At 41.6% G+C, this 288,358-nt stretch overlaps 2 protein-coding genes across 5 annotated transcripts; one reads left to right on the top strand and one right to left on the bottom strand.

The window, feature by feature from the left end:
• Positions 1–73,861: 73,861 nt before the first annotated feature.
• EGFLAM (EGF like, fibronectin type III and laminin G domains) lies at positions 73,862–195,879 on the top strand. 2 transcript variants are annotated; one of them, XM_075184225.1, is made up of 24 exons: positions 73,862–74,385; positions 104,240–104,349; positions 110,450–110,533; positions 113,172–113,198; positions 118,110–118,227; positions 121,048–121,183; positions 129,273–129,439; positions 144,927–145,042; positions 147,948–148,326; positions 156,539–156,639; positions 159,538–159,638; positions 163,163–163,307; positions 164,407–164,596; positions 164,689–164,814; positions 173,596–173,839; positions 174,507–174,618; positions 177,869–177,985; positions 179,425–179,605; positions 182,301–182,324; positions 183,975–184,053; positions 184,746–184,889; positions 187,430–187,513; positions 188,270–188,373; positions 190,492–195,879. In XM_075184225.1, exons 1-24 carry the CDS (start codon positions 74,280–74,282, stop codon positions 190,644–190,646), a joined length of 3,150 nt encoding a protein of 1,049 aa, XP_075040326.1. In that variant the 5' UTR covers positions 73,862–74,279; the 3' UTR covers positions 190,647–195,879. The 2 variants fall into 2 exon arrangements, with proteins under 2 accessions (XP_075040326.1, XP_075040327.1); XM_075184226.1 differs by lacking the exon at positions 182,301–182,324.
• A 16,811-nt stretch (positions 195,880–212,690) lies between these two features.
• Positions 212,691–286,000, bottom strand: LIFR (LIF receptor subunit alpha). Of its 3 annotated transcripts, none has more exons than XM_075184223.1 (20): positions 285,866–286,000; positions 254,539–254,693; positions 249,470–249,587; positions 248,031–248,179; positions 247,394–247,557; positions 245,773–245,947; positions 244,181–244,447; positions 240,877–241,009; positions 238,125–238,291; positions 236,465–236,610; positions 234,455–234,620; positions 232,726–232,799; positions 230,914–231,142; positions 228,479–228,655; positions 227,621–227,722; positions 226,348–226,515; positions 224,978–225,142; positions 224,313–224,406; positions 221,092–221,170; positions 212,691–219,851 (listed from the first exon to the last, which is right to left on the bottom strand). In XM_075184223.1, exons 2-20 carry the CDS (start codon positions 254,615–254,617, stop codon positions 219,216–219,218), a joined length of 3,288 nt encoding a protein of 1,095 aa, XP_075040324.1. In that variant the 5' UTR covers positions 254,618–254,693; positions 285,866–286,000; the 3' UTR covers positions 212,691–219,215. The 3 variants fall into 3 exon arrangements, with proteins under 3 accessions (XP_075040324.1, XP_075040323.1, XP_075040325.1); XM_075184222.1 differs by having other exon boundaries at positions 285,873–286,000; XM_075184224.1 differs by having other exon boundaries at positions 285,882–286,000.
• Between the last annotated feature and the right edge of the window lie 2,358 nt (positions 286,001–288,358).

Raw genomic sequence — 288,358 nt, 5'->3', positions numbered from 1 at the left:
ACCACACTACGCAGTCCATACCCTTTTTTGGTGGAATTCTGACACGTGGAGGGTTTTTTAATTATATTGTGGCCTCGGTACCAAATTGTGTACCGGGGCCACCACACTACGCAGTCAAGATAGATAGATGCGTATCATAGATAAAGTACATTCAGTGGTGTGGGGCAAATTGAAAAATATTCAAAATGCACTGACATTATCAAAAACAAGAGGTTGTCACACGCTAAAACTCCAACATGTATATGATGGAGAGGATGGAGGAGCAGCCGTATGTGTAGTGTAATGCAGACCTGTTGAAGGTTTTTTATATATTTTATTGTGGTGCCCAGTGCCCACTCCTCTAGGCAGTCCAGGTACATTTATTGGTGCGAATCATAAAAGTTCAGGGTTTTTAATATATATTGTGGTGACCCACTCCTCTACGCAGTCCAGGTACATTTATTGGTGCGATTCATAAAAGTTCAGGGTTTTTAATATATTGTGGTGACCCACTCCTCTACGCAGTCCAGGTACATTTATTGGTGCGATTCATAAAAGTTCAGGGTTTTTAATATATTGTGGTGACCCACTCCTCTACGCAGTCCAGGTACATTTATTGGTGCGATTCATAAAAGTTCAGGGTTTTTAAGATATTGTGGTGACCCACTCCTCTACGCAGTCCAGGTACATTTATTGGTGCGAATCATAAAAGTTCAGGGTTTTTAATATATCTTGTGGTGACCCACTCCTATACGCAGTCCAGGTACATTTATTGGTGCGATTCATAAAAGTTCAGGGTTTTTAATAGATATTGTGGTGACCCACTCCTCTACGCAGTCCAGGTACATTTATTGGTGCGAATCATAAAAGTTCAGGGTTTTTAATATATCTTGTGGTGACCCACTCCTCTACGCAGTCCAGGTACATTTATTGGTGCGATTCATAAAAGTTCAGGGTTTTTAAGATATTGTGGTGACCTACTCCTCTACGCAGTCCAGGTACATTTATTGGTGCGATTCATAAAAGTTCAGGGTTTTTAATATATATTGTGGTGACCCACTCCTCTACGCAGTCCAGGTACATTTATTGGTGCGATTCATAAAAGTTCTGGGTTTTTAAGATATTGTGGTGACCCACTCCTCTACACAGTCCAGGTACATTTATTGGTGCGATTCATAAAAGTTCAGGGTTTTTAATATATTGTGGTGACCCACTCCTCTACGCAGTCCAGGTACATTTATTGGTGCGATTCATAAAAGTTCAGGGTTTTTAAGATATTGTGGTGACCCACTCCTCTACGCAGTCCAGGTACATTTATTGGTGCGAATCATAAAAGTTCAGGGTTTTTAATATATCTTGTGGTGACCCACTCCTATACGCAGTCCAGGTACATTTATTGGTGCGATTCATAAAAGTTCAGGGTTTTTAATAGATATTGTGGTGACCCACTCCTCTACGCAGTCCAGGTACATTTATTGGTGCGAATCATAAAAGTTCAGGGTTTTTAATATATCTTGTGGTGACCCACTCCTCTACGCAGTCCAGTTACATTTATTGGTGCGATTCATAAAAGTTCAGGGTTTTTAAGATATTGTGGTGACCTACTCCTCTACGCAGTCCAGGTACATTTATTGGTGCGATTCATAAAAGTTCAGGGTTTTTAATATATATTGTGGTGACCCACTCCTCTACGCAGTCCAGGTACATTTATTGGTGCGATTCATAAAAGTTCTGGGTTTTTAAGATATTGTGGTGACCCACTCCTCTACGCAGTCCAGGTACATTTATTGGTGCGATTCATAAAAGTTCAGGGTTTTTAAGATATATTGTGGTGACCCACTCCTCTACGCAGTCCAGGTACATTTATTGGTGCGATTCATAAAAGTTCAGGGTTTTTAAGATATTGTGGTGACCCACTCCTCTACGCAGTCCAGGTACATTTATTGGTGCGAATCATAAAAGTTCAGGGTTTTTAATATATATTGTGGTGACCCACTCCTCTACGCAGTCCAGGTACATTTATTGGTGCGATTCATAAAAGTTCAGGGTTTTTAAGATATTGTGGTGACCCACTCCTCTACGCAGTCCAGGTACATTTATTGGTGCGATTCATAAAAGTTCAGGGTTTTTAAGATATATTGTGGTGACGCACTCCTCTACGCAGTCCAGGTACATTTATTGGTGCGATTCATAAAAGTTCAGGGTTTTTAAGATATATTGTGGTGACCCACTCCTCTACGCAGTCCAGGTACATTTATTGGTGCGATTCATAAAAGTTCTGGGTTTTTAAGATATTGTGGTGACCCACTCCTCTACGCAGTCCAGGTACATTTATTGGTGCGAATCATAAAAGTTCAGGGTTTTTAATATATATTGTGGTGACCCACTCCTCTACGCAGTCCAGGTACATTTATTGGTGCGATTCATAAAAGTTCAGGGTTTTTAATATATATTGTGGTGACCCACTCCTCTACGCAGTCCAGGTACATTTATTGGTGCGAATCATAAAAGTTCAGGGTTTTTAATATATATTGTGGTGACCCACTCCTCTACGCAGTCCAGGTACATTTATTGGTGCGATTCATAAAAGTTCAGGGTTTTTAATATATATTGTGGTGACCCACTCCTCTACGCAGTCCAGAAAGATACCTTGTTGCAACGTTTTGGACTAATAACTATATTGTGAGGTGTTCAGAATACACTGTAAATTAGTGGAAATGCTTGTTATTGAATGTTATTGAGGTTAATAATAGCCTAGGAGTGAAAATAAGCCCAAAAACTTGATTTTTAAACTTTTTATGTTTTTTTCCAAAAAAATCCGAATCCAAAACCTTAAATCCGAACCGAGACCTTTCGTCAAGTGTTTTGCGAGACAAATCCGAACCCCAAAAATAACGAAAATCCGGATCCAAAACACAAAACACGAGACCTCAAAAGTCGCCGGTGCACATCCCTAATCCAGTGTCATCTAACATATTAAATGAGTCACAGTAAATTATTGCACAGAGCTGAAGAATATGTTCGTGCTACATTAATACAATGATAATTATGAGTTATATATAAATGCACAGCGTAAACAAGTCGCACTGCATGGGAAGGAAGCGATCCACCCCTGTAGCACATATATCATCCGCATCCTGAAACGTGTGCTTTTTCATTAATCATGTAAAGTTCAACACGTCATAATCCTTCTTCCTTTATTTTTCTCCTCTAAGGTTCATACATTTTTAAACAGATCTACACATATTAGTTTCAGTGAGGTGACAATACAGCAAACAAGAATGATTTTCGAGTTTCAATTTAATTATTCTTAGTTGCTGTGATGGTAAGAAAAGAAAGACATTTATGAAAAATGGCACACAGGAGAAGGTGGTGTTGCCAATAGCAACCAATTACATTCCAATTGTCATTTGTTTTGTGCAGTTTAGAAAATGAAAGCAAAAAGCTGACTGGTTGCTATGGGAAACAGCCCCAATGTGCACCAGATTTCATAAATGTTTCTGATAATTCATCCCACAAATGGAGAGAACGCAAGGTATTATAAACATATATCAAATTAGATCTCGAAATCTAAGGACATGTAATTGATGTTTTATTCATGTTTGGTGCACATACATATATTTCTTAGCATTCAATACATATTTTATCACTTGTATATTATTATATTAATAGTATATATTATTATACTATTTAAGTAGAATTGGGGACAGATGAGGACAAAGGGATTTGTTAAGGTGACATCACCAGAAGTTAAATTGGGGTTTCCAACAAGTTTCCCACAAGATAATTTATTAACCACAAAATTTGTGGACGCATATTTAGTTTTGTGTAAACGTGTCTAATTGTCCACCTTGTACAATCATAGATGCACGCACATTTTACATGCTCAGGGAGTGCCTCTGTGTATGGATGTGTGGAAATGTTTGGGATTGGAAGTGAGCAGATTGGAAAATGTAAAACCATCACTTTAAAGACCGGCGTGCCCTCACTTTCGGACCTCCCTGTATAGTGTCATACTGGGGTATGAAGGGCCCACCAGGAAAAGCAGGTGCTCACGATATAGTGCCCAGATCATTAGGTGTGGCCACCTCAATGAGTGGGCGTGACTAGCGCTTAACTAGTTTTTCTTCCAACCACATTCCTCCTTGTACCTTATACCCATGAATGTGTAAACTATACTTGCCAACTTTTCCTCGTGAGCTTCAGGGAGATCCCGGGGGAGGTGGGCGTGCGGGGTGGGGCTTTACGAATCACTTCATTGTGGCCCCGCCCCCTAAACGACTGTCACCATTCTGGACATTTACAGCAGAGGGCGGGGCTAAGATGACACGATATTTGCATCATTAAGCCCCACCCCCGTCACTTATCTATTGCGGGGGCGAGAACCGGGAGGTTGCCCTGCTCTCCCGGGAGCAGGGCAGGTCTCCCAGAAATGCGGGAGTCTCCCGGACATTCCGGGAGAGTAGGCAACTATGCGTTAAAGAAAAGCAGCTAATGAATCTCTAGAGACTAAAGTGTCTTTTACATTTCTGTCTCTATTACTGAAGTCATGTTGTCTTACCTGTCAGTCTTTGATTAAATCTTGGTCACCATGAAAATGGCCACCTATATTTGCATCACTACATGGACATAGGATACAATTTCTGAACTGTGTCATCATGCCACAGATGGCGAAGCCAACCACGTCTTGTACTGGCTCAGCATCAGGGAGAATGCCAGACATTTCAGGGAGTGAGGGAGATCACCCCTATTTCAGGGAGTCTCCCTGTTATTAAGGGATAGTTGGCAAGTATAGTGTAAGGTAGGGCAGGAGCCCTTCAGGCAGTAGGGTACACCATTGATTTCCCCTTATCTTGGTGTCCAGCCCACCACTGCCCTATTAATTAATTACAACCTTTAAATTTTCTCTTTCTCTTTCCTACCACTGGGGGACACTGCGACACATTGGGGTATAGTAGTGGGTATAGGAGTTCGAACACCCATACCCACTACTATACCCCAATGTGTCGCAGTGTCCCCCAGTGGAGCAAGAGAAATTGATTTTACGGTGAGTAAAAATCTTCTTTTTAATACTCTCATTCAAACCTCATTCAGGTTTTAAATAACTTAGTAAGAAAGTAAAAACACATCTGGGGTTAAGTGTATTAACCTCCGATTCTAGGAAATCATCAATATTCGGTGACTGTGCCGGCAAAATTTAAAACAGCAATGTGTTTAAAGTCAAAACTTGCCTTTACATAAATTGGCGTTTTTAAATTTGTCCGGCAAAGACGCCAAATATCGGTGATTTGCTAGAATCGGAGGTTAATACAGTTATCTTCAGGACTGAATTCACTTCTTGTGTCTCATTTGTGATTGGAACAAAACACGTTCCGTTGGAAATAAAGGATGACGTCCAAACTCCCCACCTCCGGAGATGTGAAATGTTTGTGTCTGATTTCAGATTCTGTAAGTGAATGGTGATAGGTTCCAATTTTTTTGTTAACTGCCTTTGTGACGTTTTAAGGTACAAAATAATAAATATCATATTTCATATCGCAAACGGTGATTCAGCAGACGCCACCCACATGATAATATGATAAATATTTTTAATCACATACACATATTTCACCAAAAGAGGGGCCTCATATTACCATTAATCTCTGTAATTAGTTAAAACAAGACATGTAAACAAAGAAAGAGGCACCTATCTGTAATAACATATCAGCAGGTATTTTAAACAAGTGTTACAAGCTATAACAAACAATTCTGACAACAAACAAGGAAGCGGGGGGGTAGGTGAAGGCTCGGAGGCCCGTCTGTTGCCCATCACTGAGGTAGACAAATGGATTATTTACTAACCTATGTAGAGACGTGCACAGTGCTGTAAGCAACCAATCAGTAATTACCTTTCATGACTGTAGTGTCAGATTGCTGGAAGCCAGTATATGATTGGTTGCTGTGTTGCTAAACAATCCCATGTAAAGGCCGCACTACTGATATTAAATATTCCACACTCATACATAATGCCTCTAAAAAGCTGAAATATTGTGTCCTTATGCAAGCTGTCATTTCGCTCTTTAAATTTTTATTGCCAGACTCACACAGCTCGTTCTCCGACTTTTCTATAGTGCTCCAATATGCTCTGGTTACTTTACTGTATAACAAGCCGTGCGAGAAGCCTCATTTGCATGTTACCGAGCACCTGCTGCTATCAGCCAAATTAAAATAAATGTTGGTGCCAGCTGTTGCCCAAACGACTGTTCAACTAAAATATGATGAAGTGTAATAAACCACAACTCCGTGTGTGTCTTTTGTATATGTTGTCATGGTAAGTACTTCTATTACAGCCAGTCCAGGTAGCTGACAACATTTATAATTTGCCTTAACTTTCATATACTATGCTATAATACTGTAATTGTGGACAATGGACAGAAAGGCCATTATGTTACAGAATTGCATAATTAAAAGGGGGTCAAAGGGACTAGAAGGTTATATACCATTATTTTGCCCAGTAACCCGTAGGGGAGGTCAAAACCGTTAGCAAGAATTAATAGTCAATGCAAAGACTTCAGGTAGTCAACAAAATACACCTACCAATAACAAAATGAAATAATTCAATAAAACATTACTAGATAATTTTTACAATATTATTATTGCCTTTTCACTAGGTTGTGTCACTTTATGGCAGCTGTGAAAACATTCCCAAAATGATACATGGCGCTGAATAGGAAACGCTGTGTTATCCTGTCACATGAACAGTGTTTCAGAGTATGTTCAACTGGGAAAGGGCTGTAAGGAATCTTATACACCCATGGGGCACAGGACTAACGCTGGGCACGCGCGAGAGCCAGATATTGATCCTACCTACATTGATGGTATTGGGCGTAAAATGACGTCAGAAGATGATTACAATGGTGGTATGTGCACAGACATCTTCTGACCACACTTATACCCCATTCACACTGCCTAAAAGACCCAGGTTTTTGCCGGGGCGAGCCCCAACGACCCCGGTCGAGGATCAGTTTGAACGGTTCCAGGGGCATCTACCTGGGTTGGATGACCCGGGAATTAGATCCTGGTCCGATCCAGGAAGTCAACAGTGTGAACTGTGACGCCCGGGTTTTTCAACCCGGATCTCACCAAACACCAATGAAAAGTAAAAAAAAAAAAATCATCATCACAAGAGGAGCCAATCAGAGCTCCTCTTGTGATGTTGGCCGGGGGACCCGAGCACACCCGTGTTCAGTGTGAACACGGTCTACCCGGGTATGTGCCGAGGTGTCCTGCACTGTCCCCCGGCAATATCCCAGGTTCATAAACCGGGGAAATTGCCAGGACGGCAGTGTGAAAGTGGTGTAATAAACATATTTACTGCGGCTAAACTGACGATTATCCTGTCGCTTAACTCTTGTGAGGGTGGATTGGCTCATGGCTTTAGGCTGGTGAAAATATAATATGGTTAGTACTGCACACTCCAGCACAATACAGTGCACGCTCGCTGCAACGTTGCTCAGCCTGCTATTAAAATAAGCACTAGGCTGAAAGATGTATTGCAGCAAAATATCATCCATAGCAAAGGATTCAGATTATGTCATTTTTATTGCAGCTTGAGCCTCAGATCTTTCTTTTTAATTGGTAGATCACCTGTCACATATTTTTGGCTGCTAAAATATTTTTCTAGAAATGTTACATAAAAACCAATGAACATCAAGATCGATTTTGTGTCCATTTAGTGGTCAGTAGGTTTTTGCCTATTGCATGAATTTCTCAAGTAACAACCACCAGAATTATGGCCATTAATTTGACCTTTAGTACTAAGCAGGGTTTGCACAAACTGTTTATGTCTCCGTGTTATTCTAGTAACTGTTTGTTTTCAGCTGTATGTGCAGTTATGTGTACTGTTTAATACCATTTCCTGTTAATAAACAACACTGCCTGCTGAGAGAGACTCAGATTAATGTCACAAAGCCATTCTTGTATGTTTGGGGCGTTGTCACAAAAGGTGTTTTGAACCCTAGCGCTTCTCCAGCTTGAAGAGCACTAGTGTTCATATCGCTCACATCTCTCCATGCTGACACGTTGAAGTGAACAGGGGATGATTATCTCATACTTTGAATCGCGTTGTTTTGAGGAGCATGTTGCCATTTGCGGGATATTTGCCTGCTCTCCCGGGAGCCCGGGAGACCTACCCCAAAGTTAGCAAGTATGGATTATCTACACAGTCACATAGTTTCTTCAGAGCGCACAAATCTGCTAAGACAGAAAACTCTTTCTAGGATCTCTTAGGATAACACACTTACCTTGTTTGTAATGCAGCTAAAATCCTTCTTGCCACACTAGAGGATCTTGTTATACTGCTAAAGCAAACCCCTGAGCCTGAAAAGGATATATGGAGGTCTTTTGGCTGTACCTTGCAATCACTTAGTCTTCGAAGAACACTAGACAGCCACTGCCTGGGGGCTCCACAAGTTATACAAGTTATACTACTATATCTTGCTCACATGCAGCATGAAGGATGACTTCTGCCATGAGCCATGATTGGTTTGCACCAGGATTTACTACTAATACAAGCAGGGCTGACACATGCTCTGGGAGCACTCTAGGTGGCAACACCCCCTCTCAGGAATTCCCAACCCCGCTGTATCTTATCTTGGACAGTGGCAGGTGGTGGCGCTATCCTCTGCTCCTGACAGTGGGAGTGTGGCGCTTACCCATGACATCATAGCCAAGCTCCACATCCCTAACCCATCACATACACAGAGAAGCAGCAGATGACAGTCAGGGCTGTCCCATTGTAGAGGCTTCTTGATCCTCCTTTTCCAGGGTGTGCATGCAGCCTAGGGGGTGTAACCACACAGAGCAATAGGGAGACACAAGTTTGGCAAATGCTTGTGCGATTACCCATTCCCAGCTCTGCAGCAATTAGGACTGAAACGTGGACTCCCCCCTAATGTTATGGGCCCTGTGCTGTCCTCCCATCTGCCCCTTTGTGATATTGCCCCACTACAGCTGCCCCCTAAGGCAGGCCAGCCCCTCTACCCTCTTGGCGTCCAAGAGTACCAATAAGGTACTCATAGTGAAAAGCAAGCAGTTGCTGCAGCTCATAACATTTTAGGAAAAGAAGGCCTAGGAGCCACTCCAATGGTACGCCGGGCATTCTGGTAAATGCCAGAACTGCCAGCCTGGGCCTGCTGGACTAATAGTGTCTGTGACTGAATCACTTATAAATAACTTATGGTATAAATGTATTTAAAGGAAATAGCGCAGGGCGCTTATTTATATAATTGCATATGCACTTATTTTTGATATTGTGTATATTTTGATAAGGGAAATCTTACATTTCTGAGACCAGGGGAAGAAATTTGTTTGTTCTTTAACCTTGCTAGAGGAGATGCATTATTTCTTAAGGTATATATCTGATACAATAAGCCTTTGTGGATTGAAGTCTTTTGTGTGTTGTGATGTAGGGAAGTGGCTTGTTTGGGGTTTGTACCTTTCTTTGGGAATGTGTATTCAAAACTGTCTGAAGAGGGGCCCCATGCTAATTAGATCTTTTGATGTGTGAAGGTCCAACATTGAAAGCAGGAACTTTTAATTAAGACTGGCTCCTAGATTCTCTGCATCTGAAAACCATATGCAGGACATCACAGCATCTCTAGAATTTCATAGGTAAGTGTAAATATTGTTGGCTTTGTAATGCATGTAAATTCATGTTTGTGTAAACACATTGTATCCTGATTCTAAAAATAGCCTGTGTCCAAATCAGTATAAAAAGCACTGTCTTGTACACTGAAATGTTCTTCTTGTTTCATCTGACCTGATCACCTGTTACCTTCAACCAGTGTGAGAGCAAATAAACATCACTTGCTTCAAAGAACTGCTTGAAAACATCTTCAACATTGCTGTATTACTGTGACCTGCAGATTAGACCCTAAATCTAATCCGTTCTCCGGCTGTTTCTGAGGTTGGACCCAGCTTTTCCGGTACCACCGCTCTGCCTGCTACCCTGCAGATCTGGTCAATGTGATAGACCAGGGGGGGATCCATCCACAGCACCCTGATCCATAGTAAGAGGTCAGGAGTATTTGTCCCGGATACACCAGTAGCGGGGTACACTCGCAGCGTCAGTTACCCAGAAGAAACCCGATAGGCGCATTTGGGATAACGAAAGGGAATGGTGGCACAGTAAGCCCAGCCAGTTCCCAGCAGCAACAGACAGGGTGGCGTAGGCGGTCCATCCTTTCACAGTGTCGTTTCACATTATTTAACACGCTGTGCATACACATATTCTGTGGTTTGTGAACAATCCTTAATGTCTGAATTTCATTATAGAATCGTCCATTCATCTGTGGTGATAAGGACCCCAATGTATAAAGAATCCTCCAATACTTTGTTTTTAACAGTCCTTGGCATATATACTTTCTATTAACAGCCCCGCTTCACTTCATGGTGGTAGTAAGGTTAGACTTATATTTACATAATTATTCTTAGCATCTATTACAAAAGGACTAGCAATAAAAATGAAGGTTTCTTAGTATAATTTAAGGAATTTGATGCTACAATATTAAAACCACTGCCAAGTGAAGTGAATGACATTGATTATCTCATTACAATTACACCTGTCAAGGGGTGGGATATATTAGGCAGCAAGTGAACAGTCAGTTCTTGAAGTTGATGTGCTGGAAGCAGGAAAAATGAACAAGTGTAAGGAACTCAGCGACATGATGGCTAGACGACTGGGTCAGAGCATCTCCAAAGCCGGCAAGTCTTGTGGGGTGTTCCTGGTATGCGGTGGTCAGTACCTACCAAAAGCAGTCCAAGGAAGGGTAACCGGTGACAGGGTGACGGGCGCACAAGGCTCAGTGGTTAGCACTTCTGCCTCACAGCGCTGAGGTCATGAGTTCAATTCCCGACCATGGCCTTATCTGTGTGGAGTTTGTATGTTCTCCCCGTGTCTGCGTGGGTTTCCTCCGGGTGCTCCGGTTTCCTCCCACACTCCAAAAATATACTGGTAGGTTAATTGGCTGCTAACAAAATTGACCCCAGTCTCTCTCTCTCTCTCTCTCTCTGTCTGTGTGTATGTATGTTAGGGAATTTAGACCGTAAGCTCCAATGGGGCAGGGACTGATGTAAATGAGTTCTCTGTACAGCGCTATGGAATCAGAGGCGCTATATAAATAAATGGTGGTGATGATGATGATGATGATTGATGCACATAGGGAATGAAGGCTTGCCCATCTAGTCCACATAAAAGCTACTGTAGCGTAAATTGCTGAAAAAGTTAATGCTGGCTATGATAGAAAGGTATAGATGTGGTAGTTCAATCAATCAATTTATAGGTTCCCAGCAGGTGCTTGAAAGAGTGGGGTTATCCAAAAAGGAAACAATACAGAGAAATATCCCCCAGCAACACTGCTGTGAGCCAGTAAAAGAGCTGCCTTTCTACTTGTACATACAAATGCAGAATTCTCAGTTACACACATTTACAAATGCATGATAATAAGCCACCCGCCATGGATCTGCTGCTAATGTCTTGGTGCCAGATACCACAAGACACCTTCAGAGGTTGTGTGGAGTCCATGCCTCAAGCTGTTTTGGCAGCACAAGGGGAACCTACACAATATTGGGCAGGTGGTTTTAATGTTGTGGCTGATCGGAGTATGTCCCTGAGTGAACAAGATTTCAATGTGACTAGCTGATGCTGCTAACCATGTATACCCACGTGTGCTTATAACACAGATTTATATCATGTACTTTACATGATACGCACCATGTTCTATCACACTAACACCACCATTACTACAAATCAAATTCATTTCAGCCTGCATCATATAGCAGCTCATTCTTTAATTCAGCCATTTGGTCATTATTTTAATCACCACCAGAAGCTCCTACAGCTGGCCCTCAATTATTGCATTCTCCTCTACAAGGACCAACTACAAGATAATGTTGAAAAATGGACTAATTACAAGACTAAGAATGACGCTTGGGTCAATATTTGCCTTTCAACCTCACTAATCTATCACTTATATTACACGGTAGCAGTGATATTTTATTTTTTTCTGTCCAATACTTTCAAAAATATCATGAAATTGATGATAGACCCATTTTAGTTCATGTAACAATACGGTCATTAATAAGGCTCCTGGTGTTTTTGGTACAGAAAACCAGGATGCATTTCTATCCAACATTAAAGGGTATCACAGGCTTATAAACAATTTTTACCCAAAATCTGCCCCATCGCTACTAGCAGAATCATAGAGGTCACCTGCGGGGTCCTTCACAGTCCAGGAGAAGTCACCACTATTGGAGCTGCAATACTTCTTCAGACATGGCCAAGCAGAAGAAGACCTTCAAACAGTTTCCTGCAGAGACATAGATGGAGTTACACATCCTCATAGGTAATGTTATATAAAAACAGCAATCATCACATAATGTAATGTAGATGATTACAGTAATGATTAAAAAGCACAATATATGATTACACTTCTACACTAACCATTAAACATCAAATAACTATTAAATTATAATTTGTGTGTAAATTTTTATAAATGGATGCTGCACAGTAATAGACATTTAATGTATTAATATATTAGAATCAGACGAGTTGATTCAATCACCACACAGATGAAATGTCTGCTGCTGCCAATATCCTGGCTTTTCCCCCAGCCCTTACTGTGAAAGCATTTGTTGGCTGAGAGGCACGAGACTCTTGTTTTCCAAATTAGACAATGAACTGGATTGCCAGATAAAGCCGAGAAGCCTGAGACTTGGGGGTAAATGTATCAAGCTGAGATTTTTCCGGAGAGTTTGAAAAACCAATCAGATTCTAGTTATCATTTATTTAGTACATTCTGCAAAATGATAGCTAGAATCTGATTGGTTGCTATAGGCAACATCTCCACTTTTCAAACCCGCCGGAAAACTCTCAGCTTGATACATTTACCCCTTGGTTTCTCAAGTGAGAAAGTGGACTGCAGATATTGGATGTCTGGAGTAAACGGATGATCCACAGGAAAATTAGGCAAAAGGAGAGTCAGGTAAGCCAGGATCAGAAGCCGGGAAATCCATAAAAAACATCAGGGACTAGACAGGAGCAAAGTCAAATGAAGCCAAAGCCAGGGTCATATAAAAAAGGTGCAAATATGGGGGAACAGGCAAAAATGAGATATTCAGGAGAACAACAGGCACAATTCACAGGAGAACTGACAGGGACCAGAAGAATGTCCTGCACCTCTTTTAGGATCTGAAGTAAATGCATCCCTGTGCACTTAATTTTCCTCAAATAAACTTATGTATCCTCCGCATACATACATGGATGCATGAAAGGCCCTGGTTAATATTGGGGATGTAAATGTTAAAGGCAGTGTCAACTCATGAGGAGGTGTCTCCACCACCAAATAGTGGGCATGGCCAGCAAGCATGATTATCTCTTTAGACCCTACAACCTCTTTACTTCACTTTAAAACACAGCAGCAATGGTGCACGGGCAGAGCAGCGTGAAGTGGAACAGATCTCCCTCCCCCTCAGCAGTCTGACATTAAATCATTAGCACCCATGTTCAACATTTAGTCCTCCTTCTCCCCAAACAGTGTGGGCACTAATTTAATAGCACTTATGTTAAGTAGTCCTCTTTTCCACATCCAGCCCCAACATCAATTAATAGCATTCACTTAGGTCTATTTCTAACCAGCATCAAATTAATAAATATACCTATTTCCCTCAGTAAGCCCCAATATTAAACTATTAGCCATCCCATTTTATAAAACATTGCATTAATAGCCCACAATTAACATTAACACCACCCACCAGCTACCACATAACATTAATACCCCTGCAGTCATAACCATCCCGTCCTGCTAATGCATGAATAATGTCATAACATTTCTGCTGAGGACCTGTCATTTTGTCATTAAAAAAAATCACCTCCAGTGAACACTTACCTGATCAATTTGAATTGCTGAGTCTTAGTATTGATGAGACTAGGGCCTATATTAATGACCTTCATGCTCACTGTCTTTCAGAGTGGCCAGAGTAGACAATAAGACAAGGTTTCTAGAATGCAGCTCAAAGCTAGGTTCAAAACTGGATTAGATGCTGATATCTACATAACATACATATAATACACAAGTGACATGAATATGTACAATATCCTGTTAAAAACATCCTTATATAAGGCAGCACGGTGGCTTAGTGGTTAGCACTTCTGAATCACAGCACTGGGGTCATGAGTTCAATTCCCGACCATGGCCTTATCTGTGTGGAGTTTGTATGTTCTCTCCGTGCTTGCGTGAGTTTCCACCGGGTGCTCTGCTTTCCTCCCACACTCCAAAAACATACTAGTAGGTTAATTGGCTGCTATTAAATTGACCTTAGTCTCTCTCTCTCTCTCTGTGTATGTTAGGGAATTTAGACTGTAAGCTCCATTGGGGCAGGGACTGATGTGAATGAGTTCTCTGAACAGGGCTGCGGAATTAGTCACGCTATATATATATAATATTATATATGTTGAGTAGCTATGTCACTCCTGTAAAATATAATAAAGAAGATGAAAGCACTCCCTGTGGATGTATTATGCAGTTCTATATCCTATACAGGTAGAAATTTAGCAAATAAATAAGGAAATAAAAAGCGCAAACTTATATACTGTACGGTGTTATAAAATGTAAACTGCTAATACATCTTAAATCACAGCAAAATGTAAACAGACACTGTTAGTGGCTGTTTAAAGGACAAAATGCATATTTGAATAGCCGTGTGTTACTAAGATTTTACTAAAATATGAAGTATTAACTATGGGAATATCACACAAAATATAGATAATGGCTGGAAACTGAGTTACTTATTGTGATTCAAAGACCATTTATTATGCTTTACTGTTATTCTATACAAGAAGCTTCATTTCCAGCCAGTTTTATTAGCATTGCCATTATCTATATTTTGTACGATATTCCCTTAGTTAGTACACATTGGGAACTTCATACTATGAACAGCCATTCAAATGCCCACTTCATCCCTTATACAGCCACTAAAAGTGTCTGTTCACATTTTGGTGTGATTTAAGATGCATTAGCCGTTTTGACAAGTGAGGCTGAATAGGACGAATGCACTTAAAGGGCGACAGGGTTTGTAGCAAGCTGAACACTGACCTGAAGGTGTTAACATGGGTTTGGTCCGACCAATGTGTGCTCCAGTGGGAGGGACCTTGATGGGTATAGTAAGCTGTACTTCCTGTTCTGCCTCATTCCACAGTACGAGATCCCACCCACCCACTCCTTGTGGTGGAGTATTTCTGGGTTTATGTTGCGGTAGGAAGGCACTGCGTTCAGCGGCTGATTTGTGGGCGCACAGGTAGTTGTCGTAGGTCACTGCCCCCCTTTGAGGCACCACTAACTCCCTTTTTGGCCCTTCGGTGAGGAGGGTCCCTGTCCGGCTCGGTGAGGGAGGGCAGCGTGAGTTTTAAAGGGGCAGTCACTCTGACGCCAACTCAGCGCAAAGTTATGATGGGATTTGTTACCCGTGGTTGTGGACGTACGGCGGGTTGCGCCAGTCCACTCGTGATAGTGTTATCAGCTTGAGAGCTGTTTCGCAGTGCCCTTTCTTTGCCACCATAGGTCTAGTTAAAGTTAAAATCATAATAAAAGTTCTGGCAATTTTTTAATAACTTATACAGGTCTCCGTGTGTTTATTTGCATGCAAATGTTTGAATTCTAAGGTTGATGTAAGGTTTACGGGAAACATACACAGTGAGCCCTTTAAGTACTTTATAACATCTCACCCTACAGTATATAATTTGTGCTTCTTATTCCCTTATTTACTCCTGTAAAATGTAACTTATATTAGCTGAGCTAAGTTGTCACTTGTGTCATATGACTCATTATGACAGTGTTCCATGTTGAAATGTCTAACTGTCAGCATCCACAAAACAACTCTGGACATGAGGATTAACACATGCAAACAATTTCTTTTGTTACAATTATAATTGTAAGCTTGCTTATTATAAAGAATAATGTATCCCTGCTATAAAATAAAAATTATATTTTAAGTCACCCCCGTAACCTGTATACAAGCAATCATGAATGTCATATGGTTATGGAGCTTCTTACTGACTTCCAATATCCCTATGTTTTACAATTGGGGTTACATTATTTTCATTAAATATAATTTTATCAGAAATAATAAAAGGAACAATAAATTCAAGGTGTTGAGAGGACAGATGCTGTTTCCAGCTGGATACCGTACTTCAAATGTGTTTGTTTTTTCTTCATCACTCCTGGAGATGGACTCTCTGCATGTTGGTGGGGAGGAGGGGGGCAGCCGTTGGGGGCTTGTGAACTGTATGATGATTTACAGATGCGGGGGGGGGGGGGGGGGGACAGGATGTGGTACGTATCTGTTATCATTATACACATCTGTATCTGGAATTTGTAAAGTCTGCATACATTCTCACTGTGTCCACATTCATATAAGCAAATGGATAGACCTAGCTTATCATTGGCCTCTGGGCTGTTTAAACCTTCTGCTGACTTTCTAAGTTTGAGAGTTCAGATAAATTATTAACTGTAACCTGATACACTCAGTGGTCCAGTCTCTAACCCAAACACTGATGAAGAATGTTGTATAATTTGTGACTTCAGACACTTCTAAAACCAGCAGTAATTCAGTGGCGTACGCAGGGGGGGTTTCTGGGTCTCCAGAAACCCCCCCCCCCCCTCCGCTAACTAAGTGGCCACCATAGCAGCACTGTACTATACAGCAGCCGCGGCGCTGTCAAAGAAGCGTCCGCAGCGGTGCTGTATTGTATACAGCACGGGGGCATGCGCAGCAGCTCTCTCGTGGTTTTTTGTTTGTTTGTTTTTTTTGCGTGCGCCCCTGTAATTATAGAGCTATAACTAATGCCGGCCGTACATGGTATAAGCAAGGTCTAATTTGGCCACACATATAAGGTACCAGATTGAACAGTATTCGGGGTCAGGCCATGCAGCCAGATCTCTTCTGGTGCATCACAGGACCCTAGAATTAGGAGAAAGAAGAAGTTAGCTATAAAGATGCACTATCAGCTCCAATGATTTGTATTACAGTGATCATCACCAAATTAAAATAGAACTTTTATTAAATCATCATCATCATTTATTTATATAGTTCCAACATATTCCGTAACGCTTTACAATTGGGGACAAACATAGTAAACTAATAAACAAACTGGGTAAAACAGACAGAGAGGTGAGAGAGCCCTGCTCGCAAGCTTACAATCTATGGGACAATGGGAGATTGACACATGAGGTTAAGTCTACATTTTGCATTTCGGCACAGCCAGACTGCAAAGGTAAAAGTGACTCATAAGCTAAATGATCCTGTCACACAACAATGTTGGTCAGGGGGTAGTTGTCTTGTGTGAAATTGAGTAACGGGTGGTAATAGGGTAATGTGGTGAGGTTAAGAGGGTGGTTGAGGAATATTATAAGCTTGTCTGAAGAGATGGGTTGAAATCTTGTAAACCAGAGGAGAGTCTTATTGTGCGAGGGAGAGAATTCCATAGAGTGGGTGCAGCCCGAAAAAAGTCCTGTAACCGGGAATGGGAGGATGTAATGAGGGTGGATGAGGGACTCAGATCTTGTGTAGAACGGAATGCCGAGTTGGGAGATATTTTGAGACAAGAGAGGAGATGTATGTTGGTGCAGCTTTGTTGATGGCCTTTAGGTTAGTAAAAGTATTTTATATTGGATTCGGTAGAAAACAGGCAGCCAGTGTAGAGACATACAGAGTGATTCAACAGAGGAATAATGATTTGCAAGGAAAATCAATCTTGCTGCAGTGTGCAAAATAAATTGTAGGGGTTTAAGTCTGTTTTGGGGAAGACCAGTAAGGAGGGAATTGCAATAGTAATTAAGCAAAATAAGCAAAATAGAAAACCAGGTGTGTGTGCATACACCATGCTCAAATAAAACTGCTGTCTGCACCAACAATCTTCTGTATTAATGACAAGACTTATGCTTAAAGGCACGGACTAAGCAGACCTAAGAGAAACGCGTGTCGGCGTTTCTGCGGTCTGCACCTCTTATCTTAAATACAAGGCAGCCTATTTATAACGGATTTATACTGCTCCAATAAACCCTCATTTAGTTTGGAGTTAGTATCTAGGCAGACAGCAATACACTCCCCGTATTTTTGGGTAGGCTGTGGACTCACATCGGTTTGGGACAGCTTTAGAGCCAAGGTTAATCAGGCTTTACATATATCTCTTCCGATTTCTGCCTTTAAGCATAAGTCCTGTCATTAATACAGAAGATTGTTGGTGCAGACAGCAGTTTTATTTGAGCACGGTGTATGTACACACACTGGGTTTTATATTTCGCTTATTTTAATTTATTTAATAAAAGTTATATTTTAATTTGGTGATGTCCCCTATAATACAAATCATTGGAGCTTTATAGCTAACTTGTTCTTTCTTCCAATTCTACTATAATTAAGTTTAAGATTGCACCCCATGATATAAAGATAAGACTACATACATATACAAATACTGATATACAAATACTGAATATAAAAGATACAAGATGTTTTAACAATATTTTTTGTAATAGAGTACAGTTGGGAACTCAGCTCCCTGCAATTAGTACAATAGTGTTCTTTTTCTTTCTACTATAGAAACTCTGTTTGATTGCATCACAGGACCCTGTAAGTGACACTACACAGACACATTTACAGTCTATGCATGTAGCATTGTTATCCCTTCAGCCTCACAGCGCTGGGGTCATGAGTTCGATTCCCGAACAGGGTCTTATCTGTGTGCAGTTTGTATGTTCTCCCTGTGTTTGTGTGGGTTTCCTCCCACACTCCAAAAACATACTGATAGGTTAATTGGCTGCTGACAAATTTACACTAGTCTGTGCATGTGTGTTAGGGAATTTAGACTGTAAGCTCCAATGGGGCAGAAACGTTCTCTGTTAGAGTTAATCAAATCACAAGCCATTTTAATTTCATTTGAATATCTTATATTGGGTCCACTGAAAGATCTTGAGAATCGTTCATGATATGGATGAGTTTCTGTGGCTAAAACAACTTCAGAGTCAGACCAATCAAGCAAATGAAAAGGAGCCAATTGTAATGCAGCAATCACCATCCAATAACTAGACATGTTTGACCTTTCCGTTTGTCGTTTCAGCTGTTTAGCAGAATGCTTGCAAAGATTAAAAAATAACGTATTGAATTTTTTAAATTTAAATTGATTAAAAAGTGGAACAGGGTCGACATGTTTAACCGTAGCTGAAGCTCTTCAAACATGTTCAAGCTGGTCTGCATATATACAAACTTAAATTGATACAGTGTAACAGTTATTAAATGTGAACGACGAATTAAGTTTAAAAACAATGAAAACTATTTTTTATTATTTAAAAATATTACTTAAATAGCGTTTCAAAATAAAAACAAACAAACATTTAAATGCACTAATTTTAATGAGACTGATAAATGTAAATCATGAACGTCAAGCCTCATATGTGAAAGCCGAACGAGAACTGAGAGCATGCAACTTCGCATCAGGGTCCATTGACCAGGGTCACATGACCTTATTAAAGTAGCACCTAGCTAGTTTTAAACTACTTTAAAAGTTTTTGTCAGTGCCTTGTCAGTGAATCTTGACTCAGCTTCCCTTACTCACATATATTGCTGTCTACACTGCTCAGTCTGTACATACTGATATATATATATATATATATATATATATGTATATATATATATATATATATGTATATATATATGTATGTACAGATTTTTCAGTTTACACAGAAGGGCTCATTTATTACAATTATTTTTATTTAAAATTATTTTATTTAAGTGTGAAAACAAAAGAAGGGCAAATTTAAAAGCAAATAGCTAAAAACAATTAACCTAATTTACAAAGTGCACTGCAGACGACCTTGGTCTGGTACCATGTACCCATATTATCCTTCATCATCATCAGCATCTATTTATATAGCGCCACTAATTCTGCAGCGCTGTACAGAAAACTCACTCACATCAGTCCCTGCCCCATCGGAGCTTACAGTCTAAATTCCCTAACATACACACACAGACAGACAGAGAGGGAGAGACTAGGGTCAACTTGATAGTAGCCAATTAGCCTACTAGTATGTTTTTGGAGTGTGGGAGGAATCCGGAGCACCCAGAGGAAACCCACCGAAACACAGGGAGAACATACAAACTCCACACAGATAAGGCCATGGTCGGGAATCGAACTCATGACCGCAGTGCTGTGAGGCAGAAGTGCTAACCAGTAAGTCACCGTGCTGCCCTTTCAGCTTAACTTACACATACTTAACAACTTTTTACACCTCGGAGGGACAGTGAAGTGTGAGGACAGAAGGGGGCAGGACGCGGTGAATCTCGTTATTATTTTGGCCCCTTCCCAGTAAAGCAAAGACGCAAAAGCGTAATTTTAGGAAGTGGGCAGGATGCGGGAGAATGCTCTTCTACCCCCGGAGTCCAGGAGACGTCCCCCGGAATTCAGGAGTCTCCCGGACGATCCAGGAGAGTGGGCAAGCGTGATCTTACGTTACAAACCTACTCTCCAGTCTAAGAAGATGCATCTGTAACCTGGAGGCATGCCTAAGCCTGTAGGGAGGCAGACAAATCTGAAAAGACATACTGTAAAAGCAACATCAAAAACCCAAACTCCTAACACTTCCGAACCTCCCCTGTCATTAAATAAAATGTTTACATTTTTCCCCTAAAAAATAGTCTCAGTTGTGGCTTAAATTAATTACAAGATTAAGGGAACCTTAGGAGTGTAATTATTACATGTGTTTAAAACTTTTTTTTTTTTTACATTGGACAAAGTACACAAGAAATGCGCTTCTCTATCACAGTGCAGCTGGGAGGGGTCCTATTAGAAATACAGACAAAGACCCAATCTGCGTGAGCTCAGAAAGTATTATATTGCCGCACGCAGTGCATTCCCCCTTTTCCCTATCTTCCCATCTCAAATCCCATACACAGAGAGCAGCATCGGGATGTGAAGAGTATGCCCCATCTGCAACAAAAAGGGTTGTGTCCACTTTTATGGTGGAAACGATGTGATAAACTACATCTCTATCTGCTTCGTCTCTTCTTAATGCTGTATATTGGAAAGGGAATAGGAGCGCTGGTATGTTAATTCAATTTATTTCTAAATTAGTACAGTTTAAAAGTAAAGATAGGTAAAAATATAAAATATATAATTAAACTTCGGTATGGACAATATATTGAAACAATGTTACACATTAATTTCAATAAGTCACATATGTATACCAAAAAAATAGAATATATATATAAATATATGGCTGCACACAAGCCTACCCTGATGTTCGGCAAGAGCTTAAGGACACGGAATCAGTTTTCAATTTGGCTACAGAATTGTCGGTAGCCAATTTGGACAATACTTGGCTTGTCAGTGCACAGGCCCGAGCAGCAAGATCCTTTATGACTTATTTGAGGCCTGTTAAATAAGTTTGATCAAAAGGCCCATAATGGTCATTTCCTTACCGAATAATAATCCTATATATTTCTATTGCAGCGTTATTAATAATCAGACTCATTTTGGGGCCAGACAGACTGCTATATGAAGCCAATTGCTTGCCACTGCCAATATCACCTTCAAGCGGGCACTTAAAACTCACCTGTACCTTAAGGCCTACCAACCATCCACTTAACCTCTCACCTCTTCTGGTTCTCCCCTGCCCCCTTTCTCTCTCTCCGTTGCTTCACTGGCTCCCTTATGTACCTGATTTTGTTTACCCTCCCTTAGGATGTAAGCTCGTATGAGCAGGGCCCATCTTCCCTCCTGTCTCTATACCTGTTCTTCCGCTCCGTCTCTACTGTATCTGCCTGCTTGGAGTTTCTGAAGTACTGGTACTTTGGGTTTATTGTTCTGTACTGTTTTACCCTGTATAGTCTACTGTTTGTACCATGTACGGCGCTGCGGAAACCTTGTGGCGCCTTACAAATAAACGTTATTAATAATAATAATATTAATAATAATAATAATCACAGAGTGTGACCAGATGAAGACCAAACTGGGCCGAAACAGACTACTATAATGATATTTCCCATTGTCAGCACAACCCTGTGTCATGCTTTAAAAACCCAGTGGATGGGCAATTAACCTAAAAGCATACCATGTAAATGGCATTACCCAGAAGTCTACTCTCCTTTTGGAATGGCTTATATACCTATTGTTCCTTCGAAGTGTTGATCCTTATCACTTTTCATCCCTTAAGCAGAACTTCTTCACAAGGAGATAAGAATTCTCACAAAAATGTGCTTCTTCTAATCCTAAACCAACGGGCTGGGCTAGTGGTCTAATATCATCATCACCATTTATTTATATAGCGCCACTGATTCCGTAGCACGGTACGGAGAACTCACTCACATCAGTCCCTGCCCCATTGGGGCTTACAGTCTAAATTCCCTAACATACATACACAGACAGACAGAGAGGGAGAGACTAGGGTCAACTTCATAAGAAGGATGGTATACTAGTAAACTGTCTAATTCCTTCTCTGCCCTTTGGTAAGACTGCCCTTTGGTAAGACACTGAATGCCCATGCACTCAGTGGAGCTTAGAGGTACCTCCTGTAAGCAAAGTAGGGATGTGCACCGGCCACTTTTCGTGTTTTGGGTTTTGGGTTTTGGGTTCTGATTACCTTCAGGTTTTGGGTTCTAATGGGTTTTGCCAAAACACCCCCCTCAAGGTTTTGGTTCTGATTTTGGGTTTTGGGTTCTGATTTTTTTTTTAAAAAAGAATAAAAACTGCTAAAATCCAGATTTTTGGTTTATTTTTCATAGAGATGAGCGCACTCGGATTTTGTGAATCCGAGCCCACCCGAACCTTTCCGATCCGAGTCGGACCCGAGACAGATCCGGGTATTGGCGCCAAATGAAAACTTGAAACCGAGGCTCTGAGTCATAATCCCGCTGTCGGATCTCGCGATACTCGGAACCTATAAATTCCCCGCTAGTCGCCGCCATCTTTACTCGGGCATTGATCAGGGTAGAGGGAGGGTGTGTTAGGTGGTCCTCTGTTCTGGTAGATCTCGTGCTGTGCTGTTTAGTTCTGTGCTGTGCTGTGCTGTGCTGTGTTCTGCAGTATCAGTCCAGTGGTGCTGTGTGCTGTGCTCTGTCAATTTTGAGTTCAGTGGTGCTGCTGGGTCCTGTGTGCTGTGCCCTGTTCAGTCCAGTGGTCCTGTGTCCCGTGCTCTGTGCTTCTAAGGGCATAGTTATTTCCCCAATATTCCCAAGTGTTTAAAATTTTTTAAAAAAGTTAATAAAAAAAAAAATTAAATTACAACAAAATTTGCAAAAACAATCCTGCAGTATAAGCCCATTGGTACTGCAATATTACCAAGTTCCCACATTCTGCAGTATCTTGTGCTACATATAATGGAGAGCAAAAATTTGGAGGATAAAGTAGGGAAAGATCAAGACCCACTTCCTCCTAATGCTGAAGCTGCTGCCACTAGTCATGACATAGACGATGAAATGCCATCAACGTCGTCTTCCAAGCCCGATGCCCAATCTCCTAATACAGGGCATGTAAAATCCAAAAAGCCCAAGTTCTCAAAAAAAAGCAAAAAGAGAAACTTAAAATCATCTGAGGAGAAACGTAAAGTTGCCAATATGCCATTTACGACACGTAGTGGCAAGGAACGGCTTAGACCCTGGCCCGTGTTCATGACTAGTGGCCCATCTTCACCCAAGGATCTTAGCCCTTCTCCTCCTCCCCCCCCCTACAAAAAATTGAAGAGAGTTATGCTGTCAGCAACAAAACAGCAAACAACTCTGCCTTCTAAAGAGAAATTATCACAAATCCCCAAGGCGAGTCCAAGGGTGTTGGTGGTTGTCAAGCCTGACCTTCCCATCACTGTACGGGAAGAGGTGGCTCGGGAGGAGGCTATTGATGATGTAGCTGGCGCTGTGGAGGAACTTGATGATGACGATGGTGATGTGGTTATTGTAAATGAGGCACCAGGGGGGGAAACAGCTGATGTCCATGGGATGAAAAAGCCCATCGTCATGCCTGGTCAGAAGACCAAAAAATGCACCTTCGGTCTTGGTTATTTTTAACCAAATCCGGACAACCAATGTATGGCCATATGTAGCTTATGTAAAGCTCAAATAAGCAGGGGTAAGGATCTTGCCCACCTAGGGACATCCTCCCTTATACGTCACCTGAATAACCTTCATAGTTCAGTGGTTAGTTCAGGAACTGGGGCTAGGACCGTCATCGGTACAGGGACACCTAAATCCCATGGTCCAGTTGGATACACACCAGCAACACCCTCCTCGTCAACTTCCTCCACGATCTCCATCAGAATGAATCCTGCAGCCCAAGTCAGCAGCCAGACTGAGTCCTCTCCAATATGGGATTCATCCGAGGAATCCTGCAGCGGTACGCCTACTACTGCCACTGCTGCTGTTGCTGCTGTTAGTCGGTCATCTTCCCAGAGGGGAAGTCGTAAGACTGCTAAGTCTTTCACAAAACAATTGACCATCCAACAGTCGTTTGCCCTGACCACAAAATACGATAGTAGTCACCCTATTGCAAAGCGTATAACTGCGGCTGTAACTGCAATGTTGGTGTTAGACGTGTGCCCGGTGTCCGCCATCAGTGGAGTGGGATTTAGAGGGTTGATGGAGGTATTGTGTCCCCGGTACCAAATCCCGTCGAGATTCCACTTCACTAGGCAGGCGATACCAAAAATGTACAGAGATGTACGATCAAGTGTCCTCAGTGCTCTGAAAAATGCGGTTGTACCCACTGTCCACTTAACCACGGACATGTGGACAAGTGGTTCTGGGCAAACGAAGGACTATATGACTGTGACAGCCCACTGGGTAGATGCATCACCTTCCGCAGCAACAGCAACAGCTACATCAGTAGCAGCATCTACAAAATGGCTGCTCGTGCAAAGGCAGGCAACATTGTGTATTACAGGCTTTAATAAGAGGCACAACGCTGACAACATATTAGAGAAACTGAGGGAAATTATCTCCCAGTGGCTTACCCCACTTAGACTCTCATGGGGATTTGTGGTGTCAGACAATGCCAGTAACATTGTGCGGGCATTAAATATGGGCAATTTCCAGCACGTCCCATGTTTTGCACACACCATTAATTTGGTGGTGCAGCATTACCTCAAGAGTGACAGGGGTGTGCAGGAGATGCTTGCGGTGGCGCGCAAAATTGCTGGACACTTTCGGCATTCAGCCAGTGCCTACCGCAGACTAGAGGCACATCAAAAAAGCATGAACCTGCCCTGCCATCACCTCAAACAAGAGGTTGTGACGCGCTGGAACTCCACCCTCTATATGCTGCAGAGGATTGAGGAGCAACAAAAGGCCATTCAGGCCTACACAGCCACCTACGACATAGGCAAAGGAGTGGGGATGCGCCTGAGTCAAGCGCAGTGGAGACTGATTTCCGTGTTGTGCAAGGTTCTCCAGCCGTTTGAACTTGCCACACGAGAAGTCAGTTCCGACACTGCCAGCTTGACTCAGGTCATTCCCCTGATCAGGCTGTTGCAGAAGCAGCTGGAGAAAGTGAGGGAGGAGCTAGTAAAGCATTGCGATCCAACAAAGCATGTAGCTCTTGTGGATGAAGCCCTTCGTACGCTTTGCCAGGATCCGAGGGTGGTCACTCTTTTAAAGTCAGAGGAATACATTCTGGCCACCGTGCTCGATCCTCGGTTTAAAGCGTATGTTGTGTCTCTGTTTCCGGCGGACACAAGTCTACAGCGGTGCAAAGACCTTCTGGTCAAGAGATTGTCCTCTGAAGAGGACCGTGACATGCCAACAGCTGCACCCTCATTTTCTTCCACATCTATGGCTGCAAGGAAAAAGCTCAGTTTTCCTAAAAGAGCCGCTGGCGGGAATGCTGATAACATCTGGTCCGGACTGAAGGACCTGCCAACCATTGCAGACATGTCTACTGTCGCTGCATTGGATGCTGTCACAATTGAAAAAATGGTGGAGGATTATTTTGCTGACACCATCCAAATAGACATGTCAGACAGTCCATATTGTTACTGGCAGGAAAAAAAGGCAGTTTGGAAGCCCCTGTACAAACTGGCTCTATTTTACCTGAGTTGTCCCCCCTCCAGTGTGTACTCGGAAAGAGTTTTTAGTGCAGCGGGGAACCTGGTCAGTGAGCGGCGAAGGAGGTTGCTTCCTCACAACGTTGAAAAAATGATGTTTATAAAAATGAATAATCAATTCCTCAATGAAGTACAGCACTGCCCTTCAGATAGTACAGAGGGACCTGTGGTTGTGGAGTCCAGCGGGGACGAATTGATAAAGTGTGAGGAGGAGGAAGTACACACTGTAGGGGGAGAGGAATCAGAGGTTGAGGATGAGGACGACATCTTTCCTCAGTAGAGCCTGTTTAGTTTGTACAGGGAGAGATGAATTGTTTTTTTGGTGTGGGGGCCCAAACAAACCAATCATTTCAGCCACCGTTGTTTGGTAGGCCCTGTCGCTGAAATGATTGGTTTGTTAAAGTGTGCATGTCCTATTTCAACAACATAAGGGTGGGTGGGAGGGCCCAAGGACAATTCCATCTTGCAACTATTTTTTTGGCATTGTGTGACCATTCAACAGTCGTTTGCCATGTTCAAAAAGTAAAAGAAAATGTCAACAAATTCAAAAAATTAAATCAAAAGTTAAATGCCCTGTCATTATTTAAAACAAGAGGGTTTGACGTGCTAGAATTAGTTCAGTGTTAATATGTTATAAACACTACACTTGGAACTTGGAGGAGGTATTGTGGCCCAGGTATCAAATTTAGTACCGGGGCCACCCCACTACACAGTCCAGAATTTTTTTTGGGGAAATTCAGAGCCGTGGAGGGTTTTTTATTAATTATATTGTGGTGACCACTCCTCTACGCAGTCCAGGTACATTTTTTGGTGCAATTAAGACCAGTTGATGGTTTTCTTATTATACTGTGGTGACCCACTCCTCTACGCAGTCCAGATACATTTATTGGTGCGAATCATAGAAGTTCAGGGTTTTTAAATTATATTGTGGTGACCCACTCCTCTACGCAGTACAGGTACATTTTTTGGTGCGATTAAGACCAGTTGATGGTTTTCTTATTATACTGTGGTGACCCACTCCTCTACGCAGTCCAGATACATTTATTGGTGCGAATCATACAAGTTCAGGGTTTTTAAATTATATTGTGGTGACCCACTCCTCTACGCAGCCCAGATACATTTATTGGTGCGAATCATACAAGTTCAGGGTTTTTAAATTATATTGTGGTGACCCACTCCTCTACGCAGTCCAGATACATTTATTGGTGCGAATCATACAAGTTCAGGGTTTTTAAATTATATTGTGGTGACCCACTCCTCTACGCAATCCAGATACATTTATTGGTGCGAATCATACAAGTTCAGGGTTTTTAAATTATATTGTGGTGACCCACTCCTCTACGCAGTCCAGGTACATTTTTTGGTGCGATAAGACCAGTTGATGGTTTTCTTATTATATTGTGGTGACCACTCCTCTACGCAGTCCAGATACATTTTTTGGTGCGATAAGACCAGTTGATGGTTTTCTTATTATATTGTGGGGACCACTCCACTACGCAGTCCAGAAAGATACCTCGTTGCAACATTTTGGACTAATAACAATATTGTGAGGTGTTCAGAATACACTGTAAATTAGTGGAAATGCTTGTTATTGAATGTTATTGAGGTTAATAATAGCGTAGGAGTGAAAATAAGCCCAAAAACTTGATTTTTGAACTTTTTATGCTTTTTTCAAAAAAAATCCGAATCCAAAACCTTAAATCCGAACCAAAACCTTTCGGCAGGTGTTTTGCGAAACAAATCCGAACCCAAAACATCGCGAAAACCAGAATCCAAAACACAAAACACGAGACACCAAAAGTCGCCGGTGCACATCCCTAATTTTTCACTCCTACGCTATTATTAACCTCAATAACATTCATTTCCACTCATTTCCAGTCTATTCTGAACACCTCACACCTCACAATATAGTTTTTAGGCCAAAAGGTTGCACTGAGGTAGCTGGATGACTAAGCTAAGCGACACAAGTGGGCGGCACAAACACGTGGCCCAACACGTGGCAGGATCAGTGAACTTATATAGCAGTACCACAGGACTTATACGGCAGGATCAGTGGACTTAAACAGCAGTACCACTGGACTTATACGGCAGGATCAGTGCCTTGCTTGCAGTCTCCTAGGTAACGCGAATAATCTGTACAAATATGCACACAGGGGCATGGCCAGTAAAATATGGAACACATACTTTATGGATACTATCATTGTAGCAGAGGGCTGTAAAACTGGAACATGAAAGCTAATCATAAATAGCTATAACATTAACTGTAACACAGATTAATAGATATTTACAGGATCTGGTTCATACACATTAGTTATGCATATAGAATATATGGATTTCTGGTTAATTATATCACTGTCAATTCATGTTTTTCCTGCAGTAGGAGGAAGTGAGCCACTATGACAAAAAACACAATTTGCACATATCAAAATTGCTTCAGGTTGTAAATAATAAAAAATTAAGGGCTAACATTGGTGTTTCGCTAGACATCCTGGACCGATCATTAAAAAGGAATGCTGGGAACTGTAGGCTATCCATTACCCTAGGAAGATTTAAAAAAAACTTATTGTGGAAAATGTAAGGTAATCTACGGCCAACCTTTAGTAAATCAGTAACACACCCTCCCTTTTCCCTCTCCAATATAATAGTGGAAGGGCGCAATGAAATACAACAAATAGACAGACAATATAAATGTTTATAGCTCTTTTGGGTAAAAAGTAGAATAAAATTGGAACTCCGTGAGGATAGAAGAAATATAAAATGAATCTTACCCTAGATATCCCTAAAAGTTGTGCAGATCCTCAGGATGTAGCGATAATGCAGTCCGGGTATAGAGATGAGTGCAGTATGAATGCGAAGTGAAGATGGCGACGGCAAGCGGGGGAATAATATAAATCCAGATCTCGCGAGATCCGACGGCCGGATGATGAGGTTTTGCCTCGTTCTGAGTTTTGCGATCGGCGGGAATACCCGAACAGTGCTCGGATCAGGCTCGGATCGGCACTGTTCGGGGGTGTTCTGATTTGCCAAATCCGGACCCGCTCATCTCTAAAGCAAAGGCGCGTTACCTGGTCCTCTGGCCAAGAGGACGGCTGCCTCAAAGTGCTACATGCCCCCGGGACTATCTGCGCCAGTGGTGTCTAAAGATGCACACGTGGTAGGGGCACCTGTGCACAGACTAGGGATGAGCGCACTCGGATTTATGAAATCCGAGCCCACCCGAACGTTGCGGATCCGAGTCGGATCCGAGACAGATCCGGGTATTGGCGCCAAATTCAAAAGTGAAACTGAGGCTCTGACTCATAATCCCGTTGTCGGATCTCGCGATACTCGGATCCTATAAATTCCCCGCTAGTCGCCGCCATCTTCACTCGGGCATTGATCAGGGTAGAGGGAGGGTGTGTTAGGTGGTCCTCTGTGCTGTTTAGTTCTGTGCTGTTTAGTTCTGTGCTGTGCTGTGCTGTGCTGTGTTCTGCAGTTTCAGTCCAGTGGTGCTGTGTGCTGTGCTCTGTCCTTCTGAGGTCAGTGGTGCTGCTGGGTCCTGTGCTGTGTCCTGTTCAGTCCAGTGGTGCTGTGTCCTGTGCTCTGTGCTTCTAAGGGCATAGTTATTTCCCCAATATTCCCCTGTGTTTAAAAAAATAAAAAAAAGTTTTTTTAAAAAATACCAAAAACTACTTTAATATTTTTTAATTACCACAAAATTTGCACAACCAATCCTGCAGTATAAGCCCATTGGTACTGCAATATTACCAAGTTCACACATTCAGCAGTAAAAGTCCAGTGGTACTGCAATATTACAAAGTTTACACATTCTGCAGTATCAGTCCAGTGGTGCTGTGTCCTGTGCTCTGTCCTGCTGAGTTCCGTAGTGCTGCTGGGTCCTGTGCCGTGTCCTGTTCAGTCCAGTGGTGCTGTGTCCTGTGCTCTGTGCTTCTAAGGGCATAGTTATTTCCCCATTATTCCCAAGTTTTTAAAAAATAAAAAAAAGTAAAAAAAAATAAAAAATTTTAAAAAAAAAATAAATATATAATAATTATAACCAAATTTGCAAAACCAATCCAGCATTATAAGTCCATTGGTACTGCAATATTACCAAGTTCACACATTCTGCAGTATCAGTCCAGTGGTGCTGTGTCCTGTGCTCTGTCCTGCTGAGTTCCGTAGTGCTGCTGGGTCCTGTGCCGTGTCCTGTTCAGTCCAGTGGTGCTGTGTCCTGTGCTCTGTGCTTCTAAGGGCATAGTTATTTCCCCACTATTCCCAAGTTTTTTAAAAATAAAAAAAAAGTAAAAAAAAATTAAAAATTAAAAAAAAAAAAATATATATAATAATTATAACCAAATTTGCAAAACCAATCCAGCAGTATAAGTCCATTGGTACTGCAATATTACCAAGTTCACACATTCTGCAGTATCTTGTGCTACATATAATGGAGACCAAAAATTTGGAGGATAAAGTAGGGAAAGATCAAGACCCACTTCCTCCTAATGCTGAAGCTGCTGCCACTAGTCATGACATAGACGATGAAATGCCATCAACGTCGTCTTCCAAGCCCGATGCCCAATCTCGTAGTACCGGGCATGTAAAATCCAAAAAGCCCAAGTTAAGAAAAAGTAGCAAAAAGAGAAACTTTAAATCATCTGAGGAGAAACGTAAAGTTGCCAATATGCCATTTACGACACGGAGTGGCAAGGAACGGCTTAGGCCCTGGCCCGTGTTCATGACTAGTGGTTCAGCTTCACCCACGGATCTTAGCCCTCCTCCTCCTCCCCCCCCCTACAAAAAATTGAAGAGAGTTATGCTGTCAGCAACAAAACAGCAAACAACTCTGCCTTCTAAAGAGAAATTATCACAAATCCCCAAGGCGAGTCCAAGGGTGTTGGTGGTTGTCAAGCCTGACCTTCCCATCACTGTACGGGAAGAGGTGGCTCGGGAGGAGGCTATTGATGATGTAGCTGGCGCTGTGGAGGAACTTGATGATGAGGATGGTGATGTGGTTATTGTAAATGAGGCACCAGGGGGGGAAACAGCTGATGTCCATGGGATGAAAAAGCCCATCGTCATGCCTGGTCAGAAGACCAAAAAATGCACCTCTTCGGTCTGGAGTTATTTTTATCCAAATCCAGACAACCAATGTATGGCAATATGTAGCTTATGTAAAGCTCAAATAAGCAGGGGTAAGGATCTTGCCCACCTAGGAACATCCTCCCTTATACGTCACCTGAATAACCTTCATAGTTCAGTGGTTAGTTCAGGAACTGGGGCTAGGACCCTCATCGGTACAGGGACACCTAAATCCCGTGGTCCAGTTGGATACACACCAGCAACACCCTCCTCGTCAACTTCCTCCACAATCTCCATCAGATTCAGTCCTGCAGCCCAAGTCAGCAGCCAGACTGAGTCCTCCTCAATACGGGATTCATCCGAGGAATCCTGCAGCGGTACGCCTACTACTGCCACTGCTGCTGTTGCTGCTGTTAGTCGGTCATCTTCCCAGAGGGGAAGTCGTAAGACCGCTAAGTCTTTCACAAAACAATTGACCGTCCAACAGTCGTTTGCCATGACCACCAAATACGATAGTAGTCACCCTATTGCAAAGCGTATAACTGCGGCTGTAACTGCAATGTTGGTGTTAGACGTGCGCCCGGTGTCCGCCATCAGTGGAGTGGGATTTAGAGGGTTGATGGAGGTATTGTGTCCCCGGTACCAAATCCCCTCGAGATTCCACTTCACTAGGCAGGCGATACCAAAAATGTACAGAGAAGTACGATCAAGTGTCCTCAGTGCTCTTAAAAATGCGGTTGTACCCACTGTCCACTTAACCACGGACATGTGGACAAGTGGTTCTGGGCAAACGAAGGACTATATGACTGTGACAGCCCACTGGGTAGATGCATCCCCTTCCGCAGCAACAGCAACAGCTGCATCAGTAGCAGCATCTACAAAATGGCTGCTCATGCAAAGGCAGGCAACATTGTGCATTACAGGCTTTAATAAGAGGCACAACGCTGACAACATATTAGAGAAAATGAGGGAAATTATCTCCCAGTGGCTTACCCCACTTAGACTCTCATGGGGATTTGTGGTGTCAGACAATGCCAGTAACATTGTGCGGGCATTAAATATGGGCAATTTCCAGCACGTCCCATGTTTTGCCCACACCATTAATTTGGTGGTGCAGCATTACCTCAAGAGTGACAGGGGTGTGCAGGAGATGCTTGCGGTGGCCCGCAAAATTGCTGGACACTTTCGGCATTCAGCCAGTGCCTACCGCAGACTAGAGGCACATCAAAAAAGCTTGAACCTGCCCTGCCATCACCTCAAACAAGAGGTTGTGACGCGCTGGAACTCCACCCTCTATATGCTGCAGAGGATGGAGGAGCAGCAAAAGGCCATTCAGGCCTACACAGCCACCTACGACATAGGCAAAGGAGTGGGGATGCGCCTCAGTCAAGCGCAGTGGAGACTGATTTCCGTGTTGTGCAAGGTTCTGCAGCCATTTGAACTTGCCACACGAGAAGTCAGTTCCGACACTGCCAGCTTGAGTCAGGTCATTCCCCTGATCAGGCTGTTGCAGAAGCAGCTGGAGAAAGTGAGGGAGGAGCTGGTAAGCCATTGCGATTACACCAAGCATGTAGCTCTTGTGGATGTAGCCCTTCGTACGCTTTGCCAGGATCCGAGGGTGGTCACTCTTTTAAAGTCAGAGGAATACATTCTGGCCACCGTGCTCGATCCTCGGTTTAAAGCGTATGTTGTGTCTCTGTTTCCGGCGGACACAAGTCTACAGCGGTGCAAAGACCTGCTGGTCAGGAGATTGTCCTCTGAAGAGGACCGTGACATGCCAACAGCTCCACCCTCATTTTCTTCCACATCTATGGCTGCGAGGAAAAAGCTCAGTTTTCCCAAAAGAGGCACTGGCGGGGATGCTGATAACATCTGGTCCGGACTGAAGGACCTGCCAACCATTGCAGACATGTCTACTGTCGCTGCATTGGATGCTGTCACAATAGAAAAAATTGTGGATGATTACTTTGCTGACACCATCCAAGTAGACATGTCAGACAGTCCATATTGTTACTGGCAGGAAAAAAAGGCAGTTTGGAAGCCCCTGTACAAACTGGCTCTATTTTACCTGAGTTGTCCCCCCTCCAGTGTGTACTCGGAAAGAGTTTTTAGTGCAGCGGGGAACCTGGTCAGTGAGCGGCGAAGGAGGTTGCTTCCTCACAACGTTGAAAAAATGATGTTTATAAAAATGAATAATCAATTCCTCAATGAAGTACAGCACTGCCCTCCAGATACTACAGAGGGACCTGTGGTTGTGGAGTCCAGCGGGGACGAATTGATAATGTGTGATGAGGAGGAAGTACACACTGTAGGGGGAGAGGAATCAGAGGTTGAGGATGAGGACGACATCTTGCCTCAGTAGAGCCTGTTTAGTCTGTACAGGGAGAGATGAATAGCTTTTTTGGTGTGGGGGCCCAAACAAACCAATCATTTCAGCCAAAGTTGTTTGGTAGGCCCTGTCGCTGAAATGATTTGTTTGTTAAAGTGTGCATGTCCTATTTCAACAACATAAGGGTGGGTGTGAGGGCCCAAGGACAATTCCATCTTGGAACTTTTTTTTTTGCATTATATGACCAAGCAACAGTCGTTTGCCATGTTCAAAAAGTAAAACCAAATGTAAAAAAATTCAAGAAATTAAACCAAAAGTAAAATGCCGTGTCATAATTTAAAACAAGAGGTATTGACGTGCTCTAAAACTACTGTATTGTTGTTTATATTTTATAAACACTACACTTGAAAGCTTGAGTCTTTCAATAGAAAAGTAACTGTCCATTGCACGAATATTTGCAACAGGGACAATTTTAGGGTTAAGAAAGTCAACTAATAATAACACTTCGACGCTGTGTGTCTTTATAAACACTACACTTGGAAGTTGGAGGAGGTATTGTGGCCCCGGCACCAAATTTACTACCGGGGACACTCCACTGTGCAGTCCATATTTAGGTGTATCAGATATTAAACAACGGTGACAGTTGATGCCCAATTTTTTAATTATATTGTGGCCTCGGTACCAAATTGTGTACCGGGGCCACCCCACTACGCAGTCCAGATACTTGTTTGGTGGAATTCAGACCAGTTGAGGGTTTTATTATTATATTGTGTGGACCACTCTATCTATACCACACTACAACTCTATACCACTCTATTTCCTACTTTAATTCTATTTCATACTTTAATTCTATTTCATACTTTAATTCTATTTCCTACTTTAATTCTATTACTAATTAATTACCATAAAGAGGAACAAAATAAACCAATTTTACCAAAAGTATAATATGACTTAGACTTACAAACACTACACTTTAAAGATCGTGCCTTTAAATGAAAAAGTCAGTCTTCATTGCACGACTATGTGCAACAGGGACATTTTTTTGGGTTTACAAAGTCAAACAATAACACTTCGACCCTGTCTGTCTGGGGTCTCTCAATGACGAATTGTCTGTACCATGTTTGGAGGAGGTATTGTGGCCCCGGTATCAAATTGGGTACCGGGGCCACCCCACTATGCAGTCCAGATACTTGTTTGGTGGAATTCAGACACGTGGAGGGTTTTTTAATTATATTGTGGCCTCGGTACCAAATTGTGTACCGGGGCCACCACACTACGCAGTCAAGATAGATAGATGCGTATTGCGTATCATAGATAAAGTACATTCAGTGTTGTGGGGCAAATTGAAAAATATTCAAAATGCACTGACATTATCAAAAACAAGAGGTTGTCACACGCTAAAACTCCAACATGTATATGATGGAGAGGATGGAGGAGCAGCCGTATGTGTAGTGTAATGCAGATCTGTTGAAGGTTTTTTATATATTTTATTGTGGTGCCCAGTGCCCACTCCTCTACGCAGTCCAGGTACAATTATTGGTGCGAATCATAAAAGTTCAGGGTTTTTAAGATATTGTGGTGACCCACTCCTCTACGCAGTCCAGGTACAATTATTGGTGCGAATCATAAAAGTTCAGGGTTTTTAATATATTGTGGTGACCCACTCCTCTACGCAGTCCAGGTACAATTATTGGTGCGAATCATAAAAGTTCAGGGTTTTTAATATATTGTGGTGACCCACTCCTCTACGCAGTCCAGGTACATTTATTGGTGCGATTCATAAAAGTTCAGGGTTTTTAATATATATTGTGGTGACCCACTCCTCTACGCAGTCCAGGTACATTTATTGGTGCGATTCATAAAAGTTCAGGGTTTTTAATATATATTGTGGTGACCCACTCCTCTACGCAGTCCAGGTACAATTATTGGTGCGAATCATAAAAGTTCAGGGTTTTTAATATATTGTGGTGACCCACTCCTCTACGCAGTCCAGGTACAATTATTGGTGCGAATCATAAAAGTTCAGGGTTTTTAATATATTGTGGTGACCCACTCCTCTACGCAGTCCAGGTACAATTATTGGTGCGAATCATAAAAGTTCAGGGTTTTTAAGATATTGTGGTGACCCACTCCTCTACGCAGTCCAGGTACAATTATTGGTGCGAATCATAAAAGTTCAGGGTTTTTAATATATTGTGGTGACCCACTCCTCTATGCAGTCCAGGTACATTTATTGGTGCGATTCATAAAAGTTCAGGGTTTTTAATATATATTGTGGTGACCCACTCCTCTACGCAGTCCAGGTACAATTATTGGTGCGATTCATAAAAGTTCAGGGTTTTTAATATATATTGTGGTGACCCACTCCTCTACGCAGTCCAGGTACATTTATTGGTGCGATTCATAAAAGTTCAGGGTTTTTAATATATATTGTGGTGACCCACTCCTCTACGCAGTCCAGGTACAATTATTGGTGCGAATCATAAAAGTTCAGGGTTTTTAATATATTGTGGTGACCCACTCCTCTACGCAGTCCAGGTACAATTATTGGTGCGAATCATAAAAGTTCAGGGTTTTTAATATATTGTGGTGACCCACTCCTCTACGCAGTCCAGGTACAATTATTGGTGCGAATCATAAAAGTTCAGGGTTTTTAAGATATTGTGGTGACCCACTCCTCTACGCAGTCCAGGTACAATTATTGGTGCGAATCATAAAAGTTCAGGGTTTTTAAGATATTGTGGTGACCCACTCCTCTACGCAGTCCAGGTACAATTATTGGTGCGAATCATAAAAGTTCAGGGTTTTTAAGATATTGTGGTGACCCACTCCTCTACGCAGTCCAGGTACAATTATTGGTGCGAATCATAAAAGTTCAGGGTTTTTAAGATATTGTGGTGACCCACTCCTCTACGCAGTCCAGGTACAATTATTGGTGCGAATCATAAAAGTTCAGGGTTTTTAAGATATTGTGGTGACCCACTCCTCTACGCAGTCCAGGTACAATTATTGGTGCGAATCATACAAGTTCAGGGTTTTTAATATATTGTGGTGACCCACTCCTCTACGCAGTCCAGGTACATTTATTGGTGCGATTCATAAAAGTTCAGGGTTTTTAATATATATTGTGGTGACCCACTCCTCTACGCAGTCCAGGTACATTTATTGGTGCGATTCATAAAAGTTCAGGGTTTTTAATATATATTGTGGTGACCCACTCCTCTACGCAGTCCAGGTACAATTATTGGTGCGAATCATAAAAGTTCAGGGTTTTTAATATATTGTGGTGACCCACTCCTCTACGCAGTCCAGAAAGATACCTTGTTGCAACGTTTTGGACTAATAACTATATTGTCAGGTGTTCAGAATACACTGTAAATTAGTGGAAATGCTTGTTATTGAATGTTATTGAGGTTAATAATAGCCTAGGAGTGAAAATAAGCCCAAAAACTTGATTTTTAAACTTTTTATGTTTTTTTCAAAAAAAATCCGAATCCAATACCTTAAATCCGAACCGAGACCTTTCGTCAAGTGTTTTGCGAGACAAATCCAAACCTCAAAAATAACGAAAATCCGGATCCAAAACACAAAACACGAGACCTCAAAAGTCGCCGGTGCACATCCCTAGCACAGACCAGGGCAATTTGCACTAATCACTTTTAATTTTCAGGCAGCACTTTTTCCTTTGCCCTAGCCTTATAGACAGTTTCACAACATTATGTCCTGGGCTTACAACTCTTATTTCTGTTTAAAATACAAAATATACCACTATTTTCTTCCAAAACATAAATGAACAATGTAAATGGCATCATTGCAAGATTAGGACTATTAGATTAAAAATATTTCAAGCGTAATTACGTTTTTTGGTTACCAAAAAAGTTGGAAGAGGCAATTTCAAGTATAGAAGCAATTTAACAAATGCCAAATGCAGGCGATATCAGAGATATCTCCTGCATTATGCGAAGTATCGCATAATATGCAGCCCCTATAATATCCAAAGGTCTGCGGTCTGGGTAAATTTATCAAGCTCTGAAAAGCTTTGCTGCTCAGATGTTCACGTTGATGGCTAACGCCATTCAATCCTATCGGGAGAGCATCACAGGAGAGAGGTCTTCAGATACCTCTCTGGCAGCCTTCCTGCTGTCCCCTGTGGCGATTGCCGGTATTGTCCTGCACACGCAGTAAAGACTTTGATTCAGAACTCGGAGTTGTCATTAGAATAGAGTGATCGCCAGGACAGCCTCCTATCGGATGCGCTTTCCCAACATGACTTTAATGGTAAATAGCTCCGTTAAGTCATCTGTCATCGCTGCAATGACAGATGTTACTAAATGGAGTAAAAATGTGTAGAATAGCACTTCTGCCTCATAGCACTGGGGTCATGAGTTTAAATCCCAACCATGGCCTTATCTGTGTGGAGTTTGTATGTTCTCCCTGTGTTTGCGTGGGTTTCCTCAGGGTGCTCCGGTTTCCTCCCACAGTCCAAAAACATACTGGTAGGTTAATTGGCTGCTATCAAAATTGACCCTAGTCTCTCTCTCTGTCTGTCTGTGCCTGTGTGTGTGTGTTAGAGAATTTAGACTGTAAGCTCCAATGGGGCAGGGACTGATGTGAGTGAGTTCTCTGTACAGCGCTGCGGAATCAGTGGCGCTATATAAATAAATGGTGATGATGATGATGAATAATAAATGGGCCCCTACAAATCTACAGAAGGGTCTTCTCAAATCTGTATCTATATAATTATTCTTTTGGTCAGTTCTTCTCACAAGGATTATATGCTAAACTTTGATTGACCCACAATCATGAATACTACGTAGCTGTTTTATAACAAAACTTTGGCCTGTCCAATATAACCCATAAACAAAGCCTGCATGCTCCCTCATCTGATAAGAGGGGTCCAAGGAGATCAGCAATGTGACAAGTGAAAAGAAACATCTTGGACTTTTCAACAAACACAGTAACCCCCTTTTTTTTGCTATTTGGCACAACATGATTTGTTTGGTAAAACTTTAATGTTTTAATTTCTTGAATATCCTGGTTAGGCTGCAGTCATGACAGGGCTGTTTATGCCAGTTCATTGTCTGTGAACCTTTTGAACTGGCTCCTGGCCATTAGACCACCCAGTGACTGGACAGAAATCCAACAAGAGCTGAAGTCACTTCTACATTCCAAGGGCAGCCCGGTGATGTTTTTATTGGTGTCGTGACAGAAGCATGAGCCCTTATTTCTAAAGCTAGGTACACACTACAGAAATTTCCACCAACTTTTTATGCCGAGCGATTTTCCATGGAACTGCATACACACTAACCTTGTTTAGGACGATAAAGGGAAGAGCGGACGTCGCAACTTTTTACAGCCATCTTGTCGTGAGCAATGATTTTAATTTCGTACACACTGAAGCATCATTTGTGGGGGATGTAACGATATACCAAAGACATTAGCCTAAAGGAGCAGAGCTTTCACTATAGTTAACACCTAAAGCCGCATAAAAAAAGAAGGCAACACTGTCTCTTCATTCATTCATATAAAATAGAAGTTTAGTAACATACATAAAATTTAGAAAAACATTTAACTGCTAAAGTGGAATGCAATGAATATTCCCTAATAATAAAATCCCTTCGTATGTAATGGAATGCTCCATTCTCGGCGTGCATCATCGCTGATTGGTCCACAGCAGAAACGAACGCCCATGTCTGAGTGTATAAAATGACAGAGGAACCTGTTTGGCGCAGAGCAGCGTGAGAAGATGGTGAGTGAGAAAGTGTCAGTGGGGGTTAAGGTTGAGGAGAAGGTGTCAGTGGGGGCTGCGGGTGAGGAGAAGGTGTCAGTGGGGGTTGCGGGTGAGGAGAAGGTGTCAGTGGGGGTTGCGGGTGAGGAGAAGGTGTCAGTGGGGGTTGCAGCTATGGAGACGGAGACAGAGTCAGAGATGGTGCTGGAAGCAGTGGCGGATCCAGGGGGGGGGGGGGGGGCGATCGGGGCATTCGCCCCCCCTAGCAGCAAAAAGCTAGGTCCCAGCCGCCGATTAAAACGGGAGGGGCGGGGCTAAGCGCGATTGGGGGCGGGGCTAAATGTGGGCCAGCCAATCAGAGTGGTCCCAGCCGGCGACCACAACGGGAGGGGGCGGGGCCAATCACGGGTGGAAGGCGGGGTTAACGCAGGCCAGCCAATCAGAGCAAAGGAGGGGCGTGATTATGCAAAATCGCCCCCCCTAAACATAAAGTCTAGATCCGACCCTGGCTGGAAGGGCCATAAAATGACAAAAAAGTTAAGGTGGGGAATGAAGATGCTCAAGAAGAGCAAAGAGCAAATCCAATGAGCCCCAGAGAGGTGCAGATGATGGTCAAAGTACTGGACCAGGACGACAACGACATTAAAAATGGTCAGTAGCACATATAGTGTACCTGCTTGAAGGACTTTATTTCATTGTAGTGTCACATAAAGCAATGGAAATGCCTAATTTGTAGCCTAATTTTTTTATGCCAGAACGAAGAATTAACGGTGAGAAGGCCTGTTTATACCACTGATACCACTAATGTTACACCTGTTAGCAAACAAGAAAAAATTAAAAAAGAAAAATATATAAGAGAAGTTCGACACAAAGGTATTTCAGTGAACATGTGTAGACAACTAAATGCTTTGGGCACTTACCTGTACCGTTATAATTACCAAAATGGCGCCTGTTTTCCAGAATGTATGGAGGTCAAGCCCACTATTATTGCGATTTCGCCACAGGGACCAAAACATAAACTGATCTCGAGCAGTGCGCAAGGTGAGAAAATTAAAGTATTTATGTCGTTGAATATAAATTACAGATATAGAAGTTAAATGGTAAACATTTTTTTATTTCCTTGTTTCGTAGATAAAGAAATCAAAGGGAATAGAAACCCAAGCAACATCAAGACCTGTTCTGCCACAAACCAGTAGCACCTTTAAAAATACTAAATACTAAAAATAATACTCTGCAGTACTCTGCACTCTGATTGGTTTGGGCGCGCTCACTTCTCATGCGGATCTTTCAGACACCTGTGTGTGTAAAAATGTTTGTACTTTTTTTACCTGGGTATTTCACAAATATAAGTTAAAAAAGGTTAATATAACTTTAATAGTTTATAAAGGTTAAAGTTTATAAAGGGTAAATATGAATACATTGCCGACATAGACGCAAAGGGTAATAACACATGTGCTTTATACAAGTGTAAATGGTCTGCAGCCAGACAGGTGCAATATACATCTATACAAAACATGTACTAGGACAGACATCAAAAATTTACATACACACGCCCCCCAGGTCGAGGAAGTATCTGAGGATTGTCGTGGATCGGACGGAAGTTTATACACACTACACAACGGAAATGAGATTGGAACGAAAATATTAAACGGTACAACCAACCAAATGAGGCGACAATCGTCCATTTGGGCAGACTTTTAACCATCGTGTCACTGCACACACCGACCCGACTTTTGAACGAGCGGTCGTATGTCGGCTGATTGAGCCGATTATTGGATGAAAACCGTGTAGTGTGTACCTAGCTTAAGACCCAGAACGCTTTTAATGTATTGGCAATAAATACAATACGACATTACATCAAATAAAAGTCAAATGGTATAAAAGAAAATGACCTATCCTGAAGAGCATTTTGAAGATCAAGAGCTTGATGCTGAGATGGAAGATGAAAGTACATCTGTTTTAATGAAATGTTGCCATGTACAGACCCACAACATAGAAATATATGACCCATCTAGTCTGCCCATAGCTTAACCTTTTAAACTCAAACCCTATTTGATCCTTAGTTATTTTATAAAATTATCCTTATGTCTATCCCAAGCATGCTTAAATTTCTCTACTGTATTACCCTCTACCACCTCTGATGGGAGACTATTCCACTTATCCACTACTCCTGCTGTGAAGTAATTTTTCCTCACATTTCCTCTGAACCTACTTCCCCCCAGTGTCAGTACATGTCCTCGTGTTCTAATACTTCTCTTCCTTTGAATAATGTTTCCCTCCTGCACCTTGTTAAAACCCTTGATGTATTTGAACACTTCTATCATGTCCCCTCTTTCCCTTCTCTGCTCCAAACTATACATATGTAACACCCCCTTGTGTATTAAGCGTTGTGAGGGTGTATATATATATATTGAACCACGCAGATGCTTCTCACCTTGGTACTTGGTTTTCAGTGCCTCCACCCGAATCTCTGCTTTCTCTCTTCTGGGGGGTGTTCAAAAGATACACCAGGGGGAGATTCGGGAAACCCCCTGCCCAGTATTAACACTCTGTGACAAAATGTGTGCTGCAAAAGCCAGCCAGGCACATTTATTTAAATGGAAATCCTAAATGCAGCTTTGTAATTTTATAGAAAAATATACTTTGGTATAATTTGAAATAATAGTGCAAACAATACAATACAGTAATAAAACAGTGTGGATGAAAGTGGCGCACCACTTCTTACTATGCACACCAAGTTAACACAAAAACTCGCAATAAATCAATAACAGCATACAATATAATATAATATATAACAATATAACCATTAACTGTCACAGCTTTATACACATGAAAAAATATATCAGATATCTTACTTGCTCCTGATACTGTGAATATCTTGCAGGGTGAATTTATATATTTTCCCTTATAGCCCTACAATGTACTGCCAAACACACACAGCAGTATTCAAACACACCACACAAATAGAGCAGTGCACTGCAAGTTGGGGCCCTTCTGTATGTATGTAGCATGGCATGGAAACATCATGTGTCCAGTTTGCAGATGTTGGAGGTCTTTAAATCACTTGCAGTGAGGTACAGCAGTCACAGTATGCAGACCCTCCTCTAGCAACAACTGTAAAATCCTTTCTAATTTGTATCCTGGGACTTGTAGTTCCACAAGTGCTGATTAGACACACACTTGGTGCATATTTACCTGCCCACCCATCTATCCCTAACTCTTCAGCCCTTGTGGCCAGATATAGTCCAAACCCCACTTGAACAACAACAGATAGATAAAAATAACCAGTAACTTATCTGCACCAGTGTGTCACAGGTCTGAACTTGTTTATCTCCAAAATGGCTGCCTTGTAAAATGTCCTTCTTCAGAGATGCATGCAAACCTCCTCCTACAGCTTCAAACTGTGGCTTCCAGCAGGTTCTGTTCAGAACTGCACCGAGCTTTGATATCTCTGCAGACTGCTCTCTCTGCTCAGATCACTCATCCAGTGCCCTTCTGCCTAGGGTCACTTATCTGAACTGGTCACACAGCTCAGTCTCTCCCAGGATGCTCCTCTCTCCCTCTCTCTCTCCGCCCTCTGGTTTCTCAGTCTTCTTAGGCTCCGCCCCCTCTTCATAACAGCTTTCTGGGAGATGTAGTTCCTTCTCCTTGACTGGTAAATAGCTATATGCATCTCTTTCCTTACTGATGCAATTGTGATTATTTACCCCTGGGTGCTCAAGTCCAACTGCAGCATCCCCAGGGGTTACACATATTAAGATCTTTTAGTAAGTTTTGTGCTGTAGGCCATGCACCATTTTAGTTGCCCTTTTTTTGGACAGTCTCTAATGTATTTATATCCTTCTGGAGATATGGCCTCCAGAACTGAACACAGTATTCTAGATGAGGCCGTACCAATGACCTATACAGCGGCATTATTACTTCTTTCTTTCTGCTACTGATTCCTCTCCCTATACAACCAAGACTCTGACTTCCCTTCCTCATTGCTTTGTTACATTGCTTACCTGCCTTTAAGTCACCTGAAATAGTGACTCAAGATCCCTTCTCTCCTCAGTAGTTTCTAATTGTCACAATTATAGCGTACCTGCTATTGTTGGCGCAACTCAGAGGAAGGTGCGGAGTCTAACGTGCCCCTGGTATTCACCAGGAACCCCCGCAAGGAAGTATGGACTCCGCTGCACGGACACGCAGGTCGCGGTCCTTCCAAGAGTCAACAGCGAGATACAAGGAGGTGTCAGACAGGCCGGGTCGGTAACGTTCTGGTAGCAGAGGAACAAAGGGATATCCAGAAGAATGGTGAGGCAAGCCGGGTCGGTAACTTTCAGGTAGCGCAGTACAAAGGCAGAATCCAAATAGAGGTGGTCAAACGGTCCGGGTCAAAAGGTCACAGGCAGCACAGGGATAGTCAGGAACAAATATAGCAACTGGTACATACAAACGCTGGAGGCAGGAAGACCTGATACTCTGGCACTGGTAGGAGGGCCAGAGGAAGTTTAAATAGTGTGGTGCCCCAATCAGAATCAGCGCTGCAGCACTGTCATACCTGGCGCCGGGGAGATCCGCTCATTGTGTCCCGTTGCCTAGCAACGGGGCGCGCTGTCTTGCTGAGGCCGGGAGCCGGAAGTGAGCAACCAGACGCGCTGGGCAGTGAACAGGCGGCCGTCCCGGAAGGATCGCGGGACGGTGCCTGACACTAATATAGTGTTGTTAATACTATATTTAGCTTTTGGGTTTTTGAGACCCAAGTGTATGCTTTTGCATTTTTTCGCATTAAACTGTAGTTTCCACTCTCTTGACTATTCCTGTGGTCTACCTAAATCATCAATCAGACATACTTTCCCTTAAATACTAATTTCAATGTCACCAATAACGATATTAGAAAGCACTGGTCCAAGTACAGATCCCTGAGAGCGCATGTGTATGTGCGCATCTGACACTTGCGCCTCCGTGACTGAAGAGGCGGGATGGGAGAAAGAAGGGGCAGCCTAAAATAGGCAGAGTACAATAAAGGCAGATTCAGACCAGTACCAGAAACTCCTCTCGGGAAACACATCTTTCGCACTCACAAGAGGTTGCATCAAAAACTTGTTGTTGATGATGATGACAGTCACTAGCGTGAGCCGTGCAGAGCGGCAGTGAACAGAATACCTCCCAACTTTCCCACCGGCAGTTGTCCCGATTGGGAGGGTGGGATGGAACCCACAAATCGGGGCTGTCCCACCTAACTCAGGATGGTTGGGGGTATGAGCGTGTCCATGTATTTGGAGGGCTGGCAAAGCGAGAAGCAGTAATAATGGCAGAAATCTTGATATGCATCTGACTCAGCTATTTCATAGCTGCGTCTTTTCCTGCTTACGTACAGGGAGCAAATGCAGCCAACCCTGCGGCCATTGTGCTGTTCCACAGACAGTTCCACACACTGGAATATGGGTGTGCACCCGTGTATGTGCGAAGTGAGTAAATGTTTTTGTTTTGTGTTTTTGCGCAAATTGCAAAATACCTACCAACAGTTCTAACTTTCGACAGATGAAATTGGTGTAGCCACACCAGTAAATGGATTTGGCTTGATCAGATCAGGGTGTCAATTGGATGGATTGGGGGGCACAGTCTGATGTGTCCTGATCTTATGATTGGAAATGTTAGGAGGTGTGAGAAGTTTTTCTGGTTTGTAAATAGGACCCGGTGTCTTGGCACATGTGATGGACTCAGACGCACAGCTTTGTGATGACCATTCCAGCTGATTGAAATGTCCATAGTGACATCACACATTTTTGCTGTATTTTGATTGGACACTGGGCAAGTCGGTATATCCGGTCAATGAGCAAACAATGAACGCTTCCCTATGTTAACGTGACTTCTCTGACAACCAGTGGAAGACACAGCAGAGAATTGTTTTACAACAACATAACATAAACTACTAACTAGGCTTAGCTTCATTTCAGCTAGAGAACTGCAGTCTCTGTCATAATTGTGAGAGATGAGTGAACTTCCTGTGTTTCATCCATTGTTGCACTAAATGAAGTGAAAGTGGCAATAAAGCTGACAATCTCTTTCATTTTTCATCTAAACTATGTACAGAGAGAAGAATATCTAAAAATATAATCTTTGAGTCACTGTGTGTCAACTCAAGCACTATTTATTGTACCACTGAATGGTTACTACTTTGTTTATTTGAATTGTTCTTTACTAAACCACAGCATATTATTTTCTTCTGTCTGTTCTCTCTTGTTTATTTCATCTTAGTAATGATGTCATAAAATAATTCTCTGAATGATTTTCAGACCTGTGAGCATGGATCTCTAATCTGCGCTCTCTGAGATCCGTCTCATCTCCTCGTACACGTTTGTTCAGTCATTAGACGTCTGTGCCCAAGCTCCCCGTAGGATGCCTGCTCAAGCTTCAGTTTGCATTCTTAGTAGCATTGTTACTGCCAACAATAGAGCTGTGATCCCAATTATCCAAACTGTGCCATCAAACACAGTTTCCTGAAACTGTCACAGAATCCGCTCCACTCCCTCCTTTCCGTATGTTTACGTGAAAAAAAAGTTTCTTTGAAATCCCTGTTTTTATCCATCCTCTCCTTTGTAGCTGTGTATATTGCTGTGTGCCAATTTCAAAAGTCCTCTCAGTAATACTCAAGTGATAATATATGTGTAAACTGCTGTTCTGTAAATCGCGCTTCGCTATATTATCCCATATAATATCGCTAGTGTTAAAAAAAAAACAATATTACCAGCATGAGCATAATAAAGGTCCCTTTTAAAATGAGAAACATGTCTATCTGGATGTTGCAAATAGTGCACCATTGGAAATAACGGCCAACACCTAGGAGCATATTTACTAAACTGCAGGTTTGAAAAAGTGGAGGTGTTGCCCATAGCAACCAATCAGAAACTAGCTATGATTTACTTAGTACATTCTAGAATATGATAGCTAGAATCTGATTGGTTGCTATGGACAGCACCTTCATTTTCCTTTTTAGAAGGTTTGATAAATCTACCCTTTTATATGGGCAATTATAATATAAGACCGTGTTACCGTGATCTGTTGCTGACTGCGGGTCTCGGTGTGCTCTGCTCTAACAGACAAGACACTGCAGGATACGTACAATACATATGTGGAATGTAAAGTCCAACAAAAATGCACACAAAAAAAGAAAGAATTCAATTATTGTCACCTGTTAATAATTTAGTCATTAATGATAAAACGTTTTAAAAAAAGTGTCTTTTTCCCACATAAAACACATTTGATAGGATGTTATGAATGACTACTGTACGTTAAATGCATTTTTACAGTTGCCCCTGATTACTTTAGGAGAACGTTGTATTGTGCTGTTTATCAGCAGCTGTAACAACAGAGTTGGAGTCTTTAGATTCCTCAGTGAATATTAATTAGCCCCTATTCAGGAGATTACACACACACATGTTTGAAGTGAAAGGTAATTGGCCCCCATTCTCGAGAATACACACACGTACGTTTGAAGTATGTGAAAACATAATTAGACAACTAAGGAGTTCAGCATACTATACTCCCAAGTAAATAACACAACAATCAGTGCACAAAATGCTAACTTGACCAACTGTTTTAAATCATGAATACATAATGCTGGTTGCATTGTCACTAGACTTAAGATGGAAAGACAGGAGCTGCGGACCTTTTCCTGTGGTACACAGGAATGACTACAGATTCCCTTCCTATATAGTATTCCTTGGTAACAAGAAGATTACTCATTGCACTTTGCTTATTAAAAACCTTGGCTTTGTCTGACTCTGTTTCTGGGTATTCCTTGTGCTGTTAGTCCTCAGTGTACCAAATACGACATATCCTTCTAAGTTTTCTGGATTTCCCTTCGGTACTGCGCTTCTTCTCTGTACCAGACCTGGCTTCCTTTTCTACTACGGCTTTGTCTCTCCTTGTGTACTGCAACCTCTTCTGTGTATCAGCCTCAGCTCTTCCTTACTACGGCTACTTATTCTCCTGTATACCTTATTACTTCTATTGTTTCAGACCAGCATACATCCGGTCCACCGTTCTTGGTTCTGTTTCAGTTCTGTTGCCTATACCATCCGTCACTCCACTACCACGTCAAGGGACCAACCTAGGGGCCGCTACCTGCGGGCCTCCAGCAGTAAAATCGATCCCGCCTTGCGGTGGTTCTTAGTGAAGACCGGGGGGTTCATTAGACTCTGCGGCTTAGGAAGGTCAGCTCTAGCCCAGACTGATAGGAGGCTCCAGGTGACCATAACAAAATGTTGACTCTGGATACTTCATGGTGATTAGAAATCGAGGTGGAATCCTAAACAAGGCGCTGGACCTCATAGTAATGAACAATATCCACCTCATAGCATTTGATTTATCCTGGCATGAGTTTTAGAATTGGAAGCCACAGATTTCACTTCAAGGTCATTAACAAGGGCAGCAAATGAGTTTTGCACAAATCTAGATACTGACGCACTTTGGTGTTCAGTATGGAAATGCATATGTGTACACCACAAAAATTGATGTACACCCAAATCTAAATGAGGCCCTAAATGTCAGTAAAGGGATGGGGCACAGGTGGCACAGATGGGGAACAGGTATGTTATTCAGCAAAGACTTTCGGGCTGATGCAGAGTGAGAACTACCCCAGTATGTGTAGTGTAATTTGTGTGAATTCATTTTGTGCATGCCCAGAATTTGGGCACAAGCATATATATGCTCATGCAGGAGTGCTTGATCCTGCCACTTATGCACAGCCGGATTAACCAGAGGTATAACTGAGCTAGAGCCCAGGGACCTCGGGCATCTGGGGGGCCTGCCGGCATATATCGGGTTGGGGGCGTCCCCGCCCTTGGTTCCAACTGTCAGCTGATCAAGGAGAATGGCAGGCAGCTAACAGCAAATGTTCTGTCACTGTAGTGTGTCCGCGGCGCGCAGTAATCTCCTTACTGAGGAGATCTTGTGAGAGTGAGACTATGAGACGGAAGAACGCCTGTAGCCTGCAGACAGTGAAGAAAGGACAGATCAGGAATAGGAGGTAAGCACTCGGGGGGCAACTCACGGGGAGGGGGGCTCACGGGATGGCTCACGGGGGGGCCCTCACAACTTTATATTATTCTCTATTATATATATCTGGGGGGGGGCTCACAGTACCCTTAGCCTGGGGGCCTCCATTCCCTTAATCCGGCCCTTCACTTATCCCAGCCTGCACATGGAGAGATATAAACGGACATAGGAGGAGTACAGTAATGGTGCATTTGCACAATTGAGAAAGCATGCAGACTGGGAAAGAGACATCTGTACACCTGATATAACCGTATTATTTGCAGGTGAAAATAGTAAATGATGATGAAGATGATTTTTTAGCACTAATGAACCTCTTGTGACTGTCAGTTAACGATTGTATCGCTGTCACCAATTGGTGCTTATCTTTCTGTGGATGTCTAAGCGAAAATATTTACTTTTTATTTTAGTCATTTCTCTATTAGAGTGTTATTTTTAAGTTTTGTTGATGCCTAATAGCGAATGCGTTTGTTGCACATGAAGCAAATTCATGAAAGCATTGACGGAAGTGTGACGGAAGTATCTATAAGGTGTGCCTGGGATAAGCTGGGTGCATGCGCTTCTAGTGCTGACCTCCACGGATATAGACATGTGTCTGGCTTAACATATGAGCACAAATATGATATTTTTATGTGCAGCATTTTTTAAGCATAAATTACGTCCATTACGTCCAGCTTGTGTGTCCACTCACAACACTCTAATTTGTGTCCACAGAACCGTCATTGTGGTTATACACTTAAAATAAATTTGCCTTCAGTCAACAATGATATGGGGGCCAACATTAGATTTCCAAGCTATGGGTCATTCATTGGAGACACCTTAAAAGCGGTTACACCCCCTAAAATATGTAAAAATAATACTGCCCTCAACTTTAACCTAAAACGTTTACTAGAAAAAAAATATTTTTTAATACAGTACAGTTTGAGTAATATGTATTTAATTACATATTCCTTTCCATTGCACATGATCACTCTAATGGAAAATATTGCCAAATATTAATTCAATTATCAATTTTAAGAATAAAAAATTACATTTTCACGGAGAGACAGGAGAGTTTTAAAAATTATTGCAAAGGAAAATGCTGTAGTTGCCCATAGCAACCACTCAGGTTCTACCTGTCAGTTTTCTAGTAGTAGTTTAGACAATATAAGCAAGCGTTTGAATGGTTGCTATGGGCAACTCCACCGTTCCCCCTTCTGGCAATGTTATCTGTGTGAAATATTGTTTCATTGCAAGTAATTCTATCGATCCAAACTATCAAAGTATCTAATAAATTAAGGCCCATTCCCTCCGGAATAAATGACATCAAAATATATTTACTTACATGAAATAAACTTATTACAATATTTGATTATCTAGGGTCAATATGTAATATCCAAATGTATCTATATGCAAATGAATCTATCTAGTCAGATAATATATCAGTAAAGTTTTTATAATGTCTTCCATCATCTGGCAACTCAATAAAGATAGGTGCATTTATTCAGTGTAGAAGAATGTGTTGTGACTGCGTGCAATGTAAATTTACAGCCAATATGAAATCTCTTTAACAGTCGTACACTGGTCATAAACCACTCACTCAGTTATGGCTTTGATAAAGTGCTTTAATCCCTCCTAGTTTTATGAGTGGTTGCTCCGAATGGTACGTGGGATGTAGACTGAAATTTATAGAGGAATATTCACAAACAACCTCTATTTGTGTATTAAATTTAATATGTCTGGAAAACTTTGGATATGTGCTCCATCCATATGTGGGTGCGAATTATGGCTCTTGTTGTTGGCAGCAATTTGTTGGACGCCAATTTCATCTATATTTCAGGCATAAATTTCCTCCTGAAAAAAAGGGAACAATTCCCTTCCCTTGCGTTGCCTGACTTCCCTTACCTCCACCGATCCACCTCTGCAAGTGCAAGGAGTCGTATACACCAGAGGTGACGGGGAGTAGGGGAAGTGATGCAGGGGGTGTAGCGGTTATGGAGCCCGGTGGTGAGGATGGTTCATAGCACCGCACACCCTGCAGCAGTCACTGCTTGCACCCATTGTCATCGCTGAGCATGTGAAGTAAACTCATGGGCTCACTGTACATGAGCAGGCCCGTTTGTATGCTCAGTAGAGGACAGTCCACATCACTGAACCCCCCTCACACACATTTTGCTATGGAGCCCAATGATCATCATCAACATTTATTTATATATAGCGCCAGCAAATTCCGTAGCACTTTACAATTGGGAACAAAAATTAATAAAACAATACTGGGTAATACGTACAGACAGAGAGGTAAGAGAACCCTGCTCACAAGCTTACAATCTATAGGACAATGGGAGTTTGAAACACAAGGGCATGTGCTACATCATATTGCACACTGGACCAGCTAGAATGCAAAGGTAAAAGTATTGAGTGGGCTGTGTGTGTGGCAATGTTGGTCAGAGGGTTGTTGTCTTGTGTTAGCTGTGTAGAGGGTGGTAATAGGGTAACCTAGGCAGATTAAGATGGTGGTTGAGGAATATCATAAGCTTGCCTGAAGAGGTGGGTTTTCTAGTATTCCACCCCTGGTTTGATTTTTTTATCCACTTACACCCCTTATAGATTGGCATTATTAACTAGGCCAGCTGTCGCCGCGCTATCGTCATCCAATTTACATAATTGGTATTTAGAAATGGAAGGCTAAAGAGGGCAAATATTGTTTCTCATTTGGACAGATAGTTTACTGTTAGAGAGGGGCACATGCTTCACCTTAAACAGACTATTATATATATAAAAAAATAATAATAATTCTTATAATACTTCTTTGAGTGTTATGTACTAACATTCACTCACTCAAAGGTGAAATCTAGACTAAAACCATAGCAGCCAATCAGCAATTAATATATCACTGTAGTGCAGGTTAGACGATGAAAACAAAGGTAATTTTGGTTGCTATGGTTTTAGAGGACAATAGTAAATAGCTCGGTAATAACGTTTATTTAGAAAAGTGTAAAAGCACAGTGCAAATGCTCTGTTGTGGGGAAAGACATGGAGGTCTGGGCCAAGATGGCAAGGTGTATGGTAAGGACAAAATTTGCATCATCTGATGGGAGGAATTGGGCAGATCGGGGGCGGTCCTTGCTAAGTGGAAACATTAGATTTCATTTTGCATAATGTGTATATTGAAGTGAGACAAATTTAACGGGTCTTTTCTTACACCTTTTCCATCCCACAAAGGGACTCATATTCTCCAGCTGGTCGGAGGCCACAGAAACCCAACATTATGCCAACATTTATAATGCAACACATTTTACACTTCCTTGTTGGATATTTGTTGGTGACTTGATTCCCTTTTTAGGGCTGTATGATTTGTAGGATCCCCCAGGGCAGGACGTTATATATATATATATATATATATATATATATATATTATTATATTTATAAAATAATCTGTAATAATATTTTTGGTGAAAGGCAAAATTGGATGCCCCCCTATCAAAATGCTGTGCTTACAAAGTTACTCCTGCTGTAGGCACCTAAATATACTATTTAGATCTGATATCATCACTATTTATTTATATAGTGCCACCAATTCCACAGCGCTGTACAGAGAACATTCGGAATCCACTGCCCCATTGAACCTTACAGAATAAATTCCCTAACACACACTAGTGTTAATTTTGTCAGCAGCCACTTAACCTACCAGTATGTTTTTGGAGTGTGGGAGGAAACCGGAGCACCCGGAGGAAACCCACACAAACACGGGGAGAACATAGAAACTCCACACAGATAAGGCCATGGTTGGGAATCGAACTGATGACCCCAGTGCTGTGAGGCAGAAGTGCTAACCATTAAGCCACTGTGTTGCCCTTATACAGAAACAATTGCGCAGTACATCCTAGCTATGTTTCTAGGGCGTCAGTAGTGGTAGCGATAAAAGTATCCCAAACTTCCATCATTTGACAAAGTATGCAAACTGCATCCGTACCGTTAACTCAGTCCTATCATGTTACGTTCAGAGGAATGAACAAACTATCACAGTCATACAGATAAAAGACCTGTTCATGCTAGAACAATTTATGAATCTTGTGGCCCTAGAGAATAAAGAGTGGGTATCAGATTGCAATCAGAGGACCCAAGAGCAAGCAGCCCAGCTGGCTAACTGCCCTGGGTGTAAGAGTTTGTCCAGATGGATCAAGTCACCACCCAGAGGTCCCATCAAAGTACAGAGAAATCACAGATGACAATATGACCACCTTCATTATGACATTCATCTACACAGACCCCCAATAATACATAGATTTGCAGCTCCTGAGCACCTAGGGGCGCACGCAGGAAACCCCCCCTGACCCAAAAAAACCCAAAAAACCAAAACACGCGAGAGCAGCACTGTACTATATAGTAGCCGCCGCGCTGTCAAAGAAGCGTCTGCGGCGGTGCTGTATACAATACAGAACCGCCACGGACGCTTCTTTGACAGCGCCGCGGCTGCTGTATAGTACAGTGCCGCTATGGTTGGCACTTAGTTAGTGGAGGGGGGTTTACTGGAGACCCAGAAACCCCCCCTGCGTGCGCCACTGCACCGCTCATGTGACAACTATCATCAGCCGGGGCACTTGCAACAGTGGTGTTCAAGAGGTCAAGGGGTTTCCAGGTGCCAGAATCCAAGCACCCCAAGTAGCTCTCTGTCATGAGGAGACAGGCTTGGGGGAGGTGGGGAAATAACTGTGACTTTGGTGAGCAGGGATTGGAGGAAGTGGTGGATCAGATAGAGGTTGTGGCTTCTGTTAGGAAATTGACTTCAAATACCATCCCATAGATTGTAAGCTTGTGAGCAGGGCCCTCTTACCTCTGTGTCTGTATGTATTACCCAGTATTGTTTCATTACTGTTTGTTCCCAATTGGAAAGTGCTACAGAATTTGCTGGCGCTATATAAATAAATGTTGATGATGAACATGAAAAAACATTTTCAGGCAGTCAAGTTGACAAGGACTTAGAGAGTCAAAGGGTTTCATATCATTGGGCCGGCCAAACTTAGTTTACAAGTGCAAACTGCAAAAGAACCAAAGAATACACATTGTTATGGAAGGATTCCAGATTATTGATATCTTCATGGCCCAGGTACACCGAAAATTGTGAGTGACGGGTGGAATAGTTGAAAGTTGGGATGTTAAAAGGACTACCAGCCCATGCAGGAAATGACTAGGAAATGATTTAGGTACAGGATTAGTTATTTATGTCGTAGGTCCTGTTGCCAGAAGCCAAATAGGCACACCAACTCAAACACCAGCTAACCCCCCCCCCCCCCAAGCATTAGTAACCAAGATCTCCCATAGATTGACTGCCATGGTCCCTGAACCACCACCAATAAATGACAGTAGTCAGATGACAGCTTTCACAAACCTGACATTGACTTGGGGGAGACAGATAGGACAGAGTTTAAGGAACCCCACAGATGGACCCGTCAATAACAGAGGTACATAGTGCTGCAGAAAGGACAGAAGACCGCCCAAGCGGGGAATGGTTCACGTGGGAGGAAGAGTGACTGTACCGCCTAGCGTCAGGGATGGAGCTTTCTCAGCCGGAGTTAATCAGAAAACAATTAGTGGCTTTCTCGATGATATTTTTCACAGTTGTTAGCTTTTAACCATGACAACCCTGTAGCGGAGCATTTAGGAGTGTGAAAAACTCGTGTCAGGTTACTGCATAATATTGACCTTGAATCAAGCAGGACTTTAAGCACTACCAAGCCACCTTTGAGGTGTGCCAATGTCTTAGCGTTCCACAACACGTCATGCCACTCCAACCTATGCTCATCATTTGTGAGCTCTTTCAGCAGGTCACCCTGTATATTATTGGTCCGCTGAGCAAGCCCAGCAGAACAGGGAAAGAGTTCATCCTCACTGTGGCTGAGTACGTGACTAGGCATCCGGAGACTGTGACACTAGCTTCCCTAGATGCTGAAAATGTGGCCAAGCGCTCATGGATATCTTTAGCTGTATACGGTTTCCACAGGAGGTTGTAACCAATCAAAGGACACAGTTCCATGGCAAGGTACTTCAAACTACGTGGGATCAATTTGGAGTGCGCCCCAATACGCAATACTCAGTGTCATCCCCAGACCAAAGGACTCGGTTATGGTACTAGTCTCAGTGAGAAAGCGTACGCTTCAATCAACCTGGGATTGTCCATACACAGTGGTAGAACAATGGGACAGAGTCAATTAGGTTGTAGCCCTGGATAGCTCTGGCAGGCAGTTAAGAACCTATCACATCAACTGTCCACCTATGGATGAATCCGAAACAGACCATATCAATGACAGCAGCAGCCAAAACTAACATAGCAGTGGAAGCAGTGCCCATAGCCACACAGCTCTCAGACCAACAAAAACATCAAATTAAAGAAGTATAGGAGGTATAGCAAACCCACTTTACCAACAGACCTGAGTGCACCACATTGGTCGCCCATCATATCGACATTGGTAAGGCTCTGCTGATTAAGTCACCCTCCTACAGGGTGAGCCCTGAAGTGTTCAGAAGGATCAAGAAGAAGATAGAAGAAATTATGAAACTGGGTGTACCATCCAAAAGCCTGTGGGCAGCTAGTGCAGTGTTAGCGCCCAAAAATGATGGTAGTGCTTACTTTTGTCTGGACTACAGATGACTGAATGAGATAACGGTGACTGATATATACTATGCCAAATGTGTTATTGGACAGACTGGGGCAGCTCGCTTTGTATCTACCTAGGACTTTAGTAAGGGGAACCGGTTAATATTCCTTACCAAGGCAGCAAAAGGCCGTTCTGCATTCACAACTCCACAGTTATTTGAGTTCACTGTCGTGCTGTTTGGAATGAAGAATGCTCCAGCAACCTCTCATCATACGGTAGACCACCTGCTGACGGGTCGACATGACTTTGCCCAGGCAAATCAGCATGTAGCAGAGGTCCTGACAAGAATTAGTCGGGCTGGACTGACCATTAGATGTCAGATGGGTATGGCAGAGGTATTGCATCTAGAATATTGAGTTGGTGGGGGAAGTATCAGATTGAAACCGGCAAAAAATTGAGGCTTTTTTTAAATGGCCTTGACCCACCAATCAGTGGCAGGTACGAGCCTTCCTCAGGACAGTTCTGTATTACCAAAATATTTGCCCCAAATGTCTTATTGGACATGCAAGCAATGGTTAAGTAAATGTTCACAGGATGCTGCAAGTTGAATAGGCTACTTGGTTGTAGCCCAATTTGGTTGATTTGGCTGATCAGCACTGCTACCTGTGTGGTTCTCTTCTGACCTCCAAAAATCATAGAGACCAATTGTAATCTGTGCAAAAATTACTGGTCTAAGGGGGATATTGATTTAGCACATTTTCTATGGTAATACAGTACTGCAACATTGCAGATTTCCCCTTCGCAACCCTATGGGGGTGGCGGGAAATCCACAATGTTGCAGTAATGTGGAGTGCCTTTGCTCCCGTTCCGGAAGCACTCCGTGCTTAATTGAATATGCCCCTAAGTGTGTGTGAACATTGGCAGAATAAACTAATGAAACATGATCTTGGGCAGCACAGTGGCCAATTGGTTAGCACTTCTGCCTCACAGCATTGGGGTTATGAGTTCAATTCCCGACCATGGCCTTATCTGTGTGGAATTTGTATGTTCTCCCTGTGTTTGCGTGGGTTTCCCCTGGGTGCTCCAGGTTTCCTCCCACACTCCAAAAACATACTAGTAGGTTAATTGGCTGCTATCAAAAATTTACCCTAGTCTCTGTGTGTGTGTATGTTAGGGAATCTAGACTGTAAGCTCCAATGGGGCAGGGACTGATGTGAGTGAGTTCTCTGTACAGCTCTGCAGAATTAGTGGCGCTATATAAATAACTGTTGATTATGATTTGAACCAGCCATTCATTCAAGACTACCAAACTATTTAATGTGTTTGACGACCTCTAAGCGGAGACTTGTTGTGAAGTGTATGGATGATAGTATTAGGCCAAGTGTATAAATGACAGGATATCAAATACAATAATGACTGGACATTGGGGTACCATTGAAATCTTTGGTATTACTCATGATTGAATACTCAAGGCCTATTTCCTGGCACCAATAGCTTCCATTGGTGTTGACAGAATTTTACACTTAGAATATTGTTCAATATAATAATGATAAATGTAATGATGTGGGTAACCCATAGCTACCAATCAGATAAGATTTTTTTATTAGTTATCTCATTGGTCGCTATATGTTAAAGCACATGTCCTTCCTACGATAGTTTATTTAACAAGCTTTGATGTTACATCCAACCTCTGTCATTGATCAATAAATCTGTAACCACTCTCTGAAGAATTCTGTTAGATTTTTCATAAGACTTATACTGCGGAATTCTAAATATACTTTCTGCATTCTAAAATAGTAAAGCTCAACAGCATATGTTACAACAAATTATTTTTACCTCAGAACATCTCCGCATCAAATCATTTTTGGTAAGTGTAATAAGAGGACACTAAAGAAGGATTAACAGTCTGCTTTCCTGGCCAACATGAAAAATGAGAATCATGTTATGATGATGTTTGTTCCACTCTGCTCCGACGCACACTTGAGCATTTGTGAAAGGATGGTCTTATTCTTTTTTTTAAACCTTTACAATTTTAGTATAGCAGATACAAATCTAGTTACTTGTATAGGAACTGTTCAGTAGAGCACTCATCTGTTGGCTTTCAGGTTTGAAACAAAGCAAGTTACTTGTTTGAGGTGACCCTCGCATTCAAATATCTAAGAGATTATGGGCAGCATAGTGGCTAAGTGGTTAGCACTTCTGCCTTACAGCACTGAGGTCATGAGTTCAATTCCTGACCATGGCCTTATGTGTGAGGAGTTTGTATTTTCTTCCCGTGTTTGCGTGGGTTTCCTCCGGGTGCTCCGGTTTCCTCCCACATTCCAAAAACATACTGGTAGGTTAATTGGATGCTAACAAATTGACCCTAGTCTGTGTGTCTGTCTGTGTGTGTATGTTAGGGAATTTAGACTGTAAGCTCCAATGGGGCAGGGACTGATGTGAGTGAGTTCTCTGTACAGCGCTGCGGAATCAGTGGTGCTATATAAATAAATGGTGATAATAATAAACAGGCGCGGGCTGGGAGAGGGAAGCCCGGGGGGCACACAGGCAGCCGCATCTCATGAAAAGGGATGCGGCCGCATCATTGATGACGCGGCCGCATCCCCTGTCATGTAATGCGGCCGCCTGTGCGCGGACACGGCCTCATCTGATGTCATCAGATGCGGGGGCGGGGGAAAGTGGTGTATTTTGCATCCGGGAAGGCGGCTGGCCAGCCTACCCCCCCGGCCCGAGTAGCGGTCTGACCGAGCGGCCCGGGGGGCCGCTGCCCCCCTGCCCAGACCGCCCCTGATAATAAATAATAAAAATATAACTTTATAGAAACAATTGCTCTCTAGTTAGGTATAAATCTTCCAGAGTACCGCCAAGTTGCTACCTAGTCTTCCTCTCTAGTGAACTATAATGATCGTTTCAGATAGTGTAATAAGTATAATCTGAGTTGAGTGTTCAACCAGCAAAACCCCAACACGCGTTTCACTAAGTTTTTTCAAGGACCTTTATAATTAAGGACATTTCCCACAATTTGTGCGATGGAACTTACTCTTTCTCACATGTCCTTTGCCATTAGGACATAGCTATCTTAATGTAAGAGGATTGTCCCATTTTAGATTGGCGAACAGTATTGGGAGGTGATAACAGGGAAGTGAAAGCAAGTAATGGAGCTGTACTAATAGTATATCAGTGCTAAATAGTGATCCTGCAAGCAGACTGTCTAGCACCATAAGTCCTATAACAAGAAGATGTTTATACAGGCATTCTTTACTATTTATAGTATACAAACACAAAGGGAAAATAGAATCTGATTAGTTGCTATAGGCAACAACTCCACTTTTTCAAACCCGCAGTTTAGTAAATATGCCCCCAAGTGTTAATCACCCCCTGTCCTGAAGGGATCGGGCCATCAATGCGAGGACATTATATTGATGCTTGCAGTCAGAGATCTGATCCAAAATTACAAACATGATCAAGGTCCTAAAGATACTATATCAATATTTTGTTGGATTTTTATATTGAATACCATCATAAATATACAGATGTGACAGCACATCCTGAGATAATAGTAGGGTGCTGTATATCACACTCTCCCACTGTGGAGCAATGTAACTCATTATATGATGACAATATGGCTGGTGCCTGAGTACACATCGTTCATCACACCCTCTTACCAGAGGACAGATTGAGTGAGTTTACCATCCATTGCTGAACCTCATTACAACACTTCACTTTAATTATCTTCCAATTAAGTTCAAAACAAAGCTTCATCCTGTCTCTTTTCTCTTAAATTACTTATCAAACACAAGTCAAAACCACACAAATAAAAGATAAACACCCCAAAGGCACGTAATGGGATTCTTCTGGTATGTAAACTCTACTTTGTGTTTAAGAGGGGAGGAAGCTTCTCATTCTTATCAGATCTTGGATTAAATGGGAGTTTACACTTCAGATGAGCAAATCTTTATTTTGTATTAAAACAACTGCACATTCTCTGTTTATAAAGGTCCACTATACTTAGTACAGTATATATTGATGACTGAATGTGCCCTTGGTACTTGTGTGATCATACTTATTCCTCTCCTGTGATCAGTTTAGATCAGGGGTGTCCAACCTTTTAGCTTCCCTGGGCCACATTGGCAGACGACGAGTTGGTTTGGGCCGCACATAAGATACAATAACGATAGCTGATCATCCAAAAAACCATAGAAAACATAGTTAACATATATATATATATATATATATATATATATATATATATATATATACAAGTCAACCCGTGCATGATACTCATGCATTCTAGTCAAATCAAGTTACTTAAGGTGTTAAAAAGGTTCTTTTCATGCATTTGGGCCATAGCCCAGGCCTCAACCACCAACCACTCCCCACTGTCACCCCCGGCAACCACCAACCACTCCCAACTGTCACTTCTCCTTCAAGAAATATATATATATATTTTTAAATCTTTATAAACACTTTTAACAATTAACAAATTAAATTAACAAATTAAAAACATCTTAGTATACCAAATTTCAGCCCTTTCTGAATTTTTTTTTCCACACACTAAGAATTTAGTAGGTCAGTGTATAACTCCGCCCAGCAGGTGGCGCTGCAGCTTGGTTTTATTTTTTCCACACACACACAGACAGACTAACACACGCCACTAGACATTTATATTATAGATATAATCACTTTTTTTTCAAATCCCCCTATACTTACCTTTCAATCACCCTGTTCAAAAAATCCTCTCTAGTTATTATACTATAATCACTTTTTGTATTGTTTCGATGCATTAACATTTAAGCCAGACATTGTATATCAGGGTGCCCTGACCAGGCCTGCGGTACCTGACATATACACCACTGTGACCCCAAATTGTGAACTGTTTTGATAATTACACCACTATGTTAGTTAAGGGATAACAACTTATAATGGGCCAAAGAGAATAATATATAATGCCCCATTAGTAATACAAGTAGAAGTATGTAGCAGGGAGATAAGGTCCATGATGCTCCAGGACCAGGTGACTTTTATTCACTTGTCACCGTCCCTTGAAATAATAAAAAAAAATCCCCCTTAACTTACCTTTTAATCGGCTTGTTCTCCTGTCCTCTTCTCTTCTTTTCTCCAATTCTGTGCTGCTGATTGTTCTTCTCGCGCGGGTGTCTCCTCTGTGCTGCGGTCCGCAATGGATGTTGGGCGTGATAACATCACGCCCGATATTCACTGCGAGCGCCGCACGGAGGAGGAGACAAGGGAGGGAGCCGGAGTACCAGCTGACATGACCGCAAGGTAAGTATTTTCTTTTCTTTCTTTTTGCAGGATTTTTTTTTCCCATTAAGAGCGCTGCCCCCTTGCCACAACCAAAACTCCTTCTGGGCCACATTTACAGGCTTGCTGGGCCGCATGCGGCCCGCGGGCCCCGGGTTGGGCAACCCGGGTTTAGATGTTCAATAGCTGATTGTCTATACTGAGGGTTCTCAACTCTGAATCTCCTAAGAATTCTCATGCTTTCTAATGGCTAATGTTGGACTCATAAGAAGCAATGTTACCTAAATGTTGCCTAATTTGGTCACCCTAGAACATGCCCCACAGCAGAGACACACATCACACAATACCTTACTTCATCTACCAAACATGCTCTGCAAGTTATAGTAACACCGCAGTCTGAAAACCACGCCTAGATCGCTCCTCTAGTGTCTACATTATCAGTTGTTCTTCCCTGTCAATGACCTGCGCCTATCATCACGTTCACTTACACTGCTGCCTTCCAAGACTTCTCTCGCGCTGCACCTATACTCAGGATGGTACCACCTTGCCCTGACCCTTGTTACTATATTCTCTTTAAAACTGTAGCGAAAGAGGGGGGAGATTGTGACAGGCAGCAACCGAAATAAAATTGGGATTTAGCTTGATTTGGTGTTTTGTGACATTGCGGGGTACTAAAGGAAGTAGGCATAATTTAGCGGAGAATGGGAGATTAAATTGTAGGACAGAACTAATTAGGACTCTCATGGCAATCCAGTAGTCTATTAGTTTGGGACAAGACCACCAAATATGTAAAATTGTACCAAGAGCTACGCACCTTCTCCAGCATCTGTCAGAACATCAGGGATGATTTTACATAATTAAGCTAAAACACAGCTTGTAAGCCATTTCTTTGATTTTTATGCAAATTGGGCTGGAGGAGGTGTGCTCCCAAATTTCTGCCCAGTCCGTTCTCCATCAAGGGTTTCCCCAATATCTAGTTCCTAAGTATGTTCATGTGGGTCATCAGACTGAGACCCGGGGACAGAGAGTTCGGCATAGAGACTAAGGGGTTTATTTACTAAACTGCGGGTTTGAAAAAGTGGAGATGTTGCCTATAGCAACCAGATTCTAGCTGTCATTTTGTAGAATGCACTAAATAAATGATAACTAGAATCTGATTGGTTGCTATAGGCAACATCTCCACTTTTCAAACGCGCAGCTTGATAAATTTACCCCCAAGTCTTTTGTGGAGGCTTGGTCTCTACATTGTAAAGCGATTTAAATGTAGTGGGCGGGCTTGTCATAAACCAAGAACCCTGGGATGCAAGAAGGTTTCTGATTTTGCAAGAATCGATAAAAAGGCTTATGTGGAATGTTGAGTGAGACTTGTAAGTCAGTGAATTGAGGGATAGAGGTTGAATGAGTCAAATTGTTATGAAACCTGACACCTGCTGCCAACCAAGGAGTGGATAATGATGAGGCTAGGCCGGTTGGTTAGATGTGGTTGCCAAAATTAGGAACAATTATGGAAAATTCTGAGGCTAGAGCATAAACTTTATTAACCCTGTCACAGATTAAAAGGTATAATGACACTACTGGGTAGGACTTGACTTGTAGAGGTCTACAAGCTAAGGGAAGCCCCAGGAGAGAGGACAGTGAGGGTGCCTGATAGAGTCAGCCTCGATGAAAAGCCAGGTTTTCAGTCTGGATGTCGCATTCTATTCGACACACTGGATGAGTTGGGCTGCTTGATAATGTTTTAATGTTTGGACCTCCAAGTCCATCTCCTTGAGAGGATCTTTCTAGTATTTTAAGGTGTACACTGGCCCTTTTTTAGCCCAAATGAAGGTTGGGGCTATGTGCTGCAGAAATTTGAAGATTTAGGGGGGGGGGGGGGGGGGTCATATTGGCGGGGCTTGAAACAGATATAGAAGTCGAGGGTGGATGTTCCTCCTGACAGCGTTAACCCAACCTCAGAAATATACTGTGAAATCCAGTGGGATAAGTCACTCTTGGGAAAGGAGATGGGGATAATTGTCCTGATAGAGCTGATGATTATTTTTAGTAATGTTTACACCCATACTTGAGTCTTTGTAAGTGTCATCTGAAAGGGAATTGATATTCTACAGCAGAGTTTTCCGCCGGGTTTGAAAAACGAATCAGATTTTAGCTGTCATTTATTTAGTACATTCTACAAAATGACAGCTAGAATCTGATTGGTTGCTATAGGCAACATCTCTACTTTTCAAACCCGCCGGAAAACTCTCAGCTTGATACATAAACCCCTAGGTCTCAATTTCCATCAAGAGTGCGCAACTGAGGTTTGCGGGTGGGTAACTATAAGGAGGATGTCATAGGCGTATAAAACAATTTTGTGTTCTAGATTTCCAGTTTGAACATCGGAAATTGAAGTTTTGGTGTGAAAAGTCAATACAAATGGTTCAATAATAAAGCGAAGATAAGGGGAGAGAGGGGGCAGCCTTGCCTCGTACCTTTATGATACCACATGAATTGGATATTACACCATTTGCCAAAATCGCATACAACTTTAAAAGAAAAATCAGGATTAGCATATTACCAATTATTCAGGGTTATAAGAGTGGTGCAGTGACACAGGCAATAAACAATACCCCTAAAGAAACATATAGTGAGATTTTATGGAGAGAATATATAGATCTGACCTACTGTAGTAGGTTTGATTTATGTTTTCATTATATGACTAATTGAAAATAAAATCTATTTATATGAAAGAAATAGAGAATAACAATTGACTACACACTGGACGTGCAATTCTATGGGGGGGATACACATTATTGAGATAAAAGATTTATATAAATTCAGCTAAAATCAGGAGACTGAATACTTGAAACATATATACTTTTATTCTTAAATATACAGACAGGGAACGAGGCTTAACAGATTATAACTGTTATTGTAATAGCACTTTATCGCACAACCACTTTAATTCACTTGTATTGTTTTTAAGTATTTTGCTGCCCATGACGATTCAGTAAGAGATCAAATGATCTTTGTAATGAATACCAATAAAAGTTGAAATTTTATCATAAACCAATCCCAGAGTGCCCCAAAAATCTCATCTTCTTCTGTCTAGAGCAAACATTTACACTGCCCTGTAGGGGGTGCAAATGATATGATCGAAAACAAGCGCTTACGAGAAACCCAGGACGTGACTTGGCCGCATCTGAGTCGGACTGCTCATACTGTACATGGTCTACATTAGTCTCCCCCCCCCCCCCCAATTCCACCTCTCAAGTCGTAGGCAGTTCTAAGTGTCATCAGCGTTCAGATATGAATTGCATGCGATTGGGTTCATTTGCGCTAGGCCTGCTTCAGGGCATGCGCAGAGCTAGTTCATGAAGGGAGCGGCTGTGCAAACAGACTTACGCCTGAACATGAATCGGGCCCTTTATATCCTGCAGATTTCAATCTCTAAAAATACACGAAGACATTAAAAACAATGTGGCTTCCAGAGCTCTGTAGACTAAGCGGCAATATAAACTCAACTTCACATTGTCTGTGCGAACTAGGGGTGTGCACCGGCCACTTTTAGTGTTTTGTGTTTTGGGTTCTGATTAGCTTGAGGTTTTGGGTTCTGATTTGTTTTACCAAAACACCCGAAGAAAGGTTTTGGTTCTGATTTAGGGTTGTGGGTTCTGATTTCTTTTTAAAAAAGCATAAAAAGTGCTAAAATCCCGGTTTTTGGTTTTTTTTTTCTCACTCCTACGCTATTATTAACCTCAATAGCATTCAATAAGAATCATTTCCACTAATTTCCAGTCTATTCTGAACACCTCACAGCTATCTGGACTGCGTAGTGGAGTGGCCCCGGTACCCAATTTGGTACCGGGGCCACAATACCTCCTCCAACTGGTCTGAACTCCACTGCACAGATGGCTGCTCCTCAGGGCTGGTGCAAGGTTGCCCGGCACCCTAGGCAAAGCTTAATAAAAAAAAATCTAATTTCCCAGCCACTAACACACTTAAAAATAGTAACTCTTACCTCCTCTTGGCTGGCTAGGATGCAGTCCAGATGTCTGACGCAGCACTGATGTCTGATACAGAATGCTGTCCAGGCTTCACTGCTGCCCAGGAGCAAACACAGGATATCTAGAGGGGAGGCTCCAAATGCTAGACTTCAGAACAAAACAAACGAAAGAAAAGAAAACATGACATCACTCACCTGTTACACACTGACATGTACCCCGCTGCCCACCAACTTCTCTCACACATGCCCATCTGCCCACTAGCTGTTCTCACATATGTCACCCCTTGCCCATCAGCTTGTGTCACATATGCCAGCCGCATAGGCGACACCAGCTTTACTCACATGCCCCCCTGCCCACTACTTGGCTTTTTTTTTTTTTTTAGTATTTGCCCACTACTTGGCTCTCCTCTGTTGCTGTCTATTAATGTATTCTGTAGATGATATATTAAATATACTAACACATGCAAATAAATAGAGAAAGGTAATCTAAATGACAGATAATCTAGACCGTTCTATTTTATTTGCATTTGTTAATGTATTCTGCAGATGTAAAATTAATTATACTAATAGAGGGCAACAAAGGAGAGCCAAATAGAGGGCAAATACTAAAACACATAAATGGTTCCTTAACTATCCTAGAGTAGCCCCAGCAAGGTGAATTGAAGCTGTGCTTCATTATGCATCGCTGCATTTTGTCACGGCACTATTTTAGTATAAAGACCCCATAGTCTCTAACTTAAGGACATTTCTAAGTGTAATCCCCCGTCTCCCTATTTTCTCCAGCCTCCTCCTCCCCCCCCCAATTTTCTGTAGCATCCATTCTCCCCCCCTTTCTGTAGCCTCCATTTCCCCCCCCTTTATATAGCCTCCATTCTCACCCCTTTATATAGCCTCCATTCTCTTTCCCCCTTTGTATAGCCTCCATTCTCCCTCCTTACTGTGGCTTCCATTCCCCCCTCTTTCTGTAGCCTCCATTCTCCCCCCTTTGTATAGCCTCCATTCTCCCCCCTTTGTATAGCCTCCATTCTCCCCCCTTACTGTAGCTTCTATTCCCCCCTCTTTCTGTAGCCTCCATTCTTCCCCTTTGTATAGCCTCCATTCTCCCCCCTTTGTATAGCCTCCATTCTCCCTCCTTACTGTAGCTTCCATTCCCCCCTCTTTCTGTAGCCTCCATTCTCCCCCCTTTGTATAGCCTCCATTCTCCCTCCTTACTGTAGCTTCCATTCCCCCCTCTTTCTGTAGCCTCCGCTCTCCCCCCTATGTATAGCATCCGTCCCCCGTCCCCTCCTGTTATCTGTAGCCTCCTCTTTCCTGTACTCACCTTAACGTCTTCATTTTCCTTCCTTTCTCTTCTTCCTCGCTTCTGTCTTCTTTCTCTGTCTCCTCTACACTGGCAGCGTCGTGCGTCGTGACGTCACGACGCTGCCAGGCGCCAGGTAAATTTTAAAATGCAGTGCTGCTACAGTGCAGCACCGCATTATAGCGAGAGGGTGAGCGAGTGGGTGGGCGAGTGGGCGGGCGAGCGAGCGGGAGCATTTATTTATAAATTATTACTGGGTCCCCCGCTTCAGTGCCGCCCTCCAGAGCCCGGCGCCCTAGGCAACTGCCTAACGTTGCCTAATGGGAGCGCCGGGCCTGCTGCTCCTACATCCTCTACAGCATATAGAGAATGTAGTTCGAGCACGTCACTACCTCTTGTTTTCGACGATGACAGGTCATTTTCATTAATTTTCGATTTGGCAGCAACAGTCTGTAACGCCCCCTGCGGGGAAAGACAGGGACAGACGCAACACAAAAGAACTCACCTTGAAAACGATGGTCACCTCCAGTCCGCTTCCTATTGCCCAGCTGCGTTCCAATCCCAGCAGAACCGCAGCCGCAGTCGCCTCCAATCACGTCCCTCTAAGATAGAGACAGAGATTACGGCCGTGCCTACCAGGTAAGGGCTGTCCGAGACCACGGCAAAGAACAAGGGCACAGTCAGTCCAAGCTCCTTGCCGCCTCCTCACTTTATTCTTGCCAAGACGCGGGGGACTACAGGCACTGAAGGCCAAGACTAGTCCGAGGACTAATCCCGCCTCAAGTACCTCACACACCTGCCGGTGAGGGCCTAATCGAAAGGAGGAATCGAGCGTGATACTCACCGGGACACTCCCACTTCCGATCCGGTTCTCCTGCACCTTCCCGACTCCTGCGGATGACAAGAACACACAGCCTCCCTCTACGCTCTCCGTGAGACTAAGATGGCACCCACCAAACTGGACTGACTGCAACAGCGACCCGACCCTAACAACGTTCTAATGGTCGGCAACGCAACTAAGTCAAAACACTAGGACTAACTAGGTGTGGTGCACTAACGGAACTGCTCACTTACACGCTACGGGGAACACCAGCCGGTGTTCACAGCCTAAACCGGAGGGCGGTTCCTAACCCCCTCACCCAGGTCGTACCAAGAAGCTGCCTTCTTGCTATGGGGTCACCCACGGACCCTAAGGACCGGTTCTTTAAGCCCGGCTGAGGCTCCGTAGAACAGCACACTAACCCGCGGGCCGACTGCCGCACGGAACAGCCGATCGAACTGAACCGCCCGACTGCCTGTACTCGGGTATCTCACACGTGTCCCTACGTCCGGAACCACAGGTCCACCTGCACGGAACCGGCCTTGAGGACCCTTGATCAGAACCACGGCCGCCCCTGGAACTGCCTCAAGGTGTGCTGCACTGCCACCGACTCACTCAGCCACCCCCTCTGGGTACCAGTGTGACCCCGAGGACCTAAGGGACAGGGAAACTACGTGTGTTCTCCCCTGACTATGTGTATGCTGGTAACTACGCTTGTCCCCACCACACGGGTTAGCACAGGAAAACCACAGGAACAAGAGCCTACCTTTAATGGGGGCCTGACGTCTTGCCCCTGGACACAGTTATGTAGCACACCCAAAATACCGTAATGTAAACTATACTCGCCGCACAGACAGAATAAATACAGTATACAGTACTTTGCACGCTACTTACCCGAGCACACCGCTGTTAGCCAACCAGCAGGTTGCCACAGCACCACAAGAGCCTACGCTCTACTGTACCTCCTAACCACGTGTGCTCACCTCACACAGGACCGCGCCTACACTCACGAGGCTCCCACGCCTCTACCACACACCACCAGGGCCTTATGCCCTACACACCATGGGCCCAGCTACAAACAGAGCCTTGTGCTCTGATTAATGGGCCTCAGCCCCCTCTCTACCTCAGGGCTCTGAGCCCACGAACTAGGGCCTTGTGCCCTACTACCTAGGGGTCCTAGCCCCTGCCTGAGGCCTGTGGCCTCCCTAACTGACTGAGGGCCTTGTGCCCTTAATAGCCTACGGGCTACTAGCCCCTAACCAGGCCCTCTGGCCTTCCTATGGCCTCTAGGCCACTAACTACCTAAGGGCCTTGTGCCCTTGTACCTGGGCTCTCACGCCCCTGTCTAACTAATAGGGGCTTGTCCCCTTTATCATGTATACTAATGGCCTACTGGCCCACTAACTTCGTTGGGGCCTAGTGCCCAGGTCCCTGGGCCTTGTGCCCCTACTTCACGGTGCCACGGGCCTTGTGCCCGACTGTGCCCACGGGCCTAGTGCCCGAATTAAAGCTGAGTCACTTACCTGCTCTGCGCAGGAATCTCAGCTTGCCACGCCGTCTTCTGCTTCCTTCTCCGGGTCTTCCAGACCCTCCAGCCGGCGGCGCCTCTTCTCCTCTTCGGCGCTGTTGAGGGCTGCTTGGCGGGGGCGCTCTCAGCCCTTACAAGGGCTCCCCGCCGACGATCTCCGCTTGATTGGAGTCTTCGGGCGGCAGGGTAGCTCACAGCCCTTACAAGGGCCCCCTGCCGCCGCTGCCGCTGGTCTTGTTGCTGGACGTCTTGCAGAGACGTCCTCCTTCTTCTCCGCCGACGGACTTCTGGCAAAATGGCGCCACCCGGCGACTTATATAGTCGCCAGCGTGACGTCATTAGCCGGCGCGAGCGCTGATTGGCTCGCGTCGGCGCCAATCTTTTGAATGGCTGGGCGCGAGCCGCGATTGGCTCGCGCATCCGGCCGCTGATTGGCCAGCGGGGAAAGATGAGCTCATCCTTCCCCCGCGCACAGGACCTGCAAGAAAGAAGCCACGATACTCACCGCTGGATCGCTGGACGGGTGAGTACTTCTTCTCTTCTTTCTTCCTGCTGGGCACCATCGGGGACCTCTTCAGCCCCTCCAGGGGCACAGCACTGGCGGCCATCTTCGCCCTCTTCATGGGCACCGGCTCCAGCATCTTCTGTCCCTCCAGGGACACAGCGCTGGCGGGGGTCTTCAACGGAGACACCCCCACAAGTCAACTTATTTTAATATCTGATACGCATCGATCTGGACTGCGCAGTGGAGTGGCCCCCGGTACCCAATTTGGTACCGGGGCCACAATACCTCCTCCAACTGGTCTCAATTCCACTGCACAGATGGCTGCTCCTACATCCTCCAACTGGTCTGAATTCCACTGCACAGATGGCGGACACCGGATGCACGTCTAACACCAACATAGCTGTTAAGGCCGCAGTTATTTTTGGGTACAGCAGCAACAGTGAACGTAGTTTGACTTTTAAATAGCAGTACCTAGTATTTTTGGGTACAGCAGCAACAGAGAACGTAGTTTGACTTGTAAATAGCAGTACCTAGTATTTTTGGGTACAGCAGCAACAGAAAACGTAGTTTGACTTTTAAATAGCAGTACCTATTATTTTTTGGTACAGCAGCAACAGAGAACGTAGTTTGACTTTTAAATAGCAGTACCTAGTATTTTTGGGTACAGCAGCAACAGAGAACGTAGTTTGACTTGTAAATAGCAGTACCTAGTATTTTTGGGTACAGCAGCAACAGAAAACGTAGTTTGACTTTTAAATAGCAGTACCTATTATTTTTTGGTACAGCAGCAACAGAGAACTTAGTTTGACTTTTAAATAGCAGTACCGGTACCTAGTATTTTTGGGTACAGCAGCAACAGAGAACGTAGTTTGACTTTTAAATAGCAGTACCTATTATTTTTTGGTACAGCAGCAACAGTGAACGTAGTTTGACTTTGAAATATCAGTACCTAGTATTTTTTAACTAATTTTTTTATATTTTTTTTCAATTATTTTTGTATAATTTTTTTATAATTTTTGTATATTTTTTTTAAATTATTTTTGTATAGGTTTCTTATAATTTTTTAATTTTTTTTTTATAACTTTTGAATAATTTTGAAATAACAATGCCCTTAGCAGAACAGAGCACAGGACACAGGCAGCACCACTGGACTCAGCAGGACAGAGCACAGGACACAGCACCACTGGATTCAGCAGGACAGAGCACAGGAGAAAAGCACCACTGGACTCAGCAGGACAGAGCACTGGACAAAGCACCACTTGACTCAGCAGGACAGAGCACTGGACAAAGCACAAAGAACCACTAAACTGATCAGGAGCTCACTAACTACAACCTCCCTCACGAGTGATCACAGCCAGAATGAAGATGGCGCCCGCAAGGTGAGTATTTATGACATCCGAGTCTCGCGAGATCCGACGCAAGACTTGGATGTCATAGCCTCGGTTTGGCTCCGTTTGGTGCCCGGAAGTTCCCGAACAGTGCTCGGATCCTGTCGGATCCGCACTGTTCGGGTGGGCTCGGATTTGCGGAATCCGAGCCCGCTCATCCTTAGTGCGAACTGTTATATTCAGGTCACAAATAAGTACATATTTTTCTGACCTGTAAAGCATTGCACATCAGTATTATCCCAACATGTAGCACATATCAATCCTTATTATATAAGACGTTATTTCAAAACAGTTCAGTTCTGCTGATCACTGCTGACATAAGATCTATACAGGTCCAGCACTACCCAGACTGTCCAGACTTACTGTAAATCCAATATTAAATATATACAGAGATATATAAAAATGTGTCTGGTCTGCAAATCATTGTAGACAAAGGGTTTAGATAGGCCCATTATTTTGGGGATTGTGTGACAATATACAGTTTGTGGTGAAAGGCAAGCATGAGATCCAGGCAGGGCCGGATTAACCAAAGGGCTTTTTGGGCTATAGCTCAGGAGCAGCTGGGGGGCAGGGAGAAATATATGCCGACATCAGCGGCGGGCTGGGCCGCTCTGTCTAATTGCTGTTTGGGCCGGCCGCCCCCCCCCCCCCCTCCCCACACTGGATGCAATATTACCAGCGGCCGCGTCATCAATGATGCAGCCGCCTGTGCGCCCCCAGGGCTGAAATTTACCAGCCCGCGCCTGGCCGACATACATATATATAGATATATATATATATATAGATATATATATATATATATATTCATACTGTCGCCGATCGGTGTCAGTGCAGACATGGCGTGCCACGTGAGACTCTGATCTCACATGACCTGACCACAATAAGCAGCGCAGGGCACGCCAAGAAAGAAGTGCCGCTGAGAGCCTGCAGCGACGAGCTAGAGAGGAAGAAGACAGCAAGTCGTTAAGTAAAATATATTCCAGCGCTCCCTATTATACCCCAGTATCTAAGGATTCATGTACCTTATGTATGTTCAACAATTTGTAAGAGTGCAATAGTTTGAAAACAAATGGTGGTTTATTAAAGGTTAAAACAATGCTAACTGGTTATAATTGTAACAACCATTTATTATTTAACTATGCTAAAACCAGTTAGCATTGTTTTATACCAGTTAGCCACTGTATTTTATGCCAGAGCTTCTCTTTAGCCCCTGCTTGGCCCTGGAAAGCTAAACCGCCATTTGTTTTCAAACTATTGCACTCCTACAAATTGTTGAACATACATACGGTACATTAATCCATATATATCTTTTTTGCTTTTTGAAAATACAGAGTAGGTATATTAAAATAAACATTTGTCAAGCGACGTATGCCCAATTCGATACCCCTAGTAATATCGGATTGGGCATACATCGCTTAACAAATGTGGGCCTCACAGTACCCCTAACCCAGGGGCCTGCAGTCTTTTAATCCGGCCCTGGATCCAGGGTGACTATGGGCAAATGCATTTTAGAATCCTTCTGTGTCACGTCCACACACAGTAGAGAACAAAGTCCATCTCCTCTCCTGTGCATGTCTGATTCCTCCAAGGTTATACTGTCCTAGTAGTTTCCAGTCTCACCACTACAGTTCACACTTTCTTTGTACACAACAAACAATAGGACCACCCATCCCAGTTGGTCAAGAGAGTCCACTACAAAGATGCTACCTAATATCTAAAATTATTCACAGACAGGAAGACTTTGTCTTCACAACTGGGAGACTCAGGATAATATCCGTAAGAAAATAAACTTCTATTTGGCGGAAGAGAAAAGAGAGGAAGTAACATAAACCAGTAAAGCTCGAATGGGGACCAGTCCGAGCGCCAGAACTGCTGGATCTTTGAATGCAGAGCAGCCAGATTGGCCAGTGTGCGGCCAGATTAAGTCCACCTACAACGGTAGCTGCTCAATTTGACCTCTTATCTTCAATATACAACAAAATTGTCTAGACCCTTTTTTGTGGGTAACATTAGGTAAATAGGAATATCAAATAGGATGGGAGAAGGTCAGGGGTTTCACAACAAAAAATTATTGTAGGTATTAACCCAATATCATAACTGGGTGTCCCACATCTGCCATCAAGAAGTGACTCAGGGTCACGCTAAACTAGAGGGATAGGTGAGTAACTTGACACATGGAACATTTTAAGAGAGACCACTTTGTTACCTTCATTTGCCAGCCACTAGCAGGAGGTGGATAGAATCCCTTCTCTAGAACAAAAATAGTCTGTAAAAAAAAAAAAGGCTCAGGTCCAGACTGCCAAACTGGATTTCTGCTGTTTTCCAAAGGGGCTGGTGTGCCTGAGAACAGGGGGCTAGTCTGGTCTCTCAAACATTTATTAGAATGGGTTGCTCAGCCTCTATAAGCCTCCCATTAAACAGTAGTCATGGCCTGCAGCCACTGCATGCTTTTATCTTCATCTCCAGCATTGGACTTGGTCAGACACAATTGTGAGCCACTCATTGAATTATTGTGATTACTGGGTCCAGGAAGACTTTGTGACTTTAAGGGGCATATTCAATTGTTGGCGCCAAAAATCTTGCGGCGCACGCACTATTACCGTTAGTAATAGTGTGCGTAAATACTGTTATTACGATAGTTTCCTCGCTGGATTTCAGCTCGCGGCTCAGGGAGCTGCGAGCTGAAATCCAGCTTACTATTACCGTAATAACGGTAATAGTTTTAACGCCGCAGGGATTTCAAAGAATTGAATATGCCCCTAAGACAGTGTTGGCTAACCTGTGGCACTCCAGGTGTTGTGAAACTACAAGTCCCAGCATACCCTTCCAGCAATAAGCTGCTATATATTGGCAAAGCATGCTGGGACTTGTAGTTTCGCAACACCTGGAGTGTCACAGGTTAGCCAACACTGCCCTAAGAGCATAGATGACTTGGGTGCTATGGTGTATTTTATGCCGGAGCTGCTCTTTAGCCCCTGCTTGCCCCTGGAAAGCTGAAGTACTTTCAGTTACAGCACTAAACCATCACTGGCACTGACACATTTGAGTAAGTATATACATAGAGGGTCTGATTCATCTTCCATTGTAATGTGAACGCAACTTGCATTTAAAAAAAACGCACGTGACTTGCACGCATGTCCATCTGTATTAAAGTATAAGCGGATCTCAAGAGACGTTTCCATTTGAACCTGGGTACAAGTCCGCTCTGGGTCTATGTTACTTGCCGGCTGCAGACAGACAGAACAGGCTGCAGGACACGTACATGCATGTGCGCAACATAAGCTTTTTGGATATGATATAAATGTGTGCAGCACGTTGGATCGTTCTAAGGAAATATCACATTCAGCAGATAGTTAGCGCTACCATATATTAAATAATGATTAAAAAAAATTACTATATTGCCAGTCATTGTAAAACACATTGAAATTTAACCCATTCATGTCATCAGAAAGTAAATTAAGTAAAACGTACAAACAAATTTACAATAAAAAATACTTTCTTCCCCAACTCACTCCCCAGCTTCTCATCTAATCTTTGTGACACTGACAACCTCTGTATGAGTGTCATACACTATTATAAAACAGTGTGAATGGGACACAGAATGCACATTGTTGTTGCATATAACGGCATTACATAATGGTATAAGTCAAGTCCATTTTTGGAAAAACTTCTGGAATTGCCTGAAAGTAACTTCTGGAAAAATAATGAAAATAAGTCTTTTCTCCCAATTTTCTTTCTCCCTATATAATGACAATACAACAAAATATTTTTACTCTTTTATTTTACCCAAAGAAAGCTTCACATCCACCTCATCCCTCCTAAACAATTTTTTAAAAAAAAACAAACATAAAACAATATAAAATGCACCAGGGCAGACTGTGATATAAAAAGTTACTGGTCCCTGAACTGAATGACCTCAATCATAAAATGCCCCGGTCACTAAGGGGTTACATTCTTAAACCTTCAAGAACAACAGTAGCAGATTTTACATTTATTCCCTCAACCAGCAAATCCTTGGACTGTACAAAGAAGATTTCAGTCCTCAGTGATGATTGTCGGGGGACCCTTCCCCATCCACCCGGAGAAGTGACTATATGTAGGGGCATCATGTCTGTGCTCTGTGTCTCCTACTAATCCCTATGTGCTGCTATATTAGTCTGAGTGGCTGGAGCAACCTCAGACCTCCATCTGGGAGATTAATTCTGATTTATCTTCTTAACTCCGCACACTTACAGCCACTGAGGTCTTTTATTTTGCTGGAAGTGGCTTCAAAAGCAGAAGAAAAGGACAACACCATCCTCCAGACAGTGGAAGTTCATGAGATTTTAGAGGAGGGGGGGAGATGTGACGGCTCGCGAATTTTGGATGTAAATTGGGGGAGGAAGTGTGTGCTCTCAGAACAGGCACACGTTGTAAATTGCTTTCTTGTGCTGTTTGTAAGTGCTGCGGGATGTAATCTCACTGTGAGCCCCTCCTAGGCTGCCTCCCCCCTCCCACACGTGCAAAATCCTGGGTTGCAGACCATCCTCTCCCACTACTGTCTGACTCTTCTGTACGAGAGAGGCTGGGGATGCTAAAGGATTTTATTTTAAATAAGTATTCCCCCTATACCAGCTCCACTTCTTTTCTTTTTTTTATTCCTCTCTGCACATTTATTTACTAAGTGATGGATTTGCAGAGCCACCCCTCCTGGTGCCGTTTACTGCTGCTGCTTAATCTTTGCATTGGATTTACTTTGTGCTCCAAGAAGGCTACTACCCCTAGAAGGCAAGGTAATGGTCACTACTACTCCTTAGCATGATGCCAGATCCTATCAGATTGTCTCTCCCTGTAGAACTGCCTGTTGAACTATTTGGGGAAACTGATTAAATAGAACTGAGCAACATTTTGCATTGTGTTGAGTGAGAGAGAAGTTTATGTAAACTCAGTCTGGGCTGCTCCATGCAGGCAGCTAAAGGGCATCTGTGGTTAATCAGGGACTTCAAGCATTGCCTAAGAGTTGAATTTTAAACACAGGATGGGACACACTGTAGCAAAATATGGTCCTATTAAAAAGCCTTTGTCTGGAAATGTGTCTTGTATTTTCCATGAACCTGGGTTTCCTGTGTCAGAAGACCAGGGAGTGTATAGATCATGTATTGTCAGTTTGTGGCATTCCTCTCTTTGGCAGTCATTATTTGCATTACATGTATTAGCTGCTATTTTCTGTTTGTTTCACTCTTTACTTTGTAACAGTTTTTAGTTCACAACATTTGTCGTCTTCCACACTTTTCAACAATACAAGAAAGTTACTGATGTAAATAGAAAAAACAAAAAATATTCCCCCAAAAGACCACAAAACATCAGTGAAATATTGCTGTTCTCATCTAATATCTTTTACATGTTGTCTTCCTGGTTGGTTGTTTACTCACTAAGTATACAGCAGTAGACACATACTCTTAACTATGTATCTCTCTCTCATTATTATTACAATCATTTTAGGAAAGGTTACAGTGTTACCTTTTGGTCTAGTGACAGCTGAATACATTTAAATAGACAGATACTATCCATTAGCCATATACATTCAGATGTGCTGTTGTTTTTGGAATATAATGTAGTGATGTTAATCTGACCAGAGGAAATTGAGATACAGCACATGAAATGGGGATTAAAGGTAATAAGTGTAATATGTGTGTTTGCACTAATTGTCCATTGTCAATTGTTAGGAGTTGTGACTAATTCCAGGAGAGCAGTTACTTCCAAATACAATGAGGGGGATGGGCTTAAACTACCAGGATGTCCTATAAGCCGTTACATTACAGACTGAATTAAGCTATTTAAAGCTTCCTTGTGATTGGAAGTGGTTAAATCAAAGGAGCATATCAAAGTACTTGACAGCAGATCGCAAACGTGTGTGTGGAACCTTATGGGTCTGGGGTGATAAATGGAGTTTTACCCTTGGCTGGATCATCATCAGCTATTTATATAGTGCCCCTAATTACGCAGCGCTGCACAGAGAACACACATCATAATATTGATTGGTACATCAATGACATAAATTCTGACAAATGCACAAACATTCCAAATGTAATATTATGAGGATAAAATTGTTGGCAAGTATTCAGTAGAATTGATAGTTAGGATAAAACATTTTGTTTTGTTGCAAATTTCTCGTGGTTATTTTATTGCTGTCTGAATAGTTTTCTACTTGCAGGGTAAACTTGGTTGCATACAATGCAATATTGCAGCCCATATACTGCAACTGACCCTATATCACATTGTGTCCCCCTAAAAAATCTTCATAGTCATTAGTAAAACCCCCCCGATGCAGTACCACTTTTAAGCAGCAGATGAGTTCCCTTGGAACACAGTGGTCCTGAGTCATTAAGGAGAGCAAAGCATAAAAAGGGAGTCAATTTGCACCTTGACAAAGGGGCATCTTCAATTGTTCCTCCGGCCGCCGGAAAAACGAGCGCTCTAAAACTATTACCGTTAATACGGTAATTACTCGCTCAGGGAGCTGCGAGATGAAATTCAGCGAGTAAACTACCGTATTAACGTTTTTTACACGCAATATTACCGTATAAATGGTAATAGTTTTAACGCGCTCGTTTTTCCGGCGGCCGGAGGAACAATTGAATACGCCCCAAAGTGTTGCCTTGGAGGGGGAGGTAAATTTAAAATATGAGGACAGATTTATAGTTGGGGTAGGGCATGTCCTAGATCAGTGACGCCTAACCTGTTACACTCCAGTTGTTTGTGAAACTACAAGTCCCAGCATGCTTTTGCCAACTATCAGCTAGTTATCTACTGGCAAAGCATGCTGGGACTTGTAGTTTCACAACACCTGGGGTGTCACAGGTTAGCCATCAATATCCTAGATCAACTTTAAATTTCAGTGTAAAAATAAAGCTATCAAGTACCTGTGTGCTACAAGAATAAGCAGCCAGTATTTTCCTTATGTGCAAAATAATAACCTAATTTGCACCCCTTGCATTGTAACATGGTTTGTCCAGGAGCAAACTAACTCCTATGTTTTTGCTTTGCTTTCCTAGGGCAGGGTTCATATACACAATACAATGCTCTTCATATATATTATTGATGTGTATATGTCACAGTACTGGGTAAAATCTATGCAATGCACAGACAAAGAATGTCTAGACTGTGTTTAGACAAAGTAAGAAATTGGCATATTCTCTAAAAACATATTCCTCAAACAGCCTTGTACTCCTGAACCTAGTTGCTTGTCATGTTCCAATAAAATTACTTTTTTTTTTTTTTTTTTAATTTCAACCCTACCCGAACCCAAAAACACAAAGAAAAACCCTGACTCTATCATCATCATTTATTTATATAGTGCCACTAATTCTGCAGCAAACTCATTCACATCAGTCCCTGCCCTATTGGAGCTTACAGTGTATATTCCCTAACATACACAGAAACAGGGACTAAGGTCAATTTGATAGCAGCCAATTAACCTACTAGTATGTTTTTGGACTGTGAGAGGAAACCGGCGCAAACACGGGAGAGAATATACAAAATCCACACAGATAAGGCCATGGTCAGGACTCAAACTCATGACCCCAGTGCTGTGAGGCAGAAGTTCTAACCACTAAACCACCGTGCTGACTCTAACCTTAATGACTTTACAGAAAATAAAAAAGGGATTTTATTTGAAAATGACTGACAGCTAGGAGTCACTGAGGGGTAGATTTACTAAACTGTGGGTTTGAAAATGTGGAGATGTTGCCTATAGCAACCAATCATAATCTAGTAATGTATTTAGTACATTCTACAAAATGACAGCTAGAATCTGGTTGGTTGCTATAGGCAACATTTCCACTTTTTCAAACCTGCAATTTAGTAAATATACCCCAAGGAGTCACTGCAATACAGTGAATACCAATTTTTGCAGAATATGTCTATTTCTTTCATACTGCCTAATAACAATGCAGGCTTTCTATAAATAACTAAACAGTGTGTAGAATGCATCTGTTTTCACTTTGCCTGTAAGATATACAAGATATTTGTTATATATATATGCCAGTGTTCTACATATACCAAATGTAATGCGACATTACTACCCATTATTGTCTTATACATTACACTTGCGCCTAGAAGCAGGGCCGTAACTAGGGCTGTGCGACAGGGGCGTCCGCCCAGGGCGCAACGCTGAAGGGGGGCGCAATTTAGGAATATTTTAGGTTAATTTGGTTAAAATTGAGGGCTAGGGGGGCGGCATTTGTCTTTCTCGCCCCAGGGCGCTAGAATTCTAAGTTACGGCTCTGCAGAAGTCATGTGCTTTACCTCTGTAATAAGATGCAATGTAGTGCTAATAATTGTATATAAGGTAGCATAATAGTATGAATATCATAGTATATAAAAGCACAATTGTATGTTCTCACTGTGTTTGCGTGGGTTTCCTCCGGGTACTCCGGTTTCTTCCCACACTCCAAAAACTTACTGGTAGGTTAATTGGCTGCTCTCAAATTGACCATAGTCTGTGTGTGTGTTAAGGAATTTAGATTGTAAAACAATGGGGCAGGGACTGATGTGAATGAGTTCTCTGTACAGCGCTGCGGAATCAGTGGCGCTATATAAATAAATGGTGATGATGATTATATATGCACTATATATAGCATGCTTGGCTAACCTGTGGCACTCCAGGTGTTGTGAAACTACAAGCCCCAACATGCTTTGCCAAAATATAGCAGCTTATTGCTGGAAGGGTATGCTGGGACTTGTAGTTTCACAACACCTGGAGTGCCACAGGTTAGCCAAGCCTGATATATAGTATAATAATATGACTTAATGCATCCATTATAGGACCTGCAAACTCCAGGGTAAAAGGATCTCTGGATAACAACGTTATTCATGCCCCTTCCCTGCCCTTTATTACACTCTCTGCACTATTCTAGGGAGAGATGTTGGATGCTGATAGGCAGTGTGCCCTGCTATGGAATTACTACTATAACTATTATTATTATTATTATTATTATTTATTATTGATTTATAAAGCTAAAACATTTCCAGGAATACTATACAAAGTTAATCCATGCTAATAAATACATCATTTTTGTGTTTGCACGAACATTCTAAAAATAATCACACAATTCTAAAACAATTTGGACCTGTACTTCCTTTATCACACACCACACAACTGGAACTGGCTTGAAGGGGAGGGGAGACACTGCCTTCTGCTTTTGTTCCGGTAAATGGGAGATGTCATCATGTTGACATCAAAACAAATTAAATGTTTTGATTCACGGGCAGCAAAAGAAACCGGCTGCAGTGCTGAAAGCCTTCATATTATAACATACAAATGATGTTACTTATAAACCCTTGTAAATGCTTTCTGTATGAAAGGTAAGTAGGTTCTGATGTCATCAGCATTCACAAAGAACACATATATTGTGAGAGATAACACGCTCTTTATACAGATTAAACATATATAACATGCCTTGTATAAAACCACCCTTGTGTGACTTTATGTATGTACAACATTTTGGATGGAGTTCTATAACCATTTAGCACATTCGCAGCTGGAATTCTGTTGATATTTTTCACCCTAGGGGCTAAATGTATCAAGCTGAGAGTCTCAGCGGGTTTGAAAAGTGGAGATGTTGCCTATAGCAACCAAACAGATTCTACCTATCATTTTGTAGAATGAACTAAATAAATAACTAGAATCTGATTGGTTGCTATAGGCAACATCTCAACTTTTCAAACCCGCCGCAACTCTCCGCTTGATACCTTTACCCCCCGGGTTGCTAGGCCAGTTCTCTTATTATTAACATAATGTAGGGCTCATACCTGTGAACACATTCATATTCACATACTAAGGGACTCGTTCAGAGTTGCACATAAGGGCTTCGTAATTGTGTTTTCTGTAATATTTGTCGCCCTGCTCACGCACGCTGCCTGCACTGATATTTTGAGTCACACTCACAAATCTTGCGCTTTGAGGGCCTGATTCATTAAGGAGAGCAAAGCATAAAAAAAGTGTAACTTTGCACCTGGGCAAAACCATGTTGCATTAGGGGGAGGTAAATTTAACATATTCGGACAGATTTATAGTTGGGCTAGGGCATGTCCTAGATCAATTTTAAATTTCAGTGTAAAAATAAGCTATGAAGTATTTGTGTGCTACATGACAAAACAGACAAAGTAATTTTCACCCCTTGCATGGTAACATGGTTTGTCCAGGAGCAATCTTACTCCAATTATTTTGCTTTGCTCTCCTTAATGACTCGGGCCCTAAGAGGTGGGTCAGAGGCATTCACATGTAAGGACATGTAGACACCGGTTATCCACTCCCCTTTGAGACCCATCTTTAGATTCACCTTTTAAGAGGTGTATATGTTCACGCAGGGCCGTCTTTCCCATTGGGCACAATGAGCAGGTGTCCGGGGGCCCTGCAGCCCAGGGGGGCCCGTCGGAGGCAGCAAAAAAAAAAACTGAAAAAAAAAGAAGAAAATACTTACCTTGCGGTCAGCTGGTGATCCGGCTCCCTCCATGGTCTCCTCCTCCGTCGCGCTCACAGTGCATGTCTGGCGGGCGTGATGACGTTATGCCCGCCCGACATCCATTGCGAAGCGTGACGGAGGAGGAGACCATGGAGGGAGCCGGATCACCAGCTGACCGCAAGGTAAGTATTTTCTTCTTTTTTTTCAGTTTTTATTTTTTTTTGCTGCCTCCGACGGGCCCCCCTGGGCTGCAGGGCCCATATATATAATCATTTTTTTTTTTTGTATATATAGGGGCCCCGGTGCACTGCTGTACCCGGGGGCCCAAGATGTTCTTAAGAGGGCCCTGTGTTCACGTCCATAATCCAGGTGCAAGTTGATAGTTGCCGACTTTATGTCACCATAGCCACGCCCCCACTGTAAAATGTCTAAATTCACTGCATTGAATAACGGGAACGGGGATTATTGACACGATGAAGCCCCGCCCCGATATTCAATGCCGTGAATTTCAGCATTTTTTAGAATCCAGGAGGATTGCCTACTCTTCCGGAAGTCACTTGATCAGAATTTCACGTCGTATCTTAAGTTACAATGCATAGCTAAAGTGAAAAAAAATAAAAAGACGTAAAATACTTTCTCACAATTTTTTGTTAAATAAGTGAAACAAATTAGAGCAAGTAGTTAAAACTAGCCTGCATTTTAAAAGGAAGGCCTGTCCTGAGTAAATTAATACCATATGTCATACTTGCCTACTCTCCTGGAATTTCCTGGAGGCTCCCGAATATTGAGTCCCCCAGGACGGGTAGGCATCCTCTCGGAGCTGATGGAGGTGGGGCTTAATGACGCAGTCTCTCGTGTCACTAAGCCCCACCCCCTGCTATGAAATTATGCAAATTTCAGCTTTCCAAGCAGGGGGCGGGGCTACGTTGATGCATAAGCGTCACCACCACCCCTCCCACCCCCATGTCACATGACTTCTCCTCCAGGATCTCAAGGAGGAGAACTTTAAAAAGTAGACAAGTATGTCCTATATGTGTGGCCACCAATGTGTGCCCAGCACAACCCATTAACACAACGTTTCATGTAAAATTTTAACTAAAAAATCGACCATATGAAAGACAGGAGATCACAACCCCAAAACAGGACGGTTCCTCCAGAGATCCATATATTGTCTGATACTAGGTCCTCTAAGACCAGACCTGACCTGTGGCTGTCCAGGTGTTGTGAAACTACAAGTTCCAACTAGGCTACAAGTCCCTATATACTGGCAGGTCATCATCATCATTTATTTATATAGTGCCACTAATTCTGCAGAGAGAACTCACATCAGTCCCTGCCCCATTGGGGCTTACAGTCTAAATTCCCTAATACACACACACACAGACTAGGGTCAATTTGCTAGCAGCCAATTAACCTACCAGTATGTTTTTTGGAGTGTGGGAGGAAACCGGAGCACCCGAAGGAAACCCACGCAAACACGGGGAGAACATACAAACTCCACACAGATAAGGCCATGGTCAGGAATTGAACTCATGAACACAGTGCTGTAAGGCAGAGGTGCTAACCACTGAGCCACCGTGCTGCCCAGTCATGCTGGGACTTGTAGTTTCACAACACCTGGAGAGAGACAGGACAGGCCCGCACTAGATCGGGGATGAAATATGAACACAGGTAGCTTGAGAGACCTCCCATACACAGGGGAACCTTAATTCGTCAGAGGTGGCATCTGTTCTTTTTAACAAGGGGATGAATTTTTTTTTTAAACAGTTGGGGGTTGGATAGGTGTATAGAAACTGGCAGGTATTTATGCAGACTGAAGCAAGTGAACGTGGCAGGGGGTCATGTCGTAAGTTGGGCCACCAGGAAGCATTGCTGCAGAGACGTAACTGGTGGCGTCCTTGGTACTGGAAGTGGTTAATGATTCTTTGATTGTAAGCTCTTCAAATCAGGGCCGTAATTATTATCAAGATGTTCTGTTTTTACAAATCAATTATGTAAGACTTTACGCAGAACATTAGTAATTGCAGAATATTTTTGGTACTATATAATGAAGTCTAACGTCAGATATTTGGCAAGTCGACACTACTATATATAAATTATGTTAATGTTTCTGTGGCAGAATAAAAAAAGTCAGTGTTCTCGGCTTATTAGTACTGATTATCTTCGTTACAATAGAATCCTTTGAGATAGCATTCTCTACTCTATTACTGTCCATGAGGGATTGGTGGATTTTCATCAGCAGACAGAAGTCACGAAGTTTAAAGAACAATTGAAAGCTCTTCAGAGTCAGCATGGAGTTCATTCACTCTCATAGTACAGAGACTTGCTTTATGTTGTGACTATGCAGCTGCCTTTATGCCACTTTTATGCTCTTTTCGATATTGCACTTGGTTGGTTTGTGCGTCTTTTATGGGACTCTGGTCTATGTCATTGAAATAGATTGCGTCTTTGTTTATTTTCCCAACTCACTCAATCATGGAGAGGCAATTACCTTTTGTATATACAAATGCCATTACTTTTAAAATGAAATAAAAATCTATAAGGCAGTTTTACTTTTAAAGAAATACTATTATTGCTATAAAAATGTAACAAGCACAACTGTTACGGGATAAGTGTTGTTTTTTTTATATTGGTGATAAATGTAATAATATTGAATATGGTGAGCTTTGCAATTTTTTCCTAAAATAATTGTCATACACCCACAACTGATGTAATGAAAAACTATACCTGAGCTGTTGTAGTGAATCGAATTATCTCCACTTTTCTTGTATTTATGATGAACAAAACTCTCGCAGTTCAAGTTGTTTTGGGTTTTTCAATTAGTCAGTAAAACATTTGAAAATTTATTGGAAGTTAAATCAAAGGACTAAAGGCTGTTTTTTTTTTTTTCATTTCTTAAAACATTTAAAGCAACAGAAAATAATTTGTACATTGCTGGGTCTTTACCTCCACTGGGAAGATGACCAAAAAACCTTAAACAATATAACTTAGTCCTGGCTATAGATTGGATTCATAGACACAATTTATTAGGGAAACTGGATACATCAATTTTCCTCTGAGTAGTTCCATGCTATGCCCCATGCCTACTGCTGATTGATCCAAGAGGAACGTTCCCTCTGAACAAATTTAAATTTGGCACTCAAAAATGCCAGGCACAGAGCATTCTGGGACATCAATTCAATACCGGCGCTGGTGGTCAGAGCTTACTGCAGAGTTCTCTCCTCCCCCCAGACATATGTTAGAAGAAGGGCGCAGGTCCTGACATTAAGGTGTATCTTGGCACTTTGGCACATACCGTGCACATGCTTATGGTTGGATTGCAATGTGTATTAAACACCAACACAAGTCGTTGGGCCATACTGGCCCTTTATATACGAGTGATGGGGAGATACTGGCCCCTGTGGCAGGACAACAAGAAAGAGGGACATTTCACTGGATGCGTGGCCTGTATAGAACCCAAACCATACTCTTTCAATATACATCTTTACAATGGAGGCTCCCAAGTATCTTTTGCCTCTACAATTCCAGTCACATTGCTCTGGTGGCTCTGCAATGCAGAACCCCTTCCCCCCACACACACAAATCCCTGGTGGCTTTACAGTGCAGACCCCCCCATCTCTGGTGGCTTTACAATGCAGACCCCAGCCCCCCAATCTCTGGTGGCTTTACAATGCAGACCCCCCCCCTAATCTCTGGTGGCTTTGCAATGCAGACCCCCCTCCCCCCCAATCTCTGGTGGCTTTACAATGCAGACCCCCCCCCCCCAATCTATGGTGGCTTTACAATGCAGACTCCCGCCCCCAAATCTCTGGTGGCTTTACAATGCAGACCCCCCAAATCTCTTCTGGCTTTACAATGCAGACCCCCCCCCCCTCCTCCAATCTCTGGTGGCAATAGAATGCAAGCCCCAGATTTCTGGTGGCAGTACAATGCAGACCTCTATCTATCAAGGTCCTGAGAGCCATCAAGAGGGTATGACCATAGTTCCCGAAATTTCTGGGAGTCCTCCCAGATTCCCAAGAGAGCAGTGCAACCTCCTGGGTCCTGGACACAATTAATTAAATGATGGGGGCAGGGCTTATGACGCAAATCACACGTCATTGTGACTCCGCCCACTGCCATAATAGGCTAGAACGGATGATGTATGTTTAGAGGGCGTCTTGAAATGCCAGGATTCGCCAAGCCCCACCCCTACACACCCACCTGCCCCGGCATCTCCTAGAGGCAAACTTGCCAAAGCTGGGCAGTATGGGTATGACCGCTTCCTGACATAGCTTTTAATTCAGTACAGTTAGTAGAGGGGAGATACAGAGGTACCTCTGCTATTCCAATAAGCAGCAAAATCATCTTTATCGCCACTTTATTAATAAAAAGGTTGACAACTCACATATCTAATAGCTGTTATTTAAAGGTTCTTGCTTTTGAAAAGCAGAGTAAATACTTTACTATGTTTTACAATACTTTTGGCCAGTATGAAAGTTTCTACAAAAGTTCATGTATTCAAATCAACAAAGACATAATGTTCTATGTGCAGAATAATTATGGTTTTTACAGTCACAGAGAATTAACATATAAATAGAATATTTTCAACTTACACTTCAAAATTGCCCAAATGATTCCACATTTTGAAGTGATACTGTCTGAAGTCTGCACTAACAATACACCTAAAAGCATTGTTGCCTTTAAATTGAGGAATCTAGAAATAAAATAATTAAAAGTTTAATCTAATGTGTTGAGAATCTGCTGTTTAGTGCAACCTTGTGCAAAAATCCCCAAAAAGTACAATGCATGGACAACCTGCAGGGTATAAAGTGATTGCAAGTAAGTATGACATTTTACAAATCATTTCTCAGCGCAATAAAAAATGTTTTTGTTTTTTTTATTGGAACATTTTAAAATTTGTGTTATTTGTTTTAGAGCACACATGGAATAGATTAACTGTTGTTTTTTAAGCTGGGTATAGACTTATACAATCTTACGTCAGATGTGATTTCTGTAATGATTTTACCAATGACTGAAATTCCAGATGATCATGTCGATTTATGTGTACACACCTACACAACTTACCTTCAGACCCGTGATCTTAATCTCTCATAACCATCATCATCATCATTTATTTATATAGCGCCACTAATTCCGCAGCGCTGTACAGAGAACTCATTCACATCAGTCCCTGCCCCATTGAAGCTTACAGTCTAAATTCCCTAATATAGACACACACTCACACACAGACATAGACAGACAGAGACTAGGGTCAATTTAGATAGCAGCCAATTAATGTACCAGTATGTTTTTTGGAGTGTGGAAGGAAACCGGAGCACCCAGAGGAAACCCACGCAAACACGGGGAGAGCATACTCCACACAGATAAGGCCACGGTCGGGAATTGAACTCATGACCCCAGCACTGTGAGACAATGGTGCTAACCACTAGGCCTTCCACAGAGGCACCATCTGCTGAAAAGATTTTGACTCTGCACACTGTACAGATATCTGCCTACACTGCTGGCCATGAGTGCGTGCACACTTCCACATTTGCCCGACATCGTTGCAACATTGATCGTGATTTTTCGCAAGTTTACAAAACCAAATCAAACTGTACGATGTGCATCAGTACGATAAAACATGATGGTGGGAGCGTACACACTCATGCAGTCTCTTACCAAACGGTTGTGAATTGTGTGATCGGCACCATAATTGCATAGATGTGTACCCAGCTTTAACGTGGTTGTCACAGCCGCCCCTGTTTTCTCCCCCCCCCCCTCCCTCCTTAATTGTGTACCCTTTATCAGTCCCATATCCCCGGGAACTTTCACCTTTACCAGACACAGCCAGGCAGTGACAGCGGGGTACGGAGACAGAACTGTCAGAGAAAACTGGGACACTCACATTCTCATTCACCATGTATATTGTAAGTGTGACTGTCCAGTAATAAGATACATTTACTCCAGGCCAAGCTGCTGGAAAAACTGGGACTGGTTGTCTTTCCCCTTTCTACCAGGGTTCTTTTTAAAGGGACTAAACAGGAATTTGTCCCAAGGGAACTACCATTAGACTACATAGTAATGGAGCCTGTTAAACAGTGGGGGTCCTATAAAAATAAGAGGGACATGGGAGAGTGTCCATAAATATCTAATGACACATTATCATCACCATCATTTATATAGCACTAGCAAATTCCATAGCACTCTACAATTGGGTACAAAGACTGTAATAAAACAATAGTGGTTAATACTAGAGATGTTCACTGACCCCCATGTTTTGGTTTTGGATCTGGATTAACTTTGTGTTTTGTTTTGGTAAAACTGCCCTCGCGTGTTTTGGTTTTGGACCCCATTTTTTTCTCTCTAAAATCATATTTTTTTATTTTTTATTTTTTATTTTTTTGCTAAATTCACATAATTTGGCTCTTTTTTTTTTTTTTTATATCCCTACATTATTATTAACCTCAATAACATTCATTTTCAGTCAATTTTTGTTAAGTGACAAGAGCAGCGCTACCCCTGTTTCTGTATGAGCAATGGCACTGAGCAATGTCACTGGAGAGGAGAGTGGCAAGAACACTGCTACCCCTCCTGTTTCTGTGTGAGCAATGGCACTGAGCAATGTCACTGGAGACTGGAGAGTGACAAGAACACTGCTACCCCTGTTTCTGTGTGAGCAATGACACTAAGCAATGTCACTGGAGAAGAGAGTGACAAGAACACTGCTACCCCTGTTTCTGTATGAGCAATGGCACTGAGCAATGTCACTGGAGACTGGAGAATGACAAGAACACTGCTACCCCTGTTTCTGTGTGAGCAATGGCACTGAGCAATGTCACTGGAGACTGGAGAGTGACAAGAACACTGCTACCCCTGTTTCTGTGTGAGCAATGTCACTGGAGACTAGAGAGTGACAAGAACACTGCTACCCCTGTTTCTGTGTGAGCAATGGCACTGAGCAATGTCACTGGAGACTGGAGAGTGACAAGAACACTGCTACTCCTGTTTCTGTGTGAGCAATGGCACTGAGCAATGTCACTGGAGACTGGAGAGTGACAAGAACACTGCTACCCCTGTTTCTGTGTGAGCAATGGCACTGAGCAATGTCACTGGAGACTGGAAAGTGACAAGAACACTGCTACCCCTGTTTCTGTATGAGCAATGGCACTGAGCAATGTCACTGGAGACTGGAGAGTGACAAGAACACTGCTACCCCTGTTTCTGTATGAGCAATGGCACTGAGCAATGTCACTGGAGACTGGAGAGTGACAAGAACACTGCTACCCCTGTTTCTGTGTGAGCAATGGCACTGAGCAATGTAACTGGAGACTGGAGAGTGACAAGAACACTGCTACCCCTGTTTCTGTGTGAGCAATGGCGCTAGATCTCCTGGGGAGGGAGGTACTTATGGAATCTAAAACCTGCGAGATTCGACAACGCAACAATGACGTTTGCCACGATTCAGATCCGAGGGCGCGCAAAAGTAACGAGACGGCTCGCAAGCCTACTCTGCTCCCCTAAGTTCGGGTGGACTCGGTTTTCAGAAAACCGAGCCTGAGCATCTCTAGTTAATACAGACACAGGTAGGCCCTGCCGGCAAGCTTACATTATCTTCAGTAAAAAGACCATGCTTAATGCACCCCAAATCCTATCGGTAAACTATTTGATCCTGTGATTTCTATGCGTCTGCTAGTTTTCCTCAGTATAAAGGGAATGTTATCCTACAATAAGTGACATTATTCTGTACTTGAACACTTCTTCAAGAAATCACGTTCAGATATTTTTTCCATTGTGCCGCCAAATGTGAAGAATTATGAGGATATTGATCTAATGTGTCTCAATGATAAGTGACAGATGCGGGTCGGACTGAGAAATGGTTTCTCTGACGTGAATTCTGTTCGTGCGGGAAAGAAAATTACAATGGGAAACAAATGGAAAACAAAGGGGTGGACTCGCAACAGGAAAGTTTTACTGTCTTGTTTGTTCTCAAGCTAGACTTGAAACAAAGTTTTTTAATTTTCCTTTTAATTCATTTCCTGCTCGTGGGTGGATAAAAGTCTTTGTGGGGACCATTTATTCCTATGACTGTGTTAGAGGTCTGGCTTCAATCTGGTATTTGTCAGGCGAGCCACAGTAACGTTGTAATTCCGACAACTGGAGAAACGCACTTTGTATCATCCTGTAGGTGCCAGGAGACAAACACCTATTATGCTCATTCAATGTGTCATTTTTATGTATTCAATTAACAGACACTGTCCACATAATATCACATTACATATATGAAAGCCGATGACGGCAACACATATGCAGATTTGTTGATCCATTCACACACTACTAAATGTCCATCATTTCACAGGGCCATCCCAGATTTTGAAAATTTGTCCTTATAATTACCTTAATGATACCCACATCTCCAAGAGAGCATGGATTTGCTGACCTTTTGGGGTGACCACATAGCTACATGTGACAGTATGGATGATAACTGGAAGCCACAGACTGAGAGTTAGAGAGTGGAAGGAGCAGGGTCCCCCAACAGCACAGTGGTGATATGCTCCTATCAAACTCTGCAGGATAATTGTGGTGCCGAATGCACCTCTATATAAAATTATATACATTCATCCACATTGCTAGCTCAAAAGCATAGACTAGCTCAAATCCAAGGAGACTCCAATTAGGATCTCAGATTGCAGTAGCGTCAATCCGCTCAAACATATTGGCACTACAGCAGTTTGTAGTCCTAATTGGAGTCTCCATGGACATGAGTCTTTGTGACCCATACAGAAGAACATTGATTACTAGTGAGCTTTGTATTGTAGGTTATGCTTTTCTTTACCAGAACTCCTACATGTACTGGGAAGATCCACATCTGGGTCAATGAGGGGTGATATCTATGATAACGCAGTATTTCAGTAACCATGAGAATATTTGTTGGCTAAAATAGTACATGCAGCATATTTCCATGCAAAGAATTATGTAATGTAGCAGATGTTTTACTTAAATGCAATCACAGTTTTAATCTTCACTTGGCAGATGGTTAATTTTGCCAATTTGACTTTATCCTTAAAGGATCATTTTTCCATTATCTTGTTTGTTTTCAGTTTCTCCCATAAGCTGCTCTTTTCTGGAGAGGAAGCCGGGAACATTCACGATATTAATAACTTTATCAATGATGAGCAACAAGAGTATAATGTACCTAATCTACATTTCATACAATGCAGTGTAGCCAATCCCATGCTGACAACCTTTTTCACTGTAATAAAATGACCTGTGCAATTACTACAGAGATATTCTCAGCAGCCTATGCAGAGTCAGTCTTCACCTAAAATGTTTTGGGGTTTGTTTGTTTTTTTATTAATGGGGCTGGTGTTACAGAAATGATTTGCTGGCCACACTCTCCGATATCGGCAGCGATTGGTCCCGAGGTGAGCTGATAAAAACATACTTGCCGATTTTTAGCTTTTTAATTCTGGGAGATCCCAGAGTGGGCCATGGAGGGAGAGCAATAGGAAGCGTGGTGGGACAGATTGCGTAATTTTTTGGCCCCACCCCATCAACGAAATTGACATTTTTACGCAGCAGTGGGCCAAAATAAGGCAAATCCCCGCAAATTGCGTAGTGGAGGCTTACATCCTTCGCACGTCACTAGAAAGTGCGGGAGATTTGTCTGCTCTCCTGGGAGACCTACCTGGAATTCGCGAGTCTCCCAGACATTCCGGAAGAGTGGGCAAGTATGGACAGGAATCTTAATCTTAATTAGGTCATTATCTCGGGGGTTGGTGATTGCAGTCAGAAGATAACTGCTATTGACGGGTGTGGCTAGTCATCTTCTAATCACACTTAAGCTGGGTACACACTACATTGTTTTCGTCCAATAATCGGCTCAAGCAGCTGACATACGACCGCTCGTTCAAAAGTCGGGTCAGTGTGTACAGTGACACGATGGTCGAAAGTCTGCCCAAATGGACGATTCTCGCCTCATTTGGTTGGTCGAACCGTTTAATATTTTCGTTCCAATCTCGTTTCCGCTGTGCAGTGTGTATAAACTTCCGACAGATCCACGACAATCCTCAGATACTTCCTCGGCCTGGGGGGCGTGTGGATGTAAATTTTTATGTCAATCACAGTCCCACGAGGTGCGGAATTCGCACATCACTGTGTTTTGTATCAATGTATATTGCACCTGTCTGGCTGCAGACCATTACACTTGTGTAAAGCACGTGGGTTATTACCCTTTGTGTCTATGTCGGCAATATATTCATATTTACTCTTTATACACTTATACCTTTATAACCTATTAAAGCTATATTAACCTTTATTAACTTATAATTGTGAATTACCCAGAATAAACCACACAGTGTTCAAGCAATATTTTTATTGCAAGAAAAAGGTACAAAAATTGTAACACACACAGCTGTCTGAAAGATCCGCATGATAAGTGAGCGCGCCCAAACCAATCAGAGAGCTGAATACTGCAGAGTATTATTTTTAAGGTATTTTTAAAGGTGCTACTGGTTTGTGGCAGAACAGGCCTTGATGTCGTTTCTATTCCCTTTGATTTCTTTATCTACGAAACAAGGAAATGAAAAATGTTTATCATTTAACTTCTATATCTGTAATTTATATTCTACGACATAAATACTCTCATTTTCTCACCTTTCACACTGCTCGAGATCAGTTTATATTTATATTTTGGTCCCTGTGGCGAAATCGCAATAATAGCGGGCTTAACCTCCGAGCATTCTGGAAAACAGGCGCCATTTTGGTTATTATAACGGTACAGGTATGTGCCCAAAGCATTTAGTTGTCTACACAAGTTCACTGAAATACCTTCGTGTAGAACTACTTTAGTATATTTTTCTTGTTCAATTTTTCCTTGTTTGCTAACATTAGTGGTATCAGTGGTATAAACAGGCCTTCTCACTGTTAAATCTTCGTTCTGACATAAAGAATTAGGTTATAAATTAGCATTTTACATTTCTTTATGTGACACTACATGTACACTACAGGTACACTACATGTGCTACTGACCTTTTTTAATGTCGTTGTCGTCCTGGTTCAGTACTTTGACCATCATCTCCACCTCTCTTGGGCTCATTGGATTTGCTCTTTCCTCTTCTCGAGTATCTCCATCCCCCACCTTAACTTTTCCAACATTTTTTGGCCCTTCCAGCACCATCTCTGACTCTGTCTCCGTCTCCATAGCTGCAACTTCTCCTGACATCTTCTCCTTACCCGCAACCCCCACTGACATCTTCTCCTCACCCGCAACCCCCACTGTCACTTTCTCACTCGCCATCTTCTGACGCTCCTCGGCGCCAAACAGGTTCCTCTGTCATTTATACACACAGACATGGGCGTTCGTTTGTGCTGTGGACCAATCAGCGATGATGCACGCCGAGAATGGAGCATTCCATTACATATGAAGGGGTTTTTATTATTAGGGAATATTCATTGCATTGCACTTTAGCAGTTAAATGTTTTTCTAAATTTAATGTATATTACTAAACTTCAATTTCATAGAAATTAAGGGAGTTAACTATAGCTAAAGCTCTGCCCCTTTATACTAATGTCTTTGGTATCTCGTTACATTTCCCGCAAATGTCACTGCTGTGTGTACGAAATTTAAATCATTGTTCACGACAACATGGCTGTAAAAAGTTGCTAACGGGACGTCCGCTCTTCCCTTTCTCGTCCTAAACAAGGCTAGTGTGTATGCAGTCCATGGACCGAGCGATCGGACCATCCATCGCATGTAAAATTGCTCGGCATAAAAAGTTGGTCGGAATTTCTGTAGTGTGTACCCAGCTTTACAAGCCCTAAAATATTCCTTTTTCCCAGAGGGGGAGTATTATATATAATCCATGCAAAACCAGGAAAACAGTAAATTGTGTGTATTATTTAGGTATTATTATTAATACCTCAATCTTTATTTCCTTGTAACCCATGTAGTAATTCAGATCTTGTACAAGTGTATGATGCCACGCTCTTTGGTTGATTCGGGCAATGTGTACAGCTGGGTACACACCTATACAATCCTACTTCAGATGTCATTTCTCTAACTATTTCACCAACGGCCGACAGTCCCGATGAGCGTTCAGATTCATGTGTACACACCTGCACCTTTTACCTTCAGATCTGTGCTCTTCATCTGTCATAAGATCTTTTTTTCTTAACAGATGGTTAACTCTATACACAGCCTACAGATGTCTAGCTACACTGCTGCAATATGTTGGAGGATCTATCGGCAGAAGTGTTGAACAGACGATTTTTGATTGTGATTTTCGGAAGTTTAGAAAACCAGGGGGTAAATGTATCAATCTGCGGGTTCTTCAACACCCGCGTGTTCAGCCTCTTCCGCGATAAAATTTCAAGCGGCGCTGCATTGTAAAGTGAAGTTAACCCTTTACAATGCAGCGCCGCTTGAAATTTAATCGCGGAAGAGGCTGAACACGCGGGTGTTGAAGAACCCGCAGATTGATACATTTACCCCCAGATCAACAGATGCGATGTGTTTTGGTACGTTAAAACATGATTGTGGGAGCGTACACACTCTTGCAGTATCGGTCCAAACGGTCATTAATTGTGTCCAATGTCTGAATTCTGCTTAACTCTTGGGAATTATTTTCATGTAAATATGTACAACCAAATCCTCCACAGTCTTCAGTGAATAAAAAACACTTTATTCTCCAAATAAAACGCTTCATTTGAGGGTGTAGTTTGGGCAGAACAGGGACGGGGTTAATTTGGCACAATTTCGTGATTCTAAATATTGGGAGTGCTAAGGACAAGTGCTGACAATAACTGTCTTTCCGTTAAGTTCATAATCCACCTGCAGAAACTGTAATGGTCCTGTTTAATGTACCGTGAGTAACAAAGAACCAGCTCTCTGATAATTGTATCCTCAAATCTCCACTTTCACGCATTTCATAGGAATTTTGAATATTTCACCAGAAAAGTTGTGATTTAGAGAGCCCCGGGTATTCACATCTTACTGGCTGACCTATTGCATTTAAAGTTACATGGATAAGCGGCAAAATAAAATAAATTTCATTCTAAAATACAGTGTCAACAATCACATAGGTAATAAATGCTTCGGAATGAACGGAGATCAAACAAAAACTTACAGAGAATCTCTTTGTAGACAAACTTGGAAAATTAATGTTTTCAGACAAGATTTCCTAATTCTGATCAGTTTATATGTCTTTAGTTAATTGGTCTATTTAAATACTACTAACTTCTGGATGCGGTATAGGTTTTATTATAAGGTTTGTGTGTCATAGTGGAGATACACTATCCATAAGCATCTGGTAAAAACTGATTAAGAAGTCATAAACAAGTCTGGCACCAGAAATTGCAGGGCCCAGTACAAATGTAACAGACAGGCGCCCCCTCCTTCCTTCCCCCACCCCACCCCAATTTTAAAATTATTACCCAACATTTGCCCACCCCCCCTGTTCTCTTCAGTTATACCCCCTCCCCGTCCCTGTACCTATCTAACCCCTCTGCTTCTTCTTTCGACACCTCTCCATTGCCCGCGTTGTGCCATTATATTAGTTACATGTTGCCAGCGATGTTGCAGGGAGTCTCTCTGCCTTATCGCGGCTCTCTGTTCAGTAGCCAGGCACCTAGGGGTCTTGGACTGGAACAAATGGCAGCAACCGTGGGGCCCTGGCATCTTGGGGATCCCGCCCACAAGGGGACCTACTGCTATATCCTTAATTCCGCATGGAGGCCTCTCCTCACCCCTCACATCTCAGGAGCAGCTGGTGCCTAGAAATGGAGCCCGCTGCCTCCCTTAATTCACTGCGGAGGCCCCCCTCCCCTAATACGTTTGTTTGGCCCAGGGCTGGTGGGGCCCCATGCTGCGGTCCCTGGTCATATATAGCTATTGCGATGTAGAACCTTTGCTGGTACTCTGTCTGCCCTGCCTTTATCCTACACAAAAAGTAAGAAGAGGAAAATGTTTTTTCTGTTTTCATCAAAGTGCGACGTTAAGGATGATTTGGTTATCGCTGCAATAATAATCACTTATCACCACAATTAATCAAGAAGATATCGATGAGGCAGCAGAGCGAAACCCAGGCAATACTGCCCCTGGGAGGTTAAATTACCGCTCCACCAGGTGGTTTGCGCCGTTTGACTATGGAGGAGGTTCGGCAGTTTCAAAATAGATTAAAAAATGTTAAGAAAAATTAATTATTTTAAAATTTATAATCATTATAGTAACATAAAAATGTAAATTTGCATTTCTGCTTATTCATATTGTTGAAGTCTACCTATTAGGAGCTTGTCTTCATGCAGTTCTTGTTCATTGAAAACACCGGTTTTCACCTCCAGTAGGACTATTCGTCCTTTCATAAATATGTCCATAAATCTGTAGCTTAACAGCGGAATGAAAACTTAGCACATTAATCACTATGTGAGAATCTCAATGCTATCAAGTTTTTGTACCAATGGGACTCCTGCTGTAGATGGTTATTTAAGATTTAGCCATTTATAAAGACAATAAATACATTGACTTCTTTTTCAATAATATTTCTCTGTTTTGTAATTTGTCTCAAGTGTGGGTTTGTTTTTACTCAGTTAAAATCAATTAAACATGTTCTGCTTAAAAAGTTCTTTAAGCGCCTGATTGTATTGTTGGCTCTGATTAATTAGTAGCATGAAACCTGCATGGTTTTATTCTGTTTTGTTTGTATTTTTATTATAAATAAATGGTCCCGAGAACACTTTTTTATTTTTTATTTTTTTTTATTGCACAGATATTTATTTTGATACCGGTTTTGGTGAATGTCCCTTTGTATGTTAAGAGGTTCAGTACTGAGAAAGAGATGGCTGCCTACATTTTTAGGGAAGATATGGTCCTACATCTAAAACATTTACAGATTTCACTCACTGGGAACTGCATATTTGTCAAATGTCCCTAATTTCCAGAGTCGGTCCCAAGTTTTACAGATCTGTCCTTGGAAATGGGTGGGTTTTTCAGAATAGATCAAGGGCTAAATATGTCATACCTTCTAAAAAGGAAAAGTGGAGATGTTGCCCATAGCAACCAATCAGATTCTAGTTTTCATTTTCTAGAATGTACTAGATAAATGACAGCTAGAATCTGATTGGTTGCTATGGGCAACACCTCATATTTTCCTTTTTAGAAGGTTTGCTAGATCTACCCCCAAATGAACAGTGCAATTCCTCAGTTTCTATATATTGAATCCTATATTCTTATTCCTAGGGCCTTGTAAGTTAATAAGTATTTGTTAGGAATACTTAAAGTGCACATAAATGACATCATAACATCATAACCCACACTTGCCAACTCTCCCGGAATGTCCGGGAGACGCCCGAAATTCGGGTCAGTCTCACGGACTCTCGGGAGAGCAGGCAAGTCTCCCGCATCCCGCAACTGCCTTTCCAAAATGATGCGATTCGCTGCATTTTCCCCAAGCCCCCCCGTGGCAAAACTGCATTTTTGCTCGGGGGGGCATTTGGCCACGCACCGCCCCCTCTCGCCCTGCAGTCACGTCCCTTTCCCAGAACAGAACTTGCCGAAAGTAGGCAAGTATGTTATAACCAAGGTCAGTTAAAAGATCTTGATGAGCATTGGCAGAACTACCATTGGTGCAGCAGGCACTGTGCACCGCAGATGCAGAGGGTCGGGGCCCCGGTTCCCTCCTCCACAGCTCCCTGCACTGGGGCCCACAGCTTGCTAGTTCCACCTCTGTTGATGAGGATTGTAATGTATGGATGCCCACCTATACAGTAGTGTATTTGATATGCCTAGTGCCATCTGTATGGTAATGGTGATACTGAAGTAAGACTATTACACTGCGTGGATTCTGTTCATGTCAGGAAAAACAGCGCTTCTACGTTAAGGTAGATAAAAGTATTACAAGACTTTAGTATGTGACATCTTCCCAGAAATGTAAGCCTCTGGGGCAAGGGAGAAAAATGACTCGTCCTTGCCCTCAACTTTAACCAAATCAGCACAAAATATTAAGTTTGCAAAGTCCTAGTTACGGCCTTGCTTTTTCCCTTCAACAGTATACTCTTCCTAATAACATGGTGCCCACGGCTGTTGGCTCACACTGGCCCCGCTGTGTGTCAGTTTGGGGCAGTTCCAGTGAGTGCAGCTCATCAGATGGCAGGTTCTACTCACTGTGACAGAGCACCGATGTGTGCAGTGCTAACGAATAGGAAGTACTAGGACCTGTCATTGGTTATTAGCCTTTTCCCCCGGGTGTTTACTTCTCCTACTGTTAATTCTGGGCAATTGGAGTTATATATATATATATATATATATATATATATATATATATATATAGTTGAAGAAGGTGATAACCAATGACAGCACTCGGTGCTTAGTATTAATTGGTAGAACATTTTCTGGCAACTGTAATGGCCTAGGTGTGAGCCATCCAGGCTCCTATGGGCATACTCACAGATCTCTATGCTGGACACTGGTCTCTATGTCAGGAATATGCTGGACATGTGATTGTATTCTGGACCAAGAGCTAAACTGTAATCTTCAAATTCTCAAAATACTAATATTCAGCGAAGACAAAACAATTGTATTCTATATAACAATTCATATTGAAATCAAATATACTTTTTAATGGTAAGTTGCCCTGTAAATTATAATAGAAAAGTTCCAAAATATAAAAATTATCACCTATGTTCTCTAGGGGTGCCAGCACATCTAGGATTCTTATGCTGACCACAGGGTGGCATGCTGGACAAGAGGATATATGGGTACATGACTGTGCTCCATATGGCTGTATACTGAACACAGGCCTATATGCTGGACATTAGAGTGTTATAGTGGACATGGGGATATATAGTATGTTAGGTAATTGGGTATGCTATGCATATTCCTTTTCTTGCCCTTTGTCACACATTAAGAGGTCTGTTTAACGTTGGTGGCTAGTGAACAGCAGTAATTATCATTTGGTATCGCTGCATGTCCTGGCGAAATACCCACTCTTAAGCAATCACAAAAAAACCTTTACTGGCAGCCTAACGCTGTTGGCGAAAAACAGATGTGACCCCCTGTGGCTATTGTACATGCGCGGTGAGGGCCGCATAGTGATGGTATACGGCGAGAGATCCAGAGCAGTTTCTCCTTCGAGGATGAACCCCATTGAACAGGTAAAGTAACACTATCTTAGGCTGGATTAGTTAGTAGTCTCCAGAGAGGTCTATGGAGACTGCAGTATCCAGAGGAAAATAAGCTAAGGCAGGAGGAATATCTGATTTCTCCTGCTTGATGTATGGAGAACTGCGATGGCCACTTTCCAGAGAAAACAGCTGTTTGGCACCTCGTAGCTTAATAAATAGACCCCTAAATATGTCCTGTTTTGCTGTGCAACGTGATGCATAGGGTTGGCTGGTACAACTTACACACAGGGGATCTGATGCTGATTTGAACACATGTTGGGCCCATCTTGCTTCCAAATAGCCATCTGTAAATAAAACATATTTACACCCATATGCACACACAAGATGTGTCAAGCTCCGCACCTGTAACACATACTTGCCAACTTTTCTATGGTCCTCTCCTGAGGGGACGTAAAATAAAACTGCAGATTGTCCAAGGTAGTCCTAACTTTCAAGAGGTGTTTCTGGATTCCAAGGGGGTGGGCCACCCTCCCGTATCACGTACTCACTTTCTTCTGATGTGGGAGGGTCCTTGACTCAATGTGACGTGAATCTAGTTTGTCATGGCCCCGCCCCCATTGTTCAATGATACATCTCACATCTTTCCACAGTGGGGGTGGGGCCATGATGAGGCACATCACACACCCCCTTCCCTCGTAGATGTTCTTTAGATCTTCCCTCTGGGATTTTCCATATAGAAGGTTCGGGAAAGTGTCTTTTGTTACCACCATTATCTTTCTATTTATACCATGCATAAGGAGGACAGAACATAACATTCCCTTTACAATATTTTACTGAAATGACAGCTAATGGCTCCTGATAAAAGAAAGTCTGATAGACCATGGAACATGTTTTTTCCCCCCCCCCTCATTAACACAGCAATATGCTGCTAAAATTGTGTTCATAAATAATGCCATTAGAGAACATCTTTGCCCAGTTAATTATTAGACCGGTATGCTGAAAAAAATATAGTTGCGCAAAGGAATAATTTAATTTTATGATATAATCTTGACACTATTCCAGAGCTGAGCTCCTTGTATAACAACTGCATTTTTGTCCCAAACAAAATGCAATTAAGTACTTTACCAATATTCAGCGAAGACAAAACTTTTGTGCTGTAAACTCACATGACCCCTCTGTATGAGTTCAAGTTTAATAACAATTCAAATTGAAAGAAAATATATTACTTTTTAAAGGCCAATCTCTGCCTAAATGAACAATAGGAAACTGTTTCACAATAAAAGTAGATCTACAATCAAACTGGATCAAATAATCAATACATCCAAAGTCCCATTATTGTTGTTTTACACGTTTAAATTTTTAAGTATGAAAATGATCCCCTATGTTGGTTTCATTAATCGGACATACAGTATAGTGGCGATCTGTGGCCTATTCAGTCTGCTAATGTATTTGTAATTTTCTTCTAACTGTCACACTTTCTCCCCGGCTTCATCATGATCAGAAATTGGTACCGCTGTTTTAGATTTATTGAGTTTTTATTAGCAAAATATTTCTATTAACTCCGAGACATCAATATTTTGTTTCCTTATTTTATTGGTTGATATTATTGGCATTTAAAAAAAAAATTATGGCAAAGAGCTGAGAATATATACCCCCAAGTGTTGTTATTTTGTGGTGCACAAGCAAAGAGAAATATCTTAATTGATTCTACAGAATGTAGTATTAATCTATTCACCATTACTTAAAAGCACAACTTTATTTAGAATTACTTAAACTATTGTCTTATCACTATTTAAGTAGAGATGAAGGGGTATATTTACTAAGCTGCGGGTTTGAAAAAGTGGAGATGTTGCCTATAGCAACCAATCAGATTCTAGCTGTCATTTTGTAGAAGGCACTAAATAAATGATAACTAGAATCTGATTGGTTGCTATGTATGTGTATGAAGGAATCCATTATGTCACCTATTCCTTGTAAATACTTTCCTCCTACAAAATGACTGCTCCTCGTCTCTAAGCAATGTGTACACTTCATCATCATCATCACCATTTATTTATATAGCGCCACTGATTCCGCAGCACTGTACAGAGAACTCATTCACATCAGTCCCTGCTCCATTGGAGCTTACAATCTAAATTCCCTAACATACATACATAGAGAGAGAGAACACTTTAGCAGGTTTTCTTGGGGGAGCTTTCCTGTAGACAAATCTGGCCCTTCTCATACAGACACAAGCTTGGTATCAATACCTCGCAACAAATATACATAGGTCAACTCTGAGGTACTGATGTACTACACATCTGACTCATGAAAAGAGCTGGTTTGCACGTCCAGAAGCATTTGTCGAGAAAATGTCAGGGTTTTATTATAAACCACCTGAGAATGGAAAAAATAATTGACATGTGTGTGAGAGTCTGGAGTTTGAGAGTTATTGGTTACCTATGTACGAAGGGCGGCTGTTCATGGCACCATTCGTGGTATGTTTTATACCAAAGCTATGCGAGTTGTGGTTGCTTTCAGTGCTGGAATTTGCAGTTCCTCAGAGACCCGCCGGTAGCCCATGCTTGATTTACGTAAACATTGTTTGTCTATTTGTTCTTTTTCATCATCATCACCATCACCATTTATTTATATAGCGCCACAAATTCTGCAGCGCTGTACAGAGAACTCACTCACATCTGTCCCTGCCCCATTGGGGCTTACAGTCTAAATTCCCTAACATATACACACACACACACACACACAGACTAGGGTCAATTTGTTAGCAGCCAATTAACCTACCAGTATGTGGGAGGAAACCGGAGCACCCAGAGGAAACCCAGGCAAATGCAGAGAGAACATATAAACTCCACACAGAAAAGGCCATGGTCAGGAATTGAACTCATGACCCCAGTGCTGTGAGGCAGAAGTGCTAACCACTAAGCCACGGTGCTGCCTCAAGATGTTTCATTCAAATTTTAAATGGATGTCTTTAAAACAATGTAATTCCAAAGCAAATCTTTAAACTTCCTTCCAGTTTTCTTCACTCCAGATTATCCATCTCCAACTTGCCTGAGTTATCTTATCCCAGCGTGTTTCTCTCTTTCATCTGACCAGTTGCTTTAGGATAGGGGTCTGTTCTTACAGCTGACATAAAGTTGGCAGTAGCAGGAACCTCTGCTCTAATGTAAACAGGTCATATCCTAGAACTCTTCACTTGTACTAGTTAACATCCCTGACTGAGCAGGAGCTTAAGCCAATGCCCTGGTTTCCTGGGCTCAGGTTGTGAGGGCAGCATCCAAACCTCTCATTTATACTACGACAACGCTTCCCCCGTGAGCCAGTGAGGTCATGAGGGCCAGCAAATACGACAACTGTAAGTGAAACTTTAACAACTGTGGACTTAATGATGAGCGAATGGCTGTTTCATTACTTCCACACAGGTAATTTTTGATATCAGACTGTTTAAACATAGAACCTGGAGCCTCCCAGGCACTGTTGTTCGCCAAATCACCCCGTACACACAGCTCAGGAATATTCAAGATTGAAAATTGTTACCTTACAGCTTATTATGTTAATTTAATGCCGCATGATAGGAAGTCTGCTATGACAGCTACCCGGGGGGTGAAAGTGAAGGCTGCTTAGCATTTAGTGCGTATTTGGTTCTTGTATAATTCAACCTGTGTTGACAGCTAAATCTAATACGATGAACATGTCAATTCACTTGACGTGACCAGGGCGTCCTCACTATTTATTTCACTATATATTGGATCTGCCACATGTTGTATATGATATTAGAAACCGTACAACCTCTATGTAATTCAGTTCTATTCACTTTTATTTACATTTATTTTTATTTCTGTTTATCCCTTTCTCTTCCATGTTTGATTCATTATTCCCCAACTCCCTCTGTTTCTTTTATCATGTTTAGTGTTTGTATAGTTCTCTCTCCTCAGAAAATCAACGATCCCCTCATGTCCCTCTGGTAGGACACTAGAGCTTTGGAAAACAAAGGAAAATTTATTTTGGGTAGTTACTGTAAAAATATAGAATTTTATGAGCAAAAGCAACTTCCTCAACTGTGAATGGAAAATATAACTGAACTGAAATCTTAAAAAAAAAAGATAAGGGAAGATTTATGTGAGTTTGTCTGACAGATGTTGGGATCCACAACTTCTCTGCTAACGATGTTGCAATAGCACAAGTAGAAAATACCTTAACGCATTTTGCAGGTTTTAGGTTCGTACAAGGTCCATTCTTGCCCAAGTCTTACCTAGATCAGCCTCCAAGAATCTCTTAACAAGTAGGCGAGTGTTAGTACATGGCTTATGGATTTCTGTAGGCTTACATCAGCAGCTTAGCCATACCTTCACAATTACACAGCGTTACACCAACAACGTACCACACACAGCCACTCTACTTTCCGAGACTGAGTGTAGGTGAAGACTCTACAAGGTGAAAGCAGAACATTTGGACATCGGTCACCCCATAGTGGTTGAAAAAGATAGAGCAAATGAAATTTACACCGAGTCATATTAATAATGAATTACTATCTATATCCATATCTGTGCCATACAAGTGTGTTTTGAGGGATGTGCAAACTGCTATGTAAAAAAAAGCAGACAGACCTTAAACTGAATAGACCATAGGGATGGTTGGCTTGGAAGGTCTGTTCTCTTACGAATGTCCTTCATCGTTAAGAAGAAGAGCCTCTCTCATAGACAGATTTTATTTCTCAAACTCTCTTGCCAGAGTTGAGGCAATCAAAATTACTGACGTTGGGAGAATACGTTTGATAGCAGTCCATGAAGGGTTAAAAGAAACATCCATAAATGCTGATGAAATTAATTTTAAATTCCTATTTCTGGTCATTACATTCTTTGAAAACGCGATAAAATGATAAAATTACATTTTACAAGGTACCTATCCCCAAATCAGAAGAGCCAAATCAGTCAGATAGGAAGTATATTGCTTAGGGTACTGTCAAATATTCACTATAGGAAAATCTTATCCTACTATGAAACCACTCTGGGTGTAAGCAATTTGTGTTCAGTTTCTTGGTAGAATTTATCGTGCTTCTCTTAATGAGTTGAGAGGCTGTGGGAGTATGGAATTGTTTAGGATTCACCTAACTCTTTAGTGCGCGATGTTGAGTCATAGGACATAGAATGTACTTTTATTTTCTCTCAAACAGTATTTGTAATTCTACAGGCTGGGGAAAAAAACAAGCTTTTTAAATAAAGATTTTTCATTTGAATAAAAGTTCTATTTTGTTTTCAAAGTAAGATTATTGACTTTTATCCTGATTTGAGGCAGCTCCTTGATGACCAATCCTATAGGTCAGCCCAAATGCAGCAATGTAGGTGGCCAAGTTGGACTAGATTCATCCATTCAGCTGAGAGGCTGAATCACTGGTGCCTGTCAGAGCGATCGTTCAATAGGGATTCTATTCCTTTTCACCATGGTTGTTTATGTTTTGCGTTTTGAAGTCCTTTAATGTTGTTTAGTAACATAGGGCCTTACTCATGTTCAGACAAAGTGCATTTGTGTAGCATATCTTTCATGAAATAGATGCATGCAATTTATGTCTGAACACAAATGACATATTTGACTTGAGAGGCAGAACATGGATGTGCAGGACGGACTAATGTAGGCGATGTACAGTGAGGGCTTGCAGATGCAGCCGATTTAATTGCTGCTTTTCTGGTTCATTTGCACCCACAATTGGGCAACTAAAAGTGATGACTGTGATATCATAAGCTTTTAATCTAAAAGTTACACATATGCGTACATCTAATTAGCTCAAAATATGTGTATACAATTCAGCATAGTTGTCTACTCTGCCGGAATGTCCGAAAACTTACGAATTTTTGGGAGTTCTACCGGACTCCCGAGAAAGCAGGCAAACATCCCTGCCATCTTCATTGTTGAAGTGGGTGGGGCTAGACGCACCAGGCGCCCCCTTGACGGACCCCCTCCCGGACAGCTGCTTTCAAAAGTAGGCAGTAAGATACCTTATTAAATAAAATGCATTGTGTACACAGTACGCATTAAAAGCATCTTTATTTATGTATTTAATGTAAAAATAATTTATTAACCTTTCTAGAAACGAGTATGGAAGAGCGCACTTGCGCCTAAATTAAAATAGAGATGTATCTTGAGATGTGGTTGGATTTGACTTAGGGGACAGGGTTTGGTTTCCTCCTCAAGTTAGCCCTTTGGTGTGAAAACCTGTGATCTGGGCTCTGGTACTGTGAGCGGCTTTTGGCAGGACCATTATGCTTGACTGTTGCTTTACAATGGAAGGATTGTGATCAGACACACAGGAAAAATCGGAAAATGCTACAATATTCAGTAAAAGATGCAGTGGGGTGATTATCACTCTCTTAGGAAAATAGTTTCTATACAATAATATCTCACACACACATAAAATATACAGTACATGGACCTTTAAGAACATGATGGAAGTGCACTGCGTGCGTCCCAGGCAGACATAACCTTTATCTAAAGTGTCCGGTACCTACCTCTTCATCAAAGAAATAGCCTAAGTTTTCATTATTGACTATCTGCACAATTAGTGTTATTTTGTTACTGGATGTAATTCTCACCATCCAGACTTTTCCTCTGGGCTTTATAACTTAACATTTGTAGAACAAGAGCATTGCAAATGCAGATAAATGACATTACAACCAAGTTCGAAAAGCATAGCATAAATGGCTATTGTGGTCATCAAATGTCTACCTAGAACGTATTGTGTGTAACCTCCTGAGATGCATCTAGTAGGTGATCCTGGGAAGTAGTTTAACATGTTGGCAACTTTGCTCTGTTCCTGAGAAGGACATGAATGAAGCTGTGATTTGTGGACAGTTACGACCAGATCCAGGCTGGTCAGGTATGTAATCTATGAGTAATATGGTACCACAGAGTCCAGTTCTCCCAGAAATGGATCCAGGAACATGGGCACCTGTTTCTCAGATGCTTCTACTTTAATATTAGACAGGGATAATTTTACTTAGTGTAGAAATTTGCATTTATTTGGAAGTGAAAATGTTGCCATACTGCTACCTGTGTAACTTTATGGTTCTGTCCATTTGTCTTTGAACAGAGCGGCTGGGTCCTCCGCTAGAGATCCACCTGGACGCTGTGAACTGCACCGCCTTCAGTGTACAATGGAGAATGCCCAGACAACATGCCCACAACATCAATGGCTACACAGTAAGTAAACAGATAAATGGACAACTTTAAAAAAAAATCTAATACTTGGGCCGCAGTAAGATGTTATTAGAGATACATCACAAAGGGATAAACAAAACTATGGATTCCTGCACAGTGTGACAAGAGCAGAGATTTGCAGTTTGTTTTTCCTTGTATAACATTATCAAGTGATAATAATTGATGGAGATGGGATATATTTTCAAAACCGCTCTGTGGAGTAACCACCTCATTCAGGCTTTTCGGATGTTTCTCCAGCAGAATTCGGCCTTAAGCGTCTTGGGCGGAATTCCCATGGAAGTCAAATCACAGAATAGTAGAATGAAGTCAGACTATAAACTCAGCTCACTAAATATTTAATGTCGGACTGGCTTTTTTTTTTGCATAACATTTGTTTAATATTTACGTACTACACACGGATGTTACTTTGCTGTAATCTTCATATTGATGGCTGAAATCCCATTTTTCCCAGTTTTGAATTGTTATACGGGAGCAAAACTGTATACACATATGTCCGTATATATTTTTTTTTTGCTTATCAAAAATGTGAATGTTTTTAGACCTGGAGAGGCGAAACGGGGGCTGGATCCTCAGATGTGCCTTTTAGTGGGTATATATTTTGTGGGTTTTGGAGGACTGGTGTAACAGCATTGATGATGATGATGATGATGATGATGATCACCAGCACTGTCCTCTCCAGGTTGGGCGATTGCCTCTTGACCACCCCCAGCTGATGGTACTTAATTCTCATCGTTGTTATGTTATAGGAAGACGCGAACATCTACTCACCTTTCTTAATTGACATTTCCATTTGGTCTACTGCAAAAAGAAAGATTCTCATTTGATTTTTAAAGGGGAAAATAACAGATGTTTTTACTTAATTTAATTAAAGGTGTATTTGGTATTTGTATTTTGAATTTAACTGTATACTGTACTTTATACTAAAAATGCGCTGTTCACATTTATTAATAACTGCTAGGACAGTATTCTCTCCTGTGTACATGACACGTCATTGCAGTATTATATTGTGTGCGCTTAGGGTACTGTGACTTTAGCTTTTACTACTAACACTGTCATGCTGCTTCTCTATACCATGTCTACGTTTCGTTTACGCCATCTCTGTGCTATCATGGACCAGACACACTTGTTACGCCTGACGTACACTTGGGGGTATATTTACTGAACTGCGGGTTTGAAAAGTGGAGTTGTTGCCTATAGCAACCAATCAGATTCTAGTTATTTATTTAGAACATTCTGCAAAATGACAGCTAGAATCTGATTGGTTGCTATAGGCAACATCTCCACTTTTCCAGACCCGCAGTTTAGTTAATATACCCTTAGGTGTGTAATGTGGATCTTCTCCTTACGTACGTTCTTAGCGCACTGCGGATTAGCCATTCAGCAGAACTGGAAGCTTGCGTTGCCGGGAAATCGAACCTCTGTAAAAACGACCCGTTCAGCAGAGAAATTTTGATTAACATGAAATTCCACTGCAACTTTCCCATCTCTAGTATTTAGGCAAATGTCAAATGACAGTCTGTCAGTACGTTCCAGCCAGCGCATTGAAATGGAGAACTATATTAATGGGAGAGAGCACACAGATCTCACTGACAACTAATTCAGTGTCTTGTTAGTCTCGTACAGCAAGACCCACATGCAGTAGAAAGTGAGTCTATAAATGAAATACTGGAGTTGCAGTAAAACACGTTTTTGGGATCAAGATTTTGAGTTTAGGAGATTTCAGACACCTTTTATCAAAGTGCGATACATGCAAGCTGGCTTGTGCAAATGTGTATATTATTTATCCACCTAGGGCCTTCATAGGTGCACTCCCATGTACCTCATTCTGGAACTGCCCAAAGAACTTCAATCCGTGCTTATAGGTACCTGCAACCAAGAGCCGGACTGCAGATTGCCTCTGCCGCTAACAATGCCGGAAGCCCCAGGCTATTCAGTCCTCCTGCAGCAGCAGAATGCACCTCACCAGTGTAATGATAAAGAGATCATCGGGTAGCATAGCTGGGTCATCCATTAGTCTACCTAGGCTCTTGCCTAGGGCTCAGTGGGCATTGAGGGGACCAGATTACACATGACTGTTTTTATGTTGCTTTATTGACAAATGGAGGCAGGAAAGGGGGACCAAATCGGCATTGCCTAGGGCTCCATGGGGTCTTACTCTGGCTCTGTAGGAAAGAAGATCCTCCCCATATTAGCTGCAAAGAGAGAGGACAAGTACAAAAGAGGATAGGTTGTCCCTTTAAGGTATGGATATAATTTGGGCTGTTACAAACTACTCTTTTTTTTTTTTTTTTTCATTTACTGGTAACATATATATAGCAGCTTGTAACCCTGTAAATTATTGTCAACTTATCTGACATCAAGCAAGTAAAGGATGTGACCTAGTTTAGGTCCCATCCATCAGTCCTACAAGTGGAGTGAGCTATCTAAAGTAATAGAGTAGAATGTTTTATAGTCGCAGCTGATTCCCTGGCTGCATTTTCTCATCCTCTTTGAAGCCTCACGGGCAACATATTTAAAACCTATCTGCATAAACTACGGGCTCTCGGATAAATTCAACAAGAAACAAAACATTAAGAGACAAGGTTAATAAATTATCGGGAGAAGCGGCAGTAAAAATTAATTGTACACACGGCCCTCAGGTATTGGAATTCGCTACAAGTGAGAGACCAATTACATCTATTGATGAAAAATTAAATCATAAATTATAGGTGCTTGATGTTAAATGTGCAGGGGAAGAAATTTCTTAATGGCGATGACAGCAATGAAAGGCATTTTGCGTGCAGGAATCATTAGCTCCATAGCCACATATTTTTTCTTAGATGGAATGTGAAGGATCTGTAAGGCAGACCTGTGCCATTTATTGAAACAGAAATTGAGTTTATCCTCTGGAGATAATACTGAAAAGGAGATCGGGGTCTCGGAAGACTGTCCTGCTGCAGTTTAATGACAGTTTCCATCTAATTAGTAACAATGGGGTAGACAGACTAATCAATAAGAGGATGTAGCTGCAATGAGCTAACCGAAAGATGAAAATAAAAAGGACAATGTGTATCTTTAATGAGAAAAAGAAAACTTTTTGACTGTCTATTAGATAGAAAATGATAGAAATGTTACATAACATGTATCTTGTATACCAGGAAGTGTAAAAAAAAACAACCATTAGATTACCCAACATTGACTTCAAATACACATTATGTGTTATTGTGGACTTGAGCACAAAAATGTATGTGACATTGGGCCTGATTCATTAAGGAAAAGTTAAGCAAAAACTTGAGTAAGTTTTCTTACTCAAGTTTTCTGGATCAAACCATGTTGCAGTGGAAGGGGTGCAAATTAGTTTATTATTTTGCACATAAGGAAAATACTGGCTGTTTTTTCATGTAGCACAAAAATACTTGATAGCTTATTTGTACACTAAAATGTAAAGTTGATCTAGGACACGCCCTACTCCAAATATAATTCTGCCATCACATTTAAAATTTACCTCCCCCTCCAATGAAACATGGTTTTGCCTTACTTACTTACTTACTTACTTACTTTTGCTTAACTTTCCTTAATGAATCAGGCCCATTGTCCATAACTTTGAAATGACTAGTCAGCAATAAATTTGTCACATTTTTAGAAATATATTATTTATTTGATTCTTTTTATTCCAAAATAAGCAAAGCATCTACTCCCATGAAGAACTAGTACGCTGTATACATGTGTATATTAAAATTCCCCTGATTTTAATATTAAACATTATTATCACGACTATTATAGCAACAACATATTACGCAGTGCCTTACATTGAGGGTATCATGTTATAAATGACTTGGTACAATAGGTAAAGATGACCCTGCCCATATGAGTTACAGACAGGTCATGTTTTCAGGATTTCTGCCTGTAGAAACAGGTGGAATAATTACTGTCCCAGGCAAATCAATTAACTCATCTGTGCATCATTAAAGAAATCCTGAAAACAGGAACTGTTGGTATCTCTTGAGGACTGAGTTTGGGCACCTCCTGGTCTAAACGGTTTGGGGAACACTTGACTCATAAGGTAGTGGAATAACAATTGTATCTGCCAATCATTATCCTTTATATAGCCCCAGCAAATTCCATAGTGCTTTACAACTAAGAGCAAACACAGTAACAAAACCATACTGGGTAATACAGACATACAGAGAGGGAAGAAGGCCCTGCCCGCAAGCTTACAATCTATGGGACAAAGTATGAGTGGTTACTGTAAGCAGACTTGGTGTAAGAACAATGGTTATGTAGAAGAGAAGCAGAGATTGACTTCTTTGAAGAAAGAGGTTTTCAGGGACTCTTTATAGATTTTGAAAGTTGAGCAGTTTCTACAAGTACGGGGTAGATGGTTCCATAAAAGGAGAGGTGCACAGGAGATGTTTCTCAGTTTTGCATGGTATAGGGGTATGAGAGAGGAAGACTTTACAAGGTCGCTAGAGGAACACAACTAACAGTTTATATGAGGGATCAGGAAGAAAGGAGGAAGAGGAGTTATGGATGGAAATGTAGGCAAGACTCAACACTTTTAATTTTATTGTGAAGTTGATGGGGGACCAATGAAGGGTCAAAGGAGAGCAGCAGATGAAGTTGGGGCAGCACGTTGGCTTAGTGGTTAGCACTTCTGCCTCACAGCATGGGTCATGGGTTCAACTCCCGACCATGGCCTTATCTGTGTGGCGTTTGTATGTTCTCCTCGTGTTTGCGTGGGTTTCTTCCGGTTTCTTCCCACAATCCAAAAACATACTGGTAGGTTAATTGGCTGCTATCAAATTTGACCACAGTCTCTCTCTCTCTCTCTCTCTCTGTCTATGTCTCTGTATGTTAGGGAATTTAGAATGTAAGCTCCAATGGGGCAGGGACTAATGTGAGTGAGTTCTCTGTACAGTGCTGCGTTATTAGTGGTGTTAAATATCATGATGATGATGATGATAAAGTTGAGAGAACTCTTACAGCAGCATTTATGATTGGAGGAGAGATAGACAGAAATAGGTTGCAATAGTCAAGGTGGAGTATTATGAAGATGTGAATCTGGAGCTTGGTGGCATCTTGTGTGAGGAGAGGACATATTTTTGAAATTTTGCACTGGCAAAAGGCCTCGGAGGTTGTCTGGTATAAAGGATAGTTTAAAGTTCAGGTGGCACTGAGATAGCAGACCCCAGGAAATGTTCAATGAATGAGAGGTAAATCTAGGTGTCATCTGCAAACGAGAGATACAGGAGCACGTGTCTTGATATCCGCTTACCAAGAGAGGTGACATAAGAAGGGAATAGTATTTGGGCTGAGGCCGATCCTTGGGATGCTCATAAGAAGAGATGGGTGAAGGAAGATGATGTTTCATTTAAGGAAACCATGAATGATTCTTTGGACAAGTGTGGTAGAAACCATCATCATCATCATCTATTTATATAGCGCCAATAATTCCGTAGCGCTATACAGAGAACTCACTCACATCAGTCCCTGTCCATTGGAGTCTACAGTCTAAATCCCCTAACATACACACAGACCAAGAGAGACTAAGGGCAATTTAATGGCAGCCAATTAACCTAATAGTATGTTTTTGGAGTGTGGGAGTAAACCGGAGCACCCGGAGGAAACGCAAGCAAACACTGGGAGAACATACAAACTCGACACAGATAAGGTCATGAGTTTGGTTCCCGACCATGACCTTATCTGTGTGGAGTTTGTATGTTCTCCCAGTGCTGTGAGGCAGAAGTGCTAACCACTGAGCCACCATGCTGCCCGTGAGAGAGGCCAATATCGCAGATGCCAAGGGAATGTTTATCAGTGTACGGGGGTCATCAACAGCGCTAAATGTAAAATAGAGAGGAGTAAAAGATTCACCTGGTGCAATGCAATGCTTTTTACTCTAAAATCTCTCATGTGTGAGCCAGCAAGACAATATTTTAAATGTTAAATATTTTATTTGGTCTTTGGTTTTAATAACTTTTCTAGCACGTCGTTAATGTGAAGCTGTTGACATAATTGCCATTTTAATCTTAAAAGTTTAATAACTTTATTTGCTAGGGAACAGATTGTGCCCTATTATTAATTTTCCGTGTCTCTTTCAAAGGTTTTCTACACTGAGGTAATTAACGGCAAACACGTGAAACAGCTAACTCAGGATGTTCCCCTTAAATTGGATATGTTGAACTTGGTGAGTTACATAATTATTTGAATATGTTTGGAAAGATGCTGCTAAATTATTAAAGATTAGTAGTTGCATCGCTCCCAATTTACCTGTGAGTTGTTATCTCATGTCTTTTAGGAGTAATTATAATTAGTTTTTTAATTACTGTTCTCACCGTACTGAATGTTTTCATATTGTTTATATGCTGACCTAGGTTAAAGGTCATTTACTCGCTGCAAGATAGGAGTATATGTAGCGTGTTTACCTACTGTAGCTTACATTGCCATATATAGGTGCACAGTAGCCAGGGCCTGATTATCCAATAGGCTGACTAGGCTGCAGCCTAAGGCTTTTGGGGGTGCACAATTGTGAGAGGGAGAGGTATAAACTGAAATTAACTTTAAAATGTAAGAGAATAGTTGTTCTCCAAAGTAAAACGAAAACATGAAAGAAAAATGTAGTAAAGTTTTAATATTGACGTATTCCCATGGTAAAGCATACTTGGCAACTCTCCCGGAATACCCGGGAGACTCCCGGATTCCGGGTAGGTCTCCTGTACTCCCGGGAGAGCTGGCAATTCTCCCGCATCTGCCCACTTCCTAGTGAAGTGGGAAGTGGGCAGATTTGAAGCCTCCATGATGCCATTCTCCGGGAATCGCCATCATTTTGGCCCGAATTGGCCAAAATGACCGGATCCGCAGAGCCCCGCCGCCTCACGCCCACCTCTACTCCGAGACTCCCAGAGGCCAGCCTGTAAAGGTTGGCAATTATGTGGTAAAGACTGGAGACCATGAGATATCCTAGGATAGCACCTCCACCACCTTCACATATTCACCCTCCGTTCTGCTATACAGTTCTGAAATTAATCAGAATTAAATAAGTGACAAAGCCATGTCCCGTTTAAAAAGCCAGGTGGAGCTGAGTTTCTAAAACACGTGAATGTAAACATCGGTGTGGGGGGGATGTAGTGAAGGAAGCCGGTCCTTGGTTTGTTTTTACTTTTAGCTAGTCATGAAGGTAAGAGGGGGCACTATGAGTGTATTGGTCTAGAGCTGCCTGAACCCTTAATCAGACCCTGTGCATATACCCATTTAAGTTGGGGGATACTGCCCACATTAGAAAATGTGATTGGTGGAACGTTTAAAAAAAACACTTTAAAGTCCGTCCTATCATTTTAGGGTCACCCCTTAATTAATTGTGTGTTTGAGTGCTCCTTTTACACAGGTATTTGTTGGTTTAAAAATGCACTAGTGCACCATATCAATACATAAGCCATCCCAGTAAAACATACAGGATGATTCCTAATTTCTGGCACTCGTAAAAAAAAAACAATAGTTTCGCTATCCGGTTAACAGGGAACATCTTGTTAATGTGCAACTTCCACCCATTGTTTCTCATTTAAATATTTGTTCCTGAAAAAGTAAATATTGTTGTGGCATGTGACCCCGAGGCCAGAAGCATAAGGCGGCCAGAGGCATTTACCTAGGGCAGACCCAGTCCATCAGATGCCCCCCTGCCCGGCCAGCCCCTGATGGTGTTACACATAGATGTCTTTCTTTGACTAATGCCCATGTAGCCCCTGATGTGTTGTATGACTGGTCCACATTACGTACCAAACAGACCAGGACATTTCTATAATCTGCTTGTTTGCGGTGATCATCCTGTGAGTGTGTTTTACCTTCACCGACTCTTACAGATCTCCTTGTAGAACGTTTTTCAAAATGAGTCATGTGACATAAGCGGGCTCACCTGGAAGGAGGGTGATTGTGCAAGCACAAAATGTTCTTCTGTCTTTGGGTACAACATATTCCAAAATAACTCCAGGGAGTAAAAGTATGAAGGTGCGATTTGTAAAAATCGCCAGTATTCTGCGACTTTTACAGCTAAATTTAAAATGGCAATGTGTTTGAAGGCAAGATTTGCCTATCTGCAATTTGCAACAATCACTCCTTTAATACATTTACCCCAGGGTAGGATATAGGGCTGGGCTTATTGGTGTCTGACCAAAACCCTTCATTCATTTTTTATTTTAAACAGAGACCTGTAAGAATGCTTACGTTGTTTTGTTCTCTAGGTTTTGCCTGTTCTAACAATGGCATACTTGCCAACTCTCCTGGAATGTCCGGGAGACTCCCGAAATTTGGGTAGGACTCTCGGGAGAGCAGGCAAATATCCCGCAAACGGCACCTTGCTGTCAAAATGATGCGATTCGGGGTGAATCGCGTCATTTTGGCCCCGCCCCCACGACAAAACGGCATTTTGTCGCGGGGACGGGGCCAAAATTACGCGATTCAACGCGTCCCTCCCGCCCTCCAACCACGCCCCCTGCCTGGGATCTCCCAGAAAGAAGTTTAAAAAGGTTTATATATAGGTTATTGTTTCAAAACCGTGATTGTTACTACTTAGAGAAACTTTGTTAGGTACTTGTGTCTACCACTTTCCTGTTGGCGTCCTAGGCGGCCATTGTACTGACCCAAGGAGAGCGCCCTTTCACTGTACAGCTTGCAACTATTAAACATTTTATTAAATGTGTGTAACTCAGTCAGAACCCTCTTTACACATTTTCGATTTTAATACACTTGGTACATTTTAAAAGTCAATCCATAAATGTTATTATTACAGCTATTTGGGCTGTATTTTTAGCTATGTAACTTTTCTCTTTCAGGGGCAGCTGGACACAATGGAGACATTTGTAAGTACTTTTAATAGGAGTCTGATGTACAGTACATCTTTACTGTTGTTACGGGCAGGTTTTTATGGACTTTGTAGAATGCAACAGATGGTTTGCAGAGAGTTTTGCTTTCTCCTGATTAATGCAGCCGCACCACTGAGTCATTCAGCTGCACACATGGTGATTGGGCATAGAAGTTGCACTTAAATAACTAAAAATGTTCCGTGTGATTTCTGCAGCATAATTGCCATCTGTCAGTTATGGACGGGAGGAAAATAATTCTAACTCTTTCATTGCTTGGTACAAGGTTGGAGAATTTTATTTTTATTGTGGTCCAAGATAATGCAGGGGGAATGGTAGGATTTTCAAAGGGGAACTCCAAAAATTTAATGTATAACAGAATGGGAACTATCACAAGGAAAACACAGGATTTTCATGAGCACCATAAAGACACGGACACCAAATTAACGTTTGAATAAATGAACGGATTAATTAAATTGGATAATAACTTTTAATCTTGGAATGAATCTTAACTAGAAGCCAAAGAGGACTGTAAGGCAGACGAGAGCAGGGCAGTCAGCAACAGCAAAACCAATAAAGGTGGAAAGGTCAGACCATAGTACCACCAACCCAGGATCATACCTTATCTATTGGCCAGTGCTAAAAATCTAGTCCAACAGCAAGACTACGCCCCCCCTATAACCGCCAGTATAAACCAGACAATACCGGCCAAGGGTCCTTCTCACAGGCGGACCAACCATACGATGACACCATAGCAAAGAGGGGGTACAGGGGCAAATGCAAGATTTGAGGAGGGGGTTTCCACGCCACACCTCCAGTGGGTGTGACGCCCATTTACAAAAAAAACCTAATATATATATATATATATATATATATATATATATATATATATATATATATATATATATATAAATTATGTTATTGGGTTACAGGGTACAGGGTGAAGCCAGATACTGCACACAAGCAATCTTGTATGGGGTTTGACCAAGGACAAGCAAACTTATACAGTGTTTTAATTCATAGACCAAAGACTCCATTTCTAGTGAGCCTGCAGAGCTGTGAATATATATATATATATATATATATATATATATATATATATATATATATATATATATATATATGTTAACCCGTGCATGATACTCATGCATTCTAGTCAAATCAAGCTACTTAAGGTGTTAAAAAGGTTCTTGTCATGCATTTGGGGCTAGGCCAGGCCTCCTCGGGGGAAGAGCGTTACTTCCCAACGTAAGCGTCCTTTTTTAATGTGGTTTTGTCCACATGTCACCACCTCATCATTTTTCTCCATCACCTCCTCCTTCATCTTTATCGGCACATCTATCCAGATGTCTATCCAGACACAGGGATCTCTCTCAGCGGTCCTGAGTATCACACTCCTCTCGCTCTGTCACCCCTGGCAACCACCAACCACTCCCCACTGTCACCCCCGGCAACCACCAACCACTCCCCACTGTCACCCCGGCAACCACCAACCACTCCCAACTGTCACCCCCAGCAACCACCAACCACTCCCAACTGTCACTTCTCCTTCAAGAAATATATATATATTTTTTTAAAATCTTTATACAAATTAAAAACATCTTAGTATACCAAATTTCAGCCCTTTCTGAGTTTTTTTTCCCCCACACACTAAGAATTTAGTAGGTCAGTGTATAACTTCGCCCAGCAGGCGGCGCTGCAGCTTGTTTTTTTTTCCACACACAGACACACGCCACTAGGCTTTTATATAGTAGATATATATATATATATATATATATATATATATATATATATATATATATTGTATTATAGGATTAATAAAGTAGATCCTCTACTTTATTAATCCTATATATATATATATTATATATATATTATATATATATATATATATATATATATCACAGCTCTGCATATCCTGCAGGCTCACCAGAAATGGAGTCTTTGGTCTATGAATTAAAACACTATATAAGTTTGCGTGTGGCCAGTATATGAAACTAGAGAGCTATTTTCTGATTATTTCAAATATCCGTATATAACCCTCACCTCGTTCACCGGGGAACACAGCCAGTGAGGTATTGCTGGTAGATATGCGACGGAGGAGCTGCTGGTGCAGCGCATGCGCAGCAGCTCCATTTCAGCGATGGTGAATTGTACAGCAACCGCGGCGCTGTCAAACAAGCGTCCACGGCGGTGCTGTATAGGGAAAATGGTTTGCATGTTTAAAGACATGCATTGGCGCACGATCAATCATGGAGGGGAGTGGTTTCTGGAGAACCAGAAACCTCCCCTGCGTGCGCCCCTGGGGTAGTGACCTATGACCAGTTCAACCGAGCACCATATGCACACTTACCGACTGCACTGCGCTCCCACTAAAACTAAACAACAACTATCAAACCTAAAAACCATACCAACTCTAACTTGCAGGGAGGGAGGGAGGAGTCCAGAAACAGGAAGACTCAAATCCTACAGGGGCTGCCTTATAAATGTGTAAAGAACCCTCCCCTTCCAGCCCCTATTGGCTGATACTCCATATGAAGCCACAGATAATAGGTGATTCATACAGTCACTCATCCCCATGATTTTAATTTTGTTTTGTCTAATGGCCACACTTCTCTTCTGCACACATTCGTTATATAAGCATCCTTCCTTAGTACAGCTTACAGACCTGATACATCAAGGCACGCATTCTCAGCGCAACCTGCGTTTAGTTTTATGCGCACGTGTTTCGGCTTTGCGTCCATCCGAATTTAGCAAGGATCTCAAAGAAACGAGCGCTGTTGAAATCGGGGGGCAGGCCTGCTGTGCTCTACTAGACCGGACGCTAAAGGATGCGTCCAATACCTGTGTGGATTATAAATTTGCATAAGGATGCACAGAAAAAAAATAAATATTGAATTAATGTCACCTGTAAATAATATAGTTATTAATGTTTTTTTTTTTTATAATTTTTTTCCATGTAAAACTTATTAGAATGTTATTAATGTCTACTGAGCATAAAATACATTTTTACAGTTGCTTGTGATTGCAAACACATGTTCTAGCATGCATACGAGGCTGTCATCACTACTAATGACTGGCTCTTTAGCTGTAGCAAGGGATGCAGCAGGAAAACAAGAAAATTTGAGATGCCCAGAGCTGGATTCGGACGTGGCTGCATACGGTTGAGCATGGCACACCCTTACTGTACGGTGACTGAAGCAAAAACGCCCTCTTCTCTGCCCCGTTCACTCCTCGAAATCGTAGACTGTAGCAAGTGTCTTTTCCAAACGAAGATGCAGCGGATAGGGCTGATTTTGCAGGCATTTGTCTGCCTCTGTAGAGTAAATTAGCGCATGATACGCTTAAAATCGGCAAATTAGTGGCTTAATGAATCAGGCCCTACATTCACTGTGTAAGTGGAAGGGCTCTATATCATCACCTTGTGGTCTTAACTGGTACTGCATATATATATATATATATATATATATATATATATATATATATATATATATATATATATATATATAATATATATATATATATGTTGTATATGTTTTTGTCCTTTCTTTGCACCCTTTCTGAGGATTCAGACACCTGTAATTCTAAATATGCATGTCCGTTTAATGGATAATTAATTACACAGCACAACCCTCCCCCCCAAAACCCCAAACTTGTCTTTCTAATCGGCCCATTTTTTTGCTTTTTACACTTCATTTAAGTGCACCAGATATTGGCACATAAAATCACACTAGGGCATCAGAACATTATTAAAGAAGACATTTTCTACTCATGTGGTTAAAACATAAGCAATCTTTTTATTACTAATACGTTTATTATCTTATTAATAATAATTGTAATAATAATAATTATTATACAATTATTTTCTTTTAATTAACTTTCTCAAAATCAGACCTCTTTATTGTAACCCTTTAGCTGGTCAGAACAACACATACGTTTACCCTTCACTAATCTTATCACCTGGAGGAATGATGATTCTGTATCATGTTGTGCAGTATGTGGAACTGGGCCGGACATAACGCTGTCATAACAATAGATTTACTTGGGGAAAAAAAATAGTTTCCAACTCGTGGTAACAATCTCAGAGGACTGGCTGCTCCACGGAAGTCTCAGTTCAGCACAGAACCAGGATTTACACTTTTCTTGCCCGACAGTGAAAGATTGAAATGATTACAATGGTCTTGTATTCACCTTCTACCTCTCATTTACATATAATGCCACTGGCAGTAGTAAGTGGTTATAAAGAAAGGTAAGATAAGACACCCACACACTCTGCAGTATTGAGGCTAGTATAGCACAGTTGGATCGGTATCACATCGTGTGTGGTCCCATCATGTGTCTAATAACAATAAAACTATAGAATACCTGGTAAGGTTTACCAGTTGCACTTTATTCCTTAACATGATCATACACAGCCTATTGTAACATACGTTTGTTCATCTGGGTGGTGGTGGAGTATTAGGCTCAACGCCTATCTTGTATTATATCTGTGTATAGTGTTTTACTTACTGCAACACTGCCATATTTCTGTGAAAGTCCATCCCATTCGCATGCCACTGACTTGGTGTAGCTGAGAATTGTCATTATCATATAAGCTTTCTTGATATTATATATCGTTGCCTATTTTTGTCAGTATTTTTAAAATAGGCTTCTGATTTTAAGCCGATTCACTGGTCTCATTATACCCCATATTGGTTCCTGCAATAGGGATGATTTTCTGTAGATATGTATATTTCTATAGGCTTTTAGTTATGCTGCAGCTGCACCCCTTCTTTACACAATTAACCTCCTCCATCATTATTATATTATCTGATCTGGTATTTATGAGGTTGTAGAGCCAGCTATTACTATCTATGATTATCTGTAGGCACTTGCTCTCTATAGGAATATTAATATTGTTATTTCTCCAATCAGAAAGTTGTCCTCAGCAATCTGCAGCCAGGAACTCTGCACCGGGTTAGTGTTGGAGCCTACAGCTGGGCAGGGAAGGGAAGAGCCAGTATGCCAAGAGATGTCTCAACCTTATCTCAAGGTAAGAAACTTTATAAACCCGCCCATACTCTCTGTCCGATACAGCTCTTCATCCTGGTCCCTGAGTGTCTGGATCTCTGAGCAATCTTCCCACATACATCAATGGTGTTATTGCACAGATAAGGTTGTGCAGGGGTCAAGAATAATGCATTGTGAGTTTGACATCCAGTGACATAGGTTGAATGATGCAGCTTTTCATAAAAGTATAGACAAACCCCTTATACACCCCCCATAATTTGACGCACGGTGCAGCTCCATCTTTTTATCTGCAGGGAGAGAGTTACAATCTATCCATATTTTCTATATAGATCTATTGAAGAGTTATGGACAGACAGAGTCTTCCAGCACGGTGAATAAACTCCATCTGAGGGAACCCCTGTTTGCTATATTGGGAGGCAACCTCTATAATGTAGTAAAATGATTATTGAAGCATCAGGGTAATAAATCAGGCACATTGGGTTCTATTCTTATGTTGATAAAAGCCCTATCAATCAAGGGCTACCGCCATGCTATCCGCTGCTCCAGTGGAAGCTTCCTTACCGCTGTGCTATCCGCTGCCCCAGCGAAAGCTGCCTTACTGCCGTGCTATCCTTTCCTACAGTGAAAGCTTCCTTACCGCCGTGCTATCTGCTGCTCCAGTGAAAGCTTCCTTATCGCCGTGCTATCCGCTCCTCTCGTGAAAGCTTCCTTACTGCCGTGCTATCTGCTGCTCCAGCGAAAGCTTCCTTACTGCTGTGTTATCTGCTCCTCCAGCGAAAGCTGCCTTACCGCCGTGCTATCCGCTCCTCCAGTGGAAGCTTCCTTACTGCCGTGCTATCTGCTGCTCCAGCGAAAGCTTCCTTACCGCTGTGTTATCCGCTGCCCCAGCGAAAGCTGCCTTACCGCCGTGCTATCCGCTCCTCCAGTGGAAGCTTCCTTACTGCCGTGCTATCCGCTGCTCCAGTGAAAGCTTCCTTACCGCTGTGCTATCTGATGCTCCAGTGAAAGCTTCCTTACCGCCGTGCTATCTGCTGCTCCAGCGAAAGCTTCCTTACTGCTGTGTTATCTGCTGCTCCAGTGAAAGCTTCCTCACTGCCGTGCTATCCTTTCCTCCAGTGAAAGCTTCCTTATCGCCGTGCTATCTGCTGCTCCAGTGAAAGCTTCCTTATCTCCGTGCTATCCGCTGCTCCAGTGGAAGCTTCCTTACTGCCGTGCTATCCGCTGCTCCAGTGAAAGCTTCCTTATCGCCGTGCTATCTGATGCTCCAGTGAAAGCTTCCTTACCGCCGTGCTATCTGCTGCTCCAGCGAAAGCTTCCTTACTGCTGTGTTATCTGCTGCTCCAGTGAAAGCTTCCTCACTGCCGTGCTATCCGCTCCTCCAGTGGAAGCTTCGTTACTGCCGTGCTATCTGCTGCTCCAGTGAAAGCTTCCTTATCGCCGTGCTATCCGCTCCTCCAGTGGAAGCTTCGTTACTGCCGTGCTATCTGCTCCTCCAGTGAAAGCTTCCTTATCGCCTTGCTATCTGCTCCTCCAGTGAAAGCTTCCTTATTGCCTTGCTATCCGCTCCTCCAGTGAAAGCTTCCTTACCGCCGTGCTATCCGCTCCTCCAGTGAAAGCTTCCTTACCGCCGTGCTATCCGCTCCTCCAGTGAAAGCTTCCTTACTGCCGTGCTATCTGCTGCTCCAGTGAAAGCTTCCTTACCGCTGTGCTATCTGATGCTCCAGTGAAAGCTGGGGAGCCTATTTACAGGTATCACGGCAGTACACATACCGCTGCAATCCTCCTTTTATTAGGGCCATCTTAGGATGGCGATAGCAGTGAATAGCCATAGAAAAAAATCCTTTATTTACATAAAGCATTTTTTCTAATCTGAATGCCAGTTGATTACTTTTTTTTTTTCTTTTACTTTTAACTTATTTACTTTTAACACATGGGGCTGGAAGCCTAAGTCAGGGCTTCAAGTATCACAGCGCCGACGCAGAATAAGACTGCTCTTACCGATGGCAGCCGGTGTCACCGGCCCGTATCAATCTCGTGTTCTTGGTAAACTACGGCAATAACTGATTTTCTATCGGTGCGATAATTGCCAATTGTATATCTTTGTTATTGACACATAATAATGAATAGGGACCATTGACTGGAGATGTAATTCTCCATTCATCCCCCTCTCCTCCCTTTCTACACCTAAGACAGAACAGGTTAGAACAAGCAGCATAAAGTTCTTGTTATGAAAACATTTATGTAATGACGGAGAGGACAATTGGGATACAGAGAAGCTGTTCTAGACATGATTTAGCAGGTTTCTACATTGTGCGCAGTAAATTACATTATTTGCTATTATTTTTAAACATACCTTCTATTATTCGTGAGAATCTCCTTTATCAGGTACTGGAGACTCCTAGGCTTGCAGACACTTTCTCAGCTTATTGTCTGATATAACCTGCTAGGCAGCAGCTGTGGATCCGAGTGATGTATGATAATCACAGAGTGTTTTACAGAGCACTATGTTTGGTATTAGCGAAACACGGATAATCAGGGCCGCAGTTATGTACAAATTCCTGTTAGAGCTATTTTCGCTATTGATTTCTCTGCGTGTTGTGGTGGTAATACTTCACAAATGAGCTGCGACGGATGTTGATGAATGTAATGAATCAATGTAGTAATCACTTAGAAATCGAATCCATAATCTGTCTCCAGGGATTAAATGTGACTGGGTTAGTATAGTTTATCACTCTCGTTTTCATATAGTTCTAATTTTTTTCCCCCACATTGCTTCAGGTTTTCTGAAAGGATTCTAGATGGGAACAAACGCAGTTATTCTCCCTTATTTTCTTTACTTCAGATAAGTGCTTGGTCCCCGATCCTCCAATGCAGCCACAGGTTGTGGTTGTCTCCGATGTGGAGGTAGCCATTTCCTGGAAGCAAAGTGCCAGAGAAGGTGGCTCCCAGGTCCAGTATTACACTGTGGAGTATACAAGGTCAGTTGCCTATATTTCTGTCATAAAGTGAATTCTGTGAATGGAAGAAAGATATTACAGTACCTCCCAACATTTTAAAGGACAGAACTGCGGAACTTTAAAGTGTATCTGCTATTGAGCCAAAGTGGAGGCTGCCATTTTGTGTGCCGCACCAATAGTCATGAGAATGCCGCCTATCGGTGTAATAGGAATTTTATGACCAATACATCTGTCATATCCATACTTCCCGTAAATATGCCAACTCTCCCGGAAAGTCCGGGAGACTCCTGAAATTCGGGTCCGTTTTCCGGGCTCCCGCAAAAGCTGGCATTTCTCCCGCATCCCGGAATTCTCTTGTTAAAATGACGTGATCCGAGGCGTCCCGGCCATTAGTCACGACCCTCTCCCGGACGTCGCCTACTGAAAGTAGGCATGTATGGTCATATCACTACTTCCTAGTGAATGGGTATTGCATTCTCATTGGTTCATCACACAAAATGGCTTCCTCCAATTTGATAGGCATAAAAATGTCTGTCGAAACTGTGTAGATGTTGGGTGCATTATAAAGTCTGTGCAATTAGATATACTTGTTTAGTTCACATGTGTGTCTGCGAGCACAAAGAAGGTTTAGCTTCATGCATAGTGTACTATAAACGGATACAAACTCCACAGTACAGTAAGGCTCAAATAATACACAGAGTACATGCTAGAAAGGAAAAAACTACCTACAAGGTATATTTTCCCAGTAAACGGATTTCTCACCTACAAGTAGATTTATGATGACCAAAGGCAAGTATAAAAAAAACAGATTATAAATGTAAACACTTTAAAGGCCACAAAATTCTAGAATACAGACAGCAGTCAGCGTTCATAGAGCATATCTGTGCTATTGTGACAGGAAGCTGGTGTTTATACTGCTCGTCGTGTTCAGACCAAAAAAGCGGATAATCTCTGGGTTCCTGTGACTGATATATGCCAGGCAAGAAAATTCTGGTGCGTCACCACCTTTAAAGGTCGTGCTTCAATGCCAAAGATACTCTTCATCAAATATAAAGCCAACAGCCTATATTGTGTGTCTCTATTGCCAAATCATATGAACAGATATCAGAGACGGTAAGTTGCATTTAAAAAAACAGTACCTTTAAACCAATACTTCAGTACCCTGGCTCCTAGTTTAAGGCATACTTGCCAACTCTCCCTGAATGTCAGGGAGACTCCCTGAAATAGGGGTGATCTCCCTCACTCCCTGAAGAGTCTGGCATTCTCCCTGATACTGAGCCAGTACAAGACGTGGTTGGCTTCGCCATCTGTGGCAGGATGACACAGTTCAGAAATTGTGTCTTATGTCTATGTATTGATGCCTATGGAGGTGGCCGTTTTCATGGAGACCAAGATTTAATCAAAAACTGAGAGGTAAGACAACATGACTTCAGTAATGGAGACAGAAATATAAAAGACACTTCAGTCTCTAGAGATTCATTAGCTGCTTTTCTTTAACGCATATTTTCCTACTCTCCAGGAATGTCTGGGAGACTCCCGCATTTCTGGGAGACCTCCCGGGAGAGCAGGGCAACCTCGTGGTTCTCACCCCCGCATAGATAAGTGGCGGGGGGGCTTAATGACGCAAATATCGTGTCATCTTAGCCACGCCCCCTGCTATAATTGGCCAAAATTGTTACAATCTATTTGGGGGCAGGGCCAAAATGATGACATTTGTCAAGCCCCTCCCCCACATGCCCACCCTCCCCGGGATCTCCCTGAAGCCAACGAGGAAAAGTTGGCAAGTATGGTTTAAGTAGTATTACTAAATCTGTGTGACTGTCACACGCACAGACCCTGAAAATCAATGTTAGTAGATAAAGTCCTTGTACTGTACTAAGTGCTGGAAGCATATTTATTCGTGCATCCCTGCAGTATTATGCATTATGTGCGTAATGAATCTTCCTATAGAACGCCACTGTAGTTTGCAAATGTTAATTCTTCTGAGCGCTCCTAGAACTACACTGTATTTCACCTAGCGTTGAGCAATGTCAAAAGTGAGCGTCCTGTACAGGTCTATACACTTATATTCAGTGGCTGAGGTGAAAATTTAGAAGTGGTGGTATGGGAAATGTAAGTGAATGGGATTTGATAGTTTTACAATGAAGCCAGTAAGAGAAGTGGCGGTATGGCAGACCACCATATATCGGCCAACTTCCACCACTTATTTTATTTTATGTGCTATCAGCATCAGGATGTATTTAATAGACTTCCTCATTAAATACTTAATATTAATGCTCATGTGTACGAGGCCTAACACGACAGGAATTAAGAGGATTCTTGTCTCCAGCTTCCTATGATAACATCCTATACTCGCACAATGGAATGTCAATTCTAACTCAAGTAAAGCATCATTCTGTCCCATGGCAACAATTTATTAGTGGAATATTATGATTTACAGTTTTACATGCTGCGCCCATAACCTTACACAAAAATGTTTTGTTTTTTTTATTATGGCTCAACATCTGTTTCCTGAGCGGTGGTTAAAAGCTAGTTGTTTGTGACGGTCACTCGCCACACAGCGTAGCTATTACCAGTCTCATTCACAGTTGCCAACGTTTTAAAATCATTTCCAGGTTACATGCGATGCTGTCTCCAGGGCCGTCTAGGCGTGTGGTGCTGCGCTATGACATCATAGCGCTGAAACCTCCAGCATATCACAGACACGTAGGCGGCAGCAGCCAACAGCTTCACCAAACAGAACAGCGGCACTGCCCTTCTATGTCAGTGGTCGGAGCTCAGTGGGGGGCACCACAGGGACATTAAATACACTCTTTCAGTGCCATGATGTCACTCAATCAGCATTTTCTAGGTGCAATTGAAGATTAACATGTTCGCTTAGTGGTAGCTCCGTCCCTGACACTCTCAATGGACCTCGAACCACTACAAACCACATCATAAATATTTACTGACTTTGCCAATAGTGTGCTTTTTAAATTTTTTCATATATGCTATGTAAAAACCTTTACTTGTTACATATTGCTGTACCGTAGCGATACTCAGGCAGGAAAGAAGTATTACTTGGTAGTTACCAATTAGCAGTTTTGTCAATTAATCACTGTACAGTACCTCTAACTGAAAACACATGGGCTGTAACCTATAGCAACCAATCAGAACTTAGTTTTCATCAGTCTGACTATAATAGACAGCTAAAAGCTGATATCTGATTGGTCACTATAAGTTACAGGAAGTCATTGCTCTTTAAACCATGTAAATAACTCCTTATCTTTCCTCACATAGACACTAAATTTGTATATAAATTGGTGTCCAAATCAAGCCACATGCCCCCTATGAGTCTGGCTTCTTCTGGCTAGGGATGAGGAGGACAAGGGAGTAAAAATGGGCAGGGGGGTCCATGGCACATATTGATAATAGGGTTTCCAGAAGGCTACTGGACAGTAGGAGGCCAGAGTTAAATACTGATATCATGTACCCTTGTCTACTCTTATGGAATAAACAGGAGACTCAAGAATTCTGGGAAATCCTCCCGGACTCTCTGGAGAGTAGATTACTGTAAAGAGGGGCTGCGCCTTCATCACACGATTCACGTCCTCAAGCCTCCGCCGGATGGGTCCTGATAACGCGTTTCGCAGCATTGCGCAGCTTGGACAGGGCTGTGATGACTCACAAATTAAATTATCACACACCCTGCACTTGCTCTTTTTACCTCTTCTGTGAGATCTCTAAGAAGTAGGTAAGTATGTATATAGCTGAGTAATGCACGCTAGTTGCTCTAGCCAAACCCAAAATATTGGAAGTGACCCCTTCAATCCCCCTGCTTCTTTTGGTGCACACTGAAAGCGCCGATATGGAATCAGTGTATTTTTGCATGTTTAAAAAAACAAACAAACCACTTATGGGATTATAAAAAACAAAACAAAAAAACTAAAAATAAAAAAAAAAGAGAAAAAAGTTCTGCGTCTGTAACATTGAACCGGAGGACATGAAACATATTTCTGCAGATGTCTGAGCCATTACTTTCATGCTGCTCCTTTCAGATGATTCTTGTGTACTGATCTTTTGACACTGAGAAGTATAAATCTCTCTCTCTCTGGAACATCTCTCCTGGGCACGTCAGAACCTAGTGACTGTAAATGGATGTTCTACGCAAGTGTTTCACAAGAAATAAGTTCCTACTTGCAAAAGTCTTTGGGTGCTAATCTCTTTTTTTTCTCACTAAATGGTTTAATTAGAAAAAATAACTACTGTTAAAAAAAAGCAGATTTCTTTCCACACTCCAAAAACATACTAGTAGGTTAATTTAGATTGTAAGCTCCAACGGGGCAGGGACTGATGTTAATTGGTGTTATATTTTGTAAGCATATAATAAATGTCCCACTACAGGGAATACTTCAGCCAACCGAACTGTGGAAATTTCACTCATCTCTAATATAATGATGACACTATTTAATGTTGTAATTGATGTAAAGAATAGTGGCACAGTGCTTAGCATTGCAGCCTCACATCTCCGTGTCATGGGTTAGCTTCCAACCAGGATAATAATACCTGTGAGGAGTTTGTATGTTCTCATATTTTCATGGGATTCCTCTGGGTGATCCAATTTCATCCAACAGCCTTGTGTGGTAGATCATTTATACTGTAAGCTCCAATGGGGCAGTGACTGAGGTGAGAGATTAAACCATACTTTTCCGGGAGATTCCCGAAATCTGGGTCAGTCTCCTGGACTCCCGGGAGAGATGGCAAGTAAATGGAGGGGGTGGGGGTTATTGGCGTCATGGACGCACCATTGTGGCCCCATCCCCTAGTTTTATTGGTCGAAAAGGGTGGTGACAGCATTGGGGGCGGGGCTAACAACACAATTCTTCGAGCCCCACACTCCCACCTGCCCCCCGGACCCCCCGGGACACAAGCTGCCAATGTTGGTAGCTATGGATTAAACATGTAAAGCACTGCCTAATACAAGCCTCTCCAGGTGAAACTACAAGCCCCAGCATGCCTTGCCAGCAATGGCTGGCTATCTACTGGCAAGGCATGCTGGGGCTTGTAGTTTCAGGTTGGCCAGGCCTGGCCTAATATATTAATGCTATAAAAATAACGGATGATATTATATCTCTTTCATACTTTAAGATCTTCAGATTAGTGTGATGGAGATTTACCAAACCTAGGAGTGTGATATTCTGCTGGTGAAAACGATGAAAGTAGATTAAAAATGACTTTTTCCCCCCATGGTCTATGAATATTTTATTGTAATATGTTATTGCAGTGCCAGCTGCCTGATACGCAGCTGTGTACGTGATCCACAGCCATAAGAGTTGCTCTGTAGGCTCCCGATCTAGGGGGCCCGGGCATGCCTGGAACTGACAGGTTGGTTTGAGGAAAATAATATTTCCTCTTTTGGGGAGGCAAAATCCCTATTTATTCCAGACACTGGTACAAGTTACTTATGGTGTTAAGAAAACAGACATCACGGAAGTACAAGGACCGCCACAATAAATAGGCTCTCCCATGAAAAAGCAAGAGGTGGTGACGCTTAATGGCGGTGTGGTTGTCACCATTGGTAATGGGATTATCGTTGGCAGGAACCTCCTTAATATAAACACCAGGGGGTAAATGTATCATACTCCGGTTTCTTCAACTCGCGGGAGTTCGGCGAGATGACAGCTGAAGTTTCCCTTTACAGGGCAGCGCCGCTTTAAATTTTAGCTGTCATCTTGCCGAACTCCCGCGAGTTGAAGAAACCGGAGTATGATACATTTACCCCCTGGTTTCATCAGCAATAGGGCTTTTTTGCCCTTTGATAAATCGCCCCCATAGTAGCTGGTGAATTTCTGGGCGAGAAAGATCTGGGGGGTAAATGTATTAGGCAAATCCTGCCTTTAAACAAATTGCCGCTTTAAAATTAGCAGTCAAACTCACCGAATACCGGCGAATTACAAAACACGCTGTTTAATACTTTTACCCCCTATAGTGGAGATTGTTTGGCCGGGAACCATTTCTCATGAATTGTTCACACTACAGCCAAGTTCTACCAGTCCAGACTCTCATAATCTTTTGCTAATAGAAGGAAATTATTTCATTTTAAAAAATGTTAAACGGCTACAAATAAATGTGTATTAATATATAAAGTAGTGATATGTTCTATTTCTTCCTGAAAATACTATCTGCCTATTGTATATTAAAACAAATCCTTTGTAAAATTGGAATCACATATGTTCTCACCCTGCTCTGTGGTCCAAGTCTCTACACCTTGACTATTGGAACAGAGTCTTGAGAGGAATAAGAAAGATAATTGCCAAATTCCTTTCTCTTAATAACACGCCGCCGAATATTTCAGTGTTGTGGTTATATCGGACAGCTATTGTCTACATCACTTAAAGGATGAACTATCATTAAAACAAAAACAACTAACAGTATACTGATTAGCTCAAAATAATATTTCAATTAAATAATAATTTCAGGTTACATTTATTGAAAAAAAAAGACCTTGGTATAAACCCAGCATAGCAGTTGGTATGGTGATTTTATTTCACTGATTGATGATCCATTTAGTAAATCTGACATCAGTGACTACATCAGTAGAATTCTAAAGGGCAATAAATTGTGTGTTGGGTTTATTACTGAATAAATGGAGAAATGTCCTTTCTCCGGCGAACATGGAAGATTTAGTTGGATGTAGGACTTCTCCATATTTACCAAAGCACCCGGGCTAGGGAAAACAATCGCCCCGGTGGTCTCTGGCAAAGGCTACCCTATGCAAAGCATGGGGAAACCTATTCACTATGGACGGTGGTGGTACAAGTACTGGTGATATCCTCCTATCGCTATCATCATTTCAGGATGACCATAGCGCATAGTTGCCTACTCTCCTGGAATGTCCGGGAGACTCCTGAATTTCTGGGAGTCCTCCCAGACTCCCGGGAGAGCAGGCAATTCTCCCTGATCCTTGCCGGCTGTGTAAACTAAATGGAGGGGGTGGGGCCAAGTGACGTCATGGGCACGTCATCGTGGCCTCACCCCTGTTTTTATTGGTCCAGGGTAGTGATGTCCGTTTTGGGGGTGGGGCTAATGACACAATTCTTCGAGCCCTGCCCCCACACACTCACCTGCAACCCGGACGTCCCGGGAGTCTTCTTGGCCATGTTGGCAAGTATGCCATAGCGGTGGCTCTGTGCAATAAAAAAATGCTAAATATATTATTTAATATATGTATTTATTTTTCTTAATTTAAATATATGAAAATATGTATTGTTTTTTTAGATTTTTTTACTATTTATTTACAGTTTCACAGCCTTACCGCTGCCAGCCACTATTGCCGGGAAGATGAGTGTCACTCACCTGTCCCAGCAAAAATGTATTGTTAAATTGCAGCGAGAGAAGATTATCTATTGCTTCGATAAATAGCGATACAAAATCTTTCATATTGCAGGATTTCTATATCTAGACCTCAAAGTATTTATTTTTGTACTTTATTATGTTTATTTTTACATTTTATGATTGATCCCTTCTAATGTTAAGAGCGTATAACTCCAAATAATGAAGTTTATAAGGCTTCGTACACACATGGGCGTTGAAACACAGAACTAGTTGAAAGTGTTGACAAAATCATATACTTTGTCCTCTCTTTAACAGAGCGTTAGTATCATCATCACCATCACCATTTATTTTTATAGCGCCACTAATTCCGCAGCGCTGTACAGAGAACTCATTCACATCAGTCCCTGCCCCATTGGGGCTTACAGTCTAACACACACACACACACACACACACACACAGACTAGGGTCAAATTGTTAGCAGCCAATTAACCTACCAGTATGTTTTTGGAGAGTGGGAGAAAACCGGAGCATCCGGAGGAAACCCACGCAAGCACGCGGAGAACATACAAACTCCTCACAGATAAGGTCATGGTCGGGAATTGAACTCATGATCCCAGTGCTGTAAGGCAGAAGTGCTAACCACTTAGCCACCGTGCTGCCCATAATAGTAGTGTGCTCATTAACACATGACAAAGCTGACCTACAAGATCATGTACAACATACTACACTCCACAGATGTTTCCAACATACGTTTGTTTTGTGGCACTCATTATACTTTCTCTTCCATTTGTTTTAGGCCTGAACAGGACCAGGATTGGGTTGCTATAACAGAGCGGGTACAAATGGACTCCATGGTCCTTAAAGGTCTGTCTCCTGACACCAAGTACCAGTTTGCGGTAAAGGCTGTGAATTCTTTTGGCGAGAGCTTGCTGAGTATTCCGAGTGACATCATCAGGACGTTCCGTAAGTAGAAAAACCAAAAACATCTCTTATTTTTTTAAAGAATGTTGTCGCTTTCAGCTGGCAGAGGATTTAGTCCCCAACAGGTTTATGGTTTGAGAACTATCGGCTCTCATGTACTTTTGAGCATTGCTGGAGATTATTAAATCTCGGGTATACTGGTAATATTCTCTAGACTTCAGAACAAACACAAATCCTTTTCGATGTCCTCTCTCATGGGGGGGTTACATTACATCCAGACTTATATTTGGATCACTGGCCACTGTCTTTGTCACCCTTTGCAGTATTAATAGATGGAATTGCTGAGCGGAGAACAACAGAAGGGGACATTAGTGGTTTGAAATTGAATGGTCTTTCACTGTGAACTCTTAACATTTAACCCGTAGATGATTGAAGTATTGGAATGTGTCTGTGACCTTAAGAGATTCATTGTATTGTATTAACCTAAGCTTCCACAGGCTGATCCTCTAACATTTCTAAGGAAGATTTATTATTCTTCAATCTTCCCATTTATGGTTTCATTTACTGTTTGCATGGCTGCAAATTGACTTGATTGCTGCTCACACTCAGTGAGCTCATTCACTGCTACACTTGCTGGGTGTATTTGTAGACTATATCGTTGTGTCTCCTAGTCACACAATATATCCGCTTACATTCTGTTCTGAGTGATGCTTGATTCAGAGCACAAGAAATATCCATTCCCTTCCATGGTTTGTAAGAGATGATGTTATAGTCGGTAACAATCCACTATGTTTTGATTTATCTCAACATTAATTTAATATTTTTGACATTTATATTAACAAATGAATACAATAAAGTATATATCAAAATTATACTATGTTTTAGTGCTTATATGATGCCCTACTTAATAAAGATAGATCTTTTTGTGTAAGGTATACAGTCATGGTTGCCAAATATAAATACATTTATTGATAGTCCAGACAAAATGGTTACATTTTATTTTGACTACTTTCTTTCTCATATTAAGTTATACATTAGCTTTTATCCACTAATGTTTTGAATAGAGTGCTGGGAGTATATTTACTAAACTGCGGAATTGAAAAGTGGAGATGTTGCCTATAGCAACCAATCAGATTCTAGTTATTTACTTAGTATATAGTCTGACATATATAGCACAACAAGCGGCCATCTCTGTGCTACGTGAAGATCGATATCTATAGTTATACAGACCTTTACGTAACATGAGAGTGGCTGCGTCAGGCAGGGAGAAGCAGAGATCATCTATGGACGAACGCTGCGCTCTGCTGATCTCTCAAAATGGCGGCCATGACGTCATACACCTGCCGCCACCATTTATTGAACAAGGTTGGGACGTTATCTTCTCCATTATAGTGAAATGCTGCACAGCAAAACCGTAAAAAGTGAGATACATAGAAATAAAAATATTAAGAACAAGATAAAATATATATTTATACACACAGACGTATATTTTGCATTCAATGTGCAATTTATTTCATACTTGCCAACACTGAGTTTTTGTCTCCCGGGAGGGGAGCGTAGTGGGGGGGCAGGAGCGGGCGGGTCACCGCAAATCGCTGCATTTTGGCCTTGCCCCTGTGGCATTTTGTCTCAGCGGGCGCGGCCAAAATGACGCAATTCACTGCGAATCGCGTCATTGAGGCTCCCATCCTGCCCGCAGGATGTGGGAGAATTGTCAGCTCTCCCGGGAGTCTGGTAGACCTACCTGGAATTCAGGAGTCTCCCGGACTCCCGGTGTGGGCAAGTATGATTTATTTATCATAAAAGAAATAAAACGATCGTGTTCCGTTCGACAAATGGTGTTTGCATCTGTTCCGTACATTCTATTGCTCCTGCAGCAGACACAAATAAGTCCCAATTTGAAAATAAATAACCGGACTTTGTACAATTTCTGTTTGCGAGAACAAATAAGGAGAAGGTGGTAGTGTCCTTGTTCTTCCAGATGTAATTCATTATTCACCCACCTTTCTGTAATACACCAGCACCATGAAACAAATTTTCCTATTTGCACTCTTGAAAGTAAGCGTACCCACGTATGTGGCCTGTGATTGTTTGCAAATTAAATCATACAAACGTTGTGGTGCATCGGCTCACGGCTGTGATGAGTTTAGCAAGGAAGAAGGAGAACGATTATTAATGTGGTCCCAGAAGATTTGGTCACATAGTATTCTGTTTCCCCTGAGACCGATTTTTCATTTCCAGAGAAATGGTAGAAGACGTTCCTGTGTTTGGGGACTGGTGAAGTTCCCCTGTGAGACTTGTTATTTCAGGAGCAGCCAACAGTACAAAAAAAACGTGTAAAGAAATAAAAAATAAGTTTTCGGCTGTGCTATAAACTGTTGCAAAGTTTGTTCTATATATATATTTTATTTGGATAGCTCAGGCTATACGAGTGCTATAGAGAAATTAACTAGTGAATGAACAGTGTCCATTTCTTTAAAATGTCAAATGAAATATAGTTGGCATATAGTATGAAGAGGGTGGGCTTCTGTGCTCCCTTTTGAGTGTGGGAAGGATAGATATTGCTGCCAGGGGGACACAAAGCAAAAAGGGTACTTCTCCGCTTATACTCGCCGCTCTTCACCGACGGATACAGCCGCGACTTCTCCACTTATACACGCCGCTCTTCACTGCCTCATCGCTGTATATGCTGCAGGTGCAGCTATACTCTGGAAAGGACTCCTACAACCCCCCTAAGAAGGGTAAGTCCTTATCTTACACACCACGAACCTGCCCTCCTGGACTGGCTACACCTGCTCCAATCGGATGGGAATTGAATGCCTAAGGAATCTATGTACCTATAAACGGGGCCCATTACCTTTTCCCCAGGGACATTTGAAAGACTCTATCCTTATGGACGTTTACTCTGGTTTGCCTGATTGTGGGGTTTTTATCTGAATACCGGACGGTTTATTACTTGATTGTATCACTTGATTGTTTACCGTATTGATGTTTGGGGTCTACGAAAAAAGCATCTATTCCTTCTATATCTGTGGTTTATGAAACTGCATTTCTCTATCAAGCGTTGGAATATTTGTTTACTAAACATTACTTATATGTATGATAAGTTTAATAGCAAGGTACCTGCTATGTATGTACTATATATGTTGTACACTGGTTTGCTGAATATATGAGCAAATAAATACTGTTTTTACTGAACTGTATACACCTCTATACCTCTGAGTGATAAGACCACTTGTAATCAATCTTAGAAAGGCCTCTTATATGGTGAGCGATATACTTTTGGATGAATACCATCCACCCTACTACATTACTTAACATACCTTTACCTACCCACTTTCTCTGCGCCTCACGGGACCCATATCCTCTATAGTTGGCATATATTTTGTCATTAAAACTGCACCTAAGAAAAACATTTTCTTAAGGCATAGTTGCCAACATTGGCAACTTGTTTCCTGGGAGGCAGGTGGTTGTGTGGGGATGGGGCTCAAAGAATCGTGTAGTTAGCCCCGCCCCCAAAGCCGCCATTGCTTTTTCAGGCAATAAAAATATAGGGTGGGGCCACAATGCCGTGTACACAGCACCACTAAGCCCCGCCCCCTCTGTTTAATTTGTAGAGCCTGATGGGAATTGGGAGAATTATCTGCTCTCCCGACCCGAATTTCGGGAGTCTCCAGGACATGACGGGAGAGTCGGCAAGTATGTCCTAAAGTGGTCACCTCCGATAGCCGACGTCCCAGACAAAAGCCGTGGAAGTGGGGGGAGGTATGTGCGGGCGGTCCAATCACAAGCTTCATTCATTTGTGAGAAAGACTGGATGAGAGGAGTAAAGGAGATGGCTAAACGAAGGGCGACACCAAGGCAGCGTGTTTGGGAGACTGGAGAATTTGTAGTTTTGGAGAGGGAGGGGAGAGGTGGATATTCTGGGAGGAGCTCAGTTTTGGACATGCTGAACTGTATGTAACGTTGGAACATCCATGTGGAAATAGCAGGGAGACAATTGGAGGTGGTATAGCAGTGAACTTGATATGCTTCAGAGGCCGCATAGTTTGGCCCTCTAACCTTCAATAGGGCCACACATTACTCTTAGGGCTAGATTTACTAAGCTGCGGGTTTGAAAAAGTGGGGATGTTGCCTATAGTAACCAATCCGATTCTAGCTTTCATTTATTTAGTACCTTCTACAAAATGATATCTAGAATCTGATTGGTTGCTATAGGCAACATCTCCACTTTTTCAAACCCGCAGTTTAGTAAATCTAGCCCTTAATCTCAGTAACATGGAAAAACAATACATTTAATCAAAGAAAGTGGCACATATCTGTAATGACATAAGCAGGGATTGTAAACAAGTGTTACAAGCTATAACAAACAAATCTGACAGTAAAGTGGGAAGGAGGTGGGGGGCGCAGGTAAAGGCTCGGAGGGCCACATGTTGCCCATCACTGTGATAGAGGAATCCATCTGATGTGTGGAAGGTGTGTGGGGCAGATGGAGGTGGGGGAGGCTGGATTATTTCAGCACAGGAGAAGGAAACTGGAACAATATTGGTGCTTCCGATGGGATGTTTCACTTCTGTTTGTAGCAGGCACTGTCACAGTATACACACAAAGCTGTTTCCTACAAATTTGTATATAAATGTGTCTCTTTATGGCTTATTATATATTAGATAAACTGTATGGGAAAGCTTTAAAAAAATGGCATTGGTGTGCGTTTAATAAAAAGGCTCTATAGGAGAAAGTTACCCATTGCAGTGCTACTGACTCGACATCTAATGACATGTTCACACAGATCTCTCTGTACCTGCCTTCCCTCCGTTCTGTCATTTAACAGTGGAGAAATCGGTGATCAAATATAGATCATTGCTCTATCAGAAAGTTTGGTATGTATATTAAAAAAACCTCTAAGTAATATGGACCACAGAAATAGATAACGTCCTACGTTCTGCTATTACACATTTCCTAAAAAAATATAATATACATGCACTTCTACTTAGACATCAATGACCTCTGTGAACATCTTTCTCTCTTCTCATAGTTGCCAATTATAATTCATTTCCAGGAAGGACGAGTCTCCATATTTAGAGGTTTCCCCCTGGAAATATATCTGGTTTTTAATTTCAATATCAATCTGCTGTATGCCTGCAATTCCACTTATTCTGTATATTGAATGCAATTCTCACTATTTACTATAGGTTAATATGTAGCGCAATAAAACAAAATCACTTGTGATGTTCACCTACACCTGCTCACAGTGTGCCTGGAACTGATTTTAAGTCAGAGCACAGGAAGGACAAGTTAATGCCACCTAAGAAGAGATATAGGAGTTTATTCATCAATGGGTGAAAAGCCTAAAATCCGGAGAAAACGTGATTTAAGGCTTCTCCCTATTTAGCAAAGCCCCGGGCCAGTGATGGTTATCTCCGATGGTAGTCGTATATGGGGACATAGATAAGTGCCGGTAATTAAGTTAATGCATACTTGCATACACTCCTGTAATTCCCGGGAGGCTCCCGAATTTCGGGGAGTCCTCGCGGACTCCCGGAAGAGTAGGCAAAGCTCCCACATTTGCCGAAATTCACCTCAGTGAATGGAAGGGGGGGGGGCTTAATCGCATCATTAAGCTTCTCCCCCTTTATTCAATGCCGCGGATTTCGGGTTTTTAGAGTGGGGGCGGGGCTATGGTGATGCGAAAATGTCCCAATGTCCCCTATGTCACATGACTTCTCACCCGAAATCAGAGATATCTGAAAAGTTGGCATGTATGAGTTAATGCCAGAGAAATGTATGATTTTGCCATTGTTAACCCTGTGATAGATAATAAAAAGTGGTGAATGAGCCTTTTGCCGGCATTTTGACTCTTCACCACTTGTTAAATAGACCCCTGACTCTTTGACTGAAAGAATCAAAACCAATTAAAATTTTTCTAATGAAGAAAACTGCACTGCTTACTAGTATTTCATTTTTCTTAGAGTTTCCTTTAAGAGCAGTAACGTAGTACATTGAATCGGTTATGTAAAATTATATTGCACATTGTCACCCATTTAATTAGATCAGCGTTAGTGCTCATTAGATATAATTTTGCCATCACCCTGGGGAGTCCATGTTATGTGCTATGGAGGCTGCTTTTTGTCCTACAATCTTTCACACCTATGTGACAAGGCAGCAGGAGTGAAAACAAGGTTATAAATAGCAGGATTTAAATATGAGGGGTGGAGGAGGGGGCATGGTGCCTGCATCGATCAGGCTTTTAAAGCAATCGTTATGTCCTTGCCAAGCACAATGCCTATTATAGGTGGCGTAATTGAATTCACTTTCAATGCTCACTGTATTGATTTTAAAAAAATCTGAAATGTTTCTCTGACCCAATATGTATCTGAGCTGCTACTGTACCAAATGTAGAAAGACGTTTGCAGGAGATGAGGTTCTTTACATCCTTTAATTAAAAAATTGTCACAGCGGGTGACGCTTCCTCCAAATAGTCCCCATGAGTGTCCCATTCAGAAGAGTCCTCTGATGCACACACTGGTCTGTCTCTATTTAGCAATGGTGGAAACGGGGGCCGTGCCAGCGTCCGGCTGAGTGTTTGGGTGTGGTGACAAAGATGTGTACCGTCCATTTTATGCTTTTTAATGCTTTGCTGCACTTACTGGAAGGGTGTTGTAAAAATATTATTATAAATATTATTATAATACACAAGTGATTCTAATAAATATATAAACGCCTCTCAATAATATCTGTATAGCCCATGATTTCTGATGTCATTGCTTATCATCAGTGAGCGCTGATGTCATTGCTTCAGTGTTCATTAGGAAAACTTGTGTATTATAAGGAATAACGTACCCTCTCCTTACTATAAGTTTATTTGGATATTAAAGTCAACAAGGATATCTGTGAGCTGTGCAAAAGTACTTGGCCTCCCTCCTTGTGCCTTTAAATATTTATGCAACTCCTCAGTGACTTACAATATTCTTGTCCTTTTATTATCATTTTTTTGATATAGTGCCAACATATTATATAGAGACCATACTTGCCTACTTTCAAATAGTGAAGTCCAGGAGATCCCGGACAGGGGGCGTGACTAGAGGGCGGGAGGGGGCGGACCCCGCAATGGGAATATCGTTTTGTCGCGGGGCCATAATGACGCGATTCATCGTAAATCGCGGTATTTTAGCTTGCGAATTGCGGGATGCGGGAGACTTGCTGGCTCTCCCGGGAGTCTGGGAGACCTACCCGGATTTCAGGAGTCTCCCGGACATCCCAGGAGAGTTGGCAAGTATGATAGAGAAATGTATTAATTTACATTATACATGCTGCAGTGGATATTGCATTGAGCTAGTACAGTGTTGGCTAACCTGTGACACTCCAGGTGTTGTGAAACTACAAGTCCCACCATGCTTTGCCAATATATAGCAGCTTATTGCTGGAAGGGTATGCTGGGACTTGTAGTTTCACAACACCTGGAGTGTCACAGGTTAGCCAACACTGAGCTAGTATGTGACTGAGGGGGGATGCCTAGTTTCACTGATTTCAATGCTTGCTCTTTTTTTTCTGTGCACTTGAGGTCAGCATGGTCCAAGCAGGGTGAACCACACCACAAGCTCAGTTCTTTTTAGTAATTTGGGGCCTGATTCATTAAGGAAAGTTTAAGTAAAAAATTGAATAAGTATTAGAGATGAGCGGGCTCGGATTAGCGCAATCCGAGCCCACCCGAACAGTGCGGATCCGAGAGGATCCGAGCACTGTTCGGGTATTTCTGGCGCTAAAAAAAATTAAACCGAGGCTATGACGCCAAATCCCCGCGTCGGATCTCGCGAGACTCGGTTTGTATAAATTCCCCGCTTGCGGCCGCCATCTTCAGTCGGGCTCAGATGGATCAGGGAAGAGGGAGGTTGATTTTTTTTCCGTCAGGATTTACTCAACTCGCCATGTATAATGTGGAATGCAATACTGAAAACCAGGTAATAACTACTATGTGTGTCACTTCATAAATGGATATAACAGGGGTACACAGTAATGTGAAAACAACAAATATTAGTGTGAATGGTATGGCAAAAAAGATATTGCAAAAAAAGTAAATACTGTGTATTATACACCATCATATTACACTGCCTCATATATAGAATATTATGATCCCCAGCTTATCCAGCCCAAAATGCCCAGAAAATTCAGTCCAAATCAGTATAACCAGCCCGTCAGTACAACAGTCCCATGACCACCACATACAGTCCAATTTCAACAACAGCCAGCCTCATTCCTGTATAAATACTCAATGTTTCTATATACAGGCTATCTCCAGCATGACCGTGCTAGGCCTAGTACTTACCCCGAGGAATCTCTGTCACTCTGGTGCTGATTTCACTTACAGACATCAACATTTACTGTCACTTGTTAGTAGAGATGGGCGGGTCCGGTTCTCCGAGAACCGAACCCACCCGAACTTTGGGTATCCGAGTACCGAGCTGAGCAGCTCGGTACTCTCCCGCCCGTTCCGAATCCAAATCGAGGCCGAACGTCATTGTGACGTCGTCTGATCTCGGGGCTCGGTTCTCGCGATACTTCAACTTTATAAATACATGCCTCCACAGCAATCCATCGCCATTTGACAGAGGGAGAGAGCAGGGTGTAGTCATAGGCTAATTAGAGCAGGGACAGAGAATACAATATTGTTCTTGCAATTGCTCTAACCAAAATCGCTAGTGCAGAGAGTAGGATAGAGGTTTATTATTTTTTCTTCATATTTGGCACTCCCCAGCGCTTTTGGGGTGTCCCCCATAATTGTGCATAAATATTTCTGGCTGTCAAAAGTCATATCTGTCAGCAGTATCTACTAAATAATTTTTAGCACTCCTCAGTGCTTTTGGGGTGTCCTCCCTAATTGTGCATTAATATTTCTGGCTGTCAAAAGTCATATCTGTCAGCAGTATCTACTAAATAATTTTTAGCACTCCTCAGTGCTTTTGGGGTGTCCTCCCTAATTGTGCATTAATATTTCTGGCTGCCAAAAGTCATATCTGTCAGCAGTATCTACTAAATAATTTTTAGCACTCCTCAGTGCTTTTGGGGTGTCCTCCCTAATTGTGCATTAATATTTCTGGCTGTCAAAAGTCATATCTGTCAGCAGTATCTACTAAATAATTTTTAGCACTCCTCAGTGCTTTTGGGGTGTCCTCCCTAATTGTGCATTAATATTTCTGGCTGTCAAAAGTCATATCTGTCAGCAGTATCTACTAAATAATTTTTAGCACTCCTCAGTGCTTTTGGGGTGTCCTCCCTAATTGTGCATTAATATTTCTGGCTGTCAAAAGTCATATCTGTCAGCAGTATCTACTAAATAATTTTTAGCACTCCTCAGTGCTTTTGGGGTGTCCTCCCTAATTGTGCATTAATATTTCTGGCTGTCAAAAGTCATATCTGTCAGCAGTATCTACTAAATAATTTTTAGCACTCCTCAGTGCTTTTGGGGTGTCCTCCCTAATTGTGCATTAATATTTCTGGCTGTCAAAAGTCATATCTGTCAGCAGTATCTACTAAATAATTTTTAGCACTCCTCAGTGCTTTTGGGGTGTCCTCCCTAGTTGTGCATTAATATTTCTGGCTGTCAAAAGTCATATCTGTCAGCAGTATCTACTAAATAATTTTTAGCACTCCTCAGTGCTTTTGGGGTGTCCTCCCTAATTGTGCATTAATATTTCTGTCTGTCAAAAGTCATAACTGTCAGCAGTATCTACTAAATAATTTTTAGCACTCCTCAGTGCTTTTGGGGTGTCCTCCCTATTTGTGCATTAATATTTCTGGCTGTCAAAAGTCATATCTGTCAGCAGTATCTACTAAATAATTTTTAGCACTCCTCAGTGCTTTTGGGGTGTCCTCCCTAATTGTGCATTAATATTTCTGGCTGTCAAAAGTCATATCTGTCAGCAGTATCTACTAAATAATTTTTAGCACTCCTCAGTGCTTTTGGGGTGTCCTCCCTAATTGTGCATTAATATTTCTGGCTGTCAAAAGTCATATCTGTCAGCAGTATCTACCAAATAATTTTTAGCACTCCTCAGTGCTTTTGGGGTGTCCTCCCTAATTGTGCATTAATATTTCTGGCTGTCAAAAGTCATAACTGTCAGCAGTATCTACTAAATAATTTTTAGCACTCCCCAGTGGTTTGCGCTCAGAATGGATTCAAAGCAGTCCACATATGATCTGAATGAGCAACCAGGTTCTGTCACCAGTCCTGATGTTAGTGTTCCCAGTACGTCATCTGGCCAAGGCGATGTAAAACAACAGAGTGTTTTCAAATTAGTGCAAAAAACAAAAACCAAAAAAAAATTTACTGTATTGAAGCGAAAAAGAAGTGTAACTGAGCAAAAGTTAAGTGACGATAAAAAAAAATTGCAAGCATGCCATTCTACACACGCAGTGGCAAAGAGAGAATGAGGCCTTCACCTTTGGCTATTAGTGGCAGATCCCAAAAAGTTACCCAGCCTACAATTGGTGCACAACTACTGTTACGCGTCAAAGCCGAGCTGCAAGATAACAGTGAGGCATTACAGGAGAATATTTGCTCTGATTCACAAATGACAACAATCCCTGTGGAGAGTCCATCCAACAGTGGGATGTCTAATCGTGAGCATTCTGCTGATGTGTGCCTTAATAGCCCGAGTGTAGCCAGTGATACCCAAATTGAGGATGCCACTTTGGAATTAGAAGAGGATGAGGGGGAGATTTGTGTAGGCGACGAGGGCGCTAATGAGGATGTTGATGAGGATGAGGTTGTTTGTGTAAGTCCTGCACCAGTGGCAGCAGTTCTGGCACGTGACAAGAAAAAGGCCATTGTCATGCCTGGGCATAAAACAAAAAAATCCACTTCTTATGTGTGGAATTATTTCTACCCAAATCCAGACAACAATTGTATAGCCATTTGTAGTGTATGTCAAGCCACAGTCAGTCGAGGGAGGGACCTTAACCATCTTGGAACCTCGTCTATGTTACGCCATTTAACGAGAGTTCATGGCAAAGTGTTGGGAAAAGCTGAAAGTGATTCCCAAAAGAATACAAGCACTCCCTCATCAGCTAAGACCCTCCGCTCACCGACATACCCACGGCTACAAAATACACCCACCACACCATCCTCATCAATATCCTCAGTAGCGCTCTGAGTTAGCCCGGCATCCCACTTAAGGCTGGATGACTCCAGCACTATTATTGATTCCTCTGAAGAAAGCATTAGTCCTGCTGCTGCTGTTGCTGCTGCTGAGGGTGAATCGTCATCCCAGAGGCAGGTTAATAAAATGAGCAGTCCTACATTTCAGCAATTAACTGTGAAACAATCATTTGCGAGGGGAAGCAAATATGACAGCAGGCACCCAGTCGCCAAGCGAATTACAGACGCCATGGCTGCAATGTTAGTGTTAGATCTGCGTCCAATCTCCACAATAAACGCAGCTGGTTTTTCACAGTTAATTGAGGTTTTGTGTCCGCGTTACAGAATTCCATCGCGACACCATTTCTCCCGTAAAGCTATTCCACAACTATACCAAAAAGTGTGTAAAAATGTAGAGATTGCGCTGAAAAATGCCATTCTGCCCACTGTTCACTTAACCACAGATATGTGGACAAGTGGAAGTGGCCAAACCAAACACTATATGACTGTGACAGCCCACTGGGTTGGTCATTCACCTTCACCAGCAGGAACAGCAGCAGCATGTACACCACTACGTAACATTTGTCACAGGCAGGCCACTCTTTGTATCACCGGCATCACTAACAGGCATACGGCTGACAATTTGTTACGCAAACTGAGAGATGTGATTGATGCAAGGATTACTTTCAAGAGGTAGTTGATATGGAAATGTCAGACAGTCCCTTTCCTTACTGGGAAGAAAAGCAGGCCATTTGGAAACCCATGTACAAACTTGCTTTGCAATACCTAAGCTGCCCACCCTCCAGTGTGTACTCTGAACGAGTGTTCAGCACAGCAGGGAACTTAGTCAGTGATCGCCGTAGAAGGTTACTTCCCAAAAATGTGGAGAAAATGATGTTTATAAAAATTAACTACATCTTCCACGAGGAAGGCCTTCACCATCCAAGACATCCAAGCACTGACTGTTCTCTAATGGCGGATTCAAGCGGCGATGAATTGATAGTCTGTGATGATGACGTACACACTGATGAGGGTGAGGATTAAGCTGAAGATGATGCCGATAACATCTTTTTAAAACTTTCTATGTAAGTGTAGGGTGCAATCTACCCCCAAAGAGGAAAGGGACTTGTGGCATTTCCATATCACATACCATCTTGAAAGGCTGCTGTTAGGGCAATTTATCCTTAAGGGTAGGGTGTCATAGACAGAGTGACTCTAAACTGGCTTTGTCCATTTTTCATAATATTGTACAGTCTATAATGGCTGAATTTTTGGGTATTTTATACAAGTGGAGGGGGGCCTAGAGAGACAGAAACCAAACTGGCTTTCTCCTTGTCAATTAATATTGTACAGTCTATAATGGCTGAATTTTTGGGTATTTTATACAAGTGGAGGGGGGCCTAGAGAGACAGAAACCAAACTGGCTTTCTCCATGTCAATTAATATTGTACAGTCTATAATGGCTGAATTTTTTGGTATTTTATACAAGTGGAGGAGGGCCTAGAGAGACAGAAACCAAACTGTCTTTCTCCATGTCAATTAATATTGTACAGTCTATAATGGCTGAATTTTTTAGTATTTTATACAAGTGGAGGGGGGCCTAGAGAGACAGAAACCAAACTGGCTTTCTCCATGTCAATTAATATTGTACAGTCTATAAGGGCTGAATTTTTTGGTATTTTATACAAGTGGAGGGGGGCCTTGAGAGACAGAAACCAAACTGGCTTTTTCCATTTCTTTACATATTTAACTATAAGTGTAGGGTGTAATATACATTCAAAGACGATGGCTGCATTGCCAATATGCATAGATGGAGAGGAAGACAATCTGTTTTGTGTGTAGAATAAATGAAGGCCTACCAACGAAGAATTAAACTGTTTTTTTGGATGATTTATTACCTCAACAATTAGATTACTTGTCTCTAAAACAGTTGGAGCACTAAATTGGGTTAATTTAGGCCCAAAAACATGGATTTTCCAAAAAAATAGCAAAACAAAACCAAACAAAACCAAAACCAAAACACGTAATGGCGGTTTTGCAAAACCAAAACCAAAACACGACGGTAATCCAGAACCAAAACCGAATCCAAAACCAAAACACGGGGGTCAGTGACCATCTCTACTTGTTAGAGTCCTCAGGTAGTGCTCCTATCATAAGCTCCAAATCATGGAAATACGTGTAGCTATCATAACAAAACAAGTCGCAAATTGCTCCCTAATTTGTTTCTAGCATATATTTGCCTGAGTAAATATATTTCCTGATAAGGGAACTCACCATGTGATGAGTTCCTTAATCTGTTTTGAGTGTAATGGAATTGAGCTATGGTCAGGTCTTGTTGGGTGTATGTAATGTCCTATGTTTATATAGAGTGTAATAGGATTGTACTAGGTAGGATCATGTCCAGTGGTCACTTCATGTTGAGTAGTACAGTGTCCTCTCTCTCTACATAGTGTAATAAAACTGTGATCTGTTCTTGATGAGTAGGTACAGTGTTCTCTGTCTGTACAGAGTATAATAGAATTGTATTATGACAACATCCAGTGGACAGGTCATGTTGGGTAGGTGTAATGTCCTCTGCCTATATAGTGTGTATAATGTGTGAGGATGAGGAAGTACACACTGAAGGGGGCGAGGAATCAGAGGATGAGGATGAGGACGACATCTTGCCTCAGTAGAGCCAGTTTAGTTTGTACAGGGAGAGATGAATTGCTTTTTTGGTGTGGGGGCCCAAACAAACCAATCATTTCAGCCACAGTAGTTTTGTTGGCCCTGTCGCTGAAATGATTGGTTTGTTAAAGTGCGCATGTCCTATTTCACCAACATAAGGGTGGGTGGGAGGGCCCAAGGACAATTCCAGCTTGCACCTGTTTTTTGACCATTATGTGCTCTTTGGGGCCTAGTTTTTCAAACTGCCATCCTGTCTGCCACTGCAGTGCCACTCCTAGATGGGCCACGTGTTTGTGCCGCCCACTTGTGTCGCTTAGCTTAGACATCAAGCTACCTCGGTGCAACCTTTTGGACTAAAAACAATATTGTGAGGTGTGAGGTGTTCAGAATAGACTGGAAATTAGTGGAAATGAATGTTATTGAGGTTAATAATAGTGTAGGAGTGAAAAAAAAAAACAAATTGATGGATTTTAGCACTTTTTATGCTTTTTTACAAAAAAATCAGAACCCAAAACCCGAAATCAGAACCAAAACCTTTCGTGGGGTGTTTTGGCAAAACAAACCAGAACCCAAAACCTCAAGCTAATCAGAACCCAAAACCCAAAACACCAAAAGTGGCCAGTGCACACCCTTAATGAGTAGTCTACTGGACAAAACCATGTTACAATGCAAGGTGTGCAAATTAGTTTTTTTTATTTTGCACATAAGTTAAATACTGACTGTTATTTCATGTAGCACACAAATATCAACTTCAAATTTCAGTGTACAAATAAGCTATCAAGTATTTGTGTGCTACATGAAAAAACAAAGTATTTTCCTTATGTGCAAAATAATAAACTCATTTATACCCCTTGCTTTGCAACATGGTTTTGTCCAGAAAACTTGAGTAAGAAAACGTACTCAATTTTTTGCTTAACGTTCCTTAATGAATCAGGGCCTTGGTGCTCTTCTTCACTAGGTAACCTACTAATTTCCCTAGATGAAATCCTCCTCTATCAAAACACTTCCTGTACCATAATGCCAGTGCAATAGTTAGATGCAAATACAGGAAGATACTGTCGGCATGTCTTGTGTGTGGTTATACAAGTAAAAGGTAAGTGAATAGTTAAGGGGATGGTTTTGGGTGGATGGAATGTTGGGGTTTTGAAGAAGATGGTTTCAAAATGAGGATGTAAGTTATGGGTGGACCATAGCAACCAATCAGATTTTAGTTATTTTCTACAATGTACTAGATACATGATCTCTAGAATCTAATTAGTTGAATGGGCAACACCTCCACCGTTCCTCTTTAAAGCTTTAGTAAATCTACTCCTTGGAGACATTTATATAGTTGGCATAGCATGAGAGGGTCTCGGACCCGCAGCGACAGAGCAAGGCTGGTTAATATAGGAGTAATCACATCTTGGTAACTGCCTGGGATTCATCATTAATTGCAACAGTAAATGTATTTTTCTATAATAGTAATTTTCTTAAGATCAGCAAGTGACATGGTGTATAATGGCATGGTGTATAATGACATGGTGTATAATGACATGGTGTATAATGGCATGGTGTATAATGGCATGGTGTATAATGACATGGTGTATAATGACATGGTGTATAATGACATGGTGTATAATGACATGGTGTATAATGACATGGTGTATAGCGTTTAGTATAATGCATAGTGCTGTACAATTGGTTGTATTCATTCTTTATAAATCTCAAGTTATTTGTCTTTCGTTCCAGGCACAGACGAGTTGGGGTCTGGAAATTATGTTAATGGATATGTTACAGACCCTAAAATAAGTGACGACGATGGCTATAGCATTGATGACTCCGATTATGATATCTATATCGATGACGTAAGTAAATTTGTGGTGTATTCTAGTTTTCTATCTACTTAAAAAAAGGAGAAAAGGGAACAATATCTAACTTTTAGGTCCTTCCCAGAGCAAATGTCTTGAATGGCCAAATGGACAGTAAAAGCCATTTCACAATAACTTCTTCTGCATCGTCAGAACACTACATTCGTGGAAATGTTATTGCAAAACAAGTGTTGGATGCGGTTTAGTCTGTAGTACCTTTAACAGCCTGTGGTTGGTGCAGCGAGCTTGTTATTATAACGCAGAGGAGCTTCATCATTGTTACACAATAATAGACATAGACTACGCAATATGTTCTAGGACAAATATGATAATATATCATATAAAATATGATAGTAATGTAACCCTGGGATCTTGGAGATCTATTGGAATCAGTGTAGATGTTGTAGAAGTATAAAGACAAGAAGAATTGATTGAAGAGTGATATCTTTATGGAACTGAGATAACTCTTATTGGACAGTTATTTGTCAGTGTAACCAGGAGATCAGAGTCTCTTGTGTCTTTATATGATGTCCTATAGTGAGAATTAGGCCTGAACTGACAAAGGAAGCAGAAGGGTCAGCCTCATTTATCTGTAATTATCATGTTTGTCTCGTCAGTGAACTGTATGCCAGACATTGGAGAACTGTTACCTACAAACCAATATTGGGGATGACGGTGAGCTGCACCTAAATTCATCTTGGTCCCAGTTTAGAGGTTAAAATCCTGTCCTTCACTCTGGCTCACCTATGACTCCCACATGCGCCCATTTTCCCAGGACAGTCCTCATTTCCCCTACAGATATGTAACAATTCTCTTTTTACCATAAATCAAACCCACTATGCTCTAAATAAGTGTGACCGGTCTGAATAAATGGCTAGAACTCTTTTACAGTATTTGTCTACCAAGTGAATGTTTGAGCTGGGGTTCATGCCCTGAGGTCCTGATTTGTCATTGCAAAATGATGGAATCCCTAAAAGTACCTCGTTGTTGTCTCTGGATTAATTAGTCCAAATGTGAACTCCTCTTGGCAGATAGGACTGCCCTTCACACTGTCAGGAGCCCTAGGCAGGTCTGACAGGAGCCCTAGGCAGGTCATACAGAGGAGGCCAGACCCCATCACCTCCTGGGTAAGTCCTCAGCGTTGTACTTGATTAGTACATGAACTGTTCGCTCTTTAAGGCCACACTACAGCTATGGATGAAGGGGGAATGCTGGGGATGTGAGACAGCCCTCTTTCCTTAGAGGATGACATAGATGGGCTGGGTGAAATCATTTTGACTATTCCCACCTCTGCTTAACATCCTGTCTGCAGAGACATTTGCATCAGAGTCTCTCCCTAGTTATCAATGATCTCTATGCGAGATTCCATCTCTCCTCCTCTTCCGTTCAGCCGTTCAACAACCAAAAAATGATTAAAAACAGAATGGAGTAAAGGCGAAAAATGTGACACCCGTGTGCACTTAATAACGAGGTGTTTTTCAATTTTCAAACCAAACTGTACATAGATTAATAACCTCAGCTAAAACACGGAGGCGTGCATATCAGTGTGAGAAAACGTGTTTATGTGAATGGCTATCAAGGTGAATAAAAAAAGTGCCCCCTTAGGGTGATTTTATGTATTACACTCCCTTGTGGCTGGATTTTACGGGGCCCGCTATTGTAAAAGTGAACAAATAAATCAAGACTCCCCATAACTCTACTTTTGTAATGGTATCTACAACTGAAGAAGAAATGGATAAGAGGATTTAGGATTAGACTGAGAGCCCCAGTGATCACAGGCAATAACATGGCACCTCTTACAACGCTTACCATCCAACACAGTTCTGCCAGCACTGAGGGTTGTCAGTGTGGTAGATATAGAGGATGTCCTATGCCAGGAAGAGGGTCATTAATGAGATTTGCTCCATCTAGAAGGTTTTATTGTTCTATAATCTTCTCCGACGTTATCTGCAAGAAAATATTCCTAGAGCAAAAGAAGATACTATGGGTTATCCTGTTGTGTGACGCCTTAAAATGTACGTACTGAATTGATTAAAGTTTTCAGTTCAATACCTATAACCTTTACCAAGATCATCTGTGTGACAAGTATGTATTGAAGCAGAGACTTGAACTAATTCACTGTCTAAGTTAACATATAAAAGCATTAGCTGATATAGTAGGTCAGACAGTGGCTCATTTTTCTGGTATGACATAATAAATGTGACGAATCTTATTTAAAATTAGAATTAAAATACAAGGGGGAAGATTCACTTCTATGCAAAGCGCTGACGGAGCCTTGGGCAATAAGGTTCCGCGGCGTTGTCCAGCCTGAAAGGTTACCGTATAAACCAGCAAGTTACTTGTTTAAGGAATATCTTGGAATATCACATATCTTGAATAGCAAAAACAAATCATTTAGGGATACATTGAAAACCTTACCGTGGCTCTAAAAATGTAATATATATATATATATATATATATATATATATATATATATATATATCATGCGTACCAACTCAACTTTTTGGTCTTACCCTGGGACAGAGGGGAGGTTAAGTGGGAGGACGGAAGGATCCTGGTGCTGCAAGTCTGGGCTGAAGTGCTGCAATTTTTGCTGCCCACCCCGGCCCAACGATGCAATGACGCGATTCACCGAAGAGTTGCGTCACGGAGGCTCCCATCCTGCAGAATGTGGGAGAATTTCCTGTCCTCCCTGGAGTCCGGGAGACCTACCCAGAATTCGGGACTTTCCCGGACAAAATAGGTTTTTTTGTGCATAATACAAAATATGTTGATAACATTATTTATTTCTCAAGGAAATGTTCCTAGACTTAGTGGTTACTGTTCTAATGTATAAGCAGAATGTTTCTATTTTTTGATGGTTATCATATCTTGTAAAAAAAATATATTAATGTTTCCACAGGTGAAACCACTTCCGCCCATGAAACGTGGTAATAGGAAAATTGTGGTTGAAGCAAAGATGACCCCAGGGACATATACAAAGATAATTCCTTTAAGAACAACCACCGTTGCTGTCCCGGTGACATCGGCTACTACTGCAAAACCATCACTGACCACTCCCTCAATAACCAGCACCACCCCGTCACCTGCTGCCACCACCATTAGAGCCACCACACCCAAGCTTGCTAGGAGAACAGGATCGGTGTTTCCCCCAAGGTTGTTTGATCTGACATGTGAGGAAACCGTCTGCCCTGCCGATAGCTTCTGTCTCAATGACTATGACCGCGGTGGCTCGCAGTGCCATTGTAACCTAGGAAAGGGAGGCGAGACGTGTCAGGATGGTGAGTCCATGTTAAGCACGTAGAAACTTACAGCTGGTGTCCATCACCTTAATGAGTATGAGGAGGTTATTGTGATGCTTGGATTAATCTATATACAGTCAGTTCACTAGGTGACTTCGTTGTCCCTGATCTTGGGAATGCATTTGTTCCTAGTGAATTGACAGGTGGCATTCTTATAAGTATTTGTATAAAATCGCTGCTTCCAGGGTGTGCTGGGGACAGGTCCATTGTCCAGTATATTAATTATCTGGGGTCTGACATTTCACCCAATACCACGTGTAACCATATGTCTGCTGTGGCACATCAATGCGTTCCTTGCTCCTGCAGGCCTCATGTTGTAGATAGACAACAGGTTGGCTGCATGCAAAAGCAAATCTCACCGGGAGCAGGAAGAGTATCGGCTGATGGCAGCAGATATAAGGGGAAACATGCTGGACCCTAAGTAACTAATGTTTAAGCTTCATGTTCAACTAATTGGAATTCTACCGTCAACAAATGTTCAATTTGGGGTGGAATTAGTCTTTAAAGGACTACCAAATCCAAACACGGATATTGTTGAATTTGAAGCATAGACTCCATTTTTTATACTGACAGCTATGTGTATAATAAAAGTGAGAATGGATATATGATTCATATGATTAGTATGGAACAACAAGTTTATAACAAGAGATAAGTCCAGTAGATTTCTCAGGATTCAAGTGTTGTAATGGAATAGGCTATTTTGCGGAGGTCCGATGTTCTCGTGATACAATCTTTGAGTTCCTCTTTTGCTTTGACATTCCGCACTGTATTTGTACATCTGCAGTAACCTGAAATCATGGTCTACGAATAGAGCTGGGACGATTCACTCTGCTGTTTGGTATGGTTGGGGTGTGACTATGTGGGTCAATTCCGCCTGTGAAACAAAATTTTATGTGCGAATGTGGAATGCAGTGTATATTTCACTGAGCGGTTTTGAAATTTATGTTCCTATGTCTAATCATTGACTTCATATCATTGGTTAGAAATCACGTGACTGTGCTAGTTGGCAGAAGGGGAATTCTATTCATTAAATATGAAAGAAGATATCTGTTTACATTAATTGTATTATTTTTTTTTCATTTAGGCAGAACCTCTTATTTTTTTGACCTATGAATCCCCACATAGCAGAACTATAAGGGTCCCTCCCATGTTCACATGTAATGCTTCTCCAGAGCTCACAGCATTAAGTCGTTTTTTGTGTAAACGGTGAGAAGCAGAGATAGTCACGGTAGCGGATTGCAAAACCTGACGTCCCCGTCCACAGGGACAGCCTTCAACTGGATGGAGAGATCCTGGCAGAATCAGTTCTTCTTTAATGTCTAACAGTGAAATTCAATTACAAAGAGCAAAATTGTTACTCCAGGGATCCTAATCATGTTAATTACCTTGGCACTCACATCCCAGGAGAGTCGGAAAGAGATTCACTGCTTTTCAGCATGTGAATATTAGTTTGTGCAATGGGGGAGTGGGGCTGTTTTTGTGCTGCTCACGTCCTCCGATAGAGGTACAAACCACATGGCTCCCTGTTATAGAGGAAACGACCACAGGTTGTCTAAAACTAGGGCTGGTTGAGGATTTATGGTGGGGAGACAGAAATGCTGCCCATTATTATTACATGGGGCATTGTATATGAGGACTGCTTTATTACAGGTGACAAGTGTTCCTGCTACTGTTTCTCCATCGAATATGTCTCATTAAAATTATAGACCTTCAGTAAGCAAATTTCTAGATGCACTCCGAGTAATGTAATAATCTTCACACACACAAAGCGACGCACGTCATAAAGACAATCCTGATGTTCCATAGCTCTCAAGATTTATCAAGAGGCTGCTCCAGAGCATGGAGTTGAGGCGTGGACTGTCATCCCATCGAGACTCAATTGTGCAAAACAAAGGTGTTTTGCATTGCTCATCTGGTGTCCCTGGGAGGATAGGATCCTCTCCCCGAAGGTTCAAAATGAGGTATGACCACATTTATGGGTGGCCCAGAAGAAAGAACAAGCAAGTAACTCAGGCAAGGAGCTGAGGAGACGGCCATTGTGGTTCAGGCAGGAAGTATGAGAGAGAAGATCTGCAAGTAGCAGGAAAGAGAGGAACCGGTGAGGCCAGTGTGTGTCCTTAGAGGCAGGAGGCGTAAGAGACAGGAAGCAGTTCTAGAGAGACAAATAGGTCTATTTATCAATTGATAAAAGACTATAAACCCTTTAGGGTTTATTCATAAAGTCCTCAGTCTGGTAAGGTCCATCGTTTGTAGTAGCCTTCGCCGGGGACCTCAAGCACCACCACCTCCTCTCGGGACTCCTCCTACCTCTGCCGGACATTTTTTTGATAAATTGCGAAGAGTAAAGATTTCCTATCGCTGCAATAAGCAGTGATATAAATTCTATATTACAGAGTGTCTTAATAAATAGACCCCTAAGAGGCAACAGAGGCAGTCATTACTGCGACGACAGAGAATCTGATAACAATTACAGTGACAGTAATATGTTGATTGCTGTAAAATCGACACCTAGGAAATCCAGACTTCATGCAAAAGTGACAGAGAAGAGGAGGGGGGCAGAGGGCAGAGGAGGAGGGCAGAGGAGGGGGACAGAGGGCAGAGGAGGGGGAGAGAGGGCAGAGGAGGGGGACAGAGGGCAGAGGAGGGGGAGAGAGGGCAGAGGAGGGGGACAGCGTGACAGAGGGCAGATGAGGGGGACAGTGTGACAGAGGGCAAATGAGGGGGACAGAGGGCAGAGGAGGGGGACAGCGTGACAGAGGGCAGAGGAGGGGGACAGAGGGCAGAGGAGGGGGACAGCGTGACAGAGGGCAGAGGAGGGGGACAGAGAGCAGAGGAGAGGGACAGCGGGACAGAGGGCAGATGAGGGGGGTAGAGGGCAGATGAGGGGGACAGCGCGACAGGGCAGAGGAGGGGGACAGCGTGACAGAGGGCAGAGGAGGGGGACAGTGTGACAGAGGGCAGAGGAGGGGGACAGCGTGACAAAGGGCAGAGGAGGGGGACAGCGTGACAGGGCAGAGGAGGGGGACAGCGTGACAGAGGGCAGAGGAGGGGGCCAGCGTGGCAGAGGAGGGGACAGCGTGACAGAGTGCAGAGGGGGCAACGTGAGAGAGGGCAGTGTGCCTGGATGCAGAGGGGGCAGTGTGCCTGGTTGCAGAGGGGGCAGTGTGCCTGGTTGCAGAGGGGGCAGAGTGTCTGGATGCAGAGGGGCATTTTTGCATACAACTAAATAAGTACTTCTGTCGTGACCTAAATACTTATTACAATTTTTTGACCCAACTACTTCTAAAACAGGACTGCTCAGTAATTATTTTGGAGGGGTGCCTTGAAAAAATTTGGAGACTCTAAGGGTGCCGCGAACTGCAAAAGTTTGGGAACCACTGCCCTAAATTGACACCTAAACACTACTGACTAAGGCTGTTACCAGAGCTAATTCCCTTATCATAATATACATAGCATTATTTTAGGAGTGGAAAAAGACTAGATCAGTAACATTAGTAAAATAATGTTACCATCTGTTATAGTAAATAGCTAAAACAGATGAAAAAAGTAAGTATCAATGTAATTTTTTTTTAGACTCATTCTGGCAGAAATGTACAAGGAAAAAACCCTGTGAAGAGTCCCCCAGTGATTGGATGGAAAAGTAAAAGGAATTTTCTTGAAGTGTAGCTGAAATGTTCCTATTCCAGTCAGACTGACATTGACACTGGACTGACGATGTTAGCTCGTGTGTCATGTGCATATTAACAAATCAATGTGCTTTTAGGGAGAGCTGGCTCTCCTACAGTCGCATCTGAAATACAGAGCGTGCAACTGACCTTCCCCGCAGCATTTACTACTTGTCCTAATCAATGTTTAATTTCATCAACTTTATGTAATGGATTTAGTAGTGTGATCATTGGTATTAGCTAAACAAATTCCTAGGTGTATTAGGTGCTCAGATTACTATTTTAGTAGATAGAACAATTACTGTTCTATGTGCGAGATGTATCCTTCAAAAGTTAATCCTTGGTAAAGCGAATTTCATATTTTGTGACAATTTAAAATGATATCTGTTGGCCCATCATCTCACTCTTAGTAATGCCCTTTTCCACCAAAATCACACCTATATGTTGGGTATCTACTTGAACTCTGCTTCTTACTGCCTCTTTACTTTCTATGAGGCATGCTGTATTACCTTAAAAATGTATCAACATTTTTATATTGGGTTCAGTTCACCTTCTTCTAATTACTTGACTCAATATTCATTCATACCACTGTCTGTCCAATGACCTCTGTCTGTTACTGTAGCTTCACTGCCTATGATGGATGCCCTGTAATATTCAAAATGTATTGCATTATTATCATTATTAATAATATTATTACTATTCTTTTTTTATTATTATTATTATTGTTATTAATAGTAATGTATTACTATTTAGCCAGATCGACCATACTCCTAAACAACCTCTTCTAAGTAAAATAAGGTAGGAAAGCTCCTCCTCTTGGCTGAATGCTCTGCCCATCAAGAAGTGCATAGTACTAGTCTTTGAATTCTTTTGTATGGTTGCAGGACACCTTCATCTATTTACTTGTATAAATGTCTAACTATACACATTCATACCACTGTCAATCTAGTGACTGCTGCCTGTTTCTGTAGCATCAGTGTCTCTGATAGATGCCCTATTATGCTCCAAATGTATTGTGTGCGTAGTCTTTGAAGGTTTTTAGTATGGGTGCACTCCACCTTCGTCTATCATGATCATTTATTTTTATAGCACCAGCAAATTACGTAACGCTTTACAATTGGGTACTTAAACTCTCCATCTTACTGCCTCTTCACTTTTCATGAGGCACGCTGTCTAACGTTCCAAATTTAGTGTGTGTGTAGTGTTTCAACATTTTTATATCTTGCACCTAACACTCCCTACACTGCAGTTTTTTTTGTTTAATTTATCTAACTGGCTTGCTTCAGTTGGTGGCATGGCAGATCACATTTTTGTTGCAGCCGCTGCAATGTTCTACATGCAACCGCTGAATGATGAAAATGCCCAGAAAAAAACCCTCACATGCAAACACCCTTTCACCCCACTTACTATAGGTGTCACTGAATGATCCTTAACAACTTCACAAGTAGAGTAAAAAAGTTTAAAATATAGTAGTTTTTGGAGGGGTTCTGCTGCTGACCCTCACACGCAAACAACCATTTTCTTCCCCACTTAATTCAGATGTCACTGCCCCACACAACATTACTTTTACTACTAGAAAAACTTACAATTTTAAATGATATTTAATTGTTTCTTGGGTTCCACTGCTAGACAGTACAGTACACTGTTTTTTGAGACTAAATACAAGTTAGTTCAGCATGATATCTAACTCATTTAGGGGTCTATTTACCAAGCATTTTTCCTGTGTTAAACCCCCGAAAACAACAGTTTTCGGGGGTTTACCGTGAAATCACTATGTACTATTGAAGCATCGCAGCAGATATCTCAGATATCTGCTGCTTTGCATTTCCTATCGTTTTTCTGAGCACTCCCCATAACAGTCTATGGGAAGTGCTCAGAACCGCTATGTATCAAAGTTTAACTAGAGAAACTTTTCTCTTTTTTTACATGTTAATGTACGCCATCTGAATCTGGCGCCATCTGAAGCTGGCGTACATTAACATATCTGAAAACTTTCGCAGAGCAGAGCTGGACAGCGCATGTGTGGAGGGATCATGTGATCCCTCCCTGTCACTCATCCCGCAGTTTGCCGTCCAGGATGTTACTGCGCATGCACCAACTATTCGGTCGTGCATGCGCACTAACAAAAAAAGAAAAAAAAAAGAGAAGATCATCGCAGCCTTCAACATTGAGAAAAGACTGCGATGATCAGGTGAGTCACTTCTCAGGGACTGCAGGTTATCGGCACTGCTGTCCCTGAGAAGTTTTTTAATACATAGCCATTACTTTTCAATCCTTATCAAGGAGATAAGGATTGAAAAGTATCAAGTCAAAATAACGAAGGGTCATAAATAGACCCCATAGTACTATATATGGAAACTGTCACGGGTCTCAAACAGAAGTACAGCTAGGAGTCATGGATAGGTGAAAACACTCTGTGTTTATTTGCAGAGAGGTGTTAACAACAGGTAATAAGGAGCAGTGATAAATACCAGGTTCCAGCTGATGCAGAAAGTAGCATGAATGTCCAGAAACAATCAGGTAAGGACAACAGGAAATTACATCAGGATTGGACAACAGGAAAGGACAACACAGGATGGGACAACAATAACCAGCAATGACTGCTGGGAGGAACAGGTATATATAAGGGGAATGAGACACACCCAGGTGCATGAGATAATTAGTGAACATACAGGTTAACTCCTTAAGCACAAGAATAATGCACAATAGCAGCACCTCTGGTGAAAAGAGGTACTGCTGGAACACAAAATAGAAATACAAATAATAGAATGACAAAAAGGCAGGAGCTGCCATGCAAAGCAGCATGTAATGCATACGCTGTAGGCAGATCATGACAGAAACATTGACCTGCAAAGTATTCTACCTCGCTGATCTCTGGAGAACTAAACTGCATTATAATAAATTATAATCAATCACAGCTATTGTATTATTTTCTCTCTCCCTTGCACCCTGTCTAAGACTGTAGTCTAGTTTGAATGCGATTTTCACAGCAGAGCCGACATCCTCCCTACACACTGTCTGTTGTAAAACGGCAGACTATATATAGTAAATATCTATCCAAAACCGACGAGATCCGACATTGCCTCATTTTCAGATCTGATTTTGTCGCACATAAGCGAGTTATAACTTAGTTTCACCCGTAACCCCAATCTGTGATCTCCATAAAGATGCTCTATATGATTGAAACCTAATGACAGTGGAGGCTGTTGGAGTAAACTGAACGCTTTGTCATGTTTGTGGAACCAGCTTGAGATGATGAGTTCTTTGTGACATGGCGCGTTATCCTGCTGGAAGTAGCAAGGTGTGCCAAGAAAGAGACTGTTGTGCATGGGGTCAGCAGTTCCTGATATACTTAAACCACTCAGTTTGGGAGAGCATTTAACTGAAAGCCAAGACAGCTCTTCCTCCCAGGTACGGGGTTTACATCTAGCTAGGGCCCTAGCTAGATGTAACCCCAGATGCTACCCCAGCCCATTAGTGATTCCTCGGGAAGGAAATAGATACACCTTGATAAAGATCCAAGTGAAGGGATCGAAGCGCGTTGGTTACCAGCTATGGAAAAGATGCACTGTGTTCCTGCTGTTGGATTGCCCTGCGAGCTGCACATGTTGGAGTTCGGGACTTTTAAATCACTATTCTCCTATATATATATATATATATATATATATATATATATATATATATATATATATATATTTATAATATAATATGTGTATGTATATGTGTGTGGACTGTACCTTCGCGGCACCATCTGGTAGGAGCAATTGCTACACTTATTTTTTTATTTTGTTTTCAATAAATTGATTTTAAGGTAATGCACCTAGATCAAGCTTTTGTTTTTTTAATGTGACCTGTTCCGGCAAGAGGGAGACTGAACAGTATAAGAAGCGTTGCTGTGGGAACCTGCTTAAGAGAGATGTTACAAGGCTCATATCAGAGCCGTAAATTAGAATTCTAGTGCCCTGGGCGAGAAAGACAAATGCCGCCCCCCTAGCCCTCAATTTTAACCAAATTAACCTAAAATATTCCTAAATTGCGCCCCCCTTCACCGTTGCGACCTGGGCGATCGCCCCTGTGGCACAGCCCTAGTTACGGCCCTGGCTCATATTACTCATGATCAATGTAAGCATGATACCATTGGGGGCTAAAAGAACCCTTGGTGATTTGAATTAATATTTATTGCACTGGGAAATGAGTTTGGGTGAAAATCCCCCCACTTGGTGAGAGACCCTACTGGTTGATATAGAAATCCCCTCTTTCATATGCTTCACCATTATATATTTTTATTTTTCTGTTGGTCCATAATTGACTATTATGGAACGATGAGGAAAAGAGAGAGAATTAAGAAGACATCTATTTGGACTATTGAATTTTATGTGACATATATCTAGCGCCTTGTGATCCATATTTTTTGTTATAGTCTGTATAGCTTGTCTAACCATTTTCTTCCTCCTGATTTGTATATTTTCTCTATTTAGTTTTAAAAAAAATAGTTGATTTCTAACAAAATTTTCCTTTTCTTTTAGATATTAACGTACAATATCCTCAGTTTTACGGCCATTCGTACATGACATTTGAACCACTGAAAAATTCCTACCAGACCTTTCAAATTACTGTTGAATTCAGGGTAAGTGTTTGTATCTATCACCTAGAAAACTGTCCTTGTAGTTCGGTTTCCATTCAGTTACTGAAACTCTTTCCTGCACCTGGATTAACATAATTGTCAAAATATTATTATTATTATTATTTATAAAGCAGCAGGCATTCTGGAGCTCTGTGTAATTAGTGGGGATGCCAGCGACATATTTAGTTAATAATTTGATTAAAAAAAATAATGACCGCCATGTGACCTTGATTTGGTCATATCTTATATTCTACCTAATATTTCCTTTTAGGTCCTTAATAAGGTAAAACCGTTATTCCAACCTAGCCTGTTATATTGTGTTCCTCAGGAAAATAAGGAAAATAAGTTGCGAATTAAAACCATACTTGCTAACTCTTTCGGAATGTCCGGGAGACTCCAGCATTTTGCGTGAGTCTCCCGGACTCCCGGGTGAGTGTGGCAATCTCCCGAATTCTGCCCCACTTCATAGTGAAGTGGGCAGAATTAGATCCCAAACGCAGCGATTCCCGGTGAATCGCGGCATTTGGCCCCGCCCCCCTCACGCCCACCTCCCATGACAGGCTCCCGGAAGAGAGCTGAAGAAAGTAGGTAAGTATGATTAAAACATTTTGGGGGGGCAATAGGGGGACCGTATTAGGAAAGCCGGGACACACCAGAGCCTTTACACCAGGCCTGTCCAACCTGCGGCCCCCCAGATGTTGTGAAACTACAAGTCCCAGCATGCCCTTCCAGCTATCAACTGGTTGTCTACTGGCAAAGCATGCTGGGGCTTGTAGTTTCACAACACCTGGAGGGCCGCAGGTTGGACAGGCCTGATTTACACTGTATAAATTAACTTGCATTTACAAATGGACAGAAATTGTCCTGTTAATGTGACGTGTTCCCTCCCGCAACTTTTACTAATTAAATTGCTTTATCATTCTTCTGTCAGTAATTTTTTTAACTATTATTATTATTTATTTATTATTTATATAACTGTGTATTTTATATAATCAGATGCAGGGGCTGGCTGGTTTGGCAGCCTATTAGGAACAGTGACCCAGCCCAAGGTAGCCCACTGTGGGACCGGCAAGGGGGGCAAATGCCACTTTTCCCCCAGCCCAGCCAGCCCGGATCAGATGTGCTTTATACTCTTTCCCTGGGATATGACGCACCTCTGCTGCGCCTTCCAAACTGGAAACAGTTGTACACTGAGATCATCTTTCTGTCTTCTCTTAGGACAACTTAACTAAACAACTCGATGATAAAAGAGGTGGCTGAAAATCACAGAAGGATGCCATAAATCATAAGCAGTGCATTTAGTAAAAGTTGCATGAGAGCGTATACAAGTCACTAAATGACAGGCATCAGAAGGTGGACAAACTCTTTACAATAGGAGTCTTAGTGGCATTATATCTTGTTTAGGGCATTTGATAAAAATTTCCAAAATACAAAAAACGTAATTATTTAAAGTGCATGTGTTATCTTTGCACAGCGGAGGCAGCCATGTTTAGTGGGAGGGACCACCAACCTGGTGTGGTCATGCCCTGTTCAAGGGCTATGGAAGGGGCCCCAAGAAGTTTCTGTGTGGGGACCGAAATTCTTTTTGGTGGCCCTGCTTGTTGTGCCTGAGTGTGCCACCATTGTGGCTCCTATTTCTAAAGCTGCCACACAATTGGCACAAATAATTATTAATATATCTCCGGAACAGCTGAGTGCTAGTCAGCTGCCTGGCAATAGTGGCCAGGAGCAGTAAGGCTTTACCATTACTTGCACATATGTGACCCGCCTAGCCTCGGGCTTTCAGTTCCACTTGGTATTAAAAAAATAAGTAGGAAAAAATTAATAACATATATATATAAAAAAATATTTTCAAAAATAATTATTTAAAAAAATTTAGCATTGGAAAAATTGCTTTATTTAAATAATAAAGCGTGTTTTCCTTTTATCCTCTGCTATTGCGGACGTCACCAGGTTCTCTGATGTTATTTTCCAAATTTACCACCTCATGCATTGGGCAGTATGTAATTGACAAAGAAAAACAAACATCAGGGTTCTCTTGTGACCTGGTTTGTCGTTGTGAGAGCATTTCATCCAGCTCATGCTTTAAACGCTATGCTGGCCCTAAGGTGAGCTCAGGGAGGGCAGAAACCTCCCGTGGAGCAGAAGGGAAATGCCAGCACCCATCCTGCAATACACAGATTATGGGGAACATTGAGCGTGCGCGCGTGCACATACAAGCACACATGACCATTAAGCAGGCAGAGAGAGACAGACACCTAGGTAGATTAAGGACATTCAATGGGAACAAGCAAGAATCCATAACCATGACAGACACTCAACCCCTCACTCAGGTTCCCAAAAGGGGAAAGAACAAAAGCCGCCCAGTCAATCATATCTCCTAGTCTACTGAAGACTGTATTAAGTGGCTTTCCTGAGCAGGGTGCCCGGAGCCACCATTACGCATGACCTGACTTATAAGTCAGCATTCACATCCACAATTGGGTTAGGGTTAGGGTTGGGATGATGATAGAGAACGGAGCATTGCGGTAGAACATGTACTGCCACAGTCCTTGTGAAATTGGTTTCCCTGTGGCATGGGGGCCTTGTCCATGTATAATAAATAGCCCCCTATAAGAGACGTGTGCTACTATTACACTTTCATTACAGAAGAGAAGTTAATAACACTAGGATTGGACTTTGCAGTGTTACAATCGTCTACTGAGTGCCACGAGTCCCTGCATTGACTTGTTTTTCCCAGCATTGATGTGTTACAGTAATTTTGCCACTTTTGCATGGTTCCTATTATGATGTTTTCTCTTCCTGTGTTAATATTTAAAATTCTCTTGTTGTATAATTTCACTTGAAATGTAATATGTGGCTTTACTGGGCCAAACCTTACGTTTCTGTGTTTGGTGCCAGGCTGAAGGTGACGATGGCTTGCTTCTCTATTGTGGTGAAAACGAGTACGGTAGAGGAGACTTTATGTCATTGGCCATAATTCGCAGGAGCGTTCAGTTCCGGTAAGTCTACTACAACACAGGATCATTGTTTTCTTATTAATACTGGTGATTAAGCGTTGTCAAGTTGTCGGATGTGTGGGAAGTTCTATACAACACTGCATGCACCGTAAATGGTTGGATAACTATTTATTATAGATATATATATATATATATAACACACACACACATACAAGGCAACACACCCATAAATGCACACTCTCCACCTCGATGTTAGTATCTCTCCCCACAAGTCAATATGTATTTGTTTGCATATGGACGTACCATGAGTGTGCCCGACCTACATTTAGTTTTCAAAGGGCCAATCCGGCTAGCTCCTCCCAAGCTGCACCCCTTAAAACACTATCATTTTCATAGTCAAAATTCATGTGTGTCACAAACAATTAAACCCATCCATGTAAAAAAGACATGTGGCAATACAAAGTATCTTAGGTCCAGACCGATGATACAAGTTCTGTAGTGAAGGGGGGGGAATATTGAAATCTCGCTATTCAGTGGTCATTCTCTGCTGAATAACCACTCTTCGGAGCACACGGCTCCCTCTTCATGCTGCTCCTCAGGACAGCCTGCCAAATTTGGGAAAGTTGTTAAAGAGTGCTGCTCTCTCCTACCTATTTTTGCTGCTGGTGACTTAAGCTTAGTTGCTGAATTAGTTGAATGTTTGGGACCTTGTTTAGAAAAGAAGTAGGTTCTATTCACCGCCTGGAATGCAAAGCAACGAGTGACCACTCTAGGCCACCCTTCTCCCAACTGGCCCCAATATTAAATCCGTAGCACCTGCATTGGTCCCCCCCATAACCAGCTCCCACATTAAATCAATAGCATTTACATTTAATAGAAAAGCTTATTGCCCTTAAACAGCCCAGACTTCAAATTAAAAGCATTCACATTTAATAAATAGACGTGGTTCCCATTATCAGTCCAACATCAAATTAGTAGCATCTATGTTTAATAAATATCATCCTTCAATCCCAACTAGCAATAAAATTTAATAGCATTCATATTTAATAAATAGGCCTATTTCCCCTCAACCATCCACACATAAAATTAATAGTGTTCAAATTACTCCTAGGTGAGAATAATAATAATAGAAAACCGAGGTGGAAGAAAGTCTCTGATTCTTTTAGGCCTGCCCAGACAGTCCACTATAGGACCGGGCTTGGGGACATATCACCCCCACCCTGCCTGCTCCTGCACTGGGCCCTAACGCTTGCTCCGTAAAGCAGAATGTGGGTTCAGAGTGATGAGGGATCCTTACTGCTCATTAGTTTTTATGTGATGCTCCGTTGCCAATGTAATCAAATAATGTTAAATTGCTTATAAAACTGTGTTAATTGTGTTGGGACATAGGCCCCTCAGAACGAATTTTAAAAAATGTTTTTGGAAGCTATAAAATATATCTGGAGGTAAGGACCTCAGAAGTTATAGTTTGTCAGATGGTTTTATTTATAATCAATTAAGCTGTAGGGAAGAGTATCATTAACTATTCAGTCCACATCGCAAACCTGTTTCTTTCAGTCAGGCGTGAAATATATTTCTGTTAGAATTCAGTTCTGTCAGGGGTTTAAGTTTAAAGGAGGAATATGTACTAAATCTAAATTAAATTTTATTGCATCGTGCAGTTACTTCCAGTCAATTAGAGCATGTGGCCCCCCGTGGATTTGGTCCTCTCTGTGAGCTCTGTCTTTTCCCCAACTTCTCCTCCCGTGTATCGTTGTCTTTGCTTGTCCTCCGCGCTCTCTAGAATTGTCTAAACCTATTTGATGATTGTCAACATTTGTCCTCCTTATCCCCTGTAATTGTTGTCCCCCCTATTAATGTAGCTCTATTGCACGGTTTTCACCCGTCCTCCCTGGAATTGTTGTCACCACGAGCCTCATTTAGAGTAGAGCGCAAATCTACAGCCCAACATAAACGTAAAGATAGATATATATATATATATATATATATATATATATATATATATATTAAAAAATGCCCCCCTCCCCCAGATTTAAACCATCAGTCATAACCTCAGCTGATTACTGTTAACGGGGGGAAGCAAACAGCATGAGGTTCCTCTGCAAAGGCTGCCACCAGCGCCAACCTGCGCCAGTCGGGGCTGGTCACACTATAACAGTGAGACCTGGAGTATGGGGGCCCCTCTGATACTGGGAACCAGCACCAGCCTGGTCATCTCAGGGCAGAATTTCCTATGGTAATCTGGCCCACAAACGCTATGCCCTACACCCCAGGGAAAACCAGAACCGTGCTGAATAGCATTGGGCTCATCCAATCCCCCTGGTTGAAGTAATGTGTTTAAAGTTATTATTATTATTACACAGAACTGTACGTTTAGAAGATCAGGATGCAAACAAATGACATGAAATGATGTGACAATGATGTGAAACAGAAGGTAAAGATGACCAAATGAGCTTACAATCTAAGCGGCACAGGGAGCAATTGATACATTAGGTGGTGGAATAACAATTGTATCTGTTGGTGGGGACAGTGTGCGGCTACTTGTGAGGACAGTGCGCCCGGGTGGGTTTGATCAAAAATCATCTAGGCCAATTGTTGCTACCAAACCGTGGTTTATTCAACCGATGGCAAAACCAGCAGAGTAATTCCCTAGAAGCACAACATGGGCACACGACGGGAGTGCAGCTCCTAGACACCAGGGTAGAGCTGACAAATTTTAGCCCGGGGGCCAAGACTTCACTCAGCAGCCTATTTTAAAGGAAAAATATGTAGGTGGCCCTGTGACTCACTAGCCCACTATGAGACTGGCCCAGGGAGGCACATGCCCCCCTGCCCCCCAGCCCTGCCAGCCCTTGCTAGTCATCACACAAGATACAGTCATAGACCCCAAGAACACAGTTTATATAACAGAGTTTATTCCTGCAGTAATGAAGCTAATGGGAGGGGGAGGGGTGTATTAGGAAGGTAACTTACTGGTGATTGGTGGTAATATGATCGGCTCACCCAAAAGTATCCTCCCCTTGCTACTGGTGACCATTGTTTGTTCCCTGGGGAGAGGGTGCCTAGGAGCCTGGGCCAGAGCACTATCATGCCATGTCCTTGTAGGCGCAGGAAAAATAATCCCATATTTTAGCACACGCATGTGAACAAAAGTACAATAAACTAACACATCCTGATGAGAACAGTTCAGTAGCAGAAAGAGACAATGGAACGCAAATGTTCTTATATCTTATACGCTCGAGACCAAGTTCACAGCGTGGGTGCTCACACTACTGTAAGTCAGACACCGATACTAAAGTAGCCATTGGCCTACTGATATTTCTGTGCAGCTACCGGAGGCGCGGTACAGCTGGAATGAGGAGACAGTGGACAAGACTGTTGTGTATAATACGTGCAGATGTACCATAGGTATATATTTATCTCAACCAATGAACCCAGATGAAAGCGAATAACTCTGAAGATGTTATCTTGTGGAATTAACATAACTTTTACACAGCTCCACAAATTGTTTTTTTTGCATTGAATATGTTCACGTTGTGTACACAGGTGGTGTTTTCTCTTTCCAGGTATAATTGTGGCACCGGCACTGCTGTTGTTACGAGTGACCGTAAAATCAGACCAGGTACCTGGCACATTGTGACCGTATCCAGAGAAGGCCTGAATGGATGGATCAAGTTAGATAATGGTACCGCTGTATCTGGGAGATCGCCGGTAAGTTATAACATATTATACAGAGGAGGGGCAGACTGTCGTGGGACCCAACCTGACAACATTCCCCCCCCCCCCACACAACTATACACAAGTCCGGAATACTCACCATTGTGATCCGTGGTGGCTAGTGTACAATACTGACCCCTTAATCTAGAGCCACTGTACTTAGCTTACAGTTTTCCTTTTCATTCCTCTGAACTCGTCTCTGTGATTATTAAGTGCTAGCAGCTCTGAGACCCAGCAGATGCCCCCGACGGTCTGTAAGGGCTGTGGCGGGGAGAATTTGGGGCGATATCTTGTATATAAGAAAGAAAGCTGTACCCTAAGCAGATAACTCCCCTGCCTCTGCCTTGACCTGGTACAAGTCCTGTACATAGACGTATTATTTTCAACTTGGAATTTGTCAATGTCGACAGCTGTCTGTTACCTCTGAGATTTATTTTTTCTTATTCTAATCATAGATATGTGTTTCTTTTCTTTTAATTGGAGCTTATTCTGACATAATTATAATTTATTTGTATAGATTTTCCTCATTTGTCTCACATATAACCCTATTTAACTGTTAACTTTTTAAGTGTATGTAAATGGTATGATTGTTACTGTATAATATTGGCTGAATATCTTTGATTTGTAACACACAAGATCAATGGGGTGTATTTATGACCAATCACAAATTGCTCCCATTAATTTTAATTTCTTATCGCAATGATAAGAAATTAATTATCATAGCAATGTATTCAAATTGGTTAGCTGGGACAGTTACAGGCACATTACTAGCAGGTTCCTAATGGCCTGGCTGAATTTGTGATGTGGGAGCACGAAGCCTGCTGTGGTGAGATCCGGAGATCCTTCTCCTCTGATGCTCTCCCCGTAGGTTATAATGGTTAATGCCATCAAAAGCGTTAGCTACCGGGGTCATGCTACGCATTTCGAAACTTGATAAATAGGGGGAAATCGCAGGCCCCATAGACACCTGGATTTTCAAATGCGGTAATGCCCCGAAAACTGCAGCTTGTGTAGTGTATATACAAATGTTGTTAAAGGAAATATGTTGAGGAAACCTTTTTAAAACTGAATTGTTGATATTTCTCTCTACCAGGGACAGTACAGTAAGATCACGTTCCGGACTCCCTTCTATCTGGGCGGTGCACCCAGCGTCTACTGGCTTGTCAAATCAGCCGGGACCAACCGAGGATTTAAAGGCTGTGTCCAGTCCCTGTCTCTGAATGGCAGGAATATTGACATGAGACAATGGCCTCTGGGGAAGGCTCTGAGTGGGGCGGATGTTGGTAAATAATGATGATTTATTCCACTTACTGTTTACGAACAATAAGTTCAGTGATCTCCATCCATTAAATTAACATCGTTTTCCTACACACAGGTGACTGCAGTATTGGGGTCTGTGACGAGGCGTCCTGCGTTAATGGGGGGACCTGTACATCTAGATCAGCTGATTCCTATATGTGTCTTTGCCCTATTGGATTTCAGGGGAGAAACTGTGAGGAAGGTAAGACTGATACAGCAACAGGTCATTTTTTAAATTCCATATTTCACTATGTATTATGTTTTAATCCAGCCTTTTATCTATCCCCAGTATTTCTGTAATATTCTTTTACTGTACTATTACCATGATTTCTGGGGAGGGGGTCTGTTGTGCATCTAGGACGCCTTTTAAGTAGTCTCTTGTTAGTGGCGAGTCTTTCTTCCTATTTAAGTTTTATTATATTTGATTTTATGAAGCTACAATAGGCGGCTCCACTCCCGAGGCCGTTCAGCTGGGACACTGCTGCTTTTGAATTCATCAAAGTGGTGTCTTTGTAAAGGGTCCATTTCTTTCTGAATGCGGCATAGACTGAGGAGAATCCGGCGCTGCAATGGTTTAGTGTCTGTGATCGCCAAATATTTTCATACGGTGTGAGGGGAGGAGGTAGTTCCCTCAAGTTTTTCCTCTCCGATTCGCGAGGCCTCACCTTCTACGGCCAGCTGTGTGCGGTGACACCAAAAACGGTATCCAAAATAACTTGTCCAAGATCACGAGGACCCTGGGGTCTCCAGCAAACCACTGGGTGGTAAGATTATTGGTCAGCAGCCTTAACCAGCATGATGATATAATTTAAAAAGGAAGGCAGTCCCAATATCCATTTACTGTAAGGAATTATTTAATAAATGATTAAGTGCCAATGAGTAGCACATTTTCAAATATAGGGAAACTTTTAAATAATGAGTAGTCCAACTTTGCGTTTGTACCCGAATAACCCTACAAATATTTATATTGCAGACCACAAAACAAGTGAGTAAACAAAGCAATCGGTAAAATGGTTTGGTTTGGGGAGTTACCAAGGAAACACAAATGGGGTAATTGCAAGGTGACACTTTCTCGCCACATGAGGGTACTTTACAGACTGGGAAAAAATGTAGAGACGCAGGTCATATTTTTTACACAAATTCACCATTGTGTCTACCTTGTGCATACACAAGTATAACCCCCATTCCGATGTTCATCTCTCTGGGCGATTATTTGTGGGAAATAGAATTTGATGGTAGAAAAGATTCCGCTGACTTATATAATCTGCATATTTAAGGATCTAGGGCCTGATTCATTAAGGATCTTAACTTGAGAAACGTCTTATTTCAGTCTCCTGGACAAAACCATGTAACAATGCAAGGGGTGCATATTAGTTTTCTGTTTTGCACATAAGTTAAATACTGACTGTTTTTTCCCGTAGCACACAAATATCAACTTTAAATTTCAGTGTACAAATAAGCTATCAAGTATTTGTGTGCTACATGAAAAAACAGTCAGTATTTAAGTTATGTGCAAAACAGAAAACTAATTTGCACCACTTGTATTGTAACATGGTTTTGTCCAGGAGACTGAAATAAGAAGTTTCTCAAGTTAAGATCCTTAATGAATCAGGCCCCTAGTGATTTTCATTACTGGATTCATTTTTTTTATCATTTTTTTGTTAGGGGTGTTGTTTATTTTTTACTTTCTTATTTGGTGATATTTGGGGGAGGGAATTTAGTTATAATCAAGTCCTAACAGTTGCCTCATGTCTATCTGTAGAACTCCCACCACCTCTGCTGGAATCTATCTCAGGCTACGACCTCTTGTTTTGGAAATCTCTCGTCCTTAAATATACATCCTTTCTGCAGTGTGTTAATACCCTTAACATATAAAATGTTTCTATCATATAACCTCTGTCATTTCTTCCTTCCATTCCACCCTGGTCTATTAATTTAGTCTCCCACTCAACAAAAAATCTATTTATTTAATGTGATCTGCCAGCAATAAACCCATGTTGTCTTATACCATGTAAGTCATTTGGACCTAATGGACAACATTCTTTTTAAAGAAGTAATTCCATTGTCAGAGTTCTGTGGTTTTCACACTCTTTCCGTCTGTCTGTTCTGTGAAGAAAATTTACATTTGCTATATTACAATCATCTGGAACAACACTAATCAGCAGAGATTAAATAATATGCTTGAGTAATTGTAATACATCTTTTTTCCAGTATAAATTACCATTATGTCTCTTGACATGAACAGTTTTATAAGTAGCTTTTATTTGCATTTCTGTTTAATCTTATTTGTCAAAGTGGCTCTCCAAACATTCTATTATAATGTTTACCTTCCTCAATTAATTAATAACATGTGGGGGGATAAAAACAGTCTAAGAATATTAATTGATAGCTTTGATCTTCCCATTACTTAATATTGTATCTGGAGAAACCTTTCACTCCTATTAACAAAATGTGGAGATTCGCTTTCCTTCTCACCCACTCGACATTTCCGTTTCCCTTCCAAATATTTCTAAGTTATTTGTAGAATGTTCTCAAACTGTTCTTTTCTGATCTGTTTCCATTAACTATTGCAAGGTAGCAAGTCACAAAGGGATACAGTAACTGATTTGTGTTTTCATTCTTGTTGTTTTTTTTCTTTCGTTTCCTCTGTACAGGATAAATTATTTTGAATATTACATATGTTTGTTTGTTTTTTATTCATGGAGCACATAAAAAGATATTTTTCACTATGACCATAGTTAGACTGCGGAATTCACAACTAAGGCATCTTAACTTTTGTGAAAAGAATCTATCTAGTGATTAGGGATGGTGTGTTATAATACAGGCTGGGAGAGGTTGGGGTAGTTTTTATGTCAGTAATTATTGTTACCAGTAACGATTGTCCGATTAGCGTGGTTCCAATGCCTAAAGAGATTTAAAAGCAAAATATAACAAAGTATACCCAATACATATGCTGAGAGAGAGACTGATACTGTCCAGTGGCTTTTTATAAAGCTTAAATTGGAAAAAAACAGTGAGGATGTCACAATGTACACAAAGATAACTCTAAGATCATTCTTCATTGGTTCAGGTTTTAAGATAGTCCAGGACAATGCAGGTCATAAATCCGTTCAAACGATGCTTCTCCAAAGGTGGGTGCAACTCACGCCAAAAGCGGTGTTCGTGTCTTGCCTCAGGGAACCGCCAAAAATCTGGTTTAAACTAACTCATTAACAGAGTATTTTTGAGTATTAATCTTATATTTATCATAACTTGTATTCACAATGTGTGATGGCTTATCCAATAATACGGGATTCCTGCTGGTGAAATGTGGATTAATATTAGAGATGGTCACTGACCCCCGTGTTTTGGTTTTGGATTCGGTTTTGGATCTGGATTACCGTCGTGTTTTGGTTTTGGTTTTGGTTTTGCAAAACCGCCATTGCGTGTTTTGGTTTTGGTTTTGGTTTTGTTTGGTTTTGTTTTGCTATTTTTTGGGAAAATCCATGTTTTTGGGCCTAAATTAACCCAATTTAGTGCTCCAACTGTTTTAGAGACAAGTAATCTAATTGTTGAGGTAATAAATCATCCAAAAAAACAGTTTAATTCTTCGTTGGTAGGCCTATTCTACACACAAAACAGATTGTCTTCCTCTCCATCTATGCATATTGGCAATGCAGCCATCGTCTTTGAATGTATATTACACCCCACACTTATAGTTAAATATGTAAAGAAATGGAAAAAGCCAGTTTGCTTTCTGTCTCTCAAGGCCCCCCTCCACTTGTATAAAATAGCAAAAAATTCAGCCATTATAGACTGTACAATATTAATTGACATGGAGAAAGCCAGTTTGGTTTCTGTCTCTCTAGGCCCCCCTCCACTTGTATAAAATACTAAAAAATTCAGCCATTATAGACTGTACAATATTAATTGACATGGAGAAAGACAGTTTGGGGTCACTCTGTCTCTCTAGGCCCCCCTCCACTTGTATAAAATACCAAAAAATTCAGCCATTATAGACTGTACAATATTAATTGACATGGAGAAAGCCAGTTTGGTTTCTGTCTCTCTAGCCCCCCCTCCACTTGTATAAAATACCAAAAAATTCAGCCATTATAGACTGTACAATATTAATTGACATGGAGAAAGCCAGTTTGGTTTCTGTCTCTCTAGCCCCCCCTCCACTTGTATAAAATACTAAAAAATTCAGCCATTATAGACTGTACAATATAAATTGAAATGGACAAAGGCAGTTTGGTATCTGTCTGCATCAGATCCTCTCTCCACTAGGAGTAAAATAGAAAACTATTCAGCCGTTATATAATCTAGAATATAAATAGAAATTGAGAAAGGCAATTTGGTATCTGTCTGCATCATAATCATCAACATCATCATTAGCGCCCTCGTCGCCTACACAAATCTCCCCCTCATCCTCTTCTAATTCCAAAGTGGCATCCTCAATTTGGGTATCACCGGCTACACTCGGGCTATTAAGGCACACATCAGCAGAATGCTCACGATTAGACATCCCACTGTTGGATGGACTCTCCACAGGGATTGTTGTCATTTGTGAATCAGAGCAAATATTCTCCTGTAATGCCTCACTGGTATCTTGCAGCTCAGCTTTGACGCGTAACAGTAGTTGTGCACCAATTGTAGCCTGGGTAACTTTTTGGGATCTGCCACTAATAGCCAAAGGTGAAGGCCTCATTCTCTCTTTGCCACTGCGTGTGTAGAATGGCATGCTTGCAATTTTTTTTTTATCGTCACTTAACTTTTGCTCAGTTACACTTCTTTTTCGCTTCAATACAGTAAATTTTTTTTTGGTTTTTGTTTTTTGCACTAATTTGAAAACACTCTGTTGTTTGACATCGCCTTGGCCAGATGACGTACTGGGAACACTAACATCAGGACTGGTGACAGAACCTGGTTGCTCATTTAGATCATATGTGGACTGCTTTGAATCCATTCTGAGCGCAAACCACTGAGGAGTGCTAAAAATTATTGAGTAGATACTGCTGACAGATATGACTTTTGACAGCCAGAAATATTAATGCACAATTAGGGAGGACACCCCAAAAACACAGAGGAGTGCTAAAATTTATTGAGTAGATACTGCTGACAGATATGACTTTTGACAGCCAGAAATATTAATGCACAATTAGAGAGGACACCCCAAAAACACTGAGGAGTGCTAACATTTATTGAGTAGATACTGCTGACAGATATGACTTTTGACAGCCAGAAATATTAATGCACAATTAGGGAGGACACCCCAAAAACACAGAGGAGTGCTAAAATTTATTGAGTAGATACTGCTGACAGATATGACTTTTGACAGCCAGAAATATTAATGCACAATTAGAGAGGACACCCCAAAAACACTGAGGAGTGCTTAAAATTATTGAGTAGATACTGCTGACAGATATGACTTTTGACAGCCAGAAATATTAATGCACAATTAGGGAGGACACCCCAAAAACACAGAGGAGTGCTAAAATTTATTGAGTAGATACTGCTGACAGATATGACTTTTGACAGCCAGAAATATTAATGCACAATTAGAGAGGACACCCCAAAAACACTGAGGAGTGCTTAAAATTATTGAGTAGATACTGCTGACAGATATGACTTTTGACAGCCAGAAATATTAATGCACAATTAGAGAGGACACCCCAAAAACACTGAGGAGTGCTTAAAATTATTGAGTAGATACTGCTGACAGATATGACTTTTGACAGCCAGAAATATTAATGCACAATTAGAGAGGACACCCCAAAAACACTGAGGAGTGCTTAAAATTATTGAGTAGATACTGCTGACAGATATGACTTTTGACAGCCAGAAATATTAATGCACAATTAGAGAGGACACCCCAAAAACACTGAGGAGTGCTTAAAATTATTGAGTAGATACTGCTGACAGATATGACTTTTGACAGCCAGAAATATTAATGCACAATTAGAGAGGACACCCCAAAAACACTGAGGAGTGCTAACATTTATTGAGTAGATACTGCTGACAGATATGACTTTTGACAGCCAGAAATATTAATGCACAATTATGGGGGACAACCCAAAAGCGCTGGGGAGTGCCAAATATGAAGAAAAAATAATAAACCTCTATCCTCCTCTCTGCACTAGCGATTTTGGTTAGAGCAATTGCAAGAACAATATTGTATTCTTTCTCTGTCCCTGCTCTAATTAGCCTATGACTACACCCTGCTCTCTCCCTCTGTCAAATGGCGATGGATTGCTGTGGAGGCGTGTATTTATAAAGTTGAAGTATCGCGAGAACCGAGTCCCGAGATCCGACGACGTCACAATGACGTTCGGCCTCGATTTGGATTCGGAATTGGCGGGAGAGTACCGAGCTGCTCAGCTCGGTACTCGGATACCCAAAGTTCGGGTGGGTTCGGTTCTCGGAGAACCGGACCCGCCCATCTCTAATTAATATAAGACCAAACACAATACATTTCTTATGACCTGAACCATAAATATAAATAATTTAGGTTTACCATTGTGTAATACATCTCTAAATTCTTTTACATGAATAATAAAAGAATGTGAAGTGGAAACTTCATTTTTAATAAACTATTTACAGATGTGAGTATGAATGTAGATGTGTTGACTGTGTTTTGCTTTGTGATTGCTTATTTAACCTTTGTGCGCTGATGCGTACGAATCGCATTTGCACAGGAAACTATAGCAACCGATATTTATTAATTTAAAACAACTTCATACAATTATTTGACTTCAGCATTGTAATGGTAGATCCACTGGATGTATCTAAATATGGATCATATGTCTTTCTTACAAGAAATGTATACTGGGGATAATGACAAGAGAGTCCCCATAGGGACGAAAGCACTTAAATGCACTCCAGTGTTATGGAGTATTGAAACCTTACCTGAAAGAGTTAACAGCAAGTACCAGACCGACCAATGAGCAACAAGTGGTAGGTCCTGGTGAGCAGTCTTTATAATCCCTGGCAGGTCACATGCTCTGCCTCTTCACAGTTCGTGATCCCACCCACCTTTGCCACTCGAGGACCACCCTGTTCCTGTGCCGTTTGAGTAGGTAGGAAGTGTCTGTGAGCAGCAACTGATAGTTACAGCCCTATCGCTGATTGACCGCAAGTGAGCCCCACTTTGAGCAATGGACTCATGGTCCTTTTTGGGAAGGATCCCTTGGCCTGCTTCTGAGGGTAGTCAAGAAGGGGGCGTGGTCACTATGCCGCAGATTTAGTGCTGGCCTGGCAAGTTGAGGAATTGTTTCCGGTTAAGTGGATTAGGCCCAGGGGCGGGCTGGGCCGGGGGGCTGAGAGGCATCGGCCCCCCGGGCCGCTCAGAATCACGGCTGTTAGGGCCGCCCGCTCCCCGGAAGTAATATCAATGTGATGCGGCCGCGCATCACGTGTCATGTGATGCGGCCGTCTGTGCGGCGTGTGCCTCCCGGGCTGACGGACGTCAGCCCGCGCCTGATTAGGCCGTTAGTTATCCACGCTTGGTTCTCAATATCAGTCGATGTCACTGCCTCACAGTTCACGTTCATCATCACATAAATAAACTGTGACCTTCTTTAGTCACTCATATAAGTCTCCCTGTCTTTATTATAGTTATGTTAAGTTAAGTGGTTAAGATATTGAAGGTTATGGTTTAAAGGACAAAAGCATCCTGGGTATGCAATTTAAACAAAGGAGTAAATATTGGATACGAGTTGATCAAAGAATATCTTTAGTCTTTACACGATGGTTCTACCACAAATCCACCTATGCTAAGACACACATGTAAGTAGTATCACAAGATTATATTTTGACAATGAGGCAATATCTGAAGATTATTTTTTTTTACAGTACACAAAACTACCGCTAAACATTTCTAAAACATTTAACGCAAATAAAATAGCCCTTAATTGTTTGCCATATATCTGTAAGTCTTCATCATTTGTTCAATTAGTTAGGATACACTATAGGCTTAGATTAATTAATTAAATCAGTAATTATAAGTAGCTAATTAAACATTTGGGATGATTTTAACAGGTCAGCTAATCTGAATATCACCTAAGAATTCCACCCCAGCAAGGTTACATTGGCAGATTCCTTATTTGGGGCTTTTTAATTTGCACACAACACAGATAGAATTTATAGAACGTGGAACTTTACTTGATGATCTGTTTTTCATCCTCAGTAACCTGGAACTTAGAACAGTGACTCTACTGTGGAAGTATTAAATCCCATGTCAAATCAAAATAAATATTTTAATTTTTTTGTCCACAAATTAGTAAAAATAAACTATAGACATTATTAAATGGATAAAGTTTTTATACCCCATATAATTTCAAGCTCACATTTGCATAGGGGTGATAATTAATAGGGACTTATGAAAAAAGGATTGACCAAGGGGAATAAATACTTTATACATATTTTTTTCAAATATTATTTTATTCCTTTATGAATGTGGGACTCACAAATAAAAAAAAATCCCCATTCTACAGAATAAAAATCCCATGCTTTGAGATTCTTAAATGTGGGGAAATAGGGAAATGATTTTTGAATTATATTTGAAAACACTGGGCCTGATTCATTAAGGGAAGCAAAGCAAAAAAAAAAAAAAGAGAGTAACTTTGCACCTTCGCAAAACCATGTTGCATTGGAGGGGGAGCTAAATTTAAAATGTGAGGACAGATTTATAGTTGGTGTAGGGCATGTCCTAAATCAACTTTTAATGTCAGTGTAAAAATAAATCTATCAAGTATTTGTGTGCTACATGAAAAAACAGCCAGTATTTAACTTATGTGCAAAATAATAAACTCATATGCACCCCTTGCGTTGTAACATGGTTTTGCCACGGTTCAAAGTTACTAATTTTTTCGACTTGCTTTCCTTAATGAATCAGGCCCACTGTACATATCTTATTCTGAACTTATCTCGCCTTTTATCAATAATATCACACTGTTTTCGCCATTGTTCTCATAAAACTGAAACCTGTTCCTCTGCGTTCCAGCTTTCATCCTGGCCATTCCGCAGTTCAACGAGACTGCGCGCTCCTTCGCTGAGACCAGATGGCCGTTTGAACCACACCACTACCTCTCATTCATGGAGTTTGACATGACGTTCCGGCCGGACGCGGAGGATGGGAGTGTCCTCTACAGCTACGACGCGGACAGCAAGGATTTCGTATCCATCAACATGGTGAACGGCTACGTGGTTTTCAGGTTTGACTGCGGCTCGGGAACAGCGGTGATAAGGTAAGCGCAAGAGGTGAATCTTTTCAAAAAGTTCAGTGTGTGAACTTCGTTCCACATAGAGCCACACTACGTGGTTACTCATTGTATTATTTATATATGATAACCATCTGTTTATGGAATGAATATAGAAAAATAGATGTTATTAAAAAGTGTGGTCATTATAGTACCTCTGTTTAAATACCAGTGCTCCAATTCTGGGACATACGCTATCATCATCATCATCACCATTTATTTATATAGCGCCACTGATTCCGCAGCGCTGTACATAGAACTCATTCACATCAATCCCTGCCCCATTGGAGCTTACAGTCTAAATTCCCAAACATATACACACAGACAGAGAGAGAGAGAGACTAGGGTCAATTTTGATAGCAGCCAATAAAGCTACTAGTATGTTTTTGGAGTGTGGGAGGAAACCGGAGCACCCGGAGGAAACCCACGCAAACACGGGGAGAACATAGAAACTCCACACAGATAAGGCCATGATCGGGAATTGAACTTATGACCCCAGCGCTGTGAGACAGAAGTGCTAACCACTTAGCCACCGTGCTGCGCTATTCAGAAATGATTACAGCTTTCTTGTGGATCTGTTGCTATCAATGTTTATAGAAGCTTATCATAATTTCCAGTAAAATATATATGTATATTTTGTTTGTTTTGAAATCAGAAGTGAGAAGCCAGTAAGCCTGGGCCAGTGGCACGAGCTGCGAGTCTCTCGGACGGCTAAGAATGGCCTCTTACAAGTGGATAACCAGGGACAAGTCGAGGGGATGTCCGAGGTTTGTACCAACGTCTCATTCTTACCAAAATGTTTTGTAGTGAACAAGTTGGTATTGTCTGACCCGATGGCTTATAGGATCCAATTCAGCGTTACACCCGCGTCACCCGACTCTTACATCTGTACAGATATCAGAATACAGTACAGTCAACCATATTCTTATAGTACACCGGAGGTGCTAATTTTTATTAGGAAAACTTGTGTATCCTAAACTATAACACCCTATTGTAAATTATTATGGATAGTGGGTCAGCTCAGATTTCCATAATCTCTTTAAAAACTCCTCAGTGACTTCTAATATCCTAACAGGGCCAGACTGGGACTAAAAATTAGCCCTGGCATTTAAATACAGGTCCACTTCAGTTCCAGTAGGAAAGAAAATATGTGAACTATATGCCGAACAGGGCGTGACCTCATTGTGTTGTGGGTGTGGCCAACATGGGGCATTGATACATACATTATAATAATACATTACATTTATCATTTTAGACAAATACGCAGACACTACTGTTAGAAGCACACAGCTTTGCCTTCACAAGCAGTACGTTGTGAAGCAGGACATACCTCCCAACTGTCCTTGCAGTCGGACCAATTCCTGACTAAGGGAGACAGTCACCCAAATTCAGGACTGCCCCACCAGATTCAGGACAGTTCACAGACTGTCCTGCTCTCTCCTACCTGTCTTGGTCACTTTCACCGCTTGTAGCAGCTGGTTTCTTTAGCTCAGTTCATTCTTGTCTTGATCCTTGAATATTGGATGCCCTATTTTGAAAAAAAATGGGTACATGAGATTTAGAAAACTCCAACCAGCCTAGGTGTTAAAACAATAGCACTCACGTTTTATAATTAGGCCTCCCTCAAGTCCCCACAATAATAATATACACATTTAATAAGTAGGCCTATTTCCAGGCAACTAGCCCCAACATTAAATTAACAGTATACCCATTTACTCAAAACATATTTCCCTCCCTCCAAACAGTCCCAGCAATAAATTAAATAGCATTGAAGTTTAATAAATATAGCCATTTTCCCCAACCGTCCCCGACAATAAATAATTCATATTCACATTTAATAAATAGCCCTCCTCCCCAAAATCAGCCCCATATTCAATTGATAGCCCTAAACCACCCAAGCATTAAATACAAGGTTCCTTCACCTCATCTTAAATAATTAGCCCCCACCTACACTCCACCATTAAATAGCCTACCTCCCACACTATATTAAGATCCTCCCTTCCCTCACATATTATATTAGAATACTACGCGCACACGCACACTATGTGAACATGGCCAAAAACACACTATAGCAACATGGGGCCACACAGACACACTATTCGCCACACAGACATACAGATATACACATGTTTTACACTTGTGACCAGACTCAATAGATTTATATCTTTCTCTGGATTATTGATGTCACACTGTCATACTCATATAATGAGGTTATTATATTTTTAAGTGTACTGGCCAGTCACTAAATATTCATTTCCAGGTTTATTGGTTTTGTTTTATATTATCACATCCAATTGTTTTTTAATATTTTTATTTATATGTACATTTTTGGAGATTTATAAAATAAACTGGTATTATACACAGTCTGCCATCTAAGGGTATTTTTTATTCTTGACGCATATATATCGTGGCGCATCCCACATTTTATAAAATTTATAGCCACACAGACAAACACAATATTAAACACCTAGCCACACTATTTGCCACACAGCCACACTATTAGCCACACAATTTGCCACACAGCCACACTAGTAGCCACACAGACATATTACACACACGCACAGACGCTTACCTTTGTACATCCAGCGCGCTCTGCGCGCTGCCCAGCAGATGGAGAATCAGTGACTGCCGCCTATGTGAGCAATCACATGGGACGGCCCCACGTGACTGGTGCCATCCCATGTGATTGCTTGCATAGGCGGCAGGGTGCTGTTGCTGCTCGGCGGGCATGCGGACCGGCCCATCTGGCCATCGGCCCTTCTGTCATTTGCCAGAAGCGCCAGGTGGCCAGCCCGGCCCTGTATCCTAATAATTTGCGGTTGACGATATAGAGTAGGGTAGTACATAATGCAGCCATTAGCTTCTAATATCCCAGCAATGTCTATCTGTGAGAACACAATCGTTCAAAAAATATGAAACTTTTCAACAGTTATAATACAGAATGCAGCAATAAAAAACAAATAGAGCAATAAACAAGCTCAAAAGCATACAATGTAAACTTAACCATTGGGAAGGAAGGAAAACATATGATTGCCTTCCAGAAACTGTTGTGTAAGCAGCCACTGTATAGGAATAGAGTATAGTACATTTCCAATTAAGTTACTACTGTTCATCATCATCATTTATTTATTTATATATATAGCGCCACTAATTCCGCAGCGCTGTACAGAGAACTCACTCACATCAGTCCCTGCCCCATTGGAGCTTACAGTCTAAATCCCCTAACACACACACACACACACTGAGAGAGACTAAGGGCAATTTAATAGCAGCCAATTAACCTACCAGTATGTTTTTGGAGTGTGGGAGGAAACCGGAGCACCCGGAGGAAACCCACGCAAACATTTGGAGAACATACAAACTCAACACAGATAAGGCCATGGTTGGGAATCAAACTCATGACCATAGTGCTGTGAGGCAGAAGTGCTAACCACCAAGTCACCGTGCAGCCATAAACTTGGGGGGATTTACTCCTCCTATACTTACTGAATAGAGAAGCTCTGTTGTAAAAGGAAGGGGGGGTCCACATTGTAGTCACATAACATAATAGTAGCACAAACAGCAGTATTTTGGGGAGTACTTTAAGGAACAACCTGAGAAGTTCAGTCCCTATGATGTACACTATGAAGTCTTCCATCCTTAGCACCGACGAGCATCGGACCAATCATAGCTTTGGATGAAACCTGTGGCCCCCACTGTTGACTTACACACTAGGCGTTGTGCAGAAATGCATGAACAAAGCTCTATCTCTATTAGTGTATAGGACAGGGGTAATCACTGTGTTTATAACACACTTTTAAATAAAATAAAATCATTAATTAATACCATACCACAAAGACGGCAAATATTGTCACTTTGAGTAATAATTATATCTACCAACAATGTAGAAATTACCCATTTGGATTTTTAGATCCCCTGTTTTCGGCATTTCAGACACCCCCCTAATCTTTACTATGAGCAGCATGATCTCAGCATGAATACTGTGCTATTAATAAGACACTTGTCCTTATATTCCAGGGTGGATTCACTCAGATAAAGTGTAACCCGGCCATTTACATTGGTGGAGTTCCTGACTACGACATGGTCAAGAAAAACTCTGGAGTCCTGAGACCTTTCACTGGGAGTATTCAGAAAGTGAGTATTGTAGGACAGACAGACACATGGGGAGGAATTATGGGGAATCTGCCCTCTAGACCTGACTCACTGATTAAAACATAAAGAACTGTTGTACTCCCATCTCTAGTACTTACATTGATTCATTGCAGATCAGTACAGCTTTTCCAGAGCAGGTTATATATCGAGCAGGTGATATCTGGTATTTGTAAAATATTTATATCGAAAGAATATAACTATTTTGGTGAAAAGCAAAACTGGAATTTCCACTATCAATGTCATCATCATCATCACCATTTATTTATATAGCGCCACTAATTCCGCAGCGCTGACAGAGAACTCATTCACATCAGTCCCTGCCCCATTGGAGCTTACAGTCTAAATTCCCTAACACACACACAGACTAGGGTCAATTTGTTAGCAGCCAATTAACCTACCAGTATGTTTTTGGAGTGTCATCATTTTGGAGTGTCTGTTCTAAAGGGGAGATCTTACTTTTTCATTTGTATATCCTAGATATAATGTTTTTGTTTTTTTTATTTATAATTAAAGAACTTCAGCCAAACTAGTATTGGGACTCGCCACTTGTACTTCCAAGTGCAGGGGGCTAGGCAGTATGCGGGGGAAGGGGGTTCCTCCTTTATAGGGGGCTTCCAGATGACTTCCTGATATAGTGCATGTATTATCCCCTGTATATATCTAACTATATAGTTCATAGTTACCTACTCTCCTGGAATGTCCGGGAGACTCCCGAAATTCCAGGAGTATTCCTGGACTCCCAGAATAGCAGGGCAACCTCCCGCATGCAGCATCCTTCGTTAGTTAACATGGTGGGCGGGGCTTAGTTGGAATAGGGTAAAATTGTGTTGCCTGTTTAGGGGCCGAATGACGCAATTCGGCCCCCACACGCCCACCTTCCCCCGGGATCTCCCAGAACACACCAACCAAAAGTGTGATATAGTTATATATGTATATAAAAGGTCTGCATACAATACTTACCTCCACTGATCTAGAATCAAAAGTACATAAGAAAAAGATCCCACATATATGCAGATGGTCAACGTTGCGGGTAAGAACATTGGGAGGAAAGGTGGAACAAGAGCAGGGGGTAAGGTGGGGTCAGATACATTATTAGCAGGTGGCATGATCAGTAACAAATATACAATGTTTATGTAATTCTGTATGCATTCAACATGACTTCTGTATCCAAGATTAAAGCACAAACTGAGACTATCCTGTGACATAGTATTTATTAATAGGGCATCTGTAGACTGTGGCTCGAGGTTTTCTGACCAGGTACATCCAGCATTAATTTTCCTTCAAAATCAACTTAATTATATATTAATTTTCTCCAAACCATGCCTGGAAGTTATCTCCACCATACCAGTGTTCCTCTGTGTAATAGGCAATATCTCTTCTAATAACAATACCTTCATTTGTCTGCTTGTCTTTGTACATAGCTCATACTCAATGACCGGATCGTTAACCTGGTACACGGACTGAATTCTGGAGTAAATCTTGTGAACGCCGCCCACCCCTGTGCCAATGTGCCGTGTGCCAACGGTGGTAGCTGTAGACCCAAACACGACAGCTACGAATGTGATTGTCCATTGGGCTTCGATGGGAGGAACTGTCAGAAAGGTACTTGGATCATTTCATATAACCAATGAGCTGTGTAAGCAATGTACATTTAATAAGCATGAACTGCTGGTTTATTGTCATTGCTCCTTTTTAGTGAACTTAATACCAGTAAGATTGTTAGTGCGTCAACGTTATACATTCACAGGAGCGTCAAACTAGAGATGAGCGGGCTCGGATTATTGCAATCCGAGCCCACCTGAACAGTGCGGATCCAACGGTGATCCGAGCACTGTTCAGGTATTTCCGGCGGGGAGAAACACTGAAAGCGAGGCTGAGCTCCAAATCCCACCGTCGGATCTCGCGAGACTCAGGTTCTAAAAATTCCCCGCTTGCCGCCGCCATCTTCAGTCGGGCTCAGATCAGGGATGAGGGAGGTTGGTTTTTTTAGTGCTGCTGTGTCCTGTCACTCTGTCCTGCTGAGTCCAGTGGTGCTTTGTTCTGTGCTCTGTCCTGCTGAGTCCAGTGGTGCTTTGTTCTGTGCTCTGTCCTGCTGAGTCCAGTGGTGCTTTGTTCTGTGCTCTGTCCTGCTGAGTCCAGTGGTGCTTTGTCCAGTGCTCTGTCCTGCTGAGTCCAGTGGTGCTGTGTCCTGTGCTCTGTCCTGCTGAGTCCAGTGGTGCTGTGTCCTGTGCTCTGTCCTGCTAAGTCCATTGTTATTAAAAAATTATAAAAAAATTATAAAAAAATAAAAAAAAAAATCTACAAAAATAATAAAAAAAAGTTATAAATTTTTTTATAAAAGAACTATAAATAAAATTCTACTGCAATATATAAATACGTTCACTGTTCCTGCAGTCCAGAAATATTAGTACTGCAATATTAAACTACGGTCACTGTTCCTGCAGTCCAGAAATATTAGTACTGCAATATATAAATACGTCCACTGTTCCTGCAGTCCAGAAATATTAGTACTGCAATATTAAACTACGGTCACTGTTCCTGCAGTCCAGAAATATTATTACTGCAATATATAAATACGTTCACTGTTCCTGCAGTCCAGAAATATTAGTACTGCAATATATAAATACGTTCACTGTTCCTGCAGTCCAGAAATATTAGTACTGCAATATATAAATACGTCCACTGTTCCTGCAGTCCAGAAATATTAGTACCAGAGATTAAACTACGTTCACTGTTCCTGCAGTCCAGAAATATTAGTACCAGAGATTAAACTACGTTCACTGTTCCTGCAGTCCAGAAATATTAGTACCAGAGATTAAACTACGTTCACTGTTCCTGCAGTCCAGAAATATTAGTACCAGAGATTAAATTATAATGGAGCACAAAAATTTGGAGGATAAAGTAGGGAAAGATCAAGAACCACTTCCTCCTAATGCTGAAGCTGCTGCCACTAGTCGTGACATAGACGATGAAATGCCATCAACGTCGTCTGCCAAGGCCGATGCCCAATCTCCTAGTAGAGGGCATGTAAAATCCAAAAAGCCAAAGTGAGTGGAAATGAATGTTATTGAGGTTAATAATAGCGTAGGAGTGAAAAAAAAACAAAAATATGGATTTTAGCACTTTTTATGCTTCTTTAAAAAAAAATCAGAACCCAAAACCCTAAATCAGAACCAAAACCTTTCGTGGGGTGTTTTGGCAAAACCAATCAGAACCCAAAACCTCAAGCTAATCAGAACCCAAAACCCGAAAAGTGGCCGGTGCACACCCCTCCGTCAAACTAACCTTTATATTAGAAGTATTGTGAAAGCAGATGCGAAAGATCTCACAGATGTTATTATGTTTGTTACCACTAGATGGTGCTCTCTCCTCTAGATTTGCTATGAAGATGCTGCATTTTACAATAATTTTCTTTACATTAACCTTTTTCCCATTTGTCTATGATGTGTTTGATCCTAAAGTATTGCTCTGTCTGGTATTTTAAACTACATCACATATTGTTCTGGACTTTGGAATGTAGTGCAGTAGTGTATGTTATAGTGTCTTTTAAAATATTCCTGTTGCCTAAACAAAATGGAGGCGGCCAATTTGTGGTTTAATCTAATATTGACAAGAATTCAGCCTATCAATTCATTAGCAGCAGTGACATCACTGACGCATGATGCAAACGGTGGCATGATCTGTTCCCATAATACCCCGTATATAGCCTCAGGATACCCCTTTGTGCTTATACAGCTCAATAATGCCACCATGTGGGGCAGCTCAGCTTTTACTGTCAAGTGACATTGACAGGTTACACTGCTATAGATTGCAGCTGATTCGCCTAGTGAACTGCACTTTTATAGTGGCTGGAGCAGGGCTGTAACTAGGGGTGTGCGAGAGGGGGCCCGTCCAGGGTACAACGCTAAAGGGGGGCCGCAGTTTATGAATATTTTGGGTTTCCTTTGGTTAAAATTGAGGGCTAGAGGGGCGACCGTTCTCCTTCTCGCCCCAGGTGCTAAAATTTTACGTTAGGACTCTGGACTGGAGCTCACTAGGATGAATAAGGGAGTCTCCCGGACGTTCCAGGAGTGTAGGTAAGTATGGTTTTAGTACACACAGGACATCACAATATTCTTCATTCATCAATAAAATTCTTTGACCTGACACACTAAATCTCCAATACTTACTGTTTCAGCTTGAATCTGCCAATTCACTGCTTTGTTATTTCTCTTGTATATTATATGCATGTTATAACTGCATAGAATCATGTCTCACTTGGAATATGAATGTTCTGTTTTTTTGTGACTTGCTGCAGAATGTGGAAATTACTGCATCAATAGTAAGTACTGTAATAGTAGAATATTACACCTCAGCTGTCTGTAACAGGTAGTGCAGTTCTGTAGTACATCAACACCAAGAGCTGATAGGAAATAATGGGGATCAGAGGACACACAATGGGAGACATTTAAAACTAATGTAAACAAAGGAGAAGGTGGTGTTGTCCACGGCAACCAATTCACTTTCGAAGCTGAGAGTTGACAGAATCTGATTGGTTCCTGTGGACAACACCACCTTTACTCTGTTAGTTTTCATAATTGTCCCCCATATACTATAGAGCCCCTTTACGAACAGCAGCCGATGCACAATCAAAAACACAGATAAAGCTATAGCATACTTGCCAACTCTCCCGGAATGTCCGGGAGACTCCCGCATTTTGCGAGAGTCTCCCGGACGAGTGTGGCAATCTCCCTGATAGGAAGTGGGCAGAATTCTGTTTAAACACCGCAATTCACCCGGAATCGCGGCGTTTAGCCTCGCCCCCACTGTAAAATGACGCGATTTGCGTCATTTTGTCACGGGGGCAGGGCCAAAATGACGCGATTTCGGCGCCCCGCCCCCTGCAAGGCCACGTCCCAACCGGCATCTCCCGGAAAAAGAAATACAAATGTTGGCAAGTATGAGCTATAGTAGGTGCAATACTGATGTCACGTCAGAGTACAACCTCCCACCCTGTAGTGCCCCCCTTCCCCGTCTCAATGAAATAAAAGTTTCCATGTTTGTCCTAAAGTACTGCTTGATTTAGAATTATTGATGGCTAAAATAAAAGATGAGCGTAAGGAGACCATGGTGCCGCCTTCATGATGTGTCACTTTTGTGTACATTTTTACTACGTTGTTTAGCGTGCACGCTTCTCCACAGAAGGCCTATACTTTTAGTAGGACCCGTTTGGCTGACAAGCGCATTTGCAGGTACTCTCACCGCCTGTAATAAAGCCGTTCCCATGTGCGGTACTCTGTGTAAATAATTGTTTAAAAAAAAGTCTGCTATTTGAAAAGTTGTTGAAAAGTTTCATAAAAAAATGGCATAACACACATTTGTAACCCCCATTCCTCCCCCTTGACTAAAATTTTACAAGTTTTAGCAAACTTCTATGAAAAAGTTCTGCGGAGAGTCAAGAATTACGCCTGGGTGCTCTGTGAAGCACAACCTCTGGTATATCTCCACAGACCTCTCAAACTAATCTGTGAAGAGCAACCACTGGCATATATCCACAGACCTCTAAACGTAGTTTGACTTGTGCCTCCAACTCTGTTACGAGCCAGAACGCTTACCATTAAAAAAAATCTATATGACAACATACCCGTAATATATTCAAATTATTGATTATAGTAATGGAGAAATATCCACATGATGGAGAAATACCCACATGAGGGCACTAATACAGATCTTGGGTAGATTCAGTAAATCTTTTAAAAAAGGAAAAGTGGAGGTATTGCCTATAGCAATCAATCAGATTTTAACTATCATTTTCAAGAATATGCTGGGTAAATGATAGCTAGAATCTGATCGGTTGCTATGGACAACATCTCCAATTTTCCTTTTAAGAAGGATTGATAAATCTACCCCTTTGACTCTTGCGTGATATTGAATATATGTTTATTGCGCACATAATAGGCGTTGAGAATATAAAGTCTATTTTTGTTCCTAGTCATTACAGAGGCCATCGAAATCCCACAGTTTATTGGTCGCAGTTATCTCATATATGACAGTCGAGAGATTCTAAAAAGGTAAGTGCTACCTTGTGTGCCAGTTTGTCATGATTTTTGATAACTTGTAAACAGACATTTCATTTTCTTTGACACCCCTGGATATAAATGAACCAATCCACACAGTGCATTTCTGCAAATGAAGACTGCCAAGCTGTCAGTCACTCTGTGGCTGCTCTGTTATAGAAGCAGCTCCCTCGTAACTTGGCAACCTGTTGCAGAGTGAGAGAGGGTGCTAGACATATTTGTTTAAGTATAAATACACCAGTTATTTCATGCATATTTTTAAGCCTCATTATATATAGCCTTTATTATAAATTAATGTAAAATAGGGCCTTTACTTGCTCAAAATTAGGTCCTTTACCCATGGAGAATAAAGGTTTGCAGTTACCCGCAATGCTTAACCCCTCTCCCAACCCGTAAATGTGCTTTAAATGTTTGAGATTTATTCAGATATCTTATTCTTCAAACCATAATATCATGTTTACATGTAAGTGAAATATAAAGGGCACGAATGTACGTTTAGCAGACACTCCGTAATGAAATCCCCAACTCTTCCCTTTAGAAGGAGCAAACTTTTGCTTCTCCACCATCGTCGCCCTCTTGTCCCTCTGTCATGTTTATCCCTTATAAGGGGCACATCATGCACTGCGGATCTGCATGTATTACAGAACTGTAAATAACCTATATTGCATCGTCTTTTTGTTTTCCAGAGTTTCCGGATCACGATCAAACCTATTCATGAGGTTTAAGACCACAGTGAAGGACGGCCTGCTTATGTGGAGGGGGGACAGTCCTATGAGACCAAACAGCGACTTTATCTCACTGGGGCTTCAGGAAGGGAACCTTGTTTTTAGGTAATTTGGTTATGCCACATAAAATGGTATGAAGTGCTCCCGAGCCTGTGGCTTCATATACTACAGTCAGCCTCTTCTAGCCACAAAGCATTAAGTAAAGCATCTTACATTGCCCAAATCATGCAAGCAAAAGAATATAGGGATGTGACTGCAATTATTGAGTGTGGTCATGCAAAGTAGCAAATGTGAATGTAATTGGGACTCATGAGTGTGGCTTTATTTGGGTGTGTAATGTAAAATGCTTTGTAATTACCACCATTGTTTAATACAACCTCAGTGACCACTATGCAGCACATCGCTGACCATCATGCGACACAGCCCCTGTGACCACCGTGCGACACAGCCCCTGTGACCACCATGCGACACAGCCCCTGTGACCATGTGACACAGCCCTGGCGACCACCATGTGACACAGCCCCTGTGACAGCCCCTGTGACCACCACTCGGTGACCACCATGAGACACAGCCCCTGTGACTACCACTCGGTGACCCCCATGAGACACAGCCCCTGTGACAGCCCCGGTGACCACCACTCGGTGACCACCATGTGACACAGCCCCTGTGACCATGTGACACAGCCCTGGCGACCACCATGAGACACAGCCCCTGTGACAGCCCCTGTGACCACCACTCGGTGACCACCATGAGACATAGCCCCTGTGACTACCACTCGGTGACCCCCATGAGACACAGCCCCTGTGACAGCCCCGGTGACCACCACTCGGTGACCACCATGTGACACAGCCCCTGTGACCATGTGACACAGCCCTGGCGACCACCATGTGACACAGCCCCGGTGACCACCACTCGGTGACCCCCATGAGACACAGCCCCTGTGACCACCACTCGGTGACCACCATGAGACACAGCCCCTGTGACCACCACTCGGTGACCACCATGTGACACAGCCCCTGTGACCATGTGACACAGCCCTGGTGACCACCATGTGACACAGCCCCGGTGACCACCATGAGACACAGCCCCTGTGACACAGCCCCGGTGACCACCATGTGACACAGCCCTTGTGACCACCACTCGGTGACCACCATGAGACACAGCCCCTGTGACTACCACTCGGTGACCCCCATGAGACACAGCCCCTGTGACAGCCCCGGTGACCACCACTCGGTGATCACCATGTGACACAGCCCCTGTGACCATGTGACACAGCCCTGGCGACCACCATGTGACACAGCCCCGGTGACCACCATGAGACACAGCCCCTGTGACCATGTGACACAGCCCTGGCGACCACCATGTGACACAGCCCCGGTGACCACCACTCGGTGACCACCATGAGACACAGCCCCTGTGACAATGTGACACAGCCCCTGTGACCACCACTCGGTGACCACCATGAGACACAGCCCCTGTGACACAGCCCCGGTGACCACCACTCGGTGACCACCATGTGACACAGCCTCTGTGACAATGTGACACAGCCCCGGTGACCACCATGTGACACAGCCCTTGTGACCACCACTCGGTGACCACCATGAGACACAGCCCCTGTGACTACCACTCGGTGACCCCCATGAGACACAGCCCCTGTGACAGCCCCGGTGACCACCACTCGGTGACCACCATGTGACACAGCCCCTGTGACCATGTGACACAGCCCTGGCGACCACCATGTGACACAGCCCCGGTGACCACCATGAGACACAGCCCCTGTGACCATGTGACACAGCCCTGGCGACCACCATGTGACACAGCCCCGGTGACCACCACTCGGTGACCCCCATGAGACACAGCCCCGGTGACCATGTGACACAGCCCTGGCGACCACCATGTGACACAGCCCCTGTGACCATGTGACACAGCCCCGGTGACCACCATGTGACACAGCCCCTGTGACCATGTGACACAGCCCCGGTGACCACCACTCGGTGACCACCATGTGACACAGCCCCTGTGACAATGTGACACAGCCCCGGTGACCACCATGTGACACAGCCCCGGTGACCACCATGTGACACAGCCCCGGTGACCACCACTCGGTGACCACCATGTGACACAACCCCAGTGACCATGTGACACAACCCCAGTGACCATGCGACACAGCCCCGGTGACCACCATGCGACGCAGTCCCGTGGACCTCCATGCAATGCAGTTCCTACACATAATTACTTACCCTCAGCACTCACTCATGCCAGCAGGGACTCTCATTCAATCCTATGGGACAAAGTAGTTCTACCAAATTGTAATCACTCTACAGCTATATGGGTAGTGGGGGTGGGGGGCATACTAGGCAGAGTTCTCCTTTAAAGTAGCTCTCCCACTTTCTATCAATCTTTAAAAAAGGCAAAATAAATCCATTAAATAGTGTGTCTACCACATTCATGTCCAATAGTGTATTGTTTGATCGTTTTAGATATAAGTGAGTATGGTGATGAGATGCATTGTGCAAACAGCTGGGTGCCAGAGATCCCTACACATGTACTAGTCTGGGGGAGGCAATGATTGTAACACCCCTCCCCACCGCAGGTGGAATAATCCATTCTATGTACATTTCATTCCCACTCTCTCTCTTCTGTAGCTATAATTTGGGCAGCGGCATGGTCTCCATAATGGTGAATGGAACATTTAACGACGGTCGATGGCACAGAGTCAAAGCTGTACGGTAAGAACACCTTATACCTTTAGATGTTATTTGATATGAAATGGAACAATATGGAAGTAATTATTCACAATAACAGTCTATTCCACCATTAGTGCATTACTTTCATCTTGCTTGAGAGCAGGAGAATTAATCAGTGGATGAGTCTTTTGTTGCTGATGTAGCCCAAATACAATGGCGGCAGCCTGGTGTAATGATATGTGATAAGGATGGCGATGGCTGCAGCACTATCTAGCCCATTCTGATTGGCTGTGTGCATATTTAAACACCCCTCCCCTAGCTGATAGTACTTCATTCACTAGTGCCACGGCTGTTTTATGTCAAGTCGTTGCTGTTTATTCATACTACTTATTTGTCTTTTCCATTTAAACTACTGCAGGAAATAAAATTCCCAATTAACGTTCATGTGGTTGTGTTTAATTACATTTTATTTTATATTTAATTTACATTTTATATAATGCTCACATATATTAATACTACTGTCAAGACACTATTATCTCTTGTGTATTGACACTTCATTACATTATATTGTATACGTATAGGGTAATGCGTCTTTGGCATAACTAACACTGTCGAGCTCTGTCGCTATGCTATCATTGGGCGTAATTGTGTAGATTTGTAATGCAGAAATACAGCTGGGTCTTTGAGTTGGACAGTACACTTTTACTTTTAAGCTAATTATTTGTCCTTCACACAACGGCTATAAAGTGGCTGCAGATATCCTCTAAGCTGGTTCTCCCAATAAATCTTCTGTTTTAGCGACGGACAGTCCGGGAAAGTTACAGTGGACGACTATGGCGCCAGGACTGGGAAATCTCCTGGTTTTATGCGGCAGTTGAATATTAATGGAGATCTTTATGTTGGTGAGTCCGGGGTTATGGAAATAATGTTTTAGGATTATGAATATCGGAGTATGAACCGGACCCTTCACTTGGGGGCGGCCACTTTGTGGGACGGATCAATATTCAGGCTGTACATTTACTAGGAACTAGAACTCAGCAATGTCTCCAAGTCCTGCTGATTTCATGGACTACTATTGGATCACACACAAAATGGCCGTCTGAACCGTGTGTAGGTGACATGTTAATGCAAATATGACACTGATATTTCCTTTTTGTTAGTAAAACATTTGGGTTGAAAGGTGAAACGAGAGGTTTTTGTAAAAAAATGGATAGACCAGCGCAGTGGTGGGCAACCTGTCACAATTCAGGGGCCACATGGGTGGCCCTCTATCCTTCAAAAGGGCCACACATTATCCTTAACCTCAGTCATAATAATAATAATAATAAAAAACAAACCATTTAATCAAAGTGGCAGCACGGTGGCTAAGTGATTAGCACTTTTGCCTCACAGCGCTGGGGTCATGAGTTCAATTCCCGACCATGGCCTTATCTGTGTGGAGTTTGTATGTTCTCCCTGTGGTTGCGTGGGTTTCCTCCCACACTCCAAAAACATACTGGTAGGTTAATTGGCTGCTATCAAAATTGACCCGTGTGTGTGTGTATGTGTATGTTAGGGAATTTAGACTGTAAGCTCCAATGGGGCAGTGACTGATCATCATCATCATCATCAACATTTATTTATATAGCGCCAGGAGATTCCTTAGCGCTTTACAATTGGGAACAAACATTAATAAGACAATACTGGGTAATACATACAGACAGAGAGGTAAGAGAACCCTGCTCGAAAGCTTACAATCTATAGGACAATGGGAGTTAGAAACACAAGGGCATGTGCTACATCATATTGCACAATGGACCAGCCAGACTGCAAAGGTAAAAGTACTGAGTGGGCTGTGTGTGTTGCAATGTTGGTCAGAAGGTTGTTGTCTTGCGTTAGCAGTGTAGAGGATGGCAATAGGGTATTCTAGGGAAATTAAGATGATGCTTGAGTAATATCATAACCTTGTCTGAAGAGGAGGGTTTTCAGTGAACGCTTGAAGGTTTGAAGACTAGAGAAAAGTCTTACTGTGCGAGGGAGGGAATTCCACAAAGTAGGTGCAGCCCGGAAAAAATCCTGTAACCGAGAATGGGAGGATGTGATGAGAGTGGAGGAGAGACGTAGATCTTGTGCAGAACGGAGGTGTCGAGTAGGGAGATATTTCGAGACAAGTGAGGAAATGTATGTCGGTGCAATTTTGTTAATGGCCTTGTATGTTAGTAGAAGAATTTTATATTGGATTCGTTGAAATACAGGCAGCCAATGTAGAGACTGACAGAGTGGCTCAGCAGAGGAATAACAGTTTGTAAGGAAAATCAATCTAGCCGCTGATGTGAGTGAGTTCTCTGTACAGCGCTGCGGAATCAGTGCCGCTATATAAATAAATGGTGATGATGATGATCAAAGAAAGAGACACATCTGTAATAACATACCAGTAACGTCACGAGTGTTACAAGCTATAACAAACAAACCTGATAATGGAGCACCTTCACCTGCGGGGCGCAGGTGAAGGCTCAGACGGTCACCTATTGCTCAAAACTGAACTATCTGTACAATGGGCAGCTAAAGACCCATTAGTTCTAAGAAAGACGCATCATTATTCCCAGTTTTTAATACTAAGATAAGTTAAAGTAGTTTAAGCTAAGCGGCAATAAACACAACCGATTGCTTCAATCTTCAGTGAAGGGGGATGACACAGATGCAGAAATCCTATTAAAAAATTTGGGTAGAAATGAGTGATTACAAGAATCGGTCATTTAAATTAATATTGCATACTTGCCAACTCTCCTGGAAAGTCTGAGAGACTGACGAAATTCTGGTCGAACTCCCGGGAGAGCTGGCATTTCTCCCACATCCCGCAAATCCCTTGGCAATATGACGCGATTCTCTGTGAATTGTCATTTTGGCCCCTTCCCCCGCGACAAAACGTCATTTTACTCGTGGGAGCGGGGCTAAAGCGACGCCATTCAAGGCGCCCATCTCCCGGATGTCGCCTACTGAAAGTACGCAAGTATGTAATATTGTCATTTCTTGTCTTCTAGGTGGAATGAAGGAGATTGCCCTCCATACTAACAGACAGTACCTTGGAGGCCTTATAGGCTGTATCTCTCATTTCACCCTCTCCACAGACTTCCACGTGTCGCTGGTTGAAGACGCCTCCGACGGGAAAAATATTAACACTTGTGGAACTAAATAGTAACGGAACTGACATTCTTAGAGCTCTTTTTTTCGCTAGAGGAACAGAGGAAGATTTTGCACTGTAAAGACAATCTGCAATCCGTGTCATTCCAAATATATTTCCAGACAACTCGGAACCAAAAAGAATCTTCCACCATGTGTTTCCTTACCTAAGACAAACTTTAAATGCGGTTTTTACTAAGCCTCCAACATTGTGGGATTCAGACTAATGCATGACTAATATGACCACGTGCCTCCCTACAACAGCTGTCTCTAAAACCTAAAAAAAGTACTTGAAAATGGACAAGACTGTAAGTACTTGTGGCCCGCTCGTTCTCAACAATTAGTAATATAAAAAAAATTGCTGGTAACTTTTTTATAGTATTTAGATTTTATGTATCTTATGGTATGTCGTTACAAATGAGATCACAGATTCAGTGGGGGCGGAACTATGTGGGTGCAGGGGGTGTGGCCTGATCAGTGCAGAATTCCGCCCCTGAACAGAGAGGTTGGATGATTGGTTGACACCGGTGATATGTAAGTGTCATTGATTAACGTAGGTTGCGGGACATCCGTGCCAATCAGTCTTTCTACTTCTGTACAGATCATTTCACCACTTTTCAAATTTGAAGGAAAACTATCGCCAATACTCATTATAGATTTTTAAACATGCTAAACATTTTAACATTAAATGTGATTGAAATGTGCCGATAATTTGTTTTGGAACAATTGCACAGTTGTGAGTAGAATCATTGGTTTGTAATGACCATTACCTTTTTCCCCCATTTCCCACCCAAATTGATAAGATGTTTTTTTTTCTGCTGCCTTCTGGTACAAAAATATGCTGTTGTTTATAACCTATCTACTTGTGAGTAAAATTCTTCTTTTCCTTTCCTACCACTGGGGGACACTGCGAGACATTGGGGACATACCAAAGCTGCCTCTAAGGGTGGGAATGCTCTGGAACAGCTGCACGCAACACTATGCGCCCAAAGCTCTCATCAGAGGATGCAAAGCCCTGCAACCTGTAGAATTTTGAAAATGTATGGACAGATGACCATATTGCCGCTCTGCATGGTTGCTCCGCTGAACCCTATGACGTTCCACCCAAGAAGCGCCAACAGCTCAGGTAGAGTGACGCCCGAACATAAGCCAGTCTAATAGTGGAAGTGATGCAGCGGGCATTAGACTGCTTGGAAGCCGGCCAACCCCGCTTTACAAAAATATCTTTAATGTTATGGATAGAGGTAGTGCTGTCAACGTGACATCGAAGAGCATGAACCACATTCAGCAACAATAACTCATCAATTGAAGGAGAAGGCTGGAAAGCCAGGACCACAATATCCCGATTTAAGTAGAACCTGGAAACTACCTTCGGAAACAAAGGAGGGTTTGGTGCGAAGTACCGCTCTATCCTCATGGAAAATCAAGAAAGGAGAGGTGCAGTAGAGTGCTGCCATATCCGAAACTCTACGAGCTGACGAGATAGTCAAAAGGAACACCGTCTTCCAAGTGAGATGCCGTAAATCAACGGATTCCAGAGGTTCAAATGGAGTTTGAGTAAGTGCATTGAGCACCAAATTGAGGTCCCAAGGCTCTACTGGAGGAACGAAGGGGGGTTGCACATGAAGAACCCCCTGCAAGAACGTCTGAACCTCTCTGAAGGTTTCTAGTGTGAGCTGAAAATAAATGGAGAGCGCAGAGACCTGAACCTTAAGGGACCCCAGGCTTGAGCCCCTTATCCAGGCCGGTTGTGGAAGGCTAAACCTGGATGTGTGGAGATCCTGGGACTCACACCAAAAAATGTATGCCTTCCAGACCTGATGACTGAGGACATCATTCTGGCCTTGATCAGGGTACCAATAACCTCCTGTGAAAAACCCCTGGCCCTGAGAATTAGGGTTTCAACGGCCACGCCGTCAAAGCTAGATGATCTAAAGTGTGACAGAGAAGAGGACCTTGAACGAGAAGATCTGGTCGCACTGGCAGATAGAAGGGGAGTGCTGCTTCCAGTTCCAGAATGTCTGAAACCATACCCTGCGTAGCCAATGAGGGGCTACCAGGATTCCAGGATCCTGCTATCTTTTTAACTTTTTTAGCACCCGCGAGAGCATAGGTAAAGACTGGAACAGGAACACTAGCTGGAAGTGCCATGGAACTGTCACGGCATCTGTGAATTGTGCTTGAGGGTCTCGAGACATTGAGCAGTATAGGGAAACTTGTTAGTTTAGCCTGGATGTCATGAGATCGATCTCCGACATGCCCCAGCGTTCCAATAGGAGAGCAAAGACTAGCCTGTTGAAGGGACCATTCACCCATTCACCCGAGTGAACCCTCTGCCAGCTGAGGAAGTCGGCCTCCCAATTTTCCACGCCGGGAATGTAAACAGCCGATATCTTGGTAACATGACGCTCCACCCATACCATGATCCTGGCTATCTCCCGAATTGGCCCTACACGGCGAATTCCCCCTTGTTGATTTAGATATGCCACTGCCGTGACATTGTCTGACTGAATCTGATGAGGCTTCCCGGACAAAAAAACTCTTGCGTGAGTCAACGTCCTGTATATAGCTCTGAGTTGCAGGACATTGATTGGGAGTGTGGCCTCCTGGGGGGACCAGAGACCCCGTTGCCCCTCCCCAACCTAACAGACTTGCATCCATCGAAACTAAGGTCCATGGCCAGGACCGGAGAGACTGACCCTTCTCCAGCTTTTATTTGGATAACCACCACATCAGGGAAAGGCGAGTGGGTTTCGACAGGCGGATGATCTGCCTGTACAAATGGACCTGGGAACCTGACCATTTCTGAAGAATCTCCCGTTGAAGAGGTCGAGAGTGGAATTGTGCAAATGTCACTGCATCGAACACTGATACTATCGTTCCCAGGAGTTTTATGCAACTGAGGAGAGAGACCTCACTCCGCACTAGGAGGGTCCTGGTTTTGCACAAGAGTGCAAGAACCTTGTTTTCCGCTAAATATACTCTCTGGGTCACTGTGTCGAACACAAGTCCCAAGAAGCGCATTCACTGTGCTGGAATGAGTGCTAACTTGGGTAGATTCAGAACCCACCTGTGTGCTTTCAGAAACTGCATTGTGATCTGGATGTGATGTGTCAAGAGCAATGCCAACGGCACCTTCAGAAGGAGATCATCCAGATAGTCCCCTATCGTAACTCCCTTCTGGCACAAGAGCCCAGCCATGATCTTGGTGAACACTTGTAGAGCGGTCGCTAGCCCAAATTGTAGGGCCTTGAACTGAAAGTGGGAGCTTCTTACCAAGCGGAGAAGACAATGGTGTCCCCTCCATATAGGAACATGTAGGTAGGCATCTTTGATGTCTATGGAAGCCAGGAACTCTTCCTGCTCCATCTTGGCGATGACAGTCCAAAGGGACCCCGTTCGGAAATTTTGAGGTTTTACCTGCTTGTTCAGAGACTACAGATTTAAAATTGGATGAAAATAATCCGTCCAATTTTGGTGAGAAAGGGGTATAATACTATCACACAAGCAATTGTTCTGATCTATTGGTTCAGATGCCCAACTCAAAAGCCAGATATGAATGTACATTAAATCTAAGACGATAAGGATCATTTACAAAAGTGCAAAGATATGTCTCTCTCTTGTGATGTCTTAATCCAATTTTGTGCAAATGCATCAGCGGAAGTGCAACAAGATTGCAGGATCTGTGTTTGCAAAGTGTAGCATTTTATTCTTGGGAGGAGCTGGTGTACCGGGGCATTGTTCAGTAGTTATCGGTAATTATACCTTCCAGGGAACTGTGCAGGTATACAGTTATGTAAGCGCATGACTGATCATTTGCGGTGCATTGCATGACATATATTTGCACTTTTGTAAATGACCAATAATAATTTGTTTTAGTGTAAGAGGTTTTAAAAATAAAAAAAAGTATTTACTTTAACATCACTCTTCACATATTGCTGTAATTAGGAGCAGACAGATTTTCAGTGGTTTAATCTGAGGCTATGTTTTTCTTGAATTACTGAACCTGAAATATTTTGTAGTGCTGCTTGCCCCAATGTTGGTTATATACTTTAATTTAATGCAAAGCTCCTATTCAGAGGGGAAGAATTTTCAAGAATTTTAGCTAAATGAAGGAGTATGAGAACAATTTGCAAGGAAAATCAATCTAACTGCTGCATGCAAAATAGAGCGTCTGGGTTTGAGTCTGATTTAGGTAAGACCAGTAAGGAGGGAATTGCAATAGTCAATGCGGGAGATGATGAGTGCATGAATTAAAGTACCCAGAATAGCATTATTTATGACCAAAGCCACAATGACAATGTTTTATCATTAAATTGTATGTGGAATGATGCCTGCCCGCAGAGATCAGTATGGCAGCTTCCATTCACATTAATACATGTAGGCCAGTGGAGTTATTTATGTAGTTATTTTTGCTTCTGTGTTTTACCCAAGATTTTATAGAAATATAAATGAAACATAAGCACTGGTCTTAAGTGGTATATTCCTGTTTTATTCTGCTAATGTTTAAATTGCAATGGGCACAGATTTTATGTTTTATACGTTGCTAAATCTTTTCATTCTGAAAGTGCATGTGTGACTTAAGGGTAAAGACTATTTTGTGGCAATTTCCTGATAAGGTGCAAGAAGAATATACTTCCCCTAAGTGGCTGGAAACTATAAATGTTCCTTTTTTAAAAAAAAGTAAATGAACCTTTGCCAATGTGTGTGTAAATTTAAAATCTGTATTTCTGAATGCTTTAAAATAGATCACATGGGATTAACTCCTAATTTATCATCAAACGGATCTGTCAAATATTTCTACCTCGATAAAAGTGCACAACATTCATTTGTCAAAAGTTTGTATATACATTCATTCCCAAAGGCCCAATTTGTTCTTCTGTCTTACATTTTAAGCTTAAGATTGTCACGAGAATTTAAATACTACCCAGACAGTGAATTTGTATTACAACCAATTTTGTATTGTTATCTAATTCCTGGAGCTCTTTATAGATCTGACCTTTTGTACATGTATATTTTTTATAGAAGCAAATATAGTACCTTTGACCAAACGTAATGTAGAATTTTAGATGTGATACAACTTTTTGCACAATTTCCATAATGTGTTTGTTATATAAGAAAATGTGTTTGTGTCTTACTGTGTTTGTCTATTCCCTTCTTACAACACCTGATACGTTTGTAAATTTCTTGTCAAGCTGTCTATTCATGTCTCATTTTCAACATAATAAAAAGTGTTATGTAATTTTGTATACCGGATTGTTTCATTTCTTTTGTTAACCTGGGCAAAATTAAAATGTTGGATTTTTTGATTGGTGGCAATAACTTTTTCCACATCATTTATGTTTGCAGCAGATAACTTTGTCTAGGCAAACTGAAAATAAAGAAGTGGATTTTATTTTAGAGCAAATCTTGTAAATGTTCTGTTTTTAGTCTTCTGTCTTGTGTATCTTTTTTTTTTTTTAACTATATGAAGGCTGCAGTCCAATGAAAAATTCATGTTTTGCTTTTTTGTACATAAATCACTGGTTGTCTGTAAAAAAACAACATGGCAATGGGGTTTTTTATTTTTTTCATGCAAACACCATAGCAACCACAGTCACATGACATATGTAGTGAAAAGAGAAGCTCTGGATACTCCTCTTCTCAGCATGCTTGTTCACAGCACAATCCCTACACCCTTCTCTACCACCACAGGACTACTAAAGATATTCAAAAACAAAACAGAAATATAATAAGAATAGCCTTTACCGGATCAAATTCTCAGAAGAAAAGAGAAAAAGACATGCTGAAACTGTGAATAGTGCTGCCAACACTACTGAGAAGTAAAAAGGAAGTAGCAGTACTTGGAGAGAGTGCTGGAGGGCTCTTACTCAGAGATCAGGAGACCCTCTCCTCAGAAACACGCTTAGAGACCCTGCATTTGAGTGGCTGCCATAAAAGTATCCTCTACAAAGAGATTTTGCAAAGCTGAATCAAAAGAGGACATCCCCCCAAATACTGGAAATTCATGTTAAACAGGTACAAAATTTGTTTGCTTAAAAAAACAAAAAAAAACCCTAAAAGGTAACTATACTCAGTAACCTGAATGTTTTGTAAGCAGGTACTCGCATCAAGCTATTAAGCTTGTCATTCTGTCATGGATGTCGTTTCTGCTGTGGACCCCTTAGCCATTCACAAGTCTGACATTATCATTGTATTCTGTCATCTGGCTGACCATCAAGTGTTTCATAGAGATCTTTGAGACCACCGAGCAGCAACGCAGCTGTATGAAAGTATCACATTCATATTCTAAGGAACTTCTCATGTAACCCTGCATATGCTGGTCCTTCATCCGTTTTCTGATGAAATACAATATGTTTCTGAGATTTCTTCGCTTTTATTTTACATTGTTGCAGTTTACATTTGCATATGTGCACAATTAGCTCATCTATGCGAAGGTGCTAAGGGGGTTGGTACTTTGGGCTTTTTGATCTTTCTGATTTTTCTTGATCAATATTCATCTGCAAGAGGGATAGTCCTGGCTGTTTGTGTATAGTTCTATGTACACTCCCTTGTTAACATCTGCACTTTAAACTTCTGTTACTGATAGTTCTGGTTTGTTCATTTTGGAACTTCCTTGAGCTGCTATTATCGGGCATTTTTCTTAAGCTTCTTATTTTCACTGTTGTCCTCGGCCCATTAGATGTTATCGGCAGATAATTCAGAACATTGTCCAAGGGAATGAAAGTTGAAGTGTAACATAGTTTTTCATCTTTCACTGCAGCAACAGACATCTCAACAGGTCTATACTTTTTAAAAATGTATTAGCAACGTAGCAAAACATACAGTACAGTAAATGTCTCAATAAGCATGTAAATATTATCGTAGCAACTTATGTATCCGCCATTCACACTCTCCACATTGTTAAACATAACTACCCACCAAGCTCTCCCGTCATCACTAATCTCCTCACTAATCACCCTCCTCACATCTCTGTACCCTGTTACCTAGATTACAATCCTGAAACATGAGCACAAAGAAACAATGACAAACTGACGCAAACAATATATATCATACATGCCAACTCTCCCGGAATGTCCGGAAGACTCCCGGATTTCGGGTGGGTCTCCCGAGAGAGCTAGCGATTCTCCCGCATTAGCCAACTTCACTAAATTAAAGTCGGCATATATGGAAGGAGAGGGCGGGGGCGATTTGCGTCATTTGGACTCTGTCCCCAGTGATGTAATACTTATTTGGGGTCTTTATACCACTGTAAGAAGACCCAAAACAGGCATTACGTCACCAGGGGTGAGGCCAAAATGACGCAATTTGCGAAGCCACTCCTATACACCGATTCGTGCCATCCAGGATCTCCTGAACCCGGCCAACATATGGGTGGCAAGTATGATATGTATAGATGTATAGTGGAAGTGGTCGTACATCAGTTTTATTCTGATATACAGTATGTCTAATATCATATTCTGAGAATTTGAAAGCATATCTCCCCGATCTGGTCATAACAATCAACAAAGAAGCCCACTTAAAGCAACAATACCCTATCCCATACATCCTGTAACAATATAATAATGTATACATACAGGGCCTGATTCATCTACGTATGTAAATGACTGTGGGCCGTGCCCTGCGTGAAATAGCTCTGTGAGTGCTCAGAAACCGACATCAGGCCAATGAGCGCAAATGACACGGCTGCCACAAAGGGCGGAACGGGGGAGATAAGGGGGGATGAACAGAGGTAATGTACAGAAAAGGTGAGCAAACGCAGATGCTGCAGTATCAAGTCCTGGGTTACTCTAAAGTACGTAGTTTTTTTTTTTTAGTCCCATCATTCGCAGCAGCTACAGGGCAGGTGTCAGTGCCGACTGATAGTGATGACTCTCACAGTATTGTCTTTGTATTAAAAACTACACATTTGTGTGTCACTAGCATTGTATGTACAGTACGCATTAAGAACATCCTGATTTATGTATTTACTGTTAAAATAATTTTCTCTACAGATATTTGTGATCATTATAGTATTCAGAGTTGTTCATATGTTTTATAAAATATATTTTTTGCATGCGTACTGATGGTACTTTATATTGCTCATATACATTGTATGTATCCTATACTTTGTTGTCTCTGTCTACAGTCATGGCCAAAAGTTTTGAGAATGACACCAGTATTGGTTTTCACAAAGTTTGCTGCTTCAGTGTTTTTAGACCTTTTTGTCAGATGTTGCTATGGTATACTGAAGTACAATTACAAGCATTTCATATGTGTCAAAGGCTTTTATTGACAATTACCTTATGTCAATGCAGAGTCAATATTTGCAGTGTTGACCCTTCTTTTTCAAGACCTCTGCAATTCGCCCTGGCATGCTGTCAATCAACTTCTGGGCCACATACTGACTGATGGCCGCCCATTCTTGCCTAATCAATGCTTGGAGTTTGTCACAATTTGTGGGTTTTTGCTTGTCTATCCGCCTTTTGAGGATTGACCACAAGTTCTCAATGGGACTAAGGACTGGGGAGTTTCCTGGCCATGGACCCAAAATTTTGATCCCGAGTCACTTAGTTATCACTTTGCCTTATGGCAAGGTGCTCCATCATGCTGGAAAAGGCATTGTTCATCACCAAACTGTTCTTGGAGGGTTGGGAGAAGTTGCTCTTGGAGGATGTTTTGGTACCATTCTTTATTCATGGCTATGTTCTTAGGCAAAATTGTGAGAGAGCCCACACCCACCAGTGCAGAGCTTGCTCAGGAATGGTGGAGCTTTTCTGGAAAAGGAAAAGAGAATGCTGCCATTAGTCCTGTGTCATCTCAGATGCATTCACACCTGCCTGCTGCCATTCCTGAGCAAGCTCTGCACTGGTGGTGCCCCGCTCTCACAGCTGAATTAACTTTAGGAGATGGTCCTGGCGCTTGCTGGACGTTCTTGGGCGCCCTGAAACCTTCTTCACAACTATTGAAGCTCTCTCCTTGAAGCTCTTGATGATACAATAAATGATTGATTTAGGTGCAATCTTACTAGCAGTAATATCCCTGCCTGTGAAGCCTTTTTTTGTGCAATGCAATGATGACTGCACATGATTCCTTGCAGGTAACCATGGTTAACAGAGGAAGAACAATGATTTCAAGCACCACCCTCCTAAAGCTTCCAGTCTGTTATTCTAACTCAATCAGCATGACAGAGTGATCTCTAGCCTTGTCCTCGTCAACACTCTCACCTGTGTTAACGAGAGAATCACTGACCTGATATCAGCTGGTCCTTTTGTGGCAGTGCTGAAATGCAGTGGAAATGTTTTTGGGATAATGTTCATTGTCATGGCAAAGAGGGACTTTGAAATTAATTGCAACTCATCTGATCACTCTTCATGACATTCTGGAGTATATACAAATTACCAACATAAAAACTGAGGCAGCAGACTTTCTGAAAAATAATATTTGCGTCATTCCCAAAACTTTTGCCCATGACTGTTTATATGCTAAGTAACATCCAGCCAGAATGTACTTGCACCCAAATTCAAATGGAAACGCATATTGAGATTCGCTTGTATTTGAGTACGGTCGGAAATACGCTCAAGTTGTGTGCAAAGATGAATCAGGGCCACAATGTTCAACAAGACGTGCATGTGTGTTTCAAACCCTTAACTATAAAGCATGACATTAAATTCTTGTGTTAACAATAGAAGTTTAGTGTAACTCCTGTGTTGCGTATATAAGTTTAATATCACTTTAGTCATAAATTACTGTGAATTTTATTAGTTCACTCACTTTCATTTGCATCACTAGCCTACCCAACAATCACTCTCTCCAAATCATTAACCTACCTGCCACCACTCATTCCCAGGGTTGATGTTAAAACTGATGTTATAATATTTGCATTCATGTGTTTAATGAACGCTCACATGCTGATAAACTGTGAGTAGAATAATTATCCAAGTGATCTGTTGGAAAAGAATATCCTCTGATGAAACTAGATTTATAAGCTGGAGAAACACGTCAGTATTTGGATCCGGGATCTATTGCTGTTAGCTTATTCTATGGGACTTGATTTTTCAATAATGGCAGAGACTGAACAACTGTGAAGCAGAACAACGGCTATATCTCAGAGTTGTCTAATACTGAAATTGAAAGTGACCATTTAGAATAAATAATGGTAATTATTACCACTTAATGACTTACTAATGATCGCATTAAAAAAACACATAGTTGGCTGCACACTGTTTGTGGATATACTGCAAGGAATAGTAGTGCTCAGCGAACTCTATTTTATTGCTGTTTTTCAACTATACAAGTCCTATATTCATCTGTGCCATCATTATCAAGGCCAACCGTCGTTCAGCTGGATGTATAGACGTTTCTGGTTCATCCTTTTCAGGATAGAGTAAGATTTTGCTTGTTTCAACCATGTTCTGAAGGGATTGTTTATTATATGCAGTAATCGAAGTGGAAATTTGGAAGTGCCGTATGGAACATTCACTTTGATATGAACATCTGGGGGTTTTGATAGAATGAAATTAATTTTAGATGCATTTTAACACTATATTGTATAATATAAAACATTTTAAATGGTGCAAGGCTATCCACCCACCCCTACTGTGTCCAATTACCTTTCCTGTGTCCCTCCACCACTCCCTCATGTCTCCCTTATATCGTCCATTTTACCCATTATCTTTCTCTTTTGTGTTTGCTTTCTATGTGCCCCTATCTTCATTGTAAGTATCCCCCTCTCTGCCTCACATCCTGCTTCTCTCATTCCTCCCTTACTCCTTTATCTTCTCTAGCTACCCTTGTTCCCATTATTCCCTCTCACTAGTGAATTCACACTTTTATCCTCCGTCATCACACTTCAATCTTCATCACACTGCAGCCTCCTTCATCACACTGTGCCCTCCTTCATCATCACACTGCAGCCTCCTTCATCACACTGTGCACCCTCCATCATCACACTGCAGCCTCCTTCATCCCACTGTGCCCTCCATCATCACACTGCAGCCTCCTTCATCACACTGTGCACCCTCCATCATCACACTGCAGCCTCCTTCATCACACTGTGCCCTCCTTCATCACACTGCAGCCTCCTTCATCACACTGTGTACCCTCCATCATCACACTGCAGCCTCCTTCATCACACTGTGTACCCTCCATCATCACACTGCAGCCTCCTTCATCACACTGTGCACCCTCCATCATCACACTGCAGCCTCCTTCATCACACTGTGCACCCTCCATCATCACACTGCAGCCTCCTTCATCACACTGCAGCCTCCTTCATCACACTGTGCACCCTCCATCATCACACTGCAGCCTCCTTCATCATCACACTGCAGCCTCCTTCATCACACTGTGCCCTCCATCATCACACTGCAGCCTCCTTCATCATACTGTGCCCTCCTTCATCATTACACTGCAGCCTCCTTCATCACATTGCAGCCTCCTTCATCACACTGTGCCCTCCTTCATCATCACACTGCAGCCTCCTTCATCACACTGTGCACCCTCCATCATCACACTGCAGCCTCCTTCATCACACTGTGCACCCTCCATCATCACACTGCAGCCTCCTTCATCACACTGTGCACCCTCCATCATCACACTGCAGCCTCCTTCATCACACTGTGCACCCTCCATCATCACACTGCAGCCTCCTTCATCACACTGTGCCCTCCTTCATCATCATACTGCAGCCTCCTTCATCACACTGTGCCCTCCATCATCATTACATTGCAGCCTCCTTCATCACACTGTGCCCTCCTTCATCACACTGTGCCCTCCTTCATCATCACACTGCAGCCTCCTTCATCACACTGTGCACCCTCCATCATCACACTGCAGCCTCCTTCATCACACTGTGCCCTCCATCATCACACTGCAGCCTCCTTCATCACACTGTGCACCCTCCATCATCACACTGCAGCCTCCTTCATCACACTGTGCCCTCCATCATCACACTGCAGCCTCCTTCATCACACTGTGCACCCTCCATCATCACACTGCAGCCTCCTTCATCACACTGTGCACCCTCCATCATCACACTGCAGCCTCCTTCATCACACTGTGCCCTCAATCATCACACTGCAGCCTCCTTCATCACACTGTGCACCCTCCATCATCACACTGCAGCCTCCTTCATCACACTGTGCCCTCCTTCATCATCACACTGCAGCCTCCTTCATCACACTGTGCCCTCCTTCATCATCACACTGCAGCCTCCTTCATCACACTGTGCCCTCCTTCATCATCACACTGCAGCCTCCTTCATCACACTGTGCCCTCCTTCATCATTACACTGCAGCCTCCTTCATCACACTGTGCCCTCCATCATCACACTGCAGCCTCCTTCATCATACTGTGCCCTCCTTCATCATTACACTGCAGCCTCCTTCATCACATTGAGCACCCACCATCATGACACTGCAGCTTCCTTCATCAAACTGTGCACCCTCTTTCATCACACTGCAGCCTCCTTCATCACACTGTTCACCATCCGTTCTTTACTTACCTTTCTTCAACCTTCTTTTCTTCTGTCTTCTCTTCCTCTTCAGTCTTCTTGCTCCTCTCTGCGCTGCTCCTTGCTGCCAGTGTCGTGATGTGATGGTGTCACGCCCGTCAGTCACTGAGAAGGGAGCAGCCGAGCAGGTAGCCAACTATTTTTTGTTTAGTTTACAGGACCGGTGGTGTAAGGAAGTGGGCCGAAAGGGTTGCCTGTATGTAATACCGCACATACAGCCCCACTTCGAGTAATGATTAAATGGACGTTAAAGATATATTTAAGATTCTGCCGGACATCCAAAGACCACCCCTCGCTCCCAGTGTTAGAGTGTACAGCGTAAATATTCGCCAAATGATTACTTGAACCCTAATTTTCAAAGTCTTCACAGCACATTGAAGGCACCACCTACACCTTATTGACACCCATGTGCAAGAGGCCTTTTTGTTATGAATATACAATGTCCTAGTGCTGTAGGAAATGATGAGCTTTAGCAAGTAGCTTTAATGTGCTTAGAGAAGGACATGTATTTTTTATGCCACCACTTATAATGAGGATATGATAGGCCAGATCACCAGAGAGGCAGAAGATGGAGTGAACAAAAGGTCGGTGTCAAAGAAAATACATCTTGCTGTCGGCTTAATGTACATGTGATTTTGTGAATGTTTGTTAATCTTGATAGTTCTACTCTCCATTGGCTGCTCAATATGATGGCAGATTTAACCGGCTATGCTGAAATATATAAAAGGAGACAACTTCATAGTGAATTAGAAACTCTACAAGAAGATAAATCTGAACTTCTTTAATGGATTGGAGGACCTACTACAAGCAAGGAGTAGACATTGGTGGGATAGGGTTACTATACAGGTAGTCATTAGCTAATTGTGCATATTGTCTTATGATGCTGTTGATTAAATGGAATCTTAAGGCAAGTAACATAGAAGAGGAAATCAAAAGAATTAAATTATCCTTAGAACCATACAAAGATCATCCACTGTATAAAAAAAATGACTAATTAAAAGATTTGAGGAATAGGAGAATGATCTAATAAATGAAAGCAACAAATATTTAGACAAGATGTAAGAAAAAGGTCAGGTTAGGGGGAAATGGCTTTGAAGCCATTCAAGGTGGAGGAGTTTCCCTATTTGCTCCTAAACCAAAGCAGCTTTAATCCACACCAAGGTGGGTCTCTGCTGGCATAGGGTCTCTGGCCCCAATTCAATGGAACAGACAGTTTTGGGCTCCCCATCCGAACCCACTGTCGCCTATGAAAACAACTAACATCGAACCCCCGCTCAGCGGCCTTCGCTTCCGTCGCCTCCATTATTTGCACTCAGCTAATCATGGAGGCTAATCTCTATGCCCCCACCTAAATGATGCTCATTTGTCCCCTCACCCTGAGGGCCGCACCTCTCTTCCCCTCCGATTACTGACTGACTCCTACCCCTGGAGGTTGTCCCTCTGTAACCCAGAGTGTCTCATTGCTGTTCCAGACTACAAAAGATTCACCTTTGCTTCCTCTCCTCCCTATCCAGTGAGCTATACCAAGAAAAATTCGCTGGGAATTCCATACATTTTAAAACCTTCCCCAACCCTCAGATGATTTGTCATGCATGCTATAATCAGAGGATATTGATTAATTTCTATCCTCTGCCAGGTTGCCTAAGTTCTCCCCCCATGTGGCTGACCAACTTCGTACTGAAATTAATCTAGAGATTGAGCAGGTTGTGAAAAGCCAGAAGGTGGGCAAAAGGCGCCAGGTCCGTACGGCTTCTCAGTGGATTATTATAAAGAGCTTGCTAATATTCTGGTTTCTTGGCTCAGCACCATTTAAGTCCATACTCTAGGGGCAACAGTGGTCCAAGGAATCCTCAGATGCCAGGATCACCATTATCCACAAGGAGGGCAAAGACATCCATTGTTGCGCATGTTATCGTCCCATTTCCCTTCTTAATACCGACAGCAAACTGTTCGCCAAGATTCTTGCCAACAGACTCAATTTAGTCCTCACCTCCCTGATACACTATGACCAGGTTGGATTTGTTGCTGGTAGGCAGGCCAGAGAACTATTGACCTTATCCATATACTGAGCTCCAGAAAAACTCCCTTCGTCATTCTCTCTACACAGAAAAGGCTTTTGATAGGATTTCAATACAATTTCTTCACAAGACTTTGGTCTTGCTGGTAGCTTTGTCATTGGCGTCAAAGCTATATACTCCCACCCTTCCAAAAATATCATGCACATTGATTCCCCTTCTGAGCCTATCCCTACCATCAATGACACCCACCAGGGATGACCACTCTCCCCCCTGATCTTTGCCCTCATTATTGAGCACCTGGCTGTTTCCATCAGGGCTTTTCCAGACATACGTGGTGTGGACACGGGTGGCCTGGAAATCAAACTCTCTCTCTTTGCAGATGTTGTCTTGCTCACTCTTCAGCAACCAAAAATTTCCCTCCCCAACCTTTTCAGGCTCTTGGCCCACTATGGCACCCTTTCTGGCTTTAAAATTAACATTAGAGATGAGCGGGCTCGGATTCCGCTAATCCGAGCCCACCCGAACAGTGCGGATCCGACGGGATCCAAGCACTGTTCGGATATTTCCGGCGGGCTAAAAATAAAAACGAGGCTCTGTCGTCCAAGTCTCGCGTCGAATCTCGCGAGGGGTGGGAGGGAGGGCCCAGAACAATTCCATCTTGTACCTCTTTTTTTGGCATTATGTGCTCAAGCTACCCCAGTGCAACCTTTTGGCCTAAAAACAATATTGTGAGGTGTTCAGAATAGACTGGAAATTAGTGGAAATGATTGTTATTGAATGTTATTGAGGTTAATAATAGTGTAGGAGTGAAAAAGAAAAAACCACAAAACTGGTTTTTAGCACTTTTTATGTTTTTTTCAAAATAAATCCGAATCCAAAACCTTAAATCCGAACCAAAACCTTTCGTCAGGTGTTTTGTGAAACAAATCCGAACCCAAAACCTCAAGCAAATCCGAATCCAAAACACAAAACACGAGACACCAAAAGTGGCCGGTGCATATCCCTAATTAACATAGCTAAATTCAAAGCCTTACTGGTCAATATCCTCCTGTCAGAGGATCAACATCTCAAATCTCTCTTTAATTTTAAATAGCTGTGCAAACGGATAAAATACCTTGTTGTTTACATCACTAGCTTCTATTAGTCTCTCCATCAGGCAAATTTCCCTGGCTTGTTTAGTGTTCCTGGCACTCTCATGATTATGTGGCTGGGCAGGATCACTGCTGTGAAAACGAATATTCTCCCTAAACTTCATTATTTGTTTCAGACCCTCCCAGTCACAGTCTCTGTCTCGGACCTCTTCGCTCTCCAAAAATGCCTGATTAAATTTATTTGGAACAGTGAGTCTCACACTATCAAGCTGGCTACCCTTAGGAAACCCACGATTCGAGGAGGAAGATTGTTTTCGAACCTGAAAGCATATTATTGGGCCTCTCACCTCCGCCGAATTGTAGCCTCTTTTGCTCTCCCGGGTTCCCTCTCCTGGGCAGATATCGAAACAATATTTCTCCCTATCTGGTATATGGGGCCGTCCCTTGTTAGGCTGTGGAAATCAAATAATTGGATGAAGTAAACCAAATTGATTAATATTGTTTTACCGTGCGATTGCGATTAGTACGCCGTGTTATGATGCAATTGCACGGATTAAACAACACACATTTAATTCACACTTACACTCGTAAATAACACACATTTATTAAGGTTCCAATCCACATATATTTATTAGTCAAATGTATTCGATATTGTTTATACATAGATAATATTAAAGTTAAGGTATTTATGGTTAAGGCCCTCTAAAAGGTAAAGATTTTGGTCTCATATTAAAGCTTACTTCACCAGCATTAACCCGGTTTCAACAGAGTAGAGATCACATCTAGCGGTCGCAAGTTATGAGCAATATGAGATTAATACTCAAAAGTATTTTATTTATGGGTCAGTTTAAACTGGTTATTCGGCAGGAAGAGACATAGGCAACAGTGGGAGTAAGTTGCCCCCCACCCTTTGAAAAGATCAAATGAACTGGCCAATGACCAGCAGACAACTGGAACATCTTTAACCCTGGACCAATGATGGCCTCTCTTGACGTTATTTGTGAATATTTGTGGCATCATCCCTGTTTATGCCAATTCAAGCTGCATATAAGCAAGTCCTGGGCCATTGTTCTCACTCTCTCTGATCCTGACTACAGCCAACATGAATTCATCTTGTCCTGATGAAGTGTTAGAGATGTAATGTATTCAGTGTTTTTATACTTTCTTGCTTTATTGTAATATCTTTTATGCGTAATAATGGCTTGCTGTAAATCCTGCTATATTTTGTAATTAAATATTTTTGTGCTTTGGCACCACAACAATCGCATTGGACAATGTTTTATTGGTAAGCGATAAAATGACTCTCCCTCACTCTGTCTTTCACAGCAAAGATATGGGAGATTTGCAAACCCGAGCTGTCCATATATACTTCGTCCCCTGTCCATAACTCCCATTTGGAACAACCCTGATTACCAACCCGGTCAATCTGCCACTGTTCATGGACATGGCTGTCTTCAGGAATTCGGTTTGTTTGGGATCTGCTAGTCCAGGGAACCCTGCTCCCTTATGCTTTATGTGCTTTTCCTTGACAGCTTGTTAGTTGTGGGGAACAGACATGAGAGGGAGTGGGATAGGGACCTAGGATCTCCCACAGAGGATGATTACTGGGAAACTATTAGGACTCTTCTATACCTGCCTTGGTTAAAGAAAATGCATATAGTGTATTATAGATGGTACTGCATGCCTGACATATTTGCTAATATTTATCCCACTACTTCCTCGGGTTGTTGGCAGGGCTGCAGCCAAATTGGGTTGTATATGCATATTTGGTGGACCTGCTTGAAGATATCTTCTTTCTGGGATAGGGTCCAGGCCCTTTACTTCTCCCTTCTCCAATACCTAGTCATGGCCACAGATGCTCATTTTGAGAATGACACAAGTATTGGTTTTCACAAAGTTTGCTGCTTCAATGTTTTTAGATCTTTTTGTCTGATGTTGCTATGGTTACTGAAGTACAATTACAAGCATTTCATAAGTGTCAAAGGATTTTATTGACAATTACATTAAGTTTATGCAAAAAGTCAATATTTGCAGTGTTGACCCTTCTTTTTGAAGACCTCTGCAATTCGCCCTGACATGCTGTCTATCAGCTTCTGGGCCACATACTGACTGATGGACGCCCATTCTTGCCTAATCAATGCTTGGAGTTTGTCAGAATTTGTGGGTTTTTGTTTGTCCACCGCCTCTTGAGTATTGACCAGAATTTCTCAATGGGATTAAGGTCTGGGAAGTTTCCTGGCCATAGACCCAAAATTTTGATGTTTTGATCCCCGAGCCACTTGGAGATTGTCAGAATTTGTGGGTTTTTGTTTGTTCACCCGCCTCTTGAGGATTGACCACTAGATCTCAATGGGAATAAGGTCTGTGGAGTTTACTGACCATGGACCCAAACTTTCAATGTTTTGATCCCCGAGCCACTTGGAGCACCTTGCCATAAGGCATTGTTCATCACCAAACTGTTCTTGGATGGTTGGGAGAAGTTGCTCTTGGAGGATGTTTTGGTACCATTCTTTATTCATGGCTGTGTTCTTAGGCAAAATGATAAGAGATTTAATCAAATCTGGGCTCCTTGGCCTTACTTCGCCCACACTTCACTCTGTATGACCCTGTGCAATATTTCCTCATCTAAACCGCTGGCTCCTCCATCTCAGGAGCCTTTTTGTCGTGGCGTTACCTCCTGCTTAAACCTCACTAACCATCTCTGTAACAGACATCCCCCCCCTCCTTTTTCCCCTCATACTACTAGTTTTGTTCATTTACATTGTTGCTACTTAATGATATCTTTGGTTTTGTATTTCATTGTGATAACTCAACTTTGTTCACTGTGTTTTTTTCTGCTTGTTTGTAATCAGAGATTCTTAAATAAACATTTAAAAAAGAAAAAAAAAAATCAGTTTAGGACCCACAACAAAAGGGATAGGTCAGAGAATAAATCTCGAGGAACAGAAAATTGCCACCAATAACTAAGTATATAGTCACCATCGACAGTGGTAGTCAATTCACCGACTACAGAAAACCAGACAAGAATTTCCCTGATATGAGAACAGCGATAGTCTGCTTACCGACAACGTGTTGAGAGAAATTCGGCGAATGAACATTCCGTCGGGGGCCCATTGACGTCATTTTTGAGAGCGACACTGTGATTGCTTGTATTAAGGTGCTCATTTAAGGAGGCGCCGGCTGTACAATTTAGAATGGTTTGTAAAAAAAAAACCAAAAAAACAACAACCCGGCGCTTCCTTAAATGAGCACCTTAGTACCAGCAATCAAAATGTCGCTCTCAAAAATAACGTCAATGGGCCCCGATGGGATGTTCATTCGCAGAATTTCTGTCAACACACTGTCGGTAAGCAGACTATCGCTGTTCTCATGTCGGAGAAATTCTTGTTGTGTTTTATGTAATCGGAGTTTAGTACCCAGCCCACCATCGATTTACGCATACTCTCTACCCAGTAGCAAGAGAGGTCAGTACCCCAAAAGTCCTATATAGAAAGAAGGAAATGAGAGTACAATACATAGACACTGAACTTCTGCACAGAATAAGTATAACAAACTAGGTGATAAACCTGAATTTTTTCACCTTGATCCCAAAAGGTTAATTATGAAGAACTAGTAGTAATAGACTTTGAAAACAGGGGTTATCTAACAGGATTGTCACTATCAGTCTTTCTGCATAATTTTAAATAAGACAGTCAATGCTATTGGGAAAATCAATAACCCTGCAAAATTGGTTGTTTTTTTATATATAAATTGAACAAATCTTAAAATTACGGAAATGGTCAGGACAAATTGTCCAATTCTGAAGCAGGATCCAGTTTTAAAATCTATATCACATCATCAGATAAAAAAAATTAAATCAGCCATAGATCTCAAAAATATATTGCCCCAGGTATTTTTGGGGCCAAAATTAGATTGAGTAAGAAACCAGAGATGAAAACTATTACTATTGAAAACAACAGATTATAAATACAAAAAAACTACCTGTATGACAAATATAGAACATTAGAATCTTGATCAAGTCTAACACACAATACACATAAAATACATTAATTATGAAGCTTGTTACATTATATATGTTCTAGAGTACAATTATCAATTGCAATATGTAGGACCTTGAAAATGAGGATTCTAGAACATAGGACACATCATCGTCATCATCATTTATTTATATAGCACCAGCAAATTCCGTAGCACACATTCGGAATAAGTAAAATACCACAGACCATAAAATAATAGAGGTTGAACATATAGAAGAAATGTGACAGAGGGTTTATGAACCTTTGTCAAAAAGAGGCATTCTGGGTGTTTAGTTTTAGGATTGAAAATATGGAATTTTTTTTTCTCTCTGTCCCAATTACAGAATGATAATTTACCGAAGGTTATAAAGTGACCCATCTATATTAGCAAACTGTAAGGATAGAATGAGATTCTAGTTTTATTGTCGCACTAATTAGGATTAGGAGATACTATATTCCGGTCAACATTAGAGAATGTATCTCATTTATTGAAACATTTTTGGAAATTGGCAAATTGTTAAAAAGTAATTAACGATATATATAGCTATACACTTTATAATCCAAGTACATTAAAGGCATGAGTAGGACTCAATTATATGTTTGAATAGAAACAATGTATTATTTACATATATCCTATAATATCTACTAATAGTTTTGGTGGGATTAATTTTTTATTTTTTAGGAGGAATGACATTCAGTGCCAATTATTTTTATTGTCTTATGTCACAATATAGTGTGCGATTAGAGGTTTATTGTCTTATATTAGAGGTTTATTGTCTTATGTCACAATATAGTGTGCTATTAGAGGTTTATTGTCTTATATTAGAGGTTTATTGTCTTATGTCACAATATAGTGTGCTATTAGAGGTTTATTGTCTTATATTAGAGGTTTATTGTCTTATGTCACAATATAGTGTGCTATTAGAGGTTTATTTTTCATTTTTAGTTAACTTTAGATTTACTTTAACAATATTTCAGATATGAATCACTGCTGGATTTGATCTTAAGACTTCCTCATCTGTGGCTTAAAAAGGCACACGGGGTGAGCAATTAGGAAGTGGGTGGATGTAATAATCACTATTGTCGTAGGTTATAAAAGGAGAACTAGGGTAAACCACTGTGAATAAATAATAGAAAGGGAATGATTAAATAGAACAAGCGGAAATAGCAAAGACATTGTTATGCAAACAGGCCTGATGTACTCTGAACATTTAAGTTTTAAAAACAATAATAAAAATACATAACTTAAGAATTAATTTTAACCAATGTGCTATTTAATATTTTAACGCTGAATCATTGAACCGGTCACGTGATCTGCACCTTGGAGGACAACAAATCAATACGAGGTTAGTACATAATTCTGATGTCTAAAATATATAGAATATAATTGATTGTAATTGCATTAAGGAGTCATGTCTCATTTTACATAAGGAATGCTCAAGTAGTAAATTGCATATTTTGATGCAACACTCAGATGTCTTTATACTATTTTCAGTATCTATTATTTTGCTATATATGTTTATTATGAGGTTTATTCTGAGATTCTTACTAAGCCTTATATAAAGAGATACTTATGGAAAAAAAAAATTAGCATCTTGACTAATTCATGGAGATTAGTGATTGATTAAAGGGAATGTAAATATCATGGCGGAATGGACCATATAACATGTGCGTCTGATGACATCACTGACAGTGAAGAAACGCGTCTGGTTAATCTGCACAGTAAATCTGATTGCGGGACTTGGTTAGACTTGTCTTTTACTGTTGTTTCGCAACATTATTTTCAGCCACGAAACTTTCCTGCTGTGCCAAGACATCAGCAGATTGGTGGGAACAAAGTACTAAAGAGTGCTAAAAGATAATAATTCTGCTACCCTGTATAGTCCACTAAGCTACACCTCTCCAAAGGCTCGGGAGACACAATCAATGTTATGTATAAGAGCGACAGTTTTGGGGAAAGTCTATCCTAAGGAATATTCATCTTCTGGACCCAATATGTAGACATGTAGATAAGTTTTTGAAAAACCACTCTATTCCTGATCGGAAGGACAGAATTTCCACGTTTAATCCAGTAACTTTGTTTTCCAGATTATGTATTATTTTTAATGCTTAATGGTTATTTCTATAAACTTAGATAAACAGTGTTTTATATAAATCATATATAGTAGCCACAATGAATATTTATAAGTTACGATCAACATTTTTAATTTTGCATATTGGAAAGTGTTTGACATTTGCTCATCCATCTATCTAATTATGTCCTTCAATATCAATTGAGCACACACACCCTGGTGGTCAGAGAAGACACAACTTGCTGTCTACTGAATTTTAACGCATTTTAGTGACTAACCGTTATCGTTAACGGCTTCTTCAAAACGCGTGGTGCAGGTCTGCGAGGACTGTAGTATTTCACAGAACGTTTGCAATTCAAGAACAAAATGATTAAACACAAAATGTGCATTTATTTAAATTTATTTTAACAAAAAGCTCAAACTACAATTGGCTCAAATAATAAAAAAGCAGCATCAAAATTTATTTTATACAACAAAAAAAAATACTGTTTTAGCGTACGTGTAATAGGAGTAGTGATTAAGTGCGACATCCATGATCTGTGGAGTATATCGATTAGCCTATTCACATAGATATATACACTTTTTTTTTTTATAGTGTTTTAACAATCAACAAAATGCTACTGGCAGTGTACTTTCCATGTATTTTGACATAAACACCATTTAACAATCCATGAAGACAAACACAGTTTTATTTGGCTTTGAAATAATGCTCTATGGTACAATAGAAGGCTGGAGACACATTTGTGTTTTAGAAGCAGAGTATTGCTGCCGATATAGGAGCACTTGAGTGTTCTTTTATGTACCAGGGAAAACGCTGCCTTGATACTTCAATAGTTTTTTTTCCACATCTTCAGCGTTTTACAGTCATTTCAATGGAGCTTGATTGCAACACATGCAGCGTTTGTGAGAGTTAGAAGCTTCGGAAACTGCTACTGTTGGCAAAAAGCAAATCCCACAGACTTTGCATAAAAACGCTGCTTCCAAAAATGCAGGTGTGACACCAGCCTAAACAAAATAAATTTTACACTGATGTGTGACACTACAAACAAACAAAAAACATTCAGTTAAAGTTATACACAAAACAACACATATGATCATTCTAGGTTTGAAATGCCCAGGAGGAACCACAGATTTGTCATTGCATTGAAATAAATGTATATTATGTATATACAGGGTAAACACTCATGCAGGGGTTTTCCAGTGTTACTCTCTCCATCTACCTCCAGACACATCTATATTACATACTCTGCCAATACTAGAGATGGCAGGAATAGCAATAAGCCACACCTGTTAAGGACAATAAGGGTAGTGCCCTGAGTCCTGACCGTTTTAGAAAGCAAACAACAAAAACTTTATTATAAAAGAAAACTAACGATATAGGCTTTATTTCTCATAGGAAAAGATGACTGTTTTGATAGTATAGCCCCTCCACCACCATATCTGTTCTATAGCACTATGGGGGAAAACACAGGTTGCCTAACTTGATGTAGTAGAAGAGCCTGTGTCTCACCAGCTGTTGTGAACGTGGCTGGCGCAGCATGCTGGGATTTGTAGTTTGTAGACTTATAGTCATGGACATGAATGGAACGTTATCGTCATTAGCCAACTACAAAGATCAATTATGTTACATTTTAAAACAAGGAGTGAACTGTACTATCTTAGCTTTCCTTGCTCTTCTCACTTAGTATATCGTTCAAAAGTTGCTTACTGGACACTGCTATACTTTGTGAAAGCTCATTCCATGTCTCAAATTGGCGTTAATAATTACATGTCCTCTTTGCAGCACTGACCACTTTAACCACCATCACGGCAGGGTCCAATCAGCAAAGAAGGACTATGGGAGATGAGAATATAATTATATATATATATATATATATATATATATATATATATATATATATATATATATATATATATACACACACAAGGCACTGCTACACTGCTATTCCCATGTACTAAACCTATTCTCTCCAAGTTCCAGCCCTATCACATCCATTCGCAATCACTCTGCATTTTAGCCACACCGCTAATCATAGTAAACTTTAGAGTCTGTTTACAAATCAACAATGCCCTTGTGAAACCAACATCTATCAATCTTAGCTACCAGTTTTCTTGTAGAAAGTCCCTCTTAGTAAGTCTGTCTGTAAAAAAAACAGGCGCTATGAGTGCATGGACTGGGCTTGGAGTTACTAGATACACTCATTAAGGGTTAATTACGAACGTGCAAATAAGCAGTGCAAACTCTTTTTTGTAACTTAATGTGTCTGTTTTTAGGTGGAAATAGTATTTTAAACTTCATATTGCAGGGGATTATCTTTCAAAAAACTATAGTTTCCTGTTAGGGAGGCTTATTTGTCCGTTAAAGAAAACAAACTAGCTGGAACACTGACTACAGTGAAAAAAAAAATAAAAAAAAATGAAAAGCTGGTACATGTATCTTTATTTTTGGAACGTTCTAAAATGGGTCTGAACTTGTCCCACCTTCCCTGCTTCTTGACTTGCAGTTCCTCCCAGTAAACAGACATGACCCTCTTCTGACTCTCAGTTAGTGGCCATAGCTACAGAAGCAATATTAAGTTGGTGGGAAAGTATAACTACAGTTATTTTCCCCCTTACCGTTAACATCACATGTCTAGTAAAAGCTATAATACCAAAATCCATCTTATCGCCCATATGTTTTATTTTGGTTGACACCGGGCATTATATAAGAAAAACATCGACAGTGCTTTTTGGAGATCACAAAAAAAAGTGAAAAATTCAGTAGAAAAAAAAAAAATTACTATCAGAATATAACACTAAGCATGATCAATCAGGGTTTTTTTTAGATTATAAAAAAATATATATTTTACATCTTCTAGCATAAAAAAAACGTAATACTTAATGAATTTAATAAAACAAACAAGATTATGAAATGGCATGGGATGTAAAAAAAAAAAAAGCTAGTTACGATTTTGCCATATTTGTAGCACAAATGATCTCAAATGAAAGAAGTAAACCCTGTAATCAGTGCAGAGGTTTGACTGTGTAACGTTTAGAACATTGGACTTCTTCTATCCTCTTATTTACACTTTCTGGGCTGTTCTACAGACCCCAAGGAGGTAGGAAGAATGCACACTAGTTCAAATAGAGGGAAACCAGACTTCTAGCTGGTACAAAGCCCTATTCGGTATGACAGCAATCTGAACATGAAGTGTTTTAAACCTCCTAAATCTACCGTCTCTCTTTCATAAGTTAGGAAAAAGTGTAAGTAATCCTGCCCTCGGCAGGTTTATATTAACCTTAACAGAGAAATAGGAGGTTATGTGGCCTATTTAACATCGCGTGAAGAGCCCAAATCCGCTTTCACTGTTTTTCCTTAATCCACAAAGAAAACGCTAAAGAAATCACAGATTTATCCGGCTTTAACTTATTTACCAGCGCTTAACTTGATTCCCATTAACCTATATGGGGCAGCGGTATTAGACAATCTATTAGGCTGCGGAAATCTTAGGATGGCGCTACTGCCGAATCCTCTCCAGCTTCGCTGGATCCCCGGCCGATCAAAGCTTCGACCTTAGCGGCGCATGCGCACAGTGCTTATTCCATGAAGAGGAAAGTCTTCGCGGAGGAGGTAGCCTTTGCCGGGGCTCCCAAAGCAGCCTCAGCAAGATAAATAGTGGTGGTATTGTGATTTACAGCAACACATAATGATAGTTGATAGTTACCGCACTCCAATCATAAATACACCCCCCCCATAATAAAATGCCCCTCACCCCCTTTTTCTTTAAAAAGAATAGACATTTTTCTACAAAAATGTTTTAGGATACTCATAGGTTTAAAACATCTCAATGTTCATTTCCCTTTGGGATGGCTGCACCTTGGAAAATATTTTACGAAGGCAGTAATTCAGCATTAACGATAATTCTGTATTTTGTACTATTTATGTCCAGCATGGTTTCCAGTGAAGACCAGATTTCAATTGTAGCCGGAATCTCAGGAGAAACAAAACAAGCCACCCGATACGTGGAACTAATCTATAGTTAGCAGTGACCGCAGCAGTCTTAAGCCAAACTGGTTAGTTCCAATAATGGTCAGTCAGACCCAAACTTAAGTGAATGTGTGGATGTATACAGTAGTCTGAGCCGCAATAGAGCAAGGTCTTCACAGATTCTGACATTTAAGATTAAAAGGCAAGTGCAAAGCTTAGTGCATTCTGTATTTTCACAAATCATTTGTGCACGTTACCAAAGTGCAAACCTGTAATATCCACAAGAACAAAAATCCGTTAGCTGCTTGGAACGGGGAAACCGATTCCAAACAAGTTATCATAGTGTTCTACAGAGACAAACGGAGGACATTCACACACAGCATCTAACATCACGTCTATTCACACAGATAGTGGTGCTAACAACAGGGAACACGTTTCAGCTCCTGTTTAGAAGTGCTGAAAGGAGCTTTGGAATTTGGGCTGTACAAGTAATTATTAAGAACTGACTCCGTTCATATCAAATTCATTCATGCTCAATTTGTAGACAAGATAGAGCAATTAAAATGACTACGCTATTAACTGGATAGTAAGGCAAATTCACCATTCCAGCTTAATAAAAAGGCTAAAACCTCTGACCAGGGCATTGAATATCAAAATTATACTAGATACGCCTTTCATTTATCTATATTTTTTTTTTAAATTAGTTTTTTTCAACTAATGCGTTTTTGAAATACTGCATAGATGTAAATGTATAAATCACTTTTCATTTTCAGGACACTTTTTAATCAGTCTCTCCCCTAAACTGCATCAAATAATCATGCAAGACCTGGAAACTCTAATTATCCTATGTCAATGTTCAGCATCACTTTTACTGTCCGCCAGAAACGGATTCATTAAGCCTAATTAGCTATCAACTATCTTCATACTCCCGCAGGAAGACAGGCAAGATAATTAATGTATTTGGATACCTAGGGGGTTGATTTACTAACTAAATACATTCGTTTTAACCCCCAGACTTGCAAATCTAAGGCAACTTCGTGCACCCAAGTTCTTAAAACCCAGACAGCTTGAAATCCTAAAGAACTGGGGAGAAAAAAACAAAAAAAATAAATAAACAAAAGTTGTTGTTCTAGAATCATACTTCCCTAAAACAAACAAAATATGTACATTTATTTTTACAAAACGTACTTTTTGTTTGTTTCTTATCTCATCCACATAAGCTTTCAAATACAGTAGATTCACAAAACAAAGGGGAGTTTTCTAAACTAAGTCACAAGACAAAAAAATCTAAACATAACTGCAGCTTATAAAAATATAAGTAGTGATTTCACAAAAAAACAAAAAACAAAAATACATTCATAAACCTCCTGACAAAAAAACAGGAAGAGACAAAATCTTTTCACAGAAAAAGAAAAATGTGACTATGTTCAAATGAAAAACATGTGGAAATCTGTTCCGTGTTGCAATATAAAAATAAAACATGTTTTTTGGACAGTCTGCTACATATTAAGCTCATGTTAGGAAGATGTCAGCTTCCTTATCGACCTGAATGTAGTGTTTAACCCTATTTGTTGCCAAGTATACGAAAAACAGGATTAATTAGTGGTTTTGACCCTTCTGAAACGCTGTGCGAAAAATGACCAGTCGGATTGCGATTAGTACATTTGGCACTAAAAGCTGCAGATCTCCATTGTAGGTCTTAAAATAAAACTAAATAAACTGATCAGAGATACTCAACCACTGTCAGTTTAACTTCTATGGGTTTGTGGAGTCCTTGGTAGTTAGTGACTTTCTGGGAAATTAAGTTCAAGACCCAAGGCCACGAAGATCATGTCTACCGATGCTGGCCACACACGAGTCGATCCTGCCGTTTGGCTTCAGCACTGAGTAACGGCATCAGTGGCCAAACTGGACGAGAAGCGACCACTGAGTGCATGAGCCAAGCAGATGGCTGTCTATATTGGGGCTCGTTAATGCCCCCATTAGATGACTGTAGTCACAAGCCCACAGTGGTCATCACCCGACTGCATTCACCAACACGCCGGGTAGTAATCCGTCTCATGGGATTAGTATGGGGCAACAACTACCGCAATATCTGGCCAGTAATCCTATATTGGCCGCCATATTGCAGCATGTGGTCAGCTTTAGGTTGGAAGCGGTGACTCAACTGCCCCGTTGCAGGCGGTAAATCAGCTATGGGATCAGAAAGCCAGGGGGAGCTGTAGCCGCTACACACCTGCCAATGACGGCAGTTCCGCTGCCACCTGCGCCCGCAGTCATCTGAAAGATTGCGCAATGAAGCCAAAATGACCCCCCCCCACGCTTGTTCAGAAAAGCAGAGGACGGACTGCATCACCTCCACCCCACTTGCCCAAATGATGGGGCCTAGTAATGCCACATTCTGCCCCTGTTTGGGAACATGCAGCATCTCCACAATAGATTTAAGAAATGTTTATATACACACTGTATGAATAGTAAATCCCTTCAATATCCTTTAAAATCAATCTTCCACCAATTTCCGATTGCATTTTGAAGCAAACTGTCCATTATTTCACATTGTTACTGAAATGCCAGCTCTTCGGCTAAATTGCACAATGCACGGATCCCTCTTCTTTGTGAATCCTGCAAATTTTCAACCTAAATTGAGCTGTCCCTGTCCAACATCACAATGGTAGTAATGCTGTTATATCACAGTCTATTTAACAAAAGTTGATTGCACTTCTAAACGTAATGCCGAAACACAGAAATATTGTGTAGATCAACGTCCGTATCCCATGTCAACAGATACCCGGTAGCATTGGCCAATCAACCTTCTGTGGCAAGGACTGCCCGTACAAAACATTAAGCAGGCTTGGACAACTGGGTCCTTCATTGCTGTACGCCCTTTGGGACATGCTAATAGGCGCTGAATAAGGTGTTTTCCCATGCTCAATCGTCCTGCTTGTTCTGAAACAGAGAAGAGATCGACCATCCTACATGGGTCGGCTTGAGGGAATCTTTATTATCCACCGGAGGGATCAGGAAATGTCTGGAGTTTACAGAGCAAGGGCTGCCAAAAGAAGCATTTTCACTTCCCATAGATGTAGGAGAACCTGGGGAATCCATGGGCCACGTGTTTGGGTGGCCCTGAGGTCTATACCCTGGAGATGCAGCCAAGGTGTCCTCTGCAGCCGCTTGGTTATCAGGGTTCACCGTACTAACAGGCAATTGCATTTGTGGCTTGTAACCGGCTTCCTCCAAAAAGTCATTTTCAAGGTCTTCTTCTGAACTGGCCTGTGGTTGGTACATGGATTGGATGTCGATATATACCACCTGAGATGGAGTCGCAGACTCATCCAACACTGGGTTAGATGTATCTCCATGAAGGGTGGGTTGGCAATACGACACAACAGTATGATTATCGTCTGGAGCCTCAGAACCATCCTCCGGAAGCGAACCACCTTCAGACAATGGAGAATTAAGTTCTGTGTCCAAGATTTTTGGAACCGAATAAAAGTTTTCCACGACCTCAACACTATTGGGTGTACAGGGGTTCATCTCCAGTGTTTTAATAGTTTTGTTTCCCTGAAAATAAATGCAAAAAGTAAAAAAAAAGTTAAATTTCTGTTACTTTCTAATTCATGGCTGTACGTTATCGACATTACTTATACATAGCATCATAACACCAGGCGTCTACTGCATTTTCTTGTTACCTCAATAGGCATAATATTTTCTTTCATATTTGTTGGGCAGTGGGTGGCCCAAAAATTAGGTGATGTTACTTTTTTTGTAGGTTGGGGGACCACATGCATGTTTGGATGAGTGTGTGAATTATGTGACATAATTTTGATGGGTGGTGGGGACTGGGAGGGGAATTTTCAAGTTTCAATGCTCCAGATCTTTTCAGGGATCTGATCTGTACAGAACGCAGTAGATTACTTGTAATAATGACCTTCTGGTAGTTGACCTACTATTTAGCATTAGCTCACTATAGTAAGTGATATATTAATGCAGAGATGCAGGAGAGAGCTGAATAGGCATGACGGGAAGGTCCTGGATATGATAGCTACCGCAGTGAGGAAGATCCTCCATCACACTGGATAGCGTTCAAAGTGAACGTTGCTTAAGGAGCCAAACCAGACATTGTGAATCTGAGGGCTGGGGGGCCGGTGGCTGCAGCAACAGTAAGTCTGGGTCCTTTACTCTTGGAGCCATATTCGTCTTGGAGGAGGCACCAGTCCTCAGGGTCCCAAGTCCTATAATGAAGTGTATGTATACCTCCTCTACAGTGTGTAACAGCTCTTTTAAGAGCTAATATTGAGCGGTAAAAACTCTTATTCTTCCAAGACCCTGCTGAATTACTGTGGCCTAAAAATAAGAGCTAACACTCATCCAACCCAGTGTTGAACCAAACTCCATGAATCGTTGCTCTGACAGTTACCCAGCCATCCTGATTCAGAGAAAGCGGTCAGGAGGCACCAGCCACAAATCACCAGCAAAGAAGTGCTGCAGCAGCTACACACAGCAGTTCCAGGCGCCAGCAGTGACTATTTTTCTACTGGGGGCACTACGGAGGTAGAACCAGTAGGAGCGGTCAGTAACGTCAAGTTACCGATGGTTAGAGGAGCCCCAAGACAAATCCAAGACAAGTCCATCCCGTCACACATTGCTTATATACCGTAAAGCAACATCAAAGATGTGAAGAGCATTTCACTTGCTTCATCTATATAGGACTTCGCTGTGCAATTAATAGAGCACCGAACCACAAATGACCCGATCTAGAAGAGGAGACTGAAGTTCTTGTACCAAACTACACTGAACTTACCTCTGTGACGTTCTTCTGGAACTGGAGAGCTTTGCTGTTTTCTGGATTTGGGATATCTGGATAAAATGTTTCTTTGATCCTATAGGAAGAAAAATAAGGTCAGTTTATCTTATAACCAAATACATTGAGTTCTAGATTCAGATTTAAACAATCTATCAAAACCCAAACAAAAAGGATTGGAGCCATCTATACAGGAGAGGTCATTAGCAGATCTAGAAGTCTACTTGTTCACTGATTCGGCTGACTGGCCTCAGGATGTTCACTTGCCCGACATTAGTAGTAACTCCATTCAAAACGACCTTGCGCAATATTCTGCTGAGTAAAACAACTTTCTAGACTAACTCATAATGCTTAAAATAGAACCGTCAAATGGCAGGAAAAGTAGGTTTCTACTTTTAGCCAAATTTAGGCTTTCTGAAGTCATGAGTTATTTCCGTAAGTTGTAGCAACCAGCAACAACCATTTTAAATTAGTCAAAATCATTGAATGGCTCTATCCTGTAAATAACAAAGATTCCAGCTAGTATGTGTAAACTTGGCAAGGTTGTGTAGATATGACTAGAGATTTCAGATCCTGATTAAGACCCTATGGTCCCCAAGACAGGACCTGGTCTGGACCCCCTCTTCCCACTCAGTTTGTCAAGAAACACAACTCTAAAAAAAAAAAAAAAAAGTTTGCACAATCTGGGTCCCTCAGTGCCCAATAAGGGCCCCATATTGGGCACCGAGGGATAATCCAGCTCTGGCAAAAGTTACTCCTTTGTTACAAACAGTCAATTATGAATTAAAATTTTCACCAGTCACTGAAATTACATTTTAGAAACATTTTTATATAATTATTTGGTCCATCATCCAACTGAAATAGAACTGAAATAGACTTCATCTATAATAATCCATTCCACATAGGGATGAGTGATCTCTACTTTTATCGCTGGGTTTACTGTGCAGTAAACAAATTTACTGATGGGTTTTATTTTTAAGATGTAGTCGCTTATAAAAATCTCATTGCAATATATATTTATCATAATTATGGCCATAGAGACATGACAATGTACCAACAGGATCCAGTATAAATCTTTAGCACAGATCTAGTGATGGACGGATTCAGATAATGCCACGTGTTCAATTCTGTCCATTTCTACCAGACAGGGGAGCCCATACCATGTCATGTTTAATTCCCATCATCCTTTATAACAACACATTTTTTTAATTATTGTTAGTATTTCCCTTCGGTCTTCTGATGGAAAGATACATAGCAGTTCTTACATGTTGCAGATCGTTATAACTGAAGTTTGTTTCTTATTACTTCTACATTGGAGATTCAGCTGCTCTGTCTGACATTTCCCTTCTTCCCCAATCACTAGACCTTGGCCGGCAGATTACACTATTGGTCATTTTTTATTGCTACAACAATGTTAAAATCTTCAGGACTAGAATTCCTGTGATTTTTTCAGCAGCCACAAACGGGAGTAAAATGCTCTTTACAGGAACCATTTGTGTTTCCATTCTCTCTTCACACATAATCATAAGTGTAATATTCCTCAGTGACGTGTTATTGTGTTAGGAAGTGACAGGAGACAGCTCCTTAGATACAAATAGAGAAAGGCTGACACACAAGACGAATTTATGTAATTTCCTATTTATCATAAATATCCTACAATACAAAGTGCTGTTGAATTGTTTCTTTCAACATTTAAATCACTACAGGGGGAATTCAATTGGCCGTGTTACAAGTAAAAGTAACGCGGCCTGCGCATTATTACCCTTACTACGGTAATAAGGCGCTCTATTACCCTTACTACGGTAATAAGGCGCTCTATTACCCTTACTACGGTAATAAGGCGCTCTATTACCCTTACTACGGTAATAAGGCGCTCTATTACCCTTACTACGGTAATAAGGCGCTCTATTACCCTTACTACGGTAATAAGGCGCTCTATTACCCTTACTACGGTAATAAGGCGCTCTATTACCCTTACTACGGTAATAAGGCGCTCTATATTACCCTTACTACGGTAATAAGGCGCTCTATATTACCCTTACTACGGTAATAAGGCGCTCTATATTACCCTTACTACGGTAATAAGGCGCTCTATATTACCCTTACTACGGTAATAAGGCGCTCTATATTACCCTTACTACGGTAATAAGGCGCTCTATATTACCCTTACTACGGTAATAAGGCGCTCTATTACCCTTACTACGGTAATAAGGCGCTCTATTACCCTTACTACGGTAATAAGGCGCTCTATATTACCCTTACTACGGTAATAAGGCGCTCTATTACCCTTACTACGGTAATAAGGCGCTCTATATTACCCTTACTACGGTAATAAGGCACTCTATATTACCCTTACTACGGTAATAAGGCGCTCTATTACCCTTACTATGGTAATAAGGCGCTCTATATTACCCTTACTACGGTAATAAGGCGCTCTATTATCCTTACTACGGTAATAAGGCGCTCTATTATCCTTACTACGGTAATAAGGCGCTCTATATTACCCTTACTACGGTAATAAGGCGCTCTATATTACCCTTACTATGGTAATAAGGCGCTCTATTACCCTTACTACGGTAATAAGGCGCTCTATTACCCTTACTATGGTAATAAGGCGCTCTATTACCGTTATTACGGTAATTTCAACGCCGAGCAGAAACCCGGGTTAAAACTACCGTAACAATGGTAATAGTTTTAACGCCGCAGGAATTTGGGGGGAATTGAATTCCCCCCTATGTGTGTGTGATTATTTTTCAGGAGATTTTTTAGAAACAAAGAAGTCATCACTATGAAAGAAAAGAAAACAGTTTCAAATATAAGTGCAGGATCGCAAGAGATCCAAAATAGGTTGAACTTGATGGACTGGTGTCTTTTTTCGACCTCATCAACTATGTTACTATGTTACTATGTTAGTTGCGTGGGTAACATTAGCATTGCAAACAAAAAACAAAAAAAAAATGGGTAAGTTTTAAAGTTGTTTTCCAACCAAAAGGCAGGTGTGCACATAACAATGACAGCAAATCAAGTCAGTATTGCCTAGGGATAGCAATACAAAACACTGAGCCAACAGATGAAATGGGTTACATCATAAACAATAGTTCTGTAATATCGTTTGCTCCATTTTATTTCATTGTGGTTAAATCTGGTCACCCAGAATTCCGTGGAACGTTACCCCGTGTAGCTTTATGAATGACGGCTAGGGCACCCCAGTCGTTACTCACCACTCTCTTTTCTGGTAGCATATGGTGCTCGTCACGATACCAAGTACAACGGCGACTACAACTGGGACTAGGATGGCAAATATTAGCCCGATAGCTTAAAGAAAAAAAAATACAAATTACAGGTTAGGGATTTTGGCTTTTTAATTTGCAGGTTCCAACATAACGTTTTGAAAAAAACATTTCCTAACAGCAGCTATTTTACATGTGGAGCGTTATTAGGATCCTTGCTATAATCATCTTTTGCATTTTCATAATATAAAATATAGATAAATGGAGACAGTAACGTGAAATTTGGGAAGAACTACTGAGAAAAAGTAAAGACAAAAAGGATTGGGTCTGCATGAAAAGAGTCTAAACTAGGGAAAATCCAGTCATTAGACGGATCCCTTACAGATCCACTCACTTGGTGCTTAGGTCAAGTGAACAGATCACTATGTGCGATGGACCAATGACTGCAGACACCACGAGATCGTGCTCATTGGCCGACCGGGTTGAGTTCCATTGCTACTGTGTCACATTCACAGGACGGAACTTTTCCTTTCATATTTTTTATTCCCCGAGCTAGATGATTGGCCAGAGTGTGTAGCCACATCCCCTTCCACCAGCTTTCTGACAAACCCACCCATACTAGGACAGTAATATTAAAGGCACCAGTGGGAACTTACCATTGTCTTTGGTCGCTACGGTGGACGATTTAATTGGGCCTTCTCCTCCTCTGGTGTAGGCTCGTAATCCCAACTGATAACTTGTTCCACTCTGCAGGTCTTCAATTTTTAACAACCTTACAGAGGGGTCGGTGATATTCTTAATTTTTTTCTCAGGATGATGATCTGTGTATATGAAACACAAGTAAAAAAATACTCAGCGATGTCAAACACTCAAAATGGAAACTCTATTCTAACTTCACTCCATAAACATCAATACTGTCCTTTATTAATACTGTACTAGCAAAAATGCAGTTATTGCATTCTAGGAAACGGCCTGTGCTGTACCTGGGTTTATAAATCAGGATGACCTCTTAGATCACGAATATAAATATTGTTTAAAGGGACATTAAAATACAATTTGCCTTATACAAAAGTGATACTTATTGCATCCACAAAGATCTGTGTAAAAGTCCCGTAACCGTAAGAGAACCTCATATGTTTGACATACTGATCATGGTCATCAGTCATATTCTAGATGACTGCAGGGTCCTTCAATGGGACTACTGACAAGAGGTCAGCTGTACCCAGGAACAACACACCCTCCAACCCCAGGATCACAATCTATTCCATTTAAACCAACCTGCATTTTAAGTTTAGTTGAGAAGAACAGTTAGACATTTGCAGAAGAACATAAACAGCAATAGATTGTCATTTATAGGTAATATTAAGAGGAATATGGCTGCAGCGACCAACCGGGGCTCATTTTGTGTATTTAACTAGTGAAGAGATACTTCTCTCAGGGGAATAACGAAGAGCGAGTCATTATAAAGGAGGGTGCCATTAGCTAAAATTGGTGAAGTTATTTGTTGGACCATGAACTTTATTGGCATAATATGGAACATTGCTGAAAGTCTAAGGTTCCAATACGGAATCCAAGGACCAACTTGCCCCCGCAGTTTCTTACTTTACATGTATACAATGTTAATTCTTTACATTTTCTTAACGTACATGTGGTACTTGTGGTTTAGAGTTATAGGCTACCAACCTTCTGTACTGATCATGCAAAACGTATAGTTATTCTCCTTCTATAGTCAAATAACCTACTGACTCCTCCAGACCAACATTGCTGTGTGGCCAGATCATAAAGTCCTACAAAAGCATTTATCCCAGTGTAATCTGGCTGGACCAGTATATGCCATGTTCACTTATCAATCTCCTACTGACCAATAGATTGTAAGCTTGCAGGCACGGCCCTGTTGCCTCTCTGTCTGTCTGTTACCACCAGTACTGCTTTATTCCTGTGTCTGCTCCCAATTACAAAGCACTAAAAATGATGGTACTATATAAATATATAACAATGTTTTACAGCATTTGTATAAAGAATTTACCCAGATCCAGGATCTCAGCATAAGCTGATTCATTCTGGTGCTTCACAACATAAACCAAGTATCCCTGCAGGAACCCACAGAGGTCGTCCTCGGCAATGGGCTCCCATCTCACCACTATGGAACTAAAAGTAGTCTCCTGCACAGTAAAATTTGGGGCCACTTTGGGAGCTGTGGAGAAGGACAAACAGCATTTCTATCAGAATCCGACAGAACAAACACATACAAATGATAAGGGACATGTATGAAATAGACTCCGGGTAACGGTACGAAGACACCCATAGGAAACAATCAGATATTTTATATTTTTAGAAAATAGAAAAGTCTGATTGGATGCTATGGGGTACAGCATGTAAATTGCAGATATAACGGTGTGCCGCTATTATTAAGAAACAAAATCCACTTTGAGAGACACTTATAAAGCATTTTAGTGACTTGTGGTTTCAAATATGACCCAGGCTACACGAAAATGGTCGAACGATATCGCCATGCGGACATTTCTGAAAACTGTTCAACAGGTAATGGTGTGGAAAAGCTGGTGTTGCCCATAGCAACAAGAGGTTTGCTTTCATATTCTAAACTAAACTAGAAGAATGACAAAATCTGATTGGTTGTTATGGACAACACATTATAAACACAGTTACCTGTAGGAGTTTAGTAATGTTTCCTAGACTAGGTGTTGGAAGCTGCTGGTTGGCTGAGCAGCCCGACAATGCAACTGAGGAAATATTGCCCCTGTCTGTGTGTGACATTGTATTAAACAGCATGTATTAGTAGACCTGCCCATGGAACCAAATGCTCTGGACATAGACTTAAGTGCTTATGTATTTCTAATAAACTGAAGCTTGAATTAGCTTTGTACAAGAATAATGCAGGTGAAAAGAAATTTGCCTTATGTTTGAAAACAGATCCAAACATTGAATATTTTGTGCTCTATCATTTCAGGAAAAGTACCATAATCAGGTGTAAAAATTTAACATGCTCATACAGGCAGCCTGAGAGCTTCTTCCTTTTTTTGCTATCTGATCATATTGAACATGTTAAACTTTCTGCTTTGGTGTCTGAATTTCAGAAATGGAAACAGAAGATGTTATAAAGATCACCGGGTCTTTTGGGTTGTTAAACATTCACTGCTCTTACCCTCTGTTCAGCCCTTATACACTCATATAACTCACCATCAAAAAACACATTCAATCGTCATCTCATAGAAAATTGCAACAGAAACCCAAACTTACACATTCATGCTGCGGAAGATGTATTCTATGAAATGACTTACTGAGCTCCTGAGAGTATCCAGTCATCCTCTTCAATATCTGATGCTTCTTCTTCTTACATCCATACAGTGATACATTGTATCGCACTCCAGCCTGGAAATCGTCTGCCAAAGAAATCGCATAAACAAGAAATTAGCACAACAATCACGGCCACTATTACATAACACATCGTATCACTTGCTGAAAGATTTTATTTTATTACCATACATAAAGGTAAAGTATATCAAAAGCAAGCAATAGTGGACAGCTCTAGCATTTCCCAGTGGCCAGTGAACTGCACAATCCATCAGGAATATTCCAACAAGAAAACTTTCCAAGTAGCTTAAATAACAGAATTTAAAGTTTTATGGTAATAGGAAGAAAAAGAATAATAATAATAATAATAATAATAATAATAATGTATTATTGGGAAACTTGCAGTTATGTTTAAGGCTAGATGAGGAGCTCCGATATGTTACCAGACATTAATACATCTCTCCTTAGAGCCATGAAACAGACATTGTAATGAGAGATTAATAACTACATTGGTTATATTGATGGGGTGTTCCAAGGCATACTTAAGTGGTGGAATAATTGCTTAGGATTCCATTATGTGTTTACGACTTGTATACATTGCCATCTATTAGCACACATATCTAATTATGTTTTTAGCACCACTGTTTTAAGACTGAAGTCAGTGATGTGAGAGGAGGTGCAGAAACCTATTATAGGTTATGATATTTCCCTCGTCGGATTCTCCACATGACTTGTGAAGCGGCCGCAGGATGTACTCTCTGCATTAGGCACAGAATAAATGCACCTACTGCGGCCTGTTCTATGCAGGAGCTGACAGAATACACAGACATTTGTTTCCTTCTTACGTGAGCGTAGAAATGCGCTGGTCACGTCTGAGGAGTATCTCTTCCACAGCAGGTCAGAGTCTTGAGGGTGAGAGGACGGGATCCATTTGACGATATAGCCACAAGTTACATTGCTGTCCGGACTCCAGGTGATGTTCATGCCGGTGCGCTCGCCAACAGTTCTCTCCAGCTGAACATCTAGAGGATTGATTAATAAATCCTAGTTAAAATAAGAGACTAAATACAATGATAGAAGTGTGGCTGATGCCACCACAGACTTCTAAAAATATTGCAGTGCTCGTCTCCGACGTACAGTGGAGACGCCCATTCCGGGCAAGTAGCCTATCAATTCCTAAGCAATCTGTGACATCACTGGTTCCTAGTGAATTGATTGGCTCATGTGACTGTGTTCAGCCAACAAATTAGTATGTAAGTGTCACTGGGGCACTAACTGATGGGCCCAAATTTAACTTTGTGCACAGCGCTGCAGAATATGTTGGCACTATATAAATAAAGGGTGAGCATACTAATTTAAACACGTCATTTAATAAACCCTTTAAACTATATTTTAAGATTAAGAGTTTTTTGCTTAAAAACAATCTCTCACCAGGCTGAGTACTTGCATATTATTTATACACTGCACATACAAACACTGTGTTCTGCCATGGGTTGAGTACGAAATCCCCACGGAAGAAATACCAACACTTATCCTGCCAACATGACAACGCCAACAGGCAAAATGCTGGCATTTCAATTTCCAAGACACAGCTAAAATACCAACATTATGATTGCCGATAGTGAAAATGCCGACAGTCACAGTGCCATTAAATCGACAGTGCCAGTGGGTCCAGCGGCAATACAGCTACTGAAGCCGACGACGGTAAACACTCTTAAAAAATAAATTAATAAAAGTATTGTGACACCCTCCCTCACATATTAACTCCTAGCCAGCCTAGTGTTGGCTCAAGGAAAAACGGGGGGACAAACAGCGTGGGTCCACCCCGATTCTCCTTCAACTATCCCTAGATTTAGCCAGCCGGAGTTTGTGGCACTATAGCAGGGGAAATACCATATTAAGAGCGCTATTTGATGAGAGCTATCCTGGGACAATGAGGCTACAGAGGAATATAAATATATATCTATAATATAAATGTCTAGTGGCGTGTGTTAGTCTGTCTGTGTGTGGAAAAAATAAAACCAAGCTGCAGCGCCACCTGCTGGGCAGAGTTATACACTGACCTACTAAACTCTTAGTGTGTGTGGAAAAAAAAATTCAGAAAGGGCTGAAATTTGGTATACTAAGATGTTTTTAATCTGTTAATTTAATTTGTTAAATTGTTAAAAGTGTTTATAAAGATTTAAAAAATATATATATATATTTCTTGAAGGAGAAGTGACAGTTGGGAGTGGTTGGTGGTTGCCGGGGGTGACAGTGGGGAGTGGTTGGTGGTTGAGGCCTGGGCTATGGCCCAAATGCATGACAAGAACCTTTTTAACACCTTAAGTAGCTTGATTTGACTAGAATGCATGAGTATCATGCACAGGTTAACTTGTAATATATATAAGCCTAGCGGCGTGTGTTAGTGTGTGTGTGTGTGTGTGTGTGTGTGGAAAAAACTATTTTCTCAGAAAGGGCTCATCCAATTGACCTGAAATTTGGTATACTGACATTAAAAATTATAATAGTGAAGTCAGTTAACTTCCATCATCCCCCCTTCCCCCCCGTGGGAGGGGTAGTAAAGGCAAAATTTACCAGTTGAGGGCTCAAACTCTTGACCGTGTGGGTATTTATTTACCAGAGCCTGTGTTTGGTCATGGGCAATTGTATGTCGCATTTTCACGAGTACGGAGAAGCAGTGATGTGAAAGTGCAGGCTATGAATACTGCCCTTCAAGGAAGACTGATTGAGCACAGCGATAAGGTGTTTAGCAGAAACGTTGTGTATCGAGAAGTTTTAGAACAGTAAGACGATGGAGATTAAGGATGTGGCGATGAAGATGAAGGATGAGGTGATGGAGAAGAATGATGAGGTGGTGACATGTGGACAAAACCACGTTAAAAAAGGGCGCTTACGTCAGGAAGTAACGCTCTTCCCCTGAGGAGGCCTGGCCTAGGCCCAAATGCATGACAAGAACCTTTTTAACACCTTAAGTAGCTTGATTTGACTAGAATGCATGAGTATCATGCACGGGTTAACTTGTGTGAGTGTATATATATATATATATATATATATATATATATATATATATATATATATATATATATATATATATATATATATAACATTTACTTTTTTTGTTGTTTTTCTCTCTTTAATGACAGCAGAACAGGATTTGATAAGCAGCAATCACATTACAATCTCCAGGAGGGTGAACGCCGCAGAGTAATTTTACATCACAGCTGTGAACGCTATTTACCCTCTGTTAGGGGGATTATCTCAGGACACGTAAACTTACCACTTGACAACTGTACGGTAGTTATCCTTGAAGGTGTAGACGATCCAGCAGAATTTGTGGCTTGCACACTAATTTCATAATCCCTATCATCACTGCCAGTAATATTTATACAGGTCCGGTTGAGGTCTGCAGACAGCTGGGTGTGCTGATATTCACCGTTACTTTTAAGAGGCTTCCACGTGACATTATAGGATGTTACTTTTCCTTTCGCATCTTTGACTGCTAAATGCTTCAAAAAGAAGATGTTTTTCCAGTCAGATTAATTATAACATTAAAGGACATTTGTGAACAATGACTGTAGAGAAACTGGAGTTCTGGTACAAGAGAATTCTATAGTCGCATGCTTGTGGTAATGTTTTGTTTTAAAAGAAATTCCAAGTATAATTCCACTAAGCAAACAATCTACCGAACACACTAAGCAAACAATGTCAAATATACTGTGCTTCGTAAAAATATAAAAATCTGTATATATTTGCAAATGCTAAAAAAAACCTGTTTAATGTGTCTTATTAAAATGCATATTACATCATTAACATTTATTTTTCTATATGCATTCCGTAAAACAGGGTTAAGCCCTCTGATATAAAGAGCCTTAAATCTTTGCATTCTCCTTAAAGAATGTAAGCTCACACGAGCAAGGCCCTCTCTCCTACTGTTTTCTTTACACAGTTATAAAATTTGTCGGGCTATAATTATGTAAAATTTTGATGTTTGAATCTATGCAATTTTGTTCAAACCTTCTATGTATGGTGCTGCAGATCTGGTTAATAATAATTATATTATTATTACTATTACTATTATTATTATTATAACTGCCATATTGACCGCTCAGCCAATTTGCAGCCAAAAAAAACATAACCTCTAGGGGCCTGATTCATTAAGGAACTTAGACAAGAAATTTCTTACTTAAGTCTCCTGGACAAAACCATGTTAAAATGAAAGGGGTGAAGTTTTCTGTTTTGCACATAAGTTAAATACTGACTGTTTTTTCATGTAGCACACAAATATCAACGTTAAATTTCTGTGTACAAATAATCTATCAAGTATTTGTGTGCTGCATGAAAAAAAGTCAGTATTTAACTTATGTGCAAAATAGAAAACTAATTTTCACCCCTTTCACTTTAACATGGTTTTGTCCAGGAGACTTCAGTACAGGGGCGGATCTAGAAAACTACTGTACCCGGGGCGATTTAGGCCCCGCCCCTTTCTAACAGTTTAGGCTGCCGACGGCTGCACAGTATGTGCAGGTCCGTCCAGCCGTGACAGGCAGGGACAGTGTGCTGCCCGGCTGCTCTGATTGTGTTTTAAACACAATCAGAGCAGCCGGACAGCACACTGTCCCTGCCTGTCACGGCTGGACGGACCTGCACACAATCAGAGCAGCCGGGCAGCACACTGTCCCTGCCTGTCACGGCTGGACGGACCTGCACATACTGTGCAGCCGTCGGCAGCAAGTGTCTGCTAGGAGGGGCGATCGCCCCCCCCCCCCTGGATCCGCCACTGCTTCAGTATGAAATTTCTTACCCAAGTTCCTTAATGAATCAGGCCCTAGGGCCCAAAACGTCTTTGCCACATACAATGAATTTTTTATGTCTTTAAAGCAGCATTACCAGCTATTGCTAAATTTGACTAATATGTCCTTTCCCCTCCTGATTTTTTTACTTAATTTAATCTGACTCTCAAACTCCTGTCTATCTGCCGCTCGGAGATAGCGTGAGCGGAGGTCCGCTACTGAGACATCCGCTGATCTGTGTCCTGGAGACTTAGCCAGTGGTGCTATAAATACATAAAGCATTAAAGGTTACTGCATACCTTCCAATAGACCGTTATTACACGTCCGTCCGGGCTCTGCATAATTTCCCTCCAGATGTCCAGCTCCGAAGGGGCTGTAAAGTTAAATAGAAAAAATAAAGTAACCGGATATGTCTCAGCATTTCAAAATAAGTCCCACCCCTGATCCCCGCAGGCCACAACCCTGGTCTATTCATTCATACCGCTATGTGCATGTGGCCACACCCCCCAGTTATTAGGCCACACCCCTTTCTACAAGGGAAACCCGGCTGCCCGGTGAGATCTAACACTGTTGTAACTCGGGGAGCAGAACGGCTCCTCCCTGAAGATCAGACCATTCATATTAGTACTTACAGGTGTAGCCAAGCTGTAGCTCAGAAACTATTCAGCACAGAAATAAGTAACTTGATCAGTTAGGAAAAGAATATGACTTTAGTTAGCCATGGCTCTATTCTGACCGGGGCACAGTCTATGTGGGGTTGTATGTTCTACACATGTTTGGGATCTTCCCTATCTATCCATATGGGGGAGCCACAGGTTTCTCTAGGCACATTTCACAGGAGTGCGAGTGCCTATGGTATTCATTTGTCTTCCCCTCTGCAATGTCCGTGTGTAAGCAAAGCTGAACTGGGCGGAGTTAGAAGCTACAGATAAACAGAGCATTAGAAAATTCACACGACTAGGACAACTTTCCTCATCATCGTCATTTATTTATATAGCGCCAGCAAATTCCCTAGTGCTTGACAAACACAGCAATAAACAATACTGGGTAATACAGACAAAGGGCCCAGCTCACAAGCTTACACTCTATGGGGGATACCCAAGCAGGACATTAAACCTATAACATAGCACAAAACAGATAATACAGCCAGCTACCAAATGCAGTAAATAAATAATGTGTCCTACTGGATCGCTCATCCATCCAAATTGTTGGATGGTAGGTTAATTGGCTGCTACAAAAATTGTACCCTAGTCTGTCTGTCTGTGTCATTGTGTGTGTGTGTGTGTGTGTGTGTGTGTGTGTGTGTGTGTGTGTGTGTGTGTGTGTGTGTGTGTGTGTGTGTGTGTGTGTGTGTGTGTGTGTGTGTGTGTTAGGGAATTTAGACTGTAAGCTCCAATGGGGGCAGGGACTGATGTGAATGAGTTCTCTGTACAGCGCTGCGGAATCAGTGGCGCTATATAAATAAATGATGATGATTGTTGCCACTTTTACCCAGAAGAAAAGTGCATTTGTGCCAAGTTCCCATTTGATAAACTACACATTTTGAGCCCCATAGAACGTCCTACATGTGATCTTCCTATTAGTATCCAGTCACTTGCTGAGATTATTAAAATACAAAAGGGGACAATTCACAGTCAGGAACATATGATTCTCCATTTTGCTCACGTTCTCCTGATTAGAAGATTAGATGACAATAATAACACGATCCTCTTTACAAGTACATTAAGTCCTGAATCAAAGTAGATCGGTCGGCCGGATTTCATTAAAACATAAGTGCTACACATTTATTTCTGCAGTTTTACCTAACCACGGCCAATATGCAAACTCCTTCAATTGGGGACCCTACTGAGCGGACAGCGCTCCACTCTCGACTGCTGCCCCCATTTCCTATACTCCCTCTTGCGGTAATGTGGGCACAGCAGGAGGTGACCAACAAGGAGAATGAGCCAATGACGCGGAGAGCAGAGCACCGCCACGTTCCGCTCAGAAGTTACCATCCTGCCATTACGTAATACAGCTGTAGAGTACCTGCGGGTAACGTAGTATGCCTCATCTCACTGCTCCAATCACCCCACTTCCAGAAATGATCCTGTGACGAGCAGCGAACACAAAAGCCATACACCTGGAATGGATGCAAGTTGTCGATCTCATAGTGGTAACGAGAATCCTTCAATCCATTAATGCTAGTATTGCGCTGTGAAAGGGAACAGACAAAGAAAAAATGTTCACAAAATATATATATTTTGCCACAATGACTGAAAGATGTGTTCTAGCGACAGGAGCACAGATATCACATGCAATCGGCGCCCAGTCCGCAGCTGAAAGAAACATGTTGGTACTAACGCAGGGTGACAAACATCCCACCCGCCTATCTTCCCATTGGTTACTGGCAGCAGTTATATGCAGGTGCTGGTGTGAAGAACTGAATGGTCAGTCATGTGACCAGCGCTCAGCGCAAGAAGGAAGCACTGGTAGAAATGTGAGGGCCACTGGCTGACCCGTGGGGCCACAATTGATGCAAGAGCACACACAGGTTTTCTATGGGCGCACAGGCAGACGTGGAGGATAATTACATTAAATGCGAGGACACAAATGGTTATATTAGGCAACAAATGGATTTTGCCAGCTGCACAGACTAACACATGGAGAGGGCAGAGATTGGCGTGCTGATGGGCCGCAGTACACGGATAATCTCATTACTGGGTGTTCTCGGTACACTGCAAGGTTTTAATTAAATTGCCAAATCGTTTTCAGATAAATCTCTCCTGGTCTGATATAGACATATAAAATAATCTAACTATATAAATATATACACACAGTATACGAGAGGTATTTGACAATATATAGATGGGGAGATGTGGCATGGAAGGGTCACACCTCAGCCCCCCCCCCGTCCCATTGCTCTGGGCTCTGTCACAAGTTCTGTGACCATGCTTTACCTCTGGGTATAGGAAAGAGGAAGCATTAAAGGACCACTACATTTAAAATCAAAATCTCCTTATATAAAAGAGCTACAGAATGACTACTACTGCTCCTCATGACAACAACCACCTCAAAATATTCCCTTCCAGTTAGCCCCTGAACCTGTGTCGTATATTTGTGAACGTATTCACCACGTCATGTCACTAGATATTTTAGGATTTGGCCACCATGTATCTAGGAGTTAGGTGAACCTACTTGAAGCCTGTCCTCTATTTCAGCTGCAGGGAGACAGGACAAGGGTCTCGGAACGTCTTTAGTGGAGCAGATAACGTCATCACGTCATCACTTTTGCCATTGACGTAACATCTTGAGTGTACCCTTTATGCCTACCTAATCTCTGTATATGGACGGCTAATCAGCCCTACTTTAAAATATAGGCCACCAGCCAAAGCAGACAACATACCACTGCCAACTGTTGACAGTTCCAGGAACCTAAGACACGGCTGCTAAACTGTTTATCGTACGGAGGTGGGGGTTTACATTGTATCAATATCAATGGAAGAATCCTATTGCTACAGTTCAGATTTAATTAAGGCAGTGGCACTTCTATTTCTACTAAGACTTATCCAATAAAACCCTTGTAACTATTATGTAATCTACAATGCTTTTTGTTTATCAGCAAGATTTAAGCATAATTTACTGAAAGATTAATGTGGACCAAACAAATTATATATACTTGTTCTGCATTTTATTTTTTGTACGATGTTTTGTCGACTGTCTTGTCCAGTGATGCAGGAGGTTTTCCGCACCTCCCAAATAAAGGAAGATGCCGCATATTGATTGGCCAAAACAAACCAATTTAAATATCTGATTTCAAATATCCAAGTAGATGAAAAACAAATTGTACAGGTCGATCAGATCTATGCTTACATAGATCTATCTTTACAGATCAGCTTCGTCTGCACCTCCTCGCTTGAAGCATCTCACAGTTTGTATTTTTACAGGGTTTGAAAATATTACAAAGTGCAAAATAACTATTGAGCAGTTCAGAAACATACATAGGGAGAAGGAGGGCGTCACGCAGACACGGGGAAAGAAAATAGAAGACGTTTTTACCTTCTCGATTTCATCATGGTTCTTCTTGATTTGAACTTCACATAACAGATTAGTTGCAGTAAATTGTCCAGGTAAAAGCCATGAGATGGAAACTTTAGCAGAATTAATGTTATGGACACTGAGTTCCTCCACGGGCAATGGATGAACTACGAATGCAAAACAAACACAGAAAGATGAACATTGAGAAACATATGGAACAGGGTCAGAGACTTGCCAGATGATAATTTGTGGTCGTGGCTTAGTGGTTATTACTTCTGCCTTACAGCACTGTGGTCATGAGTTCAATTCCTGACCATGGCCTTATCTGTGTGGAGTTTGCATGTTCTCCCCGTGTTTGCGTGGGTTTCCTCCAGGTGCTCCAGTTTCCTCCCACTCTCCAAAAACATACTGGTAGGTTAATTGGCTGTTAACAAATTGACCCGTGTGTGTGTGTGTGTGTGTGTCTGTCTGTCTGTGTAGGAAATTAGACTGTAAGCTCCAATGGGGCAGGGACTGATGTGAGTGAGCTTTCTGTACAACGCTGCAGAATTAGTGGTGCAATATAAATAAATGATAATAATAAGAGTAACAACCCTTGACTTGCCGACTAGCCCAGGGGAACTTAAATGCTAGCCATAGTTCTATGTTATCACTCTGTACAGGCTATGAGTAAACGTAATTGATATGCCACCAATGATGTTGTACATGCCCTGTCATTAAGTGACCCCCCCCCCCCCAAGCTATTTACATCTCAATATGGAGCTCTGTGAGAAGATACTGGGATTATGGGGTAGAGGAAACAAAAAATGGCAAGGAGAAAGCTACGGTCCCAAAGTAAGAATGTGTTTATACCTTCATGACTAAACATTGGACACATCTTTTGAATGCCATATGGACCCTGTGTACAACGGGCTATATTTTTGATCCATCTGGTGTTTTAAGTTGGTACTGTACATACTGGCAGCAAGGTTTTCATTCTGATTGATGTATCACTATTTTGAGAACCGCTACTATAACGATAGATATATATTTTTTCTGTTGGTTTTGATAATACAATCTTACAGCATCAGTTTGGCTGGGAATTTCACACGACTAATCTGTGCTCTTAGAGAAACCTGTGCTTTACAATTTCAAACGCTTGGGAGTAAATTTATCAATCTGCGGGTTTGAAAAAGTGGAGATGTTGCTTATAACAACCAATCAGATTCTAGTTTTCATTTATTTAGTACATTCTACAAAATGACAGCTAGAATCTGATTGGTTGCTATAGGCAACATCTGCACTTTTACAAACCTGCAGCTTGATAAATATACCCCTTGGTCTGTGGCTTTCTGCTTGCCTACATTCCCTTCTACTGACATCGACTCTCTCATAACACTGCCTCTGCCATATGCAGCCGTCACAGACACAGAAGTGGACAGGTCACTGCCTCCCAAAGATCGGACATGCTTTGTCTGACATACTCTGTGCTGCTATGAACATTCCCATGATGTGATTGGCTAATGGTTTTTCTAATGATTCTATCCCCGCCCACTTCGCAACTGGAGACATAACAAACAAGTAGACAAAAATGAAATACATAAAGCTGCTCAGATTCTAGTCCGAACCACAGTAAAACAAGCAGTCTGACAATAATACAAAGACAGTACAATCGTTTTACAGTCAGCCTTGTACTACTTACTTCTTTCAGTGACATTAATGGCCAGAGAAGCATCTGAGGTCCCCAAAGGATTGGTAGCAATGAGCAAAAAATCATGCAAGTCCTGCTCCTTCTTTACGTCGTAGCTACAGTTGTATTCAACCTTGTCCTCTTTATTCCCCGTACACGAAACGTTTATTCCTGAGAAACTGAAATAGACGTTATGGTGATCATTAGTGGGATGTTATGAAGTATCAGTCTGTGTCATTCTAACATGACAGACGTGTATACAACCCACCACCTCTGTTACACTCTACACCCATGAACCACAACATGAGATCAAATTATCTTGCAAAAATCATTTCAAGCAGCCCAAACGTATTGCAGTATTTACATAGGAGGAAAGTGGAGCAGGATGCACTGTCACTAGCTGTCAGATTATGTGATGGTATTTATTATGTAGATTGACATAAGTTTACCTGTCTATACGATGTGACTACTGGAATTTATATTCGTATAATCAAATAAGTAATCTAGTTAATTTGCAAATCATATACATTGAAGGTCTGATTCATGTTCAGATGCAATAGCTCTGTGGATGCTCAGAAACAGACTCCATGTCAGTAAATGTAATTTCATGCAATTCATGTCCGAACGTAAATGACGGTCGCCTGACTACAAGTATTGAAGCGGAGGGGGAGGGAAGAGAGGGTGGATGTAGGCTATGAGCAGTAAGACGTCCCAACAAAGACACGGACAATCCAAGTCCTGGCTGGTTCTCGGCTGCTCCCACTACAGGTGTAAATGCCGGATGATCGTGATGACCAACACGGCATTGTCTTTGATTTAAAAACGACATATATGTGCGTGCCTCAGAACATGTAAATGCAAGTAACAGACTAAAAACGCACTGTATGAACAACACAAGCATCTTTATGTATTAAATGTAAAAAATAAAGGAAAATTATAAAAAATATTTATATAAAATGATTATACTGGTTAAGTGTCATTTTACCCAAAAAAAATGTATGCGATTTGATGTGACCTGTGATTGTACATACGTTTGTGTGTCTACTGCGGACTGTGTGTCTACTGCGGACTGTGTGTCTACTGCGGACTGTGTGTCTACTGCGGACTGTGTGTCTACTGCGGACTGTGTGTCTACTGCGGACTGTGTGTCTACTGCGGACTGTGTGTCTACTGCGGACTGTGTGTCTACTGCGGACTGTGTGTCTACTGCGGACTGTGTGTCTACTGCGGACTGTGTGTCTACTGCGGACTGTGTGTCTACTGCGGACTGTGTGTCTACTGCGGACTGTGTGTCTACTGCGGACTGTGTGTCTACTGCGGACTGTGTGTCTACTGCGGACTGTGTGTCTACTGCGGACTGTGTGTCTACTGCGGACTGTGTGTCTACTGCGGACTGTGTGTCTACTGCGGACTGTGTGTCTACCTACAGCCTGTACTGCATAGGTAGAGAGTCCTTACACCCAATACGCTCAAAACTACGCTCTAGTTTCCTGTTGAACATGAATCAGACCACTAACGAGCAAGTAAAGACTATAACAGACTGGCTCCGAATTTCTACATGTTTTTACCCATCCCTACTTGGCGTTACACCAAAATACAGACTAATTAGTGCGCACAATACAGCAAATATGTCAATAATATGCAAAGTAGACCTAATGTCCGGCATATGTACAGAGCTGATAGGGGTGGCTGTGCTGATTAGCCAACGCCTAATCAGCACAGCCACCCCTCTGACGTTGTGGAGTTTCCACGGACATCTGTAGCCCGACTGCTTGGATCGCGGCCGGCATGTAGAGTTTGGGAACTGCCGTAGTTTAGAGGGAATACAGGGATTAAAAGAAACCTTTACAGGAGCGGTTTTATCACAAGAAATGTGAGTTTTTTATTTTATGTTTTTATACCTAATAAATAAGAAGTTAAAACACCACGAGATCTCTGGACGGCGCTGCGGAAACCTTGTGGCGCCTTACAAATAAAAGATAATAATAATAATAATAATAATAATATTTCTAGCCCAATGTCCAGTACATAGATCACCATGCCCACCTATACTGTTCCATGCGATCATACCAGCCCTATGCCCCAGTACATTGCCCATTGTCACCACTGACTTTCATGTCACTATACAACCATATGGCTCCTTACAGAAGTCAACTGGATCCTGCTATATCTTAAATACTCCCATTATTACCTAATCATACTGCTATTAGCAAGCAGCTGTTGTTTCCTCTCAGTATTACAAGTCCAGGGGGTAAATGTATCAAGCTGCGAGTTCCCGGCAGGTTTGAAAAGTGGAGATGTTGCCTATAGCAACCAATCATGTTCTAGTTACCATTTATTTAGTACATTCTACAAAATGATAGCTAGAATCTGATTGGTTGCTATAGGCAACATCTCCTGCTTTCAAACCCACCAGAAAATCGCAGCTTGATACATTTACCCCCTAGGTCTCTGTAACAAGACCGAGCTCTGTTCAATGACTGTGGCTATAACAAACTTGCCCTTATACTGCTCAGAGGATGCAGACATTTTTTCCTATTAGCATTGTGAGAAAGACGGTAGACAAGCGCCAAGGCCGTTAGCCAAACCACCTATAGACCTTCCCACTGGTTAGCTGGGTAAGGAATCGCAGCCTCTAAAACGAATTACCGGACGCCAGAGATAGCTCTAGAAAGTGTTATGTAATAGAGATATAACTTTAGGTAGAGACAGCCTTTTACTCATAGTGATGTAGCCATGTTCTGCATGAAGCAGTTAGCATTACCGTTCATATAACGTGTATGTTGTCCCGCGCTCCTTGCCATATAATCCAGTTGCTCTTCCCACTTTCCATGTACAATTAATTGTCCTGAGATGACGCGCTTCACAGTCAAAGTCCTGCGGTTTATCCGGAGGGTCTACATAGGGTTAAAAAAAAAACCAATACTTATTGTAACATTCTATTAAATCTTACAATGTGTTAAGAATACAAAAATGTATAATACTATATTCTCAGTGATTTACATTATAAAGACAAAACACGTCCATCCTAATAATCCAGTAAATAGACCCCGAAGAAAAAAATTCCTAATACAGCAAAGTCCAATCCGTCCTGAGAGGGAAACCAAAATCCTCCCCAAACTCTACCCCCTGGATCTAAACACGGTCACATGTTATTCTTTATGGCAGTAACCCAGAATTATATTCTATCTAGGAAGGATTTATTTGTTTATTTATTTTTTAGGTCAACTTTATTCCTTATTAGTCACAACAATATAAACTTTAAACTTTAGGGGAAAGAAAACAGTCAGGATGGAGAGAGACCAGAATATAGGAGGCCATCCCTGTAAATATAAGAAATTACAGCTAACAACAAGACTTGTGAGAGCGCGGTCCAAGTGCTCTTGGAGAATAAACGCTTTTCACCACCAAAAAGGCGGTGACACACACGCAGTGGGAAAATGGGTAAAACGCATGTAAACGAACATGTTCTTTTTTACCCAACGCGTTTCAACAATTTTCCAAGCACTTAACTTGCAATGCTCTTTTATTACTACAATCCATTGAGCTTGCACCTCATGTTAACACATGAGAAATAGGACATTAAAATTTTAAGTGTGACTTTAACGTATTAGAACACAATTGTGGGAACAAGCCCGTAGGAGTCCCTTAATCCTATCTTTAAATCACTTTTCAGGCATTAGTGGATGAAAACTGCATTAGCAGCTGATGGGTGTGACTGAGCCCTAAAAGCCTATACCTGAGTGCACACACATCTGGCTTGGGCAATCTCTCCTAGTGTTTATTACATTTCATATTTTATCACGGGCAGCACGGTGGCTAAGTGGTTAGCACTTCTGCCTCACAGCACTGGAGTCATGAGTTCAATTCCCGACCATGGCCTTATCTGTGTGGAGTTTGCATGTTCTCCCCGTATTTGCGTGGGTTTCCTCCGGGTGCTCTGGTTTCTTCCCACACTCCAAAAACATACAAGTAGGTTAATTGGCTGCTATTAAAATTGACCCTAGTATCTCTCTGTCTGTGTGTGTGTATGTTAGGGAATTTAGACTGTAAGTTCCAATGGGGCAGGGACTGATGTGAGTGAGTTCTCTGTACAGCGCTGCGGAATCAGTGGCGATATATAAATAAATGGTGATGATGATGCTGATGATCACGATGCTTCCTCTCTTCCGTATCTTTAATGGAACTTTTACAGCATACAGAATAACTTTCTTCTAAGACAACAAACAAATAGAACTTCTAATTTAAGCTACTCCATGAGCCACAAGGACACAGCAGCCGGAGTAGAGGGGATAAGGTTCAACCCTAAAATATCATATAAAAATAGCAGAAATTAGCAGCGCTACAATGTGCCCTATGGCTATTTGACACTACATGTTATATTAGCAGTACATAATAATACACTCAGAACATATCACTATTAATATAATGTGTAACCACAAATAGCCATAGGGAACATAGTGATGCTGCTGAAACAGCAGCATCACAAGTGCAGAACGCTAGCTATAATCAGATGTATGTCTTTATTCCAACGGAATCAACTGCAACATTCTGATTAACTTGGTAATTAAAATGCAATGTTTTATATTTTTAATTTATTTTAACAGAGCAGTCTATGAGAAATGCTTTTTACATCTGTATAGAATCATGAATCCAGCATGACTCACGTAGTTTCTCCCACACATTCTTGTCTTATGTCAATGAACCCATTCACATCTTCACCAATCACACGGATTGAATCCGAATTCCTTGTTTCTAAATATGAATGAACATGTGAATGAGTTCATGCTCGTATTTAATCTGATCTGTAAAATTAAGCGCTACGGAATATGTTGGCGCTATATAAAATAAATGATCATGATGATTCTTATTCTGGAAAGGAAAGAGCCATAATAGTACTCTTACAAGTACGAACGTAGTAAAGCCTGCGTGCTACACCTACTGTCCAGCAGGGGTCACTACAACTATCCGAGAATACGGCATATTTGTTTTGATTATTGCATTTCCATTTAAAGGTATATGGGAAGCACCTACAATAATGAGAACTCTGTTCAATGATGGCTTCTTCGATTTGCTGTAGGGCTACTTTAAACACATTAATGGGTCCAGGGTGGACAAATAAAAGTCAGTGGATCCCGATTCCCCTTAGAGAAAACAAAGTTAAAGGTCTGTTAATACTCAATATAGACCCAGAGCTTGAGCAAGTCAGTTCTGGAGACAATATTAGGTCTAACTGTTAGAGCATACTTGCCAACTCTCCTGGAATGTCCGGGAGACTCCCGAAATTCGGGTCAGTCTCACGGACTCCCGGGAGAGCTGGCAAATCTCCCGCATTCCGTTACTGCCACCACTAAATGACGCGATTCTCTGTGAATGGCGTCATTTTGGCCCCGCCCCCTCGACAAACCAGCATTTTCGTTGCAAGGGCCAAAATGACCCAGTCACACCCCTCTCCCGGAAAGAGCTTTGCGATAGTAGGTATGAGTTAGAGGGAGATCCAATTGCCGGAGATCTGGCAAGGTGACATCACCGCGATGTCCGGCTGTACATCCTGCTGGCAATTACGGTAGGAATCTCTGCTCATTTTTCCCTCGCAGCTATATGGGGTGCGAGGAAAAATGAGCGGAGATTCCAGCCAAAACATTGTTGCAAGTTGCCTCAGCGGACGTTCCCGGAGAAACCTCATGCCAAACTGAATTTCCCTCTTAGTTTGGCTACCAAGCTATTAATGGAATTTAGACCAGAGCCATAGAGAACATATACATAGGTCAAGGGCTTGTGTTTTGCTTTTGGATTCTGAGGACTCTAATTTGTCAGTCCTGGTCTGTGGGAAATAGTTATTCATTCCCTGTTGTTTCACATAATCTGTCCCTGTGTGTAGTGGAAAAACATACAAACCACGTTATTCAAAAGCAAAGTGCCACGTGGCGCCATCCGCTGGTAAGAAATTGTATTGTTGCGCATAAGCGCACATTGTTTTTACTCCGATTTGGCAATGAACACATCCTGCAAATAAATAAATCCCTTAGTATGTCATATAAGTGACCATCACTGCTTGCAACACTCACATCCAACGAACACCACGGTTCCTGCCAGATAGTCTTCCTCGGTGGAGCTGCAGACTAAATTGTCTCCGCTGGACGGCGACATCTTCACGTTGACTAACTGAACGCCGCTGCTGCTGTCGCTTCCAAGATCAATCAGCGGATAATTTGGAGAAACAAAGTAAACGGATTTGACGGTGCTTCCCTTACTCACTTTACAGCAGAAAGTTATGTTTGAGCCAACAAGAACAACTCTGTCATCGGGGAATATCATATCTTCAGCGCTGCTGCCTGTGAAGGACAGAATCAGTTTGATTATTAGGAGTTCCTCAAGCATTACTAACAATATCGGACTAAAGTAAAAAGGAAATGCACGAAAAACGGTCTTTTGCCCATTTAAGGTAATATGGTCGAATATTGCAAAGGATGCCCTGAGCAGCGTCAGAGTGTCTAATAAACTTCTTAAAAGCACGACTGCCCATTCCTTCTCCTCCTGCATTGGTACATCCTAGCTCAGTGGTTCCCAAACGGTGCACCATGGTTCCTGGTGTGCCACGGCAATCTGACAGCGGTGCCACTGCCGGTGATAAGCAAAGCGGGGGACTGCTTGGTCATTATTTTGGCTTAGGGATGCCTTGAAAAAATTATGGAGACCCTAAGGGTGCCTCAGACTGAGAAGGTTTGGGTTCCACTGTCGTAGCTCCCATCATCATCATCATCATCATCATTTATTTATATAGCGCCAACATATTCCGTAGCGCTTTACAATAAGTTTCTATATTTTACAGAACTCTAGGACTGGTAGCCTTTTGGACTGTGCAGGCGTTTTGTTTATCTGTAATGTAAGCTACCTACAACAAAAACAAAAACTGACATAGTCCTATATTTTACTTTCATTAGAATTAGATGGTTATAGATCCATACTTTGATTTTTCCCTACAACATAAAACACACAGGTTGTGTTCCGTCACCATCCATATATTATAGTTATACAAAGTAGAGATTTACTTGTCAGTGACGTGCTGCCCGGCATCACTGTATTGTGGGCACTGCCAACTATTACAGTAAGGAATCTTCGCCCATAGAGGTGCGAGGAAAAATGATTGGAAATTTCAAGGTACAGGGACAGGAAATGGGAATCTGATGGTAATCTAGGTATATTATTATTGGGTAGTGGGCTAGTGGTTAGCACTTCTGCCTCACAGCACTGGGGTCATGAGTTCAATTCCCACCATGGCCTTATCTGTGTGGAGTTTGTATGTTCTCCCCGTGTTTGCGTGGGTTTCCTCCGGGTGCTCCAGTTTCCTCCCACACTCCAAAAAAAAAAAAAAAAAACATACTGGTAGGTTAATTGGATGCTATCAAAAATTAACCCTAGTCTCTCCCTGTCTGTGTCTGTGTGTGTGTATGTTAGGGAATTTAGACTGTAAGCTCCAATGGGGCAGGGACTGATGTGAATGAGTTCTCTGTACAGCGCTGCGGAATTAGTAGCACTATATAAATAAATAAATGATGATGATGATATTATCATTAGCATAATATCAGGTTGTTTTATTTCTAAGGGTATTGCTGAACTGTCCAACTGTTCCATGACATTTTGTTACATATATTATTACCATTTACTGTCTTAATGACACTCCAGTCACTGGGCCTTATTCTCCCGTAGTAGCTGGTTTCATAGCTGTAGCATTGAATCCGTACAGAGTGCGACGTGCAGTTCAATGGAAAGTCAGAGGTCCAATTCCAACGGAAGACTGTGGTAGACGGATCCCAACTTTTCATGAAGGTTTCCTAAATAGTGAAAACAAATTCTATGAGACATTCCTTACATCTGGTCTACGCTACATAACATCACAAAACACCTTCACAAGGTGACAGCGGAGTGAAAGGACTGTATAATAAGAACACATGCAAAACACCTAAACAAGTTACCAAATATTTTGCATTCCAATCCTGTGAAAGGGGACTATCTAAATATAAACAACGTTTAACTACTTGTTCTTAGGGATACTTTCATTTGTGTATAAAATAATTATTTAAATTCAGGAGAGACCCAAAAAGTCTAAACTCTGAGCTGAACGAGCTCAGCAGCCAACCCCTAGTTTAGAAATTAAGGGTGGATGGAATGTAGAGAACATGGTACATATGCACCCCTTTGAATTAGAGTGATTGGCCATTTCACCCACACCTATTGCAAACAGCTGCATAAAATCTAAGCACACAACCATGCACAGTCTCCACAGACAAGATGAGTAGAATGGGTCATACTGAAGAGCTCAGTGACGTACAACGTGGGGCTGTCATAAGATATCACCTTTCCAATAAGTCTGTTTGTTAACCTTACAGCAGGCCACGTAAGCTCACGGAACGAGACCACCAAATGTTAAAGTGTATATATAGAAAAAAAAAAAATCTTTTGTCCTTGGTTGCAACACTTATCTTCTAACTGCTCCTGATCACCTCGTCAGCATAAGAACTGTTAGTCGGGAGCTTGAGGGATTTGGTTTCTATGGCAGAGCAGCCACGCACAATCCTCAGATCACCATGTACAGTGCCAAACATGGAATGGAGTGGTGTAAAGCCCACCGCCTGGACTGGAGTGGTGTAAAGCAGTTTGTGGTTTGTCCTGGCAAATCTGAATGCTACAGCGTACAATTACATTTTAGAGACTTGTGTGCTTCCAACTTTGCAGCAACAATTTGTGGAAAGGTCTTTCCTGTTTAAGCATGACAATGCCCCCGTGCATGAAGCGAGGTCCATCAAAAAAATGGTTTCCCTGAGTTTGGTGTGGAAGAACTTGACTGGCCTAAACAGAACGCTGACCTCAAACTCAATTGAACACCTTTGGAATTAATTGGCTCGCTGACTGCAAGCCAGGCCTCATCACCCAACATCAGTACCCGACCTCAGTAACGTCCTAGTGACAGAACGGCTGCGGGGATTCACATTCATATTCCAAAACTTAGTGGAAAGCCGTCCCAGTAAAGTGGGGGCTGTTGTAGCAGCAAAGGGGGGGGGGGACCAACTCCATATTAATGAAGTTGATCTCCCCTTTTCATATTAATGGCCACGGTTTTTGAATGAGATGTTCAGAAAGTACATTTCGATGTGAGGTTTGGATATCCACATACACACAAACACCATGGCCAAAAGTATTATCTGGAGTGCTGGAATACTAAAGAATACAGATTGATAAGTTCATATAAACAGAATTATTTGCGCACACTTAAAACATACATTTTTGGCAAGCAGCAACTTTTCTCCACGTAACACGTTTATCTCCCATCTCACGTCTACGTGATCCAGAAAACTGGAGGAATCCACGGTCCATTCCACAGACAGGACGTCCGACTGATAATCAGCGACCAAGGAGAGAATTTCTGGTGTATGTGGAACGTACACTATAAGCCATAAAAAACAAAACAAAACAAACAATTACATGTGGATACACTTACAATTTATAAATGCACAATCTCCAGGATTCCGCAGACTAAACCATAATAGCTGATCCACTAACAGCAAATTACAGTCCATTATCTCACTAATGAAATAGAACACAGGAAGAATATACTAATGAACTAAACAGACTCTTTACAGGATCAAGAAAACATGAAATAGGCACCAAGAGCAGGACGATAAATAAATACAAGCTTTAACCCCTTCTTTGCTGGATTTAATAGTGAAACGTCAGTAAAATCACACTCGGGGGTACACTGTCTACTGAGGTTTTTGTTTTTTTTTATTTAGAAAACACTTTTAAATCTCCCCGTGCTAAATTGACCTTTATCTGACATTGTCTTTATTTAAATTTCTAAAATTGTTAATAGGAAAGCTTTATTTCTACACCCTTGTACAACTATGGAGGGGGACTTACCAACATCTGCTAGGGTGATCTGGAACTGTTTTTCTGGTTGCCCCGAAACATTTTTGGCTCTTAGATCTAGTACTGTAACTCCAAACACTTGGAACTGAACTTTAACCTCGTTACTTTTAGTTTCCAGACACCCTTTTCCTTCCACAGACCTGTTAGAGAAAAACAACAAGGAAAACATTGGTGATTTAGCGGTGTAGGGGCAAAGGCTGGAAGAATTTAAAATATTCAGAAAAGCTTTAATGTACCCTGCATGTTTCCTTTGTGTGTTCAGATGAGTTACACTTATCGTCCGGCATCTTATAACTCATGCTTAGGCTGGGCACACACTGCAGGGTTTTCAGACGAGTATCGGGCCAATCACATGATATACAACTGGTCGACTTTATTGCATTAGTGGAACAATTATCGTTCCAGAGCACATCGTATCGTTTCATTTGACTTTTCTTTTTTTTTTTTTAACTATAAAAATCTCGTTCAACGATGGAACGATGCCGTTCCAATCCTGCAGTGTGTATGCACTCATGACCGGCAGTGTCCAGAGATCTCTATGGAGTGTACAGAGTCACCATCTTCTAAACAGATATTATAGTGTCTGCACATGAATCGTTATGCTGATCGGGGCTTTTTTTTCTTTAATTGTTGCTAAAATCGTTAAGGATATCGCATCGGGAGAAATTCACAAATGTATAGTGTGTACCCAGTCTTATTCCACTGCCGAAAGTGGAAATATCACTTATTGTTCTATTTTGTTTTTTTAACGAGGACATCATAGGCAAACTGAGGGGGTGGGGGGGATCCTAGTGCCTGGAAACCCCCCTCCAAACCTGGGGCACTGTATAATTGAGGTGGCTGGACCCTGCCCCCACTTAAAAGGGAGAGCACCTAACAGTAGTGCACGCAGCATTGCCCATTTATATTATGGGGACAGGAAGAGTTGGAGAGCAGCCAAGCACTGTCTAATATTATAGCCACGCCCCCATGCATGCTGGTCACGCCCACTGGTTGCGTGGTGTTGAAACCCCCCCTCTACAAATCCTGCGTTTGCCCCTGGACGTGTTCGCTATACATCAAAAACATACTTGTAGGTTATTTGGCTGCTATCAAAATTGATCCTAGTCTCTCCCTCTCTGTCTGTGTCTGTGTGCGAGTGTGTGTCTATATTAGGAAATTTAGACTGTAAGCTCCAATGGGGCAGGGACTGATGTGAATGAGTTCTATGTACAGCGCTGCGGAATTAGTGGCGCTATATAAATAAATGATGATGATGATGATGAAAAGTTATGACTGTAAATACAGAGAAAATTGCCATTGTTTAGTTTTGGAATATTTTATTCCATTTTCTTCGACATTTTTGAGACTATAAGCAAAAGGGTAGCACAACAAATATCCTTGTACTGAAAAAAGTTATTGTTAAATAAAAACAAGCAAAATGTCCTTACCTATAACAAACATCACAGACTATTTCAGGGCCAGCGGTCTCTGGGGTATCCCAGCGGCAGATCATGTATTCTAAGTCATGCGAGACGCACGTTAGGTTCTGAAAGAACTCTGCGGAATCTAAAACATAAATCAGAAGGACGTGTTATAGAGCAACATAACCAACAGGAATCACAGCAAAGGCCAAAGTACCTGCAGTCACCAGTGTTTGGACTTGTATACTGCCCCCCCATACATCATTGTAAAAATAAAATAAATGATAAAACACACACAATTTTATTAGATCAATGAAAACAAATGTTTTAGAAAAGACAAGTGGTTTGTACTCCTCCTGCATGACCAACATGTTATTTGGAGTTTAAAAAAAATAATTATACATTAATATTGAATAAAGCAAAACGTGTTGTAGCCAAGATAACGGAACCACTACACCATTTGTAAAATTGGAAAAAATATTTAGAATAAGCAAATGACTGAAGGCAACATAAACATGAATACCTCTGGCCTAACTGGCCTCCAACCAAAGTTGAGGAGGAAATTTCCAGTAGGTCCGACATTGAAATCTCATGTAATGTTACACAACAGGGTGTATATGTATCAAGCTGCAAGTTTCTGGTGGGTGTGAAAAGTGAAGCTGTTATTTATAGCAACCAATCAGATTCTAGCTATCATGTATTTAGTACATTTTACAAAATGACAGCTAGAATCTGATTGGCTGCTATAGGCAACATCTCCACTTTTCAAACCCGGCGGAAACTCTCCGCTTGATACATTTACACCCTGGAGTATTTCATTATTAAACAGGGCTTTAAAGACATTAGTGGACCCAGACCTAAGATAGTGGGCCACTACACACCTCAGCAACACATACGTTTGATTAGGGCAACGGATAATATTGGGTATAGGATTAATCCTGCAATTAGGCCTTGATCTTGTTTTCGGGCGATGTAACACGTAAGAATTGTTCATTTATAAACAGTATATTTTTTCAATTTTTTTTTTTAATTAGATCTAGGAGACCCTAAATAATTTACTCATGCAACATGAAATGCACTTCTTTAAATAAAAGGTCTCTTGTCCTCGTCAGATGCCTGGGGCTAAGACAGAGACAGGATATGCTTTATTGGACAAATATCCCTTTATTAAAATGGCCCTGAAGGTAATGGCCTTCTAGACTCACAACCTAAAAGTATAAGTGTTGCTGTATATACAAAGTTTATTTTTGAATCATTTAGATAGCGCCAACATACTCGCAACAACGTACAACCATGGAGATAAACATGCAGTGCCAGAACATTAGCCACATGAAGAACATGAGAGAACTCTGCCCGCCGAAGCTTACAACCTATCAAGAGGCTGAAATAGAACATCAGGCATTAGTGTTTGTTCTGTACTGTGGGTCAGGCTCAGGGATGAACAAAGTGTTATTGGCCGGACACTGGGCTGGTCTCTGGACAAGAATGGAGATAATTATGTCTGGATCAGCAGATATCTGTGAAGGACATAACAGGAACACTCAGAGGTGTCTGCATAAGAACCTGTCAGAACCAAATAGTATAGGGAGAAAACCTGCTCAGATATCTGAAAAATTGTCATAATATGGGTAATTTTATACTCGGCATCTGTTTAAAAATGAAAATGCCGATGCAGAATATTTACACCCTCAGATCTGTAAATAGACAGATTTGGGTTATAAACTGTGACGGAAGTTCCCCGCATGCGCAGCGAGACGATCCACGAGAGCCAAGATTGCAAAACACATCTGGGAGGCAAAGACCAGTGCGGACCACAACAGGTGAGACGCTTCACCTGTAAGTGGGGCGAGCCACTCTCACCCGCATCTGCCTATTTACAAGCAGTCTTATGAACACATTGCTCACATTAGATATTAGGAAGTTTTTCCTACACGGACTTACAACAAGGACACCGTTTGTGTTCTGTCTTAAGGAACCTATTGCTATAGGATTGTCCTCAACCAAATGACATCTGCATTTGCTTTTGAGAGTGTAAATGTACTGCATCAGGGCATTTTCATTTTTTGATATTTTTGCACCACATAACTCAGTACACCTGTCAAAGACAGGTTTGGAGTTCAGCATCACGTGTCGCCTAGTATAGGGACCACTATGAGTAATTTTTAATCTGGATTTCTCTCTGTAGAAACATTTGGGATACTTACTGACCCAGCCAAATAGATTAACTCGCCTGTGCATGATTAAAGAAATCCTGAGAATAATGAACTGTTGGTAGCCCTTGAGGACTGAACTTGAACACCTCTGCTTTATAGAGAAGGGGTCTGCAGATGCCACGTCCCTGTGTACTTTGTGTGTTTTCACTTTTTGGCACTAGGGTGATAGAAAGCACCATCCCAGCCTTTCCATATAAAAAAAAATACTGGTCATCAAATAGAGCTTGTTCTATACTGGTCACATGGGACCGCGTTATATACTGGACCTTTGTCCGGCTTCCATAATAATTTACATGGTGCTTATATGATGGACATTTGGGGCTTAATCATAAACAAATTCATTGCACAATAGACCAATGTTGTCACAAAGTGATGGACTGCAGGACAAATAAATATTATATCCATTAGCTGCTGTAGATTTGTGCACTGTATTTTTACATTTACCACATGCCCATCATACATTGTTTATATCTGCATCGGCAGCCACAGGAATTGTTTTTTAACGTGCAAATAATTTCTTTAGACTTTTACGAAATTTAAGGCAACTCAGTTTCTCTGCAGACACTGTAGAACTGATCAGGCATCACTGTTTTGGACGGCGGCCGGATGTTTTCCATCTGGTGTATATCATTGCAATAATTTGTACTAGGAGAGGAAAACATGGTGCTCATTAGGCAAGAAGAGAGAAAGGGTCGAGGTTACTTGCAAAGAAATCAAATAATGACAAATAGGATTGCAGTGTGTGAGAACAAGCCTGTATTAGGGTATAAAATGTGGCTATATCCTTCCTTTTAGATGGGCAAAGAAACAGTTAAACATTAATAATATTGTACACTCTAGCGAGCAGGAGTAGCTCAACTTTTTTTTTCCCGTTTAGATTTCACTTTTGTTTCGTACAGATAAAAAATAAATTCACCTAAAAAAAACCTTTATATTTAATTCACTAAGGAGATGAGCGCTATATTACAACATATTTCTACTTGGTCTTCAGTGCAGGGTTCTCCAAAACCCACTCCCATCAAATGCTCCAATGGTCTGTTTTCCTCTCCTACTATCTCTTACATAATGCAAAAATGCAATGGGGTTGTCGATGCCCCTCCCACTGAACTCCCTATGTGAATGACAATCCCATGGACAAAGCGCATTGACCGCACCTCTGTGTGTTTAAACCATTTGTAGCATAAAAACAACCAGGAATGTTGGAGCCTTTGTGGGGAACTTTCCAGGTTATGAGCAAAGCTGAGCCTTTTAATAAAATCTAAATTCTTGGCTGGATTTATCCTTCAATTATGACGTGTTTAAATAATTTTCTCCAATTTAACCATCACGGTTAAATTGGAGAAAATAATTTAAACACGTCATAACTGAAGGATATATTACATAAACAAAACACACTTGTGGGGGAAAGATACAGGACCAGCAGTTCATTGAAAATGGTCCATATGGAACAGCTCTACCTCTCCCTAGCCAAAGACAAAGAAAATCGGGTAAAAAAAAAAATGCATGACAGAAAATAACAAAACAAAATAAACAGAAAAGATTCTGAAGTAAATTAAGCAGTGAGCATCCACCGTATCCATCAGATCACACATCACAAAGCTCCAACCACACAGGGGCTTGCAATTGACAATCACAACCCAATTTAGTGAACCATGAAAGCAGCCATGTTGGAATCTGAACAACAATTTCAACAAGTTGAGGGAGTAAAGGGTGTGAATCATAATAACACATCTCATTTGTCTCTGGAATAAATTTGGTACAAAAAGAAAAAACTGCAAATGTGTGTAAATTATTACATATGTCATTGTACACACTCACCAGCAGGGCAGTGATACTCTCTTGCATTTCCTAACTCTAGTGGTGACGCTGTTGGAATCTTTGGGACCATTTGTGAAAAAGCAGCAACAACGATAATTTGTAATCACCGTTTATCGCAGAGGTAAAAAAAACCAAAACAAAATAAACACCTTTGTAGGGTGGCAGCTGTGTAACACCCAGCTGACTTGGCAATGTCGGCCCGGTGTGGAAAGGGTCAACTTATCGCGTCACCATCCCAGTCTCTGACGATATGTGCATGCGCGGGGGATAGAAAGCCCAGAATTGGGAGCTCAGAGTCGCCAATTTAAAAAACTAACAAAAAAAACTTCAAATGTTTACAAATCTGTCTACATTAAAAAAAAAAAAAAAAGAACAACAGAACAAGTATTGTGCCGGCGAATCTTACAGCGGGCAGTAACTATTTGATAGGGCCTATTTAATCAGTAAATAGGGTTTTTTGCATTTATACCCCAAATCTTTCTTTGGCTGTCACAAGCTAAATCTCTTTTCAATTTGTCAGTTCTAAGATAACAAATAAGAAAATAAAAGGCATTTTGTTAACATTAATGTAATACAACTTATGTTAGTACATATCCACAGGAAGCTTAGACACTGCAAAGATATCCAACCAACGCATTATAGAACAACAACACTTACTGCGCCATAGATTCCGCATAATGGAAGTTTTATTTTTTCCAAACATCACTTAAGATTTATTGGATTTCAGTGGTTTTCATCTACTTTTAGGTTCACTGAACACTTTGTGTTTTTCCAATCACAGATTTGCATTAACTAATTTACTGTAATGGACGGTATTGGATAACTCTTAGAGCTGCCTGTAATTAATGCTGGACCTGGTGGGGAGCAGACGTCTCTTCCTGTGATAACACAGAACACTGGTGCTCACATCAGCACGTTACCCTGTCGCTGTGTAGGAGAGGGTCAATGTGCAAATTAATATTGGTGCGTGGGGACAAGACTGAGCACCACAAGCAAAAGCCCTTCCCACCATCAGCTGGGTCTCAGTCGGCCTTGTGGAACGGTACAACGTGGGCAGATACTCACCGGTCGCCTGGCTGTGGACATTGTATAGGAAACAGTAGATAACAGAAAGAAAACTGATCAGAATCAGCTTATTCCTCATTCTCCTGCAGACTCTCAGGTACCAGATCCTTCAGAGGTTATGTTATCAGCTGCATCTCTCATCCAGACACACGATCCTACGAGGAAGCATATAGCAGCCGTCAGTTATGTCAGCGACAGACAATATGATACAGTACAGGGGCCGCATGGACGGACCTCTAACCCTCAAAAGGGCCGTAATGTCAGTAAGAAGATAAAACAATACATTTAATCAGGACAGAGACTCCTCTGTGTAATAATACATCAGCAGGTATTTTAAGTGTTACAAACTATAACAAACAAATCTGACAAAGATGGAAAAAGCTGGGACCCCCAGGGGTTGACTCAGAGGGCCACATGTGGTCCTAGGCCTGCCTGTTGCCCATTATCGAGTTGCATCATCTCTCAATAATGTAATAAAGTTTCACACTACAGGCAGTTGTGGCCATCCTAGGTAACCGGGGTTGTCACATCCCATAGGGAGCGGGCCATATCCACCTGCCACAATCAACAAACAGATCTGCACTGAAAATAGAACTGGAAGGAGCAGACTCCGAGGGGGGGCGGGAGAGGGGCCAGCGGGCAACGACTCCGGGGAGGAAGAGAGGGGCCAGTGGGCAACAACTCCGGGGGGGGGGGGGGGGGAGAAGAGAGGGGGGGGTGGGGGGGAGGAGAGAGGGGCCAGCGGGCAACGACTCCGTGGGGGGGGGGGGGGGAGAGAAGGGCCAGCAAGCAACAACTCCGGGGTGGGGGGGGGGAAGAGAGGGGCCAGCGGGCAACGGCTCCGAGGGGGAAGGGGGAGGAGAGAGGGGCCAGCGGGCAACAACGCCGAGGGGCTGAGAGGCGCCAGCGGGCAACAACGCCGAGGGGGGGGGGGGGGGGAGAGGGACAGCAGCCAAAATACTCGGGAGGGAGCAGCATAGGACCATAGAGACACAAACCACTGCTTTCTATCCTCAAAACATGTTATATTATGACAATACATGGGCATATTTGGTCATTTGGCCTAATTGCTGGAATTTGTAGGCAATTTAGCCACACAAATTGAGGACCATGCTGATCAGATCCAGTCATTTCACAAACATCTACCTAATGACATGGGTCAGCATGTGTGGTGTCAAAAGCACCTCAAGCCCAATAAGGTGATCAAACTCTTCAGATATGTTGGTAAATGAGAAGACAATGGCTGCAGATATAATACTGGGCATCTCCCAAGTGCCGATCGGACAGTACAAACTTGTACAGTTTAGTTACTTCCACGTGGAAAATCTCTCTCCCCATGATAGCTTATCATCATGGATCTTGTTAATATTTTCGTTCTGATAAGATCCAGCTTGAAGTTTATGTTCACTGGCCCTTTAAGGGAACGTTGTTTACTCCGATCTTACATGCACTAATTGCAGCCTAAGATCACACTTTCAAGATCATTAACTTAATGGTTTCAAAAGCTGACAAAGCACAGAAATGTGTTTGTTGCCACAGACATGTTTACATCTCCTACTAATTCACATCTAGCCAGTAATGAGGAAACTACAAACTACCTCCCACAACCACTAATGCATCTCTTCTATGCTGTGCAGGGAGAAAGGCTCAAATTATTTGTGGCCAACAAATTAAGGATACGGGATAGACTTTCACAGAAATATAAATCATTCAGCGAATATCTTCTGAACAACAACAATTGTACTGCATTAAAGAACACGGGAAGAATGCAGCTTATTCTCCACTATAATGTATCCAAATATGTTTTCGGTTTCAGAATACACTATTTATTTTAAAGATTTACTAAGGATTCCTGACCCACTGGTTGGGAGTCATGGTTTAGGACTGAGCACCTAATCACATGAGACAGAGTCCATTATCTGTAACCAGCGGTTCCAGCTGACATGTGATTGATATTCAAATAGTAAGTAAAATAATATTACAATTACCTGATGTTGTTAACTGCTCTCAACTATAATAAAAATAAATAAAATAAAATGGTTTGCTTTGTGCTTTTAAGCTGCTCAATTTTCTCCAAATTGAATGTCAGCGGGAAGTGTTGATCCTGGACTGTGACGGACAGTAGATGAGCAAAGTATTAATATATACAATGTTTATCCAACGCCACTCCTTCAGTCCAGCAGCAGGCTTCTGAATTTTGGATACCTAAGCAGCACATGACTGGCCTATTAGTGTCCTGTGGCTTGAAAGTAGTTGTGTTATTTTCATAAGTTCTGGCTTGTACACAGCTGATAAAATGCCAGTAACAATCGGTGTGGCACTAGACCTGCAATAGAAACCTCACGGAGGTGGATATGTATGTGTTTATATGAGAGCAAAGTGCCACATCTTTCCTACCCTAACCTTGGCAAGCTAAGGTTTGCAGGTATATCCATACTTGCCAACTCTCCCGGAATGTCCGGGAGACTCCCGCATTTTGGGTGGGTCTCCCGGACTCCCGGGAGAGTGTGGCAATTTCCCACATGTGCCCGAATTAGGGCCAAAATGCTGCATTCTCCGGAAATCGCGGCATTTGTCCCCGCCCCACCACTGTCAAATGACGCGGTTTGCGTCATTACGTCACGGTGGGGGCCTAAATGACGCTATTTCGGAGCCCCGCCCCCCGCATGCCCACCTGCCACCGAGAGGCTCCCGGACGCCAACTGAAAAAAGTTGGTAAGTATGGGTATATCTTTAAAGGAATACAGCTGGGTACACTCATATACCATTATCCTGCAGTTCACATGATTCACGGCTTTTTGGTCAGATACTGCAAGAGCGTGTATGCTCCCATGATCATTGTGGCTGGATCACTTATAAATAACTTCCTGTATAAATTTATATCAATTAGTGGCACAGTGTGCCAATGTACATCATTGCAAATGTACAGATTTTTGTATTAGAAATGTATTAATTTCTGCTGCAGTCGGCAAATGTTGGAGGAAATGTGTTTTTGTAAGAAAGGAAATCTCACGCTAATTAGCCTGTTCATTTGGGAGTAATCAAGACCTCTTTAAGCCTGAATGCACAGGAGGGGGTCGTTAGACTTTCATTGCCTGGGCTTCCTCTTACACTCCAAAAACATACTAGTAGGTTAATTGGCTGCTACCAAATTGACCCTAGTCTGTGTGTTTGGGAATTTAGACTGTAAGCCCCAATGGGGCAGGGACTGATATGAATGAATTCTCTGTACAACGCTGCAGAATTAGTGGTGCTATATAAATAGCTGATCATGATCCTAGGAAACTTAACAGCAAGTAATTTAGAAAATCTCAGATTGATGTCAATTTTGGCAAGTTTAAATTGCATTTAAATCCAAGTTTAGAGAACATATTACAAACTGATGCTAATCATTGAATGTAATATTTCAGACTTTGTGGTGCCATGTAGAAAAGGGCTGGTATACCCCTTGCAGAAATGTGTGTCAGAAACAGTATATAAAGAGCTCTGTTTGACCAATGTTTTATACCATCTGTACTTCTGGAGGATCACTAGTACATCCAACTAGTGTGTAATGGTCCTTGTAAGGATCCCTTGAGCAAATAAACATCACTGCTTGAAGATTCTGCCTGACGGTTATTGCCTGCTGTAACCTGTGACCAACAGTTAAGAGATTACACTCTAATCCGTTCCCCGGCTGTCCTGTCCTGAACCTAGGTTCTCTGTACCAATGCTCAGCCCACTACCCAGCAATCCTGATCCATAGTAAGTGACCAGCAGCTACCAGCTAACCCACAGCAAAGAGGCGATGTAGCAGCTACACCAGAAGTATGCTGCTCATCACATGTGTTGATTTGGTTTTCTAAACATCACAATCAATGAAAGAACAATGTCTTTTCAGCACAGATCTGAAAGGTAAATTGTGTATGTGTGTACACATGAATCAGCATGCTCATCTGGACTTTAAATCGTTGGTGAAATCGTTAGAGACATTGCATCTGAAATACGACTGCATAGGTGTGTACTCAGCTTAACACACAGACCAGGTAAAGATGAACTGATGTTTGTGTCACCAATCCTGAGCTGTGTCATCAGGGAGACGTGATGGTAGAAGGGCGTCTCAAGGACCAGTTTCAGCTCCCAGAATTCCTGTCCCTACCGTGTATAAATCCAGCCACACAACCAACAACCCCTGACAGATTTGGTCATGTGGATGTGAGTAACAGCTGTCTGTAGCTGGAAACAGCCCAGGCAGATATCCTGGTCTCTCAGTTTTGCGTTTAAAGTCCATAAAAAATATGAAGTTTTTATTTATTTCTGGCAGGGGATCCACGTGGATATTTAGATTCCTCCGCACATATACATACGCATGTGTCGTCAAATCTGATGGACACAACGGTATAGTAAACACACACAGCGCTATTGTGACAGCCTAACTGAAAGCAAAAATTCCCAGGGTGTATGGGTACCTTAAGTGATGTGCACTTTAAAGAAAATCTATATTATTTGATGCAAGTAATCTGAGGGTGTGCTAAGAGAATATACAACGTCCGGGTATTGTAGGTGTCCCTTCTGTAGCAGGGGGTAGCCATATAGTTCTTTACTGGGACTGCTAGAGGAAAGAGGAGACATCCCAACCTCATCTTCAGCTGCCTGCGTTCTATATTACAAATAATCACATCCATTATGGGTATACATGAGTTTATTAGTACTATATATAGAGATTGCGGCTTTAAGTGATGTTATGTTCTCAGAAAGAAGCCTTTCATTTTTTCCTTTGTTTGCAATTGCAAATGGACAGAACTTTCACAGCTCTGAAAACTCAGACTGCCTCAATCAAAACACACACAGATAAAGGCATGCCTGGTTTTACATAACACATAGCTTCAAGGCACAGTTAATGAATGTAGAATGAGGTCTTTGCAAACAATGAATTGAGTAGACATTACAAGCACAGGAGTAGAGTAGAATACTACATGCATGGATGCAAATAACAGGGGAAAAAAAAAAATCACATGACATACGAAAACAATTCAGCATCAGACATGATAGGGAGAAACAAGGACAACAGACTGGATACATTGGGTAGAGAACCTGCCCTGAGAACTTACATTCTAGAGGGAGGGGGTCGAGAGACAAAATAGGGACATTAAGTTTAGCAGTCCAGGGGAATAGACGAGAAGATGGAGGCTACACAGTCAGACTGGTTGGAGGGTGGGTTGGCGATAAAGTAGGCTGAAGTAGGTGAGGATATTGGGCTGGGAGAATCATCATCAGCTATTTATATAGCGCTACTAATTCTGCAGCCCTGTACAGAAAACTCACTCACATCAGTCCCTGCCCCATTGGAACATACAGTCTAAATTTCCTAACACACACACACACACACACACACACACACACACACACACACACACACAGAGACTAGGGTCAATTTGATAGCAGAAAATTAACCGAATATGTTTTTGGAATGTGGGAGGAAACCGGAGCACCCAGGGGAAACCCACCCAAACACGGGGAGAACATACAAACTCCACACAGATAGGGTCATGGTCGGGAATTGAACTCATGACTCCAGTGCTGTGAGGCAGAAGTGCTAACCACTAAGCCAATGAATATGTTAAAAGTTAACCTCTCTTAACACTTGGTGAATAAAAGCTGTAGGCCTAATGCATAGATGCATCCAGAGCAAATATATGGCATTCAATATCAGCTAGAAAAATCCCCCCCCCCTTTACACAGTTAGAGGTGGGCGGGGCATTGGGAATAGTGTTATCTTGGCCCCACCCCTGCAAGGAAATTATGCAACCACTGAGTTTTTATGTGGGGGCGTGGCAAAATGAAACGATTCACAGCAAATTGCGTTGTTGAAGACTCCCTTTTGCAAGATTCGGGTGAATCCCCGGCATCCAGAAGACCTACCCGAAAATTGGGAGTATCCTGGAGAATGATCAAGTATTAGATGCATGTGGCCTACACTAAAACACATCTCAAAGGGATGTGCTTATCCTGCATCTGCACGCCCTCACAGTACTGCACCTGAGTGTGAACAACCTTAATCCTCCTCACCAAGCGCCAGGGGCCACAATTGTTAGATATATGCAGTTTAAAACACTGATGCAAGTTGGGAGCATGCGCAGTGCAACAAATTTCACCTGATGTGCAAAATAACACTGCACAAATACACGTGTCCATCTCTAACTCCCCACGTGTGTGTCTATTCAGAACATACATATAAGAAAAGGGTGTCAGTTTGCACTCATCCTACAAGGACCTGCCTTAAAAGTTTGCTAGGAAAAAACAATGTACCTGTCTTGCTTAAATAACCAAACAATGGGAAAATTATACCTTACAGTAGTGCATCCCAAACATTCTCAGTTTGAGGCATTCTTAGGTTCTCCATAATTTTTTCAAGGCACCCCTAGGCCAAAATAATTACCAAAAATAGTTCCCCCACCTTACTTATCTAAGGACATGGGCACGGCACCCCAGGGAACCATAGTCCTACAGTATAAATGAACTTGAAAGGGAAATGGCTATATTGTTTGTTTGAAGAAGATAAAAAATGCAATATTATCAATAAGCTATAACAGAACAATGCTCATAGAGAATAATGTATAAGGTTATGAAAACATTATATTTTCATAACCTAAGGCCTGATTCATTAGTGATCTTATCTGCCGTTTTTTGCTTATCTTAAACAAACCCACTCTGTGCATGCTGAGAAAAGGGAGATAAGAAGCAAAATCCACTGCGTAAGTGAAGAATTTCTTAAGTTAAGATAAAAATCCATCTTAACTTCACTCTTATCTCCCAGTTTCTTCTTAAAATAAGTATCTTAACTTTTGCACAAGATAAGATCACTAATGAATCAGGCCCCTAATCTTTGCCTTGAATTGTATCAGTATGTACTCCTTTTAAACTCTCCACAGAGAACAATAATCAGCTGAGGAAGTACAAAGGAAATCCCACTTACTATAAGTAAAGTAAAGAATGTCTTTAAATGTGACACACTTTTCACAGATGGAGTCACAGGCTGCGTAATATGGATGTAAAGCCCAATTTATTTTGGTGCCAGTAGCAGGCACCAATATAGGTCTATATTGAGAAGACCTTATTTCCCCAAAGGCCATGAGGAATGTGTACTTTGTCTCTTCCTTTGTATTGCGGGAAGTGTTCTCTTCCGTGTACCCTGCCACAAAGAGCTGACACGCAGCGTGATTCACATCCTACACGGACTAACAGCAACAACGGGGGACAACTAATACTCAGACTTTAATTTAAAAAAAACAAAAAAAAAAAAACTGCATGTAAATATGACAAACACCAAATTCTACAGAACACAGCACTGATGTCACATAACTACTGGTCCCTCTCACTTCCTCAACATGTAACTATCGCTCTGATCCTACGGAGTGCACATTAACGCGACGGAAACATTGCATTTAACAAATTCTGTGCGCGTAATCTGAATGTGCACCTGGTAACATATCAACCTGCAAAAATCAGGACATAATTCATCATCACCACCATTTATTTATATAGCGCCACTAATTCCGCAGCGCTGTACAGAGAACTCACTCACATCAGTCTCTGCCCCATTGGAGCTTACAGTCTAAATTCCCTAATACACACACACACAGACAGACAGCCAGACACACACACACTAGAGTCAATTTGTTAGCAGCCAATTAACCTACCAGTATGTTTTGGGAGTGTGGGAGGAAACCAGAGCACCCGGAGGAAACCCACGCAAACACGGGGAGAACATACAAACTCCTCACAGATAAGGCCATGGTCGGGAATTGAACGCACGACCCCAGTGCTGTAAGGCAGAAGTGCTAACTACTGAGCCACTATGCTGCCCACAATTAGGCACCTCCCACGATCTGCCCAGACCAGAAATGCCCAAATCATACCCACACTATTGTAAGGTCACGCTCTTTCAGGCATCCATGATTCGCGACAGTGCCACCAAAATAGGGACGGTTGGAGATATGGTTTTCCCTCTTATCCCTCTTTTATACATTACTTTCAAAACAACACCCAGGATTTGCCTCGGATACACAATGGACAGCATTCTTCTTTATTTCTAAAATAGGGATACAAATATATGGAACACAGATTCTAAGTACTGATAACACATGACTTTCTTAAAGGGTGAAGGGACATATAATGGTCAGCGAAGAAACACACACCCGGATATTAGGACCACCCCATAGAAACTACTTTGTTTGAAATTAAAGAAAGAAAATGCCCCCTCCCTCCCTTACTGTAAAATAAAAAAAGGAAATTAAAAGGTCACCTTGGAGCAATGTGCACTACATAAAAGCATGAAAATATTGTTAATTCACTGCTCCATAACGAAGAAGATACATATTTTATTTATGGATCTGAATTTGTAACTGGGGTGTTTGTTTTTTTTTTTACTAAATAAACAGTGTTGTCCTTACATTCAAATACAACACAGAAAAGTTCCTAGTCCAAAACATTCAGAAAGATTTTTTTTTTAGTCCCACTGGAGAGAAATCTGTGGCCTCCTATATTAAAGCCTTTGGTGTCAGCCATAGGTTACCAGAAAGGATAAAACCACAAACATCAATTTCCTGTAAACAATAAACAAAATAATCCTTTGTGTAGATAAAGAATGATTTGTATCAGAGAGAGATCTACACTACCAGCAAAACATTGTATTACACTAATCTTACACCACTGACAGTGGTAGAACATATGGAGACATGTTTGTATATGAAGTCTGAATAAACCCAGCATTTTAAACCCGTGGATTTAATGTATTTATAGTAGACCAGTCATGCTCACAATAAAGTCATGCTGGTTTGTTTCATTCGGACACACCGCAACATTGAGCGATTAATCACAACTACCCTCAATTAGTTGGGAATTCCACACCCCGACTATCCTCTCAGTAAAATATTACTATGTATATTGGTAGTAAAAGCATCATTCATCATGTCCCAGAATACTAAAGTACCTATTGCATCTGTGCCATACTAAGCTTTAGATTGTAAGCTCTCATGAGCAGGGCCCTCCTTCCTCTTGTTGCCTCTATAGCCTCTTGCTTCATACACATTTCTCATCACCCTTGCCCATCCTTGTGATTGGCCTCTGTAATATGACTTGATTTAAGTTAACACTCTTGAATTACCATTTCCTCCAGGACCATCGGAAGATCAGACACTTTCCCAGACCCGATCCGTGTCATTAACCCGATCCGTGTCATTACCTCCATCGCGCAATGTCACGAATAGCGACAGGGAACGGGTCTACGGTGACGCCATGGCCCCTCCCAAACTTGCCACCTGACATCCCTTCTGAGATTATCCATGATGTCAGAGGGCCACCTTTTTTTCTGCTTTTACTTTTTACTTTTTCTTCTGAAAAAAAAATTGTAATTTAATTTGGGGACTGGATGGGACGAGGGAGGCCAAAGTATTAAATGTAAATGCTATTGCTCTAGTGTCGGGGGTGGTTGTTGGGGGAGGGGGGGGAGGGAGGCCTAGAGTACTCACTTGTTGTTTGCCGATTTCATAATGCCTACTGATAGTTTGTCCCTGCCTACAACAGGAGGCTCATTCACAATTTTTTCAAGGGCCACTTTAAGCTCCTAATCCACTAAATATATGATAAATTATCACAAAGGCTTTTTTTTACAGAGCTAAATAATATACAATAGCAATGGCAGAAGTATCTATACCAATTAGATGACAGAGCGACCTATTGGTCTAAACAACTAAAAGTTGAGGCGAAACAGAAACAAACATTGGCAGAGTTAGCGCCACCCAGGTTATTGCAGGCGCCATGGTGCCCGGAGAGGAGGGGAGCTAGGCAATGCCCATTCACCCACCCAAGGCACCTGCATTGCTCTTAGAAGTGTAGAACGCTGACCCCTTCTGAGCATGATCCGATCTGACTTGTGTGCAGAGATTCCTCAGTCAGCTGGCAGACTGGAACCCCATTGGAGGCCCTCCCTCAAATTTTGCTATGCGGCCCGACGATATTCAGCACCTGGGGCCTGATTCATTAAGGATCTTAACTTGAGAAACTTCTTATTTCAGTCTCCTGGACAAAACCATGTTACAATGCAAGGGGTGCAAATTAGTATTCTGTTTTGCACATAATTTAAATACTGACTGTTTTTTCATGTAGCACACAAATACTTGATAGGTTATTTGTACACTGAAATTTAAAGTTGATATGTGTGTGCTACATGAAAAAACAATCAGTATTTAACTTATGTGCAAAACAAAATACTAATTTTCACCCCTTGCATTGTAACATGGTTTTGCCCAGGAGACTGAAATAAGAAGTTTCTTAAGTTAAGATGCTTAATGAATCAGGCCCTCTTGTAACAACAAATGCTGCTCAGGAAGGAATGGGGAAGGGGGGGGGGGGAGGGGCTGGGAGAGACTTGCTTTATAGTTCTTTTAGCAAAAACAAATTATACAAAGATCCATCAACCGTGCCCCTTAGGCACAACTATTTAATCATACAACAAAATCAACGGTGCGTGTAAAGACGATTATTTACTGAAACAACACAAGTGTTCACTGTCTGCAACTGCACACTATCAGGATAAAGACAAGTCAGAATGAAATGCATCTAGGTCATAATCTACGACTGCTCAATGTGTTTAAAAGAACAGTTTAAAAAAAAAAAAAAATTGGGGATAATTCAGAATGTTTGTTTTTATATTTTTTGTGGTGCCACCCATTAAAGATAACGTTGTGATATTTCAGCACATCTTATCAGGCTCATTTTCGGGGGAAAAAATGATAAAACAAAAAGCGAGATGACTGAGTAATCAAAGACTTCTGTGCCAGGTCATATAAAGGTTGCTCCCAATAACATTCACAAATATTTACATTATAAGATCTTATGGTTTGATAGAGCCTGGGAGGTTTGACATTTTATTAACATTTGCAATGCAGATTAGTATAGTGTGTTGTCTCTTAACAGTCATTATGCACAAAAGAAAAAAAAAAAGCACTTGGAGCAATGACCTTTAAACAGGTTACAGTTTGACGGTCAAAATAGTTCTTATAAGCGCCTTGAACCATTACAGGTATATTTGTGAATGTTATTAGCATGACTTTTGTATGTAATAACACTTTACGTTGAATCATTCTGCATCCCCATCTCTCCTTCCACCAAACCAGCGATAATAGCGGACACACATCTTCCCCAGGGATGTTCTACATTCACTCAAGAGACACAGAAGCACCTCAAACAATTGAAAAGATTGTGTTGCTTTGTGATTCAATACTAGATTATGACGTCCGTGATCAGCCACCGTTTTTTTTATACTGGGAAGACAACCTATCGTACTGAATACCAGCTCCTATGTCACGTCCCTGGGCTCCATCTGTGCCAAGATTACCTGCCACCTGTGCCAACACCTGAGTGACCAGCTTTCAAATACAAAGGCCTTATTTATAACACACACAAGCAGCACTCTGTGCTTACAAAACACAAAAGATATAATTATATAACTGCACTCGGTACATAAAAGCTGCTGGCGGTAAAAACTAGAGAGGTCACCTTAAAAAAAACATTAGAAACAGAAAGTTAAAAATAATAAATAAAAACAGAGTGTATCTATTAAAAGTAATGTCAATTTCTAAGCAGCAAAAGGAAGCAAAGTTCCAATAATAGCCGCCCCACACTCTAAGGTCAGCGCAGATGTCAACACCCGCGTTTCGCAAGCAGCATATTTCTAAAGCGGACTAAACTCAAGTTCATACATTATATCTGAAAATTACATTTTTGGGGTTTAGTGACCACGAAGTCATCATCATCACCATTTATTTATATAGCGCCACTGATTCCGCAGCGCTGCCTGCATTGTTACAGTACCATTGTTTTGTCTTTGTCCCACAATTCCTATGTGTCTTCCCAAAACCATTTGCTTTAATATTTTTACAAGACGACAGCTTAGAGCAGTGATGGGCAACAGATGGGCCATGGAGTCTCCACCGCCTAGTATATGAATCCCCCTGTAAATAAGTTATTTGTTCTTTGGGATAGAGTAGGTCTCCTTAAGCTGGGTACACACTACAGAAATTTCAACTAACTTTTTATGCCGAGCGATTTTACATGCGATCGATGTTCCGATCGCTCGGTCCATGGACTGCATACACACTAGCCTTGTTTAGGACGATAAAGGGAAGAGCGGATGTCCCTTTAGTGACTTTTTACAGCCATGTTGTCGTGATAAATGACTGTAATTTTTCGTACTCACTGTTGTGGATCGGTCGGAAACTTATACACACTACACAATGGAAACGAGATTGGAATGAAAATATTAAACAGTACGACCAACCAAATGAGGCGACAATCGTCCATTTGGGCAGACTTTCGACCATTGTGTCACTACACACACTGACCCGACTTTTAAACGAGCGGTCATATGTCGGCTGGTTGAGCCGATTATTGGACGAAAACAGTGTAGTGTGTACCCAGCTTTACACACCAGTGCCCAAATCCTTATTTCTGCTGGCATTATCTAACTCCAGACAAAGTACGTAATTAGATATGGAGATGGAACCTATTGATTCCATTGACCCTGTACCCACATGCGCCTGCGGACTGAAGTAGCAGCACGGCTGCTTTCTATTCTCGCCCTTGTGTATTTGCAGCTACAATCCTAGGGACTAATGTGAGTGAGTTCTCTGTACAGTGCTGCGGGATTTGTGGCGCTATATAAATAAATGGTAATAATAATAATAATAAATAATAATGTGATACCCGTCGATTTTAATTGAGAAGATTTTGTCACGTCAGACAATGGAAACAAAAAAAGTCTTGCGTCTACTCTCTACTAGGCCTTTAGGCTGCTTGTTTGTTTTTGGTCCCTTAAGGCACAATGGAATGGAGATTGTCCATACAGCCCTTCCTATAAAGAAAATAGTGCAAGCAGGAAGCCAACCAACCCTTTTCCTTGTCCTAAAAGGAGCACATAGTCTCCGTGTGACAGACACGTTCACATCACATGCACCAGAAAGAAAAACATCCCAGTCCTTAGAAGTCCTGCTCAAGCTGAGAGAGGGTCAGAAATAAGGGGAAGTTCTCTTAGAATACCCAGAGTTTTTCCCTGCAAGTTCCCAAGTGTTTCACGTGCTCTCAGCTCGTTCCCAAGAAAAATGCTTTCTTTTCCTTCCAACCACATGTTTTCCAGCCACAAATATATCCTTTTTCAGATTGCAGGCAGTAGGAAGCTGCCAAAACACGCTGTCTCATGTGGCTTACGGATGCTATGCCCTTAAAAAAATGTATGCGGAGTATTCTGTTCAAAAGGAAAAACGGGCATAATGATAGAGCTGGACGATACATACAACCCTTCTCTTCTTGTCATTACATAGCAATTCTACAGTAAATACACACAGAATAATTTGATACTCACAGAAATTAAATTGTACGTTGTGCATTTTCACCAGATTATACGATAGCTAAGTATAATGTGTTTTAAAGTGTTCCAGGTTCCGTGAAAAAAATATTGGAACATTTTATCTTCTTAAGGGATTTTCCTATTCCCTAGTTTCAGTTTACTTGTAATAAAAGTCTCCTACAGTCCATACTTAGGTTCAGTCCTTCATAGGTGAACTATGTATTTCCCAAACCCAAATGAGTAGAACCTCAGGGGTCTTGGTTGGGCAGCTACTCCCCCTAACAGCAAATAATGCATATATATTTCTCCCCTGTCTTGGTAGGTAACACAGGACTGGCATCAGAAAATGAGGGGTCCAATACAAATGAAACAGACAAGTATCCACCCTCACCCAACTTTTCATTTGGCTCTGCGCAATATTTGGCCCCTCTACCTAATCCCATCTCCTCCTTCTACGGCTACATAATCAATAAAATGTCAAATATCAACGTTTAACCCATGTGTAAAGAAATGAAGATAAAAATAATCTAAAGAGGACAAGAAATCAAAAAAGTGGTTATGGCTCAAATGCAACAAAAATGAATAAACATGCGAATAAATACGAGACATAAGGGAATAAGTGCAGTGCTCTCCACAGAATTTTTTGCCAGCCAGGTGGCATTAAGAAGTAGCCGGTTGGGGGTAGTTATAATACTCTGTAATAATATTGAAAAATGCTGGAGGTTATTGCCCACACCTATATGAAAACAAAAGAGGATAAGATCTAGCGCTTCTTGTTAGACATCAAGGAACCCGGCAATTTCATATCAATATGCCAATTGCAATAGTGAAAAAAGACTAAAACATAATCCATAAACATAAAATAAAATTCAAGAAACTTTCAGGTGCACTGATCAAGAACTCCCAGTCCCCCCCCCCCCCATAGATTCTCCAGCCGCAATCTCCTACAAGGATGTCGTAATACTTAATTCTCAATTATTTCCACAATCACAAATTTCCAAAGTATCTCCTCTTCATATAAGACACGTGTAGTTTTATCATACATTCCAGGTGGTATCAGGCTCATTGAGGAAAAAAAAAGGAAAACAGAATTCCATAGCGTAAATCCGCATGATCCAAGAAACCAAAACTGGGTCAAATGAACCCACATTTATTACAAGGTTAAAAACACAGGCACTTTCAGACAATGGATACACGGGACTCCGTCGGGTCTGCCAGCTGGTGGATGTGACTGGGGTTTTGTCTTTCGCCGATCTCCAGTCCAAATGGGAACTCTCGGGCACGAAGATCTGGAGACATTTACAGCTCAGTCATTTTCTGGGCTCCCAGGGGATACGGGAGTCTGCGGGGAGGACGCTTACCCAGTTCGAATCTCTGTGTACCACCCCACTATATCCCAGACATACATTATCTATTATTTACAGTATCATCATTGAACATGCCTTTAGTAAACAACCCACTTTTGTGAGAGACTGGGAAAGGGAACTGGACTGTTCAATAGCCGAACAGGACTGGAATGATATCTTTCTGCGCACCCAGTCTAGCTCGGTTAGCATATGAGTACTCGAAACACAGTACAAGGTGATGACTAGATGGTACAGATGCCCCAGTCTGCTTGACAAGATGGTTCCCGGGGTGTCAAACCTGTGTTGGCGATGTTTGATGGCGCCAGGTACCAGTTACCGAATTGCCCCAAATATTGGCTTCTAAATGACAATAAAATGACCATCTCCCAATACAATAAAATCAACAGTTAAATATCTCGGCAATGCAGCAAAGGCCGTGATCCCTGTCCACTGGAGATCCCCGAATATCCCTACCATTAAAGAATGGTTTGCCCGTATTAGAATATTACAGGAATGTGGATGATATACTTTACTCGTCAATGGAAAAATCTAGGGAATATTATCTTGTATGGTTCAAGTGGCTTGAATTCAAAGACTCATCACTATACCCCCAGTGGAACAATTGAACCCTCCTACCTACCCCCCCCCCCTCTGCAGTCTTGCTTTACCCTCTCACCTCTTACCCATCTTTATCTGTCCCCCATCCACCCCATCCCCCATGTCTTACAACTAAATAGCATTTTGTATGCCTGATTGTGGTACATTATTTTTCTTGTGTTACTCTGTAACATCTTCAATTTATTGTTCAATGCAAGTCATGGATGTTTGTAAAAGCTGTTTATTTTCTAATAAAAGGAGATTTACACAATAAAACACATAGGCAAACAAACTCTGTGTGAATAGTATACTCGTACCAGATGATAGATTGGTAAAGAGCGTCCAAAAATCTAAGCTGACCGCACCCAGACTGCTGCCGTCTTAATGGGCTTCTCCTCAAGCAATACTCTACGGTTTACCTGCTTCTAAATTTCCATATTGGCACTTTAAATTTCCAGTTCCACCACTGACCTTGAGCAGAAATATATTTAATTATATTTTTCAGGGAAAATGTGAAAAATATTTGAAAAATACAATTAAATATACTCTGGAAATTTGCGATTGTGGATATAATTGAAAATCAAGTATTACGACATCCTTGTAGGAGATTGTGGCTGGAGAACCTACGGGAGGTAGAGACTAGGAGCTCTTGATCAGTAAACATTGCACAAATTTTAATCCCTCACTTACCAAGGGTATGAAGGAAAAAAAGAGACATTGAGGGGCCTATTCAAAATAATTGTTTTTCCTGGCCGCGGAAAAAACTATTACCGTTAATACGGTAATAGTTAGCTGGATTTCAGCTCGCGGCTCAGGGAGCTGCGAGTTGAAATCCAGCGAGAAAATTACTGTATTAACGTTTTTTACGCGCACGATTACCGTAATAACGGTAATCGTGCGTGGACCGCGAGATTCTCTGCGTTTCCGCCGAGAATTGAATATGCCCCTTAGTGTTGTACAGAACGTACAGGGTTAAGGAATGTATCACAACAAAGGATAGGATAGCATCAACATATCTACAGTAATAAAGTGAAACAACTTTTCATATTGCACCAGTCTGCTTTTCATGTAATGATGCACTAATAAAACTTTCTAGATTAAAAAATGGAAGTGACGCTTCATCCGCTTTCAAGTGAGTTTATTCATTTATTTATTTATGAGGAAGAAAATGTGGCGACGTTGCTGTGTTTAGATAAATATTACACATATACTGTGCCCTTTGTCTCGGTGCCCTCAGGCATCGCACCTCTGTGAACGTACAAACAGAACAGAGTATTCAGAAACAACAGACATGATTCAGCTCAGAGATCTCTACACTGTTCTGGGGCCGTCTTGATGCAGACACTAAATGTTTATTAAGTCTTCAGATCTTGAATTGCATAATTTCCAGCTGGAAATATTAGGCAGAAATGAATGGGCAAAGCCATTTCCGTTACTAAATTAGCTTGTTTGGAAAGGGAAAATATGACATTAGTAAAGTCTACGTTGTGCTAAAAAGCCTCTGTTGGTGAGAAAAGTGTCTGGAAAAGGAGATGTTAGGGGTCACTTACTAAAATGCCATTTAGGTACAAAATACACAACCAATCAGAAAGTCACATGTTCCAGGTCACCCAGCAGCAGGTACAAAATACCGGGGCCCTTGCTGGCCTGTATAATGGGATGATCCACAAAACTGGTGTGGCCACACCCCTTCACAGGTTGTGGAAGGGGCCCCAAGAATTTGCTGTATGGGGGCCTGAAATTCCACTTGGCAGCCTTGCCCAGCTGGGCTGCAAATAACAGTCACAGTTTCCAGACCACTCAGTAGGTGCTCAGGTAGAGTTCACTAACTGTCACAGTTTCCAGAGCAACCAGCAGGTGCACAGGTGTATTCCAAAAGACAATGGTAATGCATTGTTGTAAATGGCGTGTGGACGCTTTGCGAAATAACTCCGAAACAATGCAACCGATTACAATGACAACATTTCTGTTCAAATCTACAGACCTTTAATTTGGTATATGATGTGCCCTGCTCAGAAAAAGGCATCATAGAAATACGTCACTCATAACAGTCGTACTTATGCTATTAATATATAGAACATTCTGCCTCCTGTTCATGGTGTGTAACTTCTGAAAAAATTAATAGTGTCACTATCAACGGCATCCTGGTATACTTTTATAGAGGATATACCCGTCTGTATACATAAAGCAGCTGTCTTAATTTTCATCCATTCAGGGCCATCTTAACAACATTATGGGCCCCCAGGGCAAAGCAGTACACTGGGGCCCCTACACACACACACACACATATATATATATATATATATATATATATATATATATATATATATATATATATATATATATATATATATATATTACACATATATATATATACACACACACATATATATATATATACATATATATATACACACATATATATATATATATATATATGCATAGAGATACAGATATAGATATATAGAGATAGATAGATGTACTTGCTTAGTGACCCTCAAAGGTTTTTTTTGCAGGTTTTTTCTTTTGCAGGATTATTTATTCTAATTAAGAGCCCTGCCTATGGGGCCCCCTTGCCCGTTGGGCCCCTGCCCATCGTGCCCAATGGAAAAGATGGCCCTGCATCCATTGTCTCAATAACACATTACAAAGAAGTCAGACTGCACCTATATTTTACAAGAGCCCCAGTGCAGCATTGCATTCACTTCGGTTTCTACAACAAAGAGACCTACAGGTTCATGAGACTGTTCATTTTATTGACACTTGTGCATAGCTTAGATTTAATCAACCTTTGCAATCATGGGAACTTTTTCATGGGAACGTAACCACGGGTCATTACTTTGCCACAAAAATAATAAGATAAATAAATTCTTAAAGTTCATGTAGCTAAAAGGAAATCTATAATGCTTTGATGGTATCTTTTTAGGACTGTTTTCATAGTTGGGGGCAGCTCTGTTCTGTTTCATTGTTTGTTTTTATAAAAACTTCACCCCAACAACATTACAACAGCGCCTAAGATCATCAACGATGTCACATCCGTGTCCGATTGTTTCAGGAAAGTTGATCTTTATTCATAGATACAATATAGAAGATTTAAGTAATATTATTTCTTAAAGCTGTGTTTGGGGAAAAGGGACTACGTTATGAAAGCAATACACATTAATTTGGTAGCTCTGTAGGTGTAGAGGGGGCGGGGCTTGGGGAGTCACTTCATTAATGCAATTCCCTGTGGGCAGATGCCCTACTCTCCTGGGAGTCCAAAAGACCTACCCAAAATTCGAGAGCCTCCCAGACATTCCGGGAGAGTTGGCAAGTATGAATTATATATACGTCATCATATCTGCAAACAATCCAGGATACAAAATTAGTAGTAAACTGTTTGCGTCTTCGAAATGACCAGGCCATAACACACCCAAACAAGACAGTCACCGCACCAAGAAGCCACAGATCTAAGCAGCGCCAGTGACTTCTGAACTATTGGCAGCTATGGATCAGCACCCTTTAAACTTGTAGAATAAAAATCTGCAATATGTGTGTGTGTGTGTGTGTGTGTGTGTGTGTGTACATACATATGTACATACATACATACATATATATATATATATATATATATGTACACACATCTCTTCTGCTTTGCCATTTTATAATCAAAATTATTTATATAGCAGCAGCAAATTCTGTGGCGCTGTACAATTGGGGACAAGCAGTAATAAACAATATGGGTAAAACAGACAGAGGTAAGAGGGCCCTGCTCACAAGCGTACAGTATTTTATACATACAACTACAGTCATCTGGTATCTGTTAGGGATGTAAATGAACAGGGCCGTCATCTGACTTTAATTATGTAACTTGTTATTTTTAAAGTGTTGTTTAAACAAGGAAATGACCCTAATTATATACTGTGGGTACCTGTTCAGAGACTGCACGGTGGGCAATATTGTTACAAAACATGATCCAATTTCTGTCTTAAACATCAGATTGGGTTGAAACAACTGGATTTAAAGTTCATTCTCTTCAAGGAAACAAAAGCGCAGATAAGGTCATTCCCGTACCTTATACTGCAGTAATGAGAACTTCTAAGTGTTCTACATTTAGACTATGGGGTCTGTTTAAAAAAAAAGCCAGAAGAGCTGATGTAAAACAACATATCTTGTAAATACAAGATATATAAACCTCCTCAACAAGAACATTATCTGTCTGCGTTATGTATACAGCCCGCTCCGTATGAATGTATAAATTCATTTACAAACTAAGCACATAACTAGAAACCTTTATTAAACAAACCAACACAAATACAGGAGGATCCATAACAGAGATCCTTGCTGTGAATACATTACCAGCCGGTATCTGTTTATCAAGGAAATACTGTGGGGCATTTATAAGCTGGATGTAAATTTCGTTTCACAGAGGCGAGTTTCCCACTGTTATTTTGTTACATTTAGCTTATGCAAGCTGGATAAAAAGGGATTAATAAAAAACAGCAACTCATTTTCATGCTGTGTTTTTCTTTGACACTTTTTACATAAACATCAAACATTGCGCTTTTATGAACACAGTATATTGCACTGGTAGCAGATATTAGCCTATTTCTCATGCGCTGACGGAAACCATTCACCATCATCATCACTATTTATTTATATAGCGCCACTAATTCCGCAGCGCTGTACAGAGAACGCATTCACATCAGTCCCTGCCCCATTGGGGCTTACAGTTTAAATTCCCTAACACACACACACACACACAGACTAGGGTCAATTTGATAGCAGCCAATTAACCTACCAGTATGTTTTTGGAGTGTGGGAGGAAACCGGAGCACCCGGAGGAGACACACGCAAACACGGGAAAACATACAAAATCCACACAGATAAGGCCATGGTTGGGAATTGAACTCATGACCCCAGTGCTGTGAGGCAGAAGTGCTAACCACTAAGCCAATGAATATGTTAAAAGTTAACTTCTTAACATATTGGGAATAGTGTTATCTTGGCCCCACCCCCTGCAGGGAAAATATGCAACCACTGAATTTTTATGTGGGGGCGTGGCAAAATGACAATTCACAGCGAACCGCGTCGTTGAAGCCTCCCTTTTGAGAGATTCGGGTGAATCCATAAGTGCTAACCACTTAGCCACCATTCTTCCTGTTCTTAATGCACCTTTCAGGCTTTCGTAAGCAGATGAAAACCACGTTAACAATGGATGGGTGTGAACGAGCCCTTAACATTTGCGCTGCAAATGTCCTAAAGCTCCTATTGGCTACAGACTGGTCCGGTTCTGTGAACATTCTAATGCTCCCACTGACTGCTCATTGGTCTACCCATATAAATATTCTGATGCTGATTGGCTGCTGGTTGGTCAATATCTATGGATGTTAAAATGCTTTGATTGGCTAAAGGATGGTCAAGCTACGCAAGTGCTTTAATGTCTGGGTATTTTGGCTCCATAAAAACATCTGCAGTAAATACCCTGTCAATGCAAGTTAATATGGTGTGGTGATATTTTATAATGGTATAAAATTGCATATGGGTAATAGCCTATAGTAAGCAGAAATGTGCTTTCATTTGCTTAACTTGCACCAAACCAACCAAAATCTTGTTTGGTTTCTGCAATTTTGCACGTTGCTACAAATATGCTGTGGGAAGGTTTAAATTTTGACACCCTGAATATACTTTATTTTCACATGCTAGTTAGTGACTCATCTACAGGAGACTTCTTGACCCTGTCATGTGAACTTTCACAATATCGTTATATTGTGCACAAACTACTCCTATTCATGCATGTTGACACATAGAGATTTATATATTGTTTGTTTTAGAGCGCTGGACAATCTTTTCTTTTGTCTACTGCTGGTCCTGCCAGATGGACTGAAGTTCTGATTCAACAGAACAATTCTACTATTTTACACAAGAACGTACGTTTCTAATGATTAGCTACAGTTTATTACTGAACAAAGAAAAAAAACTAGATAAAATACATTATTAATTCAAACCTGGAAGGCGGATTGTGAGAAGGATGAGGAGCCGGATCTCTTCTGGTTTCACTGGACAATTCAAGTGCAGTCGGGAGATGATGACTGCCAGCCTTTGCGTTTAGTCATCATTTGAATGTATTTTCCAACATGCTCAATAATTATCCAACACAGCTCAGTAGGAATATCATCATCACCAACATTTATTTATATAGCGCCAGCAAATTCCGTAGCGCTTTACAATTGGGAACAAACATTAATAAGACAATACTGGGTAATACATACAGAGAGGTAAGAGAACCCTGCTCGCAAGCTTACAATCTATAGGACAATGGGGGTTTGAAACACAAGGGCATGTGCTACATCATATTGCACACTGGACCAGCTAGAATGCAAAGGTAAAATTGTTGAGTGGGCTTTGTGTGTACCAATGTTGGTCAGAGGGTTGTTGTCTTGTGTTAGCTGTGTAGAGGGTGGTAATAGGGGAGATTAGGAGGGTGGTAGAGGAATACTATAAGCTTGTCTGAAGAGGTGGGTTTTCAGAGAACGCTTGAAGGTTTGGAGACTAGAGGAAAGTCTTACTGTGTAATGGAGGGAATTCCACAAAGTTGGTGCAGCCTGAAAAAAGTCCTGTAGACGGGAATGGGAGGATGTGATGAGAGTGGAAAAGACACGCAGATCTTGTGCAGAACGGAGGTGTTGAGTTGGGAGATCAGGCATCAGTCTCATTGTGAGACCTATTAAGCTGCAGGTTCGGGCAGCTTAGTTGCGAATGTCAATCTCCTTATTTAAAAGGAAATACTATCATTATTTTAGGCGTAGTGGTCTTCACAATGAACACCAGTGCAGTACCACTGAAGACTGGGTATAGTAAAACAATATATTTCAATGTGCAAGACTTATTATTAAATTATATCTCAGCAATACATATTTATTTCCTATAAAGGGCAACTCTGCTCAAATGATGTTGCCCAAGTAAAATGAATGTGCCGGCTACTGTAATGTACTGGTATAAGTCCAAGTACTTGAAACAGGATCAGGCAATCAGTACAGTCCACAGTTTGTTTCCAAGGTTCCAACAACGCCATGGAAGGTCAGTTAATCTGTTAAAAGGCAGCAGCAGTGTGTTTCTCCATTTTCAACAGGCTATTTCATGCAGAAATGCTATTTCAACCAAAGTGAGTTCCCACAGTGTGTTGTAGAAGCAATACCTGTGGTTTTTCTTCTCACTTGTAATTGGTCTTCTATACCAGTGTATCTCAATTCCGAGGGAACACTATCAGCACATTTTATCCAGGTCTCCACACAGAACCACAAGTGAAATATTAATATCACTTATGTAACCTTTATATGGAATCTGTGGGCAGCATGGTGGCTTAGTGGTTAGCACTTCTGCCTCACAGACGGAGCAGAAGAACACGTATGGAGACAAGAGGGCCCTGCTTAAATGAGCTTACATCCTAAGAGAAGGTAGACAGAACTCAGGCACACAGGGAGCAAGCTGAAGTAAGTGGGGAGAGAACAGGGGGGCTGGGAGGAGAGAGGGGGAGAACAGGCGGAGGAGATGAGGAGGTTAGGTGGAAGGTTGGTAGGCCTATAGGAACAGGTAAGTTTTGAGTGCCCGCTTGAAGGAGGGCAGATTGGGAGAAAGATGAATGGAGCGAGGGAGGTCATTCCAGTGAAGGGGGGCAGCACGGGAGAAGTCTTGGATTCTGGAGTGGGAAGAGGTGAACAGAGTGGAAAAGAGGCGACGGTCATTGGCCGAGCACAAGAAGCGGGCAGGGGTCTGAAGGGAGAGGAGGTTAGAGATATAGGGGGCAGTAGACTGGGAGAGAGCCTTGTAAGTGACGGTCAGGAGTTTGAAAAGTATTCTGTAAGGAATGGGGAGCCAGTGTAGGGCGAGGCAGGCGAGGAGCGTTGAGAAAGGAAGATGAGTCTAGCAGCCGCATTGAGTATAGAGCGGAGGGGGGCGAGATGGGAATGGGGAAGGCCGGTAAGGAGCTGGTTGCAATAATCAAGGCGGGAGATGATGAGTGCGTGGATGAGTGCGCTATTTAAATAGCTAATGATGATTGAGTCGGTCAGTAAGTAGTAGACTTGTGCTTCAGCTAAGAAATCTGGAAAACATGCTCTGTTAACAGACTGTATTTGAGAAACACTTTTATACTGTCCTGATTTCCATTTCTCTTTCAAGGGAAATGTAGTTTCAGACGGCATTGTTCAGTATGCATGTACATATTCCAAACCAATATCTTTGAGGGAAATTATAATATTAAATATATATATATATACACATACACACTCCTACATATATTTCATTTCACAATTAGTTTTGTTTAGTTTAGTCAGTGCATGGTGTTTTATTTTCCTTATATTGTACCATAATATCATTCTATTTGTAGATATATTATTAATAAAGAGCCAGGAAATCTGAAAACCACGTTCTAGGTCTTCCGTCACCGCTGCTCTATTCTCAAAGGACTCAAAAGGCTAAATACTGAAAGTAAAATCACCAGCAATACAACACCGTTACAGTCTAGGCTGAACACCAAGTGCCAAAGGATCATATTTCTAAAGTTACCTTCTGATAAAGAATAACATTTTTTTTTTTGTTGTTTTAAACAATATAATATGGCAGATGATTTATTATAGAGAAAAAGCCTCCAGATCATACATAAGTATATTATTCTGCATTTAACCTGGTTAAGAATAAATCAGGCATATACGTTGATGTGTATTATTCCACCAGTCTGTCTTGCAGCAAATCAATATTTAGCGTAAGGCTTCTCCTGTAATGCACATGTGTTATCATGATCACCTTGGGTTTAAATATCCAATATAGTTCAGATAGACACAAGCTATTCCCAGAAATGTAGAACAAATGTCGCCTTTAGCAAACAGTTCCTTATTAATAAACAGGACAGAGTCAGGGATAACTAACTACATGCAGTCTATATTGTTACATCACTGAAATCATAACAAATCTTACACTCCCAATAGACATGTTTTGTTTTAGTCTTATCCGTGGAAGCTTATCAAATACTGACCACTTGTACAGTAGAAAAACATCCCATCACTTGCATCACGGTCAGCTATAGATGAGCAAGTCAGCCTCAAAATAGTCCATGTAATCAGACAACAAGGTGTCTTAATGTATTAGAGAGTATAGCAGAAATTCCTTTTATAGCCAGTATGACTACAGCAGAAATGTATCAGCTGAGCCGAATGCAAAGAAATACTTTTAAAAATAAAGGAAACCCAGTGGCCTTGAAAGAAACCGAAATGTAATAACTAGATTACTTTATTAACAGAATTCAATACCATTACATGAGAAATTTTAACATGGTCACATGTTCCAGGTCACCCAGCAGAGCTGTAAATAACTGTCACAGTTTCCAGACCACCCAGCAGGTCACATGTTCCAGAGCAACCAGCAGGTGCAAAGGTGTACTGCCAACTGTCACATTTTCCAGAGGACAACAGTAATGCGACATGACTCCTAAACAATGCAACCGATTACAACGCCAATATTTTTCGGCAAATCTACAGACCAAAACCTTTTAATTTGGTATGAAGTACTCTGCATTGACAAGCAAAGAAATAAGTCACTCATAAAAGTTGTACTTGTGCTATTAATATATAGATGCTCAGGCCATTAATATGCCATTGGGGATTTATGAAAACTGTTTGAATTGTGTAGAAAATGCAGTGTTACCCATAGCAACCAAGCAGCTACTAACTGTAATTGTTCTAGTACAGCTGCAAAATGAAAAGAAAAGGTGTAATTAGTTGCTATGGTTACATCACTTTTTTTTACAATTATATGTGGAAGTGTGTCCGTCAAAGGCCCCATTGGGATAGAAAGAAAACTCTTGCAGGGCAGTCTGTCTGCTGTGTGTTGCACATATCTAAAACGATGTTATACGATACACAACAACATACAAACGGTACTGTTTATGGCAAACACTGATCCTGATCTCCTCTATGGGAGCTGGGCAACTTTCCAAGTGCTGACTTGACTGGAGAGAACAATAGTGGGAGTTGTAGCTTAGTCTAAAGCAAACCTGGATCACCGTACGCTTAATTTCACACTCGATTAGCGCGGTTATTTTGGAGTAGCCCAGACACTCAGCAAATCTAATCTCTAGAAAAAGCACTGACATGCTGGTCCGAAGCACACTGCCGATTTGGGTAGTCTATAAGGAGTGTCCAGGTCACTAATGCACAAATTACACATAGAATACTGCAATAGATTTATAATTATAGACATTAACAAATCATACACTCACACCCAGGCCTAAAACGGTTACTTTCAGACCACTTTTAAGGGTCTATTTAACAAATGTGACAAAATGCTATTTCACCACTTTTCCTTATGTAACAAAAGGTTAATAGCATAGAAATCAGATTTCTCCAGTCTTAACCTACTTACCGGCACTAGACCACTATGGGGACAGAAGAATTAGGTAATTTATTAGGCTGCAAAAAGCAAAGCTATTTAACGCCATCTCGCGATTTGCAACGACACAATCATCATCATCAACATTTATTTATATAGCGCCAGCAAATTCTGTAGCACTTTACAATTGGGAACAAACATTAATAAGACAATACTGGGTAATACATAGAGACAGAGAGGTAAGAGAACCCTGCTCACAAGCTTACAATCTATAGAACGGGAGTTTGAAACACAAGGGCATGTGCTACATCATATTGCACAATGGACCAGCTAGAAGAAAATAAGATCAGAGTCCAAAACAGTCCTCATGCTGCATGTAGCTTGTAGCCAGGGAGAGTTGAAAACATCAGAGGTAGAATATGGAGTCAGGCGAGTACTGACTGTTGTCCTTGTGTACAATGAAAAATGATAAAAAAAAAAAAAGACCCCTTATTAAAATGCCCAACAATTAATCAACATATTTCAATAGGACTCTCAGTTTAATTTCGAGACGACACACACAAAGAAATCAATTTCCTAATGTCGCTACCAATATAGCAGTGTCCAACCAGCTAATTGTGGTTTAAAGTAGCACAGAATTCTTTGGTGCCCCCATGTTCTTAAAAACATTTAAAAAAAAGAAACATAGACCCAACAACAAATACAACCTGAGCTGTAGACATACAGGGTAATTACAGCCGTCAGTGAAAAATCAACCAGAATGCTGCAGTCTGCAATCAGCTCACAGGTCAAACACACCACAGTCAGTCCCAGAAAACAATGCTGACAACGCTTTTAAAACAGTTTCATTATTCTTTCCTCCTGGACTGTAAATGCCGCATTGTGGCGCAATAAATAAGGTTTAGGAGCGGCTTTGTGCAATTTACAATATATTCTGTTAGGAGCACAAGTGGGCTTAGCAGAACGGGCAGACTAACCAATTATAAATACATGGCCTGGGTCACAATATTACTGAACCCATCCAAGGTGCAGTGTTTGTACTGACGGAGATAACTGGGAAGCACAAAGTGGACATGAAAATACAGTTACATAACATCAGCAAAGACGGTAAATAAGGGGTCATTCACACCAATGTTATAAAAACAAAGAACTAAAAAAAAGCACTGACAAAACCTTGTACTATGTCCTTGCGTTGAAGACAGCGTAAAGCTGGGTACACACTACAGAAATGTCGACCAACTTTTTATGCCAAGCGATTTTACATGCGATCGATGTTCCGATCGCTCGGTCCATGGACTGCATTCACACTAGCCATGTTTAGGACGATAAAGGGAAGAGCGGACCTCACGTTAGCGACTTTTTACAGCCATGTTGTCGTGAGCAATGACTGTAATTTCATACTTATTGTTGTGAATTGGTCGGAAGTTTATACACGCTACACAGCGGAAACGAGATTGGAACGAAAATATTAAACGGTACGACCAAGCAAATGAGGCGACAATCGTCCATTTGGGCAGACTTTCGACCATCGTGTCACTGTACACACTGACCCGACTTGTGAACGAGCGGTCGTATGTCGGCTGATTTAGCCGATTATTGGTTGAAAACTGTGTAGTGTGTACCCAGCTTTAGAAGCAAATTCTCAAAGCCTTCCTGCCGCATAGTGTACGATGTACTGCTGAGAGCCCCCAAAATACTTATCTGTATTGTGCAGACGCTGAACCAGGAAAGGCAGAAACTGACGGGAGGGAAAGTAAAATTAACAGGTCCATCCTCTTCCATTATTTTGGGGACAGCAAGCATCAATGCGTGTTTATTAGGCTCTAAGATCGCACGTTAAATGCTTAAGATCTACACCATGTATACAAGACCTAAGAAATATAATCTTATATTACACAAACAGTAATGCTAAAAATTCCCACCCAGCTTGCAGAACTCCCAGAATTTTTTTTTTACTTTATTTCTGTTTTTCAAAAGCTGTAGCGAGATACCAGTTACAATATTGAGGATAGTTCAATTCCCAACCATGACCTTATCTGTGTGGAGTTTGTATGTTCTTCCCATGTTTGCATGGGTTTCCTCCCACACTCCAAAAACATACCGATAGGTTAATTGGCTGCTATTAAAATTGACCCAAGTCTCTCTATCTGTCTTTCTGTGTGTGTATGTTTGTATGTTAGGGAATTTAGACTGTAAGCTACAATGGGGCAGGGACTGATGCAGGGACTCTGCATCAATGGGGCAGGGACTCTGTACAGCGCTGCGGAATCTGTGGCGCTATATAAATAGCTGGTGATGATGATGATGATGATCTCAAGAGCAAACGACCAAAAACATCATGCCTGCCAAATAACGGGTCAATAAAAACCAATGACCAGACTAATTAAAACAGAGGTTTGGTCATTCAGTAATGAAAGTGAGTGATTAAAATAAGTGACCGCAAATCTAGAAGGTTTCAGAAAGAAGCAATGAATGAGCGTACATGCACATAACACCCTAACTAATTTCCAACTATAAAATTAGTGATAGGGATGAATTATCTCATGAAGCATAAAAACGCTCACATTCCGTGCATTTAAGGATATTTTATTTCTCGGAACCCCCCACGCATTTTTTGAATTACACCGGTTTTAACTTGTTATTGTGTGCGGTACAGAGAGTAGTTTTATTGACTTTAAAACAGAACTAGGGAACTTGTGGAACATCTCAATTTGCAAATCCTATTGAAGCAGGAAGCGCTGACACTGAACAGAAACACTTATTGCTACTGAGATCTTTATTCCACTGAACGTCAGCAAGTTGCATATGTATATATGTGCTAATCCAGCGTGATAATATTCAGGTATGCTTTGAATTAAAGATATTTTTTTTTTCCAACAATTTCAGTTTAAGTTAATGTATTTGAAAAGAAGTAGGAAAACCAGAATCAGTGTCACACTGTAAAAAAAAAATAAACAAAAAAATTTAGTTTGCATGTATGTATCATACTTGAAGGGAACAAAATTACCAAACTGTGTATGTTCTGTAAATATGTCATGCAGAACACAGAGCAACAATATTATTTGCATATTAGCATTTATTAATATGCATGAAGGTTATCTCTTTAATTGCAAAATTGGATCGTTTGTCTAGTCCAGTTTAGAAAATGAAATCAAAGTCCTGACCAGTTGATGTGGTGTATAGAATTATTTTTTCCCCAAGTACCAGTTTTTGCAAACAACCCAAAGAATATTATTGACAGATAAACATGACTTAGACCATTTATTCTGCCCTTATTTTAATGAATGGCTTATTTTCATAACACATATACGTTTATCCAACTCCCATTTTCTCAACATTACTCCAAATCTCCCCATATAACAGTTTGAGACAGCGTCCCTTTGTCCTGGAATGTAATATATTCTTTAAAGTACCATCTTCCTCAACCACGTCAACACCCTTTGTGTAACCGTGCCAACCTTTCTCCTCTTTCCGCTAAACTGAACACATTAAGTTACTTGAATTATTATTTTGGAAGGTTAAAAACTAGATAATGCCATTAGTCACGGACCCTCAGATATTTAAAAAATGCATTTACTTGGGTTTTGAAGACAAATTCATCTAATGTTTACAGCAGTTGAGATATGTTCAGGGTATATCTGGGTTGAAGGGGTCTTATTTGAATATTCGGTTTTGTAATATTACCAAACAAAAACCTAACTAGGTACATAATTAGGTATAGCCAACAATGTATTTAATGTGGAAAAACCAAAATATCCTAAAATCTAGTCACCACACTGCCAAGTCGCTTGCAGAACACACTTCAAAATGTATCACAATATGGCTTAAGCATACAAAACTCATCAAACACATTCTGACAAACACAATCTTACAATCTACAAGGTTGATACACAAGGTTAAATGCTGCACACATTGCTTGTTATTCAGGCAATGAATTGCAATTCTTCATTCTTACAGAAAAATAAGAACACCCATTATTTCAGGTTAATAGGCTATGGAAGATCATGCAAGCAATGCAATATTTGCCTGTCATTGTTTACGAACAATGATTACTTATTCAGAACAATTGTTTACAATATCAGATTCATATCATGCTTTCAACTTTAAGGCTCCATTTAAAAGTACATATTCTGAATTATCCTTTATAACATGTGACACCCCATGGAAATATTTCAAACTACTGCAAACTTACAGTCTCTTACTACAAATCTGTACATTGTCCCTTTCATGATATAGCAGACTATAAAGAGCTGTAGAAATATGATCAACACAATATTTTCACAAGTTATACAATGCAGACTGATTACATGTTTATTTATACAGTAACTCCCAATATCCAGACCATATTCTGAGTAGTAAAGACATAGACTATCCATGTAGAGAGCTCACAACACACATTAATAAACTATTAAGAGACTCACACAAATAGCAATACATTTTACTCTAAAGAGACTCCAAAAATGATTATCATGCATTAATATTAAAACATATTCTACACCACAAGTTACAGATTTTACAGAGACCTAAAGGTGTATTCAAATGTATTATTTATACAGAGACTTCCACAAGTCATATTACAAGTTATTCTGCATATGCAGACTTGAATAAGAGAGGGTATTATATATAAAGACGTCTGACAAGTCAGATTACAAGTAAATTGTTGGAGACCGTCTGTAATTCAGTATAAAGAGAGACTGCCACAACATATATTACAGACTAGACTGCGTATAAAGACCAGCATAAGTCACAGTACACAGTAGTCTGCCTATAAAGACCAGCACAGGTCACAGTAGTCTGCGTATAAAGACCAGCACAATTCACAGTACACAGTAGTCTGCGTATAAAGACCAGCACAGGTCACAGTACACAGTAGTCTGCGCACAGGTCACAGTACACAGTAGCCTGCGTATAAAGACCACCACAAGCCACAGTACACAGTAGCCTGCGTATAAAGACCACCACAGTACACAGTAGCCTGCGTATAAAGACCACCACAGTACACAGTAGCCTGCGTATAAAGACCACCACAGTACACAGTAGCCTGCGTATAAAGACCACCACAAGCCACAGTAGCCTGCGTATAAAGACCACCACAAGCCACAGTAGCCTGCGTATAAAGACCACCACAAGCCACAGTAGCCTGCGTATAAAGACCACCACAAGCCACAGTAGCCTGCGTATAAAGACCACCACAAGCCACAGTAGCCTGCGTATAAAGACCACCACAAGCCACAGTAGCCTGCGTATAAAGACCACCACAAGCCACAGTAGCCTGTGTATAAAGACCACCACAAGCCACAGTAGCCTGTGTATAAAGACCACCACAAGCCACAGTAGCCTGTGTATAAAGACCACCACAAGCCACAGTAGCCTGTATATAAAGACCTTACAATATTAACAACAAAATATTTGGCGCTATAACAATCAAAGCTTATTATATTAAAAACATATTACACATTTGTGTCTAGATAAAAACAACCTCAGATTAAATAATATTTACATAGATCAGATCACACTATTCCCAGAAGCACCAAGAAGCCTGATGACATTACTGCAGATAGTCATCATATTGTGCAGTATTAGAGGGACCCCGTGTGCAGCTCATACAGTTATACAGCCCCGGCCGGGCCCGCACCTCTTACCCCGCTCACATGGCCCCAGGCTCGGCCGTCCGTCCCTCCCGAGGTCCGCAGTGACTGCGGGGAGATGAGTCACTGCTGCTCCGTGGTCTCCGATCACAACAATCCGGATCCCGGCTCAGGGCTGCGGGAGACGCGGTGATGTCACCGCCCAGGACACGGCTCCCAGTCCCCCAGTCCCACCTCCTGGAGCCCTGGGCGGGGAGGGGGCTGACTCAGGGCTCTGTGTATAACAGTGTACTCAGTATACAGGGCTGTGTGTGTATCTGTGTATAACACTGTACCAGTACTCAGTACACAGGGGCTGTGTGTATCTGTGTATAACACTGTACCAGTACTCAGTACACAGGGGCTGTGTGTATCTGTGTATAACACTGTACCAGTACTCAGTATACAGGGCTGTGTGTGTGTCTGTGTATAACACTGTACCAGTACTCAGTACACAGGGCTGTGTGTGTATCTGTGTATAACACTGTACCAGTACTCAGTACACAGGGGCTGTGTGTATCTGTGTATAACATTTTACCAGTACTCCAGTATGACCTCCTACCACTTTTTTCCTTCTTGCAGTTACCTGAGCTGAATTCATCCACTTATATAATATATCAGTGTTCAGTGATTGTATATGTAATATTTCAGAGCATTGTTTATATATGTATATGCAATGTATAATCGCTTAGTGTATGTGTATACAATGTGCTGTGCATGTGTAACATCAAAGCTCAGTGTATCTAAATATATATAAGATAGATGTTTCATTTCAACACTGGAGACTAGTGTGTCTGAGTGTCTCAAACAGGCTCTGTGTATGCTGCAGAAAATGATCAGACATTTAAACTAGAGATGTTTACTGACCTCCGTATTCTGGTTTTGGCAAAACCGCTCTTGTGTGTTTTGGTTTTGGATCCCGTTTTTTTTTCTAAAATCCAATTTTATTTTTTCGCCAAAATCGCATATTTTTGCTTTTTTCCCCCCTACATTATTATTAACCTCCATAACACTAATTTCAAGTCATTTGCAGTCAATTTTGACCACCTCAAAGGTCACAATATTATTTTCATACACTTTCAAACAAAGACTGCAGATTTAGAAGACCAAGCCTGCCAGACCTATTCAGCAATGACAATTAGCAATGGAGCTCTCCTCTTTGTGTGTTACCTATATAACACAGTATAATGTAACTGCAGATTTTGCAGACCAAGCCTGCCAGACCTATTAATTGTATTTTAGCAATGACAATTAGCAATGGAGCAATGGAGCTCTCCTGAATGTCACTGGAGACTTTGAAGAACACTTCTACCCCCTCCTCTTTATATTCTACCTATGACGCTGCCCAACTGCACTAGAGACTACCAAGAACTGTGCTACCCCTTCTGTGTCCCTCTGTGAAATGGCGCTGGATCGCCGTGGAGGGCGGGTACTTATAGAATCCAAAGCTTGCAAGATCCGACGACATAACTATGACGTTTTGCCTCGTTTTCAATTCCGAGGGCGCACGACAGTACCGAGCTGGCTCGGTACTCGGATCTGCTAAGTTCGGGTGTGTTCGATTCTCGGGGAACCGAGCCTGAGCATCTCTAATTTAAACCGCTTTGTAGGTGGTGGAAAATTGTAGTTTCAATACATTTTAACAGTCCCTTACCAAAGCACTAATACTTTGTATGTTAGACACAATTTGCATTTTCATTCACACCTAAAACACTACTGAGTTTATTTATCAAAGGGTGAAAAGCCCTACCGATGGCGGAAAACTCCCAGGAGATGTTCATTGAGAAAAATATATTATTATCGAAGTTAAAAAAAATTGCAACTGTGAATAACAATAAAATACTAGCACACCCAAGCAGTCAATCAGGGTTTGCTGGAACTCATAGAACCACAATAGTGTTTTATCTATTTTTGACTTTTACCTGCTACTCAGGCACCCACCATAGGAAGAGCCCCAGTGCTATTTAGCATGGGGATGGTAGACTTTGGGGGAGCCCTGTCCTGACCAACGTGCTCATATGTATCTCAACACTAAATATACGCCAGTCGTCCTAATGAAGTTTGTGATGAGTGCCTCATCTTAATCCGGTTGCATCAATAGGCCAGAGTGGGTATTTGCCCCAACTGCATCTATACTCGCGTGAAGTGAGTATAGATGCATATACTCATATACGTGAAGTTGTGTGCAACTCAAAATACACACGTAAAGCCAGAATGTTGTGGGTGCATTTTTTTGTGCCTATCTTTCAATTAGGTGTGAGTTGCCTCACACAACATTTTTCCACATGTAATATAACGGGAAGCAAAGCAATTACAAGCTCCGCAGTACTGATCCCCACTGAAAATATGATTATGCTCGTTTTTTGCTTAAACCCCAGGAGACAGATGTGTAAAAGGACCATGAGTGTGCTCAGTGAAGGACAGTTGTGATGCATGGGTAGTAGTTGCAATTTGTAATATACACCAAACTAATATAAACAGATGAAAATAAAACATTAAAA

This window comes from Mixophyes fleayi, chromosome 1 (genome assembly GCF_038048845.1).
Source record: "Mixophyes fleayi isolate aMixFle1 chromosome 1, aMixFle1.hap1, whole genome shotgun sequence".
Classification (NCBI taxonomy): domain Eukaryota; kingdom Metazoa; phylum Chordata; class Amphibia; order Anura; family Limnodynastidae; genus Mixophyes; species Mixophyes fleayi.
This window is presented reverse-complemented; position numbering and strand designations above follow the sequence as displayed.

Bases quoted from the DNA above. Each gene is read 5' to 3' on its own strand.
- EGFLAM (XM_075184225.1), top strand. From the start codon at position 74,280: ATGGATTTGCAGAGCCACCCCTCCTGGTGCCGTTTACTGCTGCTGCTT. The intron at 104,350-110,449 runs GTAAGTAAACAG...TCTCTTTCAAAG, and splicing joins ACAACATCAATGGCTACACA to GTTTTCTACACTGAGGTAAT. The intron at 164,815-173,595 runs GTAAGACTGATA...TCTGCGTTCCAG, and splicing joins GGGGAGAAACTGTGAGGAAG to CTTTCATCCTGGCCATTCCG.
- LIFR (XM_075184223.1), bottom strand. From the start codon at position 254,617: ATGAGGAATAAGCTGATTCTGATCAGTTTTCTTTCTGTTATCTACTGT. The intron at 238,292-240,876 runs GTAATGCTAACT...CGTCTATTTCAG, and splicing joins ACATACACGTTATATGAACG to TTTCTCAGGAATAAACGTTT. The intron at 228,656-230,913 runs GTAAGTTTACGT...TCAATCCTCTAG, and splicing joins TACCGTACAGTTGTCAAGTG to ATGTTCAGCTGGAGAGAACT.